Genomic DNA, 269135 nt, shown 5'->3' on the forward strand with positions numbered 1-269135 from the left:
ATTTAGGGGGAAGACAAAGAATTCTGCAAATCCCAAACAACATGTCGAATATAGAGAGTGGATAAATATGAAAGGAAACTGTAATATAAACATTGATCATGAAACTGTCAAATGCACGTGACCATCATATAATGATCGCAACGAGCCTAATTTTATTCTTTGTTTCAGAGGGGCGGTGGGGTAGCCTAGAGGTTAAAGCGTCCACCCGTCACTCTCGTCAAAATCCGGGATCGATTCTCCACATGGGTACAATGTGTTAAGCCCATTTCTGGTGTCCCCCGCCGTGATATTGCTGGAATATTGCTAAAAGCGACTTAAAAACATATTCATTCATGATCTCTTGGTTTCGAAAGACCTGGTAAACCCTTGTAATAGATCATTTCCATAATTAGAACTCCGCGTGTATGTAAATCGATATCTGTCAACATCATCATCAACAACAACAACAACAACAAACAACTACATCGTCGTCGTCATCATCGTTATATCATTGGCGTTATGATAATTTGATCCAGGTGTGTAGCAAACCATTTTTTCGTGTATGTATCTGGCTTATATAATTGTAAGCCAGATGGGTTGCAAAGTAAATATTTAGTATTGAGGGCTTGCCCAGCTTTCGCAGCAAATATCATGTGTAAGCTCGGGCGTTTTCTGTAATGATAACTGAGCTCCTGTCAATGTCTACAGTTTTGAATTCTGGCAAAGACAATCTGCTTGCAACCTCACTGATGTGAGCACGCGTCAACTTAGGCTCACAAGAGTTATTTCCCTTCCTTAAGATTTGTCTCCTTTGGAAGAGAACTAAACGATGTGTTGTTGTCTCCAATAGTCTTATCAGAAAAAGAAATTTACAGCACATGCGAATTAAGGTCGCTGAGCAGGTACCTCAACCCTTCCCTGGTGCCTGAGTATTTGTATTACATGCAGTTGTTAAGTAATAAAACGTTTTTCAATTTACGAAGTGAAAAGTCTGAAATATTTTCAAACGAAATGAGCGCTGGATCGAATGAGAAGTCTTTCTTTGAACCACAGGGTATTATTATATAGTATTATGCCACAAAGTATAGTCAAACGTACACTTTGACCAGTCACTGAAAGCTGGGGTCAGTACTATGGTCCACCCACAGGGATTCTACTGTTCGAATATAATGTGTCTGGTATGAATGATTCAGGGTGATATGTTGAATTGTAGCTCATTCATGATATATCTCAAACACCACCGGGGTATGTCTCACACCTCACCCGGTGTATGTCTCACACCTCACCCGGTGTATGTCTCACACCTCACCAGGAATATGCCCCACACCACTCCAGGAACATGTCTCTCATCTCCCCTGAAGTATGTCTTACACCTCACCAGGAGTATGCCCACACATCACCAGCAGTATGTCTCACACCTCACCCGGTGTATCTCTCACAACTCACTAGGAATATGCCTCACACCTCACCAGGAATATGTCTCTCATCTCCCCTGAAGTATGTCTTACACCTCACCAGGAGTATGCCCACACATCACCAGCAGTATGTCTCACACCTCACCCGGTGTATCTCTCACAACTCACTAGGAATATGCCTCACACCTCACCAGGAATATGTCTCTCATCTCCCCTGAAGTATGTCTTACACCTCACCAGGAGTATGCCCACACATCACCAGCAGTATGTCTCACACCTCACCCGGTGTATCTCTCACAACTCACTAGGAATATGTCTCACACCTCACCAGCAGTATGTCTCTCACCTCACCAGACGTATGTCTTACATCTCACCAGGAGTATGTCTTACATCTCACCAGGAGTATGTCTCACATCTCACCAGGAGTATATCTCACACCGTACCGCTCGTATATCTTACACCTCATCAGGATTATATCTCACACCTCACCAGGAGTTTATCTCAAACTTCACCTGGTGTATATGTCACACCTCCTTAAGAAACTGTCAAACCTCACATAGTGGATATCTCACTCCTCACCAGGAGTATGTCTCACACCTCACAGAGCGTATATCTCACGCCTCACGAAGTATGTCTCACACCTCACCAGGAGTATGTCTCACACGTCACCAAGCGTATATTTCACACCTCACCAGGAGTATATCTCACACCACACCAGCAGTATGTCTCACAACTCACCAGCAGTATGTCTCACACCTCACCAGGAGTATATCTCACGCCTCACGAAGTATGTCTCACACCTCACCAGGAGTATGTCTCACGCCTCACGAAGTATGTCTCACACCACACCAGGAGTATGTCTCACGCCTCACGAAGTATGCCTCACACCTCACCAGGAGTATGTCTCACGCCTCACGAAGTATGTCTCACACCTCACCAGGAGTATGCCTCACATCTCACCAGGAGTATGTCTTTCACCTCACCAGGAGTATATCTCACGCCTCACGAACTATGTCTCACAACTCACTACGAGTAAGCCTCACACGTTTCGTTCATGGAAACACAATAAACAATAAGTTGTCATCCACAAAGTTGTGTGTATTATTTCTTGTTTAATGTGTTAAGCGACAATTCCATGTAGATTCTTACATCGAAACGTCGCTTAGTGCATAACCAAGAAGTTGTCACCCAGTCTGGTGACGATTCATATATCCAAACGTCAACCCAATAAACAAGAGGTTGTCACCCAGTCTGGTGACGATTCATATATCCAAACGTCAACCCAATAAACAAGAGCTTGTCGTCCATAAAGTTGTATGTTTCACTTGAAAACGATGTAAGACTTTAAGGAAACACACCAAGCAAGAAGTTCTCACACATAAAGTTATTTGTTTCATCATTGAAACTTGTGAAAACGAAAACGCCGAACTCCCCATTCCCAAACATTTTAAAGCTGTATACGTTAATAAACTCTACGTGACCACATACAGGTGTATAGACCCTACCTTAGCACAATGTCCTTTTCTAACACTGATACACGCCTATAGTACTAGGGTAGGGTCCACACACCTACACGTCTTTCTGAGACTGTTTCTAATCGATACACGCCCCTATGTATGTGACTCCTCCACGCTTGAGAATGTCGTTTAACGGCGCAAATGGGACATCAAAAGAAGCGGTAGTAAAATATATTCTAAGCCGCCCTATCTTACACATTGGTTACACCGTTATCAGCGAGAAGTCGTCGAATAACATCGCCATTCCGTTCTAATAGGTGTACATAATCATGGATTCGTGATGTGATAGTAACATCTATAGTGTTTGTTTTACGCCTGCTTGTTAACGAGGCAGCAAGTAACGTGCTGTCTTTGTGATCCGTAAATATTACCGTATATGGGCCAGACAATCCAGTGATTGACATCATGCATGGAGATGACATGCAATGACGTAATCAGCCGTGTTGTCACGATTGGGTGATTGTGTACATATTGACTTACGACACAGACAGCGTGTTCTAGTCAAAGGAACAACTCACTCACTCACTCACTTACTCAACTCACTCACTGAAGAGGGGCAACACACACACCACCACCACCACCACACCACACCACACCACACCACACCACACCACACCACACCACACCACACCACACCACACCACACCACACCACACCACACCACACCACACCACACCACACGTCCTCCTCTGGATCCGAAGCGGATTATGACTTACAACTATCGGTATATACACATCAGTTTCCCCAAGAATGAAACTCACATTATGACTCACTGGCGGATCCAAAGGGAGTGGGGGTTCGAAGACCACTTTGAAGTTAACATTGGCTTAGTTAAGGGGAGCCCACCCACCCTATCCTTCACCTCCTTTAAAAACTCCTGGATCACCCTTTGCGATGCATAGTTTAAAAATGTTTAAACACACATATTATTTTTTGGTTTGATTGTTACGATTATCTTGGCCATGCAACTGCTACCCATTCCTTCATCCCCATCCTTCATCTCAAAATTAGGCGAAGAAACCATGATTGCATCACAGTGACAGGTCACGTGATGCAGTTTATGAAAGCCCCCCTCTACTGTCATGAAGTAAGGCATTCTCGAACTGGCAAGTCACGTGATGCAGTTTATGAAATCCCCCCTCTACTGTCATGAAGTAAGGCATTCTCGAACTGGCAAGTCCAAAATAGACGCGATCGATAAACAGTTCAGTGATGGGTACAGCAGAACATTTTGCTATTGCATTTGACAAACAAATTTCATTACAAATTCTTTTCATCCATTTTTTGTATAACAGACTGAATAAAATCGATAAAATTGTTGATTATTTTCCAGTTCGTTTTTACCAAACTTCATTTAATTCGAGCGCCGATTCATATGGCGACAGCAATTACTGGCAGTGAGGTAATTATGTGAGATGCGTCCCTGACTTCCAATAACTCCGACTCAACACACTAGGTCATGTAAACGTAATGACAAGCTCTGATTATGGTATTCATGTACAGCGTATTCATGGGAATCGGTTTTTACTCACACAAGGAAGGAATCCATAGAATAATGCACATGACTGAAGTAAGAGGGTGTGGAAAACCTGACGTGGCCATTTGGGTAGTCTATTTCCTATATACGCCACTCATGTAATGTGCTTATGCTATTCTGGGGATATATGAACTGATTGTAGGAGAATAATGTGAATAATGCTTTAGTAATATGATCAATATGGGAGGAATCTGAGGTGAGGTGAAATTTGGTTTAACATCGTATTTGAGAACATTTGGTTCATATCTGATATGCAAGCGTGTGTATGTGTGGCTGCCCAAGCGTAAACTGTTTCTATAGTACTAGCTCACTGAGGTACTATACTGCAGTTAAGCATGAACACCCCACTCATTAACATTATATTGACTCCGAGCCAAAGAGTCCTTATTGTAGCCATTAATGCAGAACGCCAGGCAGGGACCAGAAAGTACCACATTTAGCGTCATTTGGTATGACGCGGCCAGATATCGAACCCGCGACCTTCCGCTCTTTGGGCGGACGCTCTACCTACTTCACCAGGTGGGAAAGTGACCTTATCATGCGACAGTCATCATCTAATATATATGTTTATCAGTGCTTTGTTCAGTCCCTATCACAACAGACTGCAGATGACATGGAAAAACAGTGGTGGATATTATGAGCAAACACCCACTCCCACCCCCTGGGTACAATGGCCCACAACAATCAGCAGTTGTTCAGTGTTCTTTCAGTATGTCATCAGACCCTTGAAGGTCAAGATTAGAATTGATCTTAAGCCACTCATAGGAGGTGACAAACGGGATCTGGTGGCCACATGTCATCGTGTTCCAAGAGCGTAGGTGTCATTGGCAGGCCCAATATAGAAACATTAGTTAGTCACATGCCTGCCTGTCTACCCTTTGGCCAAACAGTCTGAAGAAGTACCTTTGCTCTGGTCAACACATTCACACTCATCGGCTGTCCGCTGTCGGTCCTAGGGAGTACTCACTTAAGTTCAGGGAACTTCATGTGTTTTTGTACATAATACAACCAGAATCTACATGCATAACCTTATTCAGAACATAACCAATCCACACCGCAAGAAAAACACACGCATGCGCGTACACAAACAGAACGCCACCCCTCCCAAGTTTAACATCGGGTTTCTGCAAGGAAGGGTCACTGGAAAGTAATAATAGGGGTAGCAAACTGACACCCGCTGGCAGTGCGTGTGGCGGACGTTTTCTCTCTTAGGATATCAACACCATGCTCACCGAGCACGAATCGTTTGTACTGCCGTTTACAACTGAATGCCCCGGCCCGCAATGACTCCATGATCTTCCTTTAATTATACACGTCTGGAACGTGATAGGGAGAGGTGAAGTTGAAGGCTCCAACGACATTACGGAACTTGGCAAGGCGCTGAAAGAGGAGGTTGACATTACTGACACGTTCATAGGCAGTCGGCCTTGTCTAATAAATGAATGGTTGACAGTTGGTTGCCCTATAAAGAATTTTATAATCCGAAAAAGTCACTTTCTCATAACTGTTGTCATCGATGGAGAACGTTAACTTGTCGGTCGTAACACCCGCTTTCATAATTCAAAACCGGCAAAATGATTTCTCAGTTCGTCTATTCTCATAAAACATTTGCGATATACTTTGTGAATTTGAAATCACTTGCACGTATCCCCAGCTCCATAGAGATTATAACTACACTGCATGGATATGCTGACATACAAATGTGGACCAACAAGGCTGCTGCGGTACTGGCACCGTCTGGCATCAGTTGTCATACCGCGAGGTATCTATGATTACAGCATTAGACCAGCGAGTCTGGTGAGGTACAGCTACCTACTGTAATACATTCTGGCATCAAACTGACGCCTTGAAGAAAATGTCAGTGAGTGAGTTTAGGTTTAAGCCGCAATTTTCCAGTTATATGGCGGCGCTCTGTAAATAAACGAGTCAGGGCCAGGCAATCCAGTGATCAGCAGCATGAACATGGATATGCGCAACTGGGAGCCGATGACATGTGTCAACCAAGTCAGCGAGCCTGACCACCCGATTCCGATAGTCGCCCATTATGACAAGCATAGTCGCCTTTTATGGCAAACATGGGTTGCTGGAGGCCTATTCGACCCCTGACCTTCACGAGTGTGAAGAAAATGTACAATAAAGAAGAACAATCAAAGCAATGCTGTGAAATAGGACGTGTAGACGTGCCCACTTTACCGTTTGTACTCTTTCGAGTAGACTCTTCAAAAAAAAGAAACGCAAATTGAAATTCAAAAATGATACTTACAATTTTGTACACATATGTTAACGCAAAATTTTATTAGGGCTGCACGTTGTTTCATGAAGATCATGCTTGACCAAACGCAACCAACAATGATTGATTCAACGGTTTTGTCAATCAGGATTGTCATGATGTGCATGGATGTCATGCAGCATGAAGATCAGGCACAATGATTGTTTCTTACGTGCAAAGCATGAGCACTGGATGTGACTATAAAAGACCCGAATGAATCTCATAATTTCGTCCACGATCTTTGCAAGTAGTGTACACGAAAATGAGACGTCTTAACGCTGCCGATCGAAATCAGGCATTTGGACGATTGCAAGCTGGCGAATCAAAGAGTGAGGTGGCAAGGATCTTCAAAATTCATCCCAGCACAATAACTCGATTGTGGGATCGATTTCGTCAAACAAATTCGACAAATCACCGTCGAAGATCAGGAAGACATAGAGTCACTCCACCTGCACAAGATCACAACATCCGGGTAACCCACCCACGGGACCGCCATCGTACCGCCCGGGACACAGCACAAGAGCAGTTTGGAGCCCGAAGAGTGTCCGATCAGACAATCAGGAACTGTCTCCGAGAGGTAGGAATACGTGGAGATCTCATACTAACGCAGATCAGAACTTGTGCTTTTCCAAGGCAATCTGACGGCCAATCGATAAATTGTCGTAATCCACCACAGAATCTTCAACAGTTGTTCCACATGCTGCAGGAGGAATGGAGAATCCACAACGAAACCTCCAACGAATGATTCGATCTGTACCCAGGTGACGGGCATTGGTAACAGCTGGAGGTGGTCCTAGGAGGTACTAACTTCAACACCACCTGGGGGACAGCAGTAATGTGATGACTGTTATTCTCATGAAATATGGATAAAATGCATCGCTCCACAAACGTTCATTCATGTATCTTTGTTTTCTGCTGATCTACACATCCTTGAATAACGTAAAATTTTCAGTGATATTTGGGTTTTGCGTTTCTTTTTTTGAAGAGTGTATATTGGTAGCGTTATGCTTCAGATCTTATTTTGGTTGATGAGCCGACTGCATTGGATGTTTCTAAAACACCCCGACTAGTGAGGTTTGCCGAAAGACCAGAACAGCGTTTGACGTCAGTTCAAGTCTCAAGCAAAAACATACAAAGCAAAGATAAGGTTTAAAATTCAGATAGCCATTCCGATAAACAGACCAAGGAAATCGTTGTCATGTATCTTCAGTCTTGTGTCTATATATCAGTCTGGCGGTTGCGTGACTACTGCCTATAGCTACACCCTAAAGGGACACATTACCTTCAGCTGGCACCACACCAAACACTGAAAACACAGACACTGGCACATACACATACAGATAAATGCGAACAGGCTGACAGACGAACAAACACACATACACACACACACACACACACACACACACACACACACACACACACACACACACACACACACACACACACACACACACACACACACACACACACACACACTACAGCACACTACAGCACACTACAGCACACTACAGCAACCACACTAGTGTAATTTCATCCCATTCGGCAACCTCACCTGTATACTTCCCATCCGGTTCCGCAACCATACTTCTGTATATCTTCACCCCTGTTCACCAACCACGCTTGTATACCTTCAACCTTGTTCAGCAACCACACGTGTAAACATTTGCCCTTGTTCAGCAACCACAAGTGTAAACATTTGCCCTTGTTCAGCAACCACACGTGTAAACATTTGCCCTTGTTCAGCAACCACACGTGTAAACATTTGCCCTTGTTCAGCAACCACACGTGTAAACATTTGCCCTTGTTCAGCAACCACACGTGTAAACATTTGCCCTTGTTCAGCAACCACACGTGTAAACCTTCACCACTGTTCACAAGCTACATGTCTATACTTTGACCGCGTTAAGCATGAATGCACGTACACCCTTGCCTGTGTTCGTTACACCTAATATGTAGCTGTAGCATAAATATATTGATATACATTCATTTTTATATGCATGCCATTTTTCGAATATATTAATTTTCTTTGGCCTCTTTTTGTGGTGATTCAGACACGTGTGGTCCATGAGGTTAGCGAACTCGAATACATATGTATATATGCATGACGTTAGAGTGCATCATATTACCTTAATTCCACCTTTAAACGCATGGGTTATATTATTATTGCACCAAGCGTTGAAGTGCAACATTAACATCAGCGTGTCTTCAGTGTGCCTAACCACCGCCTTCTTAATCGAGGCACTGCCATCGTATTCAGACACCGTCGTATATTGTACGCTTGAAGTTTTTTCTCACCATCAACATGGAAGTTCAGGTGCGTTGGTCTTTGCAATAAAACTAATGGCTTTCTTAATGTTCGACCGTGACAGGACGAAGAGAGTGACAAGCTTGCAACAGATATGTACGCAACTTGCATACAGTTTAGATCGTCCATTTTCTCGCTATAAAATAGCCCTATTGGCAGCTGCATACACATCGATGCATGTCGAGTTCAGTCTCGCTTGAACGGTTGCCACATTCTCAACAGCTGTGACAGTGACCATTAAAAATAATTATGAACGTCACGGAGTCACGGCTGTTGATCAAAGTCACGCCAGCAACACGGACACATATGATTCCAAAGTGCCAATGTGTAAGATACAAATCAGTGAATAGATACAATCATGCATGCAACACGTGCACCGATTATTGTTATTTCAAAATCACGAACTATGAAGGATTAGACACTGTTATGCGTGCGTTGAACGTTTATGTATTTAAACTAAAACTGATGTGTGTTTGTTGCTTAACTCTGCACTCGAAATCTCATAAATCCGGAATCCGTTATTCCGGGACACTCGCGTAACACTGTGCCATAGTATGTATTACGACAAGAAATATTTACGTTGATGTCATGTAGCACCTTGGGCGGCAGGGTAGCTTCATGGTTAAAGCGTTCACTCATCACGCCAGAGACCGGTGTTCGAGTTCCTACATGGGAACAATGCATGAAACCCATATCTGGCAACCATCTCCGTGATATTGCTCGAATGTTGCTAAAAGCGGCGAAAAATTAAACTCACTCACTCGCGCATGAAGCGTTTATCGATTTCTCACCCATTTTGGGTTGACTATTAAATGTAAACATACAAAACATACAGGACATCCACTTGGGTCCACAGTTGCCAGAATGATGTCATTACAATATCAACCACTGGATAGGTTCTTCCAAGACACACAGATGGAACATCCCTGAATGCAGCGTTGAAGTGCACACTTGGAACCCTCTGTGAAAACATTTCTGACTATAGTTTACACAACAAACGGTAGATTTCCTTACAAGGTTAAATTGTCAGGGTCGTGGTGACACTGATCACTACTGACATAGGGCGGTGGGGTAGCCCAGTGGTGAATGTGTTCGCTCGTCACTCCGAAGACCCGAGTTCAGTTCCCGACATAGGTACAGTGTGTGAAGCCCATTTCTGGTGTCAAAGCCGAGATATTGCTAAATAGCGGAACATTGCTAAAAGCGGAGTAACACTAAACTTACTCATTACTGACATTTCTGAGAAATCTCTTACTTGATTAACATGCTTTCTGAACTTGATTTTATTTGTGCGTAACGAAAGGAACGCTGCCAGTCTGTGCTCGTAGAACTCTTTGCCAGAAAACTACTTGCTCTATTATTAGTTTTGGCCCGAGATTAACGTTTGCCAAGAATCATCTATCTTCACACTCAAGCCCAACCTGGTATCGTGTTGAAAGTGTGTGTTGCGTCATCGTATAAATCTATTGAATCATTGACCAATGTATGACATTGACCTTGAACACAAGGTCGCTACACATGATGTTTGTCCAAGGTATATACCAGTCTGAAGAAAGTGTTCTTCCCTAAACATGAAAACGTTTGAAACGTCTGAGCAACATCCATCCGTCCTTCAGTCCAAAATTCGCAAACCTTCTCTCTCCCATATTATCGTCCAAGGTTTCACAACAGTCTCTCTTCCTTACTGCAGCTTAATGTTTCTCAACCCCTTCCCTCTTTACTCACTGATGCTCCATTCAGCTGTTCCCTTCTGCACTACATCCAGTTCAGTATGTCTCACATTTCACCCTCCCACCCAATAGTCTAAGGTCTAACACTTCTCAGCCTCGTACACAACAGTCCAAGATGTCCCGTCATTCTAAACCTCATTAGATAGAGTCAAAAGCGTCATCTCGTCCCACCCTCCAGTTATAATCAAGGTGTCCTCTCTTCTCAGTCACCTCTGTTAAGTCAAAAGTGTCCTCCCGTCACCTCCTCCTATTAAAGTCAAGGGTGTCCTCTCTTCTCACTCACTTCTGTTACAAAGGTGTTCACTTGTCTCACCCTTCATTACAGTCAAGGGTGTCCTCTCTTCTCAGTCACCTCTGTTACAGTCAAAGGTGTCCTCCCGTCGCATCCTCCTATTAAAATCAAGGGTGTCCTCTCTTCTCACTCATCTCTGTTGCAAAGGTGTTCACTCGTCTCACCCTTCGTTACTGTCAAGGGCGTCAGTTCTTCTCAGCCCCCTTCGTTACTGCCCAAGGTGTTCGCCCTAAACAGTCTAAGGTGTCCTCTCTTCTCACTGTCCTTCCTTAAATCCCAGGGTATCTGCCTTTCTACCCCTCCGACACCAATCACTCACCTCCATTACAGCCCAAAGCATCCAGTCATCTTAACCTCATCCGTTCACGCATTTTTCATTCCAGTCCACTTTTCTCACATTTACAAGTCAGTTCAATGTGTCAACTATTCTCACCCTTTACACTACAGACAAAGGTGTCCACTATTCTCACCCTTTACCCTCAGTCCAAGGTGTCCAAACTTCTCACCATTTACAATACATTCCAAGGTGTCCACTATTCTCACCCTTCACAATACAGTTCAGTTGTCCACTTTTCTCACGTTTACACTACAGTCCAAGGTGTCCACTGTTCCCACCCTTTACGCTACAGTCAAAGGTGTCCAGTTTCCTCGCCCTATACACTATAGTCCAAGATGTCCACTTTTCTCGTCCTTTACAATACAGTCCAAGGTGTCCACTATTCTCATCTTCCTACACACCTGTCAAGGTGTCCACTCTCGCTGTTCTTCTCATCCTACACTAAGTCCAAGGTGTCCTCCCTCATCGATCTTCTAGACCCCTACACTAAGACGCCCACTCTCACCAATCTTCTCACCCCTACATTAAGTCCAATGTGTCAGTTCTTCTCATCAACTACATTAGGTCCAAGGTGTCCCTTCTTCTCACCCCTACACTGACTGCAAAGTGTCCGCTCTTCACATCAGTTACATGAAGTCCAAGGTGTCCGCTCTTCTAACCCCTACATTAAGTCCAATGTGTCAGTTCTTCTCATCAACTACATTAGGTCCAAGGTATACCAGATTTCCCCTTCTCTTCTGTGACTCCAACAATATAATCCAAGATTCTGCCACATTTGTCTCTCACCCCGCCACAACAAACCAAGGTTCCTCCACCTTCTGTGCTCTGCGAACTGCTGCCTATGGCAACCGGACCTCCCATGCCCGTGAGCTTAAGATCTAAAACCGCTTAACATTGTTTGCATTATTTCCTGTCCATCAAACGAAACAATTACGTCATTAACTGCTTCTTTATTCCGCATTTCATTTCTATTCTTGTTCTTCCTCCGGATTCGGGCTATAAAGGGGTCCGCGATCCCTAAAAATATGGAAAGGTTGGACTGAGAATGTCTCGGCCGTAGTGTCTGTTCTAATTCTGTCAGTTTTATCTAATTCAGTCTGACAATTTGTGGATAGATTCTTCACCAACGCCAACATTTACCTCTTTCCTCAATAAGCAGATCGCAAGGCAGACGACTCTTTCAGAGGAGGTGGGGATATTTTAGGGGGGTCCTGGATACTGACGTCCTTGATTGATTAAAGAATAAAAATATTTTCACATTACAAGTTACGTTTGTCTTTTCGGGGCGTTAAATTGTGTCGATTTTCGATTTGCAAGTTGGAAACAATTAAATAAATCAAAAATACTGTGGCCATTTTATTTACAAACGTCACTCACAATGTACATAAAGTTTAGCGACTACTGGTTTTGATTCTTGGAATAGTGCCAATTGTTTGAGATGTCTGATTTTTTGCTATTATTGTCAGCAATTTTCTAATTCGATGAGCACAAGGTAACAGACCGTGTGATCATTATAACCTTTCTTCGTTGGATATACCCGTTTGTAGAGACTATAAATGATGGTTTTCTCGAACCTAAACACTCTCTCTCACGTTGATCTCTCTGTAGGCCCGACCACTAGATACATTGGCTCGTCCCGGTCTTAGTCCGGACCATGGAGTGAGTGAGTGAGTGAGTGAGTGAGTTTAGTTTTACGCCACACTCAGCAATATTCCTGCTATATGGTTGCGGTCTGTAAATAAGCGAGTCTGGACCAGACAATCCAGTGATATACAACATGAGCATCGATCTGCGCAACTGGGAACCGATGACATGTGTCAACCAAGTTTTGAATTTTAGGGAGAAGGAGGGGTAGGGGATGGGAAGGGTAAATTAGTTATTTATATTGATGGCGAGAGGTGGTGAGGGTGTCACACTCTTTTTGTTCTATTATTTTTTCATTTTCCAGTTATCGGATTACTGTGGATTTTCACACCTATAAAACAACTATAAAATATCTTGCATAAAAATTTAATTATGCACATGCAATGTTGGAATATTAACCATAACGTAAAGGAAATATCCTTAAAATGATCGAGGTTCGCATGCGTGGCCCAGTGGACGAGGCCACTCACTATACATATACAACGTTGTGTCCATTGGTTCCCAGTTACAGATTACCGGTCCATTGATTGTGAGTTTACATCCAGTGACATTCCGATTGTGATCCTTGTATGTCAACGTTAGAATCATGACCAATGTTCACATCTACGACATGATCCATGTTCTGCCTCAAAGACCTGACTCGTCGGATGTTTGACGGTCAGATGCAACCAAGAAGTAAACCTAATTAAAACACAATTTTCATTTATTCATGACATATAATACACATGGCTGGTCGTGAAAAGAAACATACAAAACTATAAGCTTAACGTCGCAGATCAAAAGTGGAATATTTTCTGCTACCCTCGAAACGAAGCACCTGGGATAACGAGCCCAGTCAATATGAGCACTCAAGTGAAGTGAAGGCTTTCATTGACTGGTTCGTTGCCAATACGTTCAGGGCTCTTTGTTTATGGCGTATAGCCTGAAGTTGTGTATTGCGTATTGTCATTACATATTGACACAAAGGTCTCAATAAACCAGACACTGAGTTTTGTCTGTGACAGAGGCTGATCACAGTCAGCATGTTTTATTTAGGTAACGAGTAGATTATTTACATGTTTGCGTACGCAACCAAGATTAGACTTCTTCTGCTCACAACCGTAAAATCCGGCCATATCGTTTCAAGCTGTGTTGAAATTAACGATTCGTTTTGACTCCGATTTCGGGTTTTTTTCAACGTGTTATTATTCAACTTCATAAGTTGAATTTGCATTTTTGACAATTTGATACTTTAAGTCCATACAGAAAGGTATCACAATTAGCAAAGTATTTTGCGTTGCATGTATGCTTTTTCATTCCAATCGGCAATATTCCAGCTGTATGGCGACGGTTTGTAAATATAGTCGAGTTTGGACTAAACAATCCAGTGATCAGCATCATGAGGGTCAATTTACGCAAATGGGATACAATGATATATGTAAACTCAGTCAGCGAGCCTGACCACTGGATGCCGTAGGTTGCCCCTTATGACAAGCATGGGTTACTGAAGACCAGTTCGAACTATACTATTCTAAACATTTGTATAGCGCCGATATCAGTTCAACTGCTCGAAGGTGCTCTTGTTTTCACGTGATCATTGGATGTCCATGGCAAAGGCATGTCGTGTTTTCAATCTCAGCTCCCTGGGATCATCCAACCCGGATCTTCACGGGTCGCTGACACGATGGAATAACTAGAATACTTTTCAATGCGACGTGATACACACATCCCTCAAGTAGAAACATCACACCTAGAAATTCTTCAACTCATGCGCATCAAGCAGGTATTATCCCTGTGTCTGTGTTGTCTGCGCCACGGAGCGTGTAACACACGGTGTGTGTATAAAGAATGTGACGCATCGCTGAACAGCACACTCCCTGGGAATGCAGATAATTCTCTTATCATCAACAGCTCTTCTGGGACTAGATAAGACTGTGCACCGCCATGCATTGTGCGTCCACGAATACATGGCCCATGGTGCAAGTGCGAAATAGACACGCAGTGACTGAGAGTCCAAGTTGGTGTTATCATTGATCATTCATTGTCATTGATATATCAGTGACACAACATGTACTAAATGCAATGTTTTCTGTATTGTTTATGCCGCATTCAGCAACAATCCATCTGAATGATGTGGTCTCTAAATAATCTAGTCTGAACAAGACGATCGGGTGATTGATAGCAGCAATCCACGGCGTCGGTAAAGGATCACAACCAAGTTAGAACCAATACATTTGGTGGCCTCTTATTACGAGGGGATGTCAAAAGGTAGTGAGCCTAACTACAAACTCGATGTCCAATGTTTGTAAAGTTTCCATTTTATTTTGAAGGGATCATTAACAAAGCCACATCCAAAGTTTCACATATGTGAGTAATGTGATCACGAGATATGATTTATCACAACACAATGGGGTATAATATTTGTAAAATAATTGCTGGTAATGAAACCGATATGTCATTTGGTACCTCTTGGATAATGGTTTGTCCTCAGATAATATAATATAAAATATGTTCAGAATGATATTGAATGTATTCCCGTCAAAATCAACAGCCACAGATTTGGATTGCTTGATTTAGGGTTAGGCAGGGGTTGTTATTTTAAGGACTCTTCTGCTTTGACCTTTCACAAAAATTGTGTCCAGATATTCAAGCTGGCACTGTTTACAATATATTGGGAACTGACACTTGTGTAACCATTCAGTATTTACCTCAAACCTTTGGCCCCATGTATGAACAGTGAAAACATTAGAATCGGTTATGTCCTTATGATGAAGTCATCTGGAAGCGGTGGGGGGTTAACGTCTCCAAAACAAGCTCTTTCAGTAAACATGAAGTGAGGAGTCACTTTAACAAGCGACTGTAGTTTCAAAATGCATTTTGGTGCACTTTAATTTTTAAGCTTGATTTTTATTAGCAGACCTCTACCTTCCTCAAACACACAAAATGTTTCTTGCATATTTTGTTTCCTGGCGTTTGTGATGTACTTATTGCACATTTTGCGTTTTGGGGGTGGGGGTTACCAAGAAAAAAAGTCAAACAAAATGGGGATCGTGAAGCAGATTCATAGCAAACCGAATTGCTTGAGGTTGACAGATATTATCAGGGATAATCTACAACACGGGGGTCACTCCCTTGCTTTCTTTACCACTTGTACTATTTAACGTGTGCCTCGTCATGCTCCAACCCACACCGTGACTTGGCTCGTTCCCAGCGCAACTTCAGCTGTGTTTAACAGTACTGCAGTCTGTTTATTGTATCAGTCGGAATTTTACAATGAATGAATGAATTACAGTAGAGCAAGAATTATAAATGAATGAATGAAAGAAGTAAAGAAAAAAGATGAAAATGTGTGAATGAAAGAAAGAATAAATGATACACCACGGCCATCCCTCCCAAAACACGTTTAAGAACGCAAAGGTATCGCTAGAACACATGTATTAACACCAGCTGTACTTTTGAAAAAATCGACTTTGAGACATTTTGGTTACATTCATAATTAATTCAGATGTCTTATTGCACGTGGGGAATGGCATGGATGTTAACAAAATGTTAACTGACACTGTCACACATCCCTCAAAAACAGAAAGTGGAAAATTGTCACAAATCATTATAAACACCTTTCCAGATTTGCCAAATAATAAGATCAACAAAAAATATTAAGATCAACAAGAAAGACAGAAGTTACAGAACTATAACCCTCAAGCATCACTAGTATCAATGGAGGACGAGATCAGATCGTCGTATTTTTCACACACATCACATACGCACTAACAATTTTTCTAAAATCATAAAACTATCACTATTAGTTGCAAACACCTTTCACCTGATGGCATATTCCCCTCATAAAAATTAAAGGTGTATGTGAAAGATGTTTTTGAAGCAATAACTAGGAACACTCAAACAACGTCGTATAGTATTTCATCAGAACAGATCGGCGATATGTCATATTTTTCACACACCTCAAATATACAGTAACCATTTTAAGTCATAAAACTATCACTATTACTTGCAAATACCTTTCAACTAAAGGTACTATCCGTCCTTCTAAAAATTAAACGGTGAATCGAGAATGGAAGCCAGTGAGCTATAGCATACCGACTTGAAACTTAACTACAAATCTACTGTCCCAATACTGACACTAACAACAATTACTTGTCTTAAACTGAAGTGACAAAATAGTTAACTTATCTTCTACATATAGGTTTTCAGTTGTCACATGCAACGCTAAGCGAATGTAATCAGCTGTTCAAAATATATCGGACTCAATCTTAAATACTAAACTGCCGCCATAGTGTCTACACTGGTCACGTGACCTGGCGAGACATACGTTCAGCGGCTTTTCGAGGAGTTTCTTCTCCCTCTCTATATAGGCTCCCTGATATTATGCAGAAAAATAAAACATTAAAACAACTGCATTTATGTCATTGCCGCGGTGAGGCTCTCTACTTTTGACATCCCCTCGTATCCTGAAATACTAGAAAGAATACAGCAGAAATAGGCTTCACACATTGTGCGCTTGTGGGGAATCGAACCAGGGTCTTTGGTTGACTTGCCGAGAGAACGCTTTAACCACTAGGCTACCCCGTCATTTGTTGTTGTTCATCCCAGTTATATGACGACCATCCGTTTGACATTTAGAAAGTGAGTGAGTGAGGGAGTTGAGTTTTACGCCACACTCAGCAATATTCCAGCTATATGGTGGCGGTCTGTAAACAATCGAGTATGGGCCAGACGATCCCGTTAGTCGCCTCGTACGCAAGCATAGTCGCAGAAATGCCCTTAAGGAATCAGAATGATAACTACATCTGCTATACTGTATGGAAAGAGTGGTGATTTCAACTTCACACCTGTTAGTGTCTCCTTTCCGTCAAATAGTTTCATGCAGATATGGTATTGATATTTCAACAGAGACCTATGAAGATCCCGTTTAGAACTGATCTTCACTAACCCATACTTGTCGTAAGAGGCGACTAACGGGCTCGGGTGGTTAGGTTCACTGAGTTGGTTGACACATGTTATCATTTCCCTGTTGACTAAGTCGAGGTTCATGTTGTTGATCACTGGATTGCCTGGTCCAGACACGATTAGTAACAAGCCGCCTCCATAACGCTGGAATATTGCTGCGTGTGGATTAAGACTAAACTCACTCACTCACATGGTTCAATGTGTATTTGGCAAAACTAATACCAGGGAAAGAAAGAGTGAATGAGCGAGTAGAGTTTTATGCCGCTTTTCGGCAATATCGCGGCAGGGGACACTGGAAATGGGCTTCACATACTGTACCCATGTGGAGAATCAAATCCGAGCTATTGGCTTGACGAGCGAACACTTTAACCACTAGGCTATATTGCCCTATATTTGTTATTTAAAAATAAGATACCTTCAAATACTGGAACATGAGGTGAGTTCCTAACATTGTCTGATAATGACGTCATGGTGGTGTGATGTCTAGTCTGATGCATAACAAAGTGCAAGAGAGCGTAGCGAACAATTGCAGTTGTATAATGAAATCGATATTTTAATGTTATTGTGTATTCATATTCAGGCCCACGCCCACAGAGCTAGACTGCTGTGATGAGTGGGCTTGCATTGTTTTCTATTCCCCTACATTCTCAAAACAACACTTCATGGTCTGTTGACCACAGATTACGCAATGATAAACGAACGTCCTCATATGATCTGAAACTGGACTCTTCTATTTGAAAAAAGAAAAAGAGGGATACAGATCTATAAAATGACTTCATTTGTCGATATTAAACTATATTTAATGTCTTAATGGGAAGAAATATTAGGAAGATGATTTCCCCAAAGTGACTGGGATATATGCATTTAATGGCCAGTAAATGTACACAGAGTGTAAATCGGAAATATATCCAATGAAAGATTCGTAAGAATACTTTAACAACTAATACTTATTTACACAAGATTGGAATTAGAGAGTCACCATCATGCACATTTTGTATACAGGCACGAGAGTTGTATGGCATTGACTGTTTGAGTGCATGTAGTTTTGTAAAGGGAGTGTGGATCGAATCGTCCGCATACCTCGGGATACTTGGCGAAGGACAAATTGAATTAACATTAGAAAATACAATACTTGGTTTTAAGGGAGGAAAATAAACACCCTCTAAACATTCCCTGCCTAATAGGGAAGAGGAATATTTACACTATGAGCAGAAAAGAAGTTAAACATACCTTTAACCAGATCAAAGGTGAGATATAAAATACCAAAAATCAGGTAAATTTCTTGACTTTGCACGTGGCCACCAAGCTAACTTGTATCTCTTGGAAATAATAACTTTCTGAAACAAAGTTGCTGACATTTTGACATTTTCGGCCATTTATAAAAATAATTCCTACTTAAAGAAGAACGTTCACTCGCCAATTCACATCTAAGTAAATAAACAACAGATAATCACTATAGCCCGGGGCCCTTATTCTCGAAACGTTCGTAGCCCTAAGAACTCTTAACGTTTATCGTAGCCAATGTGTTAAGTATGGGCGTAAGAAGTTCGTAGGGCTACGAACGTTTCGACACTAGCTAGCCTGGTCGGGCTGTTTCATTACAGGAGTAGGGTTGCAAGTTTTCATCCTAATTAGTCAGCTTTGGTTTATTTTTTGGCGATTGGAGACGTAGGCGAATAGAGATGTAGGCTATTAGAGACTAAACCTTATACCGTGAAATCACGGTCTGTCAATTTGAAGGGGGAAGAAAGCACAAAGAGCGTTCAAACATTTTCACCTTGGGGTACCCACGAACACAGGTATTTATTGAACTTACAACTACAACCATAACTAGGGGAATTCAGGATTCGAACTAACGCCAAGGGGAAGCAACTCTGTATTGAAGACGAAGAATTTATATTTGTTCATCCGTGCTTGCTTCTTAGGACATTGGGTAGCTTAGTGGTTAAGGCGTTCGCTCGTCAGGCTGAAGACACGGGTTCGACTGGACAGGAACCCCACGTGAGTGCGATGTGTGAAGTCCGTTTCTGGTGTTCCACGAAGTGGTTTTTGAATATTGCAATGAAATAAAAGCGGCGTAAAAACATATTCACACTCTCCAAGCTGCTGCGAAAGGGAAGGCAGAGATGTCTATTTGTGTCATACGCACAGACATTTTAGCAACTACACACGCGCACGTTTCGATTTCCCAAGTCAGCGCTTGTCAATCATGTAGCCAAGTGTGTCTTTCATTTTCATCGTTATAATTGATCAGGGTTCAAAGGTTAGACTGAATGTCACGGTACACATGCAGCCTCACGCTCCCTGCACCTTCCTCAAGGACGGCTGGGGGCTGTGGTTGGTATCACCCGAGACTAACGCTCCTTCATTGCTTGTGTATGCTGATACATATCATGTTTACAGCCGTGTACTGTTTCATTCATAGGATGTCTTCCATTCCATTCACCAACGATTAAACCAATATCTCAATAAGAGTCTTGGCAAAGATTACGAGTATTGGTGCGGTTTGGGTACGGGTGGAGGGTGGGTGTGAAAGAAATGGGTGTATTTGCGATGAAACTTTTACACAATTCATACTAAACCTAGATAGCATTTTCCTATTTTCATAAATATATTGCTTGCGGCAAAATTAACATGATTTCACTACGCGGCGAAGACTTTATTGCACATCATAATTTAAAAACCTTGTTTCAATAAATTCAGCAAACATATACGGGGATAATGCATTTTAGTTTTGGTAGAATTACACACAGTCTTACTTCAAACACGGCATAATATCAATAATTGTCTAAAACAATGCCAACGAGACCTGATTCAAGAATTTAGGTTTATTAAGTTCACTGTAGAGCTAAAAATACATAATAAATACATTGCTATTTGTTTTTATTTTAAAATGTCTGGTCTTGTTATGATGTCTCACGTTTCATAAACGCCCGCGCCTAATCCGATCATTAATGCAAATCTAATCAATTTAATCTTGTTAACATGACATCGAATGCAATTTCCGTACGAAAACACCTGCCCGCCTTAGTCTCCGTTTGGTCACAGAGCCATCTAGCGGAAGAAATTCGCGTACCTGCTCGTAGTGCATTATGGTCTATATCGGCGATTCATGACGTCACATGGTGCAAACCCAGCATTCGAATTTCTGTATGAAGAGTTTGTTTGGCAAAGACAGTGTGTTATATGTGCCCCGATCACCCCATATTCATTCTCTGGATTTTAAAGGATTTATAGCAACTATTACGTGTCGATGTGGGTGTCAATAGGCTAAAATTGAGGCAAAATGCTCAAGTGTATACCCCTGTTTCGCGCTTGTAATCGCCAGGTCGAGTACGTGGATCGTCGACATTGGGGATTAACCACTGTCCCTGATGATGTTTTTAGATATGCCAGGAGCTTGGAGGAGTTATTACTAGATGCCAATCAAATAAAGGATCTTCCTCGAGTAAGTATGATCGAAACTACCACCTTGATCGATTCGAGATCGCATGTATACGGGCCATGTCTGAACTGTGATCTGTGTGTTTCAGGGCTTCTTCCGTCTCGTGCAGTTGAGGAAATTGAGCCTTAGTGACAATGAAATCGGACGCCTGTCGCCCGATATTGGCAGTTTCGTCAATCTCATGGAATTGGATATTAGCAAAAATGGTAAATATATGTGTGTATATTTTAGATTAGCCCGAAACCCCTCTTTACCTGAGGACTGTAGACTGACACTTCCTAAGATGGCGGCGGCCATCTTTGCAGCCGCATACAGTCGGTGCGTATTACTAAGCGGGGCGTGTTTGAGAGGTATGCGATCAAATGACAGAACGGGGGTGATCGAAACGCACACACGTACTCCTTCAACAACATTCCAGTCATGAAAACCGTCATTATTACAAAAATGCTGAGTAATCAGTCTGAGACAGATGAAACACCATCTGACTAAACTCCAGTAAATGTAAACAAACCTAAACAAGACACACAAACTAATGGCAAAAGTTTGACAGTTTGGTAATTTTGCTTGTGATAACTTAAATCGTATATTTTCCTCATATATTACAGGTATACAGAACTTAAACCCACATATTACATTAATTTAGCACGTGAACCATTGCTCTAAATGTGAAAGGATCTACATGCTCGAAGATAAAAGTTGTTACATTTGATGTATTTTTCAAGCAAGTCTGGTTTGTGATAATCACTTTTATGTGACATAGTGGGGTGTAGTTTTCATTATCTGTAATCCGTTGTCAGATTAAAAACATTATTCAACTTTCATGTGATGTTAACTACCTATTATCAAGCTGTTATTAGACCAGGAAGCAACAGGTAACTTGCAGAGCTTGACCTTGATGGATCAAATGCGTTATGTCAGCTTACTTGCATGCAAGTGGATTATAATTTATATAACTTGTTTTAATTATATGTATTGAGATCACATGAAACATTTTGCTTAAAATGGGAATTTTAAAATCTACACATTACTGAATGAAAGTAATTACTAGTACCTAAATGTGATACCCAGACATTTAAGTATAGCCTTATGCCACACAGACCATGTGCCTTTGTAAAACCCATGAACAGCACTTAAAGTTTTTTAAACGAATCCTATGAATAGGAATACCTTTATCATATACTTTGGATTAATTGTGTTGTTCCGTTACGCATGTTTACTTATTACTGAAACTTTCATTGTAACTTGTTTAATATAAATACGGGTCTTTTTCTGATTATGTTGACTGGAGTATTTGAAGGGACTGCTTTGTCAGAGTTGAAAGATGTTAGGAATGGTAGTTTGGTCACTGTGGCCAAATCGTTGTAAGACATCAGTTATGAGCTTGCTGTTTGTATTTTATACACATAAATATACACATATCATAATATATGTCAGCAGATTGTTAATATGTTTGTAGTAGTACTCATGTAATTTTCCTTGTCTTATTAAACAGATGGATGTTTATCAGAAAAGTTAAGGGACATGAGTTGACTTGACCTTTGACCTGAATTTTCATGTCCTTGGGCTCCTCATATGCCCCTTGGGTAACAGGATGTTAGTGTGTACTCAATACTAATCATGACCTATCACTCAAGGAATGTCCATTAAGCCCTCAGATGTGTAGGATGTGAGCTTCAAGAGGACTGCTTTGATATACTCTTGGAGCTTCTCCCAAAATAATTCTGAACATCCACATTACGTGTTCATCATTAGAATGGTAAGAGGTCAGCAAGAATATTGAGTTTAACTTTCAGGATTTGGGAAGATTTTGTAATTTGCATGTTGTTAGATGATACTTAATTAGCAATTCAATGTCAGCAAGAAAATAGGGAATTTCAGGATTTGGGGGAAGTGTATAATATGTAATTAGGTGATGCTTTTAGTGGAATGTTTGTTCTGTCACTCTGGCTTGTCCTTTATTCAATGCGAGCAGTAGTTTAGCCAGTTATCACGACTGCACCTTATTCCTGAAATACTGGCATTCATTTTTAAAAACTATACATAATGAAATAACTTTTTCTGTGTATAAGTATGTTGGATAAAAATACATTTCTCGTCTGGTGATCATCTCTTATAATTTGAGACAAAATCAACAAATGTCCTTATTCACAACTGATATTTTTCTTCATAGCTGTCAGAGAAGCATAGCCTATTGGTTAAAGAGTTCATGCATCACTTCAAACACCCCAGTTCGATTCCCCACATAGATGCAATCTGTGATTCCCATTTCTGATGCCCCTACCATGATATTCCTTGATTATTGCTTTAGGCAACATGAAAGTGAACTTACTCATAGCCAAACGACCAAAGGCATGTTTTACGTTCCGTAAATTGAATTAAAATGAAAAGATCCCTTACTATTCAACTACATTTTGAGATTGTTGTTTAACATTTAACATATATGTTATCAGAAAGATAATATAAATGTTCAAGACCAAATATACTCTGCTGTGCAGTTATTGCCACTTAATGTTAAACACTTCAGCACCCAATTGCAATATGTGCCAGTTAAATTAACTTGCCAGTACACAACCCTAGTGGTCCACTAAATGTTAGACTGAAAACAAGCGTGGTTGTATGTGTACATCAATAGGACATTAAAATGTTGGCCATTTTCCATGTCAGACTGACTATAATTTCATATGAATTTGAGATACATGTGTAGTTTAATAATTTTGTTGTAATATTGTATTGTAAGACTGTGTAGACGGTCATAGCAATGATAATCAGTGAAATAGTTTCTAACTGACATTAGTAGCCATTGTATGAATTCAAAAGTGTAACATTCAGCATGGTGTTTGTTATTTATATCCATTTTCCTTATGTCTGCTGTACCCATGCAAACTGCTTCCTTAGCTCTACCTTCCTCAAACCCAGTCACTGAATTGAATCTGCCATGTTGCCACTGTACAGTGTTTTCAAGGAATCAGTTGTCACCAGAAACACTATCAGTCTTACACTGTTACAGTGACTGTTTGGCAGGCTGGCAAAGACTGTAGTATAGTTTGGATTGTGTTTCTGTTTTGTAATTGTATACACTTCATGTACATGCAATGCATACATAGGATTAGGTTGACATGGCCTGGGTCATTCAAGGTGAAGGTCACGGTGATAAGTATGTATAAACATCTGTTGTCAATGTTTGCAGTTATTACTGATGGATATTTACTGAGGTACTGTGGCAGTTATGGTTGGCCAGTTTGTACCTTTTCTTAATAAGTAATTTAATGTCAGGTTGAGAAATGTTGGTGGGAATTTTTAAAAAAAAAAAAAATCCAGAGTAATTTTTAAAAGTCACTTCAAAGAATATAATTTTGCCCTAAAATAAACTCTACATGTTTGCATGTACACAATATCAAAGCTGTTTGTCACGTTAGTAGTTATAAGTTGTACAAACCAATGCTATTTCTGTTAACAAGAAGGTTTGTATTTGACAAAAATAAGGCAAAGCTATTTTTCACTTCTTTGTATTTGAGTTTGGGATTCAGAAACTTTTGTGAAGCCTATTAGCTAAACTGTAAATAGCATTCATATGTATTGATTATTCATGTTTATTGATTATATTAAAACCTGTCTACATGTGGTTTGATGTAAGTCTTTGTTTTCAAAGGTGACCGGTAGTTTAAAAGAAAAGAACATAACAGTGTGTATTATTCAAGCAATGTTTAATATTTCGTGATAGCAATTTGCTCAGTGTCCCTATTAGCAATTTTAATCACAGATTATTATCTTTGTACAAATCAAAGGCTTCCTATCCAACGTTTAGAAGAACTAATGATATTCAGTCTCATGAAATTGATAGGCTTTGCTGTTGAGTTCCTGGTGTCTTCTGATAATGAGTAACTGTTATGACATGGTTGCAGTTAATATTTCCAGAATTGTTGGCAGTTAGTACTGCAGCATGCACTATACTTGTCCCTGTGTTTAGCAGTTTTGTTGTGAGTAACCATGACAACTGGTACAAACAAAATTGGATCTGTTAGTTATATGCAAGGGACATACACAATGGTCATGAATTTCTGTATTTATTGCCAAATTCTCCTCCAGTAAACCGAAAGTGGAAGGGTTATCGAGTAGAGAAATTGTGGCATGATGGTGACATAAGGAATCAATATATCAGGGAGGACGTAGGGCAGCGGTATCTTCCAATTTGTCTCAGGGCTAGACACAACTGGTCGTATCCCACAAGTCCACTGGTCCCTTTTGATTATTTGATATATTCAGTAACTGGATTTTGCGAGAACAAATTAGTCTGTCAGTATTTTCATAATCTCACACAAATGAGCTTTGTGTAAATCTGCCAGTTATGGTCATCTTTTGTGCATGAAAGTCAGTCATTGATTAATGATGACTTTTGTCATCATTCTGTTATTACTCTTGTTTTTGTGTTAAAACTGTCAGAAAATGATTCAGTATCTAGATTTCTTTTAAAACATGGTGACCAGGGTTTTTTCATGACTTTTGGGGATATTGTTTGTGTTTGAGCTTGCCTTTCAACAGCAAATTTGAAAAGATGGTTAAGGACACCAAGGGAGATTATTGGATTCAGACTAGGAAACTACTGAAATATCATTGAATGAAGCTTGAATCAGTAAGTTAACACTGACTCTCATTTAACTCTGAAATATGAAATGAGGAAAGTTAGGAATGGCTGAATGTTTTACAGGAAAATCCAAATATTTTAAATGATCCAAATGTTGATGAAACTGCACTTTAAGCTTATTGTGATTCTCATCTTGTAAGTAATGTAACTGTTTTAAGCTGTTGATGTGTCCAGTTCAACAAGGTTTTGACTTCTTGACTTCTTGAAACTTTTGTTGTTGTGGCTTGTGGTAATGGTTATAAAAAAAACCAAATTAAAAGATTTTTTTTTTTTGTGGATTAAAAACCAAAAGTAAGTAACTGGTCATTTGGATGTACTTTTTATATTGATAATATTTTTTGTTTCTTTGAGATACAGTATCTATGACAGTGGTATTGAAAGGCCGTTAGTTTGACAGTTGTTTCAAATGAGGGCTGCTGGTGTAGCCTAGTGGTTAAATGTTCCTTCATGCCAGTGGACTTGGTTCGATTCCTCACATGGTGCAACCCTTTCTGGTGTGGTCTGCTGGTGGAGTATTTCTGAATTTGTCAGACTACCATATTCACCATGTTCACCACCCACTGTTTGAGACTGAGAGCGTACGTGGAAGTGCACTATGGCACAGTGAAATGCAGATTGGGGGAACCTACATCCTTGTGTCCAGTTCAAGAGTTGAATTGTCACCACTGGTACTTGAATTCTTTGTTGTTATACTTCACTAATATTGAAACCAACTTTGCCATTAGATTAGGAATAGAACATAAACTCCACTTGAGTGTTTTAATTCGTTTCGTTTGCTTTGTATGTACAGCAAGTGGCTACAAATTGAATCAGGAGTCGTCCCCCTGGATTCCTATCTCCACGGTTTCCACCGATTGTTGTACAACACCTACTATCGTTACATAGGCCAGCATGTATTGATTGTTCACAGAGCTGAGATGGGAAAGGTTGGTTGGGAGAGAGGCTTCATTGTCAACACACGGTCAGAGGGGGGCAAAACGGACATTGCTTGTCGGTAAATATTGTCACATTACAGTGTGAGAATCAGTGTGACTGACAGTCTTGAAGATGTTGTCATGTACATGTCACAGTGGGTGTATTTGGTCGATCAATCAAGGCTTCTTGTTCACTGGACTAAAAACAACATGCTCACTGATGGTGGAATTGTATTTTGTAGGAACAATGTGTACGCTTTGAAAAGAAAATTTGGATGATAGCAAGGAGGGTTAACATTGGCCCGGCATCTGGGTTGTGTTGAGCACTGCTGTGTGTACGTTGACCATACAGCTTGGGAAATGTTTATGTGTGTTGATTTGTACTCATTCTGTTTGTGTGTATTATGGATTTGATTCCTCACCTACATTGGTTTGACATTTTGATGCAGTCAGCTGGTTCTACTGTTTCAATGGGTGGTGGGGTTGCCTGGTGGTTAATGCCATTTTGGGGATGCAATCACTGATGTTTTTGGATGCTGTGACTGTTGTCGTGAACGCTTTGTGTCAGTTTTTGCTCTTGTAGTAGACTAACATCTAGTGTCTGAAATGAACATATTTTACTGAAACAGGTTCATGGTGAAAAAATATTATAATGAAATGGAGCCCTGAGACTTTCTTCATTTTCAGAACCTGGGGAAATCAAGACTTGCCACATTTTCTTGACTTGCATGGGCTTTCTTGGATATATTTGATTCAGGATCTGTACGACGGACTACTCTTGGCGAGTTTTGTTTTCATTTCATTTCAGTGAATTAGTTTTCTGTTACAGAGCTTTTCTTTTGGTTACAGAGGATATTGTTACTGTTAGTATGTTATAGTTTTGGAAAGTTATTTTTTAATATTTTGGTGATTTTTGTTCTGTTTTGGTTAATACAAGTGCAGATTTTGAAGATTTGTTCACCATTTGTATAGTAGGACTGCTAGTGGTTAAACTAAGGCGTTCACTTGTCACATCAAGGGGCGGTGGGATAGCCTAGTAGTTAAAGTGTTCGCTCGTCACGTCGAAGACCCGGGTTCGATTCCCCACATGGGCACAATGTGTTAGGGCCATTTCCTGGTGTCCCCCGCCGTGATATCGCTGGAATATTGCTAATAGCGGCATTAAACTAAACTCACTCACTCACTCACTTGTCACATCAAAGACCTTGGATCAAATTCTCACTCTGGTACACAGGTGTTAAAAAATCCCACACCTGACGTCTGCGACTAGTCAGTTTTCGTTTTGAGCAATCAAATAATGGTTTCTTACTTCTCAGTAATCTGCTAGATAATGTTTTTTAAACTGTATATAAACTTGGTTTTCATTTCAAATTTGCTCAAAATGTAGCTATTAAATTTCACAATGATAATAAAGTAGAATTATCCTTCTTTGCTGTTTATCACTTCTCAAAAAATAGTCCACTAAACATTAACATCAAATACCATGTTGATTTATTCTTCCATAATTACATCATCATGACTGTATCATAAAAATCAGGGCAAGTGGAAACTTAGTCAGGACAAGTTACTGTGGCAAGTTGCCTAAAGGAAAAAAATTGAACCCCTGGTACAATACTAGTATGTGAAGCCCATTTCTGGTGTACCTCACTGTGATATTGCATAAAACCATAGTCACTTATTCTGTCAAATATTAGAAACAAATGCTTGTTACACAAGAATTCCAAGTGATCGAAGTCTCATAATAGCCGTAGCTTCGTGGATGTATCAGCTGGAGACAGTGTCCTAACATTTGTAATAACATTGAAGTGTGACAAACCAATCCATAACTCCCTAACAAAGGTTGTATTGATGATATTCCGATTCAGTTAGTATTGCAATATGTTTGTGGCCATGTTAGTTTTTCAACATAAAAAAGTCAATTCAATCCCAGTTCAGTCAGAATCAATATCATAGTGTTCAATCAGAATCAGAAGTCTTCTACCTAAGCTAGTTTGCTGTGTGAAAAGGAGAAATGTGAATGTCTGCCTCCAAATGTAATATGCCATGACACTGAATATGATTTGTTAACAAATGTGTTTCTGCCACACCCCTTGATAAGATAACAAATAAACTCATAGCATTTCAGGGAGTATTTCTAGTCTGGATAGAAACTTGCACTGGCTGTAAAGCGAAAGTGGCTATATGCTTAATGATTTAAACATTCCAATGGAATCTATTTTTAGGTTGGTGCAGATCTCCTACCACTTTATGCAGGGTATTTATCAAAACTTTACATGTGCTAGTACTTGAAGTGACACCCTCTTTGTTAGAAATGTCTTGAGTGTTTATTTAGGTATTAGTTATGTAGATATTGTACTGGTGTATATGCATGCGTCCCTAAGCACCAGGCCTTATCTTCTTGATGCTGTCACTTCACTTGCCATGTGGTGCTGGAGATACACATATTTATGGCTAAGCCCCTGGTTTCTTACGTAATGGGAATAAGAACAACAGTTTTTTACTGTTTGAGACTATTTTGAGTGATTCTCCTTAGCAGATGTTTCAAGACGTATGTGTCAATTTTTTTGTGCTAAACCTGATATATTCAGGTTATAAAACAAATAAGTGTCTTATTTTATGTCATGTTGTTTATGATTAAATGGTGCTTTAGAGTAAATCTTTTGCATTTGAAAAGATTTGTTAAAACTGAATGAAATAAAGGCTATGTATGTGCAAATTTTCTGTACTAGCACCATGCTCTTATTTTTTTTTATTGAATTGTGTGTACGAAATGGTTAATGAACACATTTTTAAGCTCAAGGTTCAAATATGTGCTTTCCCAGTACACAGAGTATAAAGTGAACTCAGTGCATCAGGTCTTGTATGAGGGTTCAGCTTCTGATTAGTGTAAATGCCTCTGCATAAAAATAGATAATGTGGCTCACAATTCACTCCCTGGTATTTTGTTTGTGCTGGAACTTTTCACATGAAATTTTAATATACCATGTGCTAAGACAGTAAAACTTTCAACCTCTGAAGTTTCAAGTTAGTGTTGGTCTTAAGCAGCCCTCACTTTTCGCAAGAGGCGATTAACAGGATCATCTGGTCAGGCTTGCTGACCGGGTTGACACAAAGTGTTAATCGCTGAATAGTCTGGTCCAGATGTGATTTTATAGTGACCCCAACATATACGAAGAAACTTGCTCACTGCTACTAGTACTACGACCACTTTAGAGACACATGAAGGTCTGGGGAAGAATAAGCCTTCAGCAACCCATGCTTACCATTAAAGGTGACTATGTGCTTGTCGTAAGAGGCGACTAAAGGGATCGGGTGGTCTGGCTTGCTGACTTGGTTGGCATGTCACCGGTTCCCAGTCCCGCAGATCGATGCTCATGCTGTTGATCACTGGATTGTTTGGTCCAGACTCGATTATTTAAAGACCACTGCCATATAGCTGGAATATTGCAGAGTGCAGCTTAAAGCTAAACTCACTCACTCACTCACTGCATTAGAGGTCTGTGAACAGATTAACTTGATAAACAGGAGTCTACATGGAATGTAGATTGTTTGGGATATTTCAATCAGTTATTCTTTGAAGGATGTGACGTTGTAAGTTGTTCACTGTGGGCTCGGTGAACATAAACAAACCTCAAAGGTACATGAGCCCATGGACCTTGAGGGACCAGTGAACAACATATTTATCTCACCGAACAATTCTTTTAAATGTGAGGCAAATCATTTCGTCGCCATTGTGCAGACGACACAAGGAAATCCATTTTAAGACATTGCCTTTCCGTTCACTTTCAATTGCAAAATTTGAAAAAAACTACATCGTCTGTAAGCATGGTACATTGAAAAAAAATACAAGGCTGCTTAGTCAGAGAGCGACATTCATGTGTGAGCTAAGATAAAAGGCCATGTCCTTAAAGCAATGCTCACATAGAGATTTGAACAGATGAAAGTACTGAGATTAATATCATCAATAACCTCTGTACTGACTACATTTTCAAGAAACCCTGACTGACCTTATATTACAAAGATATGTTTCCATGTCCATTTCCCTTCTCACCATGTCCATTAATGATGACCAATGCCAGACAATCTACCATTGTTCCCTAGTTCACCAGTATGTTGCTTTTAGCATCAATTTGTAAGATCTCTATCATCAATCATTCACACTGCTCCAGACCATGTGCAATGGTTTTGTCTGACCTTACATATGCTTTATTGCAAAAGGTTGCAGTTGTGTCATAAATTAGTTAGCTAGTAACTGATAATTAAACTACAACCTTGAAAGCATTCATGGTGTTAATTAAATTACGGCTACACTTACTTCTACATATTCAGTCATGTTCACCTCTCAAGCTACTACAGTAAGTCATTGCTGTAGTGTTTCCCATTTTCGTCGATTTATTGGTTCATGTTAATAAGCCGCAGAAGTATTTGTGATTTGTATTAGAAAATTGCATTATTTTTCAACAAGCCGAAGTCTACCAGTTTCCCATTGCACCGCATGCCGGTATCAAAACACATAAACTTTATCTTGCTTACGCTTACAGTTCACGACAAATTGAAATTGATTCCTTTCTTACTTTACTTCATTCATGGTTACCAGCCTTTGTATTGCAATTTGTTGCAATAACAATTCATGTATAATGTCTTGTTAAGTAGAACAATGTATTGCATATATTTTATCATCTGTCATCTGCTCTCCCTTGCCCATTTTGACAATGTTGTTGCTCTTCTAGTTGGTATTTCCCTTTTCAAATATTGCGAGTTTTTATGGCCACAACTCGTGTATAACTTGACACATACAGAAAAATGGTCATAGATATTTCTCTGTTTTGGTCACATTTAGCCATTGTAGTATCACAAACAATTAGTTTTCCAGGTCATCTGTTCCAGATCATATTCTGTGTATGCACAGTGGCCATTTTCTCCATAAAACTCAAAACTTGAACATATTGTTTGATACGTCCTCAAATTATGCATAATTTTTCTTCTTTGTTGTTAAAAGTGGTATCTAGCATTAATAACTGTTAAGGGATGTCTTTTATTAGACAGGTGGTCCAAAAGCAGTCGTCATCAACAATAGTACTCCACAGCTTCCACTTATAACAGCATGCGTAACTCATGATTTTGTTATGTCAGTGTTGCAGTGTCTGTATGAATTTCATTTTCTTTTACTTAAAATCAGTAAAGACCTAAACTAAATATGATAGGTACATTTGTCAAAAGACCACGATAACCCTTTGGAAGTACCACACAATCTTGTTCTCACTAAATGTTCTTGAAAATATTCTTGGCACCAGCAGTTGTAGATGTACAAAAATATTCCTTATTTCTATTTTAAGTAAGGGGCAGGTTTTTAAAAACTAATGCAAAGCACAATGTTGTGTTTGATACAAACATTGAAAATCAGATGGAAACGTGCTGTTTTGTTCTGTATTTTTTTTATTGTTCATTGCTCATTGCTCAGAACCACTTATTCCTGAAGTATCAGGAACCAATAATGGCCGAACTATCAACTAGAGCCAGCTCAGGAAGCAGCTGTCCATAGGACTAGGATTAATTCCATGTTGGCTGTGTTTCACTCACAGTCCAGCCTAGTGGGAACAGTAGGCTTGTCAGAACTTCTACACTGCCAATTTGTGTCAGATATTTATTTCTCTTCTTTAAAAATGATCTTTTTTTGTTGGGTGTTTGTTAAGTACAATGTGTACACTCAACCATTAAATGTGATGAGAATTCTATATGCTTTCCCTTGGGCAGTGGACCCTGTACAAAGGTGTAGTTATGCTCAGTCATATGATACAAGAGCACTGTAAAATGAACCATTAATCTGTTGCTGCAAGGCATATTAATCAAGACTACAAGGGAGCAAGCAGGAAGTATTGTAGCCTGTCTCACAGTCCCTGAAGCACATTATTTTGCCTAACGCCAAACCTTCTCAGCAGTGCTAAAGCCTTAAATGAATGAAGTCTAGATTTCCTTAGGTTCTGAATCTCTGGTCTCCATGAGTATTTTTTTCTGTTAAAATGGGTTTGTTTGTTACTATCAAAATTATACAGTAATATTCGTTTATAACAAACTCAAAGGGACTGTTGTTTTCAGTTCGTTGTAAGTGAAGTTCGTTCTAAGCGATTCGTGAATGTTCGTTAATATTCAGAAATTACCAAGAATCGTCACCATGCCACTTATTTCAGACAAGTTCATGTTCACACAGAAAATAAAATAAGACAAAACCAATGTAATTGTCATGGATCATTCATTTCTTCATTGATCATGTATTTTATTGTGCATCTTTAACAAAATCGGTAACAGTGATGCGTTCTTTAGATTTCTTTCCTCTGTGGCATTTGTCCCCTTTCAAGTGAAGTGTTCGCTATTTATGCCTTGACAATGTTAACAAGATTAACAAGATTAAATAAATGATAAAAGTTCACAGGTAAGTTTATTTTATTATCCTCTTGATCCCATGTGAGGAAGCCTGTTTGTTTTCACAAGCTAATTGTTGACACGTGAGATGACACGCAAGTGAATTCGGATCAGCTGTTCGTCGTTGTAAACACGTCAATCAACGTGTGAAATAGCACAGAGCGACCTGTCAATTTGTTTGTTGTAACAGATAATTTGTACTATCAGTGTATACAGTAGTTAATTCATAACAATATATAGGAAAGCAGTCGGGACTTCTGAATTTGTTTGTTGTAACCGGCAATTCGTTGTAAGCGTGTACGTTATAAGTGAACTTTCTGTATATGTTCAGAGACTGTGCCTTCATCTAGAATTATTGGTAGGCAATTTAGTTGTACATTTTCAGTTTTCTGTGAGCATAACTGAAAGTGATCTTCTGGAAGTTAGGTAGCTTATAATTATATGACTTGTTGAGTCATCTACTCAGTAGATGTTCAAATAGTGATGTTTGAGTGACACCTGACTGGCAGATTCTGGTAACCTGTACTCTCTCCATAGTCTAGAGAGGAATATAGAAGTTGTTTCTCAAGTGTAAGACAAAATATTATTGATGTCAACTTTTTGTTTATTGTATATGCAATGTTTCAGGGCTTTTACTTACCCTTTCATCAGATTAACATCCATAATATTTTGTCTTATACTTGTCATTCCTCCTATACAAGCATGACAAACCCATCTTAACATATTATCCCTTAAGCCAGTCTTATCCTCTGACAGTAAGGAGCTCTTCATGCTGGTCTTAGTGACAAACAATGATGGAGGGTTAGAAATCAGTATGAGACCAGGTATGGAAGTAAATGCTCCCTGGTATGCCTTAGGCGAGTAGACGTTACCCAGGGCCAGTAAAATCATAATTCTGCTTTCCTGTATGGTCTGGATGTGTTTCATATCTCGATGCCCTATCAGCTTCACATGATTGACTTTGGGGTGTCTTTAGAGAATTATGTTGGAAAGTCTTATAATGTGAGAGCTAGTAACCTTTTGTGTTTTAGCAGAAACGATCCCATTGACACTATGGGCTTGTTTGACAATTGAGCTAATTTCCATCAATGAAAATTGTACAGCTAAATGGCCCTGTTTGTTAATTCAGTAAGACATTATTTGACAATTCATGTGTTGCCATGCAGGAATCTTGTGTATTCACGCAGTCAGTCATGTTGATGACTCCGAGGATTCTAGTCATCGTGTTGTTTCTGATGCCATTTAGTTTTGTGGAGGAATATGAATTTTGCGTAGCTACAAATTCTATTAGTGTCTGATTATTGTCTATCAGCATTTCCTGGTATTTACAAATTGGAACGCCTCCTTGTCCAGTATGTCCCCCATAGATAGAATCATTCTGCAGTTTCTCAGAACATGACAATATTTGTTTGAGTGGTGATCTCTAAGCTGGGGCATCATGACACAAATTTAAAGGTTAGGAAATCCATAGATATGTGTATATATATATATATGTATTGATACAGACACAAGAAATGCCAAATGGGGACCTTAGTCTGGTAATCTAAGTGGCGTTACCACTAATTATACCTGTTATAAATTCCTTAACTGAGCATCAAGTGAATGATGACAAATAATGCGTAGGTTTATACCACCTGACGGTTAAGGACAGCATGCATTTGACATCTCAGTGCAGACAATAGGAAAACTCACAGTCACATGGACTGTCTTGTCATCATCATGAAGCACTGTGTGTCAAGAAGACGATTTGTTTTGCATGGCTTCTATTAATTGGTTCAGAGAATCTGCCAGGCTGAAAAAAAATGCAAAGTGAGGAAAAAGTTTAAATATGATTAGCACTACACACATGATTTAATCAAATGCAAGCTTGCATTCTCAGTTCACACAAAAGCAACATCCTCCAGACCCAAACTTTATTCAGCGCACTACAGGTTAAGTCCATGACAGTGTATAATGTTCAGTTATGAGATGCCATTAACTAACCTGGAACATATGATGACATTTTCTGAAGGTTGTTGCTTGACAAAAAGACTGATCAATGTTTATAAGAACATATTTTTTAAATTTTCTCACATAACTTACAATATTTTGATCACAAATTCCATCCTAAAAGATGCATTGAAATTTGCCAAATAGCTATGGAAGTTAAACAGATTCTGTTCCTTCAAACAACAGTTAACAGACCAATGTTTGGTCATAAACTGAGTCCTACTGGAGGTGTGATAATCAGCCAGTCGTTTATGTTTTCCTCAAGTGATCGCACCTTGTCCATGGATTCACAGTTCTTCCTACCTAGGCATATCCCTTTAGAATCAGTGAGAAGGTTTGGTATTGAAGTGTTCTATGTGTGTGTCAACATAGCAGGGGCTTGTTGTGGACTTAGTACTCTGTGTGTATTTGTGCAGAAAGTTTATATCAGCTCACTCGTTGGTATGTTTTTGTACTTCTGACTTTTGGAATGCTGTGGGTTGGGTGTAGTATATATCATTTGTAATGTGATATGTTTTATGAGTACTTCTGAGTTAAGAACTACCATTCCTTCAGATCACAGTTCTGTCATGGTTAGTAAGTACTGCCACATAGCCTTCCATTAGTAAGTTTCCTTTACCTTAATTTTAGGAGAATACATAGTTCAAAGAGCTTGAATTAAAATGAAACTGGAGGCTTTTGCAGACTTCATCTCACAAGTGTCTACCTCAGTCTGAGCAGGTGGTCATCATGAAAAAACCCTTGTTTGGCACCTTGCTATACATGGTGTAACTGCCCTTATAAGGAATGGAAAGAGTAAGACTGAAATTCATACAAAATCTTCCCACAACACATAGCTGTTAACCCATGCACATGCAATACACAAGAAACAGACAGTGTAGTTATTATAAGGTGTATTCCGGGTGCAGTTGAACTACGTGCTAGAAAGTTGAATTGGCAGAGTTTTTTTTAATACTTTTATCTCTGCTTGATCCTTCAATGGTCTTGCTGAGTGTATGTGCACATCAGTAATTATCTTGCTTGGCAGGTTTATAACAATTATGTGATACAGAAATCAAACAAATTTTTGAAAGGCAGTACAGAACATTCCTAACAAACCGACGCCATATGCCCTGGTATAGTCAGTAAGAATCATAAGTATTGTGATCAAACATGTTTTCACTGAATGTGTGAAATCAGAAGAAAGGTGATGCATTTAGTTGTTCCCCTCTCTCACCTCTCTTCCCCTTCCCCCCTCCTTTGTTTGTGCTTTAGGCTCTTTTAGTGGGTGGGGTAGTGGGAAATGCTAGTGGTTAAAGCATTCGTTTGTCAGGTTGAAAGGCTGTTAGTTCCCCAACTTGGGTGCAGTGTGGAAAACCCATTACGTATATTGCTGGAATATTGCCAAAAGCGGTGTGAAACAATCGCTCAACCACCCGAAAGTATTCTTGAAGTCGGTCCCAGTTTGACCACTGGATCCACCTTGTTCCTTAAGTAGCTTGTATCTGTGCAGAAGGTTTCTTCCAATATAGTGACTACTAATGTGATATACTGCCATTATATACTGGCAAACAAGGATAAGTTGGACGGACACAGAGAATGTATTTATGAACATGGTTGGTGTGGCAGCTACACTTAATAGCAGACTGGGGCCCCTTCGTTCACAGTGGTGATGGCACCCATTGGATGTCACTTATACATGCTGTTAGAGGTCAATTGTCAGGTTGGTGCTTAACTTATCCTTGTCTACCAGTAGCTGGAATATTGCTGAGTGTGGCATAAAACTTACTTAACTCACTCACTAATGGGATATGCTTCATTTGCTAATGGATTAAAGAGAATCAGACAATTAAATGGATGTGCATTCTGCCATGGCTACAATTGAATCAGTTTCAATGATCTAACCGTCTTTTTGCATCCTTGGACCTACACTGAGGATCTGGTAGACCCTGCACCCTGATGTTTACATGCTGTGATACAGTCACAACATATTTCACAAATTGTTTCTCTGTATTTAATCAATTACTTCTTTCCAGATTAATGATGTAAAAATAGCCATTGAAATCCTTGCTGCTCTTCAAGCCAGGGACTTCTAAATTCTGACAACTTCAGTAATGTTAAGCGTTAATTTCTTTTCATCAAGAGCATAGCACTTTAAAATATGTAAAGACAAATTTCTGGTCCTGTATGGACATGATAGAGATATTGCTCTAGCTTAATCAAGGTCATGCTGACCTAAGTCTCTTGTACATATTATTCACATGGTATGGTTACTTGGTCTATGTTCCGGATCAGTACATCTGAAGTGGATTATACTGAAGCTTATCCATGCATGTTCATGCATTAGGGAGGTAGTGGTGTCGCTCCCAGTGGAATGCTCACCTACTGACTTGAGCATGGAATACCTGATTTGCATTTCTCCAACACTATCCCCTCTGATTCTGCAGAAGGTTTTGTGAGTCAAGAAAAGGAAGAGCATTTGTTGAAAGCACATTTGCCTTCAAGATGTTTGAAACATGTTCCAACTGTTCTGTTATTATGATACGTGATAGGTTTAATGTTAACTCTACCTTGATGGGGGTGTAAAAGCATGCTATCATATACGTCTGGTGTATAGATGTTATAGTCTTCTCAAAGTACAGCAGTTCACTGTGCAGTGTTGGGATCATCAGGAACCTTTAAACGTGGCTTTGAATCCAGTAGTTTGTCATTGGTCTCAGTGTGTGGACAAGGATGAGCTGATCTTACGAGTAATTTACTTGACAAGGGCTTTGGACTGATGAAAAAAAGTTACAGACTTTTACAGCTGCCAAAGCTTCATTATGCAAGAAACTGGATGGACACAAATACCAATAGCTGTTTTAAACAAGATGTAATGTTGCATTATACTGTATAAAATAATTCGGTCATTATGAATAATATGTTTGGGACTTCATGTATTGCACTTAATCTGTACATGGTATTTTTTTTTTCAACCCCAGAAACTGGAGGGACCAAAGCAGCAGGAAGGGTTCTGAACACATCATACACAATTGCCAGTTACTGCACATAAGCTGTTTATGCCAGATACAGTGTGCAAAATAGTTTCCAAATTTTGTTACACAGTTGTTCTAGCGATGCCTGAAAACTTTATTATCCCAGAAAATAATTCACTAGCCTGAAATTTGAATGTAGAAACTGAGCAAAAGATCACAAAAATAGACCAGAAAAGGATATTGTCATCATCAAACTGTTGATGTGATAAATATTTTTGTCAGACCATAATCTTGAATGATTTAAAAGTTTATTTTAACTTAGGTAAGAGTATTGTATTGTAACTTGTAAGTCGGAGAGATTGCCATATTTACAAAATGACCCATGAAAACTTTACGAGTAGCTTGAAAGTGGAGAATTACTGGCCCAACTGGATTTTTACTAGCCACTGGCTACTATTTTGCACGCTGACCAGTTGTACATTTTATATGTAATGATATATACATAACTACACTTAAGGCATTGGTTTGTTGTGGTCAGTAATGACCCTTTATTGAGCTGTGTTCAACACTTGCCATTCAGAAGATATTGATAGTGTTACAGATTAATATGCCGAATTGTGTAACGTCATGAAAGAGTGGTCTTCACCTTCACTTGGTGCCATAGATCAGAGATTAATTACCTGCAAAACTCCTTATCACTGAGTGATGAGTGTCCATTAGACACAGTGTATTTGTTGTCTAATGTCTTGTCAGCCAGTCAGTAAGTGATTTATGTTGGCAAAGCCAGCGGCAGATTGCGAAGCTTCATCTGAGACAGTGTTATAAGCAGCATGGCTGGAGATATTAGATTCTATTCTTGTTCAGTGAGATCAGGTTATGTATGAATGTCTATGAATGAAGTTTATCATCGGCTATTGACAAGGTGTTGATATTTGTACACAAAAATAAACGTGCTATTTAAGTCATGTGGTATGTGACAAATTAGTGCTTATTTTAAGGTATTGAATCAGGTTTGATTTAATAAAATCTTTTTTGATCAGCCAAGTGGTAGTAAACCAACCCTTAATAGTCATATTATCTTAGGCTGACCTGTCATGCGTAGGAGATTATGGAGTTTCTGGAGTTGAATATATGGAGTGTTGACGGATCATTTCGGTTGCCAGAGCTGTCAGTGTGATGGACATAATTTCAGGTGGAGCTTCTTAGTTTGTTGGTTAGTGTATGCTACGTAGCATTAGAATCAATAGAATCTGGACGCCATGTTCCTCATGACCATGAGGAAAATGTCACCATCAAACGAAAGTAATAACTGAAACTAACCGCAACATTTTACTTTACAATTAACCTGATCAAAGAAATATCGTTAGTGATGTCCTGCTGGAAGACGCATCAGCAGTACATCTTGATGATCCCTGTAAGAGCAATTTCCACCGGTAGTGTCCTCCATGCATGTATTAGTATTGGGGATTAGTTGCCATGGTGACCTGATCCAGACACAGTTAAATGGCTGAAGTTGAATGGCTTCAGGACATTGTCATGATTTCATCAACTTTTGATAAGACATTCCTCTATATTTGGACCCAATTTTAATGTCTTGGGAAAATTGACATTGGATCAGTGTCCAAGAAAATGGACGTCCAGATATTAGTATGGTGCATTTTAAAATTAGATGTTGATGCTGGTGCCATACATTCACAAAGACACTTCATCTGAAATCTGAATGTTTTCAGTGATGTCAGGACTACGTCATTGAAGATTTTGAATGGCATTTATAAGTAATCCACATAAATAAAAAAGATGTATCAATATCAGCTTCTGAAGTATGAGTCAACATTTTGGGGTACTCTTACTGCTCCTTCAGGAGAGACACCAATAGTCAAATTCAGATTACTACTTAAAATGGCTACATGTCAAGAATAATAAGGTAATAAATATCAAAGGACACAGGACCATGTGTATTCCTGTCTTAAAGAAAATATAGAATGTCCATAATTGGTTACCATGATTACTGAAGAAATTGATTTGATTCTTCGTCATTGACTGTAGATACAGATATTTCACCAAGAATAAGAGACACTGTGAATGTATACAACATTACCAATACAACCATTGACATGTCTGTTGCTCACAATCTGCACGTTCAGCTCTGATGGTACTTTCATGATTGTTGGGTGTAACTAAGAATGTTTCCACTGACATGAAATATCACTTTTATATTTATGTGCAAATATCTGTTGCACATTGAAATTTTGTCAAATTCTTTGAAGATTTCCTTGCTTCCTGTGTTGTTTCACTTTTTCCCTCATACTTTGTAGTCAGTGTTAAAGAAAGTATTATCAAGGATTCATGCGTGACAAATGGCACCATGTTATTTTGGTAAAGTGAAGAAAGTTGTGTTTGACAAAAAGTAATAAAAGTAAGAATATGTTGAGCGCTGTACAGCTGGGAAAAGACCCTTTACTATTTTTTGCAACTTTTTACAATATTGCTCTTGACATGAAATATTGATTGAGGATTGGGACAAACAGATGCAATACAGGGCGTTACCTCCGATAATGTGTGGCAGCGGCTTATGGATGTTGATTTCTGGTTGACTGCAAAGTATTGGCCAGCCACAATATCAGGAATGCCAGTAACAGCATGAGCAGTGGATCTTTATTTGAAACATTGGTAATCCAGTGATCTAAGGGAACAATTTTAACAACAAAGATTTCTACTTATTTGTAGGTCCTTGATAACCCTGATGTATTTGGAATTCTCAGTTATATTATTGGCATGTAAGGATTTGTAGCAGTAAGATTCTTCACAGTTAAAAGTCTTGAACGACTTAAGTAATGAACTCATCGTCATGGCAGCTGGGTTATATGGAGTTCATAAAAAGTCTTAACGCCATCTGCTGGTGTTTTCTTATTTACCCCAGGTCGGTGGGCTAGTGCAGTGATTTACAGCATCCACTTGTCACTCGTCAGACCTGGGTTCGATTCCTCATATGGGTACATTGGGTGAGGCCTATTTCTAGTGTCTCTGCCATGATATTGCTGGAATAGTGCTAAAAGTGGCGTGAAACCATATTCAATCATCCGTTCCTCCAGTTGTAACCTGATATTGTTCATTGCTGAACAGCAGCACAAGATCAGTAGATGCTTATCCTTGTGTGGAGCCTTGGAGTATACAATCCTACTCCAAATTTCTGACATAAAAGCTAACTCTTCTGGATGCTTGGAAGGAGAATATATATTGGAGGCAGTCTCTGCTGTTGCTAAATATGGCATTAAAACCTCATTCATTTACTTACTCACTCAAAGTGGCTACATTTGTGCAAGTTGTCTTGTTAGTCGGAAAGGAGGCATGATTTGACGTGTATATGGACTCTGGTATTGATTATTGTGGAAAGCAGTGCACAAGGTGAAGATGAATTTAACGTGACACACAGCCAGGAGCTGACACAAATACATTAGCAGCGTTTACCTTGTAACGCAGTGATGTGGAACACAGTTTATTGATTGTCAACACTTGCAGTAAGCGTTGAACCAACCATTACTGTAATTATTATCATCTTATTGAGTGTTGATTATATTGATTATGTTTGCTCTTCTTTCTCCTGCTGCACATAATGGTGAGAATTTTTGCGGTTAAGGATTAACATTTGCACAACGTCCCAACACAAATGTTTGTATTAAGAGGAAATCAAGTTCATAACCTTAAATCTGAACCTTTAATTGGACGGATGGATCAGCGTAATGAGATGCGTTATTGATCTGAGGACAGAGAGTGTAAGAACTTCATACAAACATTGCTACAGTCTATGTAACTTGTAAGATGGTGACGTTTTCAGGAGTATTGAATCAGATTTAAGTTGGGTTAGGTTTCTTCAAAACTGGCATTGCTTTACGGTAGAATTTGATTACTAATAAGAAACAAGTGCTGCCTAACAGTTTGCATTCCTTGAAGTTGAAGTGTCTATGTTAATCTGTGGTTTGAAATTATATTGTTCTTGTGTTATTTGTAATGTTTTCATGATCTCATGTTAATATTATGGGTTGCATGAGGAGGATGTCATCAGGGGTGTTTTAAGGGCTGACTAACTTAGCAGATGATCAAATTTATTGTCTGTAGTAAGAATTATTCCAAATTATCAATATGAAAACTAAGTCATCAATAATATCTTATGTAAACTATTCCGGGAAATATTGCTCAAAGCGGCTGTAAAACAATAGTCATTCACTCACGGAACAAGAATGTAGGTTGCCTCTTATTGTCTGATGAAACGATGACCTTGGAGCAGGTGTAGCCATGCAGATTGGGTAATAGACTTACGAAATGTGAAAACTTTGGTATACTTTTTGAGTCTGGGCCAAACGATGTTACATGCAACAGATTCTTGTGACAGCTAACTGGGTCAAGTGACTGGGCTGTCACCTGGATGGGCTAAAATAGGTCAGTCCAAGTCATCACTCTTTGGAATGTGTGACCTTGCATCGAGTCTGCTCATAAGAGAGAGGTAGCAGCTTGTCTGAAAGTGTTTACCTATAAATTTGTAGAGCACAGATTTATGAAGTTTTAATTTCATGATGTTTCAACTTATTTTGGCCTTTTTGTCATGCTAGAATTTGTCTTTGATGTATCAAAAGAATTTTCAAACGTATTTTGTCTTCATTGAGGCATTTTTGTCATATTGTTTGTATTTTATGTTATTATATAGTATTATAAAATAAATATGCAAATATGTAAAGAAAGCGTTTTCAAAAAAGTGTGTGAGACAACAAGCTAACATTACTGTAATTCACCCTAATACTAGTATGTTATAATGTCAATCCACCTATCATCACAGTGACAGTGTCCAGCGTTAACACAGATTTGTGAGATTTCACTAAGTTTATCATAAAATGAAGTAGAGCTGTATAGCAAATAATTCTGTTGAAACTTGTGACTAGAAATTATCTCTGTCCCTGTCATATTTTAATGTAGATATCATTCAGCATGACATTACAGATGTCTTAAAATGCCTTCCTCATTGTAGGCGTGGCAGTGATTTGTGGTTGTAAGGGAACTCCAAATCTGGTTAGAGTATGTAGAGACCATCATTTTTAAAAATCGTTCCCCGACATATTACCCCAAGGAGATAAGATATAAAAGTGTATAGTTCCTCAGTACTTAAACAAGTACCTGTTATTAATCATGTTAAAGTAAACACAGATAAATTGTTTATCAGTTTTTAGTACTGTCATTAACTTTTTGTGAAATGAGCTCTCCCTGATGTTACTGACCTGTAGATAAATAACTGCTCCCTACACTGACCTAGCCTGACCTAACTCATAAAGTTCACATTGCTTGGATGCCAGCTGAACCTTTTTGTAATGAAACCAACAGCTTTACGTAAACTCTGTGTGTGTCATTATAAGAAACTGTAACTAATTGCTCTGTTAAATATGTCTGCTATGCACTTTGATAATATTTGGGTGGTAAATGCACCAGTTAATTAGGGTTAGAGAGGTAGGACAGGTCTCTTCTTACCTGTTGATTCAGGAACGATGTGACAAAAATACCAGTATGTTGCTTACCTGCATGTTTTTTTCTAAATGTCAGCTCTAAGTGATGTTTTTGTTGTGTTAAGGATATTACATTTTTAAACAGATATATTTGAAATCTGCATCAACTTCAACCTCAGTTGATTCTCACTGATTCTCTGTGGTCATGTACCTAGCTGCATTACTTCACGCTCGCTTCCCCGCTCACTCACTCACTCACCATGGACTTTTTCTTCTCCTTATATAGATAGGACCAAGGGACCCATACATGTCAGTAGTGCAAAACTGACAGTTTTCAAATGGTGTAGGGTCAATACACCAAGCCCCTGATAATCTAAACTGTACACATTTATGTATATCACACATCAGTAAGCATTGCCTATCTCCTTTTAGATACCCTGCGGGGCATGCCAAAATGTTCTCAGCACCATACCAGTGCTCATGAGTTTCCATAAAGTGAGACTGCACCACTCCAAGCTTTCTTCACATATTAAACCCACCTGCCCGGATATAGTTAGATCACATCAGTGCTAAATCCAACTGACTGTCGCTCATTATCTACTAGAATCAACAGCATTTTAATATTCTGTCTGAGTGAGTGAGGTTTACACTGCACTGAGCAACATTCTAGTTATATGGCAGCGGTCAGTAAATAATTAAGTCTGGTCTGGACCTGACAATCCAGTGATGAACAGCTAGATCATCGATCTACATATTTGGGATACAATGATATGTGTCAACCATGTCTGCGAGTATGATCACCGGGATTCTTTGGTCTTTGATTAGAATCCCTGCTCTGTTATGATCTGTGTTTGTCAACACCATGTTGGTTAGTCTATGGAAGTGGTAAGGTTATAATGCATTCATTCATCACCCTGAAGATTCACCACATGGGTGCAATGTGTCAAATCCCCCACCCTGGTATGCTGAAATACTGGTGAAACCGTAAACCATGTTCACATTTGCATACAGAAGTGGAAAACACCTAGGACCCCCTTACTCTTACATATGCTTACCACGTTAAGCTAAGATGCATTGATGTAACTGAAATGTATTCATAAGAACATTAATCATCAGCTAGACTCTCTCATCCAATTGAGCATTTGGGTAGCCTAGTGGTTAAAGGTTTTGCTCGTCACACCAAAGACCAAGGTTTGATTCTTCACGTGGATACATTGTGTGAAGCCCATTTCTGGTATCCTGCTGCCATGATATTGCCAACATACTCACTTGCTCACTCACTCATTGACTCAACAAACTTGTTGGACATATAGACTTCCCACCACCTTTTGTGTCACTGTATGTGCTTTGGCCGTAGGCCTTTTTTTAGTTGCTTGGTATACGGATACATAAAATAATGTTAGGTCGGTAGAGGAGATGAATAGAGAATATGGAGACATTATTTGCATATTTGAAGATATCATGGTGTTTAGAGTTCTATTTTTGTGATTGTATTTTGTTAAGTATAAAATTGTTTCAGGGAATATTTGAAAGGTGTAATTTGGTGTTATTATTTTTCTATTAACTTTCTTTATGTTTTATCAGGCCAGCGGCATGGAATGGCAAAAAAATATTTTAAAAAGTTTATAAATTTATTCCACTTTCTTCACATTTCGGGTTGGTGTAGTAGTGGGAAAAAAAGGCCTAATGTAGTTACACATTCATACAATTATGCATCAGAATATCCATTCTGTGCTACAACAGCTTGAGAGAGGTCTATAGTTTGTCGTCGGGTAGATATGTTGCCATATGTTGTCACTGTCAGCCAGTACTACTGAAAAAACAAGGAAGTTAAATTAAACAAGGACATTACCTGGTGGGCCAGGTATTCGTAAGAGTCACACCTTCTTTCATTCCCTAACCATAATTCCTAAATAGCTGAGGAAAGATCATTGATTAAATGCTACAAGGCTTCAGTTAGCAGTTTTATCTGTAAAGAATCAAAGTTATTTATTACTCTATGTCAGATCTTTTGTTAAATATGATATGGCATAGTTTATCTGTTGTCGGAGCAGTCTACAGTAGATTCTTGGACTCCTGACTTTTCCATTGAGATATATTTAGCTGCAAGGCTTCTGTTAGCAGTTAGCAGTTTATTTGAAAAGAATCAAAGTTTTTTATTTCTTTATGTCGGATCTTGTTTTAAAAGATGATATGGTATATTTTATCTGTTGCCTGAGCAGTGTATAGTAGATTCTTGGACTCCTGACTTTTCCATGGAGCTCTATTTAGCTGCAGATGGCAGTCTTGACATGTGGCAAACCAGGTATTTGAAGCACTTTGATATTCTCATAAAAAATACTATATCTTGAAGTATTGTTGAGGTTTATCAAATATCTTCTATAGAATGGAAATAAAATACATTTTCTATTTTATTTGGAATATGTAACTTTTGGATCATGAAGGTTTAATTTACAGTGTATATAATATCATGAAATTAAATGTTGTTGGATATTTCACCTTTAGTAATGTGTAGCCAAACTGCATCATGATTAATCTAGCAGAATATAAATGGCAAGCATTGCAGGAATATCATATGGCAATAGAATCAAGAATCAAGTGACGTGACAAATACTCTGGTGACTTCGCACAAAGGCGAATAAGTTCTAAGGACGGCCGGGATTGTGGGTTAGCCTGAACTTGTTAGTTAGTCACGCTGAAGACCCAGGTTCAACTCCCCACATGGATACAATGTGTGAAGCCTACTTGTAATGTCCCCTGCTTTGATATTGCTGTAATATCGCTAAAACTTAGTAAAAGCAGCATAAAATTAAACTCACTGGCTCACTTACTCTGAGGACTACCAAATGAATCACACACACACACACACACACACACACACACACACACACACACAGAGAGAGAGAGAGGGGGGGTTGCTCTTTCACAGCTGGAAATATTACACTGTGGAACTTTGAAAAGAAAATACAACAGACACATTGAGTTTTCTTAAACATACATGAAAGCCACTTAATTTGATAATTTCATGCCCTACACATCCTTGAATGATAGGAACAAGAATGATCAGAAGTGAAAGATCAGATACAAATAAACAGTCACAATTCTCAACTTCCACAAACTTCAAAGCACAATCAGTGGGAAAATTGACGTACAAGAACATTTATAGATAAAAGTTTACATTGATATTGGTAGCTTATCTACAATCCAGAAATATTTATCTGCCCTAGGTAGGTAATGTGTCATTCTGAAGTGAGTGTGAGCATGAAGAGCGTGGCACTTGCTGTTGCAATCTGGCCATAATCCACTTCCCTCTTCCAATATCTTTATGCCATTTAATGGGTATGAAATTACGGTGGATTATTTAGCCATTCTGTCAAGTCGACCAGGGTTATTAGATTTCTGGGCAGCAGTTAGTGGGATGGGAGTGATTGCTCGGCAGTGCTGTTTCGCCAGCAATTTGTCTTTTCTGGCAGTGGAATCTGTTCCCAAACGAATATAAATCTATATTTGCTGTGCTGAATTCTGCGTATGTAGTGAAGTAGAGATAGCAGGGTTTAGGAACACTGCTAACTGGGAAATCCGGCGGGGCCAGTTCCTTAATCATTTGTAACATACAGCACACTTGACGTATTCCAGAGCCTTAAAATATTGTGTATGGATCTAGGGATATAGGGTCGCCAACAGCTGAAGGGATGATGTAAATCCAGCCAGGGATCATGCAGGTAGCAGAGGTACTGTAAGTCCCCATGGTCCCTGGTATGGTGATCTACCCTCTGTTGTTGGTGATCTATGGCCTGTTTTTATATTGTACTGTCCAAATATTGATACTATCATTTTTTAAGTTTCCACGCTAGTTTTAATACCAACTGTGATAGTCTAGTGGTTTTACTGTCCTTCGTCGACAGGGTCTTCATAATATGCATATATATTATTTTTGTCACATATGTTCTCGTCACGATATGGCTGCAATATTGCCGATGTGACGTTAAATATTAACTCACTCACTCACTAGGGATATAGGAGGGGAGACAATTTGCAATTCCTAATTGTACAAGTTATAATTTTTTTTTAAGTGAATGAGAAGTGTAAATGTGGAAACATCTTGATATTGTTAAAACTGTGAAGATGTGGTACAGCTTATGATGGAGAATCACATCAGTGCCTGTCTTCGACTATCTGTATCAAGTTTAAGATGGGAATTTAATCATATCTTTTTAGTAGAAATAGGTTTATGTGGATTTATAAGGTGGTACATGAGGGCAATGCTTTTGATATAGTCAGAACCTGATAAGACTTTGTATATTTTTGTTTGTTTGCTGTTTAACTCCTTACTCAGCAATATTCAAGTTGAATGGTTGTGGTCTGTAAATAATAGACTTGACAATCCAGTGATTAACTAGATGAGCATCGATCTACAAAGTTGGGATATAATGACATGTGCAACAAGTCAGTGATTCTGACCACCTGGGCCTCATACTCACCTCTCATGACAAGCATGGCAAGCATGGCAAGCATGGCAAGCATGGCAAGCATGACAACCAATTCTCAGTGGTATCCTCACGGGTAGCCAAACGGCTGAATAAATCTACATGGAATATTCATGAAGGAAAGTACGATGGAATTATCATGATGGAATTATAACCAGTGCATGGATAGCGACTCATTTTCTCGGATAATAGCCTAAGGAGTTACGACATACCTAACAGAATACCTAACATTGATGTACTAACTCAATAGATTGCTCGAGGCTTTAGGGTGAATATTTCTGTCTACAGTTAGCACTACACCTACAGACTTGTTTAGATTTATGCCAAAATAACCTTCTCAATCACCCTTGGTTGTAAAGACTGCATGCTCTGAAAGTGTTGCTGAAATAACAATGAGTATTGTGAACTACAGAGATAGAATTTTGTTACTTGGCAACATGTTTTATGATAATGATTATGATGCTCAACTAATTATTAATGGATTCATTACCACACATTGTTTTCATCACTAGTTTCAAGAATGATGTTCAACAGTTTTGATACAGTATATTTTAACTGAGTTCTAATAGTTGTGCTTCTTTATTTCAGAAATATTTGATATACCAGAAAGCATCAAATTCTGTAAAAATCTCCAAGTACTTGACTTTAGCAGCAATCCTATATCAAGGTAAGTAGGTTTTCTCAAGTTTGTTAAGGAAAATCGCATATTGTGAAATACGTAATGTAAAACTTGAAACTAATTTTTCACTCAAAGATGTTTTGTTTAAGGCTTTCATTCTGACAAATGAAAACCTATTCATTTAAATTCCAGCAAAGTCAAGCATTTAATGTGATTTGAACTTATTACAAGATTGTCCATGAGATACTGATTTCAAACAGATTAAAGTCGTTTCCAGATCTGTCTTTAAATTCCATTGCCGTGAAAGTGACAATTCCTGTTTCAGGTGAATCTGCTGCAGTGGCAGTTCAAACCATTATTGATTTGGGCAGATAATCATTTAAAGTATCAATCTCTCTGTCAACCTCACGATCGTTCAACTGAAGTAGGAATCAAAGGCAAACACGATAGGTGTTAACAGTCCTAAAGTATCCCCTACGTGGGTGCCCTACTTGCGTAGACTTCAGTAAATTTAACATGGCAAGTCTTTGCTTGTCTTGTTATTTGCAGCAAGATTGACTTTTCACAGCAGTAACTGAAATGTCAGAGCCGATGCTTTTTGACTTTTGATCTAAGAAATCAATGGTGATTGCCACAACTGATTTCTTTCTACCCACACGCATGGAGATGCCGCTTTGCCGTGTCTTTATAATGGTTGCCATGGTGATGCGATAGATGCGCAGGAGTTGTATGATGAATGTGTAATGTTGAAACCAGGACAGGAAGCAACAGTGGATGCCAAAACCCTTAAAAATATATTGATATGTGACCATGTCAGCACCTCACCTTCCCTTCGATCATCTCCCAGGAAAGATCTCCTTGATTCCAACTAGTATGTGCAATGTGTCATCATTATCAAGAATATTTCTTCTGTTCAGGTTAAGAAAGGATTGACATAAAATCTCATTGCTAGGAGACCACTGCTGTTTATGTTCTGTGAAGGCATCTGCAAACATGGTGCCTGCTAGCCCAAATTTTTCATTTTTCAGGTTCAACCAAATATTAAAGGGTTTAATTTCAGAAATTCAAAAATCAATTCCCTGTGCAACTTTAAGTAGTTGCACCTGACAAAAACAGGTTGCACTTGGGCTCAGCATTATGGATACTGTTTGAATTCTGGTATTATGGGTTTTGAATATTAGAACAAAATTATTCTGGGTGTGATTAAATCATTTTGTCTTGCTTAATAAGATTTCCTGACATGAACAGTAACAGCCATTCAGTCACTGTCAGTGTAGTCAGTTCCTCATTCTGTTTTCAAACACTAAGATTCACTGGGTGCAAGTCTTTGTAAATATGAAAATTTGTATGACAAATATGACTATTTTTACATAGTTTCCGGTTGTACCAGTGCAATTTCTGGATGTTTGTTTGGAGCACTGTATTATACATACTAGTATTAGCATAGGTTTTTAACAAACCGAAATAAATCTTGCCTCAGGCTTCAGACTAGTGGCTAAGTCTGTGCTGAGTTTGTGCTTTATATATTTTCATCTTGGAGAAATCTTGGATTGTAGAAGCCGTCTGCCTCTGGAGACAGTGGAGGGCAACTTGTTGTTTGTTATGTGTTCATGAATAAATGTATCTTAAGCTTCTAATTAGGAAGTAAGAAATACTGAGGTATCCTTCTTCAGAATAGAATGAAAGTCAAGAAGTCATCAAAACCAGAATGCTGAAAATCATGCATATAAGTATCAGATGTCAACAGTCCAAGAACCCTCTGTATTTCTATACTGTCAGCATCCAGTCATGTGTAAACAGAAATAGTCAAGATTACTCAAGAAAGTATTGTTAGAGATCTGGATTAGAATTCTGCCGGTACTACCCAAATGACCTTTGATTATGATCACCATTTGATCTGGCCTTGTTTTCATTGTTCTGATTCATGTTAGCAATTAATTTTTCTTACATTTTGCTCGTCTGTGCTGGCAGACTTTTGTTTACAAACTTTAAAGCCTATGATCAGTTGTTCAGATTTTGTGCATGTGTCAGAAACTTTATGCTCAAGTGTCACTAAACATGTTTCAGAAATGGAAATTTCTGGTGATTGTTTAGAGTTGGCCATGTTAATGTGTATGTTCATTTATATAATTAATATAAAGTCAACGAATGCTTCAATAAACTCATCTCCAAGTTTTGTTCTGCTATGAATTTAGGAAATGCCCTATTTCATTGGTGTGGTTTTCAAATTACCAGTGTAAACACCAGAGAGTTTGTAATTGATCTTTTTCTTTATGTACCTATGACATCATATTGTTTGTGCCACAGCAAACAGTGACACTTCAAAACTACACACAGGGAATGACTATAATATCTTAAGGATGCAATGAAGATGGTGTGCTGAGGAGCTCTGTCATTTCTTCTAATTGTCAGTCATATATTGATAAAATATGTATGCGAAAAAATATTGTTTCTGTGTATGTACAGCCACTATTTTATTGAAGGTATTATCACAGTGCCCTTACTGCAGATCAACAACAATGCACCCGGCTGCACATTGAGTTCCAGTTTCAATTTGACATGGTTAAGTATAAACTGAAAAAACTTTTTCAAGGATAGATTTCAGAAGTAGGATTCAGAGGTAAACATGATAGATATTCAGAATTCTCAAGTATTGTTTCTATGTGTGTTACATGTACAAATACTTCTAGTTTATCTAACATAAAGAATTTTCTGGATTTCATCTTCTGTATTCTGTTTTCCAGGAATTTCTTTATGTTCATCAAATAGCATCTTCGAAAATGCCAACCAAACATCTAGTCTCATATCTTCTGCAGGTTTGACTTTTCACAATAGTAAGTGAAACACCAGAGCAAAAACGTTTTAGCATTAGATGTAAGAAATCAATGGAGATTGATGCTTTTGTTTCTGCTGTAGTTAAACTGGTTACATATTTTTAACAGTTGGATTTTAAGCTTACCATGACTCATAGACTTTCACAGTTAGTTTTGAACAACAAAGATACTGATTGATCATTGAAACCAGCTTTGAGTCAGTTTCTTCTGTATTTATTTGCCATCCTTCACACTGGAAAACCTTAAAATGGGGAAAGACTTTTCTCATGGCCATCACCTGGTAAGTCACAGGCTAAGTTGTGGAGACTGTTGATTGACTGACAGCTAAGTTGAGGCTTCCCACACTAATGTCTTGTCTGAAGGGTATGTTGGGTTGCAAGAGACAAATATTTCATGTTTAGTTTTCGTTCTCCAAAGCCCAAGTCAAGGAATGTCATTCTCCAGTATGTGTTGTCATTGAGTTAGTTGTCAGCTCCCCTGTGGACAGTGTACCTGGAAATCTAAAGGAGGCTGATGCACTATGGGATTCCCACTTGGTACATAGTTGTTTGTGATGATTGAATGTCATATTTTCAGCAAAATATGATTGTTCATAATGTCTTGTCAGTCATACAGACCCTGAAGGAAATATATCAAATACAGCAAATTTAGGATGAGTTGTAAGTCCAGATTTCTGCAGTTTCTGAAAACGAAAGAAGTCCATGACACCATTTTGTTATGTTTCATTAAAATTTAACTTCAGGGACTTGGCTGATATTGTTTAATTTAGGGCTTGAAGAACTGTTTTATGGTATTTACTAATTTAGTCAAAAATCATTTCATAAATTTTGTAGAAACCCATATGGTCAACTTGACCTTTTGTTTGTTTCTTTTAGAAAAAACATCAGCACATGAGTTGATAAAGTTGTCAGGATCATTTGGCCATTTGAAGAGAAATTAGGTCGGAAAATGGTGTAACAAAGCTCTGTATCTGTAAAGAATGTTGCATCTTCGTCACACTGTCCTCCATATCTACCAGCCCAATTTGCAGCAAAATCACAGCTTGCTTGCTTGAGCGAGCAGACAGAGCAATCATTGACACTTGCAAAAAGTGAGGGTGTGAGTTTCGTTGCAGTCAGGGAAGATGGCAATTTAGCAAACATTAAGCAGATGTCTTTCAAGTTCAGTCATAGTAAGAACAATGTAGTATGGGAAGCATTTGAAAGGATCAGTAAGATAACTGAAACTACAGTTATCAGGCCTGATAAAAGGTTGGGCACTGCTTGCTATGAGCTGATTGACAAGATAGGATGGTCTCACCCCTTGTTTATTTATAGATGTGATTTTCCTATGGTGTAAATCAATGTTTGTGATGTCAGTCACAGGATTGTCAGGTCCTGCCACAGCCCACTGTCAAATTGCTAGAATACTATTGGCCTAGCTGCACAACCTGGGACTTTGTGTGTATTCATTGCTTCAAGTATGATTTTCAGAGCAGAAGTATGCTAGAATCTTACAATTATGGATTGGAATATCTCGACTAAACATCTGAGACCAGGGTCCTGTTACAAAAAGTCTTCACAACGTTGCAACCTGCCATAACTCTACAGTTTAGACTTACGAATATAGTAGCACTGCTAACGTTTTGCTGATTGGGACCCTGCCTTTTCACTGTCGCAACTATCAGCCACTCCTGAACATAGGTGAAGTACTGTTAAAATCAACGAGAGACCTGACCGGCTCATTGATTCAACACCTGCCTTGTCAGAAATACCCTTGTCTTTTAACTCTGATATATGTCCAAATAAGGTTTTCGTATTTGTAAGAGAAGTACAAATAAAACAGAAATAAGACAGATGTGTAACATGTACAAACTCATTCAGTAGTAATGAGCATGAGTAGCTACATATATGATGGCCATTGGTTTCCTGTAGCACATTCAATATGGCAGAATCTCTGATGCTAATGGCATGGAAGTAATACCTCAATGACTGCATCACAGAAAGGGATTTTTGAAATTGCAGTCACCTTGACATCATGTGACATTAAACCCCTTTCTCCTCAAATTACCCAAGAACAGTAATAGGGCAAAACCTTACATGGAAATAGTGCAGGTTTTTGTTCAAAGCAATGAGTAAATGTGATAGATTGTTGTGTTAATTGGACAGAAATGTATGATAATGCCTCATAATTTGATGTGACATGTAACAAAAACAGAGACTAGAATTTTTGTGCACAACCAATTTTTAAGACTGGATTAGCCAAGAACACATATTGAACTTCCGAACAAACCAAGAACCCAAGTTCTGTGCAGTTCTGCCATGTGAAGTGGACTCGTGTTCCTCACTAGATGTCTCTGTTAGAGGCAACTTGAAGCCATAAAGGATAACTTTCACAAGTTAATCCTTCAATAACAAGACGCTCAATAGATTTTTTGCTGCCACGCATTTCCACGAATTCATGCAGCTATCTGAGATGTGACAGACAGACATCGGATACACACGGCACTAGTTGCCACTTGGGTTGTAACAGTAATGAACTGATGGATAAAGTGTACTATTGATCTTGTAGACTGCCTGACGGCCTGACGCAGCTCCGGAACCTTACCCACCTCGGCCTTAATGATGTATCACTAGAGAGATTGCCATACGACATCGCAAGGTATGTTTGGAATGGTTGAGGGCCAATTATTCATTTGTTGATGTGAGAGGATAAAATTGCAATGAGTACAAAACAATACATGTTGTGTCTCTTAAAAGTTGTAGTCTATTTCAGCAGGAAAAAAATTGTATGAGTTTCGTTTTAATACATAGTGGTATTGTTTGACTGCAGTGTGTACAAAACAATCATTTATTGAAGTCAGAATATGGCATGTTTTGATCAAGTAAAGGTTTTTACCCATGCTTTCTGTAAGGCTGTTCATCTGTGATGCTGTGTTTCCCATCACCCACAATGAATTCTCACTCCAAGATATACTCTGAACAGCAAAAGAAATGCAACACTATTAGGTTTCTTTGGGTGGGGGTTGATGGGGTGAGGGGTGTCTAGTGTTTAAATTGAAGACATAAACATGAATGCTTACTTTTGTGATATTTCATTTCTTTTCAAAATTTGCATTTCTTTTGCTGTTCAGTATAGTAGAATATTTTAGTTGCCCAGTAATCCAGCTGTTGAAACCTGTACCCTGATTTTACACACAAAAAAACCCCAACATACGCTCACCCTGGAATATACATGAAAAAATGGTGAGCTATAAATCCTTCATCTTCATTTATTAAAGATACCGATCAACCATTTCCAAATCCATGTGACTGAATGTACACCAAAAATTAATTTTAAGGAAATTTTCATGTGATTCTTAGGAGCTGAACGTTTAGTGAAAAAAAAAATAATATAGCATTGCCTTTGTTCCTGCCCACAAAACGATATGAATGGACTCAGAGATGAATTGCAGGATCTTGTGGTTATGCTGCCGAACTCCCTTGATGCACTTCAGCATTTCCCAAATGCACATACTGATTTTTAGGATGTCAGTCATTGGATTATCAATTCCAGACCTTATTGTTTACTGACCTTTGTCATATTGCTGAATATAAACAATCAGATCAGCTGGCAGTAAATGATTATATACAAAATGCCAGACGCATGCAACAGCTTATATCCTTGGGTAGTAAATAGGCCATAAGCATGATAAATGTTGAAGCATCTGTATCAAATATTTATTCCACTCGTGAATACACTGCGTCTGAAACAGTGAACTTGTCCAGCTGGGCAGTGTTCTTGATTTCTGACATAAAATATTCAAGGAGTTGACATGGAGCCATTGATTAAACTCTGCAAGTTTGTTTCAGGGTGGAATTGTGTTCCCATAAGATCATTGCCAGACAGTGCAGCGTGAAGTAATTGGAATCAATCTGAAATGATGAGAAGCCATAAACATTTGGGTTTCGTGTCGTGAATCGGCAAAACGAATACTTCATTGCAACTTCCTCACAATTCTCTCACTTTTGATTTACTAATACTCAGAGACATTATCTTGTATTTGCAGGATATTTATTTGTGTTTTTTATAAATGTAATTCATAGTGACTTCTCAAAAGAATTAGTGTTGACACAAGACACGTGTAGCATCAGAAGGGAGTAATGGGTTCAGGTTGTCACACTCACTGACTCCCTGATATATATCATTGTATCCAAGTTGCGATCATTGTCTGGTTCATACTGGATAATTTACAAACTGCTGCCATTGAACTGGAATATTGCAGAGTGCTGCTATAAACAAGATACTAACAATAAATTATTATTATTAGATATACCTGCATATGACCTGAAGCAAGCATAAATGGTGATTAATACTCCCATTTATCAGTTTACCTTTGAAATTCTCTTCATCTCTAACACTCATCATTACAAGGTATAAAAGCAGTACACTGTACTTCAAACTGATACGAGGTATTATGAATAAAGATCACATGAAGTGTCACCTCCAGTTTTACCTGTGGAAATGCCTGTTGCTAGTTGTAACAGGTCACAAAATTGGCCTACCCATGAGGGTCAGGGTAAGAATTGATCTTCAGCATGTACCATGCTTGTTGTAAGACTACTAAGAGGCAAGAATCTGACTGGGCTGTTGCTTGTTGACTTGTTTGATGTATGTCATCATGACCCAACTGCACATTTCGATGCTCATGATGTCAGTCACTGGAGTTTCTGGTTTACACAGTTATTCATAGACCCTTTCCATATTGCCAGAACATTGCTGAATGCAGCATTAAATAATAGACAAACCTGTTTAACTTATTCCATGAACACTCAACGGCAGTAAAGGATGGAAATCTGTCTTACACTTGACTAGGTTGAGTTTGCTGCCCTTTCTTTAATGTAGTTAGGTTAGCCTAGTGGTTAAAGCTTTTGCTTGGAAGTCTTAAGACCTGGGTTCAATTCCAAACATTGGGACAAAGTGTGAAGCCCATTTCTGGCGTCGAGAAAGATTAATCCATGTTTGTTGACCTTCACGGAGGTGTAAAATTTATCCAGTAGGGATTAAGGTTGGAATAGGTCCCAAGCAGTGTCTATTTATCTCATGATACAACATCAAAGGTAAGTCTTGTCAGCTGTCCTCCAAAGCAGGAGTCATTGTTTTTCTCAATCACTTGATTGTCTGATCCCCGTCTTTGTTGCTGTTGTGTTACAGAGTGAGACATTCAAGAATATATTAACAAAACAATTATTGTTTCAGTCTCACCAACCTTCAATCTCTGGAGCTGCGAGAAAACCAACTAAAGGAATTGCCGAGGTCGCTATCATACCTGACAAAACTGAAAATACTGGATGTTGGCAGTAATGAGATCGGGGCCTTGGTGAGTTATCAGAGATATTTCCAGATGATTAGCTTCTCTTTCAGCCTATGTACTGGGTATTCTGGAGTATTGGATCATGACATTAACCATAAAACCTAAAAGACATTTACACTTCCTTGTTAGAATTTGTCTACAGCAGAGTAAATGGATCAGGTTTTAAGATTATGTGTAACAACCAGAAACAAAATGGTTGTTTTGCCATCTCTTAACATGTTCGTATTTGTAGATGACAAGTCCTTATTTGTAGCTGACATCAGGGATTGGGAAAGAGAACTTTAACAATGGGCCATTTTCAAGATTATTAGCCATTTTCTGAATTTAGAATGGGCCGTTGCTCTTGTGTCAATAGTAAACTTCAAAATCTTAATGGGCCATATTTCATTCTAATGTGCAAAATGGCCCATGGCCCCTACCTTTCCTAATCCCTGTGCCCTACTATGTAATGCTGCCCAGCTCTATAGTATAATGTTGTTCGTTATTCGTGGCCTCAACTATCAAACACAGTATCCTATAAGAAAAAATAGAGTGAATTTGGTAAACAAATGATTTTCTTTTTGAAATTGTAAATGGGTTTACAATAGAATAGTCAGATCCTGATGGGATCATTATCCCGATGGCATGTAATGCGCGGGGTATATAGTCGACGCCTCGTCTGTCCGTCCATCCGCCTGTAATAATTTTATTTCCGGAGCATAACTCAGAAACCGTTCAATATTTTTCGACCAAACTTGATAGATATAATAATCTTAACCTATAGTTGTGCCTTTTGCTATTTACACAGATTTGACATTTTAATTTTTTTTTGTTTTTCCGTGGCACATTTTGGTGTTAGTCTAATGGTCGGGTGGGTTTCGTTTCCAAAGCATAACTCAAAAACAGTTCAATAATTTTCTGCAAAACGTGGTAGATATGTGTGGCAGACCCCAAAGTGGTGCCTTCTGCTATATTCTGCAGGTTTTTGTGATTTATCATTTTCTCAGTTTCCATGAAAATGTATCGGACTTCGTCTCAAATTTTAGAGATGGGCTTCGTTTCCAGAGCAGAACTCAAAAACTGTTATATATTTTTCTGCAAAACTTGTTACATACATCAGTCACAACTCAAAGTGGTGCCTTTTGCTACTTACAGGTTTTTGTGATTTATTATTTCCTGGTTTCCATGGAAACGTTTCAGACTGTTTCGTTTCCAGAGCAGAACTCTAAAACTTCTTAACATCTGTCAGTGAAACTTGATTGATATGTGTGGCAGACCCCAAAGTGGTGCATTTTGGTATTTACAGTTTTTCTTGTGATTTATTTTTTTCTCGGTTTCCATGAACATTTCCGGAGCACAACTGGAAAACCATTTCATATCTTTCAAAAGATCTCGACAGATATATGAGACATACCTTGAAATGGTGACTTTTTCTGATTACAGATATATGGCATTTATATTTTTCATGAATTCCATGGTAACAATACAGATATGCTCTAAAAACACAATGAGTCATCGCCATTTGATTTGTCCTTTCAAATATGTGGGGGCTGGGGGGATATGGCATCTTCAGATGACTCTTGTTTACAGATTATATAGCTAGAAAATTGTTGAGTGATGCACACAACCACAAACAAAACAGTCAAGACTATTGAATAACCTAAATGAGTCTCATAAGTACGGTTTATGTCTTAAGTTAATAGATGTTACTACACCACGCCAAAAGCTCAGGATATACATTATTCATGGTCTTCTCATAGCCCATCTGTTATTCTCTAATCATGTCACATTCAGTCAGTTGTCCTCATACTGTGACTACCAGAGTCCCTAATTTACCCTCTTTTGAATTGGGTGTGTCACCATCAGCTTTGTGCGAGAGTTTATAGGTTTCACCAATGTGGTAAACAGCCCTGGCTTGTGTTATTATGGTATTTTAACAATGATTCAAGTGTTATTCTGTAAAAACAGAATTTAGGCATTTCAGTATACTCCATTATGACACAAATAAACATTTTATCACATGATGTGGGTCACCATGTGATCAAAGCTTTTATTGACATAAAAACTCAATTTCTGAAGATTTGAGGCTTTGTCTGTAATTTTGTTACTTTTTGAAAGTTAATTTAAATAAATGTTTCAGGTATTGGAGGTGACAAATTCAGTGGGGTAATTATTATGTGTTGGAAGCTATGTTATGATTTTTATGATAACAAACTTATCAGTGATCAGGAAAGCCGTCTGTCCCCATTGTCTTGAGTGGATATCAGCAGGTGCAACTGTAGGAGCTTGTTTGAGATCATGTGTGAAACGAGTTGCTACATTGTGATATTGCACATAGCATATATCAGTTGTGACAGTCAGTTTCTCGTCATGATAGGTCACTGGGAAACAAACACCCACGTGTGTCAACTGTTTATTCATGGCATGCTCCCATGTTGACCATGTCTTATTCAAAGCTTGCCAGTCTACCTTTGAGTTCTGTGACAGTAGGAAACCTGAAGTTGTTATTAAACATGACAGTTGCCATATTTAGGCTACCATATCGGATCAATTCAGATTTCTTTGCGTAGATAATTAGCTCTGAAAACAACTTTGAATCTCCCAAGAAATACAACAGTTTGTCTGTCCTGAAGATGAAATGACTTCTTTGCTTGCTCTACCAACCATTCAGCCATAACCCCTTGATCTCACTTGGCAACATTCCTTGTCAACCATGGCTTCAGTGGGTCATGATCATCACCCTTCCAAAGCTGAATATTATGGCATCACAAGGCACCATTCATAGTCAACCTAGTCCTTGGGCGCATTGGACAATATTCCTGGCCAACCTTGGCCTCTGCAGGTTATATCCATCATTATGGCATCACAAGGCATCATTCATAGTCAACCTAGTCCTTGGGCGCATTGGGCAATATTCCTGGCCAACCTTGGCCTCCATTGGTCATGTCCGTCATTATGGCATCACAAGGCAACATTCATAGTCAATCTTGACCTTGCTCACATTAGGCAATATTCCTGGCCAACCTTGGCCTCCGTTGGTCATATCCATCATTATGACATCACAAGGCATCATAGTCAACCTTGATCTATGCATCATTCAGACCCAATCTTGATGTTTATTACCATGCAACATTCAAGTTAGACCATAACCTTTTGTCTCTGGGCAATAAACCAGTTACAGCTAACTTTAACTTTGAGCCTCCAAATTACAGTCCACTTAACAGTAAGCACTGACCATTCTTGACTGAAACCTTCATAGTTGACCTGTATCTGAAGACGACATACACAGTCAACCTTTATCTTTACGTCTCTAGGTAACGTTTTCATCAACCACTGACCTGCTAATTATTATGTGATTTGGACTGAAAGCACTGACCACTCTTGACTTCAACTTCAGTCATATGGCTGGAGGGTGGGGAAGCATATTGATCTCTGTCAATATCAGTGACGGACGGCTGCTGCCTCAGGGCATTGACTAATAGAGGATTGTCAGGATTCTCATATGATATCAAGAGGTTCATTTGTTATTGGGAACAAGGGGAATTCGATTTGGCAGTGGAGGAATGGGGTTATCACTAATACCCTGATACGTGTCATTATGGCCGTACCTCAAAGCCTGATGATATGCATAATAAGGATTGTACTCAGTTGGACACATTTTGAAATGTTGGGAGAGTTCCTTCTTATCCCCTGCATCGCGTTTTTTTTTGGGGGGGTGGGGGGTGGTGTTATTGCAATAACCGTGTGTCTGTCTGTGTACATTTACCTTTTCTGGAGCAGAACTGTAAAGCCGTTCAATATTTCTTCACCAAACTTGGCACATAGATAGATCTGGTGGTGTACTGGTGCCTTGTCAGTAGTTTGGCAGCAAGTTAGACTTCCACTGAAATTGATGGTAGTGCTCTTTCCTGGAGCAGAACTCTAAAACCTTTCATTATTTCTTCACCAAACCTGACACATAGATTGGTCGAGTGGTGTACTGGTGCCTTTTAATAGTTTTTGAATTGTGAATAAAATATTTTTGGCATTTCCACGGCAACAAGTTTGACTTTGAGTGAAATTGGTGGTAGTGCTCTTTCCCATAGTAGAACTCTAAAATGGTTCACCATATCTTCACCAAACATGGCACATAGATTGATCTGGTGGTGTACTGGTGCCTTTTGGTAGTTTTGGTTTTCTGATTTAAATAGTTTTGGCATTTCCACGGCAAGAATTTTGACTTCGACAGAAATTGGTGGTTGTACCCCTCTCAGGAACAGTACTTTTAAAACATTTCATTACTCTCCTTCTACTTTTCTATATACACACCAAAACATTTTGCATAATCATAACTTGTAGACATAGTCATGAAAGATATTTTGCCATTGTGGGGGATATTGATGACTGTCTTCTTGTTACTATTTATGACTTGACTGCAGTGGATATTTTTCCATAAGCATGTTTTTATACATCGGGGAAAATAATTTTACTCAGGAGAAATAGTAAGTTTTTATTTTGTTTTTTTGGGTTTTTTTGTCAAGGCTTCAGAATAAGCATTTCTTTTGGTTTCAAGGAATAACCAACTTTTTTATGACCAAAAGTCTTTTGTCTTCAGGAAGCATGTTCACTATACAGCTGCTGTGGAGTATTTTGGTGAAGGAATTTTTGTAACAGGTTGGACGTAACCGTCTGCATGTGGCGTAGCTACATCATACAGCCCTTTCATCTGTAGAAATCTGTAGCTTTTAAAAGAAAATCCTGTTTCCTCAATATCATGTCACCTGAGGCTAGAGAAACACAGCTAGATCTCTAGCAAATTAGTAAGACACTTTTTCCCTTGTCCTGGTCTCATGATGCCCGTTCTTGATATTGCTCTTTCCCATTGCAGCCTGACACAATAGGTCATCTACCATCTCTGGAAGAGCTGTGGCTGGACTGTAATGACCTCACTGATTTGCCAGTGGTAAGTATCTCCCCAGCAGGTGGAGTGGAGCCCCCAGATAGAGAGACGTATACCTATTTAACTAATGGAACTGCTTGAGAGATGTATCATTAGTCTGGTGCCCTTTGAATGTAATAGAGGGACAGAGTCAAAAGATGTATGCTTCTATTTGACCGAAAGCAAGTCTATCTAACCCTCAAGTACATCTGTCAGCATATTGATACTATCATGTGGAATCTAAATTAGATGATAACACTTTTTCTTTGAAGACAAGTTATGATATCAGCGTTTTTAACCCAATTTTGATGGTAGTGTCAAATCCCAGTAATCAAACAGATGAAATAGTGGTACACATACAGAATAACAGATACCTACTAGCAATACTGTTAGTGTCACATCTCCTTAACCCTAAACCCTAGCCATATTGTTAGTGTCACATCTCCTTAACCCTAAACCCTAGCCATATTGTTAGTGTCACATCTCCCTAAACCTAAACCCTAGCCATATTGTTAGTGTCACATCTCCTTAACCCTAAACCCTAGCCATATTGTTAGTGTCACATCTCCTTAATCCTAAACCCTAGCCATATTGTTAGTGTCACATCTCCCTAAACCTAAACCCTAGCCATATTGTTAGTGTCACATCTCCCTAAACCTAAACCCTAGCCATATTGTTAGTGTCACATCTCCCTAAACCTAAACCCTAGCCATATTGTTAGTGTCACATCTCCTTAACCCTAAACCCTAGCCTTATTGTTAGTGTCACATCTCCCTAACCTTAAACGCTAGCCATATTGTTAGTGTCACATCTCCTTAACCCTAAACCTTATCCATATTGTTAGTGTCATCTCCTTAGCCCTAAACCCCAGCCATATTGTTAGTGTCACATCTCCCTAACCCTAAACCCTAGCCATATTGTTAGTGTCACATCTCCCTAAACCTAAACCCTAGCCATATTGTTAGTGTCACATCTCCCTAATCCTAAACCCTAGCCATATTGTTAGTGTCACATCTCCCTAAACCTAAACCCTAGCCATATTGTTAGTGTCACATCTCCTTAACCCTAAACCCTAGCCATATTGTTAGTGTCACATCTCCTTAGCCCTATACACTAGCCATATTGTTAGTGTCACATCTCCCTAATCCTAAACCCTAGCCATATTGTTAGTGTCACATCTCCCTAAACCTAAACCCTAGCCATATTGTTAGTGTCACATCTCCTTAACCCTAAACCCTAGCCATATTGTTAGTGTCACATCTCCTTAGCCCTATACACTAGCCTTATTGTTAGTGTCACATCTCCCTAACCTTAAACGCTAGCCATATTGTTAGTGTCACATCTCCTTAACCCTAAACCCTAGCCATATTGTTAGTGTCACATCTCCCTAAACCTAAACCCTAACCATATTGTTAGTGTCACATCTCCTTAACCTTAGACCGTAACCTAACAATAACCTTATTCTAACCTGAACCTGAACCCGAACCCGAACCCGAACCCGAACCCGAACCAAAAGTACACTGCTTTCCAAGATGGCAGAAGGTACCAGGTATAGTGTAGTCTTACCGAAATATAGCAGGGCTATGGTATGATGTGTGTCACAGACCTATGGCAGATAATTATGTCAGGTGTTGTTAACAGGTAATAACAGGAATGATGGTCCTATTAAAAATGACAGAAATAGTTGAAAAAGGGAAAACCATTCGTCTCGTCAATCAAGATGCTTGGAGAACATCTTGTGATGCATGTCCTTCATCATAAAGGTCCCTGACAACTAAGATCTTGAACTACAACAACAGAGAAAGAAGTATTTTCATTTTTGATTCTGACTGAATCGAATCTGGAATTTTCTTCTTGTGCCTCATTTTCTTCGTCAGTGGAAATCATCTTACCAATTCAGACTCAATCAATTGAGTCTAACTCATGTTAATCTACGACTGTAATTAACTGAAGGGAACCACTAATTAAATTCAATTTAGCTAAAGTTGGTTGTACACAGTACAAGACAGCAACGGACCGGGACCATAGATACAATTTATTTCTATAGCTTTATTACTAGTGTGTTTGTTTTAAATATAGTTTGCTTCAATAGATGAAATGTGAAACTGTCTATATGTGTTGATGCATTCAGTCTTAACACCTTAGATGTTCCATATTGTGAAGTTAAGATATATTGGGACAAGAGAACAACTTCTGTTCATGTTCATTGCGTTTGCATCTATTTTGCACACTATCTGCTAGTCCTATTTTTTCTGTATCAAAGGTATTGGTTTGCCATCATTGATGAACAATTTTGAACTGAGAAAGTCCATAGATAGTCACTAGATTGACTGTCCTAGACATCATTTAGAGAATGTGGTCACCTTTCTGTGACATTGCTGACTGCAAGTAGCAGTGCTTTTGTTGAATAATTAGTTCTCTGATCTGCTTCCAGTGGTCATTAGTTTACACATAAACTGTGATTGTTGTGTAAGACTTAAAAGTAGAGGGTTTCAGCAACCCATGCTTCCCATAAGAGGCCACTATGCTTATCGTAAGAGGCGACTAACGGGATCGGGTGGTCAGGGTCACTGACTTGGTTGACACAACCTTGCCATATAGCTGGAATATTTCTGAGAGCAGCGTAAAACTCGCTCAAAGTTGAGGTTTGAGAATCATCTGACATTGTCTTCATGTATATCCTTGTGGCTAGGACCAATTTGGCACCTAGTTCTGGCTAACTATACATCCCTGTTGCCGAAACATTTCATTCTGTTTTCAGGAGATCGGCAACCTGAAGAGATTGACACAGCTGGATGTCTCTGAGAACCAGCTGGATTTTCTGCCGGAGGAGATCGGGGGGCTTCACAATTTGACAGACCTCTCTTTGTCACAGAACAACCTAGAATACCTTCCTGATGGAATAGGTAGGCTGTTTGTACCTTGATGAAGTAAATCATTGCTCAGAATATCGGTAGTGCTTAATCTTGTCTCAGCTTGTCTTAGTAAACAGTCAGTTGTAAACCACACAATTGTTACCCTAAATTCTGTGGCTTACGCAGAGAAAAACCATTTCCAGTTTTGTTCCTGTCCTGCAAAGTTATACATGTCAAGTTTATGATTGTGTCAAAAATAATTTTCATATGAAACACCAACTCATTCAAAGGGATCTTTGAAGCATGACAAAAACATTGTAAATGGCATTGAAGTTTTCTTATTACGTCCCTGTAGAAGAGGCAGTCTGTTGACACCTGAAGTATGTTGTGTTGCAGGATTCTTGAAGAGATTAGCGATCTTGAAAGTTGATCAGAACCGGCTGATTGCCCTGACTCCACACATAGGAAGGTTGGTAGATCCTACTAGGAAAATAGCTGGATATTATCATGAAACTTCTATGCCTCTTGAGAAACCCTGGGGTGATTTCTTTACATGGGTACAGTGTGCGTGTGAAGCTCATGATGTGTCTTCTTTGAGTGGCAATTTAGATGCTGGGACGTACGAAATGCACAATCTTTATGGATAACAACTTCTGTATTATGGGAGTCCTTTCCTGACAACGGTACAAGAATCTGTAACGAAATGTCGGACTCTTAATAAAAGTTGATATCCATAAAGTTTGTTAATTCTGCGTCCTCTGCTGTGATCATGTTATTGCAGGAAGCAGCACAAACTCGATGCTTGCTGTAGATGAAGCATATCATTACCTGTTACAAGAAAATACTATGTTTCTGCCAAATTTGAAAAGTTCCATTTTCCAACATGGACTCGAACATGGTAATATGATTTGTTGTGATTTGAGATCAGATTTAATAACAAGGCGTAACCTTATAGTGCAATGCTATTAAAAATAAAAATGTCTCAAATCTCAAAACGTTTTCTCCATATTTTTCAGCTGTGAAAATTTACAAGAACTAATTTTAACAGAGAACTTATTATCAGTAAGTATTATGTATGAATGATGAACAGATAGAGGACCCAGCTACAGTCATGCTGTGATAGGTGCTACAGAGACCAGTGCAGACTTAGTCCTAAGTTTGCCTGGAGACTACTGACAGTAAAATTCAGTCCATTCAGGACACTGCATCCTATGAGCTTTTCAAGTCATCATGTTTTCAATGTTCATCATGGGCACACAACAAAAACACAGCCCCAGGAAGTTGATGTTATCTTTACACCATGGGATTCCTGTAATTTCTTTCGTCTGCTATTTAATGATACATATCAGTCGTTCTTCAGACGAAGCTGGTATTTAGGACTGCTAGTTTTGTCCTCTCGCCCTGTTCACCAACTAGCAGGAGGAACTTGATGAACCCGTCTGGCCTGTTATGGGATAGCCCATATAAACCTGAAGTGTGCTTCTTACTGTATATTAGGTCATCTTTTGTTGTCCCAGAATAACCACATTTGAGGTTTTTGCTTTGTAAGTAACTTCTTCCCAAGTTTTACTTTTTGTAATTGTCTTTTCTATATGAACATCAACATTCAATTGTTTTTTTAATGTTCGAAATCGATTGAAAAATATTGTTCCAGATTAAGTTTAAAGTGCAAATGTTCTCCCAAGCAAGATTTGAACTACAACTCTCAGAGATGTGTAGGCATTATCTATTTATAGTTACTGCCATTGAGTTGTGTAGCTTGATTAAATGATCATTGATGGTATATATGTTAGAGAAAACACTTTTCCTCAGTTATGGCAGACGTCGGGGCCTGGGTTCTCTGCCCCTCAAGTTTCCCTCCCCATTCGGATCATCTGGACATCTGGATCATGCTAACAAAAAAAACATGGATGTAATGCATAGATTTTCATTGACAGGTCATGCTCCTTGAATGAAAGGTTTATTATAAGTAGAATGTATTTATATTTTAAGTCATTGACTTCTGAACAAATTGCCACAATTTTTAGATTGCATTTTGATTGTGACTTTTCTAAACAGAATCAAGTGTTCTGAAACAAATATGTGTATGTTCTTTGTTTTCAGGATTTGCCAGTTACAATAGGAAAGTTAAAAAATCTGTCTAATTTGAATGTAGATAGAAACAGACTTACAGAAATTCCAATAGAGGTAAGACACATTTGTTTTGTATCTTACCCAAATTGAATAGCTGTTTTGTCTTCTATTGTTACTGAATACTATCACTCCAGGTCTTTCTGCAGATCAAGTTATGCACAATGTCCTACTTCAGTAGGCTTGATTCAATCAAATAATTTCACATCAGAAAATGTGAACTAAATTTGCTTTGATTTTGAATATTTATGAAGATCTGATATTGAGACTTAATGATTATGGTAATTTTTACTGAAGAAAAATAATGTATCCATAATAATTAGAGTTTCGGAACCAGAGCTGTTCCCCATTAACATATGGATTGGATGCTACTGCTCCTTGACTTGCCTAATTACATGTCAGATGTGTACTCCAGTCTTCAAGCATTTGCTTGTAACCCCAAAGACCCGGGTGTAATTCCCCTCATGGGTACAGTGTGTGAAGCCTATTTCTGGTGTCCCCTGCTGTGATATTGCAGGAATATTGCTAGAAGCAGTAAAGCCCAACTCACTCACCTTAGTCTTCAGAATATCACTGAGTGCAACATTAATAAAAGCAAATTATGACCATGATATATTTATTTGACAGGCTTTGTATGTTTTGTGATTCACATTAACTATTTTGTGTAGTTTTCACATTAACTACGCCTGTCTTTTCACTGCAGTGTCACAAGCAAATAGGCAAAATGATTTTTGAGGTTTCTGACCTGTGTTATGCATGTGTTCTACAGCTGGGGAAATGCACCAAACTGGGGGTCCTGTCTTTGCGAGACAACAAGCTGCTCAGGTTACCGCAAGAGTTGGGCAATCTGGTGAAAGTACATGTGTTAGATGTCTCAGGGAACAGGTGAGCTACAGCAGAACATATACACATATATACGGAACAAATATGACCAAAGCTAGTTTCAAAATATACTGCTCACAAGAAGCTAAACAAGACAGGAATGTTTCATGTGACCAGGCAGCTGTGGGGCAGCTTAGTGGTCAAAGCGTTCACTCTTCATGCCAAAGACCTGGGTTTGATTCCCCACATGGGTACAGTGTGTGAAGCCTAATTCTGGTGTCCCTCTGCCATGATATTGCTGGAATATTGCTAAAACGGCGTAGAAGCCAACTCTCTCACCTTATGTGACCAGTTAATCTGTCATGGCTGACGTTATATACAACACACTGTGACCCATGAAGGTCCCGGGGTAGAATAAGACCTTCAGCAACCCATGCTTGCCATGAAAGGCAACTATGCTTGTCGTAAGAGGCGATTAACGGGATTGGGTGGTCAGGCTTGCTGACTTGGTTGGCACATGTCTTAGTTCTTATTTGCGCAGATCAATGCTCATGTTGTTGATCACTGGATTATCTGGTCCAGACTTGATTATTTACAGACATTCATAAATGTCTACATTATTTTTGAGCATCATGAAATGAGAAGACAGGTGTGAACTAAAAGTTCCAGCCTTTTTTGTGGTCATTGGTTTGCCTACACCTCTGTGAAGAGGGGTTGTGGGGTAGCCTAGTGGTTAGAGCGTTATCATAAGGCCTAGGTCTGATAACCTACCTGGGCACAATATGTGAAGCCCTAATCTTGTCTCCTGCTGTGATATTGCTGGAATATTGCTAAAAGCAGCAAAACACCAACTATCTGACTCTCCACGGTGAAGCACATAAGGCTATCAGTGTTGTACAGTGTTGTGTTAGAGTTCCACATCTTGCTCCAGGTTGGAGTACCTGCCAATCACAGTGATGAACCTCAACCTGAAGGCCTTGTGGTTGTCCGAGAACCAGGCCCAGCCCATGCTGAAGTTCCAGACCGATTTCGATGAGCGAACAGGACAGAAAGTGCTCACCTGTTTCTTGCTCCCTCAACAAGGCTTCCACACAGAGAGCATGGGTGAGTGGGCCATCTCCGGTCATATTCTACACCCCCTGAATCGGAGAGGCTGGTCAAAATGGCATTTCTGTGTTAAATCCAAATTCGCTGATGATGTCAGGCGTCACTACAGTGACATATTTCAGAGAATGTTACAACCCTATGTACGAGTGTTGGGAATTGGTTGACATGTCACAACATACTTTAAAGTGTTGTCTAATATATCATGAACATAAACTTCTGAAGTCTCCAAGGTGTATTCAGTCATGACTTTTCAGTAAGCGAAGTGAGTATTCTAGAAATGAATGTTTTCAGGCCCTGACAGCTTCTAAGATATGTTTCATCGTCAAGTGTTTCCAACGCTATAACAGTAGTTCAGTTATGAGAAAAAGCAGTTAATTGCCTGGTCATTTGGTTACTACAACCAATCTTTGGTTACTACAACCAATTGTTGGTTACTACAATCAATTGGAACACCACAACTATGTACCATGATTCAGAATATGACAACAAGCAGTCCTGGCCCCAATTTCTCGAAACAAACTTAAGTTTTCACTCAAATTTCAAACAGAGTTTGACAATTTGAAACTGCTTTATTTGTAACTCAAATGCAAATTTTTAAATACATAATGCCCAAACACCTTAAGCAATATATTCACAAAAGTCAAACTTTCTACTATTTTGAGGTTAGTATCAATTTCAGAAAATTCAGGGAAATGTATTTTCTCAAATTTGAATAAAAACTCAAACTTAAGTCAAAACTCAGACTTAAGTTTGTTTCGAGAAATTGGGGCCTGATTCATAAGTGACTCAAACAGATGTCAGTATGTCAAATTTGACCTAAGAACTATCAACATTCTTATATGTGGCATTAATGAGTATTTTCACTACAGAAGGTTTGGTGCAGTTCCCCAAATGAGTACACATTCTAAAGCCTTATCTCCCTTCTTGATAAAGACAACATTTCAGAATTTTTCATGTGAATCAAGGAAATCAACTGTAGCACTGTGCTTGTGTTCTGTACAGAAAACCTACTGCGGGGTAGTACGACAGATGGTGACAGTCGACTCAGTTGGACGGACAGTACACAACGAAATCCTCGCGAGAGTATTATCAGGTTTGCCGAACACGAGAGAGAATCTGATGAAGACTCAGAGGTATCTATGGCACTTCATGGATCTTGAATGAATGAATTATGGTTATAATGACATTTCAGATATTTTACAAAAAATGTACTAAACACCCGTGGAGTCCTGAGTTTGAATTGGTCTTTACCAACCAGTGCCTGTCATAATAGGCGATAAACCTGATCGAGTGTTCAGGCTTGCTGACTTGGTTTACACATGTTATATCCAAATTGTTTAGATCAGTGCTCATGCTGTTGATCACTGGATTGTGCAGTGTTGATTACTTACAGATTGCCACCATATAGCTGGATTATTTCTGGGATAGCAATGTACAATAAACAAGAAAAACTTGAAGAAATAACTTCAGTCTAAAATTGTTTTGGCACAGCTTTTGATGAATAGAGTTAGTATTGTGACAGTAAAGCCTGACTTTGACATCAGTCATTAGATCTTTGGTATACCTCAAGCTGTAAGCTCTTGTTTTTTCTGAAATTTTCAAATTTCCACATCTGCTGTAACTCACAGTATCTGTAACAAGTAATTATTTTCAAGTGTTCTTACTCCATGCATCTTATGCATCCGTTTTCTATGAGGTCCATGTGGTTTATATTGATCTTATATTCTTCAGTTATCAGTTATCTGTTGCATGTATCTGTGTTTGAACCTCACTCTTGTTATTGTTTGATAACAAGTTGTATGGAATCATTTCGGAAACTTTTGCATCTCCTCTCGCATTACTGGCCTAAGTGCTGTTAAATCAACTTCATTACTATCTCCTTGAAGCCAAGGAGATTATTGTTGTGATTATTATTATTGACATTTTGATGTAAAATAAAATCACAATTTGAAAATATGTTTCATGGGACCTACTCCACACAAGGAAGGGGTGTAGGGGTGGGCTAGCCAAATGGTTAAAGTATTCACTCGTTGTGCTGAAGGGTCGGGTTCGATTCCCCACATGGGTACAATGTGTGAAGCCCATTTCTGTTGTTCCCCACTGTGATATTGCTGGAATATTGCTAAAAGTCGAGTAAAAGCTTACTTACTCACACACTCCACACAAAGCTACTGTTCTGTCCTATTTGTTTTGACTTAATTGTAGCAAAATCTTAAAAATGTCACTTTCACTGACACAAGATATATTAAGCCATAGGTGAAAGAAATGCTAAGTATGCAACATTACTGACACATAATTTGACGCTTATCAATTAAGTGGACATTCTTTTGAAAAGACAACCCAAGTGGTCTTCCTCTCCATGTTTTTCGTTACTACCTTCAGTGTATGCTTTTTGTCTATGTCTGTTGGTTTGTTTGCCTGTCTTGCCCGTGTCTGAATATCTGCCTGTCTGTGCATGACATATTTGCTTCCACTTACTCCAACAGACCACGTTTGTACGTCATGACACTCCACATCCTAAAGAACTGAAAGCTCGGCATGCAAAGTTCGTCAAACAGAACAAAGGCATCGACGGTCACGTCATTCCGCACAATGAAAAATCCGCAGAGGTGAGATTGTTGACACTATGCTGCAGTTTATGTACTATTTTGCTTCCTTATGAACAGCATCCATTATCTTTTGTAATTCATGTTCTTATTTCAAACAAATTCTATGATTTCTTATCCTCTTCAGGACCTACATTGGTAAAACATATTTTTTTGCATTTTGTTGAAAGATCTTTCATGTATATCTTCTGCATGTCAGATTTGATGGCAAGATTTATTCTTGTTTGGTTTCCCTTACTCCATTCTGGTGTTCTCTTGTAGTCTCTTGTATCAAATGTTTCACAAAATTTTCTGAATCGTCAGTTTTGTTTCACATTAAGTTTGAGTCAATAAAATTGATAAAAAAAGAAACATGAACAAGAAAATTAACTGATCTGGCCTGAAATTTAAACTACAATTTCCCATTTTTTTAGAAGTTGCATACTTCATGTTTGTTGCTGTGAACATTAAACTAGGCACTTGTAAGTCCAGGCATGTTCAGTGTGCGAATTAGTTTCCAAATTTTGCTAGCCACTCAGGCTAGCTATGCCTGAAGCTTCTAGCCCACAAAATATTTCACTAGCCTGAAATTTGAAAGTAAGCAAACATGAGAAGAAGATCTTGCTTGATTTAAAAGGGTATTGTTCCATAACAAGTTGAGTCCTGGGTGATATATTTACAAAATGTCCCTATGAAACTATGCTAGTCGGCCTTGTCACTGTGGATATCTACTCTTCTGGTTGGATTTTTATTGACCAGTGGCTACACTGGACATGTGTTTATATTCTTCATAGGCATTACTAGAATGTACTGCAGGATTGCGCGCGCGCGCGCACGCACGCACGCACGCACACACACACACAGAGTTAGATTCGGCCTCCAGCTTAGTAGGTGATCAAACAGTTTGGGTGGAAATGCTTTTTTTATTTCATGTCAGACAACACGAATCAATGCTCACAGTTTCAATCACTGGATTGTTTGGTCCAGACTTCATTCTGTTTGTTATGTAATAATGATAGTGACAACATGACATGTGTAGCATTTGGAAACAGATTTGGAATGTCAATAATAGGTAAGTATATTCCATTGAAGTGCTCCCATTCTCGATACTGTCATTTTAAGCTCACTAATCAGTTACTTGGGCACGGTAACTACTGCAAATAGATGGTAACAGGGTTAAGGGTGATATACACTCTCTGGACCTGATCTGCTTGATGATAGTGTTAGCTCACACAGAAATTCCTGAATTCTACTTGCCCTGGATTAATAGTGTACATAGTGAAACCTGCCTTCAATGCAGTCCATTCTACCCTACTGTTCGACAATCTATGTATTCATCGGGAGATATTTATGTAATGTATTCCAGGATAAGACATTCATGCCTCAGAGAGACAATGATCCACGCTGGACAGAAGATGACCATTCATCCGTAGATGACAAACCTGATAGGAAAGTTGCCATGCTGATTGAGCCACCACAGATCATCAAAGGTAACAGCAGTTTCAAGCAAGGGATCATGTTTTCGTATTGTTACGTTTCATTGAGCACTGCCTGTTTCAAAGGTATCAACAGTTATTCAAGGATCATTTTCACATTGACTGACAGAAAGTTGTCACAGAACTTTGTTTACTGGACTAGAAGTTGGTATGGTATAGGGACAGTAAGGGTATCTCAGTGGTTAACATGTTCAGTTGTCACGCTGAAAACCTGGGTTAGATTCACTACATGGGTACAATGTGTGAAATCCATTACTGGTGTCCCTCACCATGATATTTGCTGTGATATTTTTAAAAGTAACTTAAATTATTCTCCCTCACCACTGATCACTCACTCACCTGCCCACTTGTATAATTTTGGTCCTAGCTGGATCCTTAAGACTGATGCTTGAGGGTGTCATTACATAGGCATAAATGCATGCATAATCAAACAAAAGAAGAATATATACAATCTTGGGTTATGTATGTATGCTTGATAATGTAGGCGGTATATTTATGTGTGTCTTAGAATTAATTGATATGGTTATGGGAGACATTATTGGATGATGTCTGTGGCAGCTCCAGAGCTGGAAGGACCTCCACCCCCTCAGGTGGAGTCAGAATCATCAACAGAAGAAGATGAGCTGCCGAAGGAAACACAGCCTCTCCTGAAGAGTGTGACAATTGCACCAGTTACTGTTATGCAAGACGACCGGGCCATGGATACGTCACATGAGAGTGGGGAGCTGAGGGAACGCAAAGCTGATGACTCTGACGAAGATGCTGATGGGACAAAGAGCGAGGATGAATATAGTGATAATGTGAGTCAGAAATACCTTGACAGTACAGACCCAGTGTACTGTCTCACAAAGTGACCTTGGTGCTAAGTCTTTGGTCTGTTTCCTGAAAGTGGTTAAGGTGCCAATGTAACTGTAACTACCATTCTTCATTTATGAGAATTTGCCTCAGAATTCCACTGATTTGTTTGTGTTGAGGTCATTTTTATCCCCCCGGCATGTAATATATAGTCGAAGCTCTGTCTGTCTGTCCCTCTGTCTGTAATCATTTTGTTTCCGCAGCATAACTCAGAAACCATTCAATATTTTTAGACCCTTTCGTATTTACGGGTTTTTGTGATTTATTATTTTCTCAGTTTCCTGGGAAACATTTCGGACTTACTTGCAAAATATGGGGATGGGCTTCGTTTCCAGAGCAGAACTCAAAAACTGTTCAATATTTTTTCTGCAAAACTTGGTAGATATATCAGAACCTATAGTGATGACTTTTGCTATTTACAGGTTTTTGTGATTTATTATTTTTTCGGGTTCCATGGAAACATTTCGGACTTAGTCTCAAAATGGAAGGATGGGCTTAGTTTCTAAGAAGACATTAAGTAACTGTCATATGATTTGTCCTTTCAAATATGTGGGGGCCGGGGGGATATGTCATCTTCTGATGACTCTTGTTATTAATTGTTTAGACCTGCGGCCCCTAAAGAACCCGGATCAGTTTCTTTTTACGCTTCCAGCCATATTCCTTCAAGACTGTCTTTACTGTCACTTTGTAGAACCAGGTCATATTTGAGTAGTTAAATTCTGTGGCGATCTTTGGGGTTAAAATCACTATGCAATCACCTGTGTTGGTTTTACTCAGTGGTTTGGTTAATTGTACATCCAGGCTCCATTATTTAAAGGGCACTGTCATATAGCTGAAAACATGTTGTCTTTGAGGTCTTGTCAACAAATAAACATACAAATGTGTATTTATAGAAGATGATAGATTATGTGAACAAAAATAAAGTTGGAGGAAATGACACTGATCATCCTGCAAATGGAATAAGGATTATGTAACAACATCACTATATTCAAATATTAAAAATCATTATACACAAGTAATATTTACCTTTTTCATCTGTCATCTTCTAAGGAATACCTGTCAAATAGTGGATGATTTTAGGTGTTAATATTGCTGCAGGACTCGGAAGACATGCGTGAGAGAAAGGTGGGTTTTGCTGACGACATAGAAGAACAGCCAGAGAAGGACCATCGACTTCGTCGCCGTGACACGCCCCACTACCTCAAGAACAAGCGTATCAATCTGAACAGTAGTAAGGAAGATGCTGAGCAGAAAGTGAGGGAGATACTTGCTCAAGCTGCTGCTCAGAAGGATAAAGCAGCAGTAGATTCTGAACTGGCGGTGAGTAGAACATCCAAATAGAAGAGAGGGTGTATAATGGTAATAAATGACAGAGAGACTTGCTTATCGATAGTCAACTATCATGATTCTGTGCTGTTGAAAGGGAAGGGAACATGATGGCATGGCTCAGAGTTCCATGACTTCAGGGGATCAGTTAAATCTCAGTCTTACCTACATGAGTTTACAGCTTGTTAGCTTGTAAGGTTTCCCCTCTCATTACCATCCCATCTTACTGGGTACTCACCTATGTGAGATTATGTTTTTCTAACCATTGTATATTTTGACCAGTCATTTCCATAACTCATAAGGGCTTTGGTATCCCAATGGTTAATACGTTTGCTCATCACACTAAAGACCCAGACTGTATTTACCACATTGATATAATGAGGTCAAGACCATTTCTAGTGTTACCAGCTGAGCTTTTGCTTGAATATTGCTTTTAAAAATGCATGAAATTATGCTCACTCATTGCTTGTGAATGATGACACTGTATCAACATCAGGTTATAACTTTTGATCTTGGAAAGAAGTTTGATGAGCATATGAAGCCAAGTACTTATTAAAATATGTGCAGAGATGTTTCCATCTCTTGGGACACCTTTAGTTCCTAGTGTGAATGTCTTGTGACCTATGTTATGGCAGCCCCCAGAAGACGAGACAATGGCCTTGACAACTCAACACGTCCCAGTCAAGGTGGAGGAAGAGGTCGTGGCTATAACCATACATCGCGAACCCGGGCAAGGGTTAGGAGTCAGCATTGCAGGGGGAAAGGGCTCAACTCCATATAAGGGAGATGATGAGGTGTGTATTCGGTATCAATGTGCATAATAAGATTTGATGATAGATATTTGACTGGTGAATCAGATAAGGACAGACGCTATGGATGATAGATGAACAACTTTTTTTATTCAGGTGATGCAACATTTCGATACAGTTTCTTGTATCATATTCTAGCAAGTATTTCTTTCACCCAAATGAAGAAGATGTTCATCATGAAAGTTTGTCCTTGTGTGATAAGTACTTGGTGGGAATGTGATTTCTGGGTAGGCTGTGTTTAGAATCTTGTCCAAGGTTGACTTTTTGTTTGCTTTCTTTTGCACATCATTGTAGTGTAACTGACTCTCAAAGCAAATGTGTTGTGGATGTAGCTAAAGTGGGCATCAGCAGAAGTTAACAGGTCTTACACAGGACTGTTGTTAATGCCAGATTTATCATCCTGTTCTTTCAGAGTATATTTATTTCAAGAGTTTCGGAGGAAGGGCCTGCAGGGAAGGCTGGCATATTGAAAGGAGATAAACTTATATCAGTGAGTATATGTCTTGATGGTATGGTCACAGTGGCAGGCAAAGCTGCATCAAAGTGGATCTGATGAAGTGGGGTTTTTTTTTACTTAATTTCAGGAAAGAACTTTCTTCAAGTCTAGATGAGCATGAAATAAAAAATCTGATTCCATGAAGTTCAAATTTTATCCAGGGTGAACATAATATATGATTGATTGTTTTTACTTAGGATACTGCAAAAATTTATGACAGTATGGAAGTAAAAATGTTTTGTTCATTGAATTAGAACAGAAAACTGTTGTATTCAGTTTCAATCAAAATAGATTTAGAATCTGAAAAATTGATCTACAGATACTGATGAATAATGTCCCTGGTTGTATGTACCTTGTAAGGTGGTATGTGAATATCTGTTACCTTTCCATCAAATTAGACTGTGTGGTAGAATGAAAGTTGTCTCCCTTTGTCTAGGTTAATGGTCAGGACCTCAAGGATGCAGACCACTATGATGCTGTGAATGTCTTGAAGAGCAGTGGGAACGACATCATCATGGTTGTAGGGAGGGAAAGGCTTGTGCCCAACACAGTTCCTGATGTAAGCATTAGTATATCATTGTGTTTCGTATTTAGATCAAATACAAAGGGTGTAAGATGCCTAACATATTCTGAAAATCTTGTCCAGTTTCAGTTCTTTGAATATAGAGCTCTACTGAATATTATGGATATTTATGCACTGTATGTGGAAAGTTTGAAAGCTTTGTGGATATCCTACTTCCCCATGGGGATTCCTAGATGGAATTGTTCCACAGCAACATATGGGAGTCGAAGGCAGCAACTACATAGATCCAGTTGTCTCATTCAGTGATTCACATGATTGCTTTGATAGCATCACAATATCAGTCAGGGCATTGTTTTTTGGCCGCAATGATTTATAGCAGAAATATTGCTGAGTGCTGCATTGAACAAAGAAAACCACACAAGCATGCACACATAAGTATTGTCTACTTGTGAGGAATTCAGGTCATCACTTTGTGATAGGATTAATGTTTTTGCCCTTTTTGAATTTTATGGTTAACTAAGATTTAAACTCTTCCTGTGCCAGGTGTGTGATGGAGAGGAGCACACCCACACCAGCGTGGCCACCGTGTCATTCAGTCCTGAGCCGGAGATGGAGGTCTATGGGGAGGTAATATTGAATTTATTTGGAAGTCAGAAAAGACTATTCCATGCTGAATCAGCTTTATTGTTTTAGTTCTTGTTTTTGCAATCACTTTATTGGTAATATATATAATTCCAGACTGAAGTAATGTAAGCCTGTTGACTCATGAAAAGTCAGCGAAGACTTACTGTAATACGGTGAAATACTTCAAAATTATAGGTCCTGTCATGACATTACGACCCATCATGATTACATGTTACATCCCCTGCTGTTTTTGTCATGTCGTTCAATCACAAGTTTCCTTCATGCTCAACATAGTTCATTGCACCAGAAGAAATTTTTAACTTTCCAATGTTATTGATGTTTTTACATGAGTATGAAAATTGTTGTTAGTTTATAACAAAGTGTCATGATGGGTTTCCCCTGCTAAGACGTAAACCAGAAATACCAGGTGTCCAATGCGGAATTTCATTTCTGTGAAATCTTTCCTTTTCCATTCCATCATGACAAACCCGAACATGAATTTCTGTCTCTTACAAGCCTTCATCTCCATTCCAGACGATTAGTACCACTCTGTATCGGGATGCTGGGGGTCTTGGCTTCAGTATAGCTGGTGGGCGTGGCTCCGTGCCCTACAAGGGCAATGATTCAGTGAGTGACAAGCCCATTATCTCCTTATTTATTTGAGCTGCTTGTAGCAACTTTATTTCTGAAGCAAGTAGTGGCATTTTTATTTTAGGATTTGAAACTGTGTTTTTGTGTCACAAGCCAGTTTTAACTTGCTTTTGCTCATGTGGGTAAATCTTTGATGTAACTGATGTTTGCCAGAGGGTTTTATAGACATAATTATTTCAACTTATTGATATTGCAGATTAATCTACAGGTCAAGATATAACACATATCATGCTATGTGTCATGATATGCTCATGATATATGCGTGAAATACATCATAATATCAAAATAATAAATATAAAAATAATAATAAAATAATATAAAATAATATCCAAAAGGACAGTTTGATGGATATATCTTACAAATGTATCATTTACAACTGATTTTTGTTCTGTCAAATATGTTTATGGTTGTCACAGCTGAAGTGATGCAATGCCAAGGTGGAGTTATTAGAGTGTAAGGGCTTCAGGAAAAGTGTGATGAAGGCATTGATGCCACTCATGTATTTTTAGCAATGCGCAATGTGCTTTGGGGGAGACATCTTGGATACCTCTGCTTGGCTTAGCGTGCATTACACACCGCAGACATATTAATGTCTTCTCTGTCAACCTGTTTTAATTGATGGAATTCAGGTTTAGAATTTGCCTACAGTCACACAAGTATTTTTCCCCTTATGGGAATCTAGTAACAAATTGGCCCACAACAACCTATGATGGTTGGTAGAGCTGAATGAATTGTGTGGTCATGTTTGGTGACTTGATTGTTACAACCTAGATACTTGTTCACAAAATCAGTCACTGGTCAAGACTGGATTATTTATACATAACCTTCATATAGCTGAAATATTGCTTGAGAGCTGGTAACACAATAAACTCTGGTTTAAGTACAGCCACCGAAAGTAAGCTGACTGTGGAGTAGGCTCTTGTTGACTTTCCTAATCAAGGGGGTGGTGGGGTAGCCTAGTGGTGAAAGTTTTCGCTCGTTACGCCAAAGACCGGGGTTCAATTCCCCTCATGGGTACTTTGTGTGAAGCCCATTCTAGTGTCCTCAACCTTGATGTTGCTGGAATATTGTTAAAAGTGGCATAACCCACACTCGCTCGCCACATCATGGGGATGGATGATGTAGTAAGTAAACATGTCAAATTCTCTCCACGCCATGATTGTTGCTATGGTTACCATGACAGGCTCTGCAACGTGTTCTCCAAGAATCTTCCCGAACAGACAAATTGGATTTACTTTTCGTGAGCTGACAAAACCCCCAGTCCTTGTGACAGTGTGAACTGTAGTATTGTCGCCATCAGATCCTCTAGTCAACAGCAGTTTGTCGTCTTTGTCATTGAGTCAGCCCATTGTCTACAGTCTCTTCATTTCATGGGTTCTGTTTGCTTTTAGTATGTTCTTTGCCCATGCTTGGCTTTCAAGGTGGTTATGTCTTTCACACTGGACATTTCTGAAATATCTACACTGTCATGGAAAACAAACTGATGAAACAAACTGTACATGTGAAACGAACAGAACACACACATTACCCTAATGATATAATTACTGGATAAACAAATATTTGCATGCTTCATAAACACATCGTATTTAAGATTCCTAACATCAGCTGAGGAGATGTTGATAACTTTAGTAGTCTTCCCATGAGGCAGCAGCATAGCAGGGAAACATTGTAACCAATTCGGTCTGATCAGTCATGATAAACTTGACTGTTTTAGAAACAGCAAACACTGTTCCCGTACTTGCAGACTAATCAGGTCAGTTCCTTCTTCACATACCATTTTGGAAGCTGGTACATTGAAGTGGAACAAGTTTTTATGGATTGACTGTTTCTTTATTGCAGTAGATGTGATGTTTCGGAGTAGACGCTAACACCTTTATCACCAAAATGCAGAATCTGTTACAGTAGAGAAGTTGTCAAAGCATAAAATCGGTTCTTCTTCTTCTTAATTTTAATGATAAGATAACTACCATATATTAACGGTATATCATATTTTTGCAAATGCTGAACAGTTTTTGGGCCACGTTCCATGGCACGAACCTGTAATGTCTATTGGCACTTTTCTAGTTTGGTTGTTGTCTGTTTACCAAAAGTCGTGAACAAACTGAAGGAAGCATGGGAAAAGTGATATCTGCAATTCCTCTGCGTTTTGTATATTAAGGTTCAACCCTGGCCTTTCATCTGTTACGGAAATCTTCGAGATTCAGTCCAGTTGTTTTTGTCCTAGGTAATGGCATATGTTTAAGTACACCACAAACAGTCCTAGATGATTGTAAGTAGGTCTGACTCAACCTGTCCCATCCTTCAGTCTCTCACTCACTCCTTCACTCACTCACTTCCTCTCGCTGGCTTCAGTCAGTACAAAGGTCACCTGACATTTTTCGTTTCAGCAAATCTATTCCCTGCTGGAGGTGGGTACAGGCTGCGTGCGGCCAGCATGGCTCCCTAGACACCCTTGTGTAGAACCAACACAGGCATTAACACTTCCAGTGTTTCACAACAACAGCATGAGAAACTAGAATATCCCTAGATTTAGGAACATGAAATATGTGACTATAACTTTTAAACCACATTTAGGAACAAACTGGTTGCAGTTTAATCGTCACCGTATCAAAGTGGTGTAGCTTTGTTAAATTGGGTATTTAAATGTTGCAGGTCTCGAGGAATTGGTGATTATATATGATGTTCCATATCACACTCATTTCAGCTTTTATGGTTAACCAGTGGAAATCCTACTGTAAATATCAATGTACTAAGGTGAATTATGCTACTCAAATTCAAAACATCAAATGTTTTCCTGACTACAGTTTTACTGTAGACTTTGAAGGAATCTGGTGTTGTTGCACTTCTGTTTTTTAACTACAGACAAGTGCTTTAATTGTAAAACTGATAGTTCTGATATCAGCAGTAGATAATCTGCCTATGGGTGTTCTGTTTGTATTGTAGTTATTACTGAATTAATCCCTTTGTAACCTTCATTGGTTGAAGGAGACTAGTTCCATGCTTGGTATGACTTTTGGGCCAGTCTGTGACTGAATACTGAAACTAGAGTGTTGATGTCTCAAGTAGAGCGGCCCCTCATACCCGTGTGTTTTTAAAATAGCAAGTTGATAGACGCATGTTGATGTTTCCCATCTCATCTAATTGTTGTGATCAGTTTGGTTTACATTGGACTAATCCAAGATTTTATCCTTTTTCAATCAAAATAGCTTAATCAGCATTTTGGTTTTGGAAACAGTATTACCAATGAGCATTTATTTTGTTGATGTGAGATTTGATTCCTCATGTATCATTAACAGGAATAACTGTGTCATACTTTTTCTATCTTTAGGTTTAGAAATGTTGCATTTCTGACAGCACCTTTTCTGTGTGGAAGGGTGGATGCTGTGTCTAGTTTTTGTTCTGACTCTTGATTCTATTACTGATTCTGAGTAACCTTGACCTTGTGCATGGTGTGCTCTGCATTCCAGCATGTCACTGATTCCTCACTCTTCCACTCTTCTGTCTTTGCTTGTCATGACCTTTCAGTGATAGAATTACTGTTTGGTTTTGTGCCTTGAAAATGCAGCTCATTTTGGAGAAGATTTTGCAGTTAGTTGCTGACAGTGTTTGAAGTTTGAGAACTTCCTTTTCAACACCGATGCAAGTTTGCATTTCAGTAGTGTTTTGTTGAGTTTGATTTTCCAGTTTTGCCTGTTGTAGGGCAAGTGTCAGAGTTACCACCAGTTTGGTAGCCTATCTTGGCTTTATGAAGACGCAACAAGCATGTCATGTACACTGTAAAAGTTATAAAATAAAAGTCTCCTCTAGTACGTCATCCTATTTGTAATTTTAGCAGAAAACACAATTCCAGGATTCCATCATTGTTGAATATGAATGCAAGCAATGGATACAATAATCCTTACTCTACTTTATCCTATGATCTTCTTGGTTAGATTTCATGTGTACAGAGACTTTTTATCACAAGCTCTATGTCTGTGCTTTTAGTGTTACCTGCATGTGACCTAATATGTGAATGCTGGTATCTAACAATGAGAGTTTTCTCAACAGGCTATCTACATATCAAGGATAGTGGAAGGTGGAACAGCACATAATGATGGCAAGCTACAAGTTGGGGATCGCATTATGTCGGTAAGTGTGAAATAGCAGGGATGCTCTAAATGTAAGTGACCCATGAAGGTCCCGGGGTAGAATAGGCCTTCAGCAACCCATGCTTGCCATAAAAGGCGACTGAGCTTGTCGTAAGAGGCGACTAACGGGATCGGGTGGTCAGGCTCGCTGACTTGGTTGACACATGTCATCGGTTCCCAATTGCGCAGATTGATGCTCATGTTGTTGATCACTGGATTGTCTGGTCCAGACTCGATTATTTACAGACCGCCGCCATATAGCTGTAATATTGCTGAGTGCAGCATAAAACTAAACTCACTCACTCACTCACTCTAAATGTAAGTTGTAGGGCTGTGACTGTGCATCAAACTATCGATGGTTTGAAATTGTTCGATCTCCAGAAGCATATTAAGCAATGGTAGAACAAAAACTATTGTGCATCTATAGTATATGTGACTATCGATAGTTTAGTATTTGACTTCAGTTGATAAATGCACAGCACGAAATACAAGAAGTATCAGATTCATTCACTTTTAGAGTTATCTGCCCCTTTTATGTTTTGCCTGATTACTTGATGTAGGTTTCATGGCTTCTTGTCAGTTAGTAAAAGAATTTCTTTAGCTTGTTTTTTAGTTAATATAAACTATACAGTAATTTGGGAGATTACTTAAAATGAGACAATTCATGGAGAGAAAATTATTGCAATAGATGTTTGCAGACTATCCTTATTGCGTTGTTGTTTCCACCTCAAGAGTCAGAATGTTGGTGTCTGACATGTATTGTTTATGTGTCAATGAAATAGTTTGTTACAGACTATCCTTATTCTGTAGTTTTCAATTTATCAATAAACAACTTCTTAATTACATTGAGAATAACATTTCAGTGTAACTTCACAGTGTAGTAAAGAACTTGTTCATCCATATATTGTTATCATTCCTTAGTGCTCTACCTTCTAAATGCCTCTCAAAAAAGTTCTGTGTCAATAGCAGAAATATATTATAGGTGCACAATATGAACATGCGAACATAATCAGCTTTAAAGTGTTTCGTTAAATATATTTTTTTCACTAAGTTCAAGGCTTTGTGGTATCAAATTTATTCTCATGTTGCCATCAGAAATTTACTTTGGAAATTGAAAATTCAGCTCCTGGTTGCCTTAGTTACAAGCAAGATTGAAGTATCCTGATTTATATGTAGGCTTCAACAACATGATACATACTGAAATATTTTTATTTCAGGCTGTTATTCAGCTGTATATCATATAATGGTCTTGAGATCAGATCATGTGTTATAGTCACACACTTATTGTTTCGTGCAGATAAACAATGTGGATCTGTCTGATGCGCGGCACGATCAAGCAGTTTCACTGCTGACTGGTTCCGACCAGACGATCCAGCTGGTTGTATATCGAGAGAAAGTGGTTCCAAAGTCCCCGGACAGTAAAGACGCAGTCGACTCAACCACAGCACACAAGTTGCCAACAATGACACAACCACGTATTCATTGGAATGAGAACGTACCTACAGCTGACAACGGGACACTGAACATCAGCCAATCGGAAATCAGCTCTAGTCCAAGTGTGTTTGCTTCTGCTGTGCCGTCATCGTATACATATCAAAGCCAAGTTTCTCCAGGTGTTGAGGAAGCACCCTCACCTGTTATTAGACCACCCCCCATCCCAACCATCCAACCTACCCCTTCACCCACAATCCAGGCCAATCCTTCCCCTAGTGCTGGACCCTCATCTTCACCAAAGGTGGCGCCACGGACACTCTCGTCTGATTGGTCAACTCCCCCAGCAGCGGTCCAGCCGCCCAAGTTTGTGTACCCCGGGTTTAACCGGTCCCCCAACACGTCCCAATCGTCCATACGGACTACAGAAAACAAGGAAAACATTTCCCCAACACCAGCTACAGTGTCTTTCTCAGCTCAGAGTGTAAATAGTTCATATGTCAGTGACTCCAACACCAGCCCCAATGCTGTGTTAATGGGGAAAGAAGTGAGTGCTGGAAACAGCACAGTTATTGTGGAGCGACAGACAATTAGTAAAGTGCATGTGAATCACATTGATTCTCCTTCAACAGATAAAGAACAACCCCTTTATGAGGTAAGTTACTGCTGGCTCTCCATTGTTGGATCATTGCCTTGGACAGACACTCAAGATTCATAACCACACCTGTACACACCTTTATCAGTTTTAACGGCTGTTCGTTTTTGGGTAGACAGTGCGGTCAGTTGTTGTATATTGTAATAAAGAAGTTACATATTCATTGCACTATCCCTATGTCTACCACATGAACTTCAAAATGTATATATTCAATGCATGAAATAACACCCAAACCTGCGAGACAGGTAATTGGTAACTTCATAATGTTGCCTTCCCAAAATGGATCTAACCCGACCAGGCAAACCAAAGAATAAAGCTGGAACATGTTTACTAAAATTTTCACCACACCATTGAGTTGGCTAGCTGTAAATTTAGGCCATCCGACAGAAATCTAGCCTGTCTATGACAGAAAATCATTATTTTACGCTAAAAGCGTGACTGTTTATAGTGGATATTCTGTTTCCATTTCTGGACAGTAAATTTGCGAATGAACCCACTGTATCAACACAAAATTGACTTACACATCGGCACAAGGCTTTGATCTACCGCTGACTGAGTGAGGTGAAGGGCAAGTGTCCATGTGTTTTGACAAGAAGGTCTGCTAATTCGGATAAGTAACTGATCAGCAGGGTATTGGAGGTGACAAGTAGGCCTATCTGACACTGAGTAAATTTAATTGGCCAATCAAAACGACCATGCTGTTTTGGAAGTGATTTTAACCCAAAAGTCTCAACAAGCTTGGATGACAAAAATCCAGTTATCCGGATATTGAGTTATCCAGATGATTTATGCAGAAATGAATGGCACTAAATTTTGTTAGAAAGTGTAATCCAAATTTTAACACGTGTTAGATTTGAACACTTTCAGAAAATGGCATTGTTTAATCAAAAAACAAATGTGTCCAGACATCCGTGAAGTCACTGTATCCCCATTGTTTTTTTTAGCAGTGGTAAAAGTTAGCAATAATTCTAGCCAATCTGCAGAACAGTAAGAACATTTGCACAACTAGAAATGTTCTATTTACTTTAATTTACCTTACATTAATTTAATAAAAACTGATGTACTAACAAAATTAGGTCTGTTGTTACTTAGTAACATCTACAGTTAGATGAAATTGACAAACTCAGATGTATTTTACTTTCTGAAAAACCTGAGAGTTTAGTGTCCAGCATATGAATAGATGAAAGAAATGTTGTGTATTTTTAGGACATTGTGATACGAAAAGCTGGGGGCCCCCTGGGTCTCAGTATTGTGGGCGGCAGTGACCACTCCAGTCAGCCTTTCGGTGCCGAGGAACCAGGCATTTTTGTTTCTAAGGTAAACATTAGTTGCTTGGAGCTACTCCAGACTAAATTGACTTTACTGTTAATATGCAGGTTGTTTGAATGTGCTGTGTACAAGGGGGCATGTTTCACATTTTGAGCGTTAGTAACTGAAGACTTTACTGGGAAGTTTCAAGGGATCACTCGAGTACTTAATCGTTAGTGATCTTTTATTGAATTTCCACGACACACCTCTAAAATATTTTGAAACTTTTAGTGTTCTTTCTCTACATTTCAGATTGTTAAAGATGGTGCTGCTTCCAAATCAAAGTTAAAAATAGGAGATAGAATAATAGCAGTAAGTATATCTTTGTTAAATGCACTTCTCCATTGAATTAATGGTCTTCAGTGCCACAACTAGCTATAACATTTTTTAAAAGTTGCATCCCCTAACTGTGCCAGGATCTGCTGATAGTCTTTTGAATTCAGCTATATCCCCACTTACCCTTTTTCTGTGGATGCCTTGCCTGTTTCTTTTTTCATGGAAGTAGTTGACATCTATGACACAGGACATTTTGAGTTTTGTTCCAGCTGAACTGCATGTTGTTTTGTGACCAAACCAAGCAACCACTGTTACCTTCTCAATGCCAGGGAATACATGAGTGTATTATGTTTAGGTTAATGGCAAAGATGTAACGCAGTGTACACATCAAGAGACTGTGATGGCTCTAATTGCACCAACGTTTGAGATCAACCTTTCTGTGCGACACGACCCGCCACCAAAAGGTCTTCAGGTAAGTCCTGTTAAATTACCATCATGCCAGACAGTGGAGCACCTAAATTTGCAACTAACGAAGTTTTGTTTTATCTGTTGTATCTGAACCACAACATGTTTTTTAGGCCTAGATTGTCTCATGAGCAATTTGAACAGGCATTTCAGTATTCTGTATGAGACAACTGTAAATATTCTTGCATGAAACTATCCAAGTCTTTGAGCACTTACCAAGGAAATCATCAGAACGATTTCTCATGGAATCAATACACGGTTATTGGGACATTATTTCTTAGCTTTTATTTGTCAATACAGAAATTAGTCACAAGATTGTTGATGTTTTCCTGAAGGTGTTTCATTGTTTGAAAGCTTGTTTTTTCACATTGAACCTAATATCATGTGTGTATATGTCCTTTATGTAAGGGTTTGGGTAGTCTAGAGGTTAACACACTTACTGGGTCACACATCAGGTTACACTGCCCGCGTGGGACAATGTGTGAAGCCCATTTTTGTTGTCATCTGTCATGATTTTTCTGGAATGTTGCTGAATGTGGCATAAAACCCTCTGTGTCTTGTGGCAACAGCTCAGTAAGAGTGACGTATGTGTTTCAGGAACTTGTTATTGTGAAGGAACAGGGAGACAAGCTTGGCATGAGTATTAAGGGAGGTATCAAGAACTTCTCTGCAAACCCTCTGGACAAGAATGACGAGGGCATCTTTATATCACGGGTAGGTTCAATTGACAGCATCCTGACAGTGTTGCATCTGCAATGACCTCTTGGGGTTTTCTAGAGACTGACAATGTCCCCCCAGTCAGTGCACCCACTAACATCTCTACCTAATATATTGCATATTCATAAATTATAGTAATCTTTGCCACTTTAATGACTTGAGTCAAGAACATCCACCTACCATGCCCATTACTGTTGGGGGTGGAGTTTGGTTTGGCTTATTCTTGATGTTAAAGTGTTTGCTTGTCACACCAAAGTCGCTAGTTCCATTCCCCTTCTGGGTAAAGCCTACTTCTAGTTTTCCACACTGTGATATTGCTGGAATATTGCTGAGAACAGTCTCGCTCGCTCACTCATGGTTTATGCATGGATTGTTATATAAATATATTCATTGATGATCACAATGAATGTTATACAGCTGATATGATGAGGATCGATATCTCGAATCATCTCTGGCATTCCGCAGTGGAATTGGTCAGTTCTTGTGAGATGCAACTGCCTGAATTGGACTGTTCATGTCATTGGCTTATCTTTCTTAAACAGTATTTACAAGCTGTGATGGAAAAATTGGTATTGTTGCTTAAACAAGAAAGTGAGGGGTCATAGTTTTTCCCATTAAAGACCTCACCATGCTTTCTTTGGAACGCAGGAAGCAACATTATCCTTACCTCATTACGGAATGCTGTTCTTACTGTCTTCAGACTGTTTGATGGATGTTTGATCTGTTTCCAGATAAACCCAGAAGGTGCTGTGGGGAAAGATGGACGGCTTGTGGTAGGCCAGAGAATACTTGAGGTTAGTTCCAGCTATTCCCATACCTGGGTACAATGTTTCTGTTCCATTAGTGTGATTTTGCTGGAATATTGCTGAAATCAGCCTAAAACTTCACTCACTCGCTCATCCCATACCAGACACGTCTTTGGAGGTCTGATTGGGATTTAATAAACATTTGTTTTGTTTATGAGATTGCAATATGTAAGTTGTCATTCTGAATATATATATTTAAAACAATTTTCCCACCCCAGGTGAATGGTACGAGTCTGCTTGGGTCAACTCACCAAGAAGCTGTTCGAGCATTGCGCAGTGTTGGAGATAAGATGAACATAATGGTGTGTGACGGCTACGACCCCAACTCCACCCCAGAGATATCCAGTCCCGGCAGTCCGGTCGGGTTCCTGGCATCATCCCGGCAAGGTTCTGTATCCAGTATTGACAGGGAGGATGAGGAAATGCGATTAATCCGACAGGTGAGAAACTCTTTAACACACCAGAACAAATCTATTTTTTATGACTTTGCAAGTTTCATATCATTATCTTTTCTAATTGAAGTTAATTTATTCAGTGAATTTTGTATTTCTGTGAAAGTGTTCCTTCATTATGTAAAGTTATATTTGCATTTGTGTATAAGACACTGTTAGTATGTGATGTCTCCAGTGATCCCATCCTTCACTTGATTTACACCTACACAAGTCCTGCATGGTTAGAGTCCAACTGAGCACCTTTAAGTGTAGTTAGACATCTTGTGTAGAAGCTCAGATCACTATATGGTGTATCCACTTGATGTTATGAACTAGGCCACTGCCAGTAGAAGAACATACTGACAGTGTTACATCTTTAGTGGGCCTGGCCTCAGAGTTAGGTCACCTTTATCTAGCCTCAGTCAAAGGCTTTTCATCTAGGGCTGGTCTTGCCACAGTAGACAAGCATACTGATACTGTTGCATCTATGATGGGTCTTGCCCCACCAGAAGATTCCTTGTTGCATCTAGGTTTAGCCTTGTCAAAGTGAAAGACGATCCTTGTTACATCTTGGGCAGGCCTTGTCTGAGCAGAAAACGTATTTGTGTTGCATCTTGAATGGGCTTATCAGATTTTAAACAAACTGATTTTATGGAGCCATTTGCAGGGCTAAGAAACTCGATAGCATGTTCCTGTGCCACAATGATCTTGGTCATTGCTCATGCATTTCTTCACTGGTTTGGCACAGATGTCTTGCTGATACGACGAGAATGCTGACCTTTTCCATCACTCTGTAATATACTTGTAGTGGAAGACGTATCAGGGGAATGTAAGAAATCTGGAATGTTAGGGTCTATCTTTTGAATATTAGTGTTGTTCTGAGGTTTTAGTGTCATATAACCAGAAAATCCTATTCTTTGGGGGATTTATGGACTTTTGCTGAACTATTCAAGTTGGTAGGTAAAGAAGAGTCTTTGACTTTAGCATCTAAAGACTTAAGTTAGGTCGCATTCCATATACCCATTAAAAAGTATTAAAGTGCCAATAGACACAGGGGTTGGTATAGCCAAGTGAGACACAGCCATTGTGTGAGAGCCTTGTTCCTGTGTGGTGGGGATAGCACAAGGCCATAGCACTAGAAATGGCGTAGTTAGCGGCGTCCGCCTGTAGCCAGTGGTTGTGTTATAGGACGAGGAGATGATTAAGGAGACCCTACAATGGGAGGCAGAACATTCCGAACACCTGGTAGGTCCTACATCTAGACATGCCTAGACGGAATGCAGAATCTAGGACTGTCATTTTGTCACTGTTAAGTCATAGGCGATGGCACATCCATCCATAAGATCAAACCAACCGATACGTTAACATGGTTTGAAATTGGCTAGCTTGATTTACAGTTCCTTATGTATCAGTATGTATGTATGTATGAAATGCCATCATAGTCTTTGAATAGGTTTTTTTGCCTGGTGATAAAGATATTCAAATTTACCTGATCATTCTAAAAAGTACATCAGTGATACAGAAACGTGATCCAAACCTGACTTTGATATTCAAAGAAAGGATTTGTGATGACAACTTCTTGTAATGCAAGGTAGATTGCATCTTTCAGCAGATCTTTTCATGAATATAGTTTAATTTCAAATCCTGTTATTTTAGGTATCTGTATTACTGGTAAACGCTTCAGTAAAGGTGACCTGTCACTTACCATTTACCATTGGAAAATTGTTAAAATATTAAATTCCCTTTTCTGGATGGTCAGAATGTAGACTATGTCTTCACATGTGACAAGTTGACACAACTGCTACAACTACTGGCAGATTCTTGCCTGCATCCCTCTAACTGTAGCTTGTACCTGTAGACTCTGCTTGTCCATGTTCTCCAGACCTGTCTGCATAATACTCTATGTACATGGAATCGTCCTACAGCCTGTTTCTCCAGCAGCACCCACCGAGCGTTGCAACAATGACACATTACACAATCTGTAAAGTTCCTAAATGGCATTCGACTGTCATAAATCACTGTTTAATCAAACTTGGTAATATCATCTTCCTTGAAAGATGATGTATGTATGTGGGAGATTATTCTATCTGGCCTTATGTAGCGTAATAACTATTGTCAGCACAAGTGAAGTTTGGTTCTTTCCTGTAGTACCAATTTTGAATTTTCATCCATAAGTTCTCTATAATCATGCTAATGTTGACATCTTTTAGATCTTTCGAGATAATGTCTGATACTTATCAAGAAAATTACTGTTTTTACTGTAGATGTTTTTTTTCTGGAAATACTGACTTTAAAAATCTAATTTGGAATATGTGGTTGTTCTGATTACTAGTGATCTTCTATTCAGTGAATTTATACCAAGAATAGCATTGTGTCATTTTATGTATTAATGACAAAGCTTCAGATAATATGTTTGTGTGTTTGCATAGCAAATCAATAAAATGATTTACTTGTGTACTGATATGAATGTATACTTTTAAACATAATTGTATAACGACACTGTACATGAGTACTTAATGTTTGTGTACCTGCATGTCTTCACAGGTTTTAACTCATTATATATATATAAACTGCCTGCTAGGACAGGACCTGGTAGAGACTGTGATTGCAATCTCTCCTATTAGGATCGGAGATTCTACCAGTATAGACAGTGCTCGCAATCTCTGCTGGTAGAATCTCTGATCCTACAAGACCGCAATCTCTACCCTGACAGATATTGGCTTCCTTGCAATCTTAAACTGATTTGAATCTCAGAAGGAGATGATAATCAAATGCTAGTCCATCCTGTGAACATACAGTAGTATTATAGCTGTGAATGCAGTCTGAAGAGACTGGGTGCCTGTGGCCTGTGTGAGCCTGTGACATGGAGCCTGTGCACTCTGTTCCTGTGTTTGCTGCATGCCCTCTCCTCTGCATAAACTTTACCCTGATTGTGTAGGAATTTGATGTGCTAATAATCATTCTGTTTGTTCCACAGAGGATTCAGTGTGGGTATAGCAAGTTGTTCACTTTTCTGTTGTGGTTTGATTAGCTGCTTTTGTAAATCATTATCTCAAATACACACACGGTTTTATTGGATTTTCCAATTCCAATGTGTTTCAAGCTATCGATGTTGTCACTAATGTATTTGCTCCTTGTTACCTGACATGACTAATGTTCTATGTTCGTGCCACACTCAAGACAGGCATCTAATATTACTATGATATCTTGAAGCCACTTGGTCTTCAGTAACATCAAGTGTAAGATATCCCATTAGGATCACGTGACACTGAGGAGCACAGTTTTCTAGACACCGTCTTGTCCCAGAAAAGATCTTCCTCAGTGCTGTATGACAGAGTAGTGTTGTGTATCTCCAGGAACAACTGAGGAGAGCACGGGAGCAAGAGGAACAACGACTGCAAGCTGCCGAAGAGACAGCGCGACAGACAGCCATACTGCAACAAGAGCGTGCCCAAATCCGTGGACCAGAAAGTCCTAAACAGGTACAGGGATTTCTTGTGTTTGAAAGTCAGAAACAGAAAATCTTGATGATTGCAGCTTATATCTGTGGAATGGCATTTACTAGGGGGGCACTATTAAGAGGGGAAACAACTATTGCGATTGTGATAGTCTCTTGTGAACAACTATTGCAATAGTCAAACCCCGTTTACTCCACATATCCGGAAACCCTGCCTTCCGGACGATATATATGTGAAACAAAACTTACATTCATTAATTGTACTTGCTTAACTGGACCCCGCGCATCAGGACTCGGATGATGAATTTTCAAACCATTCCCATAGATTTCCATTGAAAAATGATCCAGTTATATGGATGGAAAGATATGTGCACATGTGCATGTGTATGTGTCACGTCAGTACCGTTAACCACACGAATATGTGATTTCATTCTTAATCTATCGGAAGGCATTTGATGTGAACTGATTAATGACCCATCAAAACACTAGGGACACGTGTCACTCAGGTTGTTCATTAGGATTTGAAAACATCTCAACAGTAGCAATTGTTTCCTTGAATTGTCTCATTTGAAGTAATTTCTCTAAAGAATTTATTGTTCATATGAAATGAAAAGAGGCTGAAGTAGTTTCAGCCTCTGACTAGAAACATGAAACCTGATCAAGTTTGTTAATTTATTCATTTTCTTTGAATAAATGTTCAAATCTGGTACTGCCTATATTTGCACTGCGCATTTGTCAACAGAAGTCAATTACTTAACTGTAGTCACACATACTATCAGTGAATGGATAGTTTCATTTCTGCCATCTATTAATTGCTATCGGAGACTCAACAGTTGCAATCCTTCAATAGCTTGATGCACCATTACAGCCCTAGCATTTTCGTTACAAAAGATTACTCATGCAGGCTGTTCTTAAAATTTAAATACAGCAAATTATGATTTGTTTTCTTTTTAAAGTAGCCTGTGAAATACTAGGAGATGTCATACTGGATTATATACCTTGCTCCATAACAACCAGCTGACAGATCATTTCTGATTACAGAGTAACAGGACATTTTACTTTATGGTCATGGTGGGTTTGTGATTAAGACACTTTTAAGTTTGAAGACCATACACCCAGCTGCTGCAGGGTTTAGATCCGTTGATTTTCTTCGATGTTTATGTTTTACAAATGAGTGATGACATCAAAAAAATGTCCTGTTAAAAGACAGGGAAGAAGATGATCTTGACAGGGATAGAAATTTTCTGTCAATCCACAAATTTCCAGTGATTGTATTTCAAATTGATTAATTCTGCGAATTCTCTAAATTTGTTGAAAAGAAAACCCACCATCATATTATACTCACATTCCTGAAAGTGGTGTAAAACCACACTCACATTCCTGAAAGTGGTGTAAAACCACACTCACATTCCTGAAAGTGGTGTAAAACCACACTCACATTCCTGAAGGCGGTGTAAAACCACACTCACATTGCTGAAAGTGGTGGAAAACCACACTCACATTCCTGAAAGTGGTGTAAAACCACACTCACATTCCTGAAAGTGGTGTAAAACCACACTCACATTCCTGAAAGTGGTGTAAAACCACTCTCACATTCCTGAAGGCGGTGTAAAACCACTCTCACATTCCTGAAGGCGGTGTAAAACCACACTCACATTGCTGAAAGTGGTGTAAAACCACACTCACATTCCTGAAGGCGGTGTAAAACCACACTCACATTGCTGAAAGTGGTGGAAAACCACACTCACATTGCTGAAAGTGGTGGAAAACCACACTCACATTGCTGAAAGTGGTGGAAAACCACACTCACATTGCTAGGCGGTGTAAAACCACACTTGCATTGTTGAAAGTAGTGTAAAACCAATTTCGCTCTCTTACTCCTAAGACAAATTCCACAACCCCTCCCATGATGCGTGCAGGGATGTTGTTATTGGCCGGAACTCCTGTTTTTGAAACATGATGCATTATTCTAATACTTGTAACTTGTGTCCCCAGAGTGCTGTGATTGATAAAGTGCCTGCGCCACCCACCTCAAGCCCACCCAGTGAGCAAGAAGTGACCACGGTAGGTGATGCTCTGTGATTGTCATTACAGGGATGGTACAGTGATGTGGAAATGGTTCAGTGATGTGAAGTGGTTCAGTGATGTGGAAGTGGTGGAATTTAAATGGCATTCCTTACAGGAAGAATTAGTGACACAACTGATTTCAGTGTGACGACTTACAGCCATAAGTGTTCATGTCTCCAATAAGTAAACGTTCAAACACTGCTACTTTTGTGCAGATATCATAAGAATGACATTCAAATACTCTTCCTAAAATGAAAACAATTTCAACCTGAAATTGCCATATCAAAAGCGTTTTGGTCAACAATGAGTGAAATATATTTCCATAAAATGTTTAGAATCTCCTTTTCTACAAAATGATCTCACCACTGAGCCGGTGTAGAGGTTCAGGAGTACTGATTACTTGTTTAACAGGCGATAGTAAGGTGTCAATGAAGTCATCACTGATATCAGTTGAGTGGCTCTCACGTTCATGCACTCTCCACCTCTCAAGGTCCTTGCTCACTCCTCTCTCTGCACCATCCTCAATGTGCAGGTGTTTTGTGACAGGTCAGTGTGTCGCAGGTTTCAGTGCTTTATTCCAGGACTTCATCACAAGCAAGCCAACCACCAGCCAGCTTCTGTCTTCATATATCTCTATGGTCTCTTAACTTAAACTGATGGTTAGCCTTGGGGAGACTCTCAGTACTTTGCCACATAAAACAAACATTTCTTTTTGGTCAATTAAAAAAAAATTGATTGTTTTCTTTGACTTAGGTACACCTAATTTGTACATTTGTTGTGCAACAATTCTAGAATGATCTTATGCTGAGGTGCACAATACTATAACATGAAAATATGCAGTGTAGTTACTTAGCGTTTCCTCTCAAATTGGCTTTGACTGGGGCAGGAAACACAGGAGGTATTTATATAACATACCACAAATTGTTCTTCTTTTGAATTCCAGTATCAATTCTTTGTATGATGCTCAAGAACAGTTAAGGAACGTTTTCATTTACCCAGTCGCTCAGCGTCTCCACTGAAAGTAAATTAAAGCTAAAAGAAAGGAAAGAAGTTCAGATGCAATTGTTGCCAATGTGAGAGTTGTCTCCCCTGGCTTCCGTCTGCCATTTTGACTGATGTTGACAATGACTGCTGTGCTGTTCCAAGCATCCTCACTCATCCTGCATCCCGCACTGATTTAACAGGAATCTCAAAGACTATTCTTATTTTTCACAAAATTAGTAAGAGTAGCAAACTATCTTACTTGCCTTACTAATTATTCCAGACAGAAGATGGTGGGAAAAGCTAACCCTTTATGCGTACAACTTTCACCTTTTGTAAGAGTGTTGTAGGTTTCTATGTCAGATATGATTTCTATTTTCTTAATGCTTGGGCAGTAATATTGTGCATACTGCAATAATAAGCTTTGCTAATGTCTTTGAAATTCTAACATAGTTATTTTATATTTTGTTGTTGTTCTTTGTTTGCCTTGAGTTTGCTTTCCTGGAACCCCACGTTTCTTGTAAATTCTCTGCCGTTTTTATTCAGATATTTAAAAAGCCTTCTTTACTTTTGTACTGACAGCCTAATTTATATAAAATCCTAATACTAAAACGACACCGCATAACTAAATCATAGATCATATTTCATTTGAAATTGAACTTTAAGACAAAAAGAAACCAATAGCAAACGTTGTTGTTAATCTGGAGATTGCTCAAATTGTCCTTATTTGCTAATACAGTTCCTTTTTTGTTGTTTTAATTTAGAATTCCTGTTCCTGCTTTTTCCTCTTTTTTTCAATGTTTCAGTTTATATTTAGTGTCTTTGCTGTTCAATAACTTTAAACCCTAAACCTTGATATTTACTGCTCATATGAAACGGCTTTCAGTTGGATATGGGGATAGGCTTTTAGATGTCTTTTTGTCGTGGATCCCACTTCTTGAAATTCATGACCATGATGAGTTGCTAAAAGGGAGGGAGTATATTTTAGATGTGGACTTTATATTATATTTGGACAATCCTTGTGTGAAAATCATGCTTTTTACATCATTAATGGAACATTTGGACATAACGAGTAAAAATGTTGAATGTGAAAAGATTGAAGTGGGAACCATGAAAATATGCACTCTTACTGAAACGAACAATGTCCTACTCGTCACGTATCTCTGAAATTGTCTAGCATGTGCTGTGGAGGATATTATGTTTCAGAAACGTGACAGTTTTATGTTTAGATGACTGCTGCTGCTGTATTGCTTACATTACCTCTAGGAAATAGGAATGGGAAAGAGTATTGACTTTGCCCCTTCAGAAAGTTTTTATAACAGATCTTAACCACTGGCTGTTGTAAAGCAATAAATATCAATGAAATAGTCAAGCTTCTCAGCAAAAGTTATCTCTGACACTTGCACATCAAAGTCAGGCCAAATGTAAAATTTCAACCTTGCCATTTGGGCTTTGTAAAGGGACATTTTACTATAATCATTCAACTTTTGTCTAATTCTGGTCTATTTAGGAATGCTCCAAGATGACAGCTTATCTCTGCCCTGAGATTTTGATGAGCAAGTAACAAGGCTCAAAGTTTACAAAGAGCTTTACTATATCTACATTTCCCAAAGTGACTGGAAAATTAAACTATACTGTTCAAATTATGAACTGTCAGGAGTATTCTCACGACCAATATATGAATGTTGCCCTGTGTTTGAAATGAACTAATACTCTAATCCCTTTATGAATACATTCATTCTCTGGTTTCCTGGAGTCACTGTAAGCCATGCAACAGTAGGTCTTGTTACCTACTAAACTAGACTAGATATGAGAACACTCTTGTCTGTGGCATGTCTTTAAGTATGGCAGATTGTCAAGTTTTGTGGCATGATTAAATATACAATCGTCTAGTCAAGGGAAGTACAAAAATTGTGTCCAGTGTCTTTTGTTAGTTAGAAATGGGTACAACTCCTACACTAGACATCATTCAACCAGGCTGTTGAGAAGGGCAGTAGTAAAACTTGGGGGGGGGGGGGGAGGGTGTGTGTGTCTGCAAGACCCAGTTTGATTCCCCACGTGGGTACAATGTTTGAAGCCCATTTCTGTTATCCCTTGCTGTTAAATTGCTGGATTGTTGCTAAAAGCTGAAACCTTACTTAAACCATGATATACCGATGCCATGAAGAGAATTTCACTGAATTGATGCAGTGTGTTTTTGGACACGCATTCATGTCAGATCAGATCTACCCTGGATTAGAAACATGCCACACATTTGAACATCTGCCCGAGTTCCCCATGGATCTGAGTCTCTTACTTATTTGTAGCAGTAGTGGTAGCATGCCACGAGGGCAACCGAGAACAGCATGGTATTCTGTTGTGGACTTAACGCATGCCCTGCTCTAACTCTCTAGCCCCCCAAGAAGGCCAAACCCCCTGTCCCCCCTAAACGGGTGGGCCTCGCTCGTCAGGCAGAGGTCGTTGACGAGGATGATATCATTGATCCGAGGAAACAAGCCCGGCTTCCAGCGGGGAAACTTATTGCTCAAAAGGTAACACTGTATGTTAAAGGAAATCTCATCATGACAAAAAAATTGTGTTTTTTGTCCTTATGTTGTTGTAAGTGTTGTCTTGCTTCTGAATTTGGCTTATTTGAATCTTATTGATTACATCACGCTTTCTTGGTTTAATTATGTTCTCTAACACACTAACAGTAATAACAGTAATTTTCCATTCTTGCCACTGACGGTCACATTTGTCTTGATTTTCAAACTGTTCCTAATTTCCATTTCTGTTTCAGTAATGTGGTGTGATGTGATTACATTTATTGCATTTTTTTGTTTCCATGTTGGTGACTTTAGGAATCATGTCTGCAGATTTTCAGAATAATGTGTTGAATGTCTTCTCATTACGTGAATCATGTGCTCATTTTGTCAAAACCATGTCAACATCTCGGCTGTTAGGGACAACTGACAGCCAAAAATATTCTCACCTACATACTACTCCACCCATTAACTTCATCTTGTATTGCCTAAGAATTCACAAAGTATGTACTATTACCTGTTGATCTGTATTACCCCATGTATGTCACGATCATACTAAAATGATGCTGTGGTGACTGCTCTTTTGAAATATCCTTGGATAGCTGACTAAGCAACATTATTTCTGTCTTAGAAATATGAACAAGGACGTTATTACTAATCTTCATCACATGCTGAATTAGATTCCAATAATACTGATAAATCAGTGAAAGTCAGTGATGACACAAGGTGTTTGTAAAAAGGGCATGATGTCTTGCCCAATCTTTGTGTTGCGAATATGGGATTTAGCATCACCACTGAGCTGAAGAGGCTTGATGAGTGGGTTTGGAGGATGGGGTTCTGAATATACTAGGACACTTGTCACATAAAGCAACCTTTGGTCAGAGTGACCCAAGCCTGACAACCAGTTTCAGGCGGCCATGATATAGATGTAATTAATGTGGTTGAGGAGAGAGTCAGTTCCACTCACTCCAGCTGTCATAGTCTTCTGTGGCACACTCCTGTCCCAGACGAGCCCAGAACTAAAGTTATCTTATTACCATACATACAGTGTATATCCACCAGATCAGAAAAAAAACGGATCCCAGAAAAAAGCTAGATATCAGAGCCCATTCAATATAGACTTGCCACATCATTCCAAACTTGTGGAGGATTTATTTTACTTAATTATGGTGGACCTGGGAGACAGACTAATCCCCTCCTTGACAACAGATCTGACTTTAGTACTGCTTCAAGACTGTGTGAACATGACCCGATGCTTCTGAAAAACTGTAAGTCATGTTGACCCCTGGAGATTTTTGTCAGTGAGAGACATCTTTTTGGCATTTTTAGTGATCGGCTTCTTTGGCTCACAGATGGTGGTTAGAGTAATGACAGCCAGTGATAAAGTTAAGAAGGAGGGTCAATCGTGTGTGCTCTCTCATATTTGACTCTGTGACTCCATCAGTCTCGATGTTGAACTTAAGACTTATCACAAAGCATGTTCTTTCGAGAATTTTATGAATGATATGGAGTTTTATGTATGCACTCGCATGCACACACACGTTCGTAAGACAGGGAATGTGCATTATCCACTTCTCAAAAACTGCTGAATGGAATTCAGTGAACTTACACATGGGCTTTCTTACAACTCTAATGGTGTGCATCTCATATTTTATTTTTGTATTTTATTGGGGTTTTTTTTGTAAGTTTAGCAACATTTGAACTCAAGTACATTTTGCAGAATTTCTCTATGATGATAGTGTAATAGGGAATGACTTCTGCACAGAAACTGCACACCAGAATTGAATGAAGATCTACATTTCTTTCGTAGGGAGTGTAATGGTGTGCATTTCATAATTTTTAATGCAATTTGTTAATTTTGTCAGTTCTACAGATATTTTAACTTTGTTGAATTCTATTCATGCTGTTTACATGATTCATCCCATACAAGAGGAGGTGTACTGTATCTCTCTCTGATGATAGTGGATTAAGTCTGTCCACTTCTCCGCAAACATTGCGCAACAGAATTGATTAAGCTTATACTTGTGTTTCATTGGGACTACCAAGGTGTGCATCTCATAGTTGCATAGATGCTCATTGAACTTCTTTAGTAGAAATTTATCTCCAGAGCACACTCAGTGTAGGTAACGCTTTCTACAACCGCAGGGGCATCTGTGTCCATGGACACAATTTTGTCTTGTTCTTTAGAGCAAATCCTTCTTACCACATCCATCAAGGCTTGCTTTTCAATATTCAGCACTCACTGCCAGAGCAAATTGGAACGTGTCAGCATTTTCAGTAAACATAGCTCAAGTGAACAGATTCATTTGGTACAGTGATCAGTATTGCAGTGTTAAATGTACTCCTTCGCACTATTTTGTGCCATAAAGACATAGATATACTGTATTTTCCAGTTCTCTTAGTTTGGGGATGCTAAGCATAATTGAGAAATGTCACCAAAGGTGTTTTCAGTGGGAGTAGCTTCATCTGACATAGGAGGTTATTTATGGCTCTGTTTTATTTTAGCACTAATGGAAAGTGTTATGGTCAGGATTCAATTTACAGACCCAGATTCAGGTGTAATAGCCAATGATATTGTTATCGCTTTTACAGTTCCCGTAGTGCTGCATGTCCAGGCGTCATTAGGACCCACATACCAGCCCTGTTATCTCACAAGCGTTAGGGAAGTCAGTGAAATGTGTTGATCACATTGTTATATCGAAATAACCCTTGCCTCAATAAGCCAATCACTGACCTTGCTGTGAAGGTAATGAATCGCGATGATGCAACTGGGCCAGAGACTGGAATGCTGAAGTCTGCATTATCGCCACCAACGTGTTACGCCATACTCGTGTTGTTGCACGAAGGCAAGGCCACTTTATTGATCAGGTAGATTTCTGTCGAAGAATTGTGTATGTCGGCCAACACTGCTCTGGTCTGTGTCCAATTCCTAGGGATGACGGGTCATTGATTCAAGATGCAGCTTTTGTCAGTTTATAGGGCGTAATGATCTGAAATTATTCTTCAGCCACAGCTAGTGTTTATCTGCCATCTGTCAACGTTATATTATGTAATTCTCTTTCTCAATTCAAAATGGATTTGGTCCTTGCGTTGATCAATTGAGCCAACGAAGCTGACACTGTGAATTTTCTTAAGAATTGGCTGTTTTGACAGAATAGGTGATGTCAATGTCGCTAAAGCACTTGGCCCATATTTTACAAATCTTGAGTCTTTGACAAATATGCTTCTCTCTTTATGATGACTTGCATTGGTGTTGAGAATGTTGCTACTGGAAATTGATAGGGCATTACCATGATGGATCAATAGATTCCCTTGTCCTTGTTGGAAGTGAATTCTTGCACTCTCAAAATGATGAACACAGTTTCATGTTGATGTTGAAACATGTGGGTGTCTAGAAGTGGTCTATACATTGGCCTAGTGGTTTAGGCATATCCCCATTTGGGCAAGACTCCCTACATGTGTGCAAGTGGTGATGCTTATTCCTGGTGATCCCTCCCATGGCTAGAGAAGTTGCTATATGACCACGAAAATAACTTACTATTTTGTAGTTTTGGGGTTGGCAGGTGTCTTATCCACATTCAGATCATGTGGGTGTAATTTGTGATGTTCACTCTTGATGCAATGACAAGTTAGATGTTATTTGACAGGAAACCAGTCACAACCTGTAATGGTATTGGGGTAGTCAGATGGTTGCTCATGTTCAAATCCCCCATGTTGGTGTAATTTGTGATGCTCGCTTTTGGTGTTACCTGCAGTGACAAGTTAGATGTTATTTGACGGGAAGCCAATTACTACGTGTAATGGTATTGGGAGAGTCAGATGTTTACTCATGTTCAAATCTCCCATGCTGGTGTAATTTGTGATGTTCACTTTTGGTGTTACCTGCAGTGGCAAGTTAGATGTTATTTGACAGGAAACCAGTCACAACCTGTAATGGTATTGGGAGAGTCAGATGTTTACTCATGTTCAAATCTCCCATGCTGGTGTAATTTGTGATGTTCACTTTTGGTGTTACCTGCAGTGGCAAGTTAGATGTTATTTGACGGGAAGCCAATCACAACCTGTAATGGTATTGGAGTATTCAGATGGTTTGTTCACATTCAAATCCTCCATATCAGTGCCATTTATGATACTGACTGTTAGTGTTCCCAGTCATTGCCAGAATAGATATAGTGCGTCAGTGACAACATAAACTATCTAAGATGTGTGACATTTCTCTTTGTCAACTTCTTTAGGCAAGATAGCTGATAAGAATACAAAGTGATGTATGCGCTCCATCAGGGTCTGATTACTGTCTGTGGCCTTTGCCAAGAAACCACTGTGGTCCAATTTGGTGATAGTGTGTTTGTGGTTGATATTTCTGTCTCCTCTGTGACACTGGCTTCAGTGAATTTGTTACACACTTGAATCCATTAACAACATTTTAATGTGAAGCAGTCTCTTGAGATTTGTGTTCTTTCTCATAAGAACTGCCATTTTGTACCAAGAGTTTTGGTGATCAGAGTGAAGCAGTATGTACTTTTTGTGAAGTAGCTTCATTTGGTTTCAACACTATCCTTGAGCTGAGAGTGGATCTGAGCTGAGAGTGGATCTCGGAATCTGTTTCTGACACGTGGACTGGACAATGTACCAGCTGTGGCTTCAGCCACTGTCCAAAGCCAGAGATGAAAAATTAGGTTATAAGTTCGGCGCAGGCAAATGCTGTTATACAAGTGGATGATCTCACTTTGAGTTCACATTGTTTGACCAGACCTGAAGGGATTCTCATGACACACAAACATTTTTTTTTTTTCATTTTCATGTTGGAATGAACATTCAGGGCTAAGAGATAAAAAAAGAAAATAATGTGGACAGAAATAATAACGGATCAGCAGAAAACAATGGACTGTTGCATGGTCTTTGACTTGTTTACTTTCTGCAAACCAACCTTGCTGAATGATATCCATTGATTTGACATGGTTTCTTTGTCGTCATAGACAAGTAGCCAAATAGTCTGCGGCAATCTCCTCGTCTGCTGTGCTGTACCCCGGGGCCCACTGAGCGTATTGATTCTTGTAAGTTGGTCGGTGGTTACCTCCAGGTCCTACGCCATCTAGTTTGTTCAGTTAACTATTTTGTTAGGTAATTATTGATTTTTGGCTCATTACATTACTTCATTACTGATATGAAGGTTTGGTTATGGTTTGGAAATGTTTTTATGGATAGAAATGTCTGCAGTTAAGAACTTAATGCCTGTGCATCACTGAATTGTAAATGTTTCAATGTTAATGTGAGGATTTTGGCAGAAGGTCATTGCATGTCATGTGTGTCAGAATATGATGTGTTCAGTTGTGGAGAAATGGCACCGATAAAGTCGAGGGAATTACCTTTTCTGTTTCTGTTCCTGTCTGTATTGGCTCTTAGTTCAGATTTTGAATTTACAGAGATTTCCTGCTTCAATACCATTTAATTTCATTGAAAGCTTTTACATGTTGATCCAGTCAATGCAACGACTTTTGGGAGGATGATTTTCCATGTAATTCTGGGGATTTGAAAACGAGCTCTTTCGTTTCTGTGAATCGTTTAATTCCGCCGCTGATCTGCTGGTTTCCACTTGTTTATACAGGTGATATATTTCACTGCAGTTGTAATCCCTAAAACTTGGTTACTTGTGCTGGAACTCAAAAATCTTTCCCCGAACAAAATTGACTCATTTCTATCAAACTCATAATGATTTCAATGAATCTTCGTGAATCTCTACACTGCCAGTCTTGAAATGCTGTGAGGTGTTTAAGGATTTTCTGCAGTATTGGTCTCAGGGATTTTCATGGAATCTTGTTTCCCTGACCTGAAGCTGTTGTTTGTGTTTAAAGTTAATCTGAAAAGGTATTGAATGTTTCCTCACACATGTGATCACACTTATCAAGTGAGTATTAATGCGGTTTCATCTTTGTCACTTGGAAAGAAGTGGTATCAACTGACTGTAAAAACTGATTCTGTTTACGAAAATGGCATTCAGCATTTCTCCTGGTGCCATGAGTGTTGTCAAGGACTGGTCAAGGACTGATGATGCTGTCTTGACTTCTTGTACTTCAACGGAATCTAATAAACAGTAGATGGTGGTTCATTGTCCTGGTCTATAGTTTTGTCAAGTCAGCATTTTCTGATTTTGATCGGAAATTCAAAATTATCATTTAGTCCAAAAAACAGAGTTTCTTCTTAAAAATTTATAAAACAACAGTAATGGCATTGCTGGAAATGAAATAGACTACAAAGTGAACAATGTTTATACACCTATGCCTTAAAGGAAAGTGCCTGAGAGCACAGTAAGAGCACTGCACAGTAAAAGCTCAAAAGAGCTTGTGAGTTTAGATTATGTTCATATATATCCATTTTGAGTCATATTTCAACATGTTCCATTCGCTTGTGTTTTGGGTTAAATGTTCAATTACCTATGTAGAATAAGTAGAACCATCTTCACAGCAACTCTCCTTGAGACTGACAACAATGACCCTGTCAATATTTTTCATCAAAACGGTATGTTTCAGTTATTGAAGTAAAGAATGAGTGTGAAATGGCATTGTCTGGACATACAGGTTGAATATTTTGGATTTGATGTACTGTACTAGAGATGCAAAACTCAAGGACCAAAGACCCAAGACTGCAGTGGGTGTCCCTTTTGCTGGCATTTAAGAAAGTATAATAAGTCACAGTACCATTATAGAAGGTTAAATCCTCTCAGATTTTAATGAACTGATTGAATTATTTACTCTGCAGGTATCTTTATATTTGTCCATTTTTGCCATTTCTTTCTCTGTTGCAAAGAAAGTGTTGCCCCCCTGAGGAATTTATTGCCCTAGTCTCATAGCTCAGGTATAGTAACAGGGCCTCTCCTTAACAATCGGTGATGACACATTAGAAAACTCTTATGGCTTACATGATGCAGGGTCATGTTATCAGGATAATAATTTGGTCTTATTCATGAATTATTCATGAAAACGTTGCCATAAATGGAAATTATTGGACTGTTTGATATTTGGTGACAATTACATAGCAGGTTAGTGCTTGAAATGTCAGCCGATGATTGCAGTACATTAACATTTACAGTGGCTCTGCTTGGGGAGAGATGGGAACTCCACTTGTCTTGTCCAGCCTATGTATTGCCCCATCAGCATGTCTCTAAGGCTGGCTAAGAGTTGACTGACATGCAAGGCTTCCAAGATGTGTGATATCTCCATTGGAAAATTCTGTTAATGTGTTCTACGTGTTGAATTATTTAGCTGTGTAGTATATATACCATACAAAGATATGAACCTTATGAAGGTTTGTTGATGACAAAACTAAAGAATTTATGATCTGTAAGACAGAAGGAGAGTTTGAAAGGTATCCAAATTATCTTATATTCAGATAAAGAATATATAATAATTAAATTCTGTAAACTATGTCAGATCATAAAGTGCATCTTTGATAGAAGTCAGTAATTTGTATTTGAGATTTCAAGCAACTCTAATGCTATCATCAGAAGATGTTACTACTGATAGCATGTTACACTGCTCAGACATTCTTACTGCCTTAGGATAACTTGAACATCAGAAATCTTGGACAAGTTGGCTAATGGTGATGGCCATCCCAGAGTAGAGTGGAGTCAATCAGCTTATGTTCTTTGTGTGTGCCAGGATCTGCAGCTATTTGCTTGAAATCCAAGCTTGCTTCAGTGTTGAAGCTAGGTTTGTGACCACCATAACTCTCTGGTTCATCAGAATAGCTACCATCTGGCACCTGCATTTGTTCAGACTTTGCTCCTTCATTATGGTGACATTTAAATACTGTCATTTGAAACCCACAATTATCACAACCCTTGAAAGTATCAAAATGACATTTACCAGTAAATGATATTCCTCAGCATGAGATGTGTTGGTGCATGCATGTCCAACATCCTATTTGTATGGATTTCTATGCCCATGAAGAAAGATGGTTTGGGATACGTCTAATTCTGATGACAGATTGCTAAATTTGTGTGAATCTGGTGATTGTGACTCCCTCATTAGTCAGTATGACGTCGGATACAGAGCTGGTGTATATGGACTAGGTGTGAAATACACCACTATGGCTGCATTGGGGAGATGATTCCCATCTGCTGGTCTGCCAATTTATTATCATCCATCACTGTTGCATTGTTCCTTATATAATATTCATCCCACTGAACGATTTTCTTTGCCTTGAAACAGTTCGTGCAGCTGAGGCATGCTCCCAAAATTACTTGCAGCTGATTGATGACTCTGGGTTAGTCCCTAATTGGAGGATATTTGCATACAAACCATGGCATGTTCTGACTGATCTGATCAGCATTGTAACCATGTCCAGCTTGGTGTTAGATAACTCTCTCTGCTGATGGCGGCCTTGATTGGAGTGGTCACTCCACTAGATCTGCATATTAGCAGAGATCTGTCTCCATGACGGTAATTGGTTTGACTGGCCTGGTAATGAGTTTTCCTAAGTGGGAAGAAGAAATAAGTATGTTATGATATGATAACTTTCACTTTCCATGTTGCGTCATTTGTGGTACTGATGGCCAAGTTGTTTAAGTAGCCAGAGTTGTATGTGATGCCAATCATCATGGGTTTGAATCCTAATTCTACCTGATCATGTTTCTATGTGTTAGAACCATGCTAGTGCTCAGTGGTTTCAACAACTTGACCCCCTAAGACTTAACTTGGACAGTACTCCCTCATCCAACTCACATGCCATAAGTTCTCTCAAGGGCTGGTAGAGTAGCCAAGTGGTTAAAGCGCTCTCAGGCTCAATACTCTACAGCGGTGCAGTGTGTGAAGCACAGATCTATTGTTTCTTTTTCTCTCTCTCTCTCTCTCTCTCTCTCTCTTTCTCTCTTTCTCTCATGAAGAACAATTTACATCTATATTAAAGTTCTGGTGATTGCTTTTTCTGATTTTTTTTATATCATTTCTCTCTCTCTCTCTCTCTCTCTCTCTCTCTCTCTCTCTCTCTTTCTCTCTCTCTCTCTCTCTCTCTCTGTGGGTGTATTGGAGATTGACACTGGCAGACTTTGTCATTTCATGAAGACACATCACTGTTGTCATGGTTAAATTGTAAATAATTGTGGATTTGAAATATTTGTACCTCATCTTAGTGGGTTGTTGGTTGTGCTATAAACTGGTTTGTTAGGTCCAGACTTGCAAGTGACTCTGACATACACTCCTGCAGAGTTAAACTGCCCACGTTTCATCAAGAATTCTGAAATGAGATGCTGTTCATAGCTATACAGCATGTAAGAGCCTTGTGAGACCTGATCATGTTGCATGCTATAAGTAACAGCAGAATCTTCCAGGTCAGTTGAACCAGTGATCATTCACTTGCGCAATTCTGTGCTTGAAAGTCGTTGACTGTTGTTTTGTCGTTCCTCCACGAGATGGCATCAAGTGACATTAAAATTTACAGGATAGACCAGGATAGAAACAACCTTTTCTTTATGAAAGTAGGATGTCTTGCTAAAACTGATAAGGTATATATCAGTAGTTATGTTTGTAAGTGAAAACAACCATTGTCGGAGTCTGAAATTAATAATGATCCACCTTCAAAGGCTTAAGGTTTTACATGTCATGGTAATGGTGACAGTCAGTTGCAAAATAAGTCCTGCTGATGTATAGAACACTTCTTCAATGTGGGTTAAAACAAGGTAGCAAAGGGACAACATGTGTTTAAATATTTTTAAGTAAATGACAAATGTGGTTTGTCAAACATACAAGATGACATGTAATTAAACCACTCAACCATCTTTGTATCATTTTGAAACCATATTTCTTTATCAAACTAGTGTGAATTGTTGCTCACTGTATCAACCTCTAGTTTGCCTTGCAAAGACAGACTTGTTTGATGTTCTTAGAATATTGGTGACTGGCGTTAAACAGCTTACACTTGCTCTCATACTTACTCAAAAATTAACTTTGGCAAGGTAACTGAGTGATGTTCCCATTCTGGATTATTCTTCATGTCACAATCTTTCGATCTCAACAGTCAAGTAAAATATGTGAAAAGGCTTGTGTAGTCAGTCTATCAAAGTTTAGTCATTGTACATAAGATTCAAAAGTGGGTCAAAATTTGGAAAAATAAGATTGTGATAATTTATGATTGTGTAAAATGTGCAAGAGAGTGCATTGAGCAGTCACGCCTTCTATATCATGGTAGTCTATAAGTATGTCAAGTAGGAAAATACATCTGGAGGTCCCATCTGTAGCTGTGCTATAATACAACAGCTATGTCATATAAAATAACCACATTGACTCCTCAGCCAATCAACATTCTTTAGGAGAATACCTCATTTGATAAATGTTATAGGATCACAGGAGTCATAATATTTGTATGTCGTCATCAGTGACAGGTATTGACATAGCTTGACTCCAAATCGGCTTGACTGAACCAGTACAGAGATAATTACCATGAGCCTTCGCTGATTGACGGCCAGATCTGTTTTCCTTGTGAACAATATGTTGGGTTTACCACGTGAAGACAGAGGTGCTATGTGAAGCCAGCTAGTTTGCCTTCTGAGTCAGACAGATAAAAGACAAGCAAGACATTTAATTCTGGAATGATTCAATTCCTTGAGAATTTGCCAGGTTTTCATATCAATCATGTTTAGATCATAAAGCGCTGAGGAAATTGAATCTGTTAAAGTTAATTGCAGCTAATTGCATCATGATATCGTGGTTCAGATTTCAATGAGAAATGGTGGTCAGGAATGAAGTGGTTTGATAGAATTAACTTGAATTATGTCATTTGATGTTGGTAATTCAATAAATCAGACTGTTCAGATTGGAAACTGTCAGAAGATGTTTGAGATGACAAAATATTAAGAAATAATCCTGGATGGTTGGGCAAATTTTATAGTGTCAGAATAGTTAGTGTGATTGAATATTTTCAACAGCTCTGGTTAAGTCTGGAATAAAATTTTCTTTTTCTTAGAAAATATTGCAAATCAATATCACATTGTATTAACAAGCCGCACACGACAATAGCATGTTTCTGTAACTATTGAGGTATTTGTCCATGTGTAAATTGCGTATCCCTTAAAGCCAGGCTGGTAAACTTTGAATAATGCCCTGAATAATTTGAACAAATGCAAACACCATTCAAGTTCAAGTGATTGTTAAAACAGACTTTTCAAATAGTTATTGTAGAACTTAGCTCTAATGTCAACAGACAGGCATGTCTGTAAGGAGTAATGTTTTAAATTGTTTCCCTGAACACCACTTCTTTTGTGTTATGACCAGTGCAACTGCGTCCACACTAACCCTGTAATCTCATATCTTAAAGATGTATATCTTAGATTATATTTCAAGTCAGTTGGCCTCACCAATTTGCTTGTCACAATTAGAATGCAGGGAAGCCTTTCTTGTCAAAATTAGAATGCAGAGAAGCTGTTTAAGTGTTTTCTGTTATTGCGGTGGATTCATGCCTCACCCTGTCCGGTATTTCTGTACATCACAATGGAGGTCACATCATTCTCAGACACTGATCCCTCCCTGAATCTTTGTCTTTAGTCACACCCTGCTTATTCCCTTTGTGGAGTTATGGGTCCTGACCTCTTAATGCACCACTTCTATTGATTGTAGCTTGAAATTTGAGTCTTTGATGTTAGAGAACTGATCAGAATTTAGATCCCTTCAGAGACAATATTGATGAAAGCTTGGCATAATAAACTTTGTCCCTGACATGTTCTGGTCAACCCTGACAGAGAGCAAGTGACATCTGGGACTTAGAGGTGAATTTAAAGATGCTGAAGTTGATAGGTTCTCAAGAAATTTGAGTAATCTCGTTTCTCTTTTTAAGTTTTGAATGTTTATATGTGTATATTTGTATATATTAAGATATAGGGCTTGGTTTTGTGTTGTTTGAGAAGCTTTAGATGGTTACTGGAATTAATTATCTTACCCCCATGAGTATTGCGGAACAAAATGGGCCCCTTGTGACGTATCATAAAGAGGAAAATTAAATGAACGGTGTCAGTTGGTGCTGAGACAGGTGGCCGATCCACCAGAAGTTCAGGAATTAGATATGCTTTTCTTAGTCATGCATGCATATGCTGATCATGGGTTCAATCCCAGAATGCCCTTGGTTGGTGCCACTGTTCTTGGAATACACTGAAGTCGTGACAGCCAACAGCCTGGATTGCATTGAGCCAAGGCACAGTGATATAACTGAAATAGTATTCAAAGCTTCATCACACTCAACTTGTCAGTCGGCTGATTGTGTTACCCTTGTGCATTAGTGTGGATCTAGGCACTCACTCTCATCCACTTCTATCTCTGAGACTCTATGTGAGGTATTAACAGGGCAGATATCTAAGAAACTGTTTGTCTGAGATCAAGCAGTTGCGAACACTGAGCTCATAACATGACATATGTTTTCATTTACAGTTACAATACAACTTACCACAGATCACATCCTCAGAAACCTTACACATCTTCTGTCAGATAGTAAATACTTTCCTATCCAAGCAGTAGCTGTCCTCTTCTCTCCTGTATGTAAAGCACCATTGAACAGCTTATGCTAGCTAATTCGGTGCTATACAAATGTATTGTCATTATTATCATTTAAGACAAATATGTTTTTCTTCCTTGAACCAGTTTCCTGTTAAAAATATGTAGTGTTAAAATGAAAGGTGTGAAAAAGTCATGAAAAGTGCCATCCTCAGATAGGAGTGCTTAAATACAGATTACTTTTCCCAGTTGCTGGTCTACAAACAGACACAAAATCACTATTGTATTTCCTGAAAAGATGAGGTAGTTATACACATATGTAATCTTATATCAGATACTTGAGAGAAAGTATGGTTTTTTTCCTTTCACATACAGGTTTATGCAAATCTCTTCTTTGGCTTTCTCTTTTCAGTCTGCTCTTCATTGAAAGTATAGAAAGTATGAAAATGAATTTAATTCCTGATTATTATGCATTTAATTACCAGACTGTTTTATTGCACTGTTTTGTTGGCAAACAGACTGAAGAGCCATCTCAGTTAATCAAGCACAAAGCCAGTAGAATTAGATCCAGTGAAAATTGGGGACTTTTGCAGCTTGATGGAAAACTGCTTGTTAATTATCAACATGTCTGTATAAAATGCCTGTGGGAATTACGTCATACCATATTTCATCTTAGTCATCTTGATGTCGGCTTCTAATCACAGTTTCAGCTGCAGGTTGGCCATTGAGCTTCAGACAATTAATGTTGTGCCACTTAATCATGTCCTGTGTCAAGCATTCAAGCGGTGATGAATTCAACATGTTGAATTACTTCATGATGCCAGTGTCACAAAAAGAAACGGTTGGTGTCGATTCTCTGCTGAATTATCACCTACAGACGACGTTAAAATTGTAACTCGGTTTTCTTCAGTGTCACGTTATTTAAGAGAGATGTTTTTCAAGGCCGTCTTGGACATGAACAAGTCTTTTTATGTTTTGTTAGAAGCTTGTAATTGATCAAGCATTTGATCTTGTGGAGCGGAGGCAGTTTGGGGACTATTCTTTTACCATTTTTATCCTAAATATCTGAAGAAATGATAAGCCTGCAAACATGCCTTGAGAGATGAGATGTTATTTACAATATTATCTTGACAATATTATGTAGATGTATTCTCCTGGTAACAACCTGCTTCATGATTGTAACGAGTGGTGAAACCATATCATGTTCCTGCCTGTTAGAATGTGGTCTTCTTTGTGACATGTCAGTGTCCCATATCACTGTTTGAGGTGGATACAGATTTGTCTAATATCCGTCTCAGCGATTAAAACCTGTTCAACCTTTTGATCATTCTTGAATCATAATTCCTATCTGCTGTTTATTATTGTTATGAGACATTTTGTTCATGCCTCAGCGTATGTTCTAGGTCGCATGTATAACAGAAAAACTGCATCATGTACGACACATTGATTCAGTCGATTCATATCTCGTGATGATCATGATGAAAACAGTAGGATCATGCAGTAGGTATAATGATTTGTGGCAGGTGTAAGGTTATCAATTGATTTCTTGTTCCAACAATGGGTATCAGTTTCAGATGGAAATGACAGCTATCTTTCAGGTGTGTGAATAATTGATAGAACATTCACATGAGCTGTGTTCCTTGATCTCCTTTATTCCTAGCTGCATAGATTTGAAGGTTTGACACTCATATTCAGGTACTGGCTAAACCAGAAATACAGATGGAACATTTACTGTTAGATGTATCAGAGAGTAAAAATGTTTCACTTTCACCATTTTGATTCTTCGAAGTTCAGATTATTGAGATTGTGCCTTTCACATCCTGTTTGTTAAATTTATGAATTTTGTACACAGTACTCCTGTGTTTAGAAGATGGTCTCTAAAAAATTTATGAATATTTCAGTCAGCTTAAATGACACATCCTCACAGCCTTTTCTTTTATAAACAGTTGTTTTTTTTGCCCATTTGTGATGGAAATTGAACTCAATTATTCCGGGAATAAGAAGCTTTAGAATTTCACAGCTTGAGTTTGAAAAAACACAGAAATTTGTTAAGGAAGATGAAAATGTCTTCTGCATCAATAGCCTCCATGTACCCATCTGACAGTGATCGTCTGATCTTGATAGAAAGGAGAAACACACATCACCAGTTTCAATATTTGGGCTGTTTGATTCGGCGGTGTGTGGTGTTTCTGGGATGAAAGCATTATCAAATTATGAAATGCACCCTGTAGAGATGCATCCAAACAAATCAATAAATCCAAATGCCGTCTATCCTCGCTTTAACTTGAGCTGAGTGCAGTGTTCTCGTTACCGAGTCGACACTGCTGCTGCTCCTCCTCAACAAGCAACTAGCACAGCCAACCATTCCTGGTCCTAGAAAATCAATATTCCATGTAATGAATATTTATCAGCTACTGTCGGAGGGTTGTTGGATCAGTCGGCGTCAGTCTAATTCAAGCCATCTCGTGTAGTCGACTGGACAAAGGAATAGACCAGCAGTGATCATCCTACCCTGTTGTCGCATCACTTCACCCCGGTACAATGGAGGTAGGTTCCTGGTCCTACCCAACCGGTATTGTTGCTGATCGGTGGAGGGTGGAGAAGAGAATAAGATGCTTTCTCTACAATGGAACAGTTACATCTGCAGCGATGTGCTCTTCTCCTTGGATCCCTCTCCTACATGCCGAGAAAGATTTATTGGAGTTGCCGATGGAATTATACCCAGGGTTGCTCTTGAGTTACAGGTTGGATGGAAATGAAGGAATGGTGGCCGACATCTCCACTAGTTTAGCATAATGTGGAGCTGACGAAGGCAGTATGGGTTCATGGACCATGTTGCCTTGTGAGGGAGGATGGTGGTGCCAGTGCCGGTCATGCTGCTGTTGGGATCATTCTTACATGGGCTCTTCTACATGTGGTCTGAGCCGTGATGATTCCTTGTGAAATACGTTGAACCTTTGTCTTGTTGGAGTGGAATGTTACAATAGAATTACCATAATTGATACTCCATGGTGTTTAGATTGTCATAGAAATTTATTGGAATTATGAATTGAGAGCTCAATGTGGAACATCCATTCTGAAAGTGATGCAATTAGGCATTCAGTCCTAGTTTGGGCTTAGATGTCCTTGGAGAATGTTGGATGTTTTAATGTATAAGAATGTAGGTGTTGAAACTAAGTTAATTTAGCAGGAATCTGGAAAGTGTGATCCACCTACACACATGTGTGGGTTGTCAAGTAGGTCTGAACTATAATCTTCACAACTGCTAGCTGACACTCAGTCTTCACTGTCAGGGAGATGCTTGTCAGACAATATTTGTGTGGGTAGTGTAGTGGGTAAAGTGTTTGCTCACCACACTAGAGGTCAGGAGTCATTTCCTCACACATGTGTAACATGGTAGCCCCAGTTCAGGTGCTTTAGTTATATTACTGAGATATTACTGCCAAAACTTGCTTACTGGGGGTGTGTACCTTTAATTCAGTTTGTCCACATGTCCCATGGTTTGAAAAAAAGGTTCCCAGTCTTTAGATGAAGGTCAACCTTGTCAACACAGGATGTGCCAGATCAGATCACCTCAGATGATTGTCGGAAGCCATTACCTCTCATTTATATCATGTTGCTTATCATTATCCATCTGTCGCTCGTATGTAGTCAATGTCCCCAAACTCCCGTAACCAGGGATTCCAGCCCACGCAGTCTCTAGGTCAAAAGTTGTCTGACCTTTTAGGACAAGAACGAGATAAATCTGCATATTCTTACAAATTGTTGGAATTTTTCTGCTTCTTTGAACGATATTTTGTGATATACTTCAAAGTTAAGATCTTTTTTGTCTTTTCGTTATAGCAGAAGTAGTATATTGTAATTTGATAAATTGTTTGGATGGTTGACATTTTTCTCTGATTGGACAGATAATGAATTACGTGAACACAAAATTAATGTATGAATGTCAGCTTCTTATTCTGCCAATGCAACATTTTGGTATAGATGTAGTTCAGTTACCTTCATGCTTCATGAAGGCCTTAGCATCTGTCTAGACATTGCGTTGTAAGCCTTTTGAACTTACAGGTCTGCATTGGCATTAGAGTGGTATTTAAAGATATGGTGGTTTTCTGGTGATATTGCCTAAGCTTGTGAAATAGGGGGGTCATTCTAACCCTGACTGTGAGCCAACAGGCTGCTGTTTCTGGTACTGCTTCACGTCTGCCAACATGACTCATTCATCCAGCCAGTGTTATTGTCCCATGCACTGTTGTCTGTGCAGTGTCTGTTGAGTGGCTGTACTCACTGTTGAATCAATGTGTACTGGTTCCAGTACACACCGTTATTTATCATTATGTGTTGCATCAGTCAGTGCACTCAAGTATAATCTAAACTTGTGTGGTTAGGTTAACTTATGATTCTCTATGTCCAGATTTTACTGATGCTGCAGGATTAGTATGAAAAACTAGGCTGTAGGCTGAAACAGTAGATCATAGGCTCTATACAGAGACTTATGTTTTGGAATTGGATCTCAGCTCATATTAAGTAAACATAATTAAAACCATCTCCATATTCTAAGACTTAGACAAGAATGTAAATTTCTTTACAGGGCAAGATGTGAACATTGCTTCACATTCATTTTGATTTCATTAAGGTTCAAGTTTCACTTCATGGATTGAGAATGCACGTTTTGATTTGTCGTGAACATGTTTCTAAATGCTTACTTCTCTGTTTCAGAACACTAACAATCAGTCTGCTCCAAATGAGGGTCTGACATTCAGTGACAAGCGCCGGTTCTTCGAGAAGGAGATCAAGGAACAGAATGAGCCGAAAACACAAAGTAAGCGATCCAAGTGTAACAAATACTGGATGTTGAATGTTGTCAACTAGTTTCTGTGTCTTGCATCAACCTTTGTCTATTTCTAATGAGGATTTTTTAAACATACTATTGACTTCTTTGACTATTTGAAATTTCATCTTTTTAAGAATTCTGTGGATGTTACCATTACTGGTAATGAGTAAAATATGTGAAATATTATAAACTGTATATCTGTCTTAAAAACTTCTTTCACAGTGACTTGTCTCTTTGTCTTTCCCCTCTGCTTGAGTGTCTTGCTTGAAATTGATCTGTACTGTCTCAGGCAATCCATTGTAGTAGTTAGTAGTAGAACAGTAGCTAGCTTGCATGTGTGTCTCTCTGGACTTCCGGCTGAGCAGCTACTGGAGCAGACGCCACCCCATCCAACTGGCTGAGGGACGGAGAGCCAGTCAGGTTTGATTTCTCTCTGTGACACATGACAGTTAAATGATGATTAAAGATTGTATGGAGATATATCCATCTGTCCAATGACTTGTCTCAGTGCAACTTTTATGAAATCTCTGGATTTAGACAAGAAGAAACAGCATGAACAATGAACCATCAGTTCTGTTATCTGACTCTTCATCCTTTGCTTCATATGAGCATTATTGTGTGTGTGTTGGTGTGGGAGGGGGGCAGAGAGAGAGACATTCAGTATGCATATGCTGGCCACACCAGCACCATAAAGATGTGGAAGCTTTTTGACTCAAAGTTGCACTGATGACACCTATTGCTTGACACTTGTTGATTTAAGAAAGGCCAAATCCCTGACCCAATACCCATACACAATTGACATATTTCTAATTGGAATCTCCCTTTCCTAATTTCTTGCAGCAAAAAAATTTAGCTACTTGGCTGAACATGAGGTGGCAAAACTGAAACTGGAGGAGGGTGAGTTGACCACAAAACCAACACAAGACCATGACCCTCTACACTTGACCCTTTCACACTTTCACACCCATGCACTTGACCTTTCAAGGTAGTCCTACACATAACTATGTTGAACCAATTGACCCCATAAAACTTTTAAGCACAGACTTATACAAACCATTCCCAATAAAATAATTGTCAGACAGATGTATGGAAGAGTATAAACTTCAAAGTCCAAAGTTAAAAAACAGTAAAGAAAAAATATACCAAGTAAACATTGAGTATAAGTAAAAAAAATAAGTTCCTTTTTAAGAAGTAATAAGATCAATACAGTAAAGTCTGTTTCTGTCCCTGTAATGAGAGCCTTGTTGCACAAATTATTTTCTGGAGTAAATAGTGCATGATTACCTCAAGGATTAAGTAGTGATTATTTTCAAATAGAGAGCCCATTATGTATGTATTTATTCTTTAACTGTTTGAGAAAATCAAAGAGTTAACTGTCCTATTAATGAAGCAAACTTTGTAAGGGCAGCTAATCATTCAATATTTTTGAGATAGGTATTTGTTGCATGTAAGTATTTAAATAAGTTTTATTTAAATTTTAGTCGGCCCAGTGTCCCAAATATTCCAAAGATATCTCCCTGAGAAGAGTATCAACCTGCCTGACATGGATCAACCAGTATTGTTCCTGAAAATTGTATCAACCCATATAAGTAACCCTGTCTGTGGAAAAGTGTGTCTAGAACATTCCACAAATATGTCGATAGAATTGTGTATCAACATGCCCAGAGCAATTTACAAATACATTGTATGTCCCTGGAAAAGTGTATCATCCTGTGTTAACAATCCACAAATATGTCCCTGGAAAGGTGTATCAATCTGTCTAAACAGTCTACAAATATGTCCCTGGAAAAGTGTATCAACCTGTCAAGAACAATCCCCAAATATGTTCCTGGAAAAGTGTATTAACCTGTCAAGAACAATCCACAACTATGTCCCTGGAAAAGTGTATCAGCCTGTGTTAACAATCCACAAATATGTCCCTGGAAAGGTGTATCAATCTGTCTAAACAGTCTACAAATATGTCCCTGGAAATGTGTATCAGCCTGTCAAGAACAATCCACAAATATGTCCCTGGAAAGGTGTATCAATCTGTCTAAACAGTCTACAAATATGTCCCTGGAAAAGTGTATCAACCTGTCAAGAACAATCCCCAAATATGTCCCTGGAAAAGTGTATTAACCTGTCAAGAACAATCCACAACTATGTTCCTGGAAAAGTGTATCAGCCTGTGTTAACAATCCACAAATATGTCCCCAGAAAAGTGTATCAACCTGCCAAGAACAATCCACAAGTATGGCCCTGGAAATGTGTCTCAACTTGTCTAAACAGTCCACAAATATGTCCCTGGACATGTGTATTATCTTGTGTTAACAATCCACACATATGTCCCTTGAAAAGTGTATCAACCTGTCTAGAACAATCCACACATATGTACCTGGAAAAGTGTATCACCCTGCCTAGGAAAATTCACAAATATGTCCCTGGAAAAGCATATCAACCTGCCTAGAACAATTCACAAATACATCCACGTGCATTGACCAGCTCAAAATAATCCACAAATATATCTCAGGAAAAGTGTATCAGAGAAATCCACAAACATTTATGTCAAGAATCTAAATAATGAACAAGTACATCCCTGTTCAAAGTATGGATAGAGATTTGATAAATATGTCTCAGACATGGACTTGTTTGAAAACCCAGCCCAAACCTCCCAACCCAATATCAAGCTTTCTTTCAACTGAAAGTAGTATTTTGAAACTGATTAGAGGTAAATTAAGTTTTATTTTACTGTGCAGTTTTAAGGATATTTTCAGTTCCTTAAATGAGTAACAAGAATGAGTCATCTGTCAGCATTCAGCCATGACAAACTCCTCATGCAGAGAGAAGTTATTGATTACAAAAGCAGATATTGTATCACAACAGCACACATGGATTGACATGAGTATTCACTGAGTTACAAGAGCTGGTGTCATAAGAGCATTCATTAGTTCATTGGTCTACAAAAGCTTACTTAGATTAACAAGAGGATTCACTGATATAGAAGACAAAAGTGCATGTCCAAAGTCTAGCCACAGCTAGTAATTGGCTAAAAGGATTTTTATGAAAAAGAAAGGCCAATTGATTTACTGAAACAAAAAAACAACACATGTCTGAGAATTACCAGTAGCTCTTAGTAATCAATGAACATGAACTACAGGGTGTAGGTTTAGATGTGATTGAGTTACAAGTGTTATCTTTAAGTTTGTTTGTGCACTCAAGAGTACATACAAGTGGAAAAAGAGGTTTTGAGGCAATAAACATCCCAGTAACTTCCTTCTTGACGCAATGGTAACCCTATATTTTGTAAGTAATAATAATAGTTGTATCAGTTTGAAACTGCAGAAGAAGATACTCAAATCATTTGGAAAGGCTCTGGTAAAATATAATTATTGAAGATGTCACCACAGCTGATCAGGTTGAAAGTTGGTCTCTGCAAAGTTATCCTCATAAAGAATTAGAATTGTATTAAACAGGGCAGCCATGTTTACTGACAAGAAGTGCACCCAGCTCTGATTCACTTGTTACAGCTGACAGCAAGAAATTGTGCTTTTATCAAGACGTGAAGTCTGTTAAGCCAGTCTGAAAAGCAAATACATTGGATTTAGGTAATTGAAAACATAAAAACCAGAAGCAATAAAGACACAGTCAAAATGTTACAGGACATCATGTAAGCTCATTAAATATCCTAACCCTCTTTTTCTGTCTGTTGCTTACATTTCCATCTCCAGTTGCCAGTGAGCATAAAAATTACATTAATAATTCATTGTTTGAATTGATTCAAATGTTGGCTGAAAGACAACAGTACTGTCAATATTTTTATGATGAAGAACATTTCCTTTGTTTGAGAACTTTGGACATCCTTCGTTCCTTAAAGTTACATTAAGACAAACAATCTGTGGTATTTACAAAAAATGAAAACAGTGAAAAGCGTCACCTGATCAAGGGAAATAAGCCATTCTTTTGACATTCTGTCCAAATTCACTTAGATGATTTTCAGAGACTGATCTTTCTAAATGCCCTTCAAAAATTTAGAAACTGATCTTTTCAGAAAATATTGTTTATAAGTAAATCCTCTTGGTGTATAAATTCAAAATGAGAATGGTTCTCATTGTAGCTAAGTGTATGCTAAAAAAACTGGCTCTGTGGCTCAAGATTAGGTGGTTTACTGTGCAGAATTGTTTCCCTTTACTGTTTAAGCAGCTAGGTTTGGAAAACGCAGGGAACCTAGTTAACCAGGAACAATGTTTAGTAAAAATTACTGTAAGCACACTTTAATGAAAGCAACGGCTTCCCTTAAAAATATGAGACTTGAGTTTTTGGTTGTATGTTTCACATGGAAGGATATGAGCACCATGCACCAGTTAACATCTACACACAATCCATTTCACGCCCTTCCCTATGACCCAGAAGTCACCAGAACACTAGACAGCCCTCTAACACTAGCTTTCTCCAACCCACCCTTGTATTATCAGACCAAACAAGTGTCAAGAGATAGCTGTTGTGTCATTTGAGGACAGATGTTCTTTTGTGTTGTTACAAACCTGGAAATGTGTCACAGATGGGATTTCATTGCATATCTGTATTGCTGCACTGTTTTGTTCTAATCTGGGTTACCCCTCCAGCATACTAACTTGTGATATCAGAAGGACCATCCATTAGCAGAGATGCCTTTCTGAATTTATCAGAAGCACCCCGAAAAATGCATTCCGTTTTGTTTTTTTTAACAATATAACAACATTTTACATTCGCAAACACTGCTGCGGAGTACTGCAAACTGAAAACTGATTTCAGTTGTAAAAGGATGTCCACATGTAAGGGCATTGAAAAGTTGCATTCATTGAGTTTGAGGACATTGCTAATTTTTTTTTTAATGTTAAGGAGCTCATATTCCTAATTGCTCCAATTTTGGGGTTGGCGCCTCTGCATTAGTTAGCCAGAGCAGTACTTAAAGGAAATGATTTTGCACCTGGTTTTGCACCTGGTTTTGCACCACCTCCAACAGACATGCTGGATGTTTTAGGAAAATGTATTGTGAAAAAGAATTGTTATTATTTTGTCCAAATTTCTGTTTTGTCTCCAGGAAAACGTTACAATTGTTTGGTTGGTCTTGAGGGAATGTAAACCTGCTTAGTGCACATCCCCCATGGTCATTGATTGTAGCAGAGATATTGGAATTTGTCAACAAAATCTTGTCACACCTAGAACTAGGCTTGATTCTGTAGTTAGATTCATGGTTCAATGTGTGAAACTCTTATGTACATATGATCTGACCTGAAAACAGAACCAAGGCTAGAACCAAATAATTCTTACAAAGCTCCTACCTCTTACATCATTACAAGCTTTCTATGTATGCCTAGTGGAAATGTTGCCAGTTTTGGAGATATATACTCTGTGGCCCACTACATCCCTATCATCGTGATGTTTTGTGAATAGTTCCATCTGAACCAGTCCAAATGAGCCTTATTTTAAAAGGACTGTTTGACATGGGTTCTGTGAAGCAGATCCGTGTTGGTAGGGAGGGAATCAAGTGTTTATAGTGGTCGAACAAGCAGTAAAAACAGTATTACATACTAGACATTACAGGTAGCATTCACAACTCATTTTAGTGTCCATTGCAGTTGAGCAATGCAGCTTCACTTATTGTCCAAATCACCAGGGCCTCATTTCACAAAGCTCTCGTAAGGCTAAGGTCTCGTAACTTTTCTCGTAGCATCTGTACCTGGCATACTGTAACATAGGAGGTGCAAAGGCTACGAGAAAAGTTACAAGACCTTAGCCTTACGAGAGTTTTGTGAAACGGGGCCCTGGTTAACAAAGACTAGTCCTGTCACTAACATGCCTTATATATAACAGTGTCTTGTCCCGGGCTTGTGATTGTGTTAAAGATATGGCTTAGAGATCAGGAAAAGTCTGTGAGCCAACCCAAATGTCTGCTTGTGTAGTAGCCTAGCTAATGCTTGTGGTGTGTGGATTACTAACTGCTTGCCTTTCTTCCTCTCTCTCTTCCTCGCTAACACAGAGAAGAAAACAGCGGATATGTCACAGGAGGAGATCCTCTCGTTTGTTACAGGCAGCATCGCCACAGAGATCTCGGGAGACCAGGATTACGGCAAAGTCCTTGCAAGGTAGGTAACTCAATCTTCATTAGTGGCTAGTGATTGTCCGAACATTGTTTGTGGAGTCAGTAGTTGAAGTGTGACTGAAAAGTGGATGTCTATTCATATAGAAAGACAGTTTGCACAGTTTTTTGAGCAGGTGTGAAGTTTCACATCATTTTGTGCAAGGTGAATCATACATAACTTTATTTGGGGGTTGATAGGAAACTGTCAAGGAAATGTGCCGTTGATTTTTGAAAGGAGTTATTGTGAGGTTGAAATCCCATGTTATTAGAAATAAATCCTATTCTGTATAATAGAAATGAAATATTGTAGGTATTAGGTGGTGGTAACAGCTCTGCTCCCATAATGTCTTACGTGCAGTTTGTGTATGGTTAGTCTTCATGTTCATGATGGTATTCATTCCAAGTGTATGGTTGTACATGTATTCACTTCCAATACAATTCTGTGTTGTGTAATGTTGGGTAGAGAATCAGTACATATTGTTTTCTAGGTACCAGCTGGCTTTTGTTGTTTGAACGTTTTCATTGTCACATGTTGTGATGGGCGTAGGGAAAGATGGAAATGAATCAGATCCATTTTATACAACAACTTTTTGGGTTATCATGGTAATTCATATTTGCACAGGCTCAGTGTATCTTTGAAACTAGTAGGTCACTGATTAGGTCAGTTTTCAGAGAGTTTAGTTGTCTGGTAAGTTCTTTATATGGATAGTTTTGAGATTGTTTTCATTCAGTTTGTATTCAGTAGAGGACATAGTTTGTGTTTCATACTGCAATATTGTCACTACCTGGATGAAACATACGCAGACCAGTCCCATATGTATGCAGGTGCTTGTTCTCAAGGTGATAACATGTTATCATCACAATACCGTGATTTAGTGCCTGTTCAATGCCTTAAACTCCACACTGGCAACTTGCCTGAATCCACAGAATTGTTTCTAGATGTACATGAATATATATGATCAGATCATACAATGTGTTAATATAATAATCAAGTTTATATTGAAGTAAGTAAAGTAGCAACATGTTACAAAATGTGTACACATCTGAAAGGTTCCATCCTGTCGAATGTTTAAATAGACAACAGTCCAACTCGCCTAGTGGCACCAAGAGTTGTATACTCCCCAGGGAGTTGAGATTGATGATGCAATGTAACATTGAGATTGACATCCAGTGATCGAGGGAAACAAATATCAATGCCTTGAGCAAGCACTAGTTGCATGGATATGTGCGCTATATAAATATCCAATAATAAAAAATAATAATAAAGGCATTTCATTTCTTCTGAATATCCAAACAATAATTGTTAATTTGCAATGAACATTCAGGCATTATTTCCGTCCACTCAAAGAGGTATATATTTCTTTGATCAGTTCAACAGTTGTTTCCATATATTTTGAATGGGAAATTTAGTGTGCAGATATACCCTGTTACAACTGAACAGGTCAGTGTTTACGGCTCAGATGGTTGTGGTTTTAGGTAGCATTGACATCGTCAGTGTAATTCAGATGATAGATCAAGTGCTCTGAGGTGTTTGGTTTTTGGAAGAGGAATGGTCACCTGTGTTCTTATCATCCTTCATTGTTGTGATGAATAATCCTCCATTGTTGTTTGTTTTGAGATGTTGCAGTGCAGCAGTTTCTGTTCAAACATAAACATGTATAAAAATGTGTGATGTTTCTTTGTTGCCAGTCTTGACCCCCGGAGGTAAATCATAGTATCTTGTCACGTGGTTGTTCTCTCATGTGCATGTGTGTGTGTGTCTATCAAGCCCAGTTTGTTTTCCATTTTCAGAAGTTGCTAGATGATTTCTTTGCATGTTGTTAGCTTTGAACACAATATTTCTTTTGTTTGAGCACAGTTGACTATTTTTTGCAGACAGTCTTCATATTTCTGTTAATGCTTCTTTGATTTTATTTGCTGTGAATGTGGAATGAGATTTTGTCAATTTGCATGAAATCTCAATGATAGCTGTGCATGACCTCAACACCCACTCTCTTTCCCCGTTACTATGGTTACATGACCCACATCTCAGGAAACTGTATCAAGATAATGGTCTTGTTCCTGTATCCCGTACCATTACACCTTAAATACACACACGTCAGCGCCAACACCCAAACCCATAGAGGCATCCATACCTATATCACTATCACAGATACCTGTCCATAATCCCCACATTTCAAAACATTGTTATAAACAGCCCTATCAGTAATTCCAACTCAACATTTCAGCTTAACATCCACGCCCTGCACCTCAACCCCCACCCCCACCCCACATGAGAACTTCATACAAACCCCCTACTCCTCATCACTGTCCTATAAGTCTGCCCTAACACCCTCACTCACACACCCACTTTGATTGTTTCCTCTTCACTGCTTGTTTTTTCCGTACCAGCATGTGGGATATAGCTGTTTTGTCTTTTTCCCTACATTGTGTATAGTTCATGTTAAGGAAAACATAAATGTGTGGTAGAATGATGCTAGTGTTACTACAAATAATGCGCCTATTTTGTGTCTGTGTATGTAACATGATGAGACCATTGTGTTAATACATTTACTATTTATACAGGTAGATACTTGGTCTTCCCTACTGATATATTAGCATGCATTGATTATTCAAATGCTTTTCTGTATTTTGTAGATTAAAAAAAAATAAACTAACCTAAAATAAAGTACTATAACTAAAATGAAACTAATTATTCTCAAATTGTATTAATGACCGGTTATACCTACTGCCTCATTTTTTGTCCGATACTAAATTATAACATTAGAAACACCTAAATATATTGAGTATTTAGTAACATTATTTGTTGGGAAAATATCACTGACGAAATAGCTGTGTCTCTGTTGTGCTGCACAATATCCCAACTGGGATGTCTTCAGATTCTCAAATAATTAACATCAATCCAGAACTTTCACATTTATTCTAGATGTATTTTAAAACTCTTTTTACACCAAAAGTATGCTTTGGGCGAAGGTTGGGCTTTCTGCTTTCACTGCTTCCTGAATATATGACTTTGGGATGATGTGTTGAAACTGGAATGAAAATACTGTGAACCTGCTTTCTACCAGTTATCCACCAGGGGGCGGGGTTGTAAGAACAGCAAAAGCCGAACGTCGGCTCTCAGATCGGGTCCAACTGGAAGGTGGCAGCCCACAGGAAGATGGGGAGAAATTATCACCAGCCGAGGAGCGGGAACTACAGGCAGAGAAACGAGCTGCATGGAGGAAGGCTAGGTGTGTGAGGCATAGGACCTGTGTTGTATTCAACAAGAAAATGTATACCAAAAATATCACTTGATGAAAGCTAGGTTCTCATACTACTACAATAACAAATAGGTGTGGCTTAATGAGTAAGATAATTTAAATAAAAGAAATCAACCATCAGTACATGCAAAAATAAAACGAATATTGTTAATTGGTGAAGTTGAAAAGATTTTTTTTTTTTATTATTATTATTATTAGTTTGTTAGTTCATGTTGTATGGTCCGTGTATGTGTGTATTGTGCTAGGATGTCGTGAGGAAGTGGACAAGATATGTTACTTCAGTAGCATCATCAGTCACATGATTGTCACATGATCAAATGTATGCATGTCACATGATCACGTTTGTTGTTTATGTTTGTTTTGGTGATGTTTTTGCCAGGGTTTTGTTTGACATGTCCATATGCTCCCGTCTTGTTCCGATTTGCTTATGAAGGAATGAACACAACCAATTTTAAACCAACAGTTCCACCAGTATTATTCACAGTGCACAATCACCTGTCCCTGACCCAACATAATGGTCTAGTATGATGCAGCCAAAATGTAAAGCATCACATTTAACATTTTATTAATTTCTTTATCAAAATCTTAAGTTAGGAAACTCCATAGATGTTCTTGGAAAATTTATATGTTTCGGATGTCTGTAAAATATCCGTCATGTATTTTAGAGCAACAAAATGTTCAGTTATGTATATTAGCTTGAGTTAGGACACCTATGCTGTCCACAGACAGTAACGTGGTTGAGTTCGTGTATGTTCGTGATAGCCATGTTTTGGTAGATCCCACATGGTTGTGTATGTGATGTTGCAGGATGAAGTCACTGGAGGCAGATGCTGTTCGCGCCCAGGCTGTGATTGCTCGTGCGCAGGAGATGTCCAAAGATACAACGACAGCAACATCAGGTTCTACACTGTCAACAGTTGACATAGCATTTGCCGGTGAGTCACTTCACCATTGCAGATTGGGATTAGTCTGTAGAATGCATTAATAGTCTAATGAGCTTAGATACAATCTTTTTTTTTTTTTTTGGCTTCTTTTTTCTTTTCTTTTTTTTTTCCCTCCAAAAATGTTGCATATAGATTTTTACTGTAATTTATTATTCATTGTTTGGTAAATTTGCTATTTGCCATTTTGATATCATATTTCTTCCAAGCATATTAAGACAAGTAACCTAATGGTAGGTTTGTCTGTGAGTTGCTGAACAACATTCTTGGCAATTTTTCCATAATTATTATGTTTATGAAAGGTAAAGATGTGTAAACATGTAACAGTATTTTCATAGATTAGTTAATTGAATTTCCAAGTATTATCATTGTAAGACACTTTTGATAAGTCATGTAGTGGGGAGATTCACTGTCTTGTTACAGCAACCCTTTATACAATGGAAGCCCATCTTTCTGTGACCTGCCCCCAAATTAACAATATTCAAGAAAAAGTAGCATGTTATACATCTTATTTCCATTTTGTCTTCTTGTGACAAGAGTGTCATATTGAGTTTCCCCGGTTTTACCATTATCATTATTAGTCATTGCAGCATTTGGCAAGGGATACAGTCATTGTCATTGTAATAAATTCTTCACAAGATACTATCAGGTCCTGTTACAGAAATGTTCAGATTTGATTGTCCTATACACAATACAATTTCATAACTCTACAGTACCATGAACTTTCTGCAAGGACCTTTGAAATAATTATTGGGACCAATAAATCCCTAGTTTTGCTTGGCAAGGTGAAAAAGGTAGAAGCCTTGTTGGAATACCTTTCAAACAGAAGGTATTTCATGTAACATTTATCGTGGTCTTTATGAATTTCAAACACTGATGGGACCGGTGGGGTGGCCCATTGGTTAAAGCGTTTGCTCTTCAACCCATGTTTGATTCCCCACATGGGTACAATGTGTGAAACCCATTTCTGGTGTCCCCCACAGTGATATTGCTGGAATGTTGCTAAAGGCGACAACTCATTCATTTTGCTGATGTTACATCACACTCGATCAGCACGTTTATATTGACACCATAAATGGGTATCTTAAGTCGAACAGCACAGGATAAGGTGTTTTTTGCCTGACGTGAGAATAGTCAACAGATATATTACTCTGAAGAAGTAATCATGAAAGTTGGGACAACATTGTGAAACGTGGCCTTTTATCAAGGGTTGTCTGCACTCCTTTTCTTATGTCAGCTGGTAGTGTAACTTTTATGACTAATTCATCTCTTCAAAGAATATATGTAAGAAATCAAATCTCAGTTAGCTTCTGTAATATTGATTGGGATTTGTGATCATGTGATTGCATTGATAATGCCTGCATTACGAAAAGGGATTTGCATGTGCAAGCAGTGAGGATAATGTAATTCAGGATGTTTGTTGTTGTGTGCTGTGAATTTTGTGATTGATATGTTTGCATAAAAACGATCTGTGATTTCATTTGCTGGTTGCTGCATGTTTTTAAACTGTACAGCGCAAACCTGTCATCATCAGACAGTTTGAATTACACAGACTTAACAGCATACACCATGCAAACAATTCATGTTTCTGGAAAACAGCAGTTACTTCCCCTTAATATTGACCAGCAACATCCATGGGAATCGACCTGAGAACCTATCCTGGAATTTGTGAGGGATTACAATTGTTTGATTGTTTTCGGATATGTGAGTGTCAATAACAGTGTCACCTTGACCCCCACAATCTTGCTACAGATGAGGACGAGGAAACAAATCACATGGGTCAGAACGGGGAGCACTCTTCTCAGGTTGGTTGAGATCCTTCACATGGGTCTGTAGTTCTACTCAAATATTGGTTACAGCCTGTAATACCACTCACTCAACATACAGCCTGGCACAACAGAGGGACACATCTACATTGGCCTCTATTGATTTAATGGACAAACAAATCTTCCAGATAGGTGATCAGAAAAAGAACTCAAACAAAGCTAAACATTTTAGGGGATATCATTAAAGGGTCAGGCTGATAAGAAATTTTCCCATGAATGGAATAGATGGCTGAAAAGATTCAAACCTCAGACATTTTGTTCCAAGTTGTATGTTGAGAAAAGAACCAACATTAATCAGCAACACAATGAACTCTACTGACAGAAATAACACATAATATAGCATGTTAAGTTAACTGCATGGACAATTTCTTGTTTCTCACTGCTGCTTTCAGATTCTTTTAGTCCATATTGAGAGTTGTGCAAAATTCGAAATTAATTGTTTGAAATAACTGAACATAGCTGAAGTGAGAGACAAGATATTGATTTGCTTGAGTTAAGCGTAGTTTTGACATGAGTATCGTGTAAAGATCATAGAACTCTCTTCTTTTCATTATGTTTTAGCTATGTTAGTGTTGTGCATGTCAGTGCATCATGAGTAACGTAAGATGAACATTATTCATGATCAGGGCTACAGTATGTTCCTATTTAGCCCTGAATTAGCATTTCATGGCAGAATATTGAAAGTATCACAGTTGCTATTTTGTTTGTACTGCTCTATGCTTCAATAGCTGTTATTAACACCACTCGGGCTGAAAAAGAGTAACAACATGGCCAGAATGATGCATGTCAAGCTCAGTTATTCTCCAATATTGGCATATTGATTTTCCCTTTAAACAGCTTATCCAGTCATTAATCTGAGAACTGAACTTTAAGAGGCCAGAGTTACACTTTTTAACCCTTGCTGATTTCAATGCTGCCCTTTCATGATAATTCACACATACTTTCTGAGAGCATAATTACTAATGTCTGCAAAACACTCAGTGCCTTCTCTCCTTGTAGCATTAGAGTAGATCACCATGAAGAATGTACACTCACCAAATGCCACAAGCCATGCAGAATGTATTTAATTAAATGAAGTATTTGGAAAGTTTCAACAAAAACCGACTGTTTTCTTTGCACAGACCAGGTTGCCTAGCAACCTCGGCAGCCATCTTGTTGTAGTGAGTAAAGAGGGAGACACAACAGTTGAAGAAAATACCCGTGTTATTGATGAAAAAGTTCAAACAAAGACTGAGGAACATTTTGATGAGCAAACTGGCAAAATGTCATTTCAAACTATTCAAGTGGTAGAGAAAATTGTCGAACATGAGGTATGAGATTACGTTCACCGCATGCCCTGCTGCACGTTGCCCAAACCCGTTGTCATGGGAAATATATTTGACTTGGGCTCCACTGTTTAGTTTAAGCTTCTGGATTGGCCTGGGCAACATTTGGTTAGACTTCTGGCTTGGGTGTCTTCTGATCATGGTAGTAGTGTAGCTGTCACTCTCAGTTGACCTTCTATATTTCTCCTTGTTAAGATATTCGTCAGTTAAACGTAGTTATATTCGTCAGTTTAGTGAATGAAACAGTTCATCCTGCTAAATTCTAATGTCCTGGTGTGGGTATAATATGTCAGGTAATTCTTGGTGTAGATGAGTTAGATGTGCCATAATAGGTCTACTCCATATTGGAGAAATCTGGATATAAAATCAACTAACACAAAAGTGGTGACCAGATTCTCAGTTCAGAATCAGCAGTATTCGAGTGAATTTTCTGACCACACCATGCTTTAGATTTATTTCTCTGTATTTTGTATGGCCTTCAGTTTTAAATGCATGTTCAGAATGACCAGTGAATTCTTGACTCAGAATCAAGTGCAAGAACAGTAGCAAGATGTCATTATGGTTTAACGCTGTGTGTTGGCATATAGTAACTTCTACCAGTTAGTTCATAGTGACGGGTCCACACCTCTGGATTATGTTGGATTCTGTATCATGAAGAGAACAATTTACATCTATACTTAAGTTCTGGTGATTGCTTTTTCTGATTTTTTTTTTATATCATTTCTCTCTCTCTCTCTCTCTCTGTTTGTGTGTGTGTGAGTGAGTGAGTGATCATTATGATATTTGTTGGTTAGTGTAGTGGTTTTGGCGTTCGCTTGTCATGCTTAAAGCCCATGTTTGATTTCTTGCATACTACAATATATTTTGGGGTTCCACAACTTGATACAGGCAGAATATTGCTGAAAGCAATATAAAACAGTAATCATGAGCACTTTTTGAGCCAAACCCTGCATTTTTATGAAAAGTAAAATGTGTTAAGAGAGCGATTCCATGTGGAGGAGTTATCTCCTCAGTAGTGTTGATTCCAGTTTTTGTTCATGAAGGATAGAGAGTTAACTGTTGATAATTCTACTACCTTCCACAGTGTAGCTTTGTGTTGTCAATCTGCACTTGTGTTGCACATCAGGGCTCGCTTGCACAAAACAGTCTTGGCAGTAGAATTATTGTATATCATTCAGATAGGAATTAGCACAAAATGATTGTGGGGCAAGAACATTGTAAGGTACAAATAAAACTGGCATCTGATTGAACCATTTTTTAAGTAGCCAAGATCGTAGTTGTCTGTGAAATAGCAACAAAATAGCAACAAGTCAAACATTTCCTTTGTGGGGGTGAATTTTTGCTGAACACCTCAACAACAGAGTGGAAACAGTCTGGGTATGTGCACCATGATATGACAACAGTACTTAGGTGTTGTGTTTAACAAATTTGTGCCTCTGTTGTCACAGTTAAGATCTATGGCTTGAATCAAGTTCTCTTAAAATTGTGCAAGGATCAGTTTGTGCATGTGGAGAAGCACAATTGTAAAGTGACAGCAGAGTTGATAGTAGTGGCCTGAGACTGTTCTGTGCAAATGAATCCAAGTTTTTACATTTCATCCACTTTGTGTTGCAAGATAACTGACTGCTGCTAGATAGCTTGAATGTAGCTTGTTTGTGTGCTTGTTTCTGTAAGATTCCTCTTGTCACAGGTTGTGTTGTGAGGAGTTAATGACATTGTCTCTGTTGTACAGGTGGAAGTAACCAAGCAGCAGATTTATGAAGTAAACCTCCAGCAGTCGCCTGTATCTCGCTACAACATCACAGGCGGCAAGCGGTAGGTGCGTAATTTTCATGGAACATCTTGTTTTAGTATGCTTTAATTCAGTACCTCTCTGAGCAGGAACGGAACCCTCAGCAAAAGGGTCAGAGAGAATGTAATGAAAAAAAGGATGTTTGTAATAGGAGATGGGAGTCTGTTGCAGGTTGGAGAGGGGAGGGGTGGTGTGGCTGCTGCAGGTTGTTGAGGTGATTTGGTTGTGTGGGGAAAGAGGTTATAAAATGTGAATCTTTGTAATCTGCTACAGTAGGTGATGGATGGCTGTTGCAGGGTGGGATGGGTTCAACTAGGAATAAAAGAAGAGGTAGATAGAAGATGAGCTGTGATGCTGTGGTTTTATGAGTGAGTGAGTGAGTTTAGTTTTACGTCGCACTTAGCAATATTCCAGCTATATGGCGACGGTCTGTAAATAATCGAGTCTGGACCAGACAATCCAGTCATCAACAACATGAGCATCGATCTACGCAATGGGGAACCGATGACATGTGTCAACCAAGTCAGCTAGTCTGACCACCCGATCCCGTTAGTCGCCTCTTACGACAAGCATAGTCACCTTTTATGGCAAGCATGGGTTGCTGAAGGCCTATTCTACCCCGGGACCTTCACAGGTCTGTGGTTTTATGGGATAGAGGGCTCGGATGATACCTGGATATCAAGTGGCGTAGTTAATATTGTGTACTCAGGTTACTATCATTGCTACATGTATATTACTCAGTACACTTATAATTGTACCATCTTTCACACAAACTGAATATTAATTAATATCAATTGTGTAGATTGATGCTCATGCTGTTCATCACTGGATTGCCCAGTCCGGACTTGATTATTTACAGACCACTTCCATATATCTGGAATTTTGCTGAATTCAGCATAAAATTAAACCCACTCACTTATTTTAAGTTCAGATGTAGTGTAGGAATATACAGTATCTTGTGTACTGTATAAATGATGTTTGAAAACAAATTATATTTGTGTTGTACAAAGTGGATATATTTTTGCTAATTGTTTGAATCCTGTTTCAGGTGAATGCTAACTCTGACGCTGCCACAATCAGGGACATGTAGTTTGCCCAGCTCCTTATCCCGGTCTGTGCCCAGTAGCCCAGCTCCTTACAACGGTCTGTGCTCCTTGGCCTGTGTGAGCTGTCAGGGCACATTCCAACTTCAGGCTAGACACCTCTATATCAATCATACCTGTATCTCTTCAGATTATTAACCATAGAACCAGGGTGTGTTCGATTGGTGCATCGCGGGCCAAGGTTAACTCAACACACATATATATACAAACATCATTAATCACCTAAGTGCTATTTCTCATTTTATATACGTTCATCACAAATAGCTCAAAAATAATTATTATAATATTATGTACAGGTAATCAATTGATCTACAGACTAACCTATAGCACAAGTTATTGTTTCTGCAATGGTTTTATCATGTAGATAGATTTTGTTCGGTTAACCTTGGACCTGGCCTCACCAGTCCAACACAGGCTGTAGAATTAACTGGATCTGCTTGACCAAGCCTGAAGGAGCAGTAATGTTAAGTTGATGTAAGATACTGTATTGGCTGGGGACTGTTACTATGGTGATGTTGTATGTTTGGTTGTGATTATCAGTACAATGCAAATTTGCCTTTGTTACACATCAAGTAGCTGTGGTTATATGTGACTTTCAACTTGAACTAATTCAGATTATTTGTAAATTTGGAGATTTACGTGTTTTTGTAGCTTTAAGTTGAGATTGTTCTGCCTATGTTGGTTTGTTTACAGCAGTTTACATATCAGAACACAAACTGTGTGTATGAATTGAGACAGGAGAGATATGCATGTAGAATTGAAACAGTAAAAGTGCAATAATATTTTAACTAATCCATTTTACCACACCATGAATGTGTTACTTTTAAAGATTCGGAGATGGAACATATTATTCCATGTGTAAGACATTTTAAACAATGTGTGTATAATCTACTGATGGTTTATATGTAACACACTAGTTGTTTACATAATGTTTATTGACAATTATTGTACAAAGTGTTCACCAAGACAATTGAACATAGGTGTTACTAACTATATTTAAAAAAAAGACCCAAAACATTGACTCCTGTCTGAGTGCACATGTTGTAGCATTTGGGCAGAATAGGATACACAAAAACAGAAATCGTATTAAAGACTTGGTGCCAAACTGTTGTCCTCTGTCATCTCAGTGTCCATCTGTTCCTTGTTTGTCCAGCTGCCTGACCCACCTTGTCCTACATCCAGATCATTCCTTTCTCTCAGAGCAAACAACCCTTCCCACCTCCCTAGGGGACAGCATTTTGGTGGGGAGAAGATCCTGTTTCCTTCTGCCTCGTTAAGTGTACAGATTTGTTGCTTGTAGCATTTTGCTGTGTATATATTTAGTTCCTTTATTGTCCAGACCTTTTTAGTTACTGTTTAACTTATGAATACATGTTTTATACAGTTTTATTATTGGTACCATTTAAGATGTTGCGATTCTTCATTCCCAAGTTTTAGTCTTTGTAGTTTACACATTTTATCTCACACACTGACTGCATTGGCCAACATTTGAACTAAGTTATCAAGGTTGACAGCATGTTTAAGCTTATTATTTTATTCCTTTCTACTCTTATACTAACTTAGCAACTTATAGCCTATTGGCATCTTAGAAGTCACAATTGAACTTCCTCTTCTTTTGACCTGTGTAAATTAAGTATGAATTGTAAAGCAATCCAGTTGAACCCAAATTCCATATGTTCATGGTCCCTGCCTGTGGCACAGTGTTGATGGCAGACGTGGGGAGTGTATGCAAGTAGCCAATCGTCATCTCTCTTTCATGTTTATATCCTTGTTGATATCATGCGTATTGCCGTCACAACATGCCATACAAGTCATATCATTGGAGTGTAAAATTTGTACAAAGCGTTAACTGTGCTTGTGGGAGGGCTGGCTGTTTATATATTTGTGGGTTGGGGGTGTGTATCTAACTTCAGTAAACATCTTGCCTCAATCGTGTGCTGCAGCGTTTTGTAATTATTCAACCTGTCAGTGCTGTTGTTAACTGGCACAGTTGGTACAGTGGTAGAACAGAGAGGGTATGTTATTAATTATTCATGACACTGCTAGACTGTAATGACTTTGTTCATGCTTCCTCAGAATTATTACCTGGGTGGAAAAAAAAGACATTCAGACTGTATCACATTGAAAACCCTTTCTTTTTCCTGTTGCCATGGTTACAAATTTCATGGTTTTAGAAACCACATTGTTCACCCTGATAATTCTGTGATCATTCTGATTTTAAGCATCTCAACCAGAGAGCTGAGTTGAGGTGTGTCTGGCTTGGTCATGTTATATGATTTTATTTTTTAATATTGCTTTGTATTCAGTTCTTATTTTTATGTTCAGTTTTAATGAAATCATTTCCTTTAGAATTCATTCGCATTGGCAAGTTATAATTTTCACGGCCAGTATTTTTGCATTCATCAATAACAAGTATCATTTTTTTATAACGATGAACATACAATGTGTCACAATATTTTATTGTTATATAACAAAAAATTGCCCCCCAAAAACATGCTTTTGCCGCTGGGATTTTATGAGTGAAAGGTTTAACCTTGGCGCTTTATGACATTATCATGCTACATTCACCAGCCACACTAACCTCACCTCAGCTCTTGCTAGTCTCTGCGTGTGTGAGAGAGACAACTTAGTGACGTGTTTATCATGTTACATTAACCATGTTTTACCGCCGACTGTCATGGGTCGACCTCTACTGCCTTTTGTACATTTCACTCATGAAATAAAAAGGATCTATACATTATATCAAACACTTCTTTGTTTTATTTGTAGACTTTGTTAAATTAGTACAGTGTGATAGGTTCCAACCATGAGCAGCAGGATAAAGTGCTTCAATATGATGGACAGAGGTGTAACCTTATGATTTGAACTTTTTGTCAATCAGGACAAAACCATGGATACAAATCCCCACCTGAATGAAAGTGTGAAGCCCATTTCTGGTGTTCCCTAATGTGTGATTGCTGGAATATTGCTAAATAAGGCTAGACCAATTATATTACGTGTTTTACGGATTTTTGTCCACTGAAAACCTAAAATATTTTACTTTTGGCAATTTATGAAGTGAATATGGGTCAAAAAGAACAACCTACAAAGTATTTTCTTGTGAGTTTACATTTTTAGCCAATAAAAACATTAGGATTTTATTTTTTGAGCTGGAAAAATTAGTTTTTTGGGTTTTTTTCTTATTCTTGAAAAAACACAGCAGGCGAATCCTTAAAACACGAAATAAAATTGGTCTGGACTAAATATTGAAAAAAAACTCGCTCACTATACATATTGAAGTGATGTCATGTTTTTCTACAAGGTGAAGATACTTCACCTGAGTTTGAGTAGGTCCCACTGTCCAGTCGTTACAGGTAAAAGAAACTGGATTGTACATATCAGTCTGATTCAGATAACATCTAATTGTTCTTCAGGGCAATGTTTCAGGTTTTCTGGATTCTGAAATTTCAATATTTATTGGACAAAGTGAGAGAGATAAATGCACCATCCAACTATGAACTGTGACACAGACAGTAGACAGATAAATGTTCTTAAAAAAACTGATGATGAACATGTTCCATGTCAACTGATGAATAATTTTCCAAGAAAAAGGGCTCAATTATTGGAGGATATTCCTCCATCCTCGATCTCTCATATTCATTACTACGAACAGTGTTCACGAATGGTGTTTCAAAGTAACAGGAAGATTCAGATGTCTGCACTAATGTGCAATCCAGTCAAAGGAATAGTCTGATGAACATTCAGATCTTATCTGCTAGTATGTGGCTAGACCATATACCTTGCAGAGTGCCAGTACAGGGAAGAGACTCATTTGCCCTTGTGTACAAATCTCTGAATATCAAGTATTTCTGCACTGAATTAGTAGAGCACATATTCGATGTCATGCCTCCTTAAAAGTACTTTTCAATTTCAGAAAATACATTAGGTCTACTATTAGCTAGCTTACTCAGACTTCTGACTTCTGAAAAGTTCTTAAATGTTCAACTAACTTTGACTGTCATAGTTAGAAAAAAGGTTTCTGTATTCAGTACTTTCAAAACATCAGCTTCAAATTCTGGGGTCAGTAACAATCTTACCGAGTTTCAGGACTTGAGGAAATATATCAAAGTCTCAGCTGCAACCAGGCATTCCAAACATCCAGTACCATCCATAACTTGCCCGGAGAAGGGCTCACATGACAAAACATTTAACTCCCCTGAAACTGCTGCCATAAAGGTGTTTGATTTGTTGTTGCACACCATATTCAGCAATATTCCACCTTATAGGAGAGTGGTCTGTGAATCCAGAATTCAACAGTAAGAGCATCAATGAGTTGGAATAAAATGATGTGTCAACCTAGTTAGAGAGTCTGACCACCCAATCCTGTTAGTTGCCTTTTAAGGTGAGCATGGGCTGGTAGGGGCCAATTCTAACCCTCTTCTTGAGTACATGTATATCCATTACAGGTGGGTGGGAAGACAGAACAAACAAAAGTATTAGTCTGAAAATTCAGTTCATTCAACAATTCAACAATAAAAATATCTTGACAGGACTTCTGTAGTCTTTGATTTGAGGGCAAACGGAAACTGGGACACACCCACTGAGACTGCTGATCAATGATAATAGAATGAGCTCAGCTAAAGTTGCATTTTTGAGCTGAACGGTGTCACTCATTTGTCTTGTTTATAGATTAACTATGCTTGACAGATTTACATTGGGAACACCAATTTTTCCTAACTTGATATATGTGAAAAGTATGGAATTCACCAGGAGAATGATGGAGTTTCAAAAATGAAACATCACCAGTCTTCGTCAGTTCCAAACAACTTCCATTCTTTAGTTTTGACTGCAAAACCTGGACCTGAGGATAGGAGGTAGACATAAACATTTGAAGAAAAAATACATGTATGAACTCTGGAAAACATGAACACAAACAATTCCAGCCATGCTATGCTTCATTATACTGCACTGTCTATGAGAAATGTACAAAGGTGTCATTGTTTGTGATCACACACTCAGTCATTGAGTTTGTGCAGGTCTCCTTGTAACCAACCCCACACAGTATGAGCAATCTCAACACTGGCATCAAGTACAAACGCATGTGAATAACCATGCTCACATAGTCTGAGATCAGCATGTGGAAATCTCTTCTTCATCTGGTAAAAATATTCTTTTGGACACCAATGGTCATTAGAACCATAGTAAAAGCTTAATTTGGATAAATATTTCTTGACAAGTTCTTTCGGCAGTTTGTTGACTTCATCCATTTCTTGCATGGCCATGAAGGTGAAGTTATTTACACAAGATGGATCAAACAGGTTCATGGAAGCATTGAGGGCACATTCCGGAGCTTTTCTGTTCTTGAAGAAACGGAGGATGAGTCTGTACTGCATGTGAGGGGAGAAATAGGAGAGGAACTTGGACACCAACACTCCCATCCAGCGGAAGTAACGCAGGAACGGTGTGGCATACAGACCACGTGGTGACACAGCCATTCGCTCAATCGTAGGGAAAAGCATGAAACATCGTAACACATGATGGCTGCGAAGACGGTCCATCATCTTGAGAATTATGTAACAGCCAATGGAATGACCTATCAAAACGACCTTCACATGTTCTGGCACATTTTGTTTCACAAATGCGACCTTGTGACGAATCTGACCTTGAAGGCTGAATTGTTCAGGGGGCAGCTGAACTGAAATCGGAGGAAAAACCTTAGTTTGTTTGAATCATGATAAACATATCTTATGAAACAAAAAACATAATAGGTTAAATCTGTGGGACAAATCTTTCTAAAGTAACATCCGTTTATTGTACTTTTCATGAACAAATGTTTTCACTTTGGGTCAATGCATAATTTGTCCGTGAGGGGTTAAGTTCTCCTTTAGAATGAAGACATATTTGTGATGAAGGTTACTACTTCATGAACAAATGTTTTCACTTTGGGTAAATGCATAATTTGTCCGTGAGGGGTTAAGTTCTCCTTTAGAATGAAGACATATTTGTGATGAAGGTTACTACTTCATGAACAAATGTTTTCACTTTGGGTAAATGCATAATTTGTCCGTGAGGGGTTAAGTTCTCCTTTAGAATGAAGACATATTTGTGACGAAGCTTACTACTTCATGGAAAAATTGGATAGAGCAACATTCTGACATAGTTACTTACAGTTATAACACTAGCTAGTGCTGCAAGGATCTAAATAAAACTGTTGACCGATGTAATAAACAAAACGTTATCATTCATAAAGTTATATGCTTCATAACTGACTCACCAACTTCTAGAATGCTGATCAAACAATCATATTTCTGACATCACCGTCTATCTTGTGACTTAAACCTATTAGGCCAAAGATTTGTCTCTTCGCAGCTCAAAATTCTCACAAAACGACACCATTTCATGTTATGGAGAATATATATAAACCTAAAGTGTGCTCACTATATATAAGGTCATCTCGTTTTCCCAGAATAACCGCATTTAAGGTTTTTGTTTTGGAGGGACAGGTATTACTTTTTGCTAGTAAGACCGCTTCCCATGTTTTACTTTTCCTAAGACCGCTTCCCAGGGTTTTCTTTTCCTAACATCAACATTCAAATGATACATGAGTGTTTGAAATCAATTGAATAATATCGTTAAAGATTAAACTCACAATACAAAGGTTTTCCGAAGCGGAATTTGAACTGCAATTCACTTATCAGTAGGCAGACGCTCTACTGCACAGCCACCGGGCTGATGAAGGTGGAGGGGTTAAATTATTTACTTATAGTTACTGTCATTTAATTGATTTTACGCGTGCTTCAGTTATTGTTATGTAGCTTCATAAAATAATCATCTACATTGTAATTACCCATCATTGACGGTATATATGATTGCGAAAACACTTCTTGGTTTGGTAGACAATGTAAAACCATCAGGGTCGGGAAATCCCTCAGGCTCCACCCCTCAGAAGTTCCCCTCCCCCCGTTTGACATTGTCTACTAAAACCTCGGAGGCATGTTTTTTCCCATACTTAAATCCTGATAACACTATACATCCTCTTACAATACAGTGTTGCATGTGTGTTTTTGGCATAAGGTAATGTTTTGCTGTGCCTTGTGGATTGAAATAGGAAAAAGAATTTACTGTAGTGTTCATTGATTAGCATTATTGTTGGTACCTTCACTCTATCAATATCCCTTACATCTGAGACCTGAAGACAATGTTATTCTACTACCTAGATCAGTTAAACTTGATGTGTGGTTTTGAACTGATACATGTCCGGCATGGGCCATGCCCCACACAGGGGTCCGACAGTCACTCAGGTGGTACAGTGTTCTCATGAACTCCTCATAGTACTCGATGATACCAGGATTACCTGCAATACATAGACATGGAACTTAACATACATGGTTTAATGGCAGATTTGAAAGAACTGGTGACATGATTCCCCCTGCACTTGCTGACAGCAGTACACTTCACATAACAAACCTCACTTTAACACACCAACAGTAATTTTTACATGCATCTCAGACATGTTCTTATGTTAGTCCTGAACAAACTCTGAAATATTCTTTAATGGTAAAAGAATTTTTTATTTTAAAAAATTACAACTGTAATGTTTTTTCATGACATGGTGATCATGATTATAAATGGTCCATTTATTTGGTTTGTTGCATATTTTGCAAAACAATTTGTGACGTTACAGGTGCAAAAATTTCCAAATTACCTGAATAGCAAACATGATCAGTTAGTACTTATGTATACATGACCTACATAGAAAGCTTAACTTACAAATGAATGTTTTTGTAATTCTCCAAAAGCAAATTGTGACAGAAGAATGGAGCTTGTTAAGTTCATAGTGACTGGTGAGCATATTCTTGTAGTAGCTGTACACTTTACCTGGTATGATGAGAAATAACAAAGGGGTGTGGTGACTTGGGGAAGGCAATTCTCCAAACTTGAGTACATGAGTATCTACCCCCATGACTGACTGGAACTCTGACCTCATTCCACTGTCCTTCTCCATGGCTTTAAGATGTCTGTAGATTGAAGAATTTATATAGTTATCAAAGGCACTGTCCTTAAATTGTGCTTATTAAATAAACCATAACCATATTAAATACAAAATAGTGACTGTCACCGACCTTTATTCATGGCAACCCTAGAAACGCTCATTTTGTGACCGAGACCTTATCTGGCACTGTACTGTAGACAAAAACTGGTGAACTGATCACCATGGTGATACTGCACAGGGATCCCCATCGACATGTCACGAAAATCTACGATTACTGATAGTGGTACTTACAAATGATGTTTTCATAATAATTAAACAAGATAGATGAAGCTCACTGCTTAAGATAGTTTCAATAATGTGAGCTAAACTCACACTCACAGCAAAGCTCACGATGGTCCCGCCTCTCAGCAAATACAAACTTGCACTTTGGAACTTATGTTTACACCATGTGACGTTTATTTCCGGTTAGTTAACTTCCTGTTTGCCCCACACAGCAATAGCAACAATATATTGCACTTGTTTTGTTGCATGAAACGCAACGCACACCTTACTGAAAAAGAAATTTCCAATAAATGATTTCATGGTTCTGATTCTGACGATTCCTTGAAAGAAATAATGGCGTTTTTATTTCGTAATTGATATAAGGGTAACAACGAATATTGTTTTCACAAGTGGGAGAGTTCCTTGTGGTCCATGTGAAAATCGGTTCGATAACGATGAACACGCTGAAGACGTTTTCCACATCACTGACGATATGTCGTCACCATTTCGTAAAGTTATATGCTGAGAGAAAGGTGACTCATGTGTGCAATGTTTGTTGTATACAGGTTCCATAAGCACAGACTCTCGAATCGAATTGTTGTACTGCGCAGCTACTGTACCTACTGTAAGTTATAACCTTAGGAGGTTATGTAATGAGACATCCAGCCGTACCTGCGTATATTTCGTGAATAAGGGCAAGCTAACGCTACATAATAATTTAATGCTTTTAATACCTCTAGCCTGCATTTTAGAATTTGTTAAGACGTTTATCCAGGGGTCATGGAGAATATTTTACGAGTTACGTAAGAATATACTGTCACTGCTGAAAAAGAACAATCTGAAGACTGCGGTTAACGTGTCACAGCTTATACTGTTGTTTTACACTCTCTTCACTAATTTAAATGACTGCTGATCTGCCTCTTCAACAACGTGTTCAATCATGAAGTCTCATTGTTTCACTCAGGGTAAGCCACCCACAACACTAGTATCATTTGCCCTTGGACCGTCTTATAATAGACTCAGTACATCGTAGTGATTAAGAATGCTTTGCCAGACCTTTATCATGTTCATTAAAGGGGCACTGATGCGGAGCGAATAATACTTCTCACCAACGGTCTAATTACGAAAGCAGACCGCAAATTGGTCAGCGCCCACTCCTTCGACCGTGACGGACAAAGGAACTGGGCTCCTGTCCATATTAGCAAAATTTCTTCACTTAAACAGTCAGGAGGCCGGATGCCCATCACATGCCATTTGTTTAAAAATATCCATGGTATTCCTTGTCTGATCATAACCATATATCCCAGCAGTGTAGTTCTTTTCGGATGCTTGGATGGTATACTTACTGATCCAATTTGATCCCATTTCTGTGTTTTTAACCTCGATATTTAATCATGTTACATGAAAATATGATGTCTACAGGCACGTAGCAAGCCATTTGTTTCAGTACGGAAGATTGCAAAGCTTTATATTTAGGTAGTTTTGAGTGTTGGTTGAGCTGTGATAGCAAATAGCATACGTAAACTTTGGTAGCTATGGTAGCTACAATGGTTTATTATTTATGATAATAAAACACACAGTTGATTTATTTGAATTTGTAAACAAAAAAACAATGACCTTGGCTTTGGTAGAGAAATCTGAAAATTTTCTTACGTAAAAAAAACTTATTTCACTTATTTACCAAAGTACACAAAATTGCCTGTGTGTATTCCTTATGTAACGAAATTCCGTTGGTATCCTCAAAACACTTTCGGCCCATAAGTGTTTTCAGGCTGCATGCGACACAGAGATTACATCTTCCTTGTTACTCAACAAAGGTTCCCATTTGGCATTTCTCCTGTCTGGAGTAAATACTCAACATTATAAATTAAGGTCTGTAATGGCAAATGTATTGTATGTTATGTAATATGTGCATGTAAGTGATGCAAGAGGGTTTATCAGCTGAGTTACAAAAACAAACATCGATCAAAGGATTAACCGATAACACACTGATTGATTAATTACTTTTATCTTCTAGCGGATTTGTCAAAAGGCAGTGTGTGTAGATGACTGCACCCTGTCGTAAAGTGTGAGTGCAAAAACAACATCCTCCCTTCAAAGAATTAACCACGCTTGCGTTGATTGATTGATTGCTCAATATTGGTGAACTAAATTACTTCGAATAGTTGACATCATACAATTAGTTGCCAGGTGTGCTATCTTGGGAGACCAATGAGAGGTTTATCTAGTTTTCACCAACGAAAGACGTGAAACGATGTGTTACTTTTTCGCAAAGGAGACAGTCGTAAGACACGCGACACAGAGCAGGATTATTTACCAGCTGCAGATGAATGGAATACGATTTCTTTTACGTGGATATTGATGGATATATCCCTGAACAAGGTAGTAGCCTGACATTGTTGCTATAAAATTAGTCTGTTTTACATTCATTATTTGCATTTTGTTTTAATTTATTTGTTGTAGCATTCAGCAGAATCTGTATGACAGAAAACACACACTAGATCGCGTATGTGTGTGAAATAGGATCCACATTGGCAATCTATACAATGTATAAATGTTGCTGTTATGTTAGAAATTTACGATGAGTATAAGCAAATCGTGTGTTCTTTTATTAATTTTCAGAATCATACAAATATGACAATAAACTAATTAGGGTTATGAGACAAAATATAGAGACGTACATTGGCTTCGTTATTTTTCCGTCCTAATAGTTTTTTACCATTTCTACCACTGGCAGATGATTAACCTTCAAAGTGTTTCATTTGTTTTCATAATACATTTGTAATGAAGTACAAATGACTTCACCTCATTTGATCTGTCTATAATTAAACTATCAATTGCGCTTACGGACTGCGCAGCAGAGTTCACGAACCAGTCACGAATTCTGGGATATCATCCGGGTACTCACGGGAGAAAAACAATAACAAAAGTTTACACCAGTCCACGGAAATTGCTCCGCATCAGTGCCCCTTTAACCGTTGGGTTGGACACACCTTACTGATCTCACAACCCATTGCAATCCTATGGTGTTCAAGTATCAATTTTTATTTTGGGCAACAACAAAAGCCTTTTTTTTTAAGATTCTGTGTCTTGAAATCCAAGTGGAGTAACAAAAATGTTATTACATGGTAATCAAGTCACACCGTGCTTGAGCATGTATAATATTTGTGAATTGGGAAGGTAAATAATTTGTTATTGTCTTTTTATAATTCAGCTCAACACAAAATATGAAAGAAATTTGAACTTGAATTATTCTAATGTACACAGACACATAGCAATATAAGCATCTGCCTTTACTATGCAGTTACAAAAATATGGTTACTGATGTGTGGATGATAAGATTTGATTATATGATTGAAGCATGAAAAGCTTAGATTGTTGGATTGTGTTTAGAAACATATTGCCTTTAAATCATCATGTTTAATGTTATTGAATTAATACTCCATTAGCTGTGTATCAGAGTATTTACTGAATGATATGTAGTATTATATTAATGTCTTATTACATTTTTATGACAGTTTAGCAGTGTAATTGGAAGCTCTGGAAGGGCAATGTATGGCGCTCAGCAAGTTGATACTGCACAAACAACATCCTCCTACCATCCATGTCATGTCCAGGTGTGAGTTTTGTCACTTGTGTCTCTTCTGACACTTTGTTACGCTAAATTTATTTCAAAGTTACTGAATCCATTAAGCTGTTTCATTACATATGCATAATCTCATAATGTCAAACTGTGAAATGTCAGTACACAACTCGATCTTGTTTTCTTGCAAATCAGTATTCATCATGCAATATGTCACTACTGATCATATGATGACTCAGTAATAAAGATCGGTATCAGTCACCAAATTTTGGATCTTATCCAAATGTATTGCTTGGATTAACCACACAAAAATTCTTAGTACAGTTTAAGAATGTTATTTTTTTTTAAGTCTTTAGTTAGTGTTACCGTAGTAGAAATCAAGGAAGGAATATAGCAATAATTACAGATTGTTGTTTATTACTCACCTGTGGAAGATACAGTAGTGTAATATCTTACAGCAATATTGCACTGCTTCCGCTTGTTGGATACCAAATCGTTTACTCGTATGAAAAAATCACAGAAGGTTGTTAGTATCTAATGTGTTCTATATATTATATATGACAGGTTCCATCAGGTCAATCAGGTTCAATCAGGTGCATGTCAGTAGCAGTGGACAAACCCAGTTTGTGGGAGAGAGCCAAGAACCAGATGGGGATTACTGGCAAACTGAAATATCCCAAAGTGGTAAGGGATGGCAATACCGACCCTTTTCTTCAGGTAGTGACCAACAGCTTTGTTTGTGAAAACCTCTAAAGCACAGAGGAAGATGTTTCACTTACAAAGACTGTTCCAGTCTAATGCAATAATGTGCATATTATTGACCATGTTCACTTAAATATTGTGTTGTTTTGATGTTTATTAACCTGATTAAATGGACAAAAGTGGGTGGCAACCCTTGTTTGCCAACTACTGGGATGGACTGTTGAGGCTGACTTGGTTGATACCAGTCCTTGTCCTAGCTGTGATGTCCATGATGTCAGTCACTGAATTGTCTGATCCAGACTCCATTATAATCAGACTTCATAGACAACAGTATCTGGTTAATAATTGTGTTTGGACCAGACAATCTTGCGGCCAGTATAATGAGCAACAGTCCATACCCTTGGTACAAGATGCCTATTGAACTTAATCACACAGACTGACCAACGGACCTGCAAAGGTTCCTGGTAATACTATTTAAGATGGAGATTCTTTCTAAACAAGAATCCTTGTGTGGTCAACTGACAATGAACATGGCTGACATGGCTAAAGTGTAAGCTGAACTTCGAAGACAATCCCAACAATCTTCATCATTGCAAAGCTATGTATCAGTGTTTAAAGAAGTAATGTTAGTAGCAAAGAAATACTATGTCTGTTCATATGCATGGAGCTCACCTGAAATTTTTTTTTTTTAAGAATTGGTCAATGAGATTTCCATCTAAAATAATTTCTCACATGCACTGAATTTATATCTAGTGACTAAGTGTTACTGAAACTTAAATGTTTAATCACCCTTAAGTATTTTAACTTACACACTTCAGTAATCATCACTTTAATTTGACACAAGGAGACATGGATAGAAATCTAAATTAATGCTAGAATGTCACAATTGAGGTTAGTAGGAAGGCTTTTTCATAAGACTCAGCAGTCATTATGCAATCTCATTAAAATCAGATCTTCCAATACAGACTTTGTTTTGAGAAATAATTTGACAGACTTCTTTTCTTCAAAATCTGAAAAACTGAGCAAATTAGTTTTGTCTTCTCCAGAAACTGAAGCTGTCAGGATACAACATGTACGTCTGTTGTCAGGCGCAAGTTGACTTGGAACAAATGTTTCAGGGTATGTACAATGGCTTCCTATAATAAGACACTCTTGGATGTGCCCTTTCAATCTTTGACTACCTATGTTTTTCAATCCTTGCCATAATTATTGAACAGACTCTATTTGCCAAAGGTGATATTGTTTTGAGGAAATTGAGATGATTCGCAAGATTGCTAATAATGGATTTCTGCATATTTGGCATATCTCTCCTGAAAATATATTGTATATGGACTGTCATCTACTTATTGTTATGGTAACTCATGGTCACATGTTACGGTTAGTTTTAAATGTTTGTTAACCTGACCATCGGGGGTTGAGATATATTAAGAGATATGGCATATGTGATGATATATTTCTGAGGAAGATGTCTCCACTATTGTAGATCTGGACCTGCCGGACACCTTCAATTCCTGGTTCCTTGTCACAGAGCTGCATGTCTGGTAGGTTAAATACTCTTGAAGAGTATGGTCTTATTGCACAAGACCAATCTCAGTGATACATTTGTTGTAAGCCTATATTAAAGATCAACATAGCTCTGTACAATGGGTTTATGTACTATAAATTACTGTTGTACAATGTTGATGAGATGTTTGGGTTAAGTGTTATGAGACCAGGAACATGAAGGATATATGTTTGAAATTTCATTTCCTGTCTGCATTGAGAGCAGTTAGCAGAAATGCTATGTGTCATACAGAATAAGTCTTTATGATACTGAATTTATGAGTAACTGGTGATACTGACCTTAAGAATTTGACTTTCAACTGAATTTAGAGGATGTGAGTATCAAGATGTAAGTCGATAAGTGAGGGTTATCATGGCATGACATATTGTCAGTGCATAGACTGTATTGACAGGATCCAGTCAGATACTGGACATATCTCAGCGTGTACTGTTACAAAGCCTATCATCGTGCAAGTGATTTGTTATTTCAAACTAGTTGTGACATTGTCATGGCACTATGTTCAGTTATGCATGACAGGTGGATGGTAGGTAGAAATTGTCATGACTTGATGTCCAAGTAAACAAGAGGTAGATGGTTGTGAGTTGTTGTCATTGCACAAAGCTGTCTTAGAACTAGGATGATTGTAACTCCCTTACTCTAACACAGAGTTTAGACATTCTCAGCGCAAAGAACACTTTGTGCAACTAGACCCAGGTATACGTAAGTGATGGTCGTGAGAAATTGTCATGACATGCCCATGTATACATGGCAGGTAGATGTGTGTCAGATATAGTCAAGACATACCCATGTATATATGACAGGAAGAGGGTTGTCAGGTAGTCACAATACTGTGCAGGTATACATGACAGATGTATGTTTGTTCCGTAATATCACAGTACTATGTCCAGGTTGTGTATGGTGCGACTGGCCGAGTTGGGCAAGGAGGGGCGTGTTGTTCGGAACAGCTTGGTGGAGGCCATGTGGGCTGATGTTGACAGAAGGAGCAAGGAGCTGGGGGTAGGTTCTACACTGTGATGGGGCTGCAGTTCAACAGCAGAGTTACATCCCTTTGGGATCCTCTGATCTTGGTTCAAATACCAGATTCGTCTTCACTCGTTTCAAGGATGCACTTGGATTTCAACTACTATTAGAAACATTGTGACTATAAGATATGATGGAGGTTAACTCGACAAATGCTATGTAGGTGACACTGAGTGAAACATAAATCTTTGTCAGTAATGAAACATTCATTCGTACCTATGTACTACTTGACACTGATAATGATACTTTGTTATTTCATACTGTTAGGAAACTCATTGAGTAACTTTATGGATAGATGTATTAGGTTTATAGATATAAACTTTAAATACAACATAAGACCGTGTGATTTGTTACAAGAACATCTTTTTGGCAATGCCTGTCACGGGATATAGTATCACTGACTTACAACAGTTGTAGAAATAGCATTGCTTTGATTGAGGCAGATCCTGAATCAGTTGAGTCTACCCTAAATATTACGCTGGTAAATATAAACAGACACTTATGCGTGTTGTTGTTGTTCAGAATGCAGCCACGCTGACTGCCAGGAAAGAAGGCATACAGGATCTAGGAAGTGCCTTCTTTGCTGCTCTCTTCTCCTATGATGAAGTAAGTACTCAGGTTTAACAAGTTTACAGGAAAGTAGTATTAGTGTATCCCTGATTTGTTTCATACAGCAAATATAACTTAGGTCCTTGACAGCATGTAAGTGTAGGAAATATTGGATTATTACTCGCCTGTGAAAGTTACTACAGTGCAATATTTTTCTGGCAATAATATAATGTCATTATGCCAATGCTGCTGCTGCAGTGGTACTAGACCTTTTTGGAAAGTGTAGAGTCATCACATTGTAGGAAATTTTGCTGCAGTTTCAGTCGATTTATGTTCGGGAGTAATAAACAGAATGCTAAACTCGCTGCCATGAATACCTTTTTTATTGAACTTGCTTCCACTCGTTTGATACCAAATCATTAACTAGTTTAATAAAAGTGGTATCACATGGAAGGTCATTTGGTATCCTCTATAACATATATGGAACATGACTGCCACTACAGTTCTTTGAATGTTTTTCTAAAAGTGACTAGATGCCAGTCCTGTACTTCCGTACATGTTGTATGGTCTTGCACCGAAACTGATATCTCTGCAGGGTATTCTGGGAGATGACCGAGAGTTGGCTGGAGCAGTATGGAGAATCCTGTTTGAAAGGAGTGTAGACAAGGAACCACACCAGTTGGCCCTGATGGTGGAATACATCAGGAAACAGGTGAGTCAGTTGTCATGGTGGCTGATCCAGATCTTCAGAAATTCTGCTTGTCATGAGAGGTGACCAACAGCATCATGTGCTGTGATTCAGTTGTCATCTCATCTAAGTTGTTTAGATTGATGCACATAATATAGATAGCTGGAATGTCCAAACAAGATTAGATACATGTCATCATCATATAGTTCCAATAAGAATGAAGGGGTGTAGTATTAAAAAACAAAACAAAAAAATGGTAGAAAGGGGAGAGTCATCAAGTTTTTACTTCTTTCACCAAACTCACTCACTCACCCATTATGTATTTCCAGTATAGGAGTCTGGTTAATCTTCATCTATATGTCCATCTAAATGCAGTTTGCAGATGTGTTTATTAATCTCCTCTGTTGCAGGTTCACCATCTGGACCACCAGGACTCAGACCTGATGTTGAGACGTGGCGTTGTCACCCTCCTCCCTCTCTATGGGGACAAACTCAATGTGGACGAAGTCAATAGCAAGCTGCTAGCTATATTCAGCAGGAAGATGGTGTCTTGATGTTTCACCTGTCTCACCTCACTTATAATCACAGAGAAAGCATAGCACAGTGTTTGAACATTGTCATGTGATGAGACATGGTGTTTCAGAGTGGATGCTCTCTGTCCTGGTCCCTGCATGTGGATTCATGCCTCGCCATGTACTTTGTCCCATTTGTTATGTCATCCAGTTTCAAGTCTTCTGATATTTCCTTAGACAGGACGTCTGCCACATTCACTGTGGGACTCCAGGTTTAAAGTGGGTCAGTGGTTGTGTTCTGCTCCAATCTCTTGTCACCAGAGTGAATCTTTTGTGCAACTTGCTAGCCCGCTACAGACCCCAGGGGAACCTGGTACTAACATGATCCTTGTATCACACATCAGGCTTTCCTAAGTTTAGGGGAAAGCATGGGTTCCCTGTCATCTGAATCAGTACAATTCTCCAAACAGAGTTAGGTCCCTTGAGCATGACAGAAACTAATGGTTGTGGGTTCAAAACATCAAAGGCCTGCATTACTGTGAACTCTCATCCTGCTATGAGCTGACAGACCTTGATGTAAATGGAATCCTGTAGAACCATCATCAAACACACCTCACTCACTCACAAGCTTATGAGGCTTCTGTACCTGGACCGAGGGTTGAAATTGTACAAGAAAATTAAACTGTCCAAAATCCCAGACTCAGGCCAGACAGTTGTTGTATACATACAGCTTAGCTGTCTGACTTCTGTCTATTATTTCTGAGAAGGTGACTAGTCAGTAAGATGGCTGGGTTCAGTATTGGTAACAGATCTTTTGTCAAGGTTCCTAATGGTCGTTTAGAGTGACACAGTGTGTTTTGTATTTTGTTATTGACACAGTGTGGTAGGTTTATCATGGAAGCATGGTTTCTTTATAAACAGGAGACAATATACATAGTATATCAGCAGGTTGATGGTAGGAGATGTATGAAGGAGTGCTGCTGGTAGATTTTCCCTAATATTCTGACAACACGTTCTCCATTTCTCCCTGAGGTACCTCTGATACAACATGTCAGAATGTTATTCATTAAGGGTGTTTGTATAGAAATGGTTGAGCCGCAGGATTAGTCAATAACTGTTGTTTCTTGTTACTAATACTTTCCTAAATTATTGAACAAATTAAATTCTGAGCAGAGTGCTCAGAAACTACAGTAAAAGTGTTTTGTTGACTTTCTAGCTGCTACACCTTACCTGATGAACCTTTAGTCAAGAAGAAGAAGAAAGAGAAACTTATTACAGTGTCACATGTTACAGGACCCGTGAATGTCTGGGGTAGAATATGCCTTCAGCAACCCATGCTTGCCATGAAAGGCCGCTATTCTTGCTGTAAGAGTCGACTAACGAGATTGGGTGGCAAGGCTCACTGACTTGGTTGACACGTTATCGGTTCTCAGTTGTGCAGATCAATGCTCATGCTGTTAATCACTGGATTGTCTGGTCCAGACTCGATTATTCCACCATATAGCTGGAATATTGTTGTGTGTTGAGTAAAACTAAACTCACACGTTACAGTCACAAATATTTGCAAATATAAAAGCATGGTATAACTAACATACTACCCATAGGCCTATGAGGCACTTTGTATATTGAAATCATTATATAACTGAAGTAACAGAACTGGATAATAAAACTCATTGCTCTCAACAGTCACCTTCACCCTCCCAAACACAGTCATTATGACCCGTCAAGGTCCCTGGGTAGAATAGGCCTTCAGCAACCCATGCTTGCCATAAAAGGCGACTCAGCTTGTTGTAAGAGGCGACTAACAGGATCGGGTAGTCAGGCTCGCTGACTTGGTTACCACATGTCATCGGTTCCCAATTGCGCAGATCGATGCTCATGTTGTTGATCACTGGATTGTCTGGTCCAGACTCGATTATTTACAGACCGCCGCCATGGCTGGAATATTGCTGAGTGCAGCGTAAAACTAAACTCACTCACTCACTCACTCACAGTCATCACAGTCATATCCACATATGCATGTACACAAACAGGTAGACATCCAGAATGGTTCTAACATATATAATATCCGAAGTATCTTTCTATAGTTTGCACATTACAACATTGAGCCCTTCCACCTCAAAACTGCAACATGACAGTTTTGTCACAGATTCTTCAAAGGAGCTTTTTCATCTGTTAGACCGGGAATAAGACTAATTCTCAGTTAATACCCGTATAATATCATAAAAAGAAGCCCCGAGAGTTCTTTTGTTTTCAGAAACTGTCGTAATCTAGGGGTAATTTTGGTAACTGTTGTAATTCAAGATTTACAAGGGATCCATTGGTTATAATTGTTTCAGAGTCTTTCCCAGACTACACTCTATGGATGGAATAACAACAAATGGATTTTCTAAACCTGTTATTATTTGTACAAGGCTGAGACATTCAAACAGATAGTGATTTTCAGTTGCCAAGAACTATTTGCTCAAAAGATGGCAAAAACATTAAATGATACAAATGACACATTTGTGCATGTCAGATTGTGAAATGTCATTGCTCACAAGAAAGATGCAACAGCAGAAGACCTGCCAGGACTATGATAACCCATATATGAAGCCTACTTGATCAGGTCTAAAAAAACATTAGGTGTATTGTTACTAATCCTTTAGATGGACTGTCATCAATACCAAGTTTTGAAATTAAGTGATTGAAACACCCTGAAAATATTGTCACAGAATATTTCTTCATGTAGCAGAGTTCTGCGTCCAGCTGAGCCAAGCTTCTAGTTTAATGGCCACTCGCAACACTGGCATTGTAAATAACATTGATGCTATGACGGAATCTGCTTGTGCACACAAACGTGACGTCAATAGTCTCGATATGCGCTTTGGTGGTGGTGTTCAGCATTCAAACGAATTGCGGCTGTAAGAAAGTGCGACAGTATTTTGTATGTTTGATTATGAGAATATAGGGTCTCGTAATGCAAAAGAAATGGCACCAAGGTATACAGTGCCACTAAAAGGCTAAAACCCGTAGTGACAGACCATACCTTGATACCAGTTTGTTGATTACAACCCCCTGTGTCTGAGACTCAGATAACTAACTGTACGTGTGTTCTGTCTCATAGTCCCTGAACCATATTGTCCTACCTACTGTCTAGACCTCTCTGCAGTGGTTAAGTCCTAAAAGAAACAAGTCTAGATTTTCTTGTGTTCTATGGTCTCCCTGGGGCTCCTTCTCGGTTTAAATAGGATTATTTGTTAGGATCAAAATTATATTTGGGGAGGTGATATTTGGTGACGTTATTTTAATGACCTTACTTGAATTTGAGTGACTAAGCGTTAGTCCAAATAACGTACCCAAAGAGTTAAGTAATCCTTTTCAGATATAAAAAGCTTTGATGACAAAACAAAATACATCCTTCCGGAATTCGAACAAAAATCATCAGAGTCAAAGTGTGCACCTACTATCTATCCTTAGGATGATCCTAACACCTAATCGCCATGCAGGACACAAAGGCAGACGCCTAACCCGCTTAGACACCGCGGCTTCCATCATTTAACATGTGACTTCACCAAACCATTAATCCACTGATCAAGTAATTAGCAAGTAATTAACAGCTAATCCTATTACTCCTTGGCAGGCAGCCTCTCGCCCAAACATGTAGGTTAAAAGAGAGTCAGTTTGGTGATATGTGTTTGCTTCTCACCACTCGGCAGGGAGAGAGTTATCCTGACTTCCAACATTTCTCATTACGTCTCCGGATCACCCGAATTACAGTTTTTAATAAATATATTTGGAATAGTGATTAAAGCTATTCATTTACCACGACAGACAAAATAGCTACTACAGATTTTTGTGAATTCCTGTTTGAACAAATTATCTGGCTAGTGTTACTTCCTTCCTATTGCAGTTAGAAACCATTTGAAACAAAGCAATCCATGCCCTTCTTAATCTATGATAGGACACAGGGGCTTGTAACGCTAAAAACTGCCATCAAGGTATATATTGACCCTGATGGGGTATTAGTATTATAAAAAATCGGTCCTTTTTTATAGTACTAATACTTCATCAGGGACAATGTATACCTTGATTGCACGTTTTAGCGTTACAAGCCCCTGAGATAGGACCTAACGGGGCCTGGTGGTCAGAGATTAGACTTGGTTCATGCATGTCTGTGCACATTCTATCTGCATAGATCGACGTTCATGACGTCAGTCACAGGCCTGTCTTGTTGAGATTCAATTATCTACAGAACGTTGTCATATCTGAAATATTACTAAAATGACCGCATCATGCCCCGTGAACTAATCTACAGTACCCATGCTTGTCGCAAGTGGCGACTAACCGGATCGGCTGGTCAGGCACGTTGACTTTGCCTGGTCCACACTCGATTATTTACAAACCGCCGTTGTAAAGCTGGAATTGTGCTGAGTGTGGAGTAAAACTAAACTCACTCACCCATTTTGTTTCACTTGACCGCTTTGTACAATGGCACCCTGGACTTGGCGTTGGGAGTATTGACTTTTCGCATGGTGTAAATCAAAGTGCAATGCACGTTTGTTGTAAGTAATTTCGAATATTCGGCAATTACTGATAAGGGAGACTATCAATAACTTTCTCGTTTGATGACTCTACATCGACAAATGAAATTACTGAGTGGTCGATGGCGTGGCCTAGAGGTGAAAGCGAAGGCCTGGGTTTGATTCCTCAGATGGGTGCAATGTGGGAATCCCATTTCTGGTGTCGCCATATATTGCTGGAATATTGCTAAAACGGCGTAAGACCATATTCACTCACAGTGTGGGTCGAGTATGACCACGAGCCAGACCACCCGATCTCGATTCTATCCCGGAACCTTCACGGGACAACCCCGCAGAAACAGTGCACTTTAGCTATCAATCCATTATACTTTGAAGATAAAGAATAATGTGGACATAAGTCTTTAAAGTTCCCCCCTTCGAACTTCAGTATCGACCTTGTCTTGATCCTTGGGGTAATTGTAGCACCAATGTACACATCCATTCGATATTGTTTTCGAAGAAGACACGCAATAAGTACCCAGAACAGTAATATTTGGACAAGACCGTTTGTCTGTCAAGCAAAGAATCAATAAATTATTTCAATACTTTAAATCCGAACTTACGTGAATCAATTCCGGCTTTTAATAGCGAGATGGGTTTTTTTACATGCGTCAATTACAACGGGGATGGTCCCAGTATCATCCCATTATGACTATTCCCAGTATTGCTACTCCAATTTTGACAACTCATGAACATAAACATATAATGGAGCACCCCTACGCTTAATAATGTACTAAAACTGTTAAGCTGTTTATTCCCAATTTGACTATACTTTGAAATAAACCTGTAATGGGGACTCCCAGGGCCTACCCATAATATAATTAGAAGCCAAGTGATCATTCATTGTCTGTTTTGATATTTGGAGATAACTCCTCTACTAGGATTAAAACTTGGAAAAACCTATAGTATAGGTTGTTTGTTTTGAAAATTGGCTACAGTTCATCCACTTACATTCAAACTGTTTATTAACTGTAGAACGCAAAGGTATCCTCAATCATTTTTACTGAGAACGATTATTTCGTGGAATTCATTGTCCGATGAAGCTGCTAACGCTATTTCCCGTGAATCACTTTTAAACAATTACTTGGATTTAAATATTTGGGACTAGACTTTGTCAAATCGTCCATTGTCGCCTCAAACTCGGCTGTAGTGATCTAAATGCAGACTAAGATATTCGACCTATATCGGAAACTGCCTAAGCGTTAATGTGTTTATTATAAAGAAGATGTTGTTCACTGCCTTTTCACTTGACGGAACTATCAAAATTCAAGAACAACTGTGTATTTTGATGAAATAAAAATGTGTTTAGACCATGTCAAAGTACCACAGTTTAATTGACCTGTCAGTGGCGGACACATCACAGTTTTTACAAAGTGTTTACAAAGTCCATGTCGCTTGTGCTGCTGCCTACAATATTTATGAAGCATAATAAGATCTTAATTCATTTACCGTATATATCAGACAAAAGTCCGAATATCCTTTGCACAGATATAATTTCATATATATGTGGTGTATATGATACATCGTGGAACTCTATAATAACTCTATAGCTGAATAATACATGCTCATACTCGTGAATCTGGTACAGTTATGTATAACTGTTAATAACTGTTGGTGGAACAGTCATCCTGATGGAGGGTAGAGAGCTGGTAATTAAAAACCATTCGCTTGGAACAGGTTATGTATTGGACGCCTAGTCAAACTTGGAATACATTAGACTACATGTAGTTAGCCTATAATGGGAATGACACAATGCCCCGAAATTAAATAAACACTTCATCATGTGGAAATGTTGACTGTTCATGGCGAAGAAATACAGGAATACGCTGGTCGAATAACTGCACACTTGTATATAGGACAGTGCACTAAAAAAATCAAGACTGGTTTATTAGAAATATTGAATACTGAGATGAACGCTCCCATACAGGGTCAATATTCATCAACATAATGTCCAAACTATCATTTTCAAGAGCGCTATTGGCGGAGAGGGTATTATGTGAATCCCTTAACGATCGACACGAAGTATTTATCGATTTCCCTATGGTGGTACGAATGAGAGGAAATGTTAATTTAGCAAGGAGTTATTACTCGGCTCTTGGCTGGAAACCAAGAGTTACCTCCCCTGTACAACTCTCCCCAGAGATTAATCCGAAAATGGCGTCTGCAAAGAAAGACAGCATGATCGCAGAGGACGATGAGTATTTTCGGGTGATAATTAACGAAAGATCAGTCGATGACATATCTCTGGATTTTTTCTACAAACCACATACCATCTCTCTTCTCGCAGCTTCAATTTTGGGCTTGCTGTACACTGTTTTCACGCGGTGAGTAACACGTGATTTTGTCGACATTTGTCATCCGATGGGTTCTCAGCGTTTTGAGATGTTAAAGTGTCGTCCTTGTCATGACATTTGGCTCATGTTATGTGGAAGCCATTAAATGCGTTTGCCATGGGCCGACAAGACTCGCCTTGTCTTACAAATCAGATAACTGAAAATATGATTGTTCACTTGTTCTGAAGTTTCATCAGATCATTTGCATCGTAATTTTACCTCGTTATAACGCAGTGATTAGTAAGGACGTTATAGCGAGAACAGTTGATATTGTTGTTTAGCATGTTTAAGTCATTTCACCTTTTGATGCTCATCGGGAAAATAATTACTATTGTCCAAGTACTAGCAGCTTTATTAATGTCCAAGATAATCCAGTAAACATATGATGAAATTCATCATTATCATTTATCTGTCACCGGCGTCACTGTCAGTATCATGTGTCGATAAATTTGCATGAATTTGAAGTTTAAGTTCGGTCTCTGAACGTGTTCTCATCTCTCAGTGTGTCTAACAATTTGATCATCTGTGCTGTGTGTTATTTTATCGTGACATGTATGAATACTCCCTAAGCAACTTGACCTTCCACTGGGCCCAGAATATTCATGATAGTGAGTGTTGGATGAATGAGTGTCCATGAATGTGTTCTCCTTGCTCCTCAATTTGTGTAGACTGAAACCTCTTGTGTTGCATTTAGGGACTGGCATTTATAATCTGTGGCAGGGATGTGTATGTAGGTGATGATTTTGAAGAATGTACAATGTGAACGACCCTCATCCCCACCCCATCATCATCAGCAGTATGACAAAGTGCTCAGATATTATTTTGTGAAATATTGAAAAATCAGTATGAAACCCTTACACCTTAAGATCTGAGGTGAAACCATGCCTTTTGTGATACTTGTCAATATGATGAGCTTTTGCCTGTGTTGCTGACTTCTTTAACAGCCTGATTATGATATGGTTATCATGCATTCTTCACTGTATTCATGCTTCTGTGCTCATTCCTGTACTGTTACGGATGAACAAAATGGCACACTCAAAAGCTGTTGTTAATCGTGGTAGATTTATAAATAAGGTTGAGGGTGGAAAATGTTTTGAAAAATATTTTGATAATCAGTCTGACAGAAAAAAATCTGCTGAGTCATCACAAATACTTTTTTTTTAAAAAACATGTTGAGATTGGAATGTTTCTGGTCAGGTGAAAAAGCAGATGAAGATTAGAGGCTTATTCCTGTGGTTTCCATAATTTGCTCATTTGTATGCTAAAATTTGACATTATAAAACTTAGTTTAAGCATGAAGAAGTGTTAGCTAAGACAAAATGTTCTATTTGTGAGAACATGAGCAAGACACAAGGTGTTGCAAAAAAATAAGGTTTTAAAATTTCCAGTGTTTAAATGTCAGGCAGTGTCTCTGTTTATTAAAAACATAGATTGCTGTAGTTATTATTGATACCTTTCCCTGAAACATGGAATCCTACATCAGTGTTTGATAACAGGAAATAACACATTTTCAGTCGCTTGCAATCTGTATTTGAAATGTTAAATTTTTTGTAAAGAGACAAAATATCTCTTTCTGATAGCATCATAGGATGTTGGTGTTTATGTGTGACGGTTGTAATCTCCTGTAATACGAGGACAGGGAACACCGGGGATTGTTACATTAGCATGATTGGTATTGTGCAGTCACACAGACACATTTGGTCACTGTTTCCCAGGCTGCGTCCCGTCTTAATACTTATTGAATGAGAGTGTTAATGCCTTGATCACAGTACATCATGCCGAAAACATATCAGACCTTCAATGTAGGGCATTATTCATGTGGATAGTCAGTAAGTCTAGATATTGTGAATAGACAATAACTAGTGGAAGGTATAAAACATTATATACTCTATGTATAATGCGACAAAGTTAGGGAATGACGACACGATTAACTGATTTTATCAATTTTTAGTTTCATGGCAATTATGAGTGCTTAGTCGAGCAGGATTCTTAAAGACAGATGATGTTTTGACAAAACAGGTTATACAACCCAGCCATAATTAGCTGTTTATCACAAGATGGATGTCTCTCAAGGTGTCAATTGTGATGCAACACAAGGATTTCTGACAACTATAATCATGATAATTGATCATTAGTCGATACACTAACATTCATACTTTTCTCATATCTAGCACCCTACATTCACCCCCTTCCCATTTATAGCAGTCTATACTCATCCCCTTCCCAAATCTAGCAGGCTACAACCACCCCTTCCCAAATCTAGCATTCTACACCCACCCTTTCCCATCTATAGCAGCCTATACTTGTCCCCTTCCCAAACATAGAAGCCTACGCCCCTACACACCTATAGCAGCCTTCACTCATCCCCTTCCCAGCCCTTTTCAGCCTACACTCAGCCCTTCTCTAGCAGCATTCACCCTTCCCCTTCCCATCTATAACAGTCTTCTAGCAGCCTTTACCCTTCCCCTTCCCATCTATAACAGCCTTCACCCATCCCTTTCCTAGCTTTAACAATAACAGCCTGCATTCATCTCCTTCCCAGAGCTACAATCATCCCTTTCCCAGTTTTAGCCGCCTACACCCATTCCCTTCCCATCTATAGCAGCCTACATTCAAATTAGTGAATTTAGTGGAACTGAATAAGAAAAGCACTTAAAGAAGTGAATAAGCAAAATCTGTAACATTCTGACAGTTTTGTCTATCCACTAACTATGAGAAGAGGTTAACATTATTCCAGTGGAAGAGTTTTGAAAACATGTTTTCTGTAGCTGGTTATGACAGAGACTCTTTGAGTTGCATATGACAGGGAAATTAAATGATCTGTTAGTGCCTCTAGTCTATGTCTAGACAGATTAGTGCTGTGTGAAACTGACACATTATTTCTGGGTAATAAAAGTAATCATTCACCAACATTGAAATTCGGCTGGGTTCTTGCTGTTTACTATGATATTGAAGTCAAAGGCTTTCCCAGTCTTATATGTTTAGCATTAGGGACATAGACTTCTTCATGTGTCTGCATAGTTTATGTACACACTGTTATTTAACATAGATTCCGAGTCAGTTGGCTGGGAGAGAGTGTTTGCAGTGACTTGGGTCAAGTTTGTGAGGACTTCTAGTTGCAGGTATCTGTCCTGAACTGTCAGCCCATTAAATTCTAACAATGTCTGTATGTACATGACATAGACAATATTTAACACAAGACACATCATGCCCCCATGATCTGTTGATGATGGGACATATGTTACCAACAGATGAGACAAGTGTAAGAACAGAGATATTAAGTATGTCCAGCAGGGACATTTTACAGCAAGGACAATGCTACCATTATGCTGGTGAGTGGACAGGTTTATGTAACGAATGATGCCCCGGTATCTGTGGCCTCACTGACAATGGGATGTACACAGCGCAGTGATCTTTTTCCATTGAATGACCGACAGGGAACACCATTTCCTTCTTTGTATGAGTCAGTGAACAATAGGGAGGACAAGGAGACAGATGTTTAGTAGTTGGACTATTGCTATTGTGGTTAATCTTGCACAGGACTATTTGCTCAGTCTGTCCAGTGGGTAGGGGACTAATTAAAAATTCAGAATTAGATAATTATGATCAGGCTTTTATTGATTTAGCTATGGTAACAATATAAGCCTTCCAGTTTGATTCATGATTCATGGGACTTCAGGGTTAGAACAGGTCCCCAGCATTACCTCCCCAGCAACCTGTACTCGTTGGTGTTTGCATATATCCAATCTTCACACTCTTTGACAATGTTATATACTGATTTTGTTTTTAAAGTCGGATTATGGGATTAGGATTTGTTTATATATATTTGGACACATAGCTAAGTAATAGCTTACATGGCATTTGGACCTGTCAAGGTCCGGGATTGAATAGGCCTTCAGCAAACCATGCTTACCATATACAGCAACTATGCTTGTCGTAAGAGGCGACTAATGGGATCAGGTGGTCAGGCTCGCTGACTTAGTTCACACGCCATCAGTTCCGAATTGCACAGATCAATGCTCATGCTGGCGGTCTGTAAATACTCAAGTCTGGTCCAAACAATCCAGTGATCAACAGCATGTACATCGATCTGCACCATTGGGAACCAATGACATACCACCTAATCCTGTAAGTCACCTCTTCCGACAAGCACAATCACCTTTTTTGGCAAGGATGGGTTGCGGAAGGCTTATTCTACCCTGCGCTTTCACAGGGCCCATCTTGTATGTAGCCCCAAAATACTTAGGTAGTAAACATGTTATAGATATTTCATTCTTCTTTAGCGATGGTGACATTACCACATTAGTTGCACACACTTGTTCTCATTATATGATCCCTCATGAGTTTACCTGGATTTTCAACCCATGAAGATCTTAGATGGATGTCATTGTATGCTCATTGCACAGATCGATAAAGATGGTGTAAGCCGCTGCTACCATTATAGTTTGGATATTGCAGAGTGCAATATTAACAGCAAACAAGCTAAGATAAATACATTGTGGTTTACGATGCTAGTTTCTTTTAGCCCGTGTCAATTGTGACTGTTTATCTTTTCTTAGCACATGTGAGTGGTGACTGTTTATTACAAACCTGTGCTTCCCTTTCTTTCCTCTAGATCACCAGTCTGAGTCTTAAGGGATTAATTGATGACAGCAATCTTTGTTGTTATAAACATTTTAGTATTTACCATTCTTACAAATTTCAGTCACAATAGTCTGCTGTTAGAGTTAACATAATCATGTGTTGGCAACTCATTCAAGTCAGAGGTACAGTTCTACCAAACAACCTTAGCAATATGACTATCGTAAGTTCATGTTACGGTATTGTACTGAGAGACATCTTTCTTTAAGATTGCTTTGTAAAACAGTACCAGTAAACTCAGTCTAGTTTGAATACTAATGGGTCAAGTTACTCATAATCTTAGGACATTGATGGCTGAAATTCTAAAATGTGGCTCATTAATCCTGTTTTATTGCATAGATGTAGAGTTAATCTGTTTTCAGGGGTTGCCTCGGAGTCAGTTGCAAGTACAAGGCCTTGTTGATGGTCCAGTGAAGGACAAGTATGGTGTGCACGGCTCATAATACAATGAAGAAAAAAGTTGATTGTCTAATGTCTAACGCTGCACTATATTTTAGCTATATGGCTGAGGTCTTGTAAAGTATCAAATTATCAACCTGGACCACATGGTGAAGACTTCCCACCCTGTCCTGTTAGTAGTCTTTTACGACAAGCATGGGTTATTGAAGACCAGTTTAGACACAGATCTTCACAGGCTTGAAGAAATATGGAGGAAACATATATTTGTCATCATCAAAGTTGTGTCCATTAGCATTAAAGTTGAACAACCTTTTGTAGAGAGTGTCTTTCTAATATTTCGTTGTGACTAAGCTTTTAACCCGAGATCATGTTTTTTTAACACATATGGGTGCAGTAAACTATGTCACTTCGAACATGTTCAAATGGTAAACTTTGTAGTTGGGTTACACTTTCTCTGTAAAGTACAGATTCCAGTGCTTTTGTTTGGTTCACTCACTCACTCACTCACTCACTCACTCACTCACTCACTCACTCACTCACTCACTCACTCATATGCATCATTTTCATTAAATGACGCTGTAAATCTTCAAATTTTGAATGATTATGGACAAAACTCTGAATCTCAAAATACGAAACATTTTTTGTGTGATAGTGCTGTATCACAAACCAGTAAAACATGTCATCCGTTCAGGGTCTACAAGCAATCTTATCTGTTGGGCGCATAAGGTTTCCCTCTTACAAATGGGCTTTATTAGTGCAGTCCTTCAGCTGAAAGAAATGTACCTGACTGGCCCTCTGTCACGGACTGGAAGCCATGTACACCATTTCCTCTATTGATTGTGACTAATGTAACAAGCTTTGAACACACCAGAACTTTGTTGTCCATCAACCCATGTTTCTGTTACAAAGGGGCAGTAGGGTAGCTTAGTGGTTAAAGCATTGGCTCGTTGTGTCAAAGATCCGGGTTTGATTCCCCACATGGGTACAATGGAGCCTCTTTCCCACCAATGTGATATGGCTAGGTTATTTCTAAAGGCAGTGTAAAACCCAACTTACTCACTCACTGTTTCTGTTGCCCACATGCTGTAGAATAAAATGAAAATGTGGTCTGGATTTCATTTGGTCTAGGTTTGAAAGTCAGATGTGTTCTTGGCTCCTTGTGGATGTTCTGTTCTTTTTTGTATTATTTTGTATGTTGACATGTATGTTTGTATTGAAATTTTTCTGAAACTAAATTCTAGTTAAGGTTATGTGTCCTGTGATGGTTTACTATAGTGGGGCTCACATATTATTTAGGAATGGCTAAGCATGAATGAACATTTTATTGTACTATAGTGAAGTACCAATACCACCAAGGTGACCAAAGTGTCAGGTGTATCTTAAACTGTTTTCACTAGTATTGTTGCAGGTTGCTAGTTCTGCTGTCTTATTTCGTGCTTATATACACCAGTTTTTCCAGCATCACAACAAATGCTGTCATTTCTGATGTAAATTATAATATCAAGGTCCCTGTATTTGTAAATTATTTTATTGAATTTTGTTGTCATGGTCAGCCATCAAAGGACCAAAGTATGAAAATAATGTTACTTATCCAAACATACTTTTGGACCTGCAAAGAAAAGCACTGTGTGTATTTATGAAGTTCACCACATTTAACATGGAAACCCAGTATTGATCAACAGTGTCCAGTCTGTAGTTGTTTTGACTGGAACATGTACATATGTACTGAAGAAGAATAAGAGTCAAGTTAGCTTCATCTTCTTCAAGTGTTCTTGGTCATGATAGTTCAATCTAGGCTGTGTTCACTTCCATTGATGCCTTAATTTTGTCTCTTTGCTGCGATCGATGAATTCCAAACTCCACAATTAATCTCATTATCAGCATCAGATTCCTTTGTTGGTAGAAATTGGCAACTGCCTTGTCAAGTATGCAGTCAGTGATTCATCAGAATTGGCTGTTGAAGACTTGTGGAATTTTCCAGGGATCTCATTATATAAGCTTGAAAATTACATTCACAGCTCTGATATTTATCAGCAGCAATTTGGGTTCGTGTGTTGAGGTTATTGAGGCGCAAGTGGTGTTTTCCTGTATTGTCTTTGTGTATTCATTGTCGTGAAACACAATAAAGTTAGTGGAATGTATGTACAGGCTTTAATAACTGTCCATTTATAGTTATTATATAAGCATGCTCAAGATGCCATTGACACTTTGACTGCATGTAGGGTGAGATGTCATGGTCAGGATGCCATTTGGTATTGAGCAGTTACAGGTTTAACTAGATCTGGTGTTGCCATAGATACAAGACAGTGTGAGCGCTGGAACTTCTGGTATTGAAAACGGATATTAGCATTTGTATATGAGTGTGCAGATCTATGTGGCTGAGAGTCAACACTGGGGAGAGTGTCGGAATGAACGACTGTTTGGTCACATGTTACATCTGACCCCTTTCTAAATGGCATTTTGTAATCATAGCTTTTGGCCATTAGAGCCATTGCAATTTGCACTTATCAGAGGGGTACACAAAGTACGCAGTCTAGACTACCAGTTGTCCAACTTCCATTTTTGTGGAAGTTGTGCTGGCTAAGTGGGCTAGGAGGATGACTTTGTGTGCTGGCGATTAGGTGCCTGACTCTGAAGGTGCTGGTTTGAATCCCAGGTGGGACTCAACCAAAAAAGTACAAGAACTAAGTACTTTACTAAGAAAGTGTAATCCCAAGTATGACATGTTACATTTGACCACTTTCTAAATATTGTGTAATTACTGTAAACCAACTTATTTCTGCTACTGCAAAGCATGCTACTCAGCCACGAATGCTAGATTTAATTTTGCGAGTGGTTGTTTTGAAACGATCTCTAAATAAACAGAGATCAAACATTATCCAATTAACGGATTAGCCTGGTGTCAACAAGTGTATTGCTTTGTCCTGAGACTTAGTTATGTGTCATGATTGTATCTGTACTTCAAGAGGTTTAGTTGTTGTCACTTATCATCGCCATTTTGTTGTTGGAAATAAACATATTTTTTGTACTTACTACTGCGTGATTTTGAACTGCGATTGACTGTCACTTGCAGTTTTCACGATAATTAGTAGGTCGCAGAATATAGTTGGTTTACAGTATAGACTCTTTCTGTGTTGTCACAATCCCGAGTGTTCAGTACACAGCCCTGTGCACATTAAAGAACCCACAAATTCATTAGTAAATGGCAAGATAGTGCAAACACCTAGTTGCGTGTACAGCAAAGTGCAGTGAACTTGGACAAAGTACTGTGACTATGGGTTCGAGTCCACCCAGGTGTGAATTGGTACCTTGTTAGGATGTGAAAGAGACAGCAAGAATTGTATACTCCCAAGGAAGTTGAGATTGATAACATGATTGAGGGAAAAATACCAGTGCCTTGATCAAACACTAGTTGCTTGGATGTGTATGCAACATAAATATCCAATAATAATAATATAAAACATAGAATAATATTCATGATACAATTTGTATTATACACAGGATACAAGATGTAATTCACATGTTAAAATATACAAAATAAAAGATTCTCTATATATATGCAGATTGTTTGGTCCAGACTTTTATCGCTTTGTGCAGTGTTAAGCATTTGTTACAAATACCAGGAAAGTACAGCAGACTTAAGTGAGTGAGGTTAGTTTCACACTGCTTTTAGCAATATTGCAGTGCCAACACCAGTGCTTAACATACCCATATGGAGAATCAAACCAAGGTCTTGGGCATAACAAGCGAACACTAACCACGCTACCCTGCAACACATAAAAAGCCAGCTAGTACAGTGGTTGAAGACACAATGTACATGGCACAGTATGTATCATACATAGATTAAATGCAAATGGTACAGTATGCAATACACATGACACAAACGTCAAATATGAATGGCAAACACATATGCAATACATGATAGAACATGAAAAAAATTGATTGATACAATAGGCAATACACATGATACAGTATACAATGGCATGATACATTGTGCAATGCTTTTGATATTGAACAAACAATATTTTATGAGGTGTACATGGTACAAAAGATGTACCTTGGTATATCAGGCTTTGGATCTGTTTGTAGGGCAAGTTTCTCATTAAGGGGCACCTGCAATGTAATACAGAAAACAGAGATGTGATCTCCACCCTGAACTAATTTCCCAATGGTTATTCATTGTCTATCATGTTTATAATGATGTTTAACATACATATTGGAGATCACATTATATGGAACACACTTCAGTATTCCTCAGAATCAATTCATGGACCATCAATTCATGACCTATCATGCATATCATGTCAAGTATGCTCTGCCATTGTTTAAAGATTCCACATACAGTGGTGATCATGGTAATTTCAGCAGTTAGTATGCATCATTCTGTAACACTGCTTAAGTCTACAGTTGGATGGCCTAGTTGGCCATATTTCTGTACTGTTATGCTCCTATTTGACTTGAGGACTGGCGGCAAAGCTGTGTGCTATACATGTGTATAGCAGATTGATATTTTTTGTTATATGGTGCATACTTGTCTTTGACTAGTAGTGGGTCTGACCTGTGCCAAATGCTTAGATTCTAAGACATAAATTTTGAGTACCTTATATAAATTGTTGCAATCCAGTTTCCACTCTATTTGCTGTAGTGTGCATGGTAATGGGATTATGCATATGATTGGTATCTGAATAATTCCAAAGTTCTGGTAATCTTGTCACAAGTTGTGAAAGCTGTTGGTGAAAGAATGTATGGCAGTGATGAAGAGATTCTTAAATCATGCAGTTACCAGTCATACAACAAGTAGAATCAGACTAAGATCATTGTTTTCTTGTACTGCATAATCTCCATGAAGATGTTATATATCTACTTTTATATATGTTAGAATAGCAAATATCTTAGGTTGGGTCACATTTTTGTACTTTCTACTAGTTTGTTTATACCATGTTTATATGTAATCTATGGCTGAGGTTCAGTTATATCACTCTATATGAGGCAGTGCATTTGGTTTGGCAGAGTTCCCTCCCACAACAGTGTCAGGATCTGTAGGATGTTGGTTGGAAGTCAGGTTCGCTCCGCTTCATATCATCCTTTCTTTGTCAGCGCTTTCCTCTGATTGTTGGTTTCATCTAAGTGGTAAAGGTCCACAGCGTACACCCCAGGGATTTCCTCCTACAGTAAGCCGACATCCCATGACATCTCTCAAGTACTTTTCAATGCTGTGTTGGCTGACTCAGTGACAAATATTGATTGAGTCTCATTGATCACAGTCTTTTTCATTCAAGGCTTGTAATAATCATTTCTTGGAAATGGGTATGCTTGCCTCTAGGGATGAGCATCATGATGCAGCAGTTTTCTTGCCTGGCAGCCTTCATGTTCCAACAAACAGGGACCACAATGGCATTGGTCAGGAGTCCTTAAAGTCGGGGGATTTTCAGATGTATGATATTAAGCTGAATATTTTGTTAGTAAAGGCAATATCCTATATGCATGAAAGCTTCTATTTTCGCTTGTAATGAGATGTATCAGTATAAATCTTAATGCCTTTGTCATGCATGGATAAAAGTGTACATATACATCCAGTTGGATCTAGAAATCAGTATTGTTAATCAAACTTGTAAGTCCCAATTACATAAATATATGACTACTTAATGCCAGTGACACAACTTAGTCAGTGATACTGTAGTAGACTGTAGAGGCACAGCACCGTCAAAACTTTGTCTTTGATCATTTGAATGAGTGTTCAGTTAACAAAACATTTAATAGATATGGTCCTGAGCTGTCCAAGGAATTACAACCCAAATTAGGTACATATGCTTGTTAAGCAACTCCTACAGGTGAAAAAAACCCTTATTAATATAAATAACCAAACTTTGTTTGATGCCATTTAAATAATTTCATGGTGGCCAGGTGACTCAATTTATTATTTGATTTTTATCCAAGACATTGTCTGCAGGAACATGTGGAAATATATGAAGATTACTGAATGAAATTTTGAATGTGTGATACATTTGTATATCTTCAGTCAATGATTTGTTCCTTCACATCCTGCAGGTGGTGTTTGAAGGTAAGTCAGTTGTTTTGTTCAGCAGTGTGACTTAAGAGGAAAGATGTGAACATCAGTGTTAGACAAAAATATATTTATCTTCCACCCATGCTTGCCATAACATGCACTTTTCATGACATAATGGTCTGACAGTCTCATGGACTTAGTTGATGCATTTTATTGTTTGACAACGGCTTAGACTGACTCTCATGATAGAGTCACTGGATGGTCTGGTCCAGGCTCATTTATTGACATGCCACTATAATCATTTGGCTAGAGTGAGTGAATGACTTAAGTTTCATGGTGCTTTCAGCAATAATCTAGCAATGTCACAGCTGGGGACACCACAAATGGGCTCACACATTGTACCCATTGGGGGAAACAAACCCAGGTTTTGGTGTGATGAAGGAACACTTTAACAACTAGGCTACACCACCATCTCCTTTTGGCTGGAATTGCTAAGTGCAGTGTTAATCATAAGACTAATACTGATCTGTATTAGAATGACCTGTAGCCACACTCTGGGGTAATTTTCTGAGTCTTAGTTAAAACTGTTTTCAAATGCCATCTATCTTCTTTATGCTATTGTTGATGCAAGGCACATCTAGAATCAAGGCTTTCATTCATGCAACCTAATGCATCATCACGAGACTTTCATAGCTAGACCTGTTGTCTGTGGCTCAGTATTCTGAATGTGACACTTCTAATCCTAAAGAGGCTAATGTGATTTTGAACCTCTGTATTAACCAGTCAGACTTGAGTGTTAGCTTGATACAGTGTGTCATCGGAAGTAATCATTTCTGCTGGGAACATGATGGCATTACACATAATGTCATGTTACTGTTCTTGACAGTTGAAGAGTCATGGTATTGATACTTGTTTATTGACTGATAGATGGTAGATGTTTACATGCAAACATTTGTTGCTGTGAAATGGAACATTTTGCCATGGTAATTACAAGCCATATCCACCCACATGTTAAAACTTCCAAAAAACCCGCCTCTTGGAACCATTTACACCACACATGTGATTTACATGTGTGGTGCATAGCAGACAATTATCACTTAATGAATTCCTTGTGAGATGTTCTTCAATTAGTGCATGGGTGAGATGTGCCAGAGTGGTGGTATGTGTGTGAGATGTTCCTGAGTGAGTGCATGTGTGAGATGTTCCTTACTGAATGCATATATGAGATGTTTTTCATTGGATGAATATGTGAGATGTTCCTTAGTGGATGAATATGTGAGATGTTCCTTAGTGGATGAATATGTGAGATGTTCCTTAGTGGATGAATGTGTGAGATGTTCTGAGTGAATGAATGTGTGAGATTTTCGTAAGTGGATGCACGTGTGTGATTGTCCTCGGCAAATGCATGTATGAGATATTCCTGAGTGTTGCACGTGTGACATGTTCATCAGTGTCTGCCCGTGTGAGACGTTCAGTGAGTTACTGTGGTGTATTGCAGCCAGAGGTTGATGGGCAATGAATTGTTTGTTTTCTTTTGCAAATTGCTACAGTTGTGAAATGACATTATAGCTCTAATGCTGGCAACATAGATATGTATTTTAGGAAAGTGTCAGAGTTTACATGCGTTACAAGTTGTATTTTATAGGGTTTTGTGACGGTGATAATCTACTGTCTGGTTTCCAAGTTCTTGTTACAGTAGCAATGAATGGAGGCTGTTTGGAGTAGGGGCTGTGGGGACAGCAACTGCTGAACTTGCCACGTAATTAGTTTGTTGCCAGGCCTAATCATATGATTGAGAGTACATGACTTAAAGTTGGATGGTAGTTTCTTTTTCATTGTTAATGGAAAGTAGAATAACAATTTCATGGGGAAATATTTTAAGATTGACAGACTCTTCCTGTCTGAGTTGTTTTGTAACATCAGTTAGATGATTTACTGTAGTGGCGACACATGTGAAATGTCACTGTCTATTCTAGTCCCTTGACGTCAGAACCACTCTTTTATGGATTCTACTTTGGGGAAGCACAAAAGTCCTTGTACAGGTTACATTATTTAGGAGTACAATATCTCTCTGAAGGTCGCTGGGAATTATTCATGCAGCTTCATCATATTGTTGTCCAGCTGAGAACTTCAGATGAACGTTGTAGTAATATATGTTGTAAAAAGTCCTATTTTGTCATTATTCAAAATCCTGATGATCATTGTCATTAAGTAAAAGGTTCTGTTTGTTTCCCGGGGAGACCCTCTATAACAATAGGTTTTAGGTACATAGTCCTATTTGCAGACATTTTTGAGTTTAGAACCAGCTGACATTATGTTTGAACACTGTAAATCATGATTGTTGCTGTTAGTGGATGTCCTGGAAACACAGGAAATAACCTGCAGGAATGATGATGCATGATGTTCACCTTTCCTTCAATCATTCATTCTCTCACTCCCTCACTCACTCTTACTCACCCCACTTTTTCACTCATTTGCTCACTCAGTCACTCATTTGCTCAGTCTCTCACTCACTCATTTGCTCATTCAGTCTCTCACTCATTTGCTCACTCAGTCTCTCACTCATACGCTCACTCAGTCACTCACCCATTCTCTCACTCAGCCTTTCACTCATTCACTCACTCATTTGCTCATTCAGTCTCTCACTCATTCGCTCACTCAGTCTCTCACTCATACGCTCACTCAGTCACTCATTCACTCACTCAGTCTCTCACTCATTCGCTCACTCAGTCTCTCACTCATTCACTCACTCAGTCTCTTTCATTCACTCAGTCTTTCACTCACTCCTAAGTACTGAGCAATAGTCTGGTATCCAGTGTTAATAATAGAGTATATGAAGATGATAAAATATTGGACCCCATAGGATGCTTCAGTGAAGGCTACATTAGTTAAAGCATGGCAGAACAGCAGCTCCACATGGTATTAATCAGTTTATCATTCAGATGATGTATACATGTTGGATCATACAGTATTCAACTCGGTGCATAATGTGTTAGTAATAGAATGCTGAAGTCTGGCATCCTTCTCTGAAAAGGGAAAATTAACATCATTATTGGTAATATTAGGAATTTCCTGTCCATTATCTTAGGTGTGGAATACTTGGTATGATAAATGGTGCATCTTTTAACATGTTAGTTGCATGACGTCAGATGTATTTTATCCAAACCACAAAGACGGTTTAGCGCTGTGTTATTCCAGTTGTAGAATGGCGGGGATAGTTAACTGTAGAGTGAGTTTATTTTTTTGCCAGCTGCAGCAATATTCCAGGAACATCACGGCAGGGGTCACCAGAAATGGGCTCCACCCATTGTACCCATGGGGGAATCGAACCTGGGTCTTTTGGTATTTTGGTCACTCTCTCTCTCTCTTACTCAGTCTCTCTTTCATTAACTCAGTCTTTCACTCACTCCTAAGTACAGAGCAATAGCCTGGTATCTAGTGTTAATAATATGGGCTCCACACATTGTACCAGTGGGGGAATCGAACCCGGGTCTTTTGGTATGACAAGCGAATGCTCTAACCACTAGGCTACTTCATCACTGTAGATATGATAGTGTATCACAGTAACACCTGACTTGTTTGTGGATTTTTCGATCTCTGTAAATCTTTTTTAATATTTCACCATTTTGACCTTTCCATTATGGACAGAAAATTGTAGTGACAACTGTGAGATACTGATTTGTTCCTGAACTACTTCTCCTGTGGCCAAATGTCTATTCTTTTGATAGAAAGGGCTGGGAAAAAACAAAGGGTGAGGCGTAATATGTTCTCGGTTTATCAGACAAGCTAGATTGAGCAGCTTGAGTAACAATCATTTAACAGTTAGAACGAGAAAACTGTTTAGGAAATGCAGTGTTTAGTGTTTATCGCTGCTTTTGGTCTATCTGTACTGAATCTGCAGGCTGAAGCTCTAATCTTGGTGTTATTGTCAATTTGTGTGTGCATGTAGGCTAACATCTGCTGATGCTGGAGTACACAGACTTCATATTTTGACCACATTAGCACTGTCCTGTTTTAAACAATTGTCAAAATCCTAAACCAAAACCTAAGAACAGACTGAAGCGACGGATAGATCAGGTGGAATGTTTGCAGCAGCAAGACTCTTCACTTACTACAGTTGTAGGAGCATGGAAATACCTTGATATTTTTCAGTTTGCCTTGAAAAGACCTTGAATTGTTTCAGTTTGTTTTGAAAAGGTTTGGACGTTTTAGTTTTTGTTGACAAGGCCTAGACCATACAAATGACTTGGAGTAGCATGTTTAGAAGTTTGAAGTCAGACAGAACAAGTATGTATGGGTGACAACCTCTTAATTCTAGAGCACGACATTTCAATACACGTTCTTATATCGTTTTCAAGTCATTTTCCACACTTGAAAACGATACAAGAACCTATATCAAAACATCGTCCTCGAGAATTAAAGAAGTTGTATATATGTATTTGTTCAATCTATAGACAATATAACTTACAGGATTTGATTTTCATCCTATGAGCCAATACATATTTTGCTATTTATATTTGAAGCATAATTATTCTTGCCAGTATTTTTAATATATGGAATAATACTGTATAAGTTAAAAGTTCAACTTGCACATTTCATTTACAGTCAGTGATGACAGCTTGAATCATAATTGTTCATCAAGAGATTAAGCTTTGAATTTGACGAGTGCCCAGAAAAAGACATTAAACAGTGTTTCATAGGGTTGTAACGATTTAATTCTCAAGAGTTCAAGTAAGTTCGGCATTTTTTGGCGTGAAATCCATCATCAAATAAACAATGTCCAATAAAGATATTACTCATTGAATAATTAGATAGGCATCAACCAATCGCGTTTCCTCTTATTTCAGCGTTCAAAACTGCCCGAGTTTGATTAAATATTACATTCTTGGTGTGTGGAAACAGTTAAAATAGATTTAAATATGGAATCGAAATAGATAATAATGGTTATTGAAAATATTATTTTTGATTTTTAAATCTGATTGAATTGTTGCAGCCTTTGTGTTCCATCAAGGACAAATCTGTATCAACCATGTACAAACTAAAACACAACATCGATCGTCTATTTTCAGGAATGGATGTTCACTGACCTTTCAGCATCCAGAACAGCTGCAGAGTTTATTACTTAGTTCATGTTAAGTGCAGTGTGGCTTCAGCTCAAAGCGTATTATTGTTTAGTTATTTCAGTATCATTTGTGTGTGTTCTGAGTATTGACGGATACAATCACAATATAAAATATATACGTATATATATTTTAATATTCAACACATATGATTAGCTTCATTGTTAATTATGGAAGTATATTGATTAGACCTGTTACAAATCACTCATGTATTCAGTGAATCGAACTGTATCATTCGTAAATTCAATTTGTTATTTGGGTTGACTTGGATCAAATGCTCATAAATTTATTGAAAAGGTATGTTTTTACTAAAATTTGGGTGTTGCTTATCAGAAAGATCTGAAAATACAGTATATCCGTGCCAGAATGTGTCATCCATAGAATATGGAGATACTGTGAGCAGTGACATTGCAGGAATTCTTAACCCTATAACCTTTGAGTGTCGTGTGTTAGGGTATGGTACCTTTAGTAAAACAACATAGACATTGTCATGTCTTGATTTATTGTTTCGCAAAAGCTCTTACATGTTCCTTCAGTCACACCCTCAATAAATAATACATAAAAAGTCCCATTAAATTGGACCATACTTTGCTCATTACGGCAAGTCTATGTTTTCAGGGTTCTCTGGGCAACTGTCTGTAATATATTAAGAAACAATTCCAATCAGTTCATTTCAGAGACTGTACAACATGTATTGAAATTACTGTATGTATTTCCACCCATATGGAGGTAATTTGTAGCGATAATTAAAGGAACAAGCAAAATTTGACTTTAGTACATGTCCATTTAGTTGTTTGATAAGGACAGTGATAATCATGTCTGTGGTCAGATAAGCATGATGGCTCCATTTGTACAGAAATAGATAACATAGATTCGACCCCCTGTGTTATGTTCCATAAACACGCAAGTGCATAATGGAAGTTTGAATGGAAGTCTGTGTAGATTTTAACTTTTGTCTTAGAGATAATCACGAAGTCTTTGTGCTCTTTCGATACAATGTACTGGTTCACAATGTACTGGTTCTGTATCTTTTGAAAATTGGTATACTGATAATATACCAACAGAAAATGTCACAAAATGTAGGCGATTGAGCTTGCTTCAGTATAGAAATTGATCATTGTCTTGTGCTCTATTTAGATTTGTTTGGTAGCTAAATATTTAATTTTGTATTTTTAAATAAGATAACTTCATTTCTGGACTAAAAGTAAGCCTATTTTCTGCCTACAGAGATGACAGCCTACGTGAGGAGAACATCTGGAGTGGCATCTGCTGCCTCGTCTTCTTCTTCCTCATCATCAGTGTCCTGGCCTTCCCTAATGGTGAGTACCTTCTTCACAAACTAGTACTGTTGTTGTATGGTGACAGAATCTCCCGACTCTGACTCTGGTCTGAATATTCAGAACAAAGCAAACAATATGTCATAACTGCCCTGCCCCAACTCCAACTTCTTGTATTTCAGGTGCGAACCAACAGATATTGAAAAGGGATTAAATTATTATTAAAGTAATATTTTAGTATAATTGTTTTTGGACAGGAATACAATATTATCCCGTTTTGTACTACATGCAAATATGTGTGATATCAGCCCATGAAGTAGTTGGCTGGACATGTAAGTCAGCAGTGTAGCTTCTCATATCCCATTGGCTACAAGAATGGCTGAACCGAATTCAGGGCAATAGAATTCCAATTATCTAAGAGATTTCAGTTGAAAGGAGATAAAAAGTTATTAATTATTGAGAATGTATCTGTACAAGTTTTAATTGTAAGAATGTGTTTGTAATTTTGACATTTTGAAAACATTTGCATTTTACAAGTCTCAAATAAAAGATGATTCAAATGTAATTACAGTCAAAGTCGCAGCCTTACACACTGTTACATTCCTTAAAGCAACTGGTGTCAGGTGGAGACCTTCTTTGGACAATTGTTCCCTATCTTTGCAGAGGATATTGCAGATTCACACTATGTTGACAGGCCGATAAAGATTACGACTGTCGTGGCTGAAAAACAGTCAAATCTTTAGAGAATATACACCATAAGCAGACTTCTGCTACTTCACATTACATATGGGGAACCTTCAGTTGAAGTGACACTAGAACTTATTCAGCTGACTCTGCCACATTGACGTCATCTGCTGATTGTTCAAGCATACATTTGACAGAAGGGTTATCAGAAGTAACATCCTCTTACAAACTAATCATGGTGAGTGTTCATTCCAGGCCATGTCCTTGCAGTGTTTTCCAGACCTGCCTACCCCACTAGCATTCAGAGTTGGGCCAACATTGGCAGTCATTGCTAACTGGGTTGCCTTCAAAGTGTATTCATGGTGGCTAGAAGTGTATTTTGAGGTGTAAAAGTGTGTACTCTCATAATAAATATAATCTGGCTCCTTCCAGCATGTTTCCAGAATGTTCAATATCAATGTCTGCATGGCAGTATGTACAATCCACCTTCTTGGCCCCTTTACTTGACCTGCTTATTCCATTTAAGGATGGAAGTGTATTTTTCAGTAAACTTCTGATCGAAGGATAATGTTTGGATTTTCAATTTGAGGGCTTTGTCAACAGCCATGCTGTTGCCATTTTTAAGCATTCGGAATATAGTGGTAGGACTCGGGTATGCATGTTGCTGGCAGTGATAAACAATATTGAAAGAAAAGACAAGGATGTTCTCACTGGTGGTTAAGACAAAAACTTGAACTACAGTGTGGCATGAAACTATTTTGTGACAAATGTAACTTAAATCGGGTACAATCTGCTATGTGGGTATCTAATCATATTTACTGATAAAAGTGGTACAAAATAGGCAGGTTTAGCTTCCTCCCAATGCTCATGGAAAGCTGCTTGTTCTCAGTGATCAATCTCCTGGGACTCTTGGGGCACAATCTAATGTTGTGTAAAAAAAATGAACATGATTACTGATTTGAGCCATTTAATGAAAAAAAAACCCAAACAACATACCTGTGTGAGCTATTTAGTGCTGTTATGAAGATGACTACTTGAAATGCAACATTTCCTTATGTAGCTAAGTATGTGAGTTATGTTGCTTCTTCATGGAGTCACTTTAGGAGATCCCACAAGCCTAACAATTAGTGAACATACTAGTAGTTGTGAAGAATGTGATAATTGATAGGGAGGAATGGACATTTGCACATGGTGCAGTAAGAAGGGAAAGGATGCAAACATGGCTGACAGAGTGTGTCAAACCCAAGAAAATGTTGTTTTTCTTATTATCAGCCAAAACAGAAAAATTTATACAGGAAATCTTGTTTATCAACTGTAATCCTTCAGAGACTTTTCAGGATTTTTTTTTTTTTCGTAATGAATTGGACACAGCAATCATGATAGGGACCACATATGTCACACAAGGCATGGAAGGTCAGAATTTTGTCCTGATGATCTGAAAGAATTGTTATCCTCCAGAATATGATTGTCTATATTGTGACAAGGTCTTGACCTTATGACAATAGCTGTGATGATCAGTATGTATTGTGATCTACTTACAGACACAATCATCCAGATTGGTCTTGACCTTTCTCTCTGGCAGAAATTTCTGTGTTTGTCTGCAAAGGAATTGGCAGACTTCCCCTCCAGAACTGCTGAGGTGGAGATGCTCAGACAAAAATAATTACATGGCTACACAAGGGCCAGCTTGTTGTATCACCAAGGTCATTGTGACCATTACTTTCTCTCTCAGATTTATTTCTGTTGCAATCCTGAACTATCATCATATCATGCTTGAACTCATGTTGGGAATCAATCGCTCAGAGATGCGTTGACTTGGCAAAGTTTTACATTATGGGATATGCCGTAATTGAAATTCTAAATCTGGCTTGAGGGTGAAGTGTACTTCTCCAACATTGTCCCACAAACCCAGATCCTGAAAACACTTTTCATCATTCAATGTAGGGACTTTGGACTGGAGAATTAGGTGTCCTTGTAACCTGAGGAACTGCAAATCTGTATCAAATGCTGTAGCTTGAAGCATTTTGCTAAATGTTAAAGGACCGACTCAATTGTCAGGAGTATTGAGTTTTCATGTATTTTGATATGTTGACAGAATTTGGACCAATCAATACAGCAGAAAAGCTAGTAGTAACCCTAAGGGTTTAGCCATGTTTAAAAACAAACTTCAGAATGTCTGCTTAATCAAATCTGTGGACAGAGAGTTGGTGCATCTTATCTATACTGGATGTATTCTTCCAAATCGTGCATTTGATGGCAGAGGAGAAGATGATATACATTTCCTACATTTCAAATGAAAACAGTGCAGTGTGGTAGTCTAGTGGTTAAAGCATTTGCTCATCACACCAAAGACCTAAGTTTGATTCCCTTCATGGATACAATATGTGGAGCCTATTTCTGGTGTCCCCTGCCGTGATGTAGCTGTAATATTGCTTAAAGTGGCATAAACCTAAACTCACTAATTCACTGATTACAAAACAGCTATGAGAGCATGATGCTTGACTCCTTGTCGGAGGAATATACTCATGTACATCGACAGAATGAAAGGCTTTGTGACATTTATCAGCTAATGGTGTGTGCCATACTGTCAGCTTGGCTTTTTTCCACATCTATCTCTTTAAGTCATGATAAAAAATATTGATCTTTTAGTGCTATTCATTATTGTGGTGATGATTAGGGACAAATGGATATACAATTGAATTTTGTTCATGTATGAAACGTTAGTGGTAAAGAATACCCAGTCAGGACCCTCATCAGAAACAAATTCATTAAGTCAGGGCTCCAGATAATTTTTCAACATGAGGAGTACGTACGTCTTATTTTTTCAATATAAGAGTACTTGGAAAAGTTAAGAGTACTGAATGGAATTTAATGGCATGTAAGTAATCTTTCATATATGCACCACAACACTGCTACTCTTGTTTAAACAGGTCAATAAACAATATAGCAAAACTTTTCAGATAAATACATCTGTAAATGATTCTAAGACCGTATACCATTGCTGTGGTGCGTGTCTACTACGTTTTCTGATTTTTTCCTACTGTATTGTGCATATTTGTTATCCATACATATATCGATACAGCCCTTATCTAAAGCCCTTTTTAGTATTAAATATGTGTGAAAATCAGAAGAACAGAAAACCACAGAATGATCTGGAAAGGATAGGCATGCCCTGCCCATCTGGTGGTGTGTTCTGTTTCATGAACATGATGAAGTATTCTCTTCCCACAGAGGTTTCTGGTCATATCTTCCTGCCATCATGGTGTGCGTGTTCAGGCTTTGTGACTGGTTGCAATCAGATTTAGTTGTGCAATCAGGGACCTTGTTTCAAAAGTGATCATTCGCAAGGCTTTGGTAATTTCCACATGCTTCTGGAAAACTAGAACCTCTTCTTGGATACGATGCATAAATGTTTCTTGCAGACAGAACTCAGTCATTTAATAGGGAATCAATGGCGTCTCTGTTGCCTTGACATCGGAGAGGCAAACCACTAAAAGTCTTGTGTGTCACGTCAACAGCAACAAATCTCAGACAGATGAGGGATGTTTGTTGTCTCATATTTGCTTCTATTAGTCAAGTTGGGTCTAAGTCAATGTAACAGGTGTTCTGATTGGAGAGAAAGGAGGGAAATAATTTGTGTTGTGATTTTTTGCTGATGGGATTTCATGAGAGGTGGGAAATATGGCTGTATTGGAACAGAGGCTGGTAGGAAGATATGACAAGTATCCTCTATGGGAATGGAATGATGATGAAGGGGTGTCAGCCTAATTCAGCAGTCAGTCTCAAACAGATGGGGATTGTAGGTGACTTCAGTAGAATGGTGTATTGTGGGAAGGACATGATGCAGGATTGGTATGGTGCTGACAGATCGAGAATTAAAATGGGACAAATTGTTAAACAGGATTTGAGTCTATGCCTGAGGATCAAGGCAATCACTGCCCAACAAGTATCAATACTTTAGAACTCAGAGCCAGCTGCTGATTGCCATTATAAAGTGAAAACTACGGAGGGAAATGAAGCAACAACATTGTATGTGGGTGTTCAGCTGAGACTAACTAGCCTCTGAAATGGATGTATTTTAAAAGTAAGGTCATTGTCCCCCAAAAATAAAATGAAACGGAGCCATGAGACTTTCATCTTCAAAAGCTGTGGAAATCTAGACTTGCCACATTTTCAAGACTTGCACAGGTTTCTTGGATATATTTGCTGTAGACGGACTAGTTTACAGATTTGTGCTTTCACATTTGGTCAGTCTTTTATGCAGCTTTTGAATCCTTTTCTTACATATTTTGAAGTTAGTGTCAGCAATATTTCAAGTTACATGCTGTTTAGATGTGTCAAGCTGGAATATTGCTGATGTGATGTGTTGTGCTATGATCAGTTCTTCGAAAGTTATTCGTTGGCTTGTTATATGGAAATTATGTTGTTAACAGATGTATCACTAAGATCTCAAAATGATACCAAAGTGCAATATTTTCAAGTTTAGATATTAATTCATGGTATTTTCTAACATCAGGCAAGGTCTCTTCGTACAATTATTAAATATTCTAGGAGGTCAATAAATCATATTTAACATGTTAATTAAACATGAATTTTTTAATCTGATATGATGTTTGTTTATTCATATTAACTTCTGAAGTTTTTATCAGAAATACAAACAATATGTTGAAATATATTAGATCCAGATTTGAATTGGTCATCAGCAACACATGCTTCTTGTATTAAGGAGCAGTCATGTACTCAGGTGCTGAAACTTTCTGACTTGATTATCTTATTCCAGATGCATATATCGATGCTTATGATATCAACCAGTCTCTATAGATTATTTACAAAGTGCCATCATATAAGTGCAATAGACTACAACAAATGTTAAAAGTATTAAGTCCAACAAAATATTTGAATTATTCTAATTTTTTTCGACTAATTATGACTAATTTGATTCTGTGTTGATTCTTTGTATGCCTCTCATTATTTTATGAGATATATTTTACATGATAATGATTGAGAGATTTATACTCAGTTTGATAAATGTGTTAGAAACTAGCTTTGTCTGTATAGATCTTATCCTCAAGACTTTACCCCCAGGATCATTTTGTAATCCTAGCAGAGCCCCTCTCTCCCTTCCCAACATGTGCCTACATAGAACAGCTGATGGTCAGGCAGGGTTAGGGTCACACTGTCACCATGGCAACTGCCCTTTCCTTGCCCCTTGGAGATTTACTCATCTGAAGTTATTGATTTCAGTTAATGACTGTGTGGAAGTGTTTGTAATTAGTGTTGTGCAAGGCAACTGCTGTCAGAGTCATGTTTCCCTCTGTCCAGTCCAATTTCTAATCTGCTCCTGCAGAGATTGGAGGCGGAAGAGTTAAAGGGATTGCTGGATTGGCATACGTAACATGCTAGATGACCAGATGGAAATAGCTGCCTTGTGTGTTTCTAATACTGTCCTTCTTGAAGGAGTGATTCCTGACAATGGTTTAATAGTTTAGGCAGTTTTCACAAAGAATCAAAGACTTGTTATTTGTAATGTTGACATCCATCAGTAATTCAATTTGACAGTCATTTACATTGTCCAAATGCTTGAGACTTTAATACTGAGTGAGTGAGTTTAGTTTTATGCCCCACTAAGCTTTATTTCAGCTGTATGGCAGCAGTCTAGATATCGAGTCTGGACCAAACAATCAAGTGATCAACAGCATGAGCATCCATCTACGCAATTGTGAACCACTGTGACATGTCAACCAAGTCAGTGAACCTGACAACCAGATCCCATTAGTCGTCTCTTATGACAAGCATGTGTTACTGAAGTTAAATTCTAACCCACATCTTGATGGATATGTATATACTGCTTAGACAGTTTATTAAGTTATTACCATGATAATGAAATGTATTGCAACAAGGTAAGAGCTAAAGAGTTTGAGAATACATGGGGATAATGTTTTCCAAGGCCTTTTGAGGTGATGAAACCGGAGGAAAATCTGAGATAATAACATGAGAAAAATTACTTTCACCTTATTTTATCACTAACTTGCGAAGGAAGTATCATGAAAATTAATTTGTGTGTAGATTTTGGGTTAAATGTCAGTAAGACTGAAAATATACAAGTACTGTGTTGAAATATATTTCAAATCTCACTTAAGATATTTTTGAAGTTCCACCTATCAGGTTTGGTTGATGTATAATCCATTGTGACAGGAAACTCTCTAAATGACTTCATCCTGTCCTGAGTCCATTCATAGCTTCTGGTCCAGTTCAGGACATTAACTTTACAGGCCCTTGTAACTCTCTACCCTTGGGGAGAACCACTCATCACAAAGAAGCAAGAGAGACTAATACAATTAGAGTGAAAGACATCATGGCAGTTAAAACACTCCATAATCAATTGAGGTGGAAATAGAAACTATAGCGTTTAGTGAGTAGCTACATCAGTTTATGTAAATACTTCAGTGGTCAATAAATCTTTGGCTCATTGAAGTTGAGAATAGTGATGATTCTGCTCTTCTTTATAGTATTGTCAAACACGTTTTTATTCTCTAGTTTAGATAGTTTATTCTCCATGAGGCTTCGATGACAACATGTGGAGCTGTAAAAACCATATAAACAAAGAATCACTGGGCAAACTGAAATAGTGTTTCACTTTTTAATATATTTTCTCTGTGAAACTAAACCATTCTAACAGTGATTTTAATTAGATGTGTTGACTGCTCAAAAATAGAAGAATTAAGAAATTTCTACGTTATACTGAATGGACTGTGTAAGAAGTGATGACTGGCAGGCTGCATGGAGGTCAGGGTGGGAGAATGGGTTAGAATTGGTCCTTAAAGTAACCCCTGGCTGTTGTAAGATCAGATGGTCAGACTCGCTGACTTAGTTGACACCTGTCATTGTATCTTAGTTGCTTAGAATGATTCTCATGATGTCACAGGATTGCTGGTCCAGGGTCACTTATTTCAGACACGTTATTAAGCTGGAATATTTCAGAACAAATCAACCAAAATCCCATTACAGTGACAGTGATCACAAATTGTGATTCAAAATAACAGGACAAACAGGACATTCAGTCCTGTAAGTTTCAGATGTTTGACCCACTGAAAATTCACATTACCCACAGTATAAAAATTAACTCTCATTTCACATTTAACATTTGTTATAATTGGCACTGAAAGTATTAACAAATGTAAACTTTATAAACAGCAAACAAGTGTGATGTGTCGCATATGACAACTTCAGTCGAAGTCATTGTGAAATTTACAGTTGGACACTGGTCCTGAAGGTTCTAGACTACCACCAAACTGGAGGCGAATGTCCTGGATTTGTCAGAGCGTCAGACACTATTCGTGAACACTGGGTTACCAGGACTCATTCTGTGTGGAGTGAATTCAGACAAATCATAGGTCTATGTATGGATGCCACACACGAGTTACATGTGATTCACTATGGATAAGGACAGAAACTCAGACACTCTCAGGAGTTACACTGCTGAACAAACACCCTGACACCCAATCACCCATCTGATACTGTATGCAAAAAATTTAATGTTGACCTAGTTATGTCTTGTTCATGTGCATAGGACCACATACTGCTGCTATATACTTTCATATCCTCCAGCACTGACCTAGCCTGTTTCCCAGTCCCAGAACCACCTTGTTTTTCCTACTGCCAAGCTCTTCAGTGCTAAAGCCTTAAGTGAAACAAGTCTAGATTTCCTCAGGTTTTGAATCTGTCATCTCTTTGGTGCTCCTTTTCAATTTACATATATGGGATTGTTTGTTACTATCAAAATTATGTATATTCAGAGAGTAAGCCGTCGTCTGGTTCTGACCATACTGGGTATTATTGTTGATGGTACGGTATATACATAACGCCACAGGTATGTCTGTCACTCCAAGAATTTATTTATTTGTCTGGGATGGTTTGCCCAGATTATATTTCTATGATATTACATCTGAGATCACTTCAGGCTTCCTTCTCACATCAAGCTGGCATCATCTGATACATCTGAATTACTGGTGGTGTTGAACTCAACTCACTCACTCACTCACTCACTCACTCACTCACTCACTCACTCACCCACCCACCCACCCACCCACTCACTCACTCACTCACTCACTCACTCGTCTTTGAGGACATATTAGCCAATTATTTGGTCAAGATCTGGGCCTAAATTTTCGAAGCTCTCTTAGCGCTAAGATAGTTCTAAGCTATTGTTAACATATGGCACTTACACCAATCTTAGCACTAAGAGAATTTCGAAAATTTAGGCCCTGATCTAGAATTGGTCCTAAGCAAGACCTGTATACTTGCCATACAGGATGACAAACAGGATAGTGTAGTAATTAAAGTTTCATTAACATAGCAGATACAGATCATCCTATCACAGCTATGCAGAACAATGTTAATATGTCTATCACTAGATTGTCAGGACCGTAGTCTGTTATTACACACTTGTCAAGTAATATATCTTAGAAGTAAGCAGACATGAGTCAATTACAAATACAAATAGCATGGGGATAGTAGATTTAGACATCAGTAGAGATAACCACCAAAGGCTTGTTAGACGCAATTGTTCAATAACAACTGCGTGATGCCAATACAGAAACTGTGTCACAGTTAGCAATTAGTAACATAATGGCCCTGCTTTGAGCCTTGTTTGGCATGCTTTGTGTTTTGCATATTTCACTGCATCCGAAATAATGAACTCTGTCGGTGTGGTTTCTGAGTTTGGACCTGTATGGACCTAACCGTTGCTGACACAGCGTTATGTGTCAGTTGACCATCATTAGCAGCTGCTTGTTTGCTGAAGAATAAATGATACATACTGTTCAGTTGGTCAAGGACAGCTGTTTATTTTAGTCATAATTGCAGAGCATGCTTTCATCATCATCATCATCATCATCATCATCATCATCATCATCATCATGTGTGTTTTTATCCACTACAGTTAAAGTTCAGATGTATTCCCTGAAAATGAGAAGGAAGCTACACAAGGCACCAGCCAATCAGCTTTTCTGTTCACTATGCAACTTGAGCTGTCGTGTATGTAGCTACTTACAGTCAAATTATATCTTAGGCTGGCATTGATCTGAAGCAGTGCAGCTGAGAATCATAGACAGGTTATGTTTGCTTTTTATAAATTGAAATATGATTCTTCTACCTGACATTTGTCCCTGGAAGTCAGAAGGACAATTTCCTCAACCATGGTGTTACACAGACCCTCAAACAAATATGCCCAATACACCAGGGATGCCCTGGTGTAGAATATATTATAAGTCTGCGATTAGGTTCTGTACAAATCTGCAGATTTCACACATGAATTTTCTGGTTTATTTGATAGTGTCTGCAAAATTGCACACATGCCAGTGATGAACGGGAGGGAAAACACATTGTGTCCATGTGGGGAATAGAGCTTAGGTATTCAGTGTGATGACCGAAGGCTTCAACCACTAGGCTACCCCACTGCCTTATTGTGTGCATAGTGGCCAGGTCACCAAAGCAATTGTGTTTGTTCAAAATTACCTATTTCAACCATCACACAGGTACCCATTGGAATAAGTCCTGACTGTTAACCCTCTTTCACCATTCAATCATCTGGGTTTATAAACCAGCATAATACTCTTAGTACTTTAAGTGAGTGGATACAGACGCTTTATGACTGTCCATTATTGTTATTTTTTCTGTAATGCAATTTGACTCCGCTGCAATAAATGCATCCCTGAAGTCCTCATACATTTTAGATTCAAATGACAAATGAACTTTGGAAATAAAAAGACTGTATCCATGAAACCAAGCGAAAGCATACAGAACTGCTGATGTTGCAAAATTGTAATTGCAGCGTGTCCCTGTTTCCTTTGCAGTGTAATATTGTGTGTCATATTTGCATATAAACAGGTGAATGGATTTCCATTTCATCCAGTAGATAAAACTCAGTATGTTACTTTAAAAAATAGGTGACATTTCAAAGAAATGTGTATGCACACATTTGTAGAAGGAATTGCCATGGTCTCTATTGAAGCATCAGCTGAAATGCAAATCGCAGGCTTGAAATAACTGCTGAAAGCTGCTTCCAAATAAGCTGATCTTGTCAAGTCATTTCATTTGCTGGTCATATTTTACGTGAGGTACTTTAGAGGCAACATGGATGCCATCATATCTTCCTTTAACAAGAGCAAGGTGCTGGTTTTTATGAGTTTAAATTAACAATTAGGTTTGCCTCACTATTTATATTCATATGGATTTTTTATGGAAGACCATTTCATAATATATTATCTTTTATCAAGTTGACAAATGTGTTTGGTTTCTGTATTAATGTTGTGTAGAGTTGTCCCCCACACTGATGGTGATCCTGGATAAATCAGCATTGTGGAAAATGTATTTGTCACATTTTCAGTTTTGTTTTTGATGTTCATGTAAAACATTTATGTACATGTATAGGAAATATCCTTCACAGCAGTGTTGAACCATTCACCATGGGACATCATCAACCATATTGAAAAAGCCATTCTGGACTACCTACATTTTTTAGAATAAAGAGCAAGTCAGTCCTCTTTCACCAGTCTGACTTGAGGAGTTGTGTTTGTATCTCACCTCACTTCCAACACAAGTTTCATCATGTCACACAAGTATATGTGATACATGGTAAATTTTTGTGATTTTCACCTACAGTCAAGGCAATAACATAATGAAACTTACTTGTGTGAAAAGTTTCTGTTGAAGGAAGTAAGAGGGAATGTAGTTTGTCTGGAATGAAAACGATGTCTAAACTGCATTTTAAATGAAGTAGAACCATTGAGGCTCTCTTGAATTTAGTCACAGTGGATTATCTTGTGTTCCTTTATGTGAAATCATGGATGCCCACTTTGTGGAAATTTGTTGCCATGGTTTCATAGAATTGACGTCAAATTAATTCCTTCTTGATGAAATATCATATTTTCATGATTTATCTTCATGTTACATGTTGAGAAGGAAAGACCTAATATTTTCCTGGATTAAAGGTGGCATAAGATACCGGCATGAATACATACCATGCTCGTGTTTGTTTACCCTTGCAGTGTATTAACTGATATTGTTTATGAAATGGATAAACATGTTTATAAGCTGCTCATAACTTCAGTGATATTATGTATGTCAGTGAAAGAATTGAAAAAGCATGAAGTTTTGAAAATCAATGCATGAGTATGTGGCATATTTGAGTGTATCATTTTCATTGAATGTACACTTTGACGTCTGTCTTTGGCATACATTATTCAGCTGTGAAAAGTAGCCAAGTTCTTTAAATATCTGAGTATTATTTTCATGATGACACACTTTGACGTCTTTCTTTGATATGAATTATTGAACTCCGCCAAGCCGCTGAAGATGTTGAATTTCTGCGTGAATGTATATCTTCAAGAGTACACACTTTGACATCTTTCTTTGACATCTTTCTCTGACATCAGATGGGTACAGTGAGTGAAACCCATATCTGGTGTCCCCCATCATGATGTTGCATGAATATTCCTAAAGGTGGTGTAAAACTAAACTCACTGGTTCTAAGCAGAACAAAATTACACTCATACTGAGATGATTGTGATGACCCTGCTTTGGATAGTTTCAGAAAACTTGCATTCCACAAGGAAGGTTCCCAAAGTGATACTTTCCCCACAAATTTACCATTTCATGAAGGAATTCTGTCCATTTGTACCTTTATGCCAGATGCTATTGAGGTGAATTTCAACAGGATCATTACATGGTACTGAACGCTGACAGATAATTAATTGGAAGTTAGTGTGTTTGTTGTCATCAGCAGGAGGACAGCTGAGGTTCATTCTGTTTTCAAATGAGAATGTTGTTGTATTAATCTGAAATTGTGAATCCTTTGTACAGCCCCAAAACAGAATCACCTTGACACACAAACAAAATGAGACACAAACAGAATCACCTTGACACACAAACAAAATGAGACACAAACAGAATCACCTTGTCACATAAATAGAATGACACACCAACAGAATCACCTTGTCACGCAAACAGAATGACACACAGTCACCTTGTCACACAAACAGTCACCTTGTCACATATAATCACGGAGTCCCCATAATTGTGAGTTTCTCTGTCGGACTGTTTAATCATATTAATGTTAAGGGCCAAGCTTGTTGTCATGGTTACCACAACTTGTCCCAGATCAGTAGTTGGTTTTATGTCTTCTGTGTTGTACCTGTCACTTTCTCTGTGTGATGCTAGCTGTATCCGACATGTATGGTTATGAACTTGGATTGTAACTTAATTTTGTTCATGGGCAGCCTCTCAAAAATGTCACATTTGATGGGCATATGTTCAGTGTCCTGACTGGTGCTCCAAGTTCAGTGTCCTGACCATTGGTTACTTGTTCTGTGCCCATGGTAATTAGACAGTGTAGTATCAGTTACAAGGGGAGTTTTGGTAGTTTTGGAATTCAGAATTAAATATGGATGGCATTTTCCATGGCAACAATTCTTGCTTTGACTTGTCGTCACATCTTACACAGTTCATTTAATATACTGTTCACATTTCATAACTTTTATTTTTTGTGGGTCTACACATCTAATTAGACATTATTGTTGAAATGGTTCAGCTACACTGAGAAATTATCCTAAAACGTGTAACACTATTACAATTTGCAAAGCGATTCCTTGTTTACATGGGTTGTACGGCTCCTCATGCTGTCATTAGACCTAATGGAGAGCAAACAATGCAGCCAGTTTGAAATATAAATATGTATTGCCTTCAACTTACCGATGCAGTTGTTAAGGAATATTTATGTAACAGTGTAAAACAATATGATAACCTTGCCAAATCAGTCGCATTATGCCTGCTTATTTATGAATATGCACATTTGTTTACAAATGAGAAAAGTCTGGTCATGTGATATGCAAATAAGTCTTTGGCAGTGATGTTATGCTAACATGTGCTAAGTCATCGTTGTGCCAGAGTGTGGATGTTTTTTGTGCCTCAGTCTGCTATGAGGACCGTGACTGGTCAGAATTATGCACATGTCCTCAGACAGCCGATCATATTACAGCAATGAATACTGTCCTCGTAAATGAAAACTTTAGATTCAGACGAATGTTTGGGGTAAAATCTTGCTGTTATGAACATTTTGCGTAAAACATCTCCACCTATAGTATATAATGGAAGTAAGCGGATGTATTGTGCTCAGTTTTGACCTGTGACAAAAATGCTTCTTGCATATATTTTAAGCATTAAACATTGTGTGTGAGCGTGAAGTCAAGGATGAGGACAGTCGCTCGAGATGTCACTTGAATTACATTAAATGATCATACTAAAAGATGGATGGAAATAGTAAGTAACAACTTTTATGAGTACTGTAATCGATTTTACTCTTCACTTTATCCAATCTGTTTAGTTATTATATCGAAACAAAGATGTTAGATTATGATGTAAGAAGCAATGTTGTTTTAGTTAAATATTTTTTTTTTCACATACAAAGATAATTCTTAAATGCCCCGGCTAGACTAATGCTTAAACCCTGAATATATCTAATTTTGAAAGAAACAATTCCTTATTAATTAAAAAGGAGCCCAGTAAGTTGGTACCAGTACCTGTGTAAAACTAGACTCAGTTAATATGACTGTTCAACAACATCAACATAGACTTGTGACACTGGAAGTTGGCTGGACTTAAGGCATAGAAAGGCTATTGTTCTTTACTCCATCTAGTTGAATATATATTGATATTAACAGTCTGTCAGTCAGCTTGCTCAGAAGTTGTTTTCAATAGATTTAGATGATACTTTTAGTATGCAACTACCTGAGCTTATTAGTCCAAATGGAAGCTTAGTAGTTTCATGTTTTGGAACACTGGCTACAGTGACAGACTATACATAATAGTTGAACATGCAAACAAGTTTTATGTAAAACAAATTATAGGTGAAACAGATCTGGTGCCAAATTAGCGACAGAATCTACTGAAACATATGCCTTCAGCAGTTTTAGATATTTCAAGGGCAGTAGCATACATTCTAGAATATAGATGGTTTTCTGTGGAAAATGAATGCTTTTAACACCAGACTGCAAGCTTACTACTGTGAGTGAATGAATGAATTACTTTACTTTTACATTGCTTTAAAAAATATTCCACCCGTGAAGGTCCCGGCCTTCAGCAACCCATGCTTGCCATAAAAGGCGACTGTGCTTGTCGTAAGAGGCGATAATGGGATCGGGTGGTCAGGCTTGCTGACTTGGCTGGCATATGTCATCGGTTCCCAATTGCGCAGATCGACGCTCATGTTGTTGATCACTGGATTTCTGTTCCAGACTCGATTATTTACAGACTGCCGCCATATAGCTGTAATATTGCTGAGTGCAGCATAAAACTAAACTCACTCACTAATTTAAAAATATTCCAGCAATATTATGTAGGAAACACCAGAAATAGGCTTCACACATTTTGTCCGTTTGGGGAATAAAACCTTCAGCATGATGAGCACACGCTTTAACCACTAGGCTACCCCACTGTTTCCTCTGACTATTAGCAACTAGACCATATAGAGTCAAACCTCAAACAATAGCATGATGTTAAATATTTGATGGTCAGATTCATCTGCACAGACACTGCCCAAATTACCAGCAGTTGGTCGTACGTCAGACTATCGTCCTATGTATGTCTTGTGCAGAGTATTTACAGTGGTATGGCTGCGATATTGGCACGTGATATTACACAACATGGGTTCAATCACTGTGTAATACGCTTCTGTTGGATTGAGACAGGCTTCCATCAGATATGGATTTAAACCGTTGCTGTTTCGTCAGCCAGATGAATGATGGCTGATGAGTAAGTGACATGATCGTTAATCAGAAAGAAAATATCAGTCTTGAAGAGAATATGATCTGAGATCTGTTTTCGGTAACACCATATATCTTCTGTTATGCCAAGGTATTTCCAGTGAAACATTTCCAGGCACACAGAAGGGGGATGATATTAGCTTAGACATGTTGAGGATGATTGATGAAGATAACAAAGCATGTAGGAGCGTGTCAGATCGTTGATGCTCTCATCTGCAATGTCTGTATGATTTCACCATCTTGTTACCTTGATCCATGCCGTTATAGATCTAGCTCTCACATCAAGATGTTTTGATTCGAAAAATGATAAAATTTACATACTCAGACTAGATCTTGGGTCAGTTTTAGAAACATTATGAGGAATGTTTAAACCAATAAAAATTACATTTTCACATATATACTTTGAAAGTTTGGAAGAATTTTCCTTCAAAACTGTTGTTTGTTATAGTCTGCATGGTTAAGGACCAGTCTGATTTTCACTCATGGTGTGTCCCCATGTTTTATCCCCTTACTATTCAGATATAGGTTTTCCATGCCTCTCAGATCATGGCTGAATAGTCAGCCCCTTTTCTGATGAACTTGGAGTAAGTAAGTCAGTTTAGTTTTATGCTGCACTCAGTTATGTTCCAGCTATATGTTGGTGTATTAGTATTAGAGTCTGGAGACAATCCAGTGATCAACATCATGAGCATCCATCCATTCAGTTTAGATACAATGACTTAAGTTAACCAAGTCAGCAAGCCTGACTGCCCAATTCCATTTGTTGCCTCTTATGACAAGCATTTGGTACAGATCAATTCTAACTTGATCCTCACTGGTCAAAGTCAGAGGTCTCTGACTGGGACATGTCATGGTGTCTAGATCTATCACCACTGTTGAAGGCCACATTCCACTGCCATCTCCCACTTAGTGGTGGCTGTGCAAGGTTCTTGCTGATAACTCCCTGACCCTGGGGGGGATAACTGGCCAGTAGCATGTTGGAATTCCCTTGGGCCAGGCAGAAACCAAGATAAGCCTTGATCAGACAGTGATGGAAGGACAGACAGTGAGAGGGGGACATTGTTAGATGGCATCATAGGGAGGGCTTTACCAAAGTGATAAACATTTACCATCGGCATCCCTGGTATTTATCCCCCATTATGCCATTATGGTCTGCTGTATTACTTGTTTTAAATCAGGGCACTTGGTACATTGATGAAGTTAGAGGCTTATTGAACCGCATACACAAATGAAATGTTCTTGTCAGACATTGAGCCATAGAGAACAGACTGTTTAATTGGATTTTTTAGAAGTTGATCATTAACAATAAGCACAAGATATTTTATGGAAGAAAATCTATTCTGTTATTATACAACATCTATGGTAAAGGTGTCTATGGACAGATGGTCTTGAATTTGACTGGGTGCACTTAATGGAGCAGGGCAGTTAATAGAGGGAAAATGGTAAGTGAAGTATTGTTATTAATGGATAATGGTCACTCAAAAGTGGTGAAAATGTATTGTTGTTAAAGGTCAATAGGTCCATGCTGCAAGTATAATTGTGAAGGTGTTTATGAGGAGCTTGTGATACATTAAACTGAAGGAATTGTGTTGCTGATTGGTTGAAAAGGAATTTGATCTGAAATCACAACTGGATAGTGAAAATTGTCTTTCACCACTGATTTAAATACACTGTGTGGTACCCTCTGTGCACAGTTTCTCCAATGAAGTTTTGAATAGATCTGCAGACTGCTTCACTTGTTGAAAGTTATCTGTTACCAGATGACTTGTGAGACAGCTGGTTTGTATATACGATTATGGTTATATTTTGTCTAGGTGATGCAACCTTGAGATTAAAGTGCATAAGCTTTTTCTTCTCAACAATGATATGCTCTACAAGGTAGCTGCCATCAAGCCTTATTGGTTGTGATTACTTTGTTTCCCAAGATGGCTGTCATCAGGCCCCATTGGTTGTGATTGCTTTGTTTCAAAAGATCGCTTTCATTGAGTATCATTGGCTATGATGAGTTTGTTTCACAAGATGGCTACCATCACCCCTTCTTACTTATGAATAAACCACCCACGATGACAACCATCTTACTAACATTTCTAGACTTTGCTGTTGTGAGCTCACCATGTGAGCTCTGCCTTCTTGCTAACTGAAAGGAGATGTTTGCTGGTGATGAGCCATAGAACTTCCAGCTGGAACCATAAGTCTGACCATGATGAGAATGACTCATAGGATGGTGGGCATCAAGCTTACTCTCTTCTAGCCTCAGACTACTCTGTCACTTTGAAATATTTTGGTTGTGACAAGGCAAGAACACAAGATGGCTGTTTTCTTCCTGACAGAACCAAGACCATCATGGCCCACACAAGATGGTTGTCATTAAACTATATCTCCATAGGTGTCAAGATATGGAAGAAGCACCTTAGGTTGATCATGAAATAGAAACTGTGAGAATTGTTGGCTTTTTCTATTGATCTTTCAGGTTATTTGAAGTTTGTGTTGTAATGTTCATAAAATAACTGGATGTGGTACCAATTTTCAAATGAATTCATATGCCATTTTCATTTTCAGTGTGTTTTAACACTTTTTTAGGTTGTCCATTGAATCTTTTCTTCAAAGTCACTGGTTCAAGTGCAATTGCTTTTTCATTGATCATAATGACAGCTATAAATGATCTTGCCTAATCACATAGACACAAGTCTGTCAGTTTGCCAGTTGCTTGGCATCTGTATGTCTAAGATGTCTGTCAGTAACAAACTGTTTGACAAACAACTGTAATGGCTTATTTCCATGCATGTTGGTGTGTTTACTGCCTTGAAGATGTCTGTGGTATAGTCTGTTTATCCCTGTGTGTTGATTATGTCTGTTTCTCTGTTTGCTGCAGTCTGCTACCATGTTCCGAGGCCCTGTCCATATGGTAATAGCTTCTGCATGGTGTTCCTTAGCATTCACGTAACTGTAGTCAGAGGCCAATCCCAGCAACATCAACACCCTTGTGGCCGTTGACAACCGATTTCTTTGACCTATGAAAATGGGTTGTCTGAATTAGTCAGTGATGTATTGTGTGTATTGCAAATTCTAAGGCTCAAATATAATAATTCGATTTCGTCCTCTATTTTCTAATTAAACCTTATATGCTTAGTAAGTTCTGGTGTCTTGGAGCAAAATAACTTTTAAACATTTTACGGTCAGTTCATATGGAATATCTACAATAAAGCAAAACTTTGGGAGTTTTTTCACCAGAAAGGATTGATGGACAAGTGTTATTTTGTTAGAATATTTTGTGCCTCTTTACTTGTTGTTTTTGCCTACATTTTGACTTTTTGGTGACTAGTTTCTACACAAACTGCACTGTGTTTTCCTGAACACTCCTATTTTTCTGTGCTAGTTTCCTGTCAGCTAGTTATATGCCACTTCTATATTATACAAGTGTTTATTGTTTTGAATATACAACTGCCCTTTGTTTACAATGCATGAAATAGTGCCAGTGTTAGAAATGCTTTGACAATGATAAGGTATAGTTTGGAATTTTCCTTATGCTGCTTTTCATAGCTTAATTGATGTATACAATATCACTGAAACTTCAAAGATGGTGAAGACCATCTGCATTAACAGCAAATGGGTAATCTGTTGTTGATTTGGATGATGGTTGAATTGAAAATGCACTATTTCTGATATTCTTAATCTTATTTGAATAATGTAGAGTTGTCTTTCTCACAATACAGTTCTTATTGTTAATCTTACTGAGGAGAAAAGTTTCATGCTGCAATTAAAATAAATTGATTTTCTGAAGTTATGGGTGCACCCCTCTTGATTTCTGATCGTGCACATGGGCAAGGTTTGATTTCAGAGGTTGATGGAGTGGGCACATATTGTTGCTGAACTTGCCAAACGTGTCATCATGGTTGTATTAATCCTGTTACAGTGTAATCAAAAAGAGGGATCCTTGTCATTACACTGAAAAACTAAAAATGATTTGAAAACACCAGACCCTCTGCCTTGCTCTGTGATTAGAACGTGTGCACTATTTTGACCAAAATCATTTAAAAACTATGCATACAGAGAAAGTCTTGAAAGCAGTCAAATTATACAGTAAAATACATATATAATGAACATACAAATCAACAGATGTTACGACATGTATTTTGTTGTCCTGACCTCTTGCTGTGTATTAAGTACAATTAATTTAAGAACAGTTATAGCAAACTAAAATTTTATCAAATTAGCTAAATAAAATATGTGGGTTTGTTGTAATATATTTGTCTGTATATAAAAGAAAAAACATATATTGTGGAATAAATGATTTCACTGAACAGGATCAGGTGGTCAGGCTTGCTGACTTTGTTGAACCATGCCATTGTATCCCGATTGCATAGATCTATGCTCATGCTGTTGATCACTGGATTCTTTGGTCTAGACTCGATGATTTACAGACACCTGCCATAGAGCTGTAATATTGCTTAGTGTGATGTAAAACTAAACTGACTTGCTTGGTAGATGGTTATTATCTCTATTCTGATGTATTTTAGCATATGAACATTGGGCTCATTTCATTAGATGTTTATGTATAGAATTTCTAGGACCACTCAGATAGGTAACACATAAATCTTATTCTACTGCACATTGACAACCCTCTAAAGCAAGAGTCTTAATAACACGCCTTTGCATCAATATACTCAAATAAATCTCTTGGAAATGATGACTAGAGGCAGTTATGGAAATGCAGACTTTGTGGAAATGCTAGTTTGTGGCAAAGATTGTGATAACAGTTTACATGTTGATATAAATCATTTCCTTTTCATCACAGACAAATCTGAGCAAGTCAGCGGCATAGACTTTGTACAGACTTCTGAACAAACAAATCTCGTTCCCAGGCAGCATCTGTTGCCTAATGTCAACAGTTCTTTTCCTGCTGCATACTGGTAACTTATAATAAGACAGAACATTCCTACAGAAGAGGCTGCAGGCCACTTGTCCAGGGTAAATTAAAGGCGTGAGGTTGATAATGGATAGCTCTCAAACTCTTATTGCAGTCATTGTTGTTTAGATCTGCAGCACTGTATAGTTAAGTTGGATTTGATGGAAGTTAAACTCCATCATTGCCTTTGGGGTCCAATGCAATCCTGGTATTCTAGTGCTAAGATGGAGCTCTGGTTCACCCGCCATCTTGGATTTTCTGAAGACCAACAGTATCTTTTGTTTCATGTGCAGCCTAAGATGGAAATTGAGTGGTCATGTTGATTGGCTGTTTGTACCCAGATATAATCAGAGCTACTGCAGTCCACTGCTGGTTAGGCTGCCCTGTGTTGATTATTTACAGGCCACTATGATTACACTGGAATATTTTTGTCTTGACTGAAATACAAGTCACACCTTGAACGTTGCTGACGTTTGTGGGCAATTGAACTTCCTTAATTAATCAATCAATGCCTTAAACATTCTCTTCCCACAGAGGTTACTCCTGTCATATCTTCCTATGTAACCTCTGTTCTAATACGGCGCTTACATGGTGCGAGTGTTCAAGACTCATGATTGGAGGTATTCAGATTTAGTTGTGCAATCAGTGACGTTTCAAGAGTGATCATTCGCAGGATCTCGTTAATTTCCGAATGCATTGGGAAAACTTGCCGCTACCAGTTTTTGTTTTTTCATACACATCGTGGCAATTGATCCCTGTACTCTCTATTGCCAGTTTCTGATTTTTCAGTTAAACGTAAAATACCGAATTTTTCCTTCGCACATTGTTGAACCAACTCCATGGGGGCTGCCATATTGGAGCTAAGTCTGTTTAACACGTGTTCTTATTGGATAGTATCAAGGGAGATAATTCCTTTTGCGAATTTTTGCCACAAGGGGATTTCTCGATGACCGTTAAATATGGCCATATTAGAACAGAGGTTATGTAGGAAGATATGACAGGAGTAACCTCTGTGGGAAGAGAATGTGCCTCAAAAGGCCTCTCACATAATTTGTCACTAGCCCCTCACTTATGTATTAAGTAGATTAATGTATCAACTGGCTTGTTTGTCCTTATGACATCAATCTTTGATTCACTGCCACAGAAGGTAATGCTACAGCATTGCATCATTAATTCCTCTATATTTCCATGTGCAACATGAGAATAAATTCCTTACAAAAAGGGGGACTGTCATGTAGCCTACTGATTATTGTGTTTGCTTGTCACTCCAAAGCCCTGGGTTCATTTGCCCACATGGGTACAATGTGTAAAGTCCAGTTTCTGTTGTACCTTGCTGTGACATTGCTAGAATATAGCTGAAAAGTGTTAAACCATACTCACTCTTTCACCCACACCTTAGATCCAGCTCCTGATATTCTGAAACTGTAAGACTGTCAGCCTTTATGGTTACTATCATGACAGTGTATGCACATCCTTTTCAAATAGTGAGTTACTAGTATAATTTATGTTCCTTTCAATATGGATGATCTGTGAAATCCAAGATATTCTCATATACGTGGAAGAGAAATGACAGTAAATTAATCAAATACCGAACCCAGGTCTTAAATAACCACCATGAGAATGTTGGTCATTAACAGCTGGGGCATGTTTACCTGATGAGCTATAGACATTTCAACTTGGATTTTAAGAGCTGTACATCAAATTGCATTTGTTGAGTACAAACAGAGCTATTTATGGGACCAGTTATGGCCTGTAAAGTAAAGGATGCACCATCAATGACAACTGATTTATCTGAGTGAAGTGTAGGCCTTGACCCTGATGAGTCAGTTACCTTGACCTTTAGTCATTGTTTGTATTACCAACCAGATCTACTAACAGGTCTACTTTTCATTTTTTGTAACATTTTTTGTGTTGAACATCTTCTGTTGTTTCCCCTGGAGAAAACTGCACCATGTGTGAGCATCTCACACTGATGTCGACTAAATGACGTTGAACACAGTAATGGTGGTCATCCAAAAGGAAGGTGAAACTGAAAGTTTAAGTACACACTTAAGGCATAGCTGGAGGCTCTTGTCAAGTGAGGTGTTATCCCTTGATCATAGTGGAGCTCATTTTTGCCACATTAAAGCTTAAAAATCTGTATTTGTTTTCAGCTCCAAATAAACCTGATTGTGGAGCCTTTGACTCAGAACAGTCATGGATTCTTTACACCATAGTTTTCCCTCAGTATATGCTACCTACTTCACATTACATAATTTCGTTTTGATGACACATTGTTGTCCTTTCAAATGAATATTACAGTTTATTACTGACAAGGGAAATATACTACCCAAAAAGACCTCCTGTTTGTGACGATGAGCAAAAAATTAAACTATCTGTATTTCTGTAGTGCTGAAACTTGATTGTGAGCTATATGAACATTGAATGCACAGTGTGACATTCAATGGTTCTTGCCTCACATTCATTTCCGCATCATATTGTCACCATAATTGGGTTAAAAAATCCCATTGCCCAATGCCCGGGACAAGTCAGCTGGTACTTTTTACTCTTGGTACTTTTTAGCTCCTGAAAGCCATATTTCACAGAAGTAATATGAGAGATAATTATGACCATAGAAGTGCTCTCCATGAGAAACTTTTGAGTTGAAATTCTGCTGAGTCCATAAACAGGAAATAGCACCTTGTTTTGCTTAGAGCAGGTGGAGACACCAAAGTTCTGTTCAGTTCCTAATGGAATTGAACCAGAAAAAGTCCTCAGTATTCCATACTTCTGACCAAAGCTCATCAGATCATATGTTTTCAGACATCATGTTTTCAGACGTGTCTAATTGTTACATGTTTGCAGTGTTGTAAACACTGTCATGGTGACTTGTGTTGAAATGCCTCTCAAACAAGGCTTGTAGTTAAGATAAAGTTGTCTTTGATATGTTTGTAACATAATAATATAGAAAAGAGCAGATGTTCTTAAGTTTTCTAAAGTGGATGCCATGAGGATATTCCTAAAGCTAAACCAAATGTCTAGACTTCATACAGTAGTCAGTGATACAGTAGGATAAATACTGATATATGTAACTTGTCTTTAAGAATATATTTTCGAGAGGTCAGTACACAGGTTATTTCTTTGTTGACAACCATTTTCACCTGCCTGATGTTGAGACAGGGCATCTTTTGGCATGATTCATCTAGCAGATTAAAACCCTTCCACTCTCGGCGAAGACAGCAGATGCTATCCACCAGACTGTCTGTCTGATTAAAGTAAGATGTTTCCAGTGTGACGATCTTTAATGATTTTACTCATGCTGTCAACCACTAGGCTAAATTTATGTTTTGACAGACAAGTGTGACATAGCTTGAATGTTGTGAAAAAGCTGAGGTTTCTGAGAAACATCTTGAAAGTGTTTCATATTATCAATCAGTTTTTTTATCTCCAAATGCATTTATGGCCCAAAATTCTCAAAACTCTTTTTTTGACAGGTCCATTTACACGTCCACACCCAGCAATATGGAGGATAGTGTTCGGTAAGTATTTTCATCTTGGTGAATGCACAAAATCCATTACAAACACAGCTAATGTCACACTAGTTCTACAGTCCGGCATTTAAATTCAATTGTCTTGTCTTGTTTAGCTGTGATGCTATTCTGTGCACAGTAGTTCATTGTTTTGATCTGTTTAATATCAAGTCACTGCGAACTCTTTCTGCAGCATGGTCAATTCAGGCTTTGTTCATGGGATTTGGGATGGACTGTTCGTACAAAGTGCAAATGTACAAATGGAGAACACAAATTTGATAAATGACAATGCCGTTATTGATTCTTTTCATAGGGAGTGAAGCTGGTAAAGTCTGTGGTTAGTGCTAATTGTTCCAAAGATTTATGAAACACACCATGAAAAGTATAACTATGCAAAAGTTTCAGGAGAATATATATACTGAGGGAAAAAATAAGGGATCATGTGGAAAGACAAGTGTTCCTTTATATTTTGCCAAGGTTTCTTCACCAGCATTGTAATGTATAGCTTTGGAAACTTGGAAAAAAGTAAGGGAACACTTGTGCTTACATGTGATCCCTTATTTTTTCTCTAAGTATATTTGAACTATAGCAGTACAAACATTAACCAACCTGGCCTTAACTCAAGGTAGGCAATATAGTCAACTGGTGAATCTTAAACAGTAGTATATAGACAGTGGGGCAACAATGTAGTCATTGTGTTAAAGCTGTAAGTGTTCAATGCTTCATGCCGCTATGTTTTATTTCAGGTGTGAGTGTTCTGTACTTCATGCTTCTGCTGTTTGTGCTGTTCCACAACAAGAAGGATGTCCGTCACATGTTGGTGTGGCTGTACCCAGAGCTCAAAGATGAAGGTCCCGATGAGACGGTATGATTGGAACACTGCATGGATAGACTGAGAGTTATCTGTAAATATATTGTACTGGCAAAAATGTCTAATCAGAAAACTGGTACAATCGGGAACTGGGGTTAAAACAGCTAGATCCCTGTCATCAGTGTGTGATGTAAAAAGGCAGCTTTGTGTATCTGATGGTAAGAACCAGTGATCCAACCAGTGACATGCTGTGCACTGTTGCCCATAGTAGCAAACACTGGTTCGTCCAATCAGGGTCTTCTTTCACGAAGCAACCCTTACTAAAGTTAACCTTAATCCGTTGGTATATGACAGGATGGTGGCCACATGAACACATGCATACACCTAGTTGCGGGTACAGCAACGTGCAGTAAACTTGGACAAAGTGCTGTGACTATGTGTCCCAGTCCACCCAGCTGTCAACTGGGTACCTCGTTAGGACGAGAGTGCCAGAATAAACTCGGTGTGCCTAGTGGCAGCAAGAGTTGTATACTCCCCAGGGAGTTGAGATTGAAATAAAATGTGCTGTTGAGATTGACATCTGGTGATCGAGGGAAAAATACTTTAGCGCCTAGAGAAATTGCCTTGCAGTTTGATATGTGTGCTATACAAGAACACTTAACTAATTAACTAACCTTAACTCCTATTCTTTAACACTGCACTGGGTTACCTTAGTGACTTATGATCACCTTGTTAAGTCTTTAAAGGGCATTTAGAAGTGAAATACATGAGAATGAATATTATTATATCAACTTCTTTATTATGAGAACACAACGTTTTAGAGTTAATGCTAAGTAAGCATTAACTCCGAAACGTTGTGTTCTCATAATACAGAGGTTGATATCCATAAAAATCTTCATTCTTATGATCACCTTGTTGTTTTGTAAGAGGAGGCCCAGATTTATCTGTATACAGGCAACCATGATAACATTAAAGACTGAAATAAATTTTGTTTCAACTGAAATACAGGGCTACAGTGTTGGTTTTCTGGGTACAAAGAAACCGTATGATTGCGGATTAAATCCTGACCCCCACCAACCATTCGGCTTTTTATGTTTGCCAGCACACTGGAGGTGTATGTTTAAGCTTTCCTCCCAATATAAGCTGACATTCAGTGATATAATTTGAATATACTTCCAGCTGCTAGAACCAAGGTTACTCGCTCACTCATTTTTTGTTGTATGTTTAGTTAAGAGTTTGATACCTCCATTCTGAAGAGATGTTGTTTTCCTTTTCCAGGAGTATGCTGTGAACTGTTCCCAGATCACATGGGCGAGGTTGTCGTCCCACATGGATGTATTTGCGTTCAGCCACTTCATGGGCTGGGCGATGAAGGCGTTACTGATACGACACTACGGCATCCTGTGGACTATCAGCGTCATGTGGGAGATCACTGAGGTATGTCTCTCAGGAAGACTGAACAACACATTTCCTTGTTAAGATAGTAGGATAGGTTGGTTGGTTTCAGATAGATTCAATTTTGATGACGTTTTTTATAATATAAACAATGTAGAGATTGTGTTTTTTAACTATTCAGAAATATATGTACTATATGCACTATTTTCATTTCTTTTTCTGATGTTAGTAAAGTAATGTTGTTTATTTCAAAATGATGTAATTTCTTTGTTTCTGATTAATTTTGACAATATGAAAAGACATTTACAGTGTGGTAGTGGGTGCTGAAGTACAGAAAAAACAATCAATTAAACTTTCAACCTTGAGACCTGTCGACAAGAAATCAATTTTCAAACAATTTCCTCATTTCTTTAAATATATCCGTGTAATTGTTACCATTTGTGATTTCTGTTTTAACTTTGATTAATATATTTGATTACAAAGTTTTTGATATTCTATGACATGCTAGTCAGTTGAGAGTCCCACCATCTCCTACAGATGGCCTTTGCCCACCTTCTGCCCAACTTCGCTGAGTGTTGGTGGGATGCCTGGGTGCTGGATGTACTGCTTTGTAATGGCATCGGGATCTGGCTGGGGATGTATGTCTGCAAGAAGCTGGAGATGAGGAACTACCACTGGGAGAGCATCAAGTGAGTGTCCAGGTCACAGTTAGGTTTCTGATGTATGTGGTTTCTGGTGTACTGACAACAGTTGTGGTTCCTTCCAAATTCTGGTACCATGACGCTGTGCCGGTTAGAGTGAGTCAAGTTATACGCAGCTCTTAGCAATAAACCAGTAATACTCGTTAACATTTTGGTTCAGAAAGTGTTTCAGTTCATTTCATAATTTTTACTTTTTTATTTTTTTTGTTAATAAACTGATGTTTGAAGTAAGGAAGGATAACAACAGGAGTTGTTTCAGTGAGAGCAACATGTGGGTTTAATTTGAAACTCTTGTTTTATAAAAGCTGTTAGAACCTACTCTGAAATGTTGCTGTCACATTGATGAAGAAGTTATCCTCATTTCATTGTTCACCTTCATCACTACTCCAACTTCTAAATGATTCTCAAAGAAGTTGAAGTGTTGATCACAGTTTTCACGTGCCTGGCTTTTTTTAGAAAGCTTGCAAATGTTCCATGAACCAAACTTACGTTGAGACAGTTGTTAGCGACTACGTACTTGTAAGTGGATGGCAGAGTATTAATGTGTAAATTCACCTGAATCTTTAAGGCAGTTGTGCTCTGCACCTTGATTCAAGTGAAGATCAATTACTTTTGAATATTTATGGTTTATTGTTTTTTACTCGTGGCATACATATTCTGTTTCACTGAACACAAACAGTTATACAAACAATTAAAGTGACAGTAACTGTGTTCAGCTGTTACCAATTTTCATTACATGCACAACATTTGGTTACTTTCAGGATGTTCATGTACATGGTTTAATGGATGGGAATTGAATGTGAAGCTTTACTTCATTCAAACTATTCATTAAAAGCATATATACACTACATGCATGTTTAATGATGTATGGAATAAACTATGAATAAAATTATATGCCACTTCGATTTTCCATAGCAAATACCAAAGAACTAAATCAGTGAATTGACCTTTTTTACTAGTCTTGTTATTATTTAGTATAGTTAAGGGGGTTCATTTTTTTTTTAAAGCCATTTGCCACAAGGCAAGTAACTTTGAGAAAGCAACTTGTCCTCACTGATTTTCCAGTTTTCCCTGATTTTTTTACATAATCATGATGTTGAAATTATGAAAGAATAAATCAACATGATATTTGATCTTAAAGTTTACTAAACTATTTTCCGAAAAGTGATAGATAGCAAAGAAAGATAACCCTACCATATTATCATCACGAAATTTAATAGCTACATTTGAGCTAATATGAAATGAAATCCAAGTTTATTTACAGTTTGAAACTGTAAGTGGAAATTATCTACTAGCCCTGGACAAGTAAGATACCATTATTTGATTGCCCTAAATGAAAACTGACTTGTCCCGGCAATGGGATTTTTTACCCCTAAGCTACCATACAGTCCTGATACCCTATACCTATTGTTAGAAGTGATAAAGGTAGGATGGAGTCAGTTACTCAGATGTCAGACCTATTAGGTCAATGACCTCAGAGAAAGATCTTACTGCCATATCCTGGATGATTGGGTTGTCCGATAGCTTGATTCATTCTCACGCGAGGAGCAAACATTTCGATATGCGCAGTGTTGTAGTGCATAGATTATTTTGCTCAACAATCTGCTTCTGAATATGCGTCACCAAACTGTCACTGTCACTAGACCGTCAACATCCAGCAACCCAGCCACCCAACCACCCTACCACCCCAAAAGCCCAACACACACTGTAAGTGGAAAACCTCTTGTTTGAATGAGTTACTTTTAGGCCTTCCTACAGTAAGTTTTCTGCTTGTGGTTTGACTGTTATATGGCTGACCCAGTGTTATTCCTGAATGTCCCTGACAAAACCATACACCACCATTTGCTGACTCACTCAGTCTGCCTGTGCAGCATCAACACTTTGTCAATGCATGCATGGTTTTAAATACTGATTAGCTATTCTCAATTCAGTTGTCATTAAAGTAGTATTGCTCCATGTCATGACATTGGGTAGTTTAGGTCCCCCTGTCAATATGGTGACATTAATAATTCAGAGCCCCGTTTCACAAAACTCTCGTAAGCCTAAGATCTCGTAAGTTTTCTCGTAGCATCCGTAGCTCCTGTGTTACAGTATAGCAGGTACAATGGCTACGAGAAAACTTACGAGATCTTAGGCTTACGAGAGTTTTGTGAAACGGGACCCAGATCAGCAAATACATTTTCAGGACATGAAAGCAGTTCCAACACTTAATGATTATATTGATAGCAAGAAGTAGTCCTGCGTATTGATACTCTTGAGAATCCCTTTAGTAAGGATCATGTACCTGATTTTTTTTTTAAAAAGTGGATTTGTTCTCATAAAGAAGCCAAAGATTGCTGCTTTCCTTGAAAGAAATTATATGCTTCTACCTCTCAGAACATGCAGGGCGCTGATATGGCATTTGCTGTTAGCTTGCTTCTCTTCAGAATCTAAGCAAAGGGAGGATTACTCTGAGACTCAGCAGTGTTTGAATATAATTATATTATGCTTTATTGAGGGTGTTTTTTCACTGTTCTGAAAAATTCAGTAATATAGACAGGTTCAGGTGTTAGATATTGGTACATCCTCAGATCGGTAAACTCCACTCCACTCTTTAACATTCCTGCTTATCTATCTCTGATATTAGCAATACTTTGATCTAATCCACCAGGTTTATAAATGTGACCTTTCTTCCATACTTGTCAAGTGCTACTGGCCATTTTCCGGTGTGCATTTTCCAGCAAATTGAGCACAAATGTTTTTGTCAAAGGACACGCTTGAGATCAATTATAGTGTCTCAAACCATTTACCCAACCACAGCTACATGGTATCATCAGAACATGAAAACAAGCAGACATTAATTCTATCTGGGCTGAATTATTCTCTTCTGAAAAAATTATCAAAATTAGGCCGTGTGGCTTCCCTGTTATTTTGTTGTAGCCAGAGATCCACCATTGGTCGATAGCCCCCAACTGTATTACCTACAGGGATGTTGCAGTTACAATATTTCCTCTAATAAACAGGTGTCTAGTAGCCCATCGACACGAAAGATACTGTTATTTGATTTGCCCGAAATGAAAACTGACTTGTCCTGGGCAATTAGATTTTTGTACCACAGAGTATGTTCAAAGAATATGTACAGGAGTCATTTTATAGGAAGTATGGTATGTGATGACTGGCGCCGAATTAACGTTCATGCTCTGTACATTTGAACATGATTGCTGTATTTATCAGCACAGAAAACCACTTAGTAAATGCAATCAGTTTCTCAAAGTGTTTTATTTCATATGAGCCATGTGTTATTAGGCGTCTCATGTGTCTGTCGGCTTGTATACAATGTAATAAATATCATGGCAACCGGGCAATACAACTAATATGTTTCTAGTTGGTTGTGGGCTTCAGGTGAAGGGCGCAGGGAATGTAGACTGATACGTAGATAGGATTTAGTTTACGTACTGTCCAAAAGTGATCCTTGTAAGTAAGCTTCAGTCAGAGAACAAAATATACTGAAACCCAGATGAATGGGTTACTTGTTGAGGAGCATCCTTGTTTTCAAGTAACAAGTTTAAGGTTATAAGGAACAGTTACAGAATGGTCAGTCTTGCCTCAAGATGTCTGGCATTGGTTTTGGTGTCATTTCACATCATGATTTCAGTTGAATTTGGTAGTAGATGGAAGGCTCAAATCTATGCAGGTCATAGACCTTTATCATTTCAGAAAAGCCCACAGCATGGATCTGGTCATAGTAAATAGTATTGGAGTAGGGTTATGAGGTAGTACTGTTCACTGTCCACAATGGTAGTACCAGGGGCTGACCATAGGGAGGAGGGTAGTACCGTGAGCTATTGGGTGAGTCGCCTCACATAGAAAAAGTATTCATTACATAATTGTTGTCAATTATTTCATACAAATGGAAAGTAAACTACAAAAGTAAACATAAATGTTTCTTTGGTCAGCTAGTTTACCCATACTGGAACTGTGTGAAAACTGATACAATGAACTGTCCTGAAATCCTCAAATTGTTCCAGATTCCACCGCCCCTAAAAACACCATAAGACCCAAGTGTGATTCTCCACATGATGTTTTACAAGATAGCTGAAACAAGGCCTTTGTAATTGCAATCAGTTATGTGCCGGATGACTCAAGTGACAAGACCCGAATAAGCTGTTGAGGGTTAGGAAGCATGGATCTCAATTCATCAGTGATTTAAGAGAGTGTTGTCTTTGATGTGGATGTTTTAATGTCTGGGTCAATATTTGCAGGGTGGGTTCGGGACTTGACTTACATCGCAACATGAATACATGTTGCAGCTGATCGTAAAGAGCAGTTGCACATCACAACAGTGATTATGTCTGCACAAGGAGGAAATCAATGCCTCTGGTGGATAATGATATTGTATGGGTTTGTGGGGGCTGTTAAGTGATTCTCAGCATCGCCATGATGACATTACATTAAGACAAAGAGTCTGTACATTGCAGTGTCTGTGTAGATTGTAGTTGTGACTTTAAGCTGATTGGTTCTTGATGGATGTATCATGTTTTAACCACAGTGCTGCTTATTGATTTAGACATGGTAGCAGATAGGTTGGTCTTAGACAGACTTGCAGGAATTTGGGTCATTTCTGGAATGTCCTCCTTTGGATGTATGTGAGACAGTCACAGATACAGGGGGCAGGGTAGCCTAATGGTTAAAGTGTCTGCTCAGTACTGTTTGATTCCCAGTGGTTCAAGCCCATTTCTGATGTCCCATTTCTGATGAGATATTGCTGGAATATTGCTGAAAACACTGAAAACTATAGTCATACACTCACAGATACAGCATATAAATTATAGAAGCTAAAGTCATGGTGCTGTCCCAGTGATGTATTCTACTCAAAATAGTTGAAGATCAGCGAACTTATTCATATGACTATAGGTCATATATTCATAGAAATGAAAAATCAAAATTCCTAACTTCTTTTGAGTAGTGTCTAGCTGATCATCAGTGTTTATGGGAATGTAGCTTCTGGAAATTATTGACGTATCCGTATTGATTGTTAAGAAAATGTTATTCAATGGTTAGATATTTAGGGTTACAGATCTATGGTGTTTAACGATCCATGCTGTTAGTAATGGATTGCTTGTGCAGTATTGACTGGTAATGTTATCAGCTGAATTTTTGTCAAAATTGGGGCAAAAATATTATTTGAATTTGTATTTGAATGTTCGTAATTCAGTTTAGCTGGTTTGAATAGTTCCCACAACCCATGATGGTTGCAATAGGTGGCTCAGTTTTGAACGTGATTAGACAACCTTGTTGATTGCATGTCATTGTACACCTGCAATGTGGAATGGTGCTCTTTATGTCGATCTCTGGACTCACATATTTACTGACCAATAGAGTATTGGAGTACTTAAAACGAACAAAGAATAACCCTGTATGTATGCTTTTTTGTCATCTGGATTCCTGGTCGGAAAATAGCGTAGTAATTAGGAAATAAAGGTATTCTGTTTTAATTTGTGCGTTACTTTAGCTGTTGATTTAAAGCCAAACACGTGTGCTGATTTGTGCTAACATATGTATATCTGTCTTATCTTGTTGAATTTCATTTATATCAGTTGATTCCAGTAGGTTGTCATGGAACCATTCTGATTGTAGATCAAATCCTTCTCCAAATATCATGATGAAAATTGTGGATGTCTGATTCAAATGACATGTTTGTTTACAAGCAATAGGATCAGCAAATGCTTTGTATTCATTTGCAGGTAATTTGGTCTACATGTAATTAGCAGTCCTTTGATTTAGGTTTAAGAAGGGTCACATGCAACAATCAACCAATCAGAATCGAGGATCCCACAATGCCATGCTAGAATTGTCATTAACACAATGTCCTGTCTCCTTGTTTTAACACATTGCCAGTTAAAAAAAGAAAGTAATGTTGTACGCATTGAGGAGTGATAATGTGTGACATGTCACCATTTCTCATTGTACAAGCAGGGCGGTGGTGTAGCCACATTGTTAAGGTGTTGATCATCACACTGAACACAACAACACCATTGAAGGCTATAAACATTTTAGTAGGAATAGATAATGTTGCACTGGGAATGAGTTCCGTAAGCCAGGGCAGCTGGTATCGGTTTCTATGTTTCATTCACATTACCTTCATATCCTCATGAAAGGAGTCATTATTTGGGATATCATGTTACATTATTGTGACAGTTTAGTGAATGTTTGTGTATAATGCATTAGCATTAAACTTGAGTGTGTTTGTGTGCACACCACTGAAGCTACGCATATAGTAAAACTGTTTTTTGGTTGAAATACTATACCAGTTGCTGCACTGTTACATAGTCTGTTATGTTGTCTCTGTTGTTTATAGTGCTCTTAACAACTTGCCAGCTAATAGAGTAGTCCGGATCGGTTTCTTTACATTCACACTGCATCAGTGCAGATAAGATATTGCTTGTGCTGGTAGCTTTTATTGTCAACTTTTCACCCAGTGCCAGTAACATTCTTCATCACAAGTGCATGATAAGCGACTTAATTGTATAAATTTACTGTATTGAATAGTGTATTCCTGTTGTGTGTTCTGTGTGAATCAATTACTGTCATGGTCATATATGAGTTACTAGACCCCTCAACCTTATCCACAATGTTGTGGCATTCCATGGAAATCAGTTGCCACTGTGTAATATGCTATTTCTAATGGTCGACAAGTTTATTTTGTCACCTGTGTTCACGCAGGAGAGAAGCTATATTTATGAGTGAAATATCAGTTAAAAAGAGACAATCTGTCAAAAAATTCAACCAGACATATTGTATTGTGAAGAAACTGAAGGTTAAAAAAGAAATTCATGAATATCCCTCTCAGCCTCTTGATAAGCTGTTTAGTGATATAGTACCATACAGTTTCCTGACTCTTCATAATCAGCTACAGTGAAGTGCACAAGGTGATGTTCATTGCCATGAATTATAGAATTTCCTGTCTTTTCATTAGGACCTGTGTTCCCTGACTGTTATTGATTGTTGTGTTGTGTCACCTTCTTCACCTGATTAACTTACCGTCATCCCAATCTTCCTTGTTCCACATCAGCAGTTGGACAGTGTCATAACTGCACTTGATTAGTGTCTCTGCCAAAATCTGTTGTCTCTGTTCATTGATTGAGTTCCTTCCTTATGCCCCTTCAATATTGGTTTCCCTGGACAATGCAGTGCTATGAAATCAGGCATGGTTGAATATCTGCTCAACTTTTATAGATATATGCACATCTTTGTTGTAGTTTTAAGTTAGGTAGCTCTTCATCTGAGAATGGATGTGACAGGATTCGATTTTAATATATGTCCGATTGCCAAGATGGATTAACAGAATCTTCACTTCTAAAGGATTAAGAGAGTCTTCACTTCTAAACTCATAACTCATTTGCCTGTTGTAGACATTTGACACTTTTGAGGATAACCTCAGATGGACTTGATGGAAGAGACAAATCCTTCACTGTCATGACTGCAGTGTTAGATTCTGTTCAGGTGTACTGAATTTAGTCAAAGCTGTAGAATCATTTGCACTTTTGAGACAGGAGTCTGCCAGAACCTGTTTCATTACCAGGTTAGGAGATTTTATTTTAATTGTTATAGATAATTAATAATCTGAATCGTTTTTCCACTAAGTAATTTATTTCAAAAATTCAAAATTGAAATATGGTGATGTTTATTGTTAACTCCATAATACTTGGCAAAGATTATAGAGTGTGGATGAGCAAAGAGGATAAGTATATTTTGCTATTACAAAACGATATCAATAAATCACAATGTCACAAGTCCATGTTCACACACATTCCATATTAATAACATTTAGTAAACTGGACATAGTCCAGCATGAATGTTCTCAAGCCATATATAGGATGTATGTGTCAGAAACCTGAATTATTGACCGGTATTGTAGATCATGGAGATTTGACATAGCATGACTTTAGGTTGGTTTGGGTGGTTAAGCCTATGTATAATTCATGTCCCTTTTCTCTGTGATCACCATTGTTGTGATTAGAAACAGCATGATCAGACATTTAAGGTGGATTGTGTATTCTTCGTTCCACAACCACAGTTTTTCCACCAGGGAGAATGATTGCTAGGGTGGAACTTTTTCTCCATCCTCGCCAGAATCATGTAACAGTAACAAGATTCTAATGAATAAATACTGAGTAACCTTACCTCAATATAGAAGCTGCTTGTCTGCAATGTTTTGATTAATTATAATCGACAAATTGATTGCTTACCTCATAACCATGTTGTAATCAACAAGAAGTGTCTGTCATTGATTTCCATGGCTACCATTTATAAAGGTTTGTATGGCAGTTATTGGAATCAATTTCATCATGAAAACTATTGGCATTTTGACAGAAATTTCAAGAGAATACATGATGCAGTTGTCGACTGATTTTTCAGCTGTGGTATATGACTGATTTCTGACTAAATCTTAATGATCATTGTCTTGTGGGACTTTTATTTCAGAGTAAAAAATGTGTGACTTGGATATTTCTTGATACATTCTGTTGATTGTGAAAAAGACATAAATTTTGAAGTGGTATACATCATTTGCAATCAGAGAGAGTCCACTGTACGTAATATATTTTTTGTTATTTGATCAAATGTGAACGTATCATGTCACAGGCATCCATCTACGTGGTGCTCTGATGTCAGACATAGAACTGATGGTCTCAGGATGACATTTCCTTGTGCCAAGTTGTCTCCCTTGGGTGTGCCAGAATCTGATGATCATTCGCTTGGATCGATTAGGTTTCTTAGTTTGTCAGCGCCATGCTGGGAAATGTCTGAAGTTGGCATCACCTTGGGCTTTCTTCCCACTCGAATCTGACACCTAGTGACAGCAGCATTAAACTCACACAGATATTGTATGGACAATCCATGACTTAAGAAAACACATCAATATTTCTAATTAAATCTTTAGGAAAGCTTTCCTGCTGACTTGAATTTGTAACCTGAAACGTAACTATTTTGATGTCTTCTTCCAGCAGAAACAGTAGGTTCTGTTTATAAAGGTAAACACAAGACTAAGCATCATTTCAGTCTGGTATTGTGCAGATGTTATTCTGCCTAGCCGTCAACCATGCGTCAATTTCCATGTTTAGATCATACTTGATCAATCAATACAGGTTCAACATCTTTCATTGCTGGACAAACAGTCTTCAAGATTAGTGGAGGCTTAGACTACTGGCTCATGATGGGATGTTTACTTTTCACACAAGTGGCTTGAGTTAAGTTGCCAGCATGCTGCAGTAAGTTGCGTCTGGTAGACGTAACAGTATGTGTCATCCCTATCCCAGACATTGGATACCAGGTGGTATACAAGTGCGTTAATATTATTATTATTGTTGTTTTGAAATAAGGTAATTGAGTCCAAATCATGCAGGCTCTGTATTCTACAAAGTTGTATCCCTTAGTACTGAAAGGATGGGCAGATTTTATATTTCTTGGTAGTGGTCTTGGTTTATTGGAACCAGATTTCTGCAGAGTGGTGATTTGATGTTATTGGCATTAGGCTGTCCTCCGTGAGAGTGACTGGGTTGGGTTTCATTCTAGTTTGAGCTGTGTTCAAGTTGTACCATGGCATGTCAGATTAAGGTATCAGGAAAAATGAAAGCAATGAAGGGTTCAGAAGTTTAACATTTTGATGAAACCCATGAAGATCCTGGTTAGAATTGCTCTTCAGCAACTCATGCAGGAAACTAACAGGATCGGGTAGCCAGACTCGCTGACTTGGTAGACACGTCATGATATCCCAGCTGCGTAGATTGATGCTCATGCTGTTAATAACTGGATTCTCTAGTCCAGACTCGATTATGAAAAGAAAGTCTCCATGCATAACTAACGAATTTCAGTGGTCAGGTCCAGTGATGTGGTTGATGCGTCAGCGTACTCAAATTGTATAGTTCAAAGTGGCATCAAACCCAACCCCCTCTCTCATCCTATAACTGCTGGCTTGATGCTGTTGTGACAGGACTTGCTAAGCATAGACAGTAACTGGGGGATGTGTAAAATCTGTATGGTGCAGCTGGAACAGGAATATTGATCTTCAAAGTGTTACCATGTGCATTAGAAACCTACAGCAACAGTTCATCCAGTTCTCCATGTCTGCGTGTAAGGAGGACTGAGTGAAAGAGGGATCTGGAGCCTGACCTTGATTGCTTGATTGTTCATTACTGGTGCTAGGAGATATGACATCTTAGTAGACTTCAGTTCCCAGTTGGACTGTTGTTGAATGGCAGGATCACCACCCGCTAAGGGGCAGGATCACCACCCACTAGGGGCAGGATCACCGCCCACTAAGGGGCAGGATCACCGCCCGCTAAGAGGGGCTGAGTGAAAGAAGGATCTGGAGTCTGACCTTGATTTCCTGATTGTTCATTACCTGGAGATATGACACCTTAGCAGACTTCACTTCCCAGTTGGACTTGTTGAATCACCACCCCATGTCTGTAGTTGTGGCTGTATTGATGGCTGTCTAAGTACCTAGCCACTGAGTGGGCTGGCTAGGGAGGCATCTTCTTTGACCTGTGATAAAAATAACAGTCAGAACATTAAATATTTGTGTACATAAAAAGTGGATGGGGAACACAGCTATCTCAAAGCCTGACAATTGGGGAACAGTGAATTCTCCACCCCACCACTCCACCTCCCCATCACCCCATTGCCCAACCACCCTGTCCCTAAGCCCACAAAACATAAGGGTCAGTCTCTGTCACTAAATAATGCTACTGGTAGGTATACACCTACCAAATGGCGTGTGTATTTTTTGTACCTTGATACCAGGGATCATTGCTCACAATAATCACTAGATCATCCAGATTTAATTATAGAGTATTTCTGATGCATAAATAACAAACAATGTCACTCTCATTATTACTCTTTCAGAGCCAGACTGAAGGTCTGAAATAACCAAATAAGAAAAACTCATTTAGCTTTCAATTGTCTTGTCTGGTTACTCAGTCATGTGGAGATACTGACAGAAACATGTGTCTGTTCTGCCTCATACAGAGTGAGGTAGGCATTAGTTGTCATGATCGTCAATAATTAATCCAGGTAGCACTAATCAGTAGCTGACACTAATTGAAACAAACTCATTAAGAGACAGAAAACCAACCACGATTGTCTCTTGGGAGTATATCAGAGCGTGTTGAGTGCAAAAGATATGGTTACATATATATGTATATTTATGCATATGCACTCATGTATTGATATGTATTGAGGTTTTAGATCAATTATGTTCTTGATAACTTGTGATATGGGATTATAGTAGTAGAGCTGCTCATCATATCGTGGCTTTCTTGACTTATGTCGTGTCAGAAACCAGCATTGGTGATGTTGAATACCCGTTTATTCAGGATGGTAGGGTAGCCTAATGTTTAAAGTGTTTGCACGTCATACTCAAGATATGGGTTCGATTCCCCAAATGGTCACAGTGTGCAAAGTCCATTTCTGGTGTTCGCCATCGTGATATTGCTGAAAGTGACGTAAAACCATGCTCACTCACTCACTCCATTTAACTCATAATATACAAAGGGAACCTAAGTGCAGTATTCCTTCATATTTTCTCAAATCTCCGCCCACAGTGCAGTACTGGGCTGGTGAGGAAACATGGAAGGGAATAAAAAACAAGTGTATTTCTTCTGATAACTTATTTGTCTCAACTGATATATCCTGTCAAGTTGCTTGATTGGAACTGAATCAGATACAACATTAGAGACAGGGGATGGTATTTTATCAAACACGTTTTCACTGCCAAGTTCAGGGTTTTCTGCACCTATATGTTTTTGCATTAAAAAACGAAATAATGCAAAAATCCATGGGACAGTCCTCATCGTTATTAATACTGCCACATCTAATTGCCACTTGAATATATATCATCTCCAATGTTTCAGGGATATCCACTCCACCACAGGGAAGCTGGGGCGGGCAGTGCTGCAGTTCACACCTGCCAGGTCGGTACATACATGTTGTCAACACTCAACTAACATTTGTCTCATCAACGATCTGTCCTGACAGTAGTAGTCAACAATTTGTACAGCCATAAATCTATGAAACCTATCATATGGGTTGAGTCATGTTCAGTGCAGTGTTTGACACCAACAACATACACGTAGTAGCAGTAGCAACAGCAGCACCAGCAGCAGTTGTTGTTGGCGGTGGTGATAGTAGTAGCAGTAGCAACAGTGTTAGTGGCAGCAGCAGCAACAGTAGCAGCAGTAGTCATAGTAGCAGCAGCAGCAGCAACTGTAGTAGTAGCAGCAGCAACAGTAGTAGTAGCAGCAGGAACAGTAGTAGTAGCAGCAGTAGTCATAGTAGCAGCAGCAGCAGCAACTGTAGTAGTAGCAGCAGCAACAGTAGTAGTAGCAGCAGGAACAGTAGTAGTAGTTGTAGTAGTAGTAGAAGTAGTAGACGAAGAAGAAGAAGAAAACACAGCAGTTCTAAACCAGTGATGAGGCTGTCAATGATACCAGTTAAAATCAAAATCATAAGAATCATAAAAACATTTAAAGTGCCTGCACTTGCACTGGATAACCCCTGTGGATATCAGGCTAAACTGAAGTGCATGCAATATGTTCACAGAACATTGATAACTGTTTATCATTTTAAGGGACATTTATCACTGTTTTCACAATTTTAATCTTTAAACTTTCAGACATCAATAGTAAACAGAATGGGTTCTCATTATAACACTGAAAATTGACATTTCAGTGACCCAAACTTTCCAGTATGTAAAATCTAAGTGTGCTAGAGTTGTCTCCCATGAAGAAATTGTTTTATGTATGCCATGTTTTCAATGAGAAGTGTTGGTGAAGATGAACTTGTATGTACTGGCAATAGGTCATAGCATGAACAATGTAAGATCTGGGCATGTAGTGGGAGAGTTATTGGGGATATATTGTACATATCATGTTCCAGCTGGACCCATGTCCGATGGCTGGACCCCAACTCCACATACATGAGAGTAATTGCTGTGTGGATCCTCATCGTCTTCTGGCAGGTAATGTAAAGTGAAATGTCCTTGTGGTGAGATCCACAAAGTGAACAGAGTGTCATGAAGTTGTTAGTCTTTGTTAAAATGAACCCATGAAGATCCACGTTAGAAATGATCATCAGTGGAGACTCATAGGATTGGGTGGTCAGACTCGCTGAGGTGGTTGACACATGTCACAATATGCCACTTGCACAGATCGATGCTCATGCTGTTGATCACTGGATCGTCTGGTCTGCTTCCATTAAGATGGAATATTGCTGTGTGGAGCATTAAACTAAACCCTTTCATTCACTTTGTTAGAGGGTAGGAGAGTCACAATAGCAATCAGCACCGATCACTATGTGGAACAGCACCTTAGTTTGCTTGTAGTCATGTCTCAATGAATTATCACTCATACGTTTCTGTTACAGTTGCTATTGCCTAAGTGAAATGATTACTTCGTGGTTGTCAGATATGGATAACTTGGATCACTGATTGAATCATACCTCGATGAATTGTTGCTGATATGTCTCTGTTCAAGTATCAGAATTGTCATCGCTTACCCCTGTGATTGCTTTTATGAACAACACTTTTTTTTAATCTGATCTATGCTTTTCGATTCCTCACATGGGTACAATGTGTGAATCCCATCTCTGGTGTTCACGTTGTGATATTGTTTGTATATTGCTAAAAGCAGGATAAAATTTTACTCACTTACTCATCTATGCTCATGTGCAAGTATCTCATTTCTTACTTGTAGAAAAGCTTATGCTTTTGAAAACTACTCTTCTTCAACAGTTGTAGTTTCATATAGCTAAATATAAAACTCATATCCAGAAAGTTACTTATATCAACTTATGGTTATTTATGATTAATGGGGGTTGTGCATATATAGCACAGATGCAGCAAAATATACTGGATACTGTGTGTAAGGTACACAAGGTATGAAGTATGGATAATCAAGTTTGATAATTCTATTTCAGATCTCCGAACTAAACACATTTTTCCTGAAGAATATATTTTGGGTACCTTCGTCACATATAATCAATGTTATTCGACTAGCATTGATTTGTGCTATATCAGCACCTTCCATTAGGTGAGTCATCTAACCAGGCACCAGACCACATTTATCCAATGTTATATAATTAAAGTATCATTGAACCCTTATATCTGGCACTTATCCATCAAATATCCAATATATAATTTAGCAACGAAACATGCACTGATCAAGATTATTGTACCTCCTGTTGAGACACACAGGCTAGTATGTTGTTTAAACTGCAGGTTTACAAGTCAGGAAACTGCATCAGTTGTTTATGCAGACATAAAGACTTTTTTTAAAGAATTTTTTGCAGATTTCTGGGAATATTGTTTCATTATGAATTTTTTTTTCTATTATTTTTGTTTGTGTGTGTTTTGCTCTTTTCATGTCTGTTGATGACTTGATCTAACAAACGTAGCAATAAGAAGGCATACTTTCTAAAGTTCATTTGATTATCAGCCATTTCCAGACGTTATCGATAATCCCTATGGCAAGCAAGATCAATGGTTTAGTGGATCATTTAAATGGTGATTGTTTTCAATAGGCTTTGAGGCCTACTTTTATAATTTGTAAGGTAATCAGTATATTTTAAGGTCAGATTCAGAAATGGGAATAATTTTGAATATTGTTTGGCTGATTTTGAAGAAAACAAATGTTCCATGATTTTAAATAATAGCAGAATGGAAAATCTCAGACCATCTATAGTTAATAGGATTTGACTTTCATTCTGAAGATTGCTAACTCCAAGTGGTAACTTGGATTCATGTAAATTGTGGAAACTTGGATCTTTTATCAAGACATATGTAAATAAAATTGGCTTGTTAGTGTGATAGATAATTATTGGAGATGTAACTTTGATTGTTTCTTTATACAGGCAATATTATGTATACGTAACGGACACACGGTGTAAGCGGGTTGGTACTCAGTGCTGGATCTACTGGTAGGTCTACCCTAACAACTGTCAATGATAATAATAATAAAATCATTGTGTCATGTGACAGATACCAAATAACTCATGATAAGGATTTTTTTTGTATCTATGGTCAGCCCTATGTGTGGAATGTCAGCTAAAATTCCCAATTTAGAATAATTATATTTCCCCAATGCTGTTGTTATTGTTCATGTAACTGATGTTATGAGCGAGTGAGTGAGGATAGTTTAGGAGGAGGTATGTGGTTTATGGGGAATGTTTCTGTTTCAGTGCGGTGACATTAACAGAAGCTATTGTGTGTGTGAAGTTCGGAGCTGACTTGTTTAAACAGACAGACTACTTGTATGTTATAACTTGGCTCTCAGTGCAGGTGAGTCTGTGTGGTTATACTGGTAATATAATGTCTTCTATCAATGTTGAACCTTTGTTGTCAACTTCCCCTATACAGATACATCTATTAGAGGTAAGCCTGTGAAGATCTGTGTTCACATTAGTCTTCAGCAACCCGTGCTTCTCGTAAGAGGCAACTAAAGGCATTGGGTTGTCAGGTTGTCATTGTATCCCAGTTGCGTAGACTGATGCTTATGTCGTTGATAACTGGGTTGTTTGGTCAAGACAAGATTATTTACAGACTGCCGCCATATAGCTGGAATGTTGGTGAGTGCCATGTTAAGCAACAAACATATTAGAAGAGCAGGATTAATGTATGAGGCTGTAGGATTCAAAGGAGAGACAACCAAAAAATCCTCGACTCAATTCAGCCTTTATTACTTTGTGAACAGTTCTTGGTGTTCAGTTATATTGACCATGACAAATTGCTTGAATGTCCTTCAGATACTTGTTTAACAGCTTATTAGACGTTGAATAGATGTACACTTGTGTCCTAGCTGAAGGGTGCAAGCTTAAACAAATAGAAACATAATAACAAGTAATTTGCAGAAACTGCAACATTTTAAATTTAAAGAAAATATATTCAAGCCTTTTCTCAGGTTTTTATCATCAAAAAGGACGAGTGCACTAAATCTTAGAAATTCTCTCAAAAGTTTTACTGACATTACTTTAGGTACTTGGACACTGTATTTAGGTTATATTAACAACATTATTAGTATGCTTACAAATTTATATATGTGCCCATAAACCCCACATAAAGCTGAAAATTCTTCTCCCACAAAAACATGCGTGACTAGCAGTAGCCACGATTGTTATGACTAGATAACTGGTCCAAAACCGGATATGACATAAAACATAGATTATCACACTGAAATAATAAATTTACACCCAAAACATATTTTGAGATGAAAATATAGCATGGATTCACATTAACCAAGCCAAACAATATCTGAGATAGCAAAATAACACCATAACCTACCTACTAACACCAGAGAAAATACTGGAGCAAATTACCAAATGAAGCACTCATAAAATGACTTCATCCACTTCATATGACAATTGATTTGCATTTTGAGATCTCAACTCAAATGCTACTTTCAGTACAGCTGAGCTAAAACCCAGTTCTCTTTGTTCTTCTTCAAACATAATTAAAGCAGGGCTCCTGATATTTTTTCAAGCAATTGGGTATTTACTCCCATGTCTGTTTATGTATGAGTAATTGTATGTTTTGAGGAGTAACTAGCAATATTTGTACTCCCACTAGTTTAAAGAATTGAGTACTTTTACACAGAGTTTCTTATCCTTATTGGGTAATTAACACTACTAAATACATAAATACAAATGCTTCTCAATAGGCCTAAGTTTTCAGTAATTCTCGTAATGCCAAATAGTTGGATGCCATTTTCAAACCCTCAACATGGAAGTCACGTGGCTACTACAATAAACTCCGGAGAGTGACTATGGCCAGTATATGTATATACAATCATCACTTAACATTTGCTAATGTTGTTACAGAGTTTGGACACCACAAAAAGCCTATCATACGCAAGCCAGTTTAGTTCATTGAGTAAAGTACGCTCAGTATTATAGATCTATTGGGTTTTAGGTGAATCCTATGAGTTGTTTGTACTCCTGTATTTGTAATTAATATAAATGTGATTTTTATTGAGTAAAATATGCGCCTTATCTTGAGATCTTTTAAAGCATTATGTGTTAATAAAAATGTTCATTTCCTTTTTATTATTTGCATGTTAAAATTTTTATCAGCTGACAAATACCATTTCCACACACAACCATAGTGGGGATTTCTTCATCTTAAAACTATTCTTTATTTCTAACATAGTGGGGATTTCTTCATCTTAAAACTATTCTTTATTTCTAACAAAAATATTATGGTTGATAATTTGATAAAATATGGCTTAACATTTTCACTGGAGGTACACTATATGACTGTACTGAAACATATACTAAAACTAGAGACTAGAGACTACCTAGCATTAGAAGTACACATGGATGCCCTTCACTTTCTCCCTTGTTTCCAGATGGCCAGCAGCTTCATATGTATATTTGGGTGTGTCGTGTGGGGCAAGAACAAATGGAAGGTGAGTTCATCATCTCATGTATTCAGCAGAGGATATGCTGGTATACAATACGTGATGGCAGGGGTTCAGGAATATGTTGAAAAGCCACTTGCCACAGGGCGAGTGACTTCAAGTAAGTAGCCTGTCCTGACTAATATTCCACTTGTCCCAATTTTATGACACAAAGCGTGATGTTAATGTTTACTGGACTATTTATCGAAGAGTAGTAATTTCACTCTCTACTAGCTCTATTTTATTATCATTGGGAACTTTAATAGCTTCAATATGAGCAGATATGAAATTAAATCCAAGGTTATTTGCAGTTTGAAACCATAAGCAGAAATTATCTAGTAGTCCATGGACAAGTGAGATAACATTATTTGATTGCCTGAAATGAAAACTGACTTGTCACAGGCATCGGACGATGGGATTGTTTAACCCCTGGATGGTTAAAGGTGTATTAAGAAACACTTGTTCTTTAATTGAAATGAGATGTGGCTTCAAAACTAAATACAGACAAGTGTAAGTTCTAGATGCCTGTATATGGGATTGTAGAATGACTTGGTTAGAAACATAAAATAAGCCAGACTGTGCATTTCTGGAGTGTTGTGACTGGACATCATTTTTACTGATCACTGATTCCCAAACATATAAGTATTCAGTCTGAAGCTATTTTGGTTAAGAATATGTTTCAATCTAAAAGTGAAGGAACAAATTTTAGGGATGATCAACTTCTTTATTTTCACAATGGCGACGTTTCGGTGTGGATTCTTATACCGTTTTCAAGCATCCGTACCGTAACATCACCATTGTGAAAATAAAGAAGTTGATCATCCATAAACTTTGTTCCTTCACCTTTAGCTCAGCAACTTCCAAAAATGCCTCTAAAACAGTTTATATATCAATCTGTTTCAAGAGCCACACATGATCCAGTAATCTGAGATGGTGTATTTCATTATAGAGTTATTTCCCTTTGGCGTACCAGGAATTGAGAAATCCTCTGTTCCAGATGAGCCTTGCTCATTGGTTTCCCTAAAGTGGTAGGAATGTCTTGAGACCTGCATCATTTTTGGCTTTTCCTCCCAGATGAAGATAACATGCTACAGTGTAAGTAAAACAATGTTCTAATCAACACTAAACCAAACTCCATCTCAATGTTTCAGACTGCAGAAGAACATGCCCCAATCAAGCGTGCTCCTCAAAATGCATCCACCAATGGTAAACGTAATGGCAAGGATCTCTCCAACCCCCTACAGAAGGAAACAAATAAAGCCAATGGGTACAAACTCCGTAACAGGCACCAAAAACACATAGCTAATGGTGGTCTGTGATAGGCGTTGGTTTTGTTTGTGGCACCAAGCATTTTTAGTTATTCATACCAAAGACAGTTTTTGTTGTACCAAATTATTGTCCTTTCAAAACCTGTCATTTCTTTTTCTACTGTGACTGTTGTTTTCTCAATCACATGTCCTGAGCTGTAAGGCTGAATGGGGTACATGATGATACATTACACCTCATACTGATAAGTTCAGTTGAAGTATTCCATTATCAAGAGGAACTCTTTTAATGTTTTAATTTTTTTTTATTATTATTATTATTATTATTTATATGTTTTCCTGCATTTTTAATTTTGAAAATGAGAATGAAAAAATGGTGTGTGTAAGTGAAAATCCAAACATCGGTCTATGATAATAGTAATTTTATGACTCATGGACATTCTGTCACAAGGTAATGTTTCAAATTCATACCTTTTCGCATGTCCTTGTGTTGTATTGTTTCATATCAATACCTCATGATACAATACTCATTAAGGTGCACAAACTGAACCACCAATGATGAAGTGCCAGTGGTGAAGAGCTGTTCAAGATATAATGATGCAGATTTGGTTCTCAGTTTGTACTAGAAATATGATTAAAATGTTAAATGATTATCCTAATGATTACTGTTTTATCAGCTGTATTATGCCAGTGGACTTTGATCACCAGCCTGTAAGTCTTGCACCACTAGGCAAGAGGTCATGTATTAAATATGCTATCATATGTCTAAACATAGTGTTCAAGGTCATCTCAAATCTGCATCTAACTCTTGCACTATGAGCAAATGATGATATAGGAAGGCTGGGAGATATATATGCTTATCTAACTTTTTTATTGTTTGATTAAAATTGCTTTTCAACAAATATACATTTTCTCTAAAGCTATGATATTTCTCATTGGTACATTTTGTATTTTCCCCTCACTCATTCAAGAGAGTAATACTCAAGTTTGTAAGAAGTTCTTCCTACTTTGTTTAGTAAAGAGAAGCTATAGGTTTTGCAGGATCAATGATCAAGCAATTTCCAAATCTGTAATATACTAGTATAAGTGAAGAAGGTATGAATTTCATCCAAAACCACTACCTGTAGAGAGACTACCTCGCCATTGTGTTGTGTACGATCAATTCAGAATCACATTGTAATCACTTTTTGGCAAAGGTGAAAAGGGTTATACATTTTCGGGAATGTTAAACCTGCAATATGAAAGATCTTTAGTTAATCAAAACCATACAATTAATCATTCTGATGGTTATCTGTATTTTGTCCTGATTGTTAGGCCAACAGTTCATTCTGAGCACATGTTACTGTACTCCAGTAGTCATGTTTCTCATTATACTGCAGCTGACAGCCATACATTTTCCCCCATTTGTGTTTCATGCGTAAGTGCTGATCAAACACTAGTTTCATTTGTGTTATTTAGTTAATATTTGTAAAAATTGCTTCTCCTTCATGTTGTCATTTCATGTTTAGTTACCCATTTCCTGTTTTTTAATTTAAAACACTTTATAACTATTTATTTGGATTGAGGGAGATGCTTGTGGTAGACACTCATTTGTAATTGAGAGAGTGAGTACTTCATGTACAAATTAAACCCGTGATCTTAGCAAAAGCAGCTTTTTTGTTCCTGCATCTCGTGAATCATTTATGAACAATAGTTTTCTAGTTGTAGTCAGCAGTAAGAATACTAGTATATTCTTGCAGAGTCTTAAACCTTTCCTACCTAGGTGCATTATGGGACCAAACGTAAATATATTTGGAAGAGAATCAAAATATTTGACCACAATGTAACTGCAGGCCTGTGTAGGTTAGTTGTGTGTGGTATAGATGGGTGATGATGTTCTCACCGATTTGATCTATGATGACTGAGTAGAAAGTTGTGTGGTGTGTTCGTGCCGTCAGTGTCTCCCTTTTACACCGTACCTGCCAAATTACATACGTTTACATTCATGTTTATATTTAACTTATTCACTGTTTCAAGTGTTGTGTATGATTTCATTGCCTGGGGATTTGTGATTCATGTGTCCATAAGTTAGTGTTTTATGTTACTTTTAGCAATATTCCATCAATATCACGATTGGGATCCAGCTTCACACAGTGTACCCCTATGGGACATCTAGCAGGGGTCTTCAGGGTGATGATGACCGCTTTAGCCACTAGTCTACCAAACTGCCCCAAAAACATTACAGAATGGGATGATATGTGTCAACTCATATGTGGCTTAAAGTGGATCTGCACTATATGTTGCCTCTTGTGAAGGTTTGGACATTGTGAACCTTACACTGGTGATGCTGGTGTTAGTGCTAGCCTGCTGAGACCCATACTGTGGTGAAAAATGGACACTCCACTCACAGAACACTCACCGAGTACATCAACATCCATTACCACTGTTCATATTTTTTGTTGGTTTGCTGCAGAAAGAGATCGTCATCAGATGCCCTGCCTATTTTGTCACTGAGACATGGTGTAGTAGTTCTTGTCATTGTTGCGCTGTTTTGACCGAGCAATTGATTTGCATCTGAAGGTTAAGTCATGCATTCATTTTGAGAATCAAAATGTATGATGTAAATCAAACTTTCTGCCAGTTTGCCTGAGCCAAGTTCCTGTTTGAGTGTTTTTGAGAAAGGTAGATAGCTTTCTGTGGTGTTTGTAGGGGTTTGAATCCTCATGTAGTGTTATTATCAGCTGTGGATTAAGAGATAAGTTGCCTCGGGTCAAGAAGCTGGTGAAAACCATAGAATATGAACTAGTGTGAAATGTTACACAATGCTTGAAACAGTTTGAAATGTGTGCCATGTTAGCTCTCCTTGATCTTTCCTGTAAATAGCATACGTCATGTTCAGTGAGAGAAAATTTGTCGACTGTTGAGAAAAATCATGATTCTTGACAATTTATTAGGGGATGAAATTCTTTCAGCAAATGTCTCATGTACATGTTACATCCTCTACCAATAATATTGAAGAATTATTAATCATCTATCACAACTTACTTGTCACATGAGGATTGATATAGTGCATGGGGATGAAAAAATCCCGCTGATCTACAGAATTCAGTGATCAAGGGTCACCTTTGTGATAGTGATATACATGTGCATTGTATAATCCCTGAAACCCAGGCTTACTCTCAGTGTTTCTTAAAGAAAAGGGATGATCTGTTCAAAGGGTGTTTCTCGTTTATAAAACACGATCATTCTTATCCCTGTATAATGTCTCTGATGGCCATTACAGTGTGTAACGTATAGATCTGTATGTAGTCCATGCTCAGTGATGCAGCATATTGTTGTCGCCAGGAGGTGTAACTACATGTATGTGTACAAGCACAGCTGATATTACTGTCTCTTAATCAGATGTTGAGTGTATTAGTGTAGTGTCAACATTCACAGGTCTAGAGGTCTTAGAACGTACATATATTCTGGTTTGAGTAATTCAGCTCTCTCTTGTGTTTTCTCTTTATCATGTGCATGTAACCCAGACTAGAATATATGTGATGATTCAGATTAACAACAACTGAAGTTATTTTAATCAAGCATTTCTAAATGGACAATTTTTTAAAATGATCTTTGGGGGTTATCTCCCTTTATCTGAATGAATACTTTGAATCTGGCCTTATCATACCAGTCCAAGCTACAAATGTCTCTGTTCTTCATCCTTTGTTTTCCCTCCATTTTGAAGCAACTCTGTGTGATATGATTTACAGACTGCCACCATCTAGGTGGAATATTGCTGAATGTGGCGTAAAGCTAAGCTCACTCACTTTGTGATATACCTACTACTTTTCAAAGTGGTATTGGCATTAACTTTAACTCACTCAGTCACTCAGCCGTGCTACATGCTTCACAGTCCTCTGTTTTAGTGAATGTTGACAGTACAGAAACAAGCACTGCTAGGTAGTATAAGTGTATCTAGTCATGTATTGGGACTCTGTGTCTGTTATTGCCCATATTTTCATAGAATTGTAGTTTTTAATCCTTATGTTTTATTGCATGTTTGTGAGATATGGCATGATGTTTCTCTGATAACACATCTGTTACCAGTATACTTATGGATCTTATAAAACGGCTGTTCATATTGCTAAACAAGCTTAGGAACGCAAGACTGAACTACTGAACCTTGTAATGTCTGATTCATACTCTCTAGCATCAAAAGTTTTGCAGGTTCAGGTGTGTGGCAAGTTGATTTGGGGTGGGATCATGTGAACATTTACTCCATGTATTCAGGGTATGAAACCCCCAATAAGTTCAGCCAGATAACAGGGCAGGTTAGATGTAAACCTTTTGCCAGCCCTGACCAAAAATTGCCTGCGCTCTAAAAAATACTAACATATGTATACATATCTAAATTTAATCGGGCATTGGGCAGGTGACTTTGAGAATTCGGCAGTGTGTTGAAAATAACCCATCCCTGGTGGTTGGGCAGGCAGGTACAGTGGAAGCTGTGCATTCACCGGGCTTGAAGAAATGATCCTATTTACAAAATATGCTGGATTGCAGAGTTGATGATAAATGTACCAGCCACCGGTGGCACTGAGATTTTGTGCCGATGTTGACAACTTCCTGGATTGGACAGATGCTGGTTATGACAGCTTCCACTGTATTTCGAACGCTGATGTACTCTGTATCACAGCTTCCTTTAAAATACAAGTTAATTCTTGCCGTTGCATGCATAACGACTACTGTTGTCCAACAAGTAGTTCATGGTACTCAGTGGTGTTCCTTAAGTTTGTTTATCAGTACACAGTGTTTAATTAACCAGAATCATGCATTTAACATGTACAAAACATCAGTTGTGTTTCTGTGTCATTTCAATGATGTTGCTCAGTGTTAAGACAATCATGTAATATTTTGTGAACAACATTTGTGCAATGGTATCTGATTTCCTTCTGACGTTCTAGATGCTGTTTTATCATTCCATAATCTCAACTACATTACATGTATTCATGGTAACATTCATGTGACTCTGATTTCTTCACTGTGTGATGACATAGATGTCATGAAGTCATGTTAAAGTGAAATTCACGTTCACTGTTTATTATTTTCAGAAAAAAGACAGTCAAAACTTAAAGCTGCTGCTTTGGGTGTTGTTCCAGTGTCCATCAGTGCTAACGGTTGCTGTCAGCTGCTTGTGTGAGCTTCATCTTGTCATTGTTACCATTGTCTGCTTGTCTTGGTGCCAGGCACAGCCACCTTCATTGTGATGATACCGGAAATCATGTACCATGTCACATGTTGTAAACTGAGCCAATCACTGAATCAATCAACACATTCACATCAGGGGAGACAATCACATTGACCAGTTATATACTGCTTTCATTGTGAGGACACCGGAAATCATGTACCATGTCACATGTTGTAAACTGAGCCAATCACTGAATCAATCAACACATTCACGTCAGGGGAGACAATCACATTGACCAGTTATATACTGCTTTCATTGTGAGGACACCGGAAATCATGTACCATGTCACATGTTGTAAACTGAGCCAATCACTGAATCAATCAACACATTCACATCAGGGGAGACAATCACATTGACCAGTTATATACTGCTTTCATTGTGATGATACCGGAAATCATGTACCATGTCACATGTTGTAAACTGAGCCAATCACTGAATCAATCAACACATTCACGTCAGGGGAGACAATCACATTGACCAGTTATATACTGCTTTCATTGTGATGATACCGGAAATCATGTACCATGTCACATGTTGTAAACTGAGCCAATCATATCGCTCAACACATTCAGATCAACCAAGCATGTACTGTAAATATCTGTGTGGGTACTCATTAAGACCTTTTTCACAATAGATGCAGTGTTTGAAATTCAGATAAATTCCATCCAGAGCTCATACCACCTTTTCATTAACCTCCATGATAGTGGCTAATCTTTCTCCCTAATTGTGGATATTCACGTCAGATAAGAAAGTTGGAAAAATACGAGTGGTTAATGTTTGCTAATTGTGAAGTTCATATCATGTGAACAAGTGGAATTTGTCCCTGTCTCATTTATATCCAGTGTTGGTGCAGCTGTCATTGCTGTTCAAACAGTGGAATTCAGGAGTTGCCTCCCTTTCTCTCGCCAACAGTTGATAGTCACTATTCAAGTAGTTTCATGGTCAATAGCTTATAATTTGTCATCAATGCTTCCAGATAGCTAACAAACTTGTGTATACACCAACAAGTAATTTAAGTGAGTGCTGTGCCTCTGTATAGCTGGAAATAGAAATGATCACTAGATTCTTGGATATCACTATAATCTATTTGTAATGCAATGACAGATTGACTGGGGTGTTATGGAAGAATTGGGTAAGCCCTAACTTATTTTGTTGTGTATAGATGCATGCTGTGTATACCACAGGCACATGTGGACCTTTAGTCTCCAAGACGAGTCAGTTGAACATTAGTATTTTTACAGAGATCATCAACTGACATGGGTTCTGAAACACGTCCATTTAGGATTACAGTTATTCATCTTACCTTAGACATTTACATCAATTACTTTATTTATCTGTGTCAGTTGATGAAATTGCAAAGGTTTTGTTATTGTAACATTTGCCAGTTATTATTGTGGTAATTTATGGGTGTGAGTGGTGAAAGTGTGACCTGCAGTTGAATTTGTTTCAGTGGTGGTGCATTGGGAGGATTTATAAAGATTGCTGTGCTACTTGATATTGCATCAGTTGGAGGATAGACTGTAGTGTGATGGAATCTTACAGGACATACTGACAGTGACTGTACTTAGTAAAGATTACAGCTTTGGGTTTCATTAGGCATCCTGTCAAATTTGTGATTGATGAAAAGTCATCATGAAATTTAAGCTGATGAAAAATTATGTATGCCCTGGCCTTGTGTCTCTTGGTCAAAAGAAATCTGGTCCCGTATTTCTTAAGAACTGGCTACATTTTGTTGTTATCCTTGCTCATTTGCAAATCTGTAAGTCGTGTTTTGGTTTCCCCAGCGGAATGTAGAAACAGTAGAGACATACAAAGCTGTGATGTATGGACTCTGATGTCAGATTCAGTTATTTGCAAGGTTTTGTGAAACAGGCCTGTTCAGGTGTGGTGTGGAGGGCATACATGCTTTTGTTGGACGGTCAGTCATGTTTGACACCGAAAGGTGTGTGGGACTTTCAATTTGTGTGTGTGTGTGTGTGAGTAGTTCATCTTAAACAGATGGTGATGTTGAAACCAAATGTGTTTGTACGCAATGTTTTAATTTCAGTTGCTTCCTTGAAACAATTCTGTTCTTAACGGTTGTTATTAGAACATGTCTTTGCTTTCGTACAGGTTATAGCAAAGCCATTCTTCCAACTTGAATGTGCCATGTTCTGGTTATAGAGTAAACTGCAATGCAGGAATTTATCCACTGTCCATTGCCCGTGGACCTTTCCAGATGGTGTCAGTTCTAGTCCTTGACCCGAATGTGAGCCCTTTGTTTGTCTACGCCTAACCTCGTCTTGAGGGTTCCAGTGTTCATGAATAGTGTTTCAAAGTAACAGGACATTGGGTCCTGTAAGTTTCAAAAGTCTGTCTGACCAACTGAAAATTCACAGGACCCACAGAATAAAAATTATACACATACTTCAGTGGTCAAGAATCTCACATCTAACATTTCTTATGGCCAGCACTGAAATTATTAACAAGTGTAAAATTTATATACAGCAAACAAATGGGGCATGTGACAATTTCAGTCAAAGTCATAGTGAAATATATAGTCGGACACCGGGTCTGATTGGTTGTAGACTTCTATCTGACCGTTGGCGAATCTGCCGGAATTGTCAGAGGGTCAGACAGTATTCGTGAACAATGGGGTTCCGTCAAACAAATCTTGTCCACCTGTTCTACAAATGCGCAAACCTTTCTTCCACATCAGGATGAATGGTTTAACTTACATACTTTTAGTACACATTTCAGTTTATAACATATATCAATTACTCAAAGCTGTGATAGTGCTAGGATGGTGGTTTCATAGTGAGTAATAATCACTTTGATACTGATTTACTATAGACATTCACAGACTTTCATGAAAATGACCAGGTGGAATACTACAGGTATGACAGTAATACAACGATTTTGTCTAGTCCAGTAGCCTTAGCCTTGAAGAAATTGTATATAGTTGTCTGTGCCAAATGTACGTGTGTTGGTCATATTGTGTGAAGTGATTTTGCAACGAAAGCCTTTGGGTGAATGTGTGCTTGGAGAAAGTTTGAGTTGTTTTGATTATTGACTGTATGTAGTATGTACCGGTAAGATGCTTAGCTTTTCAGTTTGGTTTGTGTGTGTTGAAATTGATGTGGAAGTGGAAACTTCATACATAAACCATGTATGTTGTGTCAGTACACCATGTATTCACATGAATAGCTGATCACAAAATTGGATGCTTTTGAAGTATATTCTGGAATTAAGAGGACAAGGGAGCCCAGTTGTGTGAGATGTCTTGGTATGCTGGACAGATTTCCATGCCTTAGCCTTTCCTCAAAAGTATGATCATTGGCTGAAATTCCACATTCACCCCGATTCATGCGTGATAGCTCGTAAGCACACATGCTCATCAGTTTTACGAAAGTGTTATGCCCAGTACAGAGTGATAAGTGGACCAACTTCTTTGAAAGGTTTGTATCTGGTTTTTATTGCTGAACCTTTTTCAAGGATTTTGTTTTCAGTTTTCAGTTTTGTTTGTTTGGATCAGTAGATGTAATTCACATAATTTTTGACAGTGGATTATTTATTTGAGAATGATTTTTGAGTGCTCAAGAGATTAACTTGTGTCACATTATTTCATGCATTGTTATAGATATATGGAATAACTTACATTTAAACAGATGTTTTATGGGGTATTCATTTAAACAGATTTTCTTACAGTAACTATTTTCAAATGCAATTGCAGTTTCCTGCTTAATATTATACCTGTCATAGCCAAGTTGCAGAAGTGACAAAAAGCAATAATCACTCACTGAATGTCTTGAAATCAGGTAGGTGCATTTGAACAACTGTGATTTCGAACTCTGCACAAACATATTTGTACACCAAGTATGTTGGTGTCAATTTTTTTATGTTTAGGGCAGAGTGTGCTTGCTTCTTTCAGGCATGTGGATAGAACCAAGAATTTGGTAGGAGCAAATTGTTCAGAATATTGAAAGCATTTCATTCATGTTCAGCAAAATCACTATCAGTAAATGTGCTAATCAAAAGAAGTTAGTATGACTGTGTTTGCTCTATTGTATCCATTACAGACTAAGCTTTGTCTTTATAAATATAATGGGTGTTCTTAAACTTGTTCTCACTCCAAATAGCTACAAAGTTGCTGATGCAGCGATAAGTAATACTCACTTTAACTTGGTATTGTGTCTTACTTCTGTCTCCTCTGGTTTAAAGATATTGACCATAATTTGCTAAAGATTTACACTGCAACAGAAAACTTGCCATACACATAGCTGTATCTAGTCTCTTGAATGTAATGAATACTGCACAGTGAAATGTGCTGCATAGATTTCTTCTTACTATGTGTCAACTTTAACCCCTAGAGTTATTACTGCAGTATTGTTCATATGGTTTCAGGTTAGTGAACATTTGTATGTTACCAGATATGTGTTGTTTATAGTTCTTCATATTTATGATTTTAAGTGCAAAACCATTGTCATTTTTTAAATTGATACTAATGCGTAACTTTGTAATTGTGTAAGTGAAAACAGTATTTCATGCTTTTTCTAGGAGACTATTTATGCACCACAATGAACCATCTTACCAGTGTACTGTGTTGTATTCGTGTATGAACCAGTGTGTTTGTGACATCATTGGTTAACAAGGATTCAGCTTCTACTGATAGGGTCGTATGAATTGGTCCACCATGGTCCTTTAGAGTAAGGCTTGTAGATATTTTCTGTACTGTCAATTCTACAGTTATTTGTCTGTGAAACGTGGTTTATCAATCTGTTTACTCTGTTAACCTGGTGAAAATCTGACATATTAAGGTGCTTTAAGCTTTAAGGAAATTTAAAATTTATAATAGGTTTGTAATTTCTCAGTGCCACCTTTCTTCTAGTCTTCTTGAATAAATGATACTAGTGCAGCTGTTTGTGTAGGAATGTACATGCAATTGTAGATTATGACTTGATTTGGTGCAAGATGGTGCAAGATGTCCTCATTATATCGTCCCTGGGTGATTTGTCAAATGATACACATTTGTTTGTATTTATTTATCCATTGTTCTCATTACACAGTTTTAACTATCAGCATTTTGTCGTCTTGTCAGTGTTGTCACTGTTTCAAACAGTCATTTACAATTTCTCAATACCTCTGTCGAGTGAAGACGAAACAAGACTTCTTCATAGTATTTCATGGATTTATGACTTTGTCAGACTCTTGAAACTTTCAATGTTACAAGAAAACTACTGCATGCTCTTTGGAAGGTTCTGCTAAGGTGTGCAGTATGTCAGATTAGATGAGATATCCATCCAGTTATGGTTCTGTTAGCATCTGATTACAAGCACCTGCTATACCTAAGCTTATGCTGATGACAAGTTACACTTTTTGTAATGTCACGAGTATCTGTTTCAGTTAATTTGAATATACTTATACTGATGTGTTTGACACAGATGTCAACATACATTTGTTATTGACCTATACTTTCATGATAAAGGATGTTTTTTCTTCTCAAAGTGTTTTTCTGCATATTGATTTAGTACAACTGAACTTTTATTGAACATAATTATACTGGTAGCTGTGTAGGACAGATCCATGATTGTGATTGTTCTCATATCAAAATAGGAGTGATTTGTAGCACTACATCTGGCAAGACAAGGATTACCTCCTCTGACTTCCCATTGTGCATCAGTGTTTTTGCATGTCAACAGCAGGATTTGCTTGTGCAGGTTTAAGTAAACACATGACATTGTATTAGGTCATTTATGGTTTTTAGATGTGTGAATTCATCAGAATCTGAATAAAATCCTCATGTCAGTAAAAGTCACTTTGGGTTCTGTGTGCTTGTTCCCTATTTCTCACAGGACAATTTAACAGACATGATTTACTCTGAATAGTGTTCTGAATTGTACAGTAGGTTAGCATCCACGCACTCTAGGACGTCTTGTCTCATTGTACCACTATGTGGTAGCCTAGTTGGTAAAGTGTCTGCTCATCATGCCAAAGACCCAGGTTTGATTCCCCATATGGGTACAGAGGTGTAGCCTATCACTACCATGTAGGGGTTAACCTCCATTCCAGGACATCACGTCTCACTGTACAGCGGTGTAGCCTATCACTGCCATGTAGGGAGATAACCTCCACTCAAGGACATCACATCTCACTGTACAGAGGTGTAGCCTCTCATTGCAATGTAGGGGGTTAACCTCCACTTGAGGACTTCACATCTCACTCTACAGAGGTGTAGTCTATCACTACCATGTAGGGGTTAACCTGCACTCGAGGACATCACATCTCACTGTACAGAGGTGTAGCCTATCACTACCATGTAGGGAGATAACCTCCACTCCAGGACATCACATCTCACTGTACAGAGGTGTAGCTTATCACTGCCATGTAGGGAAATAACCTACATTCCAGGAAATCACATCTCACTGTACAGAGGTGTAGCCTATCACTACCATGTAGGGAGATAACCTCCACTCCAGGACATCACATCTCACTGTACAGAGGTGTAGCTTATCACTGCCATGTAGGGAAATAACCTACATTCCAGGAAATCACGTCTCACTGTACAGAGGTGTAGCCTATCACTACCATGTAGGGAGATAACCTCCACTCCAGGACATCACATCTCACTGTACAGAGGTGTAGCTTATCACTGCCACGTAGGGAGATAACCTCCACTCCAGGACATCACATCTCACTGTACAGAGGTGTAGCTTATCACTGCCACGTAGGGAGATAACTTCCACTCGAGGACATCACGTCTCACTGTACAGAAGTGTAGCCTATCCCTACCACGTAGGGAGATAACCTCCACTCAAGGACATCACGTCTCACAGTACAGAGGTGTAGCCTATCCCTACCACGTAGGGAGATAACCTCCACTCCAGGAGATCACGTCTCACTGTACAGAGGTGTAGCCTATCGCTACCACGTAGGGAGATAACCTCCACTACAGGAGATCACGTCTCACTGTACATAGGTGTAGCCTATTGCTACCACGTAGGGAGATAACCTCCACTCCAGGAGATCACGTCTCACTGTACAGAGGTGTAGCCTATCGCTACCACGTAGGGAGATAACCTACATTCCAGGAGATCGCGTCTCACTGTACAGAGGTGTAGCCTATCGCTACCACGTAGGGAGATAACCTCCACTCCAGGAGATCACGTCTCACTGTACAGAGGTGTAGCCTATCGCTACCACGTAGGGAGATAACCTACATTCCAGGAGATCACGTCTCACTGTACAGCGGTGTAGCCTATCACTGCCATGTAGGGAGATAACCTCCACTCAAGGACATCACATCTCACTGTACAGAGGTGTAGCCTCTCATTGCAATGTAGGGGGTTAACCTCCACTTGAGGACTTCACATCTCACTCTACAGAGGTGTAGTCTATCACTACCATGTAGGGGTTAACCTGCACTCGAGGACATCACATCTCACTGTACAGAGGTGTAGCCTATCACTACCATGTAGGGAGATAACCTCCACTCCAGGACATCACATCTCACTGTACAGAGGTGTAGCTTATCACTGCCATGTAGGGAAATAACCTACATTCCAGGAGATCACGTCTCACTGTACAGAGGTGTAGCCTATCACTACCATGTAGGGAGATAACCTCCACTCCAGGAATTCACATCTCACTGTACAGAGGTGTAGCTTATCACTGCCACGTAGGGAGATAACCTCCACTCCAGGACATCACATCTCACTGTACAGAGGTGTAGCTTATCACTGCCACGTAGGGAGATAACTTCCACTCGAGGACATCACGTCTCACTGTACAGAAGTGTAGCCTATCCCTACCACGTAGGGAGATAACCTCCACTCAAGGACATCACGTCTCACTGTACAGAGGTGTAGCCTATCCCTACCACGTAGGGAGATAACCTCCACTCCAGGAGATCACGTCTCACTGTACAGAGGTGTAGCCTATCGCTACCACGTAGGGAGATAACCTCCACTACAGGAGATCACGTCTCACTGTACATAGGTGTAGCCTATTGCTACCACGTAGGGAGATAACCTCCACTCCAGGAGATCACGTCTCACTGTACAGAGGTGTAGCCTATCGCTACCACGTAGGGAGATAACCTACATTCCAGGAGATCACGTCTCACTGTACAGAGGTGTAGCCTATCGCTACCACGTAGGGAGATAACCTCCACTCCAGGAGATCACGTCTCACTGTACAGAGGTGTAGCCTATCGCTACCACGTAGGGAGATAACCTACATTCCAGGAGATCACGTCTCACTGTACAGAGGTGTAGCCTATCGCTACCACGTAGGGAGATAACCTCCACTACAGGAGATCACGTCTCACTGTACAGAGGTGTAGCCTATCGCTACCACATAGGGAGATAACCTCCACTACAGGAGATCACGTCTCACTGTACAGAGGTGTAGCCTATCGCTACCACGTAGGGAGATAACCTCCACTACAGGAGATCACGTCTCACTGTACAGAGGTGTAGCCTATCGCTACCACGTAGGGAGATAACCTACATTCCAGGAGATCACGTCTCACTGTACAGAGGTGTAGCCTATCGCTACCACGTAGGGAGATAACCTACATTCCAGGAGATCGCGTCTCACTGTACAGAGGTGTAGCCTATCGCTACCACGTAGGGAGATAACCTCCACTACAGGAGATCACGTCTCACTGTACAGAGGTGTAGCCTGTCACTACCATTTTTCACATATTATACTGATCATGCACATTCACATTGTTTAAAACAACATAAATATTGAATTCACTTATTCACATTCATTCTCACATAAACTATCATATTATCATCGAGCTCAGTCTACAGTATTTTATAGATTTTCTGTTTGTGCACGGTGTGTTATAACAGTGAAAATACGAGAAAATATGAGAGTAGCCAAACACCACAGAAAACTCGGTGTGAAAGAAATATTTTCAATAACACACAGGATTCAGGGCTTACCAACCACAATGTTATTCAGTTCTTACGTATGACGTTTTACTAAACTGGAATACTCTTTACAATAAAAGGACTTTAAATAGTAACATTATAAAATTACTCCACACCACGTCGGAAAGCAACATCCGGATGTGGCGGTATATGAAGCAGTTGCCTCCCTTCTCGATTGGAGGTCCGCCGGTGTACGGGTTCACCGAGTCAACAATGAACTCATTAGGGCAGTAGGTCCGACTTAGTAGTCATCACGCGAGAAGGGATCTAATGAGGTTGATGAGGCTATGGGCTTTACTTTGACCTTGACCCTCTTTATGTATCATCTTTTCATCACAAGTATTATTATTCCCCAACGGTGTCGCTTTTACGATATGATTTGAAATAACGTTTACTTATAAATTATCTTTTTTCTCAAACAACGCACTTATCAATATTCCAGCGAAATGGCGAATATATATTTAATCGTGTCCAGACCAGACATTACTGTAATTGACATTAATAACATACCTACCCAACTGGGGCATAATATAGTCTTCCACATGGGAAGTGAGGAACCTGACCACCCGATCCCATTAGTCGCCTCTAGTTACCTAGAATCAATTCAAGCGGGAATCTTCTCACAATGTGTTTAGTTTTACATTGCACTCAGCAATATATTCCACCTATATGGCGGGGGTCTGTAAATAATCGAATCTGAACCAGACAATCCAGTGATCAACCGCATGAGCATCGATTTGCGCGACATTGGGAACCGCTGGCATGTGTCAGCCAAGTTGACGAACCTGACAACCCGATCCCGTTAGTCGCCTCTTACGACAAGCATGGGCTACTGAAGGTCAACATTCTAACCTGGAACATCACCGGTGGCATCGTCACAGATGTTTGATGACTGCGTCAAGTTTTGTTGCGTTCAAGTGACAAAGCCGGATACAAAGGTTTCGCTACCTGTCAGTGTCCTCCTCGGAAGTGAACACACCGAGATATTCAACAATCAGATTAAAGTAAGTTTTCATGGATTCTTGGACTAGTCATATACCAAATGTTGTGATAGAGAGTGCATCCATCTATCACATTGAAATGTGGCTTGGTTAATGTTTAATGCCACAATCAGCAACATTCCAGGTATATGGTATGTTAATACTTATCGAGTCTGGACCAGCCAATCAAGTGATCAACAGCATGACTATGGATCTTTGCAACTGGGATACGATGCCATGTGTCAACCAAGTCAGCGACCTTGACCCGGCTGAAGACCACTTCGAATAAATCACACTGAACATGCTCACGGTGTTATATACTTCTGGGTTATTACGTGATGGTGGCAGTTTGGCATAGACTGTCATACAGACCCTGATATATTCACGCAACACAGCCCATCTAAGCCTAGAATATGTGGCATGTCTAGATTACCACAGTTTCGGAGTCACTGAAGAAACTTTCCTGGCTCCTTAGTAGTATATTTTATGAATACATTTAATCAAGCAGATTATTTTCTGTAACACATGTTCATTTCAGAGACCAGATGTTAATTTAAGTTTTACATTATTTTCAGCTATGTCCAACTTTGTTAATTTGTTAACAAAGTGAATTTGTGTCCTGTTCAAACATGTCCGAAACTGGTTGTCATTTACATTCATCAGCGTCCCCACCAAACACCCAACCCAACCCACAGGCGCTCGTGTCATTGCGAGCATTAAAGATTTTTTAAAAATATGAACATTTTGAGATGACCCCCGACTTAAAACTGTTCATATTCTTTTTAACAAAATTAAACTTCGCAATGACACGAGCGCCTGTGGCCCAACCCCTCCTGGTCATAAATTATGAACAGAACGGAAGTAACCCCACCGATTGCATTACCGCCTAGTTTTAGACTCACACAATGAATTTCTTTCTGGATTAATGCAAAGATAAAGAAGTGGCTGACATGTTGTACCGTTATATATCCACTCATTACTAGTGTGAGAAAATGTAAGGATTTATGATGATAAATAGAACACGAACAAGGCGCTACACCAATTTGGTTTGGGATAAGTTCGGTTCAACACCGATATCCGCTGTGATTAAGTTTTAAAACTCGACAACAATTCCCGATTTGTAAACCATAAATTTATTCCAGTTATATATATTATAGTTAAGTACTTTTGACTACTGAATGTGAATATATGGCGCCAAACTTTAGCATGAAGTTTTATAACGACACCACGTGTTAAAAGTGACATCGGGACAGGGTTGTATATATGTCAGTTGTTTCTCATAAGCAGTGGAGGTCAGCTGGTATAACGGTCTAGATTGTCAGTCACTCCCCGACATGGACATTCACTTCAGAGGGTGAATTCTCGACGGCTGGTATAGCCATTGTGAGTGATGACGGGATGGGCCTTATATCGACCATGACCTCTTTTGGACATACTCAATTCGAGTTCGTTTCGAACCGATTTAGGGTACAATGTAAAATTAAACAACCAGTGTTTTGAATGAAAACAGCCTGTGTCCAACATGAAATCATACTGCTTACAATTAAGGCTACAGATTTGAGGCAATGAAAGTAACCAATTGAGGTCTTGATGGCATAATAACACGCGATGGATATATCCTTTTTCAATGGCAATGAAACATTATACTTAGTTTGTATATTCAAATTCTAACTGCATCTATCGCGAACAAAACTACATCAACTATTAAATCGTTATAGAGTATGAAGTATTTACAATAACTGTTAAATAGCGCTATGCTTGAGAACATTTTGATTCCAATGAAAATACATTATTAAAACTGCGTTGTAGAATCTCGGCATGAGCTACATACATGTCAGAACTATACAATGCACATGTAGCGGCAGAATATTTGCATACACGTAACGCTCGACTTTACATTACACATATGTTGCGAGATCCAAATGAGAGGAGCTGATATGTACAGTCTTCTGCTGGCACTAATCAGTTTTGCAAACCTAGTCACGTGTCTGTCACATGACTGAACATCTATTTATAGCGTTAAAGTGTCGTGTGCATATTCGCCTTCAACATCCAAACTATTGCAGTTATTAAATGAAGCAAGTTTCTTGATGTACTTGTCTAAATACCACAAATTGCTTTGGTTATGAAATAGCGTTACTGATAATAACACAGTTCATAGTCTAATTATGTGAAATATCTGTGCTAAATATAATCGCGACACCAATCTTAGAAAATGTCAGAATCCGCGCGCCCTATATACCACCGTGGATAATGGATCAGGTGTATGGTCCGCTGATATGGATGGTCACATTCAACATTCACCTCTGCAACCCGAATAAATCTAAGAAAACTATCATCCACTCAACTGAATTCGTGGTCGCCATATCGTCACTTGACCATATTTTGTTGTTGATGGACACACGATCTATGAACGCCGACAAAATGAAAATTGTTGCTTACAAATAAAAGCAGGTGCCTATAACTCAAAATCAAACAATAAGGGCTTATATAGTCACTAAGGGAGCTTTAACATTATAAAAGCACAATGAGACAATGTGTGCCTTTGATGCTAGTGTTTTACCTTAAAAAAACCTGGAGCAATATGGTCCACCTATCTTGCTAGGCGTCTTACTCCAGAGATATGGCCCACCTATCTTGCTAGGCGTCTTACTCCAGAGATATGGTCCACCTATCTTGCTAGGCGTCTTACTCCAGCGATATGGCCCACCTATCTTGCTAGGCGTCTTACTCCAGAGATATGGTCCACCTATCTTGCTAGGCGTCTTACCCCAGCAATATGGTCCACCTATCTTGCTAGGCGTCTTACTCCAGAGATATGGCCCACCTATCTTGCTAGGCGTCTTACTCCAGAGATATGGCCCACCTATCTTGCTAGGCGTCTTACTCCAGCGATATGGTCCACCTATCTTGCTAGGCGTCTTACCCCAGCAATATGGTCCACCTATCTTGCTAGGCGTCTTACTCCAGAGATATGGTCCACTTATCTTGCTAGGCGTCTTACTCCAGAGATATGGTCCACCTATCTTGCTAGGCGTCGTACCCCAGCAATATGGTCCACCTATCTTGCTAGGCGTCTTACTCCAGAGATATGGCCCACCTATCTTGCTAGGCGTCTTACTCCAGAGATATGGTCCACCTATCTTGCTAGGCGTCTTGCCCCAGCAATATGGCCCACCTATCTTGCTAGGCGTCTTACTCCAGCGATATGGTCCACCTATCTTGCTAGGCGTCTTACTCCAGAGATATGGTCCACCTATCTTGCTAGGCGTCTTACTCCAGCGATATGGCCCACCTATCTTGCTAGGCGTCTTACTCCAGCGATATGGCCCACCTATCTTGCTAGGCGTCTTTCTCCAGCGATATGGTCCACCTATCTTGCTAGGCGTCTTACTCCAGCGATATGGTCCACCTATCTTGCTAGGCGTCTTACTCCAGCGATATGGCCCACCTATCTTGCTAGGCGTCTTACTCCAGCAATATGGTCCACATACCTTGCTAGGGGTCTTACTCCAGCAATATGGTCCACCTATCTTGCTAGGCGTCTTACTCCAGCGATATGGGTTGCCGAATATCAGTTTCAACCTGAATCTTCACAGGTGAACACGTAGAATTGGTCTGGAAGTGTTTTAGTGATATTTATGAAAATAGAAATTGATTTATCTTTAGAATCTACACAAACTGTTTACAAGCAGCCGCTTTTAGCGATTTTCCAGCAATATCAACGCAGGGGACCCCTGAAATGGGTTCACACGTTGTACTTATCTCAGCGAGGCAACCCCATCTGAGATCACGACGAAATACAACGCGTACAGAGTTACAGGGAGGGTGGGACTAAAAGCTGAATGGGTGTTCGTAATAAGCCTGTCGCATGAGAAAATAGTAGTTACTAAACATCAATACTATTTCGTATACGGACCCGTGAAGGTCCCGGGGTAAAATAGGCCTTCAGCAACGCATGCTTGCCATCAAAGGCGACTATGCTTGTCGTAAGAAGCGACTAACGGGATCGGGTGGTCAGGCTCGCTGACTTGGTTGACATATGTCATCGGTTTCCAACTGCGCAGATCGCCGCTCATGCTGTTGATCACTGGACTGTCTGGCCCAGACTCGATTATTTACAGACCGCCATCATATAGCTGGAATATTGCTAAGTTCGGCGTAAAACTAAACTCACTACTTCGTATACGTCACGCTTTTCATGTTTTTTTTATCAGTAGTTTGAATAAAAACGTTTTCGTAAATTCATATTTTATTTTTGAGTTCGTTAGAGACAAAACCTGACACACAGGTTAGAACTTGGAACAAATCAGGTAAGATATATAAAGAAATTAAGGAAACACAAGCAAAGTTGTCACGAGTTGATAAAACTATTGATATATGCATATCAATTGTGTACGGTTCATATTAGCCTAACAACTAGTCACTGAAATAAACATGTACATACTGAAGGGGAAAAAATAAGGGATGACATGAAAGAAGTGTTCCTTTATTACTAACCAAGGTATCTTCACATGGTTTGTATAGTGTGACCAGAAATTATTGAGAATTTAAAGACTGTATTTTTCACTCATTACTCACGTATTAAAATTATGTCAATGTTAGCAGAACATAACTCCAGATTCAAAGACAGATGATCAGTTAGTATTTTGTCAAGTCACCATGGGCAGCAATGCAGGCTTCAACGCGGCGGGGCATACTACTGATCAAAGCAGTTAAAAAGTCGTGCTCCATGCTGTCCCAATATCGGACCTCCCTTTTCATTTCAGCAATATTTTCTTATTGACACTTTCCTTCATACATCCCCAAATATTTTCTATTGAATTTAGGTCAGGGCTATAGCTATCTAATAATGTTACTTTATCTGATCTGATGTCCTTGTTATGATATATACTGAGTCAAAAACGGAACTTCACATTCTTTTTTCAGTGCACTATAAAACAACAAGAGATGTTAAGATGGTTAAATTGTTAATATTTCATTGCTGAGATCTGTGTGATGTACTCGATACACTGACAGTGCCAGAATCAGTTCCATTAGGCTACACCGCCGTTCCACGGTTCCACCGTGTATCATCCGAGAAAAAAATATTCATTATTTTTTCTAAATTACATTTTGTGAAGTTTCTTTTTTGACACAGTACTGTAACTTCAACGTCCTCTTCTCTAAATCATCTATACTGAGCATCACTGAAAATGTCGTCTGCTAGCAAGTAAACAAAGGGCAGTAACTCTTCACAAACTAATAAAACGGTTTAACGGTTAAACGTTGTCTTCCTTGAATGAAATCAAGCACTTGTTAGCTGGTCAAGGTTCTTTACGCTAGAAATCAAACTAAACATATTCTTACAATTCTCAATAATTTCCGGTCATACTATAACGCATAGCTTGTTAGGAAACCTTGAAAAAGATACGGGAACACTTGTGCTTTCACGTGATCCCTCATTTTTTCCCTTGTATTTCACAGAAAGAAACAAAACAAAAACATTATAACATGAAAAAGAGTCTCGAGACTTTCTTCATTTTCAGAAGCAGTGGAAATCTAGACTTTCCACATTTATGTAAGGGTCTGCATGGAAGGAAGCCCTCCTGTGATGCCCCCGACAGTGTGTCATCTAGCCTGCAGAAGTGAAGCCATCCTATGATGCCTCCGACAGTGTGTCATCTCCACATAGGTAGATTCGTTTCCTAAGTGAAAAGACTGGACAAGCAATTTGCTGTGTTATCGTATCATTGAATTCCAAGGTCATCTGTGACATCTCGTCGTTGACCATCTGCATACAGGTTAGAAAGTCGTGTTTGGAGCCATGTTTGTGAAGAACCTTCATCAGACTTGTGATATACATAGACCCTTTTCCTGGGATGCCGTACGAGGTGAGCCCAGGGGAAGCAGGGTAGCCCACAAAGAAGTCAGCCCTGTCTGGCACCAGTGACCAAGGACTGAGACGGTCATCGACATCATGGGGAACGGCCATGTACTTACCATGCTCTGTGCCTCTGGAGGTCTGGATGAAAAACATTTTCGGCTTGCCAGCCATATTTGGACAGCGACTTGCCGTAAAATGCGCAGTGATGTTCTCTAAAGGAATACTCGCACCATCTACTCCCACCAAACGCTCTGACTGGAACACTGCGAGTATAAAGACTGCAATAATGTTGACTTGTTTCAGCTGATCGCTGGATGACAATTTCTGGCAGATGGAAACGACTTGAGCCGCTGTTACGTTTTTGTGAGTTTCAAACTGAAAATTGTACTTTTCAAAACCCTCTTTTATATTCGCAACATCTTTGTCATGCATGTTGGTAAGTTCGGCATTGCTGGTTCCTGTCAGATGCCTGTAGTTGTTGTTGCATATTATCACACACAAGTTCCTATTTCCTGCACGATTCCTGTAAGCTGCAAAAGAAAAGTCACCTTCACATCACCGCCCAAACAAACTATTACAATATAGCGATTCAACAAAATCAAAGAAATAGAACATTGATTGGTTTGAAAAGGTTAGCGGTTGTCATTCCTTTTAGAACCAACAAAATGTTTTTTGAAAAATAACAATTGTTTATGGTTTGTATGATCTTGACAGTGAAGTTTTGGCCTGATGTGCATAGAGAAAATAGTGTATGTTTTTTCCTGCAACAAATGTATCGTACATATTTGCTGGTGCTATAACTGACATACATGTACATTTTTAAAACTTAAGAATATTACTGAAAACAACATGTTCGTTGAAAGTTTAACATCTTCTAGGGTCCGTTCATGCAATGCAGCTGGGGTGGGGCTGGGGACTGCACTTGGGGTATGTAGTTCAAGTTGAAAAATATAGATTGGCAATTCACTATATTAATCTATCGTACATACTTGCGGGTGCCATTTGCACAGGCGTCGAAACTGACATAACATCGGACATGCGTGCCACGTCAACACCGAGATTATCAACGTCACTTGCACTGTTGTTGATGTCTGTTTGCTCGGCTAAATCTTCACAGAAGCAAGCAAAGTCTTTCTTGCTGAAAAACTGGAAGTCAGTATAGAGATCAGGGTAGGTAGACTCAAGCGATGAGATCACCACTGACTGCTTATCAGGCTGTGTGCATTTTAGAACTTCCGCCCATTTTGCATTATTGGCCAAAGCAGGGTTGGTTAAATCTGCGTGCTGGGTCATAGAAACCAGCTGCCTATCATGTAGATAGTCAGCAATCCTCTTAACTTCAACTATGTCCCTCATTCGACAACAAACACACGTGGTCACTTGCTCTTTGTGTTCCATCTCTTGCATTTTCAGGGAGATGTGTTTTGCGAGCCATGGGTGATCTTTTCCTACAGCAGGCAGGAAAATGTTTTTCGTCTGCTCTAGTGTCAGTTTTCCATGCATGAGTCGGAAGAAATCGTTGCTCTTTGCTTTTGGGGTTGGTTTTGCTAGAATGCTTTGTCTGTCGTCTTCAGTCATTAGATCGACGCTGATAAGTTCGTCCATTAGGGTTGTGCGTTCAATGTTCAGTTCCTTCACGATGTGACTCTCACATTCCTTTAAGGCAACCTGATGTGCGTTATGGGAGAGCCTTCTTTTCTTGGAATTCACTAGAAAGCAATGTCAGTATTGGTTCACTATTTGACTGCTATGTACAAATATATGTTATGCCAGAATTGTACAATGGACAATATGTGACAAGTGCACAGTCGCTACCACATCTACACTAGTAAAGGTGAAACTAAATATAGCATTTATATTCTGTTTGGTTTGGTTTTTGTAGCTTCATTAAATCGAGACTTTGGTCTGGGGTGGAAAGGAATTGAACAGAATTAGGAAACTGATATTGGACGAACTGAAAAATGCACTTATATAAAATTGAAATTAAGAGGTTCGTTCAGAGTTCACGTGAGGCACCATACTATAATCTGAAGGAGCATTTGATTTTGATGCGATGGCAGGGAAAGAAAGTTCACCTTTTGAAATATATACTATCCCCAAAAGAAACGCATAGGCGATTTGCATTTATAAATGTATTAAGTACCTATTCTGTTCAAACAATCGAAATTGTACAGCAAAGAGCATTCACTGTCTGGCAATAAAAATCAAGATTACTTTCAGAATTTGGCATTCGTTCTGAATGAGTTTCAAGGTCAAAACACTACGTCACGTCTTGACTCTGCGACACGGAACAACGCCATTGAAAGATTACCAGTCTTCTGTTGCCAGGCGCCTGAATGTAAGTCTGAGCAAGATATCATGGCTTGCAACTCGTTGCAACCACACATGTATAACAAATGACCGTCCCCGTACAGGCAGACCTCGAGTTATCACTGTAGCCCAAGATTTGTTCATCCGGTTACGACAGTTGCGTGATCGAACAGCCACGGGTGAGAGCACAGCATCTAGAGTGTCTGGACTTCAGACTGTATCCGATCAAACTATACGGGACAGGTTGAAAGAGATTGGTCTGAGAGCCAGAGTCGAGGTCGTGCTACGTCGTCACCATCGCGCTCAACGTCTCCGTTAGCAAGAAGTATACACTTTGTTGTACAGATATTACCTTCTAAACTGGTGTAAAATTTCGTGCACAAAACATTTTCGCTACAGGATTTCGCGTCTGTGCGTTTCTTTTTTGGATAGTATAGTATCCCTTCAGTGGCAACAGTGTCCATTAAACCATTCGCCTACATCTTTTCCCGTAACTTAATAATATGTCCTCGGGGTCAGTATAATCAACAATCATATGCTTCATGCTAATAATTCATGCTACAGATAGTACCAGTGCGGGCCTGCTCTGTAACCCGTCACGTCACTACACCTCATGCAAGATAAAATATGAACCAACCCCTTGGCAGTAGCTAGACTACAGTAGTTTCTGGATTAAGTTACACGCATGATGCTCAGTACGTCTGGTTGAACAGAATACGTAATGAGAAAATAATACCCCGACTGAAAGACCTACTGAAAATACTGCAATACTTTGGAACAAATGTTATATTACACTTTCTAAGACGACCTGTGAAGGGTCAGGGTAGAATAGGCTTTCAGCAACCTATGCTTACCATCAAAGGCGACTATGCTTGTCGTAAGAGGCGATAGATCGGGTGGTCAGGCTCGCTGACTTGGTTGACACATGTCATCGGTTCCCAAATGCGCAGATCGCTGCTCATGCTGTTGATCACTTGATTGTCTGGTCCAGATTCGATTATTTACAGACATTTAGGGTTGGCATAGTCGAACCTGGGGTAACAGAAATACGCTGTGCTATATGTTTACCTGTTTCGGCATTTTTGAACGAGTCAACGACAAAAGACTTGGATCTTTCTCTAAAATGATGCATCAATAAGCGCTCTACACACAAAACGCTTGTCCTGAAGGTGTCTGCATTCTTCTTGAACTCCCCCTGTTGGAAGAAGTCGGCACATCCCTCTACATAGGTCTTGAACCTAGACTTGAGATCTCTCATTGCACTGTCCATGAGATCACTGAAGAGATTCAGCAACTCCGTCTTCTGGACGTCAGTTGCATCTGGCAGCTCAGACAGGACCACGCTGACAAGGGACGATATCGACTCCATGTCTGCTGCATCAAAGACGTCGCTGACCGCAGTTGTAAACATCTTCACCATCTGTTTCCCTGAGAATCATACATTTGCAGAATGAGATATATGCTATTTTGTAGTGATACAGGCTGTGTTTAAGTAAAACGGTGTTTAGCAGTTGTGTGGTTTCGTAATAAGATGATCACAGGGGATACTGTTCAAGTGGTTATGGTTGCTGTAGTGATGGTGGTGATGGTAGTGATGGTGGTGACGTAGTGATTGTGGTGATGGTAGTGATGGTAGTGATGGTGGTAGCGGTGGTGCTCTGTGTGCTGTTGCCGAGGCAGAGGACTGTGTGGTGGGTGCGGGTGCGGGTGCGGGTGCGGGTGCGGTGCTGGTCTATGTCGCGCATTACAGGCGGCTGCAGGTGGTGAAAATGGTGGAACATGAAAGAGATACCACGGGGTTCATTCAAAATTTCCCGCGCAATGACGCAATGACCCGGATGCATATGTTCCCCATGCGGGGTTAGACACATATCTGAGGCATATTCCGCTGCCATAGTAATAAGACATTAGTATGTATACCATAGTATACACAAATCTGGTGCTTGCTTACACGACGGTTTGTAATGGCACGCAATTCAATACATCTACGTGACAGCGAGTGTACAGCGAGTGTACACCAAGTGACGTCCCAACTTCTCCTGCAGCATCTCGAGCAATTACAAACACCCAGGAATCGAATACCGATACTATCAGCATTTTGACTTGACTGAATCGTGCATGAAACTGACATATATCATAATTAAACAAGAACTAATAACGCATACACATACAGTCATATACATACCTCGGGTGAAGTAACGGGGTTGGAAAAACCGGAAAGCTAAAATTAGACTTCCACTACACTACATCAATATCACACGCTGCCCGAGCGAAGACCACATGGAAACAACTCAAACGGACAGAGGCCTGTGACAGCTGTGATTGGATGAAATAGTGTAAGATGTGTATGTGTTTATTAAAAGCACATCCACCCTGTTATTAAAACTGACCACAATTTTAAGTATTTAGTGCTGTCATTTTTATCACCATGGGTTATGCTTATGTGTGTACATGCATTTTGAAAGTAGGTGACATTCGGTGGGGAGCTGGGGGTTGATGTGTTCCGCTTCCTGTGCTTGGCAAATGTGCTGGACAAGTTGGTCACACAACTTGTGTTTTATTAACTGAGAGGCCAGACTGTGCCCATGTGTACATGGAATGGCCGTTGATAGCCTGGATATTTTTTTTTTAAAAATATAAGGTTACTATAGAAGTCTATGGGAAAACATTTGGTGTTGTGTAACCTGTAGTTCCTATCTGAGAGTAACGATTCGGTGGGTTTCGTCCCTGTAATTGGTCTGTTCAGGTATCGCTAGTGTTGTGTTAAACCCCATCTTCGCCACATCCGCCCCCTACTTGGCCAAACCATCGGTATCAGCCTACACACACTTACACACTATAGTGAAATTGATTGGTTGAGAGGAGTGTGTGTTAGCTATTGGTTAAGTCAGTTTATTGCATGAAGGCCATAGGCTCATACACAAAGTAGATATGCATAATATGCACAGCATGCACAACATACGACACACACGTTATATTACCTTTTCTCAATGGAAGCGTATGATAAATAAATACCTTATACTATTTTGATGTGAATATGAATATGTGGTCCTTTCATATCGGTCATTACTTTCACATATTGCTGACGTATGTTTGTAGTCATGTGGTTTACTGGTCAGGGTATTGACGATAAAGTCGTATTTGACAAGCCATGCAAATGTTGGGACCATATTGATCAAATTATTACAGCATCTCTAACATCTGGCCTCACAAAATAGATTGTCTGAATTTCAGTGTTTCACTCATTCTGTGAAGAGTTATTGTAAATAAATCAAACTGTACATATTCCGCACTGGTCGTGAGCAGTACACAACAGTGAGCTAGCGTGATTTGAAGACACTTGCAGTAATAGCGACAAGTAGTGAGTAAGTGAATAAACCGTTAAACGACTTTCTAATTTCTATGACCAGTAGTATGCCCCGCCGCGTTGAAGCCTGCATTGCTGGCCATGGTGACCTGACAAAATACTAACTGATCATCTGTCTTTGAATCTGGAGTTATGTTCTGCTAACATTCACATAATTTTAATACGCGAGTAATGAGTGAAAAAAAGGGGTTTTTTTTATCAAATTACAATCTTTAAATTCTCAATAATTTCTGGTCACACTATACAAACCATGTGAAGATACCTTGGTTAGTAATAAAGGTACACTTCTTTCATCTCATCACTTATTTTTTTCCTTCATTATATATATGTTTATTTCAGAGACTAGTTGTTAGGCTAATATGAACCGTACAGAATTGATATGCATATCAATAGTTTTATCAACCCGTGACAACTTTGGTTGTGTTTCCTTAATTTCTTTATATATCTTATCTGATTTGTTCCAAGTTCTAACCTGTGTGTCAGATTTTGTCTGTAACGAACTAAAAAATAAAATATGAATTTACGGAAACATTTTTATTCTTACTACTGATAAAAAATAACATGAAAAGCGTGACGTATGCGAAGTAGTGAGTTTAGTTTTACGCCGCACTCAGCAATATTCCAGCTATATGACGGCGGTCTGTAAATAATCGAGTCTGGACCAGACAATTTCTGAGACCAATAGCATGAGCATCGATCTGCGTGTTTGGGAACGGACGGCATGTGTCAACCAAATCAGCGTGCCTAACCACCAGATCCCTTAAGTCACCTCTTACAACAAGCATAGTCGCCTTTTATGGCAAGCATGGGTTGCCTATTCAATCCAGGGATTTTCACGGGTAGTGACTAGTACGAAATTAATTATGTGATATCATATCTGTATGAAAGTATTAAAATTGTTGATTAATCGAATGTCATAAGAGCAACTGTCATCAGTTTCAGATCAGGTATGGTGGAATATACCATAATGTGTGGTTATTTACCTATAATGGGCACGTTCAAGGAAACTGTATTCAGTTCCACAGAGGCACCAAAATTAAGAAGTATAATGAAAGTAAAGGCAGATACCAATAACTTGACATTGTAGCCCCAAATGTCAGATCCATCAAGAAGAATAGGCTGTATTTGAGAATCAAACAATTTGAATATATATTAAGGCCATCAACACCAAGCTTTTCTCAGACTGACACATTAATAATAGATTTATTCAGAGTTAGTGTATATTCGTTGACAAGAGTCATGAGTTTACTTTTAAAGTGGTACTTTTCATTAGCTGCGGTTGGGTCACCCTCACGAAAAATCTTTTCCAGATTAACACCAAGTCGCCACTTATCTGCATAAGATGAAAGGGTTTCAATTTGTCTTTGCAGGCCAGTGACAGTTCTTGACATAAGGATGACATCATCGACAAAAAGTACAACAGAAACTTCAACAATATCGGGAAATAACTAGATGCCATGTCTGCCAGATTGTATAATATCAAATTATAGTTCTTTGATAAAGAGTGAGAATAGTATGGGGCTTAGAAAACGACCTTGTCGTACACCAACAGGAAAATCAAAAGTCACTAAAAGCATTGTCACATCGGACACAAAACTTTACATTTGAATACATTAACCTGATAATAACCTGTCCTTTAAGACCCCTATTTTGAAGACATATCCACAGTTTATCTCTATCAAAAGAATCAAAAGCCTTCCTAAATTCAATAACAGCTACATACAATACGTTTTTACTAAATGCTAACGATCGCCCAATTACAGTACTGAGAATACAGTAAAATGTGATCAAAGTTGAGCATTCTTTTCTAAATTGTGAATCTGGAACTAAGTCCCTCATATTCGACCACTGTGTTAGCCTGTTATTGATAACAGACTGATACAGCTGTTTTACCAACAACGCTTGTTAGAGAAATGCCCCGATAATTGTTAGGGCTGTTTGTGTTTCTATTCTTAAATAATGGAACAATAATTGATTTAGCCCATTCGGACGGAAAACATCCAGAATCCAACATCCGATTAAAGCTTTTAACTAGAAACAGCATTGTCTTTAGTCCGTCTCAATTACTGTATTGAGAATACAGTAAAATGTGATCAAAGTTGGGCATTCTTTTCTTAATTGTGAATCTGGAATATATAATATATAATATATAATATAATGTAACATGTGTGTGTGTGTGTGTGTGTGTGTGTGTGTGTGTGTGTGTGTGTGTGTGTGTGTGTGTGTGTGTGTGTGTGTGTGTGTATAAAAGTATATATATATTTTTTTATAGTAACACACAAACACATTTTGATACACACATATCCACTTCTCTGAATATATATATCTTGGGCTGCAGTCGAGGTCTGTCTGTACGGGGACGGTCATTTGTTATACCTGTGTGGTTGCAACGAGCTGCAAGCCATGATATCTTGCTCAGACTAACATCCAGACGCCTGGCAACAGAAATCTCCACCATGCGTTCTTTCAATTATATATATATAATCGACTGCAGTCCAAGATCGGTACATCCGGGTACTACAGTTGCGAGATCGTACTGCCACGAGTAAAAGCACAGCAGCCAGGGTGCCTGGACTTCAGAGGATACTCGGTCAAGCTGTTTGGAACAGGTTGATAGTGGTTGGTCTGAGAGCCAGGAAACCCGGATCGTGCTACGTCGTCACCATCGCGCTCTTCCTTATCTAAAAGCATTCACTTGGTTGTAAGGCATTACCTTCTTTTAAACTGATGTAAAATGTCATGCAATAAAGTCTTTTTGTGGACGAGTTATACATGTTTGAAAATACAACATTTTCTCAACAGATTTTTCGTCTATCCGTTTCTTTTTTCTTTTGTTTTTGTTTTTGAGATAGCATATATCAAGTTTCCGAAATAAACATACCTTGCAGACGAAAAACAGTTTCTAACTTATAATCATAAAATATAAAACAGGAGCGCAGGACTTTCTTAATTTTCGGGAAAGGAAACTGTGAATCTAGTCTTGCCACAAATTCTATTGCATTGATTGGCTACACTGAGTGTATCTGTTTCAGATGACGAACTACACAGCAAAATACATGATATATCATATATACTTCCGGTCGGAAGTTTAACTCCCTAGTGTAAATATAACCACCTACTTAAAGGTCACATGCAACCAAAAAATCAAACATACTTAAAACACATTTATCACTTATTCATGACATATAATATACATTGCTGCTTTTAAAAAACAAATAAACAAAATTATAAGCGTACAATCGCGGTTCAAAGGTGCAATATTTTGTACTTGGGTTTACTTCCCCCGAAACGAAGCCCTCGAGAGACAGAACCCAGTCATAGCGGGTGGCTATGCATCCAAGTGTAACGACGGCTTCCGATTGGCTGTTTCATTTGCTGATATGCTGAGGGTTCATTGTGTGTACAGAAAGATGATCTGTTTGATGGGCATTTTAGAAGTATAGCCAGGCACAAGAAAGTAAGATTCTTTATGGATAACAACTTCTTTTTGTGTACATGATGCGTCGTTTCAGTATGGATTCATATACGGTTGTCAAACAAAATCATATACACGAAAAGAAGTCGTTATCCATGAAGAATGTATATAGAGATGTTGGTTTTGGAAAATACATGCTCTCTGAATTTGCGCTCGATCCAATAAAAAATCATGTCAGTAGAGATGGTAAACTACTGCGTGGCTGGAATCTGTCATTCGTCCAAGTACAAAGCAGGACTTGAAACTGACAAGAGTTTGCACCAGTTTCCGTCAGATCCAGTCATCCGAAAAAAATGAATGTAGTTTGTTTGCAACCCACAGATATAAAAACATGTCATGTGTATCACACGTGCCTAATTACATAATGTGGCAGACACGGGACTCGGGTGCACGCGTCATGAATCAACTTATTTTCTTTATGTCGTATAGTCTGATAGGTGTTAAGTTCAAATTGCACGTGGTCAATGATTGAAGCTGTGTATTGCATGTTGTCTTTAGCAGACAGGCAGACAGACATATAGGTGTCAATAAACCAGACATTGAGCTTTCTGTGTGACAGAGACTGCTTACCACAATCAACAAGTTGTTTTACGTAACGAGTAGATTAATTACTTGTTTGTGTACACAACCAAGATTAGACTACTGCTCACGACCTCAGACGCTGGGCATGCATACTGTTTCATGCTCCGCGAAACTATTCACTGCGCATGCGTTATGGACGCAGCGCAGCACAGCAGTTGAAACCAGTTTTCCCCTCAGCGCTGGGGGGAATTTAGTGAAACGTTTGAACTCCGATTTCGCGGGTTTTTTTTCATCGCGTTTTTTTTCCAACTTTATAGGTTGAATTGGCACTTTTTATGATTTGTTTCGGTAAGTGCATACCGAAAGGTACCAGAATCTGCAAAGTTGTGTTTTACGTTGCATGTGACCTTTAATACAGCTGTTCTAAACTAGATTTGCAAAATATTCCATATTGTTTAAAGGCACTTTTTTACACGTGAACTGATGTTTTGTAAAACAATTCGTAACGTTGAAAACATTATTGTCATCACTGCAGCTTGATGCATGATCTTCATGCAATTCATCTGCATAAGGTTTGCAATTGGTTTCCCTAAGTTACTGGAGAAATCAGTCTTCGATATAACCATATATATACATGCATTACATGTAGTGAGTGTTGTAAGTGAGTCTAAACCTTGGATGGGAGTACTGGATGTCACGACGAGTACACGTGTATGTAAAATGTGATTTCAGCAGAAGCAAGTGAACAGATGAAAATTCAGATGACGATGGTGATAACTGAGTCATTTGCTGTGATGATAACTCACCCTGTGACGACACTGAAGCAGAGAATAAGACTACGATGGTGAGAAAGACGATGGCGGTTAAATGGAAAACGTTGATGTGACATATGGTATATTTAAGATTACACTGTCTCAGTAAATTACAGATTCTAGTACGTTTGATTGCGTTGCGTCCAGGATTCGAACCCTCTCGAATAAAAATGCGCTGTAGTTTCCCTAGAAAGTGTAATCCCAAATATGACATCCTACTGTTGACCACTTTGTCAATAGTGTCGTCGATTGCTAAACTATATGGTGACAATGTCGACGTCAGTGACGACCCTGTCGATGATGATGATGGTGGTGGTGACGACGACAGGAAGATTTACACCCTTTCTGGACAATGGTCTGATGCTGCAGCATCAGTGGTAGCAATGATATTCTGACTTGCCTCCCATTCAATACGTGTGAGGGACGGTAGAGTAGCCTAGTAGGCGTTCGCTTGTCACGGCGAAGACCCGGGTTCGATCCCCAAATTGCCGGTATATCGCCAAAAGCGGCTACTCGTTTAAGCAATTTTTGTACATTCCAGAGATTGATTAAGTTCTACTTCCCACATACATCACTCCTGGAACAATTCTACGTGTTTAGCTGTAGAAGCAGCGTAAAACTAAACTCACTCAATCGATACTTGTGACACTCTGTGGAAGGTTAAGACACATGAGTAGAACCAGTCTCCGTTCCAAGATTTTCTTGGTGTGGAAAGATTGCGCCATCTTTTCAACGTCTTGCATGAGAGGTATCACATCTGTAACTATAGCATGTAAGGTCTTGCATGAGAGGTATCACATCTGTAACTATAGCATGTAAGGTCTTGCATGTGAGGTATCACATCTGTAACTATAGAATGTAAGGTCTTGCATGAGAGGTATCACATCTGTAACTATAGCATGTAAGGCCAAGCATAAGGAGTATCACATCTGTAACTATAGCATGTAAGGTCTTGCATGCGAGGTATCACATCTGTAACTATAACATGTAAGGTCTTGCATGTGAGGTATCACATCTGTAACTATAGAATGTAAGGTCTTGCACGTGAGGTATCACATCTGTAACTATAGCATGTAAGGCCAAGCATAAGGAGTATCACATCTGTAACTATAGCATGTAAGGTCTTGCATGTGAGGTATCACATCTGTAACTATAACATGTAAGGTCTTGCATGAGAGGTATCACATCTGTAACTATAGCATGTAAGGTCTTGCACGTGAGGTATCACATCTGTAACTATAGCATGTAAGGTCTTGCATGTGAGGTATCACATCTGTAACTATAGCATGTAAGGTCTTGCATGCGAGGTATCACATCTGTAACTATAACATGTAAGGTCTTGCATGAGAGGTATCACATATGTAACTATAGCATGTAAGATCTTGCATGTGAGGTATCACATCTGTAACTATAGCATGTAAGGCCAAGCATAAGGAGTATCACATCTGTAACTATAGCATGTAAGATCTTGCATGAGAGGTATCACATCTGTAACTATAGCATGTAAGGTCTTGCATAAGGAGTATCACATCTGTAACTATAGCATGTAAGATCTTGCATGAGAGGTATCACATCTGTAACTATAGCATGTAAGATCTTGCACGTGAGGTATCACATCTGTAACTATAGCATGTAAGATCTTGCACGTGAGGTATCACATCTGTAACTATAGCATGTAAGGTCTTGCATGAGAGGTATCACATCTGTAACTATAGCATGTAAGGCCAAGCATAAGGAGTATCACATCTGTAACTATAGCATGTAAGGTCTTGCATAAGGAGTATCACATCTGTAACTATAGCATGTAAGATCTTGCATGAGAGGTATCACATCTGTAACTATAGCATGTAAGGTCTTGCATAAGGAGTATCACATCTGTAACTATAGCATGTAAGATCTTGCATGAGAGGTATCACATCTGTAACTATAGCATGTAAGATCTTGCACGTGAGGTATCACATCTGTAACTATAGCATGTAAGGTCTTGCATAAGGAGTATCACATCTGTAACTATAGCATGTAAGATCTTGCATGAGAGGTATCACATCTGTAACTATAGCATGTAAGGTCTTGCATAAGAATTATCACATCTGTAACTATAGCATGTAAGATCTTTCATGAGAGGTATCACATCTGTAACTATAGAATGTAAGGTCTTGCATGAGAGGTATCACATCTGTAACTATAGCATGTAAGGTCTTGCACGTGAGGTATCACATCTGTAACTATAGCATGTAAGGTCTTGCACGTGAGGTATCACATCTGTAACTATATAGCATGTAAGGTCTTGCATGAGAGGTATCACATCTGTAACTATAGCATGTAAGGTCTTGCATGCGAGGTATCACATCTGTAACTATAGCATGTAAGGTCTTGCATGAGAGGTATCGCATCTGTAACTATAGCATGTAAGGCCTTGCATGTGAGATATCACATCTGTAACTATAGCATGTAAGGTATCGTATCTATGGCCATAGTCTTTGGTCTCTCATACCTCCTGTATTATTGCTTATTGGTTGTTGTTGTTTAACGTTGTAACGTAAATCTGTTATGAACTTCAAACTATCAGTTCAGCCCAAGCAGGTACCCAGCCCATCAATCTGATTTTACATACTGTGCGTAGGTTTAAGAAGAGTGTTATATTTGGTTATAGGGCTTTTTACAAACACACAAATATGTATAGTACAAATTTATTTTCTGATACTTTGGTGAATAATCACAGTCACAGTTTTCAACAAAATACTATATATGATTTCGTGATATACATGTAGAGCAAAACACGTCAGAGCTGAGAGAATATATTTCCTGACACAGTTACTATGAACAAACGATTAGGTTGTCATGAAGACGGTTGTTGGCAGTTGATATGTTGCCATGTCTAGCAAAATGTACTGACGAAATGTGTTGTTATCTGAGCCAAAGTTTAAGTCCGGAATGGGTTGTCATCTGAGACAAAATGTATGTACAGGATGGGTTGTCATCTGAGACAAAAGGTACGTACAGACTGAGTTGTCATATGACGCAAATGGTACGTATGAAATGGATTGTCCTATGACATAAATGGTAAGTGCGGAACGGGTTGTCGACAGACGCAAAACACTACAGAATGGGTTGTCATGTGACGCAAGAGGTATGTACGGAGTGGTTTGTCATTAGACGCAAAAGATACCTAGGAAATGGGTTGTCATCTGACGCCAGAGGTACGTATAAAATAGGTTTTCATCTGACGCCAAAGGTACATATAAAATAGGTTGTCATCTGACGCCAAAGGTACGTATAAAATAGGTTGTCATCTGACGCCAAAGGTACGTATAAAATAGGTTGTCATGTGATGCAAAAGGTACGTACGGAATGGGTTGTCATCTGACAAAAAAGGCAGGTAACTACTGGAGTACAGTTTCAAGTAAAACAGGATGGGAAACATTATGTGATTTAGGGATGGGTGTAAGATGAGTAGGAATGACGCGGGTAATGGGTGTGATTTTCTGTGCGGGAACAGGTGGACAGATAGCTTGTGAGTCACAAGGTAGGTAGGATGGAGTCAAGTTTCGGCGGGGCTCTCGATTTTAGGTCGAGCGACATCATTCATTTCGAACACAAAGTACTATTTTAGATTTTGCTCTCATTCATTGACCTTCTTTGATACACGGAACCTGAGATCAACCCTGCAGCAATCAAATGCAACATTAAGACAATCAGTGGTAGCGTAAAGCAAGTTGTGATCATTTCTAATCTGTACTGTCTAACTGTTTGGTGACAGAGACATTTTTCAAATTGTATTTACCCGAGAATAAGGATGGCCTCGGTCAATATTTGTTTCCTGGATCAATAAACATAATAAAGGGTCCTCACACTTAGATTATTATCACATACATCTTCTATGCGGTCATCATATGATGCTCTCTTCCTTGCTGCTCTGTGTGAAAAAGAGTTTACCTCCCCGTATCATAGGCTCAGTATTGTCTATTTCGACTTCTACGTCCATCCGAGATGCATTCTTCTCCCTTCCATTACGTTGGCCCTGAGTGTATGCATCTCGTGCATCACCATGACTACCTGCATCATGATAACCACGGTTGTCACATGCAGCATGCTTGCCAGGCCTGGTTTTGCGTCCCCTTGCTCGGTTCATTTCCTGGACATTTGGTTGCCCATCTATGCGTCCAGCGCGACGAGGATCTATGCGACGTGTATTTTCACCATGGAGATACAATTCCTCTGTTGGGTTGGTTGCATGAATAAGCACACTTATGTCGTCATGACAAAGTGTATCTTCGCTTTCACTTCGTTCATCTGCTTGGAATACAACATTGTTGTGACCAGTCATGGGTCTTGGGCCGTTATGTTGACAACGAGAGTTGCTTCCCTTTGGTCCAGATCTGAGTTGATTATCTCTCCTTTCCTCTGTGATATCGACACGCAGGAACACGTCTTCCTTGTCGCGGCCTCCTGTAGCACTGCTGTCACAAATAAGTGGTGCGTTTATCAAATTGTTTTCTCCTTTCCTGTGTCTGTAGAGACAGAAAATGAAAAAGCCAAGGACCGCCATTCTGATTACAAAGAAAGCTGACAATCCGACTGTCAGGCCGACATTGTACGTGTTGACAGGGTTGACAGGGTTGACAGGGTTGACAGTGGGCCCTGGAATACAGACAACAGAGCGATCTCATTAGATCGAGAATTTCTAAATGACATTTTCAATTATTTTTTTTCCTGCTGACTATTTATTTGTTATTTAACGCATAATATTAGGGCGGTCTGCACCAGACACCTCAGTGATTGATGTGGTCAGCTTTTTTCTAATACTTATTCCAGTAAACACTGTCAGTTCGCTGATGTTCCAAACACGAATCAACAAGCAGGCCATTCTGGACACATGTTCCCTACACAGATAAAAAGCATATCATTCTGGGAGCATGTTCCAAACACGGATCTACAAGCATGTCATTCTGGACACATGTTCCCTACACAGATCAACAAGCATATCATTCTGGACACATGTTCCCTACACAGATCAACAAGCATATCATTCTGGACACATGTTCCAAACACGGATCAACAAACACGCCATTCTGGGCACATGTCCCCTATACAGACCAACAAACATGTCATTCTGGACATATGTTCCAAACACAGATCAACAAGCTTGTCATTCTGGACGCACGTTCTCTACACGGATCAACAAGCATGTCATTCTTGACACATGTTCCCTACATAGATCAAGAACCATGTCATTCTTTACATATGTTCCCAACATAGGTATAAAAGCCTGTAATTCTTGACACATGTTCCCAGCATAGGTAAAAAGACATGTCATCCTGGACAAGTGACGCTGAAATGTCATTTCAAACAAGAGGTTAGTATCCATAAACGTCCCATGCCTTCGAGAACCAATCATTTGAACATGCTGGTGTCCCACATTCGTGAAAATGGGGAAGTTAAGTCCCGTAGACTTTACGTTTTGTTAATAATTCACCATTTCTTTCATTTCATCATTTATTTAACTCATGACAATCATTTTTGTAACGGATATGTTTCATAATACATCAGTTCATGTGTAAACAGTATCTTTAAAAAGTATGAAATATTTGCAAAACAGTTGCCTGAAGTAAGGGGCTATATTTACACTAGTGAGTCTAAACCTTTGATGGTTAATATGTACATATTCTGACTTCAGTTTTACCAAACAGGGGGCTCACCTGGACTGAGGACGTCAACTGTCCTGTACTTGAGACTGAATCCCTTGCCTGAGCCCATCACGTCAGTGACGAAATGTACGGAGACATCCTGACCTTGTTTGTAGGAATGATACTCCAACTTGTGATCTCCGCAAACTCTTATGTGACCTTAAGTGTAAGAGTACTGGTATGAGTCACTGTTAGGTCCTTACAAAGATGATGAGTGAATATTCTTTAACGCCGTATCAAGCAACTATATAGTTATTCATGTCGATCCTTACCAACACTTTGTACAATGATCATTGATGTACAATGATCATTCGTAGGGTGTGGGATGGAAGTGATGGGTTGTGAGTGAGTTCAGTTTTACGCCTCACTCAGCAATATGACGGTGATCCGCAAATAAAAGAGTCTCAGATATGTTGACACAGTTACCTAGTGATGGGCGATCTTCAGTTACTCTTAGGTAGCCTTTGGTACAGTCGTGTGAGCTTTGAATGTGGACATAGATGCTCTGTATTTCAATGTAGCCGGGTCCTGAATCGATGTTCCACACGCAGGCTTGGTTACTGAAAGGGAGTGAGTGAGTGAGTTTAGTACTCAGCATTTTCCAACTTTATGGCGGTGGTCTGTAAATAATCGAGTCGGACCGGAGCATTGATCTGCGTAATTAGGAACCGATGACATGTGTCAACCAAGTCAGCCGGCCGTTATTAACGAAATGTTCGTGGCCCTAAGAATTTGGTCGTAACCAATGTCGTAGCCAATGTGATCAGAATGGGCTTAAGAAGTTCGTAGGTCTTCGAACGTTTCCAGAATAGTTAGTCTGATCACCCGATCCCGTTAGTCGGAAAATGATTCCCTTATCCCATTCCTGACCCGACATCTTCATCAACTCTACATCCTCCCGCAACTACACTCCACCCTACTACCATTTAAGACATCACATCATACCACCACTCCACTCTACTACCATTCCACACATCATATCATACCATCACTCCACCCTACTGCCATTCCACACATCACATCATACCACCACTCCACCCTACTGCCATTCCAAACATCACATCATACCGCCTCTCCACCCTACTACCATTCGACACATCACATCATACCATCACTCCACCCTACTACCATTTCACACATCACATCATACCACCGCCCCACCCTACTACCATTCCATACTTCACATCATACCACCCCCCACCCTACTACCATTCCATACATCACGTCATACCACCGCTCCACCCTATTACCATTCGACACGTCACATCACACCACCACCCCACCCTTCTACAATTCCACACATCACATCATACCGCCGCTCCACCCACCACCCCATCCTACTGCCATTCCACACGTCACATCATACCACCATCCCATCCCACACATTACATCATACCACCACTCTACCCTACTGCCATTCCACACTTCACATCATACCACCACTCCACTCTACTACCATTCCACACATCACATTATGCCATCACCCCATCCTACTGCCATTCCACATGTCACATCATACCACCACTCTACCCTACTGCCATTCCATACATCACATCATACCACCACTCCACTCTACTACCATTCCACACATCACATCATGCCATCACCCCATCCTACTGCCATTCCACATGTCACATCATACCACCACTCTACCCTACTGCCATTCCACACATCACATCATACAACCACTCCACCCTACTACCATTCCACACATCACATCATACCATCACCCCATCCTACTACCATTCCAAACGACACATCATACCACCACACCACCCTACTGCCATTCCACACGTCACATCATACCACCACTCCACTCTACTACAATTCCACACATCACATCATACCATCACCCCATCCTACTACCATTCCAAACGACACATCATACCACCACACCACCCTACTGCCATTCCACATGTCACATCATACCACCACTCCACTCTACTACCATTCCACACGTCACATCATACCACCACTCCACTCTACTACCATTCCACACATCACATCATACCACCACCCCATCCTACTACCATTCCAAACGACACATCATACCACCACACCACCCTACTGCCATTCTACACATCACATCATACCACCACTCCACCCTACTACCATTCCACACATCACATCATACCACCATCCCATCCTACTGCCATTCCACACGTCACATCATACCACCACTCCACCCTACTACCATTCCACACATCACATCATACCACCACTCCACCCTACTGCCACCCAGCCATATGCAACCACACTCACATTCACACACTTACATTCACATCCACAACCACACCCACATCCACGCTCTCACATTCACGTCCACAACCACACTCTCACAGACATTCACACACTTACATTCGCTCACCGCACACGCACCCGCATTCACGTTCACATGAACGTGACACTCTTCGCGCGCACGGTCACGCCCACAATCTCACTCACTCGCGCGCACACACGCACGCACGCACACTCGCACACACGTCGATGTTGATGTGTTTAACTGTAAGGTAACCAAAAGTTAGTCAAGTGATATATTGTTATCTAAGGAACATGACTATGTTCACACGACCTTGGGTAGTTGTTATCTCGGTAGGTGAGACTTTGCCACGAAGACGTCGCCACTAATGCGTCACCACAAGTGGAACATATCGCCGGTACTGCAACAGTGATTACAGACTGATTGGGAAAAGCAAAATGATATCAGACTGATAGAGATGCAGTAACAATGATAGCAGACTGATAGAGATGCAGTAACAATGATTACAGGCTGACCAGGATGAAGCAAAATGATAGCAGACTGATAGAGATGCAGTAACAATGATAGCAGACTGATAGAGATGCAGTAACAATGACAGTAGACTGATAGAGATGCAGTAGCAATGACAGCAGACTGATAGAGATGCAATAACAATGATAGCAGACTGATAGAGATGCAGTTACAATGATAGCACACTGATAGAGATGCAGTTACAATGATAGCAGACTGATAGAGATGCAGATACAATGATAGCAGACTGATAGAGATGCAGTAGCAATGATATCAGACTGATAGAGACGCAGTTACAATGATAGCAGACTGATAGAGATGCAGTTACAATGATAGCAGACTGATAGAGATGCAGTTACAATGATAGCAGACTGATAGAGATGCAGTTACAATGATAGCAGACTGACTGGGATGAAGGAAAATGATAGCAGACAGATAGAGATGCAGTTACAATGATAGCAGACTGATAGAGATGCAGTATCAATGTAATTAATGTATTACATGTATATCTCTATTGAGACCACGAGCTGCTATGTACACATATTCCTCTATATGCTTGTACTTATGATAGTTTTGTACTCATGACATCGGAGTGTAAAAGAACCCAACCTGTATCCAACTTCACATAGCATCCCCACCGCACAGCTAGCTACCCGAGTAATACCTCGCAAGTCAAACAATAAGAATATCATCTACTGAAGCTGAGCATTAGGTATGTATTCAAACTTTGGTGCGTGGCCTATTGTCCAATAATGTGTTCGGGCACACCACTGGGAAGTACAATCCCGCCTGTTTTCTCATGCTTTTTCCGCTGGCAAGATGTCACTAGAAACGAGGTAGCCATATCTGTCGCCAACTTAACACCCAATACCCCAATGTAATCAAGCATAATTCGGTCATCTATGTTTCCCAGATTAGCGTAACTCTGCGGACTTGAACGTAGAGTTAGACATATCAAACGGTTAGTCTCTCAAACCTACTGAAAAAAAACATTTTTGGTGTCCACGCTGTGACTCGTGTCAGTTATATTCAGATACCTGACGAAATTTGCATAGACTTGCATGTTATTTCAGTGTAGCACAAACATTTGTCATGAAGTGAGTTTCGGATGGATCTTTGTAAGGTTTACCAAGCAAATGTGAAACCATCTCTGTGCTCTGTTCACATTACTTCAGCTCAATGGTTCAATGCACAATGCCCTATGCCGCTATGTTAAAGGAGTGCATTGCACTGTACTTTAATTTGTTGCAATTGATACATTAGCAACGGAAAATCAAACAGAAACTATGTGATTGTAGGTAAGATGATTCCTCCTAAAAATGTGCAAAATTCCCCACATGTGTACAATGTGTGAAGCCCATTTCTGGTGACCCCGGCCGTGATTTTGCTGGAATACTGAATAATGGAGGCAATATGAATGCAGGGAGGGGTTCGGGGTGAGTTACTGAACTAGTGTTACTCATACATTCCATTTAACATTTCAAACTCATCTCAGTTCCACATCCTCTGTCTCCCATCCCATTACACCCCCACGCACCTTTTCCCGCTCCATCATCGGTATACTCACCTGTCAGGAGTGCTGAAACAAAGGCTACCTGTAAAATCATATTTCCTTCCAACAGTATTATATCGCACTAGAAAGAAAACAACACTGCTTTCATGTGCTTGGAAACTTCATGTTCCGTTTTCTGAGAAAAGTCTACGTGCCATTTGCGTGGCTTGTTAGTGCAATAGTTTTTAGTATTTACCACGGACAGCAGTTATCTACCTTTGATGTAACACAATAAAGTTTTAAAGATCAACGTTTAGACATGTTATCTTGTGGTACTAGTTTTTGTGTTTTTATGTCCTAAACCTGTACATGCTGGAGGGCTGCAGGGAAGCTGGTGTTTTATACACTGTAGTTAAGTACTCTTGGAAAATGCGTAGATGAGCCACTGTCTGATACGTCAGTGGAGACAATAATTGACTTGTCAGCATAGTACAGTATAATCTGGGAACAATGGAGCAAATTACGCCCCTCCCCAACCAGATGGTGTATATATCGCTGCAGTGTATATCACTGTTGGAAGTGATTGTTTTTCGTTCTTACAGCTTATAGGCGACTTGTAAGAGAAATGTGTACTGTTTGGGCACGGGTAGCCTAGCGTTCGCTCTTCACGCTGAGGACAGGTTCGATTCCACACATGAGTACAGTGAATGAAGCCAATTCCTGGTGTCCCTCGCCGTGCTATTGTTGGAATATTGCTAAAAGCGGGGTAAAATTAATTCAACTCACTCACCACAGTTCTGACTTGTGAACAAATGTTTTCTCTTTATTGGAAGTGTACTCAGTACTATCTTCATGAAACCAGGTTTTACCCCCCTCCTATTTATTGGATCACCAACCCTCTCACTGTCTGATGAATCACCAGAACGTGAAATATTCAGGTAGAAGCTTCACGTACCTTCACTGACCTCCAGATACCTGCAAATTCCATTATCTAGTTCATCTTGGTGATAGGGACGTGTAGTCGATTTACTCCCAGACACTGGACTAGGAATTAATTAGGGCAACACTCATATAATTGGTAATGCCCCAATTGGATGTTTCAACCAGCTAGTTGAAAATAACGAAAACTTTTATTGTGTATAAATATCTTACTATTTTTAATGCTAGTTATTTTTAATAGAAAATTTTCTTTCAAATTATCTATATCAAATCTCTGTAAACAAGCTACTGAAGCAACGTATTTTGTTTCAATCAGAAGTTCAATTTTAAACTTATCAATGTAATTACAACTATATCTCTTTGGTGAAAAAAACTTCTTTTTTTTTTTCATTCCAGCAAAATCAGGTTACAAGCCCGTCAACCAAGCATAGTTGCGTTCAGAGAAAATGGTTACACTGCCTGCCAATCAAGCATGGTTGTGTTCAGAGAAAATGGTTACATTGTCAGCTAAGCATGGATGTGTTCAGAGAAAATGGTTACACTGTCAGCTAAGCATGGATGTGTTCAGAGAAAATGGTTACGTTGTCAACCAAGCATTTTTGTGTTCAGAGAAAATGGTTACACTGTCAGCCGAGCGTGGTTTTGTTCAGAGACAATGGTTACACTGACTGTCGACTGAGTAGTGTATTTAATTCTTGGATGTTGAGGAAAAAAAGCAATGACAATATTCTCATACAAAGAGGTATTAACACAGTAGATTTTAAAGAAACCAGTCTTGTTTGGTTCAGGGGGTTTTGAATTCCCCCGTCTTCTTGCTTTGACAGAGCCACTGGGTGTTCAGGGGGTTTGAACCTCCTTTCAAAATTCCTGGATCCGGCCACGTAGTGAGTGAGTCTAAACTTTTGGTAGGCAGGATATCTTATCTTAAACATGAAGGTATTCATGTCACCATTTACTAGTTTAAAAAGAAGATGGAATAGGGTACCAATAGATGGAAGAAAATGTAAATTACGTTGCATGAATGATGTGGTGATGAGTTTAATGATATTCTTAAATGCATATATTTCAGAAAAATAGATCAATCATGAAAGCTTCCTTTATTAAGACCAAATATGTTCAAATTTAAATCTCACTTTACATGACGAAAAATGTTTATTTAGACCAAAGGTCTACATTCAAATATAATGTAACATGTACACATGTGTATACCGTTTTCCACTCCGCCCAGCTCCCCTCCCACCATGGTTGCAGACCCTTGGGATGTACAGGATTCAGACAAAATCAACTACTGTTTTCTCCTTCAGTGTATTATTCACAAACTTGGACAAATTAAGTATAACTCTAGTGCGTTCGTCTTGCATCGGCTCAACAAATTTAGCCATACTTGGATATGTGTAAACTGACCCTCATATATATCTTTTCCTATTGAGTTATACTTAGAACAAACCATCACAACACTGTATTTACCTTCAATATCCTTACAGCAAAATGGACATAATCTTTCATTAATTGTAATCTGGGAGTTAACCATCAACTATTAGACTAGGAAAACTTAATCTGAATCTACATAATGCAGGTCTTTATTTAACGATATCAATATCTACCAAGTATCTTCCGAAACATAAATTTTGCTTAACATGTAAGTACAATCTTGCGTCACTTAATGAATCTAAACTGTGTCTCCACATTTGCTAATATATATATCCCTGATTCTGAGACTAAATGATCTAAGAAATCCTAGTTTATTAACAACTACATGGGTATTCCATAGAAACCCAAATCAATACCTATTCAGGGTATCCCTAAGTAAAGTCACCCAGTTTACTCTATCAGGATGAGAAACAGACAGGTTTAGTAAGGCATTGTAGACAACTTTAATATAACGGTCCTCGTTGCTCTCCAATATTTTCAGCCAGTATTTAACTATCCGTATCAATCAGTGGTTGAGCACCAACTTCACCATACACAAAAGCAGGAGGGGTAGAAGTTTTAACTGTTAGTGTATACTTGATGATCTTTAAGTGAACCTCCTCAATTGCATGTGCTTCCATGAAAAACCAAACCTCACAACTATAACATAATATTGGTGAAATGAGGGATCTGAACAAATTATATTGTACATCAAGAGATATATGTGGGTTGTTATTGATAATACGATAGAGAGAATACAGTGTTTTATTACCCTGATCAGATAATGTTCCCTGTACTTCTGCAAAACTGCCCGGCGATAAAAAAACAAAACAAACAAAAACAATTCCTAAATATTTAAATGTATTACAAACGATCACTAGTAATTATTTACATTGTGGAACCATTTTTCTGTTTGGACGATTCTCCCACCCTTTCTAAAAACAAACCATTTAGTTTTATCAAGATCAACTATCAAGCCCCACTGCTTGCAGTAAGAATGAAGAATCCACTTTGTAACCCTTTTATGGTTTCCCTAATGAGCACCATATCGTCAGCAAATAACAACAACAGTATACGAAGGTGTAATACTGTATCTCCCAGCACTTGATGTAGCCAACTATATCATTGATGAACAGTGAAAACAGTATTGGTGACAAATGTTCAACCAATTCATGAGGAAAAAACTCTGAAAAACTATTATTAGCTAATTTGACACAGGATTTAACATTACTATACATGATACAAAGATGTAGTTTAGACCCAAGAGGTTGTCTGTTAACATAGTCGAACGCCTCACGATAATCAACAAAGGCGCAATATAGTATAGCCCCCCTACTAATTGAAAGGTTTATTAGTCCATCTAATATAAAAATACAATCAACAGTGCTATAATGCTCTCTAAACATGTAAAAAGATATTTTTTAAGTAAATCTGTAAATATATCATGCAAATTGTAAAATTTTCCGGGTAATTACTATTCCACTATAGTATTATAATTTATTGTCATTTGCACCTCATGTCCCGATGGTATCGGCTGGAGTGTAATGAAGTTATGTTCTGTTCTGTTATATATTTTATGGGACACTCCTGTTTTATTAAGAGGTAACAGGCAGGGCGTAGATTTTTTATCAATCAATCAATCAAATAAATAAATAAATAAATAAATAAATAAATAAATGAATGAATGAATGAATGAATGAATGAATGAATGAATGAATGAATGAATGAATGAATGAATGAATGAATGAATGAATAAATAAATAAATAAATAAATAAATACATAAATAAATAAATAAATAAATAAAGTTTATTCCAAAAACCACTCACCGTGGTACATGGATGTACATATATTTACAAATATAATGCTGCTGTACACATTTACAATGCCTTGTGGGGACAGCAGGAATATTTCTAGATGAAGGTGGAGAGTATGCATTTTATTAACTTGGCTAATGTTGGATATATGACATGCGGCGGTGTGACAGCTGCCAAAGTAACAATTCAAGCTTATGAAAGTTAGGATTAACATAATAGAAACGTTGCATGTACAACTCTCTTTCTTTCTTAAAATATTGACATTGAAGAAGGTAATGAAATTCATCGCCGACGTGTGGTGTATGACACGGTTCACACAATCTGTTTTCAAACTGAATATTTGACCATCTACCAGTTTCCACAGGCAAATGGTGATTACATGTATGGAGATTAATGAGAGGGCGGGACAATTTTGATGAAAGAAATAAGTATTCCTCCAAACTGAACGTAGGTTTTATACAACAGTACAGGTAACCTGCAGTTGACCGGTCAGCCTGCCATTTCTGTATAAAGTGATCAGACAATCTTTTAAAAACTGTGGAAGTTAACCATTGATGTTCAAAATTGTATGTATTAAACCATACATAAGACAGACCACAATCATCTAGAATAGATTTGACAAATAAAGTCCATGGCGATAAGAACATATCGTGAGAAAACTGATGCGTAATGATATATATGCAAGCGTCCTGTTTCACCATAGAGTATATAACATTGGGTGCTTCTGGGTAATTTCAAAATAATGTTTAGGAATAATCGATGGACATTTTCGACAAAGTATCGGCATTTGTGTAACCCCATACTTCACAGCTATACAATATTACTGGTAAAACCATGCCATCAAAGCATTTAAACATACAATCCGTGAATGTATGAAGATTCTTGACTTTGATAATAAAGCGAACATTGCTTTTACAGCTTGGTCATGTAATGTTTTAACTGCAGAGTTAAATTTACCCTTTCCATGGAATTTAACACCTAGGTATACATAGTTATCAACAATATCAAGCTACTTGTCATCTAGTGCAAAAAAATACTTAGTCTTTTTGGCTGGTCCAGTTCCAAAAATAATAACCTTTGTTTTAAAAATATGTACCGTTAATTGCTTACATTTTTGCAATGCTGTAAAGTTTCAGGGCTGTCTGATAACAAAGCACTTCATATAGCAACAATCTCTTAATGATACCAACAGCTGTTTCAATGGTGACACCTCAGATCGTGAAGAAAGCATGTGTGTTTCGACATCATTTAAAAACAAAGAAAACAAAAGTGGTGATAGATTCTCGCCTTGAAGGACACCTTTTCCACAGCGGAAATACCCGGACATATCATTATTGTATTTAATACATGATTTAATATTATCGTAGCCTGAAAACCTTCCATTGATACCATAAGACAGAATTTTTTGCCACAAACATATCCTCCAAATGATGTCGAATGCCTTTTGGAAGTCGATAAAGACACAATATAATTTTGTTTTAACCGATTTAAGAATATTCACTAAGTTGCTTAGGACAAAAATATGATCCACTGTCGAGTAACCCTTTAGGAACCCAGCCTGTATTTCAGAGAGAATGCTAAGTCCTTCAACATATTTAGTAAGTCTTGCATTGAGGACAGAGGTAAACAACTTCCCAATTGGTCGATAATTTTCCGGGTTATTACATTCGCCTTTCCTTTTGTAAATAGGCTTGATAATGTCGGTTAACCAGGCTTCCGGGATATATCCACTTTCTAAGACCAGGCTAAATAACTCATAATAAAAAGGAAGGAAGATGTCTTTTGTGGAAATAATATGTTCATTTTCTATTTTGTCAGCACCTACAGTTTTCTCATTCTTCAGATTATTGATAACCAAAAGTATTTCGTCTGTAGAAATGTATCCATCGAGTTCCTCGTTTGATTCTGTAAGGTTGTCAATGTAAAATGATTTCTTAACATCGTCACTTTCATTGCTTATATTTAGTGACCAAAATAGTCAGTTTTTCTAAAGAGAGATTTTCATCTTTAGAGGGTAGAGATTTTAAGTAATTCCAAAAAGCAGTTGGTTCGATTTGGCCATAAGTCCAACTTCTGCTCGCGTCCTCTTGATATGGGCTGTATAATGTTTTTTTACAGTTTTCTTGTAAGTACAATTCTGTGTTCTCATGCTCCGCTTGTCGTCTTCATGTCTAGTACGCTGGTTTTTACGTTTAGTTTTTCTAAATTTTCTTTTCATTGATAACCATTCATTACCATACCACTTAATACATTTCCAGTTTTGTGTTATTCTTTTAACTGTGTTGGATTTAACACCAGACGTATCATTTGCGGCACAATAGAACACATCGCCAATAGCAGTCACTGCTTTGTCAATGGCCTTCGGTCGGTCACCACGTCCTGCACGTGCTTCACGGATGCAATCTACACCATCTGTCAATGAGTGTTTGTTGACATGTAGCACAAACAGGTCAGCTTTGTCTGGTACGAATCGCCGAGGGTCTCTACACTGTGTATCAAAATGAGAAGGGACTGTTGGAATATTTGGTCTTCCCTGTATTCGTAATTGTAGAAATAGAGGCGAGTGAACGTCACTACATAAGGAACAGAATTCGTTTATGCGAAAGTTAGATAAAAGACATGCCGAATCAACACTTGCATCACGGCAGTTAATGATCCAATATCTTTATCACTGCCCATTCTGCCATTAAGTATGAATAATGATGTGCCTTTACCAATGTCTAAGAGAAAGTTACCATATTTTTTGCTAGGCCTATAGAGGATCTATGACGTGACATGCCATTTTGAATTAAGTTATAGGAAAGTGAATCGATATCTAAGTCAGATTCATGTAGTCCAATAAGTCGGCAGTTCCAACATGGGCATTAAAATCCCCCATTAGAATAACAGTATTGTTAGAATCATGTTGCAATATTTTATTATGTAATGCAAAGAAATGTTCGTCACTGGCATATTTTGTGTTTTTCGGAGGAATGTACACAAACCCAATAACAACGTCCTTATCTGTATGATATAAAGTCCTTTTAACCTTGGCCCACATCACAACATCCCTTGAGTTTCTTGTTGAAGGCATGTCTCACGTCGTCTGCTTGCTGAGCATTTTTGAACCGGGCTGTGATTGGCTGAGGTCTGGCTAAAGTGCCTCTTGAAGGTCCTAATCTGTGGGATTTTCAATACTAATGTCTGGCATATCTAACTTTGACAAGATATCTGCCACTTTATCACAAGTGTTTTCTGACGCTACTAGTGTCAGTGTTAAGTTGCTCCGGGACACCCATGATGAGCAGATTACGGGCCATAGACCTCATCTGTAGATCCAAAATATTCTCTCTCAATCTCAGCTGTTCAAACCTCAATCTTGCCAACTCTTGTTCTATTTCACTCTGACACCCTCGGGGTTTTTCTTCCATCTCATTTCTATCGGTTCTCCATTCTTCAAATTTACTGCTCATGAATGTCATACTTTTATCTAAATCAGACACTGTTGATTTCACTTTTTACATCCTGTTGAGATGGAGAGGGTAAGTTCGGCACGGATGAGTACTGAGGTTGGAAATGAAGATAAGGCTGGTCCATACCGGATAGAGGATTGTAGTTACTCTGATTTGTGTAGACATGGTTCTGCTGTGAGCCCAGTGCTTGTTGCTGTGTAGGAGTCTCGTGTGGGGGTCCTGTGATGGTTTGTTTGGACACCATTTTCCTTCTGATGTTGGGTGGATCTTCGACGTCCTCGGTTGTTGTGGGCGGTGTTTTACGCTTATTCTTCTGTTATTGTCGCTTAGAGCTTGTGTTAGTCACATTGTCGGACATTCGTTATGCATACAACTTACATGTAGCATTCTAACGATGATAATTTCAGATGAAGCGCCTAATTCTGCCCCTGGTACTCTAACACCCGACCGTCTTGCGCTAAGATAGTCGTAAGTGCCATACGTTAGCAGTAACTTACGACTATCCTAGCGCTAAGAGAGCTTCGAAAATCTAGGCCCAGGGGATTAGCTGTGCACTCAATCAGATGGTTTGTTGTTTTAACTTGTCTGACTACTGTGGTGTCTGTAAATAATCGAGACCGGACCAGGCAATCCAGTGATCAACAACACGAACATCGATCTGCGCAACTGGGAACCGATGGCATGTGCCAACCAAGACAGCGAGGCTGACCACCCGATCCTGTTAGTCGCCCCTTACGACAAGCATAGTCGCCTTTTATGGCAGGCTTGGGTTGCTGAAGACCCTTTCTATCCCGGACCTTTACGGGTCTTCATAGTTACTAAAGCAATCAGGTATGTCAAATAGCAAAACAAAGGTGTCACTATAGGGGACCTTATCCTAAACCTAATCCTCTACAGGCTGCCTGCACAGTGAGGATAAACCGTCGGTTCTTATCCATGTCCGTAAATTTATTACCCTTAAGAAAGATTTGTCGAATTCTAATTGGTCAATGGTCAAAGTTATGGTCTTTCAGGAAAAACAACCACGACGGAACGTTTTGCGCCATATCCTGCCGAAGATTGAATGCGTTATTTTAAAGATAAGCTAAGTAAAGAGTTCTTAAGGGTTATGAATTCGACACACGGTGTTTTCAAAGGGTGTACGAAAAATCCTTATAAGTTCCGTCGTCGCTGAAGGCAATAGTGAATTTACAAGGGTCTTACAGTCCCGAATTCCCTTAAAAACACCGTGTAACACATTTCTCCTATACATATTTGTATATCTATGTGTATATTTTTCGAACTTAAAATGAAAAAATAAAAAAATAACAAAATTTAAAAAATACTAAACAAATAAGAGAAATAACTTGAAATTTGTTTTTTTTAGAAATAATTCATGCTGCGATCAGGGGAGCGATCAGACCTTTGAACTTCCGCAAATTTGGCAACCTTTTCCAGAGTCCACAATCTTTACTGTCCAGAAATCATCGTTCTTTTCTTAATTAAACACATGAAGATCCTCGTTAGAGTTGCTCTTCTGTAACCCACGCTTGTCGCAAATGACGGGACCGAGTGGTGAAACTCACTGACACGTGTCATTGTAGCCCACTGGCGAAGATCGAAGCTCATACTGTTGATCACTGGATTGTCTTGTCCAGACTCCATTATTTGCAGACCACCGCCATGTAACTGCAATGCTGCTGAGTGGAGCACGCAACTAAACTTACCAACTTATTCTGTATTGCATGCGGTCGCTTATACAAGAAGGATATTTTGTTGTTGTTTTGTCGTGTCATCAGTAATAGAACTGTATATTTTGAATTCCACAGTTTTGAGTGTATATTATCCTACTTCGACCAGACCAGTGGGGATCGATCCCCACTGATAACTGGAGGCGAAGTGAGATGGTAGTATGCGTGCGTGCGTATGCGTGACTGCTTATATATATCAGGGTTTATCTCAGGCCAAGGGCTAGCCCAGAGATATACCAAACCGCTGTTTAATATCGTTCCACCACTGAGACACAGTATACCCCGAGCCGACTGGTCCTTGTGTTATCTGGCCTGACGGATTAAAGAGTAAACTATGGGATCATCAACACAAGAGAAGTAATGGCATAGTTGTTTCTTTGCGTTATCAAATTATGGTAGCCAATCCCGAAACTTCACCTTTCCCTCATAAATACCTATGAATATACCGCATGAAGAACGCAGGCTTATAAGTGATGTCAGCAGCAGATGACAGAAAAACCAGTCCTTC

The 269135-nt window shown here is 38.7% G+C and overlaps 6 protein-coding genes across 22 annotated transcripts; 3 read left to right on the forward strand and 3 right to left on the reverse strand.

The window, feature by feature from the left end:
• The first annotated feature begins 21073 nt into the window (after window positions 1-21073).
• Window positions 21074-133907, forward strand: LOC137277665 (protein scribble homolog). Of its 16 annotated transcripts, XM_067809530.1 has the most exons (45): window positions 21077-21417; window positions 21503-21620; window positions 48898-48976; window positions 54313-54402; window positions 56980-57100; window positions 61941-62015; window positions 64753-64897; window positions 65243-65315; window positions 65863-65908; window positions 66950-67033; window positions 67746-67861; window positions 68730-68902; window positions 69908-70038; window positions 71392-71514; window positions 72857-72980; window positions 73545-73786; window positions 74940-75161; window positions 75803-75961; window positions 76389-76466; window positions 76909-77031; window positions 77539-77622; window positions 78154-78246; window positions 80658-80678; window positions 82318-82398; window positions 83695-84483; window positions 85690-85800; window positions 86044-86103; window positions 86423-86539; window positions 87130-87246; window positions 87981-88043; window positions 88274-88495; window positions 89675-89731; window positions 91843-91968; window positions 93939-94007; window positions 97385-97522; window positions 114703-114805; window positions 115658-115714; window positions 120816-120921; window positions 122607-122621; window positions 123986-124150; window positions 124988-125115; window positions 126874-126926; window positions 128069-128257; window positions 130005-130091; window positions 131113-133907. In XM_067809530.1, exons 1-44 carry the CDS (start codon window positions 21256-21258, stop codon window positions 130089-130091), a joined length of 5535 nt encoding a protein of 1844 aa, XP_067665631.1. In that variant the 5' UTR covers window positions 21077-21255; the 3' UTR covers window positions 131113-133907. The 16 variants fall into 16 exon arrangements, 14 of the variants coding, with proteins under 14 accessions (XP_067665620.1, XP_067665630.1, XP_067665631.1 ...); XM_067809517.1 differs by lacking the exon at window positions 128069-128257; XM_067809518.1 differs by lacking the exon at window positions 128069-128257 and having other exon boundaries at window positions 130005-130087.
• A 1735-nt stretch (window positions 133908-135642) lies between these two features.
• Window positions 135643-139613, reverse strand: LOC137277670 (lipid droplet-associated hydrolase-like). Of its 2 annotated transcripts, none has more exons than XM_067809536.1 (4): window positions 139512-139613; window positions 139025-139164; window positions 138360-138500; window positions 135643-136841 (listed from the first exon to the last, which is right to left on the reverse strand). In XM_067809536.1, exons 2-4 carry the CDS (start codon window positions 139149-139151, stop codon window positions 136162-136164), a joined length of 948 nt encoding a protein of 315 aa, XP_067665637.1. In that variant the 5' UTR covers window positions 139152-139164; window positions 139512-139613; the 3' UTR covers window positions 135643-136161. The 2 variants fall into 2 exon arrangements, with proteins under 2 accessions (XP_067665637.1, XP_067665636.1); XM_067809535.1 differs by having other exon boundaries at window positions 139518-139606.
• Window positions 139614-139779: 166 nt separating this feature from the next.
• LOC137277671 (ubiquinol-cytochrome-c reductase complex assembly factor 1-like) lies at window positions 139780-149208 on the forward strand. The gene is made up of 9 exons (XM_067809537.1): window positions 139780-139933; window positions 142919-143017; window positions 143548-143667; window positions 144732-144804; window positions 145169-145226; window positions 146137-146245; window positions 146792-146875; window positions 147414-147530; window positions 147917-149208. Exons 1-9 carry the CDS (start codon window positions 139856-139858, stop codon window positions 148058-148060), a joined length of 882 nt encoding a protein of 293 aa, XP_067665638.1. The 5' UTR covers window positions 139780-139855; the 3' UTR covers window positions 148061-149208.
• Window positions 149209-154714: 5506 nt separating this feature from the next.
• On the forward strand, window positions 154715-218502 carry LOC137277669 (phosphatidylserine synthase 1-like). Its single transcript, XM_067809534.1, has 13 exons — window positions 154715-154904; window positions 172308-172399; window positions 196240-196284; window positions 197022-197140; window positions 198365-198523; window positions 199019-199170; window positions 211074-211133; window positions 212098-212179; window positions 213136-213248; window positions 214069-214134; window positions 214396-214495; window positions 216558-216617; window positions 217760-218502. Exons 1-13 carry the CDS (start codon window positions 154735-154737, stop codon window positions 217925-217927), a joined length of 1386 nt encoding a protein of 461 aa, XP_067665635.1. The 5' UTR covers window positions 154715-154734; the 3' UTR covers window positions 217928-218502.
• Window positions 218503-237214: 18712 nt separating this feature from the next.
• Window positions 237215-243449, reverse strand: LOC137276656 (uncharacterized). The gene is made up of 4 exons (XM_067808273.1): window positions 243342-243449; window positions 242225-242584; window positions 239836-240555; window positions 237215-239376 (listed from the first exon to the last, which is right to left on the reverse strand). The coding sequence occupies exons 2-4, from the start codon at window positions 242574-242576 to the stop codon at window positions 238619-238621; spliced, it is 1830 nt and encodes a 609-aa protein (XP_067664374.1). The 5' UTR covers window positions 242577-242584; window positions 243342-243449; the 3' UTR covers window positions 237215-238618.
• Window positions 243450-252006: 8557 nt separating this feature from the next.
• Window positions 252007-259551, reverse strand: LOC137276657 (uncharacterized). The gene is made up of 5 exons (XM_067808274.1): window positions 259357-259551; window positions 257592-257679; window positions 255446-255579; window positions 255032-255178; window positions 252007-253973 (listed from the first exon to the last, which is right to left on the reverse strand). The coding sequence occupies exons 1-5, from the start codon at window positions 259394-259396 to the stop codon at window positions 253222-253224; spliced, it is 1161 nt and encodes a 386-aa protein (XP_067664375.1). The 5' UTR covers window positions 259397-259551; the 3' UTR covers window positions 252007-253221.
• Between the last annotated feature and the right edge of the window lie 9584 nt (window positions 259552-269135).

The sequence above is a fragment of the Haliotis asinina genome, chromosome 3 (genome assembly GCF_037392515.1).
Source record: "Haliotis asinina isolate JCU_RB_2024 chromosome 3, JCU_Hal_asi_v2, whole genome shotgun sequence".
Lineage (NCBI taxonomy): Eukaryota > Metazoa > Mollusca > Gastropoda > Lepetellida > Haliotidae > Haliotis > Haliotis asinina.

Bases quoted from the DNA above. Each gene is read 5' to 3' on its own strand.
- LOC137277665 (XM_067809530.1), top strand. From the start codon at position 21,256: ATGCTCAAGTGTATACCCCTGTTTCGCGCTTGTAATCGCCAGGTCGAG. The intron at 72,981-73,544 runs GTAACAGCAGTT...TGTCTGTGGCAG, and splicing joins GCCACCACAGATCATCAAAG to CTCCAGAGCTGGAAGGACCT. The intron at 78,247-80,657 runs GTGAGTGACAAG...TTTTCGTTTCAG, and splicing joins CCTACAAGGGCAATGATTCA to CAAATCTATTCCCTGCTGGA.
- LOC137277670 (XM_067809536.1), bottom strand. From the start codon at position 139,151: ATGGAGAAGGACAGTGGAATGAGGTCAGAGTTCCAGTCAGTCATGGGG. The intron at 138,501-139,024 runs GTAAAGTGTACA...TATGTATTGCAG, and splicing joins GTTATTTCTCATCATACCAG to GTAATCCTGGTATCATCGAG. The intron at 136,842-138,359 runs GTAGTAGAATAA...CTCCGATTTCAG, and splicing joins ATCAAGTTTAACTGATCTAG to TTCAGCTGCCCCCTGAACAA.
- LOC137277671 (XM_067809537.1), top strand. From the start codon at position 139,856: ATGAACACGCTGAAGACGTTTTCCACATCACTGACGATATGTCGTCAC. The intron at 144,805-145,168 runs GTATGTACAATG...CCACTATTGTAG, and splicing joins CTTGGAACAAATGTTTCAGG to ATCTGGACCTGCCGGACACC. The intron at 146,876-147,413 runs GTAAGTACTCAG...ATATCTCTGCAG, and splicing joins CTCTCTTCTCCTATGATGAA to GGTATTCTGGGAGATGACCG.
- LOC137277669 (XM_067809534.1), top strand. From the start codon at position 154,735: ATGGCGTCTGCAAAGAAAGACAGCATGATCGCAGAGGACGATGAGTAT. The intron at 196,285-197,021 runs GTAAGTATTTTC...GTTTTATTTCAG, and splicing joins AATATGGAGGATAGTGTTCG to GTGTGAGTGTTCTGTACTTC. The intron at 212,180-213,135 runs GTAATGTAAAGT...ATTCTATTTCAG, and splicing joins TCCTCATCGTCTTCTGGCAG to ATCTCCGAACTAAACACATT.
- LOC137276656 (XM_067808273.1), bottom strand. From the start codon at position 242,576: ATGGTGAAGATGTTTACAACTGCGGTCAGCGACGTCTTTGATGCAGCA. The intron at 240,556-242,224 runs GTAAACATATAG...ATTGCTTTCTAG, and splicing joins GTTCAAAAATGCCGAAACAG to TGAATTCCAAGAAAAGAAGG. The intron at 239,377-239,835 runs GTATGTACGATA...TTTCTTTTGCAG, and splicing joins TGTGCAAATGGCACCCGCAA to CTTACAGGAATCGTGCAGGA.
- LOC137276657 (XM_067808274.1), bottom strand. From the start codon at position 259,396: ATGATTTTACAGGTAGCCTTTGTTTCAGCACTCCTGACAG. The intron at 255,580-257,591 runs GTCGTGTGAACA...ACTCCCTTTCAG, and splicing joins CGAGATAACAACTACCCAAG to TAACCAAGCCTGCGTGTGGA. The intron at 255,179-255,445 runs GTAACTGTGTCA...CTTACACTTAAG, and splicing joins TGAAGATCGCCCATCACTAG to GTCACATAAGAGTTTGCGGA.